Source organism: Anarhichas minor, unplaced genomic scaffold (assembly GCF_050575085.1).
Source record: "Anarhichas minor isolate MPS153535 unplaced genomic scaffold, ASM5057508v1 ptg000004l, whole genome shotgun sequence".
In the NCBI taxonomy this organism is placed as follows: Eukaryota; Metazoa; Chordata; class Actinopteri; order Perciformes; family Anarhichadidae; genus Anarhichas; species Anarhichas minor.
The window spans coordinates 14608966-14855165 of NW_027466450.1; the positions used below are offsets into that span (position 1 = coordinate 14608966).

General features: G+C 42.9%; 9 protein-coding genes across 15 annotated transcripts; 5 read left to right on the top strand and 4 right to left on the bottom strand.

Annotated features, from left to right (window-relative positions):
* The first annotated feature begins 449 nt into the window (after positions 1–449).
* Positions 450–97938, top strand: kcnh3 (potassium voltage-gated channel, subfamily H (eag-related), member 3). Its single transcript, XM_076110312.1, has 15 exons — positions 450–525; positions 62149–62382; positions 68128–68262; positions 72632–72771; positions 74315–74573; positions 75596–75753; positions 76401–76602; positions 80288–80662; positions 84830–85029; positions 85420–85669; positions 91150–91364; positions 95407–95663; positions 96052–96152; positions 96234–96286; positions 96964–97938. The coding sequence occupies exons 1-15, from the start codon at positions 450–452 to the stop codon at positions 97936–97938; spliced, it is 3630 nt and encodes a 1209-aa protein (XP_075966427.1).
* A 2397-nt stretch (positions 97939–100335) lies between these two features.
* Positions 100336–111348, bottom strand: armc8 (armadillo repeat containing 8). Of its 2 annotated transcripts, none has more exons than XR_012959273.1 (23): positions 111060–111348; positions 109176–109252; positions 108211–108282; positions 107864–108006; positions 107667–107764; positions 107485–107577; positions 107305–107385; positions 107107–107182; positions 106942–107032; positions 106791–106851; positions 106500–106700; positions 105845–105940; positions 105660–105742; positions 105327–105408; positions 105147–105233; positions 104973–105065; positions 104348–104497; positions 103469–103564; positions 103127–103222; positions 102504–102637; positions 102125–102160; positions 101824–101917; positions 100336–101737 (listed from the first exon to the last, which is right to left on the bottom strand). XR_012959273.1 is itself a non-coding variant. In XM_076110634.1 (23 exons), exons 1-23 carry the CDS (start codon positions 111102–111104, stop codon positions 101704–101706), a joined length of 2058 nt encoding a protein of 685 aa, XP_075966749.1. In that variant the 5' UTR covers positions 111105–111346; the 3' UTR covers positions 100336–101703. The 2 variants fall into 2 exon arrangements, 1 of the variants encoding a protein (XP_075966749.1); XM_076110634.1 differs by having other exon boundaries at positions 102565–102637; positions 111060–111346.
* A 452-nt stretch (positions 111349–111800) lies between these two features.
* On the top strand, positions 111801–115554 carry dbr1 (debranching RNA lariats 1). Of its 3 annotated transcripts, none has more exons than XM_076110670.1 (9): positions 111801–111891; positions 112663–112996; positions 113090–113214; positions 113302–113382; positions 113454–113539; positions 113640–113864; positions 113987–114064; positions 114154–114299; positions 114527–115554. In XM_076110670.1, the coding sequence occupies exons 2-9, from the start codon at positions 112800–112802 to the stop codon at positions 115272–115274; spliced, it is 1686 nt and encodes a 561-aa protein (XP_075966785.1). In that variant the 5' UTR covers positions 111801–111891; positions 112663–112799; the 3' UTR covers positions 115275–115554. The 3 variants fall into 3 exon arrangements, with proteins under 3 accessions (XP_075966785.1, XP_075966778.1, XP_075966793.1); XM_076110663.1 differs by having other exon boundaries at positions 111849–112009; XM_076110678.1 differs by having other exon boundaries at positions 111853–111873.
* A 69-nt stretch (positions 115555–115623) lies between these two features.
* Positions 115624–120583, bottom strand: rab5b (RAB5B, member RAS oncogene family). Of its 2 annotated transcripts, none has more exons than XM_076110732.1 (6): positions 120426–120583; positions 119414–119708; positions 119153–119304; positions 118639–118761; positions 118053–118146; positions 115624–117628 (listed from the first exon to the last, which is right to left on the bottom strand). In XM_076110732.1, exons 2-6 carry the CDS (start codon positions 119577–119579, stop codon positions 117513–117515), a joined length of 651 nt encoding a protein of 216 aa, XP_075966847.1. In that variant the 5' UTR covers positions 119580–119708; positions 120426–120583; the 3' UTR covers positions 115624–117512. The 2 variants fall into 2 exon arrangements, with proteins under 2 accessions (XP_075966847.1, XP_075966837.1); XM_076110722.1 differs by lacking the exon at positions 120426–120583 and adding an exon at positions 120072–120373.
* lcmt2 (leucine carboxyl methyltransferase 2) lies at positions 120258–123396 on the top strand. The gene is made up of 9 exons (XM_076110710.1): positions 120258–121015; positions 121570–121694; positions 121862–121943; positions 122077–122257; positions 122344–122500; positions 122673–122866; positions 122973–123080; positions 123184–123271; positions 123345–123396. The coding sequence occupies exons 1-7, from the start codon at positions 120950–120952 to the stop codon at positions 123068–123070; spliced, it is 903 nt and encodes a 300-aa protein (XP_075966825.1). The 5' UTR covers positions 120258–120949; the 3' UTR covers positions 123071–123080; positions 123184–123271; positions 123345–123396.
* dnajb11 (DnaJ heat shock protein family (Hsp40) member B11) lies at positions 123279–139141 on the top strand. Of its 3 annotated transcripts, none has more exons than XM_076110689.1 (11): positions 125953–126575; positions 129811–134704; positions 135126–135282; positions 135880–135977; positions 136341–136473; positions 136632–136774; positions 137107–137189; positions 137269–137326; positions 137424–137535; positions 137678–137837; positions 138009–139141. In XM_076110689.1, the coding sequence occupies exons 2-11, from the start codon at positions 134631–134633 to the stop codon at positions 138071–138073; spliced, it is 1083 nt and encodes a 360-aa protein (XP_075966804.1). In that variant the 5' UTR covers positions 125953–126575; positions 129811–134630; the 3' UTR covers positions 138074–139141. The 3 variants fall into 3 exon arrangements, 2 of the variants coding, with proteins under 2 accessions (XP_075966804.1, XP_075966813.1); XM_076110698.1 differs by lacking the exon at positions 125953–126575 and adding an exon at positions 126789–127401; XR_012959277.1 differs by lacking the exons at positions 135126–135282; positions 135880–135977; positions 136341–136473; ... (4 more) ...; positions 137678–137837; positions 138009–139141 and adding exons at positions 123279–123572; positions 123731–123976; positions 124064–124161; positions 124337–124524; positions 124610–124745 and having other exon boundaries at positions 124982–126575; positions 129811–133198.
* Positions 125458–128174, bottom strand: crygs2 (crystallin, gamma S2). The gene is made up of 3 exons (XM_076110744.1): positions 127004–128174; positions 126411–126653; positions 125458–125848 (listed from the first exon to the last, which is right to left on the bottom strand). The coding sequence occupies exons 1-3, from the start codon at positions 127010–127012 to the stop codon at positions 125576–125578; spliced, it is 525 nt and encodes a 174-aa protein (XP_075966859.1). The 5' UTR covers positions 127013–128174; the 3' UTR covers positions 125458–125575.
* tbccd1 (TBCC domain containing 1) lies at positions 128287–134835 on the bottom strand. Its single transcript, XM_076110651.1, has 9 exons — positions 133366–134835; positions 132793–132857; positions 132434–132700; positions 132098–132256; positions 131792–131908; positions 131280–131529; positions 130952–131138; positions 130352–130870; positions 128287–129941 (listed from the first exon to the last, which is right to left on the bottom strand). Exons 2-9 carry the CDS (start codon positions 132853–132855, stop codon positions 129728–129730), a joined length of 1776 nt encoding a protein of 591 aa, XP_075966766.1. The 5' UTR covers positions 132856–132857; positions 133366–134835; the 3' UTR covers positions 128287–129727.
* A 29764-nt stretch (positions 139142–168905) lies between the features above and the next one.
* Positions 168906–202666, top strand: satb2 (SATB homeobox 2). The gene is made up of 13 exons (XM_076104416.1): positions 168906–169116; positions 172720–172905; positions 182707–182833; positions 183945–184068; positions 184613–184715; positions 186077–186127; positions 186209–186795; positions 187781–187993; positions 189097–189186; positions 189942–190094; positions 192511–192705; positions 201853–202068; positions 202172–202666. The coding sequence occupies exons 1-13, from the start codon at positions 168945–168947 to the stop codon at positions 202664–202666; spliced, it is 2712 nt and encodes a 903-aa protein (XP_075960531.1). The 5' UTR covers positions 168906–168944.
* The last annotated feature ends 43534 nt before the right edge of the window (positions 202667–246200 follow it).

Sequence of the window (246200 nt, forward strand, 5' to 3'; positions counted from 1 at the left end):
TAACCACGGAAGAGGGGCAGAGAGAGAGAGAGCGTGAGAGTGAGAGAGAGAGAGAGTCGAGGAGGAGCTTGCAGCGATAAGATTCACTCCACGCGCCATCAGCACCAAAAACTTACAGTCTACCCATCCATCCTCACAGCTCTCTCCAGCGCACTTGCTTTCTGCGAGCGCACACTGGCGTTTTAATTATTATAATTTTTTCTCCAACCGTCGGAAGGTGCACAGGGGCATCCCCACGGTTAATACTCGCTCTCCGCTTGGTTGATTATGGTCACAACCCCCGCGGTGCCAAGGTGGAGTCACCGCGCGTATCTCGGATCGGTGCGCTTCTCCAGGGGCTGGGATGCGCACCGGGCACCTCTCGCTTCCTGCCTAGTTTCGGGTCTGCGCAGGAGTCAAGCGCGGCCCCGGGGCGCCGAGGCAGGAGGACCCAGTCCACCCGGAGCAGGATGCCGGTGATGAGAGGGCTGCTGGCCCCGCAAAACACCTTCCTGGACACCATCGCCACCCGCTTCGATGGCACCCGTGAGTAACAAACGGGAGCCCTCCCGTGATCCTCACTACACACAGTTCAGATATCTACTTCATGTATATACATGAGAGAAGAATACAAACTGTATGGGAGCTGCATGCATACAGGAATATTCTGATGCAAGTTTAAAAGTTATACAGATTTTCACCCTGTAGTAAGGACACATTTACTGAGAAGATATAGTGTGCACCTGTCTGAGCTAGATGGGCTACATACAAAGAAGCACAAATAAACAGTGTTCAGTAAGTTCCACAAATGCATCATATTGGGCTTTCAACAAACAGTATTCTTGGTCTTCTGCTGGATCGCAGTGTGGTGATGACCAAATGTTTTCTAATAGAAGCATGCAATCAAAGGCGTTGAGAGACTTTGCCAGCTGTGATTTTTGCCTACTGTTGTAGTTTTTATGACCAGAGACTTCCTCCAGTTCCTTTGTGCACCACTGTGTCCATTTTGCACACATGTCCAGGCTTCACTCTGTATCGTCTCTTTTACTCCACCAGTCTCACCAGAAAGGTTGCAGATCAAACTCAAAGCTTTTGTGCCTCACTTCCCCTGAGATGAGTCTGTTGTATTCTGAGCTCCATCATAACACACTTTATAGCAGCTGAAATGATGCTGGAGAGAGAGAGAGAGATGATATATAGAGATTTCTTTCTTTTTCTTTGGCAAGGGTGTCTTGTGAACAGATGCGATGAGCAGCCCGTGTGTGTTTGGGCCCATGCTGGGTAGGTGGGCGGGTGAGAGATGCTTATCTCGCGCTTGGTATCGTCTGCACTGATTATTCAGGGCGATGGGAGTCTGTGAGTGGGGCGAGCCAGTGTCTCCCCAAAACCAGTTAAGCCTGGCAGCATGATGGAAAAGATTAGTCGACCGTGCATCATGCGTGTCTCCTTAAGGCAGATCCCGATCTCACTCAAGGTTTTTTTCCAAGTCCTCTCCTCTACTAACTACACTGACAAAACACAGAGGCAATGGTGCCTCTCCCTTTTGTCCACAGGACATCTAAATGCTCCGACTTTGATATGCAAAGTGAGTTGTTGCTGCTGGATCTGCTGTTAGGGTAAAAAGAAAGTAATAGCTTCTCTGTGCTGTATATCCTTAATCCTCACACTCATGTCTCCGCAGTTATTAAGTGCCATATGACAAAGAGGCTCCAAATAATTCAGGTCTACACTATAATCCTATAGTCTGCATTCATGCCCCCCCCCCTCACTATGCTCGCACACAAATACAGTAGGATGGAAATGATCATGTTTTGTAGATCCTCTTCATGTCTAGAAGTGGTCCGAGCCTAGCTATTTTTCTTTCACTGGCTAAAACAAAGGCCTTCCATTTGCCGAGGTGCTGATAATTACACTTCTCCAGCAGTACATGTGCAGTCATTGTAATTAACTCGCGTGTGTGTCAAGAATTCATCGTGGCCTTTCTGCTTGTCAGAGGAGGAGGAGGAGGAGGAGGAGGAGGAGGAGGAGGAGGAGGATGAAGAGGAGGGGGGGGGGGGGGGGGGGTGAAATGAGAGGTTGTGGGGGTGGGGAGGGCGGGAGTGTGTGTGCATGATGGGAGAATGTGGTGTAGCTGCTCTGGTGGGAGGAGGGGGGATATGAAGCCGCTACGGGTCTAGTTGTGATAAACATGCAGCTATGTGGGCTTTTTTTCATTGTTAAATGGTGAGATATTCGTATATCACATTAAATCAGACACTTGAGGGAGAATGGAGGCCAGGTGTGTGTGTGTGTGTGTGTGTGTGTGTGGGGAGGGGTCAAATGGCAGTCATGATTACTTTAAAAAGCCACTCATCTCTGCCAGATGCCGTACCTAGAAGCACTTCATCTTCTTTTAGTCGCTTTGGTACGGAGTCAGATCAGTCTCGATATCAATGAACGCACACAGGATTCACAAATGTGTTTTATATATAAATGCGGATAAAAATAATAAGAAAGCCAGATTCACAAACATATTTATTTTCATCTGATGCACACGAATACTTTTTGGTTTTGAATACGAGTAATAGAAATCCACAAATATATGCATTTAAAAGGATTTAAAATTTTCATCAAAAACATTGTTGAACCTGCATTTACAAACTACTTGCCATGTGTTTTGTTTTATTAGACTCCCCTGACGTCGTTCGATGCACAAATGCAGAATGATCTGTAGCCAATCGGATGTTTCCTTCATTTTCAAACAAGCACATGAGCACAAGCACATCTGCTTCCACGTGTCACTAATAACTTTTTACACTGTTTTCAAACACAACACCTAAGTAGCGAAGGCGGGAAGTGTGCACACCCAACCCTCGTTAGCTTCAGGTGCAAGGACAACATCAACGTCATACGGTGGAAAAAGAGACTGCGCAGTGAAGTCTTTCGGCTCCAACAAGGTCTTTGATCAGCTGATGGAGAACTTGCTGATATACTGAAGGACTGTTTGGATAAATGCTGAGGAACTTGTGCATTTCAATCAATTAGTCTATCAACAGCTGATAACGCTGTTTAGTTTCCCAGCGTTGTGGTGGAAGCGTAGCGCCCACCCTCCGTTTCCCTCCCAGGTTAACGCTGTTAGCTTCGTCAGCACTGTTTGCGCTGTTGGCTGCGAGCAGCCAGCTCAGCCGTCGCCATGTTGAGAGCCGCGTGGAGGCAACAGATGTGCTGCCAATCGAGCACCTTTTGAGTATTGACGTTAAGCGCTGCATCACGTTGCAGTTTTAAAGTCACAGCTTCTGAATCATACACTTGGAGAACGGTTATTATTTATAGACCGGTCTCATGACGAACGCTGTAGCCAACACCTCTTAGAACAGCAGGAGAAAAAGAACACACACACACACACACACACACACACACTTTGGAAATGGAACAGTTGTAAGTCGACCGAGCACCCTGCAAATTTCTTTTAATTTCTGTTCATTTTGCAATCAGTGAATTCATGCAGAGGTCTCATTAGAATCATTATTTTATACTTGCTAATATGTGAAAATTACAGTCTGGAGGAAACTGAGGAAACAATGAGTCATCTGAAGACTTCATGCACAGTTCAATCAATGCTCATTTGCCGCTGTGCTTCCTAAAAAAGGCAACAGCTGTGTGGGACTAAACGAGTCAATTGGACCTATTAATTGAGTGGGTCTTGGCTTGGTCCTAATCAGGTTAGGGCCTGAGCTCTGCACATCACGTGGACATGTCTGGACCAGCACTCTGCACAAGCTGCCACCAGCCTGCTAGCACCCACTCCTACTCTCAGCCTTCATTTTTAATCCAAAAGGAGATTTAGCTGTATGGCAAAAGGCCAACACAATGACAATAAACCTCCTAATTGTAGCGTCATCGTAGAAGGCGTAGCCCAACCTTTGCTGATCAAGAAAGAAAATGCTTTTACGGAGAGCGTGTACAATATCAAATTTTCCATGAGCCCCTTATTTATCTGACACAGCCTGGTGTCAGACTGTCTCTTCCCCGTTACTCTGTTACACCTACACTGTTTTAAGAATAGAATAGAATTAAATCTGCTGGGAAACTGATGTCTTTACGTCTCACGTTGCCAATTATGCACAAATGTCCGGGATTTATAGAGAGATCCTACAGTTGAACGTGTTACCTGGACTGATGGATGGATTATATGTTAAGAAAAGCAGATAAACCCATATCTTACAAGAATAGAGATTGCACTATTGCACCATTTTTACATTAAAGATCTTTCACTTGCATCTTCCCAGCCTTGTCACACATAATACTCACTTCGCCACAAAGCCCATTTGCTCCAGTCTCGGATAAGTTTATTCTGTCTCTCTGTAAGAGCTGAGAGAACTTAAACGATCTTACTTCCCTCATCCCTCACTGCTGCGTCCCTCCTTCAGTCTTCCATTAGTCTGTTCCCACCTCATGATATTCACCTGATTATGTGCGTGCGTGTGTGCAAGTGAGAAAACAAGTGTACACGGCTCTGGGCTGCAGGGAGACAGACTGTCACCACTGAGTGTGTGCATCTGTGTGCATCTGTGCCTGTGTGTGTTTGACAGCACAGATTAGCGTTGGAGCATTGTCGTGTCTCAGGTGTGTGTTTCCCCCGTGGTGCTTTGTGCATAAACCCCCCCCCCCCCCCCTCGGAACCGATATAATGATGGGCTTCATAATGGCTCGGCCCGGCTCTGTCACTTTAGGAGTTAACCATGCTACCGGCCCGCTGCGATGCTTTGAAGTAAACGGTTGTGTCAGCATGGCCACACGTTCACAGGGACGATGTTAATGTTTAGCAGGTCCGTCTTCACTTACTTTCAGCTTACTTTTGCGTGATGCTAATTAGCACTAAGCTAAAGCACAGCTTGGTATCCATGTTGATACTGACGTTTTATTTAGTTCAAAGCATCGCAGCGAGCCGCTAGCATGGTTGACTCTTAACCTTTTTAATCGGTGGCTTGGCATAAAGTGACAGAGCCGGGCCGAGCCATTATCAAGCCCATCATTATATCTGTTCCTGCCTGCAGAAGCCGGGGGGGGGGGGGGGGGGGGGGGGGGGGGGGGTTCTGTACAAAACTCCATCCAGTACAGTAGATGTGGAGATATTACAATCTAGAGACACATCACACAGATCAGAAAGTCTTAACTTAATGGTGGCACAAGAGGGAAAGTCAGAGAAGATTTCATGGCAATCTGTCAAAAATGTGTCTGTGTTTCAGCACAGACCAAAGTGGTGGACGGACCAACAGGCCGACACTTGATTTTGAAAAAGGAGAGCAACGATTTTGATCCCCAGCTACTTTTATTGACTATGAATCAGGGCTACAATTGCACAGATGAGAGGGAGAGAGAGAGGAGGTAGGTAGGAAGGTAGGTAGCAATAAGGGGTTGTAGGTAATGAGGGAAGTAATAAAAGCTGTGTGGTGCATTCAAGGCACGGGCAGATGTGATCAAAATGGGAATAAGACTGAAGGCAGAGAGACGGACAGATCAGGGTTTAAGTAGAAATGTATCTCGGTCGATAATGGTGGCAATAATTATAAGTAAGAGTGTTCATAATGGATCCAAAATATTATAATTACAACAGATTACAATTGGAGATAAATTGGAGGGATTTTAAAAGAGGACCATGACTTTACTTGAGATTCTCAGGCAGAGACTTCGGTCACTTTCAGCCATTCATGTGAACTGAACTTATGTTGTTTTTACTCCCTTCTGTGCACTCAGTGACCTGACATGGCTGCAGGTACTCACTCTCCACTCTTTCCTGCTGCTGGTCTCTACTACCTCTGCAATAAACTCTGTGACACACATCCTCACCTGCAGGAATCCACTGGAGACTCACATGTGCCACATTGCACTGCCTGCATAATATATCTCACCAAGTTACACGAGGCCCCGTCTATTAGTCATGAGCACTGTGATTGGGACGGCGAATTATTAAAACCATCAGTTAGACGGGCACGCTCTTCAGATCATTTATAATCAGGAGAGCTCTCAATTATATGAGCTCACTTCATTATATCTGAATTCAACAATCTCCTCTTTGCACTTATGCTGCACCCGCAGTCAGATAATAAACGATGAGAGAACTCTGCTCACTTACTGAATCAGGTCTTGGATCATTTCCATTCTCCAGACACAGAAAAGGCTCCCAGAGCTGAAGGCCTACAGGGTTGTTTTCTTCTTTCGTGCTTAGAAACACATGGCCACTTTTGGGGATATTACATACTTACATTAATATGGAGATTCACCCTAACCCTTAACCATTGACCCAAAAATCCTCTTGTCCCCAATTGGACAAGCCGTTCTCATTTAACTGGTCTTTAGTCTGAAATGTGTCCCTGAAGGTGACCTAAGTTAGGAACACACACGCATGCACATAAACATGCACACACGCGCACACACACACACACACACACACATGCACACACACTCTCTCTGGCTACAGCCTTTCTGAAGGCAGTGGGTTGGTTGAAATCAATAGCTACCAAAACAGTCATATATTATTTACAATGGCAGTCTGTTTAAAATAATCAATATGGATGCTTTCACCACCCACCTGTTAGTGACTCAATAAGGCTGACATGGTGATTTCTGAAAGAAACATGTGTAGTGGCTTAAAATGATTCCTAAATATAGATGATCAGGCCTGGAGGACTTGTCGCCTTTTTAAATATTTTTTTTTACTGGGCTGCTTTCTTTCTCTCCATCTTTATTTGTTTTGAAAAAGATATTCCTTAAATACCCATTTTCCTGATGAAAGTTTTAATTTCATATTTGAAACATTAAAATCACTTCTGCATACCTCAAAAGTGTTGAGAGCCACATAAGCAGACAGGGGTTTGAACAAAGAACGCAGCAGGAAAATGTTGGCTCCGGCCAGCGGTCGGTGCTTGATTTTGGCTTTTTCATTTCACAGCTAAATGATAACTAAAATATGTTTCTGAAAACCTTTTGAGGCGACAAATAGGCAGTGCAGGAACAAAATCTTGTTTCAAAGTTATTTTTTATAAAAGTTGCCAACTGCGGCTTTCATGTTCTTTTAATTGTACATTTTGTACTTGCGTTAATGAGGTCAACTTCATATCATACATTCCTCACTTTTATTGTTCTGTAAAAGGCATTTGTCTGCAGCTTCCCTGCTGTACTGATGGTACCTATCAAAGAACACAAAGGTTATGAAACTGAATAATAAGTCTGCCGCCAATTGAAAGACATTTTATAATAGGGCTGAGTATCCAGGCAGCGCTACAGGGCCTCTTGAAATGAGGAAAATGGATGTCAAAATGTCAAAATGTTTTTGTCAAGTGCAGTTGCTTATTTTAAACCAGCAGACCTGTGTTGGAGCCTCTGTTTTTTACTCCAGCATTGTCAAAAGCATAATTGGAGCAATTTTTCAGTTGTCGTGAGGTAGAGAATGCACCATGAGCTGACAGGTCCGCCGAGGGAAGCAGAAAGAGACGGGGGGGAGAGAGAGAGAGAGAGAGAGAGAGAGAGAGAGAGAGAGAGAGAGAGAGAGAGAGAGCGAGAGCGAGAGACAGGTAGAAGAAGCACACAAAGGCAGAGAAGAAGACAGAGCTAGAAATAGAAGCCACACCAGGCAAAAGTGCAGGATGAGCCGGATTGAGCCCGGGACTGTAATGGTAGTAAATGAAAGTGATGAAGCCTAAGCGACAGGGGGTACATTAAGGCTGCTCTGAGCTAATATGTTCCAATTGGAAGCAGATGAATCCGAGCTCCGGCTGTATTAGGCCCCGGGACTCACCAGTGTCATAGAAAGGGCAGAGGGAACAGCTATTAGATTGTCTTTCCTTGGCAAATTTCCTAAAACCTATTTTTCTATTTTGCCTTGTTTAGCCAGATTTGAGTGCCAGCTCAATTATGTGTACAAATTCTGAACTGCCTCTCCCTAAATCACAAGTAAATGCATCAAAAGACTTTACTATATTAGCTGTGGTCGCTATGGCTGTTATCTTGAGAGGCAGCTCAATATTCACAGTCCTGCAGTATTTCCACAAGCACACAATTATATTACTTTGTTGGATTTAGAGCAGGTTATTACAGCAAATTACTTATTATTATACGAACAAATATTTTTGAACACAATTTTATTGCACCACACACATGAATTTGTGATGTATGATACATTAAAACGTGTGACCTGTAAAGATACACGATATGGCCAAAACTATATCCACATACTTATCTTTATGGAATGAGATGCCTGCACATTTTTGGCCGTGTAGTGTAAATCTCACATCTACTTTATTTTCAGCTTTGTATACATTCTTATGTGACGAACCTCTAGAACGCACTAGAAACGAAGGAGCAGACACAGCCGGCTGCTTTGAACTAGACGCTGTATGATGTGTGAGTCAATGCGCCACCGACCTGCACAGATCAGAGGGCGTTTCCATATTCTCTCCTGCAGGATGCCAAAGTTCATGTCTGGCCGCAGCCATAAGAGCGACACGCTGTACAGAAATGAGATGCTGTGGGATGTACAGCCCTCTGAAGTCACCAGATGGAGCATGATGCTCCCAAGGGCATCCTCCTGTCTCTCGGGTAAAAATAAAAAACAGTAATGCAGCCAAACATACAGTACAGCACATATGGATACACAGCCCTCCTATAGCCATCGGATATCATTCTGTCAAAGACGCAAATATGTGCATAAACAAGGACGAGAAGAGGACACAAAGTCCCGACGAGCTCTGTACTTTGAGAAGGAGAAAGAAACGTCTGAGATGATCAGAGAGCTGGTCCGGTGACAACAACTACTGCTGTTCTCAGCCTCTGAATAATCGAACTCACCGGAGTTCCATGCTCAGTCATTTTCTGTCCGTGCACATAATTAAAGAGAGAAAACAGACGTTTCAATTAACGCTTGCATCATTAATAAAGTGTTTTGTAGCCAGCTCCATCCGTGGTTCAAGTGACTTCTACATCATAGTTATCTGAAATCTGCCAACGTGGATTTATGATTGCAGCCTGAATCAAACATGTCATTGCCAAGAAATGGTTTTATTTACTTCAGCTCTGTTTACTTGCTAGCAGTCGGCACAAGTTTGGGCACCCTTTCAAAGTTTTAGAAAAGAAAAGCCTGCATGAGTTAGGAGTAACGGATGACCTTATTGTATTCAAAATGTTTTCTTATCTTGAAGGAGCATTGTGTTGGAATTGGAAAAGAAGGATATCTCAAGCAGCCTGATTGAATGTAATGCACAAGGCAGTGTAATACATACAGACCCCCCCCCCCCCCCCCTTTTTTCCCATTTAAATTGGTAAAGCCTTGCTAAGGGGAAAAAATAGATAGTGGCATATGGGGGAGATGAGAGTTAAAGGTGGCGCAGGGCAGTTGGAGTCGCTTCAGTCAGTCAGCCAGACAGTCAGTCAAACAGACACTGTGTCAGAGCCAAGTGACCCAAACAGGACTTGGCAGCGAGTGCTCGGGGACTGTCGCTCTCTACCTCCAAACCTGCTCGCTGAAGACAGACGAGACACCGAACAGCCTTTTCAGAGATTACCGCTGTGGAAGTCTCAAAGCACCTTTTAATCCATGTTCTTGTGTGTAAATGGTCACGCTCATATTTATTAAACATGTGTGCATGTCCATTTGTTTGTTTTTGGATTGGTAGATGACCATCGTATTGCATCATTAGCCCGGGCCACGACTCCCCGGTTTGCCATCTCGTCCTGCTTTTGTGTAATTTTAGCAAATATTGACTTTGGAGAAGGCGACGGGTCTGTCTCTCTTGTCCAGCATCAAAAGGCCAGTGACAAAGCAATGTTCCAATAAAGAAAAACAATGCTGTTTTCCATGGCAGGGCACTGGGAGAGGCAGGTGGTCAGTGAGAGTGTGCCGTAAAAAAAGAAAAGCATCAGATGCACCTGTTACTGGACAAGACAGATTGGCTTGACTTGGCTTTACGAGGTCCCAAAGACATGACCCCGAACCAATGTTGTTCTTTTGTGTTTCTGAGCCTCTTGTATTGTCTTCATCTCTGACTGAGCGGTCTGTGCTTTAGTCGCTCACCCAGAATGTGTTCACATTATAAGGAAACACATGCTGAGGATGCAACGGAACGGTATCGTTGCGTGGATGTCCCTGGTTGTTTTGAAGGCAAAGGTGTTGAGAGCAGGTGGCAACCTCCGGTTCTGAAGAGTGAAGCCAATGCTGAAGTGCTTTAAACCTGCGTTATCTCTAATAACCAGCAGGGGGCGACTCCTCCGGTTGCAAAAAGAAGTCAATTGTATAGAAGTCTATGGGAAAATGACTACTTCTCACTTGATTTATGGGTTATACACTGTTAGTAATATCAGTTGCCTTTCATAAAAGGAAGACGGGGCTTCATTTAAGTGTATAAATATTTGCCTTTATCCTAACAGGATTATGTAAATGTAGGTAAATTAGCAGCCATGGTGCCGTATGAGTCTTATGCTACATCTTCCTCCTACTGGATAAAGAAAAATAGAACGCCAGTTAAAGTCAGAGTTGCTACTTGTGAACTCGGTGCAAATCCGTCTAACCGGACTTCACGAAGAAGCAGTTGTCTGAAGTCACACAACGATTAGCTATATATATTTTCCTTGATTTAATTAAAATAATACATACTATCATATAGTAAAACCCGTTCTGCATGTAAATTGAGGTCAAAATATGTCGCCATGTCGTCGGGTAGCTGGTTACGCTCAACAATCTCTGAAAGTTATCGTCTCTGCACAAAAGTTTTTTGGTAAAACATAAAAAATTGTGGAGGTTACACTGCTGAGAGTTAAATTGTGCCAAAGAAACGTTTGGCGTTGCACACCTGGAACGCTTGGAGGTCGGAAGTTGGAAATTTGAATTGATAGAATTGCGACCTCCGAGTTGTCTGGAGCGCAGCATTACTCTCAGGAATTTATATTATTCCTTCTCGTTCCCCTTTTATCCCGTTAGCTCCGGGGAGAAGCAACAGTGACTGACTGCTACTCTTAACGCCACAGCTCTACACTGCCAAACTAATTGGCTGTATGCACCCTTGTTTGGGTGCTGTGTGTGTGTGTGTGTGTGCGTGTGTGTGTGTGTGTGTGTGTGTGTGTATGGCTGGCAGCCGTTTGCATTATTGCCACCATTCTTAATATAGCCGGCAAGATTACACAATTATGGCACGGTGTCAAATTGATGAGGGAGACTTTTACGCATGATTCTCCCTCAACTGAATTGTTGGAGTGCCACAGGGCTTCGTGCAGTCAATTAGATTACAGCGTGATCATTATTAAAATGCCAAACACGATGGTGTGTTAAGAATGTTGCTTATTTGGAAACGAGGAGGGAAAAATTCACTTCATCTTCAGGTTTGGGGACTGACGGATTCGCCGCCGGTTTGACAATTGATCCCACAACAATCAATCCGGCTGACCTTTGACCCTGAAAAATGTCAAGGCTCGCTTGGCGTCCAATGACCAGCAAGTCCGAGAGAGAGAGAGAGAGAGAGAGAGAGGGTTGACATTTAATTCAAGTATTGATTGTTTATATACTTGTGTGTGTGTGTGTGTATAACCGCACAACAAAAGGATTCAGGCAGCTGCTGCATTGACTGTGAGGACAATGATGGAGGATAATGACCGTGTTTATTTAGAATCTGTACATTATAATTTTACAGCTTGTTAAAACTCTTGTTAGCTCGCCAGCCATTTTAGCTCCTGCAGCTCTGCCCACACTATTTCCTGTCCTGTCTGGTTTTTTGCCACATCGCACGTGTAGATTTTGCATGGCTGCTTCTGGTTCCACCGCACCATTAGTTTGAGAATCGCCTGATTTGACTGCTTTGGAGAGATGATACTGAATAACAGCTTCTCAACAGGAGGTCTTGTTGTGCTCCTCTCTTTCTGATAGAGCCGACAACTTTAGGGGCCGATTATGCAGCCGCTGCCATAAACACCTGTGGTTACAGTTTTTTGAATAAATTAAATTGACTTGACCACACAGTATGAAGCAGAGTTGTGTTTCCTCTGCTACGCCTTTTATTTCCTACATGAGGAACACCCAGAGAAAAAGAAGAAGTTTAAGTATGAATCCACTTTTAAAAGTGCTATTCAGTTTCATCCTCAGGTTAGTTTCAAGTGACTGAAGCACAAAGAGCTGTGGTTACCTACAGTTTAGGACAGCAAACAGCCAATCGTGCACCAAAAAAATAAACAACATATCTTTTTGTTGCATTAGTGATATTTAAATAGTGCTGGTACAGTCAGAACTGGAACCAGACAATGCTGCTGCTGGTGTGCGTTTACTGGCTTCTGCAGACCACGGTGAAGCAAATTAAGACGCTTGACTGTGTGGTGAAAAGTCCGACTAGCCCGTCAACATCACAAACAAATGTGCAAATTGATTCGGCCGACAAAGAATCAGATGAACCTGAATGTAAAGCTGGATGGAAAACTGTACTGTACACTGAACTGATGGTTAATACACTCTGTGATTTCTACTTTATAGTTTAAATAAACAAGTGACAACAAGACGGGGCTAAATTAATTTGTTAGATGCGTAAAATGCATCGTTCATGCTGCTAAGTGTCATATATATTTCGTATCAAGATGTGTTTCTCTCAATGCAATATGTCAGGAGGAGATGTTGGGTAAACATGTGAGGAGATGAAATGGGAAGCTGGTCCACCAAAGACGGTAAAAAAAAGAATCCGCTTCGGTTTCTTTAGTGTGAAATGAGATTTGGCGACTTCTTCAACCTCTTGTGGAGCAGGAACACGAGCCTCTGTGTTATTTTTACTTATTTATCGAGTGAAGTGGTTCGAGACAACGGCTGTAAACGTGCTCCTGCATGTTTTACATTTGACAGGCCGTGTTTTACTGCCGTGTTGGTGTGACGCCGACCTTTTAAATCTTCACCTGCTTCTTCCTCAACTCATCCACAATTCAGAACACGGACGCCAAATTGTAATCTTCAGCCAATTTTTCAATCTTCTCTCTTCCACAGAGTGCACCTCTTCTAGTTATCTCTCATCAGGCTGTAGACATTATACACAACACATCCAGAAATGACTTCTTATCGTGTGTGTGTGTTTGTTGACATTACTTATATTGAGATTAAATTGCGAAGGCTACACTTTAAACGCTCACTGAATAGGAAGTGTTTAAGGAGCACATTTTTTGTTTGTGTAATAGCGACACTGAATGAAGGAAACGCTGATGCTCACACCATGTTGTTTGCGGAGATGCTGCACGTTTTGCACACACACAAATTTGCATTATGCTTAAATGAATACATTCAGGCTACACAAGGTCACAGCAGCGTCTCCCTCTCTCCTCTACACCCATACCATGTTCAGTCTTCTTATATTGTGATGTATGATTCTTTTCATAATGTTTGCTGTTGTCTTTTGATTTTTGAGCCGTTTTAAACATGTGATTAACGTTGTAAATTGAGACAAAACAAAAACGCAACAAAACTACTTGGTGAGGTTAAGTAAAACGTCATGGTATGGCTTGAAGTAAGTACGTCTGTCAGTCATTTAAAGTGACTACAAGGAACTTTCATTTTGCAATGATTTTGGCGGTCCCTGTGGACGGAAGCGGTAGTGTTTCCGAGCACCAGAGTCCCTTTTAGAAAACATCTCATTTTACTGGACCAGGTTCCGACAGTTTGACCCGGTGGCATCGATGCCGAGTGTTAAAGTAACTACCTAGAAACAGCTTCTCGCTTACTTATGTAGGTCATATAGAAGCATCAGCATTAAATTGAGACTGTATTATATAACCAGCTAAAAGTTCCTCACAGTAACTTTAAGTTACACACGTAAATTGGGTCAAAGTCCTGCGTTTGTTTGACCCATACATCCATGCCGGCCTCTTCCCTACATGGACATTGCACTGTATGGTGTCTTGCACTGTCTAAAAAATAAAATGATATACCAATTAACATAATCTTGCGACTTCTGGAGACATTTCGTGCAGCCTTTAGCTACTTCCAATTGAAAAGAGGTAGAGACGGCGTCGTAACAAAGAGAAACCCGAGGAGAGAAAGTGAAAACAGGCACACAGGGTGAGATGGATGGAGCAGACGTCGCTCGTCTTTGCAGAGCAGACGGATGGCCCAGACAAAACAAGTGTATGCACAGTTGACGGATCGGTCTGGATGGGAACATGAAATATTTAGCCGCAGTAAATGGAAGAGGATGCAGTAGGTTGTGTTCTCTGTCAAGCCATGACGGTCTTGACTGTTTTCATTTGCATCTATTATACTTAATGTTAACAGTGGCACCGGTCTATCCCGTCACTGGAACATTAGTCTCCTTGGTCCTCTTGTGTGTCGCTTCCAGGTCACCTGTCAGAGCATTGGCCCATTAGGTTTTGATGAATGAAGAATGGTCTCAGAAACGCAGTTCAGTTATGAGCCATGATAGGTTTCTTCTCCCCCTTTGGGTGCTAGCAGGCGCCCATTGTGTGAGGCAGAAGGGTAACGCCAGTGCCCGTGTCATGCACCGTGTGACCTAACCAATGCCTGGGTGATCAGCCATGATATGTGCGGACAGATGGGGAATACTGGCTGATATGGAAGGAGTTTTGTGTCACCACGTTTGATGAACTGTGAGCGATTCCCGTCCCGGTCTCACCACATGGCTTATGAATGACACGAGAATTTGTATGTCATTTAGCGTACAATAACACCGGCATTCTAGCTTTTTGTTTGTCATTTCACACCATGTAGTCTGTACTGACTGCTAATGTAAACGCACACTTTCCTTTCCACCAGGAGACGGATGTTCGAGAACGTTGTTTGCTCTTCAAAGTGTTTTTTACATAAAGAATAGGCCTAATGTATACTCCAGCAAAAGCATTTTCATGTGACGCCGGTTACAAGCAGTGCAACTTGACAAGTCGGTGACGCATTTTGAGTGAGAATGCGTCACAGACCAGCCTATCAAAATGATTGCAGACATCTTGAGGGTCAATTATTTGCTGTGCTGTACTCGAGTATTCCTCGTTGTGTGTTTCTTGAAGGTTGAGAGGATGTGCCGGAAAAACTTTCTTTCTCAAAGTTGAACATGAAATCTCACCCTGGTCAGCAGGTATGTGCACGGTGTCGCCCGTGTGCTGCGTCTCCTTGTGAATGTCACCGGATACAAACAGAGCAGGCATCTGCTCATGAATATCACACGGCTCGATGCTGTACCAGTTTACTTATCTGACACAGCATATACTATTCAATTCAATTACCATTTTTGGCTGCCAAAGATTATGAAAGCAAGATAATTGAGAGAAAATGATTATTCTGCCACATTTCGTTTCTCATTGACGCTCTTGTTTTGTCTTGTGTTATGAATCCAGTTATGAATTACTTGATGAGTTTATGATTGGCGGTTGTTTACAAGAGCACAAAGTTCTTCATTTAGCCTTTTTCATTTTGCTCTCAAAGTGCACCAGATGGATGCATTTAACTTTAAAATGTACAAAATGTTCTCCTTTTAATGTACAATGTCTTCAAAGTCATTAAGAAATTGTGGTAAAATATCGTGATCTCAACATTCACCAAAATAATGAATCAAAAACAATGATTTTTTGCCTACCTGAACCACCTTGAGCTGTCTCCTGCATTGACTGCTGTGGTGGTGGGATCCGGTTTCAGTTAATTTAGGTCATTATATTGTATATATGCAGATATTAGTTCAGGAATGAGGGTCATAATACATTCATTCATTGTCCTTCATGATCCCAACTGTCGCTGCTTCTCTGCAGAACACCAGCTTTCTTGCGTTGGCGTTTCCTTTCTCCTCCCTTGACGTCTCTGAGTGACTCATGCCAGATATGACCCGCCACGCATACACCGACATGGACTGGAGGAGCCGGGTGATCAAACCGCCAATCTTTGGTTGGAAGGCGACACATGCCACACATGCATGCACTGCTTCCGTCACTGACTTCGCTGATCTGCACACTCTATTGTTTGTGTTAACCTCCGTTTAATAAATTGTTTGGTTTTTACGTAGAACCTTGCGTGGACTCCCTCCTCGTCACATTCCCTGAGCCAGTTTGTGACATCTCTGATTTCCTGCTGTAATGGTTTCTCCCAGTAACCCGGTTCCTTGCATGTAAATATGGTCGATGTGTGACTCTGAAGCCAAATTCAAGCACAACTTCCCGCATCTCAGCAGCTCTGTGTGTGATTGTGATAGTGTGTGTGTGTAAGTGCTGCAGCTGTGGGCTGTTGAGACTCCGTCAAACGATTTATCAGGTCTGAAATGAGCGTCAAATAGCAAGCTGTCCAGTTCTGAGTGGTGCGCTGTCCACCGGCCTATTTATAAGTCTGTCTGTCCACTTCTCTCTCTGCCTTTATGAGCATTGCCAAAGTCCCGTCTGCCTTTCTGTCTGCCCATCTGTTTATCTTTTCATCTGGCAGTCCGTCCGTCCAAACCGTCGCTCTGTTTATCCCCCCGTCTATCCATCTGTCTGTCTCTGTCCAATTATCATATCTGGCTGTCAGTCGTACAGTCGTCTTGCTTTGTTCGTGCAGCGGTAATCACTGTGGCTGCATTGTGTGAATCAGTATTTCCAAGCACTTCTTTTATCCGTACAGCTTAATAATATCTTTGTTATCATGCACTTGATTTCTGTGTGGTATACATTTGTCTTTTCTCCACTGTAGTATTTATTTGGTGGATTTTATAAGGTCTGTGCGTATGAAAAAATCGTACAAAAACTAGGTTTAAAGGAGGCATGAATCTAAAAACATCTGTAAGAATCTTAAGAGAAAGATGTGCAGTATTTTCCTTCAATTTACTTAAAAGATGACATACATTTCAACAATAATCCAATATTATTTTATCAGTTGCACCCCAAGCAGCTTATTTAAAGGGAAATGTCACGTAAGGGTCAATATTAGTATCTTTTAATTCATTTCCTCAACCTTTTCTGCCGCACTGCTCAACTCCTGACGTGTTAATTAAGTGTTTTTCCTACAAACTAGCAGAACAAACTCCAGATCAGTTGCAACACTTCCAGCTCCTCTTGAAGGTGCTCGAGTCGTTCCTGGTCAAATCACACTTCAGCAACTGCAGGTTCATTAAAAAGAGTCGAAGGCTCATGCTGTGTTCATACAAATTTCAGGAGAAGTCAGCTATGAGATGAAAAAATAGTGTGAAATTATTTCCCCTAATGATGGCAAGAAGTTCAAGGCGGAGCTATGTAGAAGAAGCAATTCAATGTTTTCTTATCAACTTGACCTAAATTAGTATTCTTAAATTATCCAGACGACTCCCTGTAAACACAATTGTTTTTTTTAAACTTTAGGTAACACTTTTTGACTGTTGCTTTCCAGCTGAAATTATTTGTTCTTGTTTTGTTTTTTTTCGAAATAGTGGTGTCTTGTTATTCCATGTAGGATTGGCCAACATGTTTGGCATGACACAGAAATAAAATAAATGAATGAATGAATGTTCTTTTTGCTAAACACCTCTCTACTATATGAAGCTCCGCTATTTATTTATTTATTTAAGTACTTACTTAATAAGTAGAAGCCTCTCCTCGTTTTACAGGACATTAACGCACAAAACTGACTTCATTTTACTGCATCTAAAAAAATTGTTCTCCAAACCATGTTGTATAGTTTAGAAATAAATGCACTAAATTTGAGGATCTCATATGTTTTGGAGTTGTATAGACGGCAACATTTTTTGAAAGATGATTGTAAATTGTATTGTACAGTATGTATATGTATGTATGTATATATATATATATATATATATATATATATATATATATTATTATTATTATTATTTTAAACAGCTGAAATTGTCCCAATCGTGAGTTCTGAGTAAGATTTCTGAGAAACCAGAACAAAAAGTGAAAAAAATAAATAGACAAACTGGACTTTGGCCATATGAGTTGTTTTGAAATGATGGTTTGCTCCTCAGTCTTGATTCAGAACAACACAACAGCTTGCTCCATCACAGTGTTAACAGTTATTTTTTTTTATCTTCCGTTTTGTTCATGTTTCCCAACCTGTTATCTCCAAAATGTCCTCCGTATAGCCTCAGCGCTACCCCTTTAACTCTCAGTGATAACTTCTCCTCTGCATGTCCTCTGTCTGGCCCCCAGCTCGCCTGCATCGATTTGTCACCATATGTGTGCCTCCACCTCACCCCCTCCGCCTCTTATGCTCCAAGTCTGTTTTTGCCTTTTGCCAGCAAAGCTTCAAATTCTAAATACTCGAATCTCTGTCGTCCTATATGTTATGAATCTGTGAACTACGTGAACATCAATAAGGGACGTCTCACTGCAGTTTGACTGTGAGCTTTCTGTTCCACCATCGGCTTTGGTGTGAGTTCTTCTGGGTTTGTGTGAAGCGCCACATCTTTATTTAACACTTAGTCATTTCAGATGCAAAGACGGCCCATCTGCAGTACAGTTCAAGTGTTTATTTTTCTATTTCATTTATTTGTTGGCCCATGAAAACATAATGTTGTTAAGTACTGTATATGATGTGTACAGATATATATATATATATATATATATATATATATACTCTTTTACATACACTTTTACAGATGTTGGTTGTGCAGGAGAAGTAAGAAGCTAGAGCTGTCCTCGACCAAAGAAATTCTTAGTCGACTAACACACATACAATATCGTTGTCTAATTGATTAAATCAACAAATCTGTAAAACCATGGTTCCCCACAAAGAATCCCATAAAAGCACCACTTTAGATATTGTGTTGACAAGAGATGAGCTCACAAGTGTCTGGAAATAAATCATCCCCCGGTTAGCCCTCAGGGAAGCACTGTTAGCTCTGTCAGCACTGCTGCCGTTGTTCACACAGCCATCGTCATATTGAGAGCCATGTGGAGGCAATCCCTCCGTATTCCGAGTTGAGTTGAGTTCTACTGAAAATAATTGAGGTTTGAGACTCCGCTCTTGTGCAGCCTGTGTTTGTGTGTTTGTGTGTGTGCGTGTGTAACAGTATATGCGTGTTTTCTGTGCATACACCTGACTCAAATAACAGGACAACCAGTAAATGTGTTGTTGCCTCCAGAGTCTGTTAAAGAATGTTTCCTACACAAAATAGGAGCCGGGGAACAGCAACACAATGTAATGCATGTCTAAACAGCCGATAATGTGTTGGCCATGAGGCACATGCACTGTTGACCTTACAATTACATGTTGCCCTTTTCAGTAAGCAAGCAATTCAACCATAACCCAACAGCCTTACAACACACACACACACACACACACACACACACACACACACACACACACACACACACACACACACAGAGACAGCTTGACAATATGAATTACTTGAGCCAGAAAAGGAGAGCTATTCAAGCTGATGCCTGCCTACCTTCTCCCTCTCATTATTGGAAACAGCAGTTGCATATAGGAATTTTCTAGATCAATGACCAAAGTAATGAAATAGCCTTACAGACATCTACAGGGTCAATACAGCAATACATCAAGGGTCGATGTGGCAATGTTACAAAAGCATGAACGCACAAAGAGAGAAAGGGAGACAAATTGTTTTGGCTCCTAGAGAGTGTACTACCCCTCCTAAAGTATAAACGGTCCTCCCAACCTATAAAGCAAACGCCGGTCTTCCTCAATGATCAAAAAGGACAAGCCTACGTAGCAGTAAGATCTAGTTGTGCCCATTAGAAGCTAAAAACCTCACACCACCTCGATGCTTTCAAAGATGGCATAAAACACACTGGTGGAGCATCACCAGTCGAGTCTGAAAAGTGAAGCCAATGCACAAGTGTCGTAAACCTGCATTCCCTCTAGTGTCCAGCAGGGGGCGACTCCTCTGGTTGTATAGAAGTCTATGAGAAAATGACTCTACTTCTCTCTTGATTTATTACCTCAGTAAACATTGTAAACATGAGTTTATGGTCTCAATCTTTAGTTTTAAGTCTTCTTCAATACAGCATGATGTTCATTCAGTAAATGATGGTCCATTTAGTTGTCAAATAGACCATAAAGCGGGTACGCTTTAGGGCGGGCTTACTGTGATTGACAGGTCGCTACCATGCAGTTGTCTGGTCTAAGAGTTGTCCGTGTCATCATCTTAGAACTTTAACCCTTTCACAATATGTTTTCAGTTCATGAAAGTTAATTTTGGTTGCCTAAAAATGTCATTCAGTGTACTTAGCACCACCCTCTTGTGTCACTCCTGGTTTCAAATAGCCAATATGGCGACGGACAAAAACCAAGATGGGAAGCCCAAAATTAGAACTTGAGGCTTCAAAACCGTAGTTCACAAACTAATGGGTGACGTCACGGGGACTACATCCATCCACTTCTTATTTACTGTCTGAGGATGACACATGTCAAAACACCAGCATCCAATTGTTTCCTATAAGCCTGCTGACAAATAACGTGTCAACTCTCAAGAAAAAGCATAAAGATTCTCACATTTCCCCCCCAGAGACGGACGCTGTGTTGCCGTTATGAGTTTGATACTTTGACACAGAGTTAATACAGAGACTATCTCACCAGTGGTGTCAAACTCACCCAGATCAGTGACACGTGATGGACATAAAGCCCTCTGTTCCTTCTGCCAGTCCCCTACGGCGCGAAAGGCAATATATAGTTAAATCAGGAGGGACGAGTCACATGAAGAAAAGATGATTGTGTATTATTAACGGATGATATGTGATGATAAAGTCTTGACAGAGCTTGGCGCTTGGACTCTACAGGGAGATTTGTAATTGAGGGGCGTCTGCCCTGAGCAGCAGCAAGATAAAATCCCGGTGGAGTCCGGTGGTGGTGGTGGTGGCTGAAGAGGCTGATGGAATGATGAGTTGATGAAGCTGTGAAGGCTGGGCGGTGATGGGGAGGTGGAGGGGCGCGTAAGATAGATAGATAGGTACATTATTAATCCTGCATTTTTTTTTTTGCTACAGTTATGTTGAGGGGGTTGTCCATCAAAGCTGATCAAAGGATTTATATTTAGTAGCACAGGTACTCCTCACTGTAAGAAACTATTATTTCCTGTTTGTGGCAGAGTGTGTTTTTGACTTTTTGGAAAATGGCTAAAATGAGGGCCTCATATCCTTTATGAGAACCAATAGGTGCAAAGTGCCACCTCGGGCCCAGCAAATGAGAAGGAAGGAAAAGGCTCAGGACATTGTAAGGTCAAGAATGGAGGATAATAGCCGGAGAAAATTAAATGACGTCTCAGGCTGCAGAGGAGAAATGCGTGTTCTGTTGCACACAGGCTCTGTAATTGCCTGTGTGCAACATTTTCACCTTCTAGCCTATACTGGAGAAGGACTGTGGACCGCTGAGGGCAGGGAGATTAATTTCGACGAGACACAGCGATGTGGGGTTTTGATCGACTTCATTGACTTCACCAGAGCGGCTGTATCGTGTACAACGACAACGCCGGGCCAGAGAAGGTTATTGAAAGGTTTCAGACAGCTGCCAGAATCCTCTGCTAATGACTGCAGATGTTCCACGTCATCTACACGTCAAGAAACACGTCCCTGCTCCCAACTGTGTGATCATGTGGCGAAAAGAAGATAATTGTGACACTTTCTGGAGGAGACATGGACACCTTTGAGATGTTGAAGAGCTTAATAAGTATTTTAACCAAGCTTTTATGTTTAAGTTTTATTATGTAAGAAATGGACTCAACAAGCCATCTACGTATATAGCTTGAAAGATTATTGATTATAGAGCCCTGCAGGGATGAAGTATTTTTGTAGACCAACCCGGGTGTTCAGCAAGATAATCCTCACAAATGAACACCACTTTTATGATTAGCAAAGCATAAATTCAATATCCAGAAGTAGAGATGTCATGATACCAGATATTTATATATATATATATATATTAAGCAAACTTCACCACGGTAGCATGAGCCTGAGTATAAACACAACAAGGCTGTAAAGGCAAAGTACAAATACAACATCTATACTGTAGTGTCATTAAGCCACTTCTTTAAGACGTGAAAGCTTTAAAATTCATGGGAGGCGTCGTTACCGATGTATTTTACATCGTAGAACAAAACGTGAAAAAAATCTGTGTTAACCACCGACCCTATTTTAGTCCATTTTCATCTAATCACTCCGGGGTTGTCAGTTGGAGGGCGAAATCTCTCCAGCTATGGCTAGCCAGAAAATGTCTGGGTTAATATGAATTATAAAAGTGAGTGTGTGGCACGTAGATGGTTAGATATTGTATGTAGATATTGAATATATCTCACTAATCATCTGCCATGATAGCCTCATCTGAAATACCTCCACTGTGGTGGTGCTACACAGCAAAGACTGTGCTCTTAATGAGTGAGGTTTATTTAGTAACTGCATTAATAATGAGATGCGATGCATCAGGTTAACCACCTGTTGTTGCAACACTGGCTGAAGTAGCTGTTGTGGGATGATTTGTTTATCCAGCCATTAAACCTGGTGTTCTCTGTAGCCCGAAGAACAAATGGGAATTTAATTTCTTCAGCAGAGGCCAAGACCCAGTGTATATAGTCACTGTGATATTAACGAGACTGGAAGCTTCCTGGCTACTAGTGCCAAGAGAGATGGAGGAAGAGGAAGAGGGAGCAAAGGTCAGAAGAGGAGAAACCTGGGAGGGACCGGAAGGAGAGAGGAGAAGCAAGAAAAGGTCTCTAGATGTTGAGCTGTAAAGATGCAACAGGCTTTTAAAGGCAGCCTCTATTATATTCTCTTTATCTCTCACACACACACACACACACACACACACACACACACACACACACACACACACACACACACACACACACACCTGCCCTTTTATTTTTACAACACACATCATTTCTCACCACTGATACTGGGTCTAAACTTATCAAGACGGCACACATGCAGGTGGTGGAACAATGGGTTTGATATGAAAATCAGGATAAAAAAGCCGCCGGCGTCTTTGTTATTCAGTCCCATTAGCATCTGACTTTTGTTTGCAGCCAAATATTTGCTGTGAAAAATAATCTGATCTATTTATCCAGTCAGATGATGCTTACTTCATGTACAGCACTCCTACCAACCTCCATGAAACAGGATCACTTTTAGATATTGGGTTAGACACGGTATCAGTTTGAGTATTCGTGTGGAGTTTGTGGACTGTGTGAGAGCTGACGTTAAGGGAGGGAAAGCCCCGTAAGTGTTATGTGCATATGTGCAAAAATAAAGTGTCTCAGGTTTTGTAACTTTGACATCGGCTCAGCAGGGGTTTATTTAATTTGCATAAATTCTTGCATGGGCAAACCAAAACTTATTTCATGCACAAAGAACAAAATCCTATATCTATCATTACATTATTAAAATCTTCTTATGTAGGATGTCTCAGGCTTTTGACTGGATGAAGATCACGTCTGTGAGATGGAGGCTCACGATGCAACATCACGTCATGTAGGCTACAAGACAAAAGCAGCTAATCAGAGCATTTTGTTCTGATTAGCTCCTTCAGAAATTAAAGCACTCTCAGAACTAATCAGGAAAATCCCCAGTGCAATAGGGTGATGGATGTTTGTTTGTATTTGTTAGTCATTAAAACGTTTTTGTTGAAGAAATTGTGTGGAAAAGCCGTGGAGAGATATTTGTTTTGCTGTAGATATGCATTCTGGTGTGGCTCCAGGAATGTTTTAAACTATTTTTTCTCAACTCCTTTACGTGTGTGTGTGTGTGTGTGTGTGTGTGTGTGTGTGTGTGTGTGTGTGTGTCGTGAGGTGTATCGAGGTCCAGTTTCTGTGAATGTAGAGAATTGTGCAGCCTTGGCTCTTCAATTGTGTTTAAAAAAAAAAAGTGACAAAGCGTATAAGTGGAATGCATTATTCCTCCAAATTTTGCAGACATCCAATCAGCAGTGTTGCAGATAATTGTGTGTGTTTGCTGTCGCATCACTGCTCCGAGTGCCTGGAGTGTTGGAACAGCAGGTACGGCTTTGATTTAAATCCCAGTCGGCGAAGGGAGGCGTGCAGGGATAAATGCACGTCACTGTAAATTGGATGATACTCCAAGAGAACAGGGCATGATGTAAAGACATAAATGTTAAACATGATGCATACACCTCGGAGCAACAGGAGGAGTGTGTGTGCACATGTGTGTGTGTGTGTGTGTGTGTGTGTGTGTGTGTGCGTGTGTGCCGAGATAGTTGTGGGTGGAGGAGCTTTGAAGCTGATCCAAAGTGAAGAGGGGAAGAAGATTGTGTGTTGTAGAACAGAGGTGACGTCCAAGAGGCTCGCACTGCCGTGGTGCGTCGCCCACACATGATGAGAATGGAATAGTTGGGGCTCTCCGTTCCCCTCTTTCCCTTCATCCCGCTATTTCCACTGCAATCTCCTCTTCCTCTTCCTCCAATTATAAGCAGTCCTTCTGCTCCTTTTGTGTGGAGGTCGTGATGTAACGGCAGTGGTGTTTCTCTGAGCTCTCCAGGGAGAAACGCAGCAGGACCACCAATGAATCGTGCTCTGTGTGTGTGTGTGTGTGTGTGTGTGTGTGTGTGTGTGTGTGTGTGTGTGTGTGTATGTGTGTGTGTGGTTGTTTGCATCTTTCCAACGATTACTTATTCTAGGGCTGTCCTCGACCAAAGAAATTCTTAGTCGACTAACACTCATACGATTTTGTCACCTAATTGATTCGTTGATTTATTCTTAATCTGTAAAACTGAGTTCCTCCACAAAGAATCCCACAAAAGCACCACTTTGAATATCGTGTTTGCCAGAGGTGTGCTCGTAGGTTTCTTGGAAATAAGTCATTCAAAATGAAAAGAAATGACTCTAATCAACTAAAGAAATCGTAGTCAATTTAAAACCAAAATGACAGATAAAGGTTAATCTCCAATAATATTATGGCCGTGCTTCTGCTTCTTTGTGTTTACTTGCAGCAGCGGACGCAGCATTACGTGCCTCTGCTCTGCATTAAAACCAATAACTAAATGACAGCTGACAAAAGCTTTTGTGGACAGAGGAGACGCATCATGTCACTCACTGCAAGTGTCCAGTATTGACTTTCCATCTTACAGAATAGAGGAGCGGACAACGTCGATATGCTGGATTGATATCGACCTCTGACCTTATCAAGCGGATTGCGTATCGGCTATAATGTGACCGACCCGTATAAAAAACAGTTTCTTTCATTACAATATATCTTATTTCATTCAGTCAGGGTGGGCAGCAGACATCTTTTAGTACCACAGCTGACAGGTTTAAAATGCTGGAGAAAGAAAAGAGAGCACAGGTATCGGATCGGTACTCTGCATCAGCAGATAACCTGAGTTGAGCTACTGGACAGAAGTAGTCTTGGTGCTACTTGTGTATTTGGCATTTAGATGGGATGCACAAGAAATTCTAATTGGTTTAATAAAAAATAAATTACTTAATTTGGCAATTTAGGAGATGATGGTGACAGACGATTGTTTGGACGTGAATGTTTCCCGTCGTATTTGTGTCCATGGTGCTCTGGGTTTATAGATTACTGATCGACCGTGATTGGGTTCTTGATTCCCACATAAATCTAAATGTTTAATCTGCTACACCTCTCCAGTTATTTTTATTTTTACACCTGGCTCTGCCCTCACTGGTGCTGCTCTCTCCACCAGCACACGCCACCGTACCGGAGACCAGTGTGTGACAGTCAGCACTGCAGGAGGGGCAGAGCAACACGTGTCTCCATGGGAACACGCCACCAAAGGTGTGTGTGTGTGTGTGTGTGTGTGTGTGTGTGTGTGTGTGTGTGTGAGAGAGAGATCACACACAGATCAACAGGTAGTAATGTGGTGCAGCAAGGAAATGGGGAGTCCTAGAATAGTCCCAGCTCCTGTGTGACACCGAGGGACTAAAATGGGGGAGACAGAAAGTGTTTGAGAGGGGGGGGGGGTTGTACATGAGGAAAACTGAGACTACTCACGACTCGAGGCCTGAAATGGAACAGAGATTCTGGAGGTTATCGCCTACAGTACTGTACATATGTGAGGTAACATACATACATGTATATATGCCCTTACATTACATAGGTTCATTCTAATTGAAGTGGAAGGAAATGGGGAAAAGAAGTTCTGCCTTTCAACCAGTTATTGACTCTGAATATTCTAACAGGCTTCCACACTGACAGTCTAATTATATAAATCTCTGAAACGAGAAACAAACAAATTTTGCCGCAGACACGATGGAAATAAATATTTATCGTGGTGATGCAATCTGGAATCTGGATGTAATAAAACACTTGTTGGCTTCCAGCCGACTCTGTTTGTATTTATTACATTTGTGCCAGTGTTTTGGAGCACGTTTGCAGTATCATTTGTAAAATCACAAAAACCTCAGTGAATGCCATTACCTCTGATGGTCTGTCTCATATGAATATCAATCCTGTGACTGGAGGTCCCTGACTTTAACAGGCACATCATTCAAACCATTTAATGCTCTATGAATGCTAAAATTGTAAAAAAAAAAAAAATCGAATTTAATTCTCACAGTCCGAGTAAATATGCCAATTAATTACATTCAGTTTGGATTTGAATTTACAAGACATCACAATGGCATAATGAACCGGAGCTTGTGCTTCAGTTAGTGTTTAATTAGGGTCTGCATGGGGTCGAGACAACAGCAGATGTTTGGAGTCTGTGCAGCATGTTGAGCTGATAGGGTTGTGTGTGTTTGTAATGAGACGTATGGAGCTCGGCGGCCTGACTCGACCTGATCCTCTCTGCTTCCCCGCTCCCTCTCTCTCTCTGTTCTGTTATGGTGCGTTACAGATTGCTGTGGGTGGATGGTGTTGCATGGTGTGAGAGCAAAGCATGATCAAACAGGCATACATTTGTCTGTGTGTGTGTGTGTGTGTGTGTGTGTGTGTGTGTGTGTGTGTGTGTGTGTGTGTGTGTGTGTGTGTGTCTTATGTATTTTCCAAGGCTTCTGAAAGGTTTATATGGCTCAGTATGAAGCGGGATTATGACGATAACTGTTCAATAACACACACAACCCACTGGTGGGAGCTTTGCATTGGTTAAGAACTTTTGGTCAGAACCTGTTGAATATTTTTTACAATACAAATAATAACGCTAGTCTGCGTTTTAGTGTTTAAAAAAACCTGAAATAATTAGTTTAATATATATAAATGTATATTATTAGGTTGAAAATATGTATATTTTTTTATTCAGAAGTATGTTTATTGGCTATGGAGTGTTTCACTGTTATACATTTAGATTGTTTCAATTTTAAATCATAACAAAATTGAGAAAATGTTCAATTTTAAAAGCTATTCCTAATTTAATCATAATACTATTAACTAATGTATCTGCCTTTTCATATTTCATCTCACTACTTCTCATATTCTTCTTTACTACTAACTTCTTATCTTGATTAAAGAGGACCTGCTTTAATGAAGTCCAACCCACAGAGCAGAAGGAGCTTTAAATGGCCATTGATTATGAAGTGCAACTTTAAAGCCTCTCAAGATTGACTCGAGATAAGAATAAGGAGATAGAATCATTCATATTTTCAAATTGAATGATTTGACTTTGAAAATAACTTGTGTGCATAATTTATATGAATCCATAAATGTATTAACTGATTGTATATGGAAAAGTCCAAAGTGGATTCTTCCAAATTCAAAATAACTACTGTCATCTGAATATTGCCAAAGCCCTTTCATTTGCTTCACTTCTTTAGGGATTGAGATTTAACAGAGGAGGAAGGGGAAGAGTAGAACTTGCTTTGAAGCACTTTGACTGATGTCTTGGCTGAAATAGAGCCTGTTTCACAGCTGGACCTTTGAGACACTTGTGACAGACGGGAGCGTAGACTGTATATAAAGATGGACAACTTGACAGCTCCCCAAAAGTGAAGCCAAAACATCTTGGTTGTTAATGCTAATGAGCTGTGGCTCTAATGCTAATGAGCTGTGGCCGCTGTGCACACGGTTGAGTCGGGCGGGTGTAAAGGCGGGACCACGATCACTACTGCGCAGAGTTTTGTAGTCACCACTCTGTGGTCTCACTCAATGTCCCTCCCACAGCAGCACTATCTGATGTGTTACAGCCCATCAGTAACCGCTGAAGGAGGCTGTGCTACAGACAGACAAACATCACAATCCTCTGCGCTGAAGTTGCAAAAATATCCTGTATTTCCGCTGGTCACGTTTTACAAAAAATGCAGCTCAGCAAGGATTCAGACATATTTGGTACACCAGACGTAGCGTGTCTGCAGTGGTTCATACACTTCATTGATAAACCAGAGAGGTATACAGTAGCAATTGGCTTCATGATCAAAGAAAGTTTTTGTATCACGTCTACACACTAATTTAATTTAATTTCTTACAAAAAACCTATCTGGGGATCCCTAGTGTGTGTGTGTGTGTGTGTGTGTGTGTGTGTGTGTGTGTGTGTGTGGGTGTGTAGCTTGGATGATTTTTTCTGTTCCACAGGTTGTACCTGTGGCTGCAGGCATTGCTTAGAAGTCAGGAACAGTGAATCACTGTCGTTGTTTTGGATCGTTCCTCTTTTATTCTCATCGCTGCCTTGTTCCACCTTTTCCTCCCCAGAATTATTTTGTTTTCCCTTAGGTGTGTGTGCGTGTGTGTGTGTGCGTGTGTGTGTGTGTGTGTGAGAGAGAGAGATTGAGAGGGCACATATCCCTGCCTGTGGCTTTTTCATGGGGTCCGCCGGTTTGAGCAAACAGCGGGGCTTCCTATGTTGCTGCCCCAGCATGCCACTAGAAACTAAGAGCACTGACGCCCATTTGCTTACTTCCCAGTGTGGTCCACCAGCTCGCTCAATAGTCCACCGGACGACCCTCCACTTTACCCTCTGGATTTATAGTCTTAAGTATTGACCATTAGTTTCCAGGCACATCCGAGGCATTTTAAAGATCTTTAAAGTGGACAAATGTGACCCTGCCTGCAGCTTATTAAGCCCCAGGGCAGTTACTAGAATTCAATGTTTTAACAGAGATTATCTTCTGTTCTATTGCCAAAAAACAGACCCATTTAAAATGACTCTAACTGCAAAAACAATCAGAAAAGGTAACTCATAGTAGTAAAATAAATAAGTGATACCTAAATACAAATAAAAACGGGTAAAAGAAAAACTTAGAGACCATCACAAGGCTAAATAGGGTTATTTCTCTTACTGGATACCATGCTATAACCATCCTGCCTAGAGGAATAGTTTTACATTTTTAGATTGCTTTCTGTTGCAGAGCTCAATGAGGAGATTGATACCACACTCAAATCAGTCTGTTAGATATAAGGATAAAGCCAGCAAACGGTGGACGCGGGCGGCTCGCTGACGTTGTCGGAAGGTCACAAATCTGCTTTCCAGCACCTCTAAAGTTTACTATTTGATAACATTTTATATCTATTTTTGTTTCAACCATATAAAAACCAAAGTGCACGGATTAAACAACGTTTTCCCTTCGCGCAGAGCCAAGCTAGCCGTTTCCAGTCGGTATGCTAAGCTAAGCTAACTGACTGTAGCCTCGCAGTATATTAAACAAACCGTGGTTTCGATCTTCTCATCCATGAAAGTTAATGAGCATGCCAAAAATGTCCAACTTTTCCCTCAACCAGTTAATTGGGTTCAGGTGTTTGTGATAGTATAAAATTGTTTCCGCCTTATTTAATCCACATTATCGTACAACACTGTTTCATACTTCTGCTACATTTACCCACCATGAAGCAGCTGAAACCAAGAGCCGACCTGAAAGCTGTGCATTAACACAGTCTTTTCCCCTGCAGTTCTCCCTGTGAAAGAGCTAGTACTCATTATTCGGTGTGTGACTCGCTGTGGTTGATGGTGCTTTGGTGCATCATGGCGAGTGTGTGTGCTCCTCTCTGAACTCCTGTCACGAGTAGAAAAAGGGTGTCTGTCCACGCAACAATGCGCTTCATTTTCTCAAGGGCATTGTGGGAGCTGTGGGTCATACGAGCAAAAGCTTGGAGGTAAAATACATTACTATTGATCTACTACTGCTTTCTAGAGGTGTGAGAGCAAGTCCGCACAAAAAGGCACGCACACTCTTTGTCGCAAATACATAACTGCACACGCACGCACCTGCAGCTTTTGCATTTATGTTTTCTGTGTGCGTGAAGCCAGCAGGGTTTCTCATTGATTTGTAGGCCTCTGTGGTTGCAGTCATAACCGGGAGGGGATAAAAGGGCAAGAAAAATGTGCAGTTGCACTTCTGAAACACCCGCGTGCTCTTTCATCCTCAGTTTCACCTGCACGGCCACAATCTCCCCGTCCATCCACCACAACTAACGCTTGATTTCAAACTCTGATGCACCGCTATAACCACGCAGATGACGTCATAGAAAAGAATACATTAATGAAATTCATTCTGCTGTGTTAATCAAACTGCATCATGGGGTTTCATCTTTAAGGATTGAAGTTGTTTCTGCTGTTCTTCGTGCTTCATAAGGCTCTTGGGCTCTTGGGTTTGTAAAGATCATTTTACAGACGTTTGTGGTCTTTGTTCTGTTCAGTAAAAATGAATATTGGGCAAATGTTATAATATGTTCAAATTTAATCATGTAGATGTAGTTTTTATGTCATTTTTTGGTAATAAACGTGAATAAATACAGGTGTTTGATGGAGATGTTGTCACATCAATGTAAAAAAAAAAAAAGATTAGAGAGTGATTATGACCCATTTAACTACCTAACACCAGCTCTCAGCAGCTTATAATACTACTGATTAAAACTAATCCCAAGATTTTTTTAACAATAAAAGTAAAAAATGTTGTTTCCTAATCATTTGAATCATGTTTTTTTTTTTTATGCAAATAATCACTAAGATGACTGACAAAATTAAAGCATAATATTTCGATTTTTTTTTTGACTGTCAACACTGATTTCAGAGGTGGCGGTGACAAAAAAGATAGTCTGGAGCCTTGTAAACCAGCTGCTATAATAAAACAAAACAACAAAAAACGATCTAACGTCGGATATGGCTCATCGACAATCGTTTTGGGCGGCAAAAATGTCGGATCAGGTCATCTCTTAAAGTTATATTCGCTCCCCCTCTTTTTTTTTTTTTTTTCAACGATCCGATCTGTGAATCAAAACTGTGATATGATTCGAACCGTGAGTTTTTTATTAAGGCTTATATTAAATTCAGGCATCCTCACAATATTTTGACACTGTCCGTGCTGCCTTCATTCCTTATGGATTTCAACTCTACCTGAAGTAATCAAGTGGAGTAAATGATCTGTGGCAGCGTTCAGAAGGTTCAGTCAACAGTATCTGACACAGAAATCGACCGTGAGTGTAAGAGATTAACCTGCTTCTCAGCAGACACCAAATGCATGCACATGTCCCCTACACGACGCCAACACTTTAATAAGGGTAGAGCCACATAAAGAAGCGGGTTCTTTTATTCAGCTTGATGAAGCAATTAAGGCTTGCACTTATCTCTGGTGTTTAATTTAGCTAAATTAGGAAGACACAGTCTCATGTTTGATGCTGAGAAGTCCAACGCAGCCGGCTCCGTGTGCAAAGCGGAGGGTTGGTGTGCTGTGCTGTGGGAACGTCTTACTTCCAAGATTGGATATACTTCTGCTTGTTATTTAATGGATTTTAGAGGAGCTTTTGTTGTGGCTCTCCAGCTCATTTTACAGCCAGGTTTACTGCTAGTGTTCGTGAAACATGGCTGAGCTGCTCTTTAACCACTTTCCCCAATAAGCGATCACTTTACCGCCATGGGCTACGTAAATGATCTGCTACTTACTTTTGTTAGTATTACACACAGAAGCGTGGTACCCAAACAAAGACTTTGTCCTCTCCGTCCACTACAGCTTCTCTCGCTGCAAAACAACTTCCATCCTCCCGTCGAGCCAACATCCACAGTGCAACGAGGAACTCTCTCAAGGCCTCTCTCTGGAGAAATAATGCTGAGCCTCGCCACAGAATAAACTGGCTGACTCTGGTGCAGACTAACAGAGAATTATTTATAAGGCAACAACTCCAGCTACACAGAGACTAGAGCAGAAATCTACCAATGGGAATAACTTGATTTTTAAGGACTTGAGGAGTAAGATGGTAAAAATGCTCCATTTCCCAGGCACCACAGTTGGTGACATAGCCACAAAAATTCTGTAATTCACGATAGGGGTGTCTGTAGTCAAGACCAATACCAGACTGTATGAAGACTGAGACGAGACCAAGACTTTGAGGGGTTTTGACTGAGTCCCACACTGTATGACACACTTGAGATAAAATGTGGAACAAGTAAACCAGAGGCCCTCCTCAAACTGATCTGAAAGATCCACATTCCCATAAAAAAAGAAAACAAATGAAGATTCCTCTTCATTCAAGTCCTCTTTTGTCAGAGACCGAGACCTTTTAAAAAGTGGTCTTGAGACCGAGGCTGATCTCGAGTGCTACAGTACTACCAAAGGGCAAAGCCACTCAACCCAATCCTCTCATCAGGCTTCATATTTGAGATTTTCTCTATATTGTTGAGTTTGCAACTCGAACTGCACTTCCCTATGGTTTGGAGAAACAGGCAATGACAACATTTTCTTTTCTGGCAACTGGGTTGCAGGTTGTTGTTTTGTTTGCTATAATGTATTTGCAATACAGCACAACACATTCATTTATACTAAAGACTCAAAAATGAACGCAGAGTTCAGTTCAGCACGCATCTCATGCAATCGCAGCAAAACAGAAAATTACCAGTTTCAGAGAACGCAGGATTTGTTCGAGGCCAATTTGATTGTGATTGCAAGACACTGTATGTAAATTGCTTTCAGCAATCATCCACGAATCAGCTTAAATGGTGGTGTGGTGTGTTTTCAGCTTTCAGAGCAGCAGTGAGTGGTGCCGGTTGATATAACGATCAGTAACAAAAGCAGCTGAATTGTCAGATTATGGGGTTCAAATAGATTTATCTGTAAACGTGCATTTGATGCTCGAGGCATAAACCAGAGGTTTTCTACTGTGGCCCGCCCGAGCTTCCACTTGTGCTTACGTCAGGGCTTTGATGAGCCACAACTGCTCGGACACACTTCATTGTCTCGAGTGGGATGTACTTCTGCCCTCTCAGCAGAATTGAATGTGTCCCCAAAATGCCTTAATATGTATCATTTAGTGGAGCAAAACACTGCTCACTCTTTTTTTTTAATCCTCCTTCCATTTGGCTTACAGACTGATCTACCCTTCTTTCTCTCTCCACCTCCACTTCTCTCTTTCCCGTCCATTTGCCCCATCCTCACTTTGATTTAATTGTTCTCCTCCATCTGTGATTGCTTTCATTCACCTCAACCCCGTCTTTTCCTCTTTCATCTTGATTTCCTCTCCTACCCCACCCCCTTTCTGCCAGCACAGCTGCACTGCACAGCGTCTATCCTCATGGAGACACAGGGGCTAGAAAACCCAGTCTAGATGCTATAGCTCCATCCAGTGTCTGTGTGTTGGCTCTTTAAATACATACACACATAAATATATATATATATATATATTTATGTGTTTGTGTCTTTATTTGTCCAAGAATTCTGTCCATCTTTTCCATCATACAGATTTCCCTCTGCTCTCCGTCGATCCCGCTTACAGAGATCTTATGTTGTTCTTTGTAAATGTGGGCACATAGTAACATATTAATGGTTCGGGGGAGCAGAGATGTTGTGCACGGTTTTGGGTTTGCCTCGTCTGCTTCATAGCTCCACGAGTGAGCCTGAACTAGTTGTTTATGAAACAGGTAGGAAAGAAGATACAGATGTGTGAGCAGACTGTGGGAACATGCAGCAGCTGCATTTACCTGGTGGTCAAACGTTGTTTTTAAAGATCTTTTTTTACTGGACTGTATGACATCTTGCACCTCACATGCACTCTGATTATATTTGTGTCAACCAGGAACCAGCTACGCTCCTTGCTGCTAACTACTGGGGCTCCATAGATCTCTTAGTTGCATTTCAAGGACAACAAAAACGATGCGCGCTGCAGACCTAAGAAGCGGTTTGTAGTAAAACTGATTGAGCCTTCAGACGTTCGTTTTCCTTTAAGGAACAGCTGGTCTCTAGACTCCTGGACATTCTACTCAACCCTACAACCTCAGTGGTCTCATCCTCATCTTTCCCTGTCCCCTGTGAGAAGAACACACGTCACATTTGTCCAATTATTTAGCCGTTAGCTCAGCTGGAGGTCTTCCAGAATCAGACGAACCAGTGCCTGATAATCCGACGCCTTCCACTGCAGTGGAGTCTATTAGGCAGCTCATCAAAATCCTGCTGTGAATAGCAAATGCCTTCCTCCTGAACATCTACACATTGTGGTAACGCTCCATTGTCAGCGGTGGGGTTACATTCTGTTTCCTGGTTCAAAAGTTGCTGCTTTTATTGAGCAGTTTTCTGCCTGAGTTGAATTCTACGTTGTTGTTTTTTAATGTTTGGACAAATTGCATTAATAATTATAGTTATTAGCCACAAGCTTTTAGCATTCTGTGTGCTTTTCTGGGCTTTTACTCCGTGTGGAGGGACAATCGTTTCAGTTCTCAGCCTCCTGATTATTGAACCTCTGCAGTGCCACTGGATATGGATGTATCATACCTTTGGGAGAGGGTGGACCGGGGGCGCTTTTTATCAGCTGACTGTGACCACAGGACGGATCTATTTAAGTGTAAGCTTGGCCTAGTATCATCCTTACTTTCACTATATCCAGTAAACATGATCTCAGATCTAATCTTAATGTCATCAAATTATTTTCAAATTGTCTATTTTAAAATATTTTATGAGTGACAAGAGGAGGTCCTGGAAAACGACTCTCATATGCAACGTGTTGTCTCATTTATGTTGACGTTTCTGAGGATGTTAAAAGTGAGCTCGAGGAAGCTTTTGGAATGAAAAAATATTTATAGCAGTCAATCTCGCTGACATGAACTGCTATGATTTCCATTATTCGTCTCCAGGCTTGAGGTCTCCGTTAGCTTGAGAGCTACACATACAGTGATAATATTCGATCAATTAAGTAGACAGATGGGCTGAGTTAAGTGTGATCGTTACAAGTCAGCGTTGCCAAGTCCCTGTTGTTTTGTGTTTGGTGTCTGAGTACAGCTGCTCAAAGGGACTACCAAACATGAACTAACAAGACAACAACAATTTACAACCTCAGCTGTACTTTGGAGCTGTCTGTTACAATGACATCAACCGTGGGAAGAATCCAATTAACGAGAATCACAAGTAATGTTTTGTGTGGGGTGGCAGAGAATGCAGTTCAACCAAAAAACCCTCCAAATACGGGGTTTGGTTAAACACACTGACTGATGTCTTTATATACACAGTGAAATAAAACATATTTTTATCCAATCCTGTTTCCCTGTATAACGTGAGTAGTAAGAAGTGTATATTAATCCAGTCGCTAGGTAGAATGTTGGTGCAAACCACAGGATGTTAAATGTCAGCATTTCTGAACCAAAAGTACGTTTTATAAATATGCTTCATATCAGCAAGGGGTAAACAATGTGAAACGATTAGTTAGAAAAAAGATCATGATTTGGAACAACGGAACACAACACCACCCTTAGCCAGCAGACTTTCTTACTTAACGTTACATAACAAGTAGAACAACGTCCCGAACAACGTCCCGAACAACGTCCCGAACAACGTCCGGAACAACGTCCCGAACAACGTCCCGAACAACGTCAGCTTTAACTTTTGGTTTCACACGGGACACGGAACAGCAGTCTTCTCTGTAAAAGTCCTGTATTTGGTTGATCATCTACCACCCCTCCTAACAAGCTGTAGTGGACGTCTCTTGCTTGTTATACTCGTAACCTTCATACCACGTTACTTTCATACCACGTTACTTTTAATAACACTCAGTGCTCTGACCAAATGCTAAAACAGCCACGTACAACTTATCCGGGGTTTGCAGAAATATACTTTCTTTTCCTTGCGACTGGTCTGTGTTTGTGGGATCTGTGAATACAAACAGTCCTCTGCAGCTCTCGCTCTGTATTCTCAGAGCTACACAAACTTTTAAGTGATTTAATCAAATCTGAAGAATTGGATCAAATCGCTGTACTCTGCTCACATATTCAGTTTCACATCACGTTACTGAAGATGAAAGCGTTCTGCTTTTCCGCCTGATTTCAATGCTATGTTGTCTCGGAGAGACTTGCCATTCAAAAGTGTTGCCAATATTTTAACATTTTTACCTTTAAAGTTTCTGCTCTATTTCCTTTGAAAGACATTTTGAGCATCACTACTTCCATGTGTTTTAAGAAAAATGAACTGAACTTGAGCCTGAACTGGACACGGGGTACATTAGTGTCCTGTTACACTTCTCAGACAATCATGTCTCAGATTATCACTTCAAGTCACTTCAAGAGTTCTTCAACATCTGCCGAATCGGCTGCAGGATTTGAGCAGTTGCTGTGATGATGTCGACGCGTAACGTAACGGTGTTGATTTCTTCTCCAACTTTAACCCGTACACTATAGTGCCACTTCATTCTTACAGTTACACCCATTTCCACAGGCATTAACAGCTTTGCAGTAAAATATCTTCCACAATTCACCGCCAGTCAAACAGAAATATGGACCTTTTTAGTCTTACTGTTTCATGCGAAACTTTACCTCTTGAATGGTCCCAACTTCAATCAAATCTTGTCGTGGGAGTTAAGAAAATAAAAAATGAACGAGGATTAGAGATGAAGACAAAGTGTGTGGTTATTGAGAGCGCTTTGTTGAGGGCACAGCAGGCCGTTGAGCCATTTCATCGCCGGTATATCAGCCAGGCCTGGCCTCCAACAGACAACACCATGATGAATCCTCTATGAGTGATGAGTAGGGCGATTTCCACAATGTCCTTCAGGGTGCTTTGTCACATGGATATACATATAGGTTGACTGGCTGGAATGGTAGGCGTTCCATTACCAGATGATGCTTCATGGCTCATTGGTTCCTATTTGCTTGTGTATTTAAAAGCTACTTGTTACAGAGAGTCCAAATGCAGATTACATTGTTTAGGATTGTTCTCCTCCCCTCTTTCTCTCCATGCACAATCCTATAAATACCTTATTAAGGCTCTGACTGTCTGTCCAGATCCAATTACCATAAACACACACAGCTTGTCCCTCTGTGCGCCAAATGTCCCCCGTGTTTGTGTGTTTATGAACTGGTGAGATGTGCTGTGCATGCATGTATCTGTGTGTGATACTAGAAATCCATACCACCTGTTCAGAGCAAGCTTCTCCCCAGAGGTAGACGCTGAGCCACACAATGCCAGGACAGATTAACGCTGGCACCGGCAGAGATTGAGCGGTTGAGGGTGAGGGACGGACAGGAAGAGAGTGGAAATAGGAGCGAAAGAGACGAGAGAATAACTGTAGAAGAAAAGGCCAGTTTTCTAGTATGACCTTATTTTCAAGAGATTGCCTGTTGGTTCAGACTTTCAGTTTCCTTTATTTCAAACCTAATTCTGTCTCTTTCGTTCTCTTCTTCTACGTTTTCAAAGTGATTCTTCCACGTTTCATCATCTTCCTTCTCCCCATAATCTCCTGATACTCCCTTTGCTTCTCCATCTTTCATCTTGTCCTTTCGTACCATGTCTTTCTTCTCTGAATTCTCTCTGTCTCCAAACTCTCCCTCCCTATAATTGAATTACCCATCATGCTGATCCGTGCACAGTAGCATGAAACCCTAAACCCTTCACTTTCCTTATCCCTCGCTCCCCATCTGCCTTTTGGAGCTCAGTTACCCCAGCGTAGTCTTCTTAGTTTCTCACTCGCATGTCATTCCTGTCCTTTCTCTTTTTGCTATATTTCCATTTATTTTCCTTCCTTTTGTGTATGTGAGTGAGAGTGTGTCCACACTTACCCAGCAAACGTTTTTCTTGTTCTCTGTTTTTTCCCTTTCATCCACATGATGCTGGCATTATATTCACACCAGATACCTTCAACTGTTCGTATGATATCTTACGAAAGGTTATTTTTGGTGCGTTTTCCGACAAATGTCCAGCAACACGCCTGCCTTGTTAAGTCGACCAAACTACTTGATAAGGTTTAGGAAATGATTGTGGTTTGGGTTAAAATAACTGCAGAAGTAGTCTTACAAGTGCAGAACATTATGTGACAAAGAAGTCAATGTTTTGGTTAAGATAACTTCGGAAGTGTCTTTACTTATACGTTGGATATAGGTTCCAAAATAAACTTTCCTTTTGTGTCGAATTTGGCGGTCCCAGCAGACAAAACTGGTGTAGTGTTTCAAGCACCAGAGTCCCTTTAGAAAACCTTATTTTACTGCAGCAGGGTCTGACAGTCTGCCCCGCTTAAAATTAGACTTTTTCATAACCAGTTAAGTAACTTTGGATACGCAAGTAACGTGACAAATTAGTCGACGTTTGGGCTACAGAAGTGGTGTTACTTAAATATGGAAGTTACGTTTTTCTTACTTGGTTCTACAAAAAATGAAAAACATGAAAATGAAAACAACTGAATTGTGATTTATTAAAAGCAGACTCTCTGGCCCACTTCTGATCAGATGTTGGCTGTGATGGTGTTTTTGTTTGCCAACCAAAAGAGGATGAATAATGACCGATTCAGCCGTTTTTGCTGCATTTTTGTGTGGATAAAGATCTTCGGGCAAACAAGCTGTTTAACTGTGGACGTGGTCTGAGCGAGGGACGGAGACAAAGGGCGCTCTTACTCACATAAATGCCCTCATGGCCACGATGCTTTTAGTACATTTCAGTGGCATGTACTCATTCTATCTCACTGTACACATCAGCAGGGCAATCCAACAACCCACAAACCAATTAGCAGAGGAAAAGTAAAGCATTTTGAATGCAGTGCATGTGGCATGCTGTTTCACAAAATCATGCCTCCTTCCCATGTTCCATACTGAATATTTGAATCCTCTGTGTTTGTGTTGTTATATTCTCTACATACTACATCTTTACTAAACTCAAGTGACTTCCGCCTCTCCTCTTTCTTCCAGTGTCTACATTATGTTGAAACGCAGTTAATGGAGCATTAGTTCAATTATTCCACTGGAGATGTGCTTGCATCAGCTGATTTAGCTATTAGTGTTGCATTCGTGCCTCCACTTCGCTGTCTCATTGATTCATTAGCCCATTAGCAGCTGAATGTCATCGTCGTATTCTTACAGGTTTGTGGAGCCTTTATAACCTGTAATAGTTCTCACATGCATAAGTTTTAAACCTTTTTCATGTGCAGTAATATGTTTTTTTTTTAAGTTAGTGCTACATTTTCAGAATACAAACCCAAGGCCAGGTTTATCAGTGTCGAGTATAATTGTGCTTAAGAGGCTGCACACTCCATCACAATGGAAGAGTTGTACATCAGATAAATGTTAAGCATAAAAAACAAGAAAATTCATCATTTCAGTTGTGTACTCTTAGCAATAGAATTCCCTGATGATAACATTTTTCACAATACATGATGAAGATGCACGGTCTGAGATAACATGGCCGAGCAGTGGATTAAATGAACCATAGCAGCCCTCCTGACAGAAGCACCTGGCTGCAGAAAGGCAGTTCTTGGAAAAGGAAAGAAGTCAAGTTCATTGTTCCGCTCACACAACAAGCTCCTCTGTTAGGCTTATATTTAGCCGATTAGCTGGTTATATTTAATTAATTTGTTTATTTCTAATGGACAAGTACAGATAAACTTTGACAGTTGCAGAAGCAGCGTCTATGTGCTCAACCTGTTGGTCGGCAGCAGCAGCCGTTTGTTGTACATTCAAGCTGGACTTTTTATTTTTTTTATTGCACCACAGAGTTGCTGTTCTCGACCTCATAACTGTGCATTCTCGTGGCTGTGACTGAACGGCCAAATTGTTCCTAATGATCAGGCCGATACTTTGCATTGCCGCTCTGTTAGAGTGTGCGTGGGCGAGTGAGAGGCTTTGTCGAGTCCATTTTTCTACCCGAGTGTTATATGTGGTCCATTTACCATCTAGTGTTGGGAGGCCTTTAGACTTTATTTCTTTTTTACATTGGTACAATGTCCAGTTGTATTGATAGATATTTGTTCTGTTCATGTTCAACCCTGAATCTGAGGGACAGGCTCAGTCAGCCTGCAGGGGGAACGGGAAGGGCAGTTTTTCTCTCCATTTGTAAAGATCAGTCCATCGGTGAAGAATGTCAGCTTCAGGTAACAAAAGGTGCCACTTTCAATAGGACGGGAGAGGAGAATGGGACTAATAGAGCAGCACTGTACTTTGTTCAACTTTTATCTAATGTGTAGAAAGGCAGTCACTCTCTGATAGAAACCTGAAAAAATCACCTGAAACCACAACACACACAAAGTGGTTCTTACCTGTTGCGTCTTTTTATTTTTGTTGTAAGTGTGTTACCTTATTGAGAGATTATAAACCGTCAGATAATCCTTCTTTTGGACCTTTTTATTTACAGTTTTACACTAAATGGAGACCTGCATAATCTAAAGCCCCATTCAGATTGGATTTATGTCTCTCAAGGGGGCATTTTAACAATACCTGCACGGGTCATTGGTTTTAAGTGTTATCTTTCCCATCAATAATGATTACAGCTGCAATTACCCCGTTTTTCTGCTCCTCCTGTAATAAAAATCCAGGCCAGTGCAGTCTTTTTTTTTTTTTTATGTGAAATTTCACTTTTGCGAAAAATGGAGAAAGTCCAAAAATGTTTCTGCTAATCTAGAAACATGCTAACGCCGTCACGCAGGCCTATGTGAGGCTTCCAGCATCGACTTCCACGTCCTCTTATCCATTTGGCCGGAAGAGGTGAGCAGGAGGTATTCTGTGAGGTCAGTGAAGGTGGTTTAGAGTCACAGGGGAGCACGGTGACACAGGAAAACATTATGAAGACAGCAGAGAAGAAAGTAAACTAATAGAGGACACTGGAGGAGGTTGAAGAGACCGTAGGGAAGGCGGTGAACTCCACCGCCACCTGCAGAAGTTCCTGGAAGACTTGTCGGGTGAATCAGTTGCCAATTGTAGATGTACCAGATGTACTTCCTGAGCGTACCCTAGTCGTTCTGTGTCTACAGCATCGTGCTGTGGATGTTCTAACATTTGGTTTTGTCCAGTGTTTCGCACCGTGGTGTTCAGGGGCAACGAGCTGCACCAGCAGCATCAATTAACTCCGCTGGAGGAGGACAGAAGGACATTTACCTCGAACCTCTTTCATGCTGTTGTGGATGAAAGCGATACTGATGAAAGTTTGTTTACGGGTCTTGGGGACTGCTAAGTGAAAAAAAGTAGCTTGAAGAGTTTTATGTCTCCAGAGGAAGCTGCGGAAAATCAGATCAATTGCCTCAAGCGGTGTCACTTGAGTCAGCGTTGTGACTACAAATTTGAAACTGAAACCAATCTGGAGGTTTCCAGACCTCAGTAGCTCGTCTCTGCTCCAGGCGAGAGGCTCCAGGCTACATCAGGCACCACTGGCGTAAAACACCACAATCTCGGAACAAACTGTCAGCAGTCAAGTGGCATTGTGGGTAATGTACGCGCCACCGCCCCATTGTGAGTCTGACAATGTCCTACTAAGAGTTCTTTTTGTACCCCAGAGCCACTTCAGCATTAATGAGACCACCAAAGGGCCACAGGAGACCCTTCCTCCCAACAGCTACCATTCTCTAAAACTCCGCTCCCACTGACGCCGACAAGATTATCGCCATGCCTTTTTATTATAGATCTCAAAGTCCATCCACAGGCTGCGCTCTATGACAGTGTATCTGCAGGACCGGGCTGCTATTTTCATCTATCTCTCCCTCAGCGGACCACAATCATCCACAGACATTGATGCAAAGGTCAGAGGAGTGTTTTTTTCCTCCCCTCTGTCATAGTGTGACCTTCCTTTGAACATCCACCGACACAGCAAAAGGCTTTAAGGTTCTCAATCTTAACGCGCCTCGCTTCAGTCCAGTGTACCACAAAAAAGCGCACGAGGTCGGTCCAAACTATTGAATTGAGAATTGTATGTCTGCACAGATCAGGAGTTCAGAAAAACAAAACGGTCAAAGAGGGAGTAATTGATCTGTGTTTCATTGATACATTAACTAAGAGACCTGAATGATGTTGTGGGCTGCTTTCATTGATCTAGTGCAACCACAGAGTTTCCTTTAAAGCATCGCGGGATGAGGGACTGATTCCACATCCACTGTTCTGCAAAGAGCCGTCCTAACTCTACCAAACAGGTGTTTTGACCACTGAAAAAGGAGCTTTGGGAAGACACTGTCTTAATGTGGGTACATTATATAGCGCTGGTCTCATGCTGCAGTGTAGCAAGGGAGAAAAGGAAAAGAAGAAAAGCTTAATTCAGGTTCCAGAGGTTAAAATTTGTCAATGCAACTTAATCCTTTTTCTGTTTCATTCTTGTCATGCAGTAATATGATGAGAACCAAACCCTGTCTGCACCCAATAAATGACACAGAAGAGCAGAGAGCACACGTCCTCTTAACGGTCAAACAGGGATCTTGATGATCTATAAAAAAGCCCCGTCTCTGCTGCCTGAACAAGGCTAGACACTCTCAATGCAGGCAGTGTGATTGCTTAGCTTAGCCCCAGAAAAAAAATGTATCAGTGGGTGATATTAACACATTCCTCACATCTCCATTCCCAGAGAGATCCTTGGACAGCTGCCAATGAGAAATTCACTTGCTTCTCTCTGTTCCTATAAGATAGATAGATGGATAGACAGATACAATCTCCGGATGACTCGATACACGTACGCACACGTAGTTGCTTCAAAAACAGGAAACAAAATTATGAATCTGCTGGTAATTTCTCTCAATTAATCGATTACTTGTTTTGTCCTTAAAATCTTTGAAAAATGTTTCCAAATCTCAATTTCCCAGAGCTCCAGTTTATGTCCTAAAATGTCTCGTATCGGTTGAGTGGTACTCCAAAACCCATTATATATATCCATTTTACAGTGATATGAAACAGAGAAGCAGCAAATCCAGTGTCACTACAGGTACGGCTCGCTGCTGTGGAAACAGGACTGCGTGTGCACCACATCCACCGTTATCGAAACAAGAAGGAAGTAATAAAGTAGTAAAGCCAATCCTCTTGCTTGATCCGATTGGCTGCCTGGTCCAAGTGTGACATTGTCGACCGCGCTCGGCGCTAAAAAGGTTAAGAATACTTGAACTTTTATGCGCTAGAAAAAACCGCGATGCAGGGCACAAAAGAGGAGCGCATGGCGCGTCTCGTGTGATCAGCCCCTTCTGTTCCCCAGAGCATTTCAGCCTGTCCATTATTTTAGTGCCTGCATGATGTGAACATAACTACAACATAGTCACACAACGAGAGGGAAGGCAACATTGTTAGTGGATGCCCACACGTAGGGAAAAAGTTACTTTAATGTTACACGATGACCGACTTTAAAATACCAACGGCAGCACGGTTCTATCCGATCATCGGCACCATCCCTCATGTTTGCTGTTTTTAGTCATAGTAAGTGGTTATTGTTCTGTATTCTGATCATGGAGCATGACGTCAAAACATTTGACAGCCAGTGTGTGACGTACAGGTGACGTGAAACCACGTGTTCGTGATCTGATGGGAGTTTTGTTACTTGTTAGGCTTGACGAGCTCCGGCCCGGCTGGGGACCTGATCGCTGAGAGACGGACGCCATACTGAAATTGGGCATCGCCTCCATGAACACACACACAAACACATGTAGACACACACACACACACACACATGCACTCAACCCCATCGGGTCCAGAGTGACCCTCATGCTTTCCAGATGCTCTTTGAGTGCCACCATGCTGATCCTGTTTAGTTTCAATTCGCTTACAAACACACACAGAAACTCTCTCTCCTTCTTCTTTTTATTCCATTTTCTCTGTTTTATTGCCTCATCTAAGTTCCGCTCTGCGGTGCCCCGCAAGCAATTTCCTTAATTGTGTTTTTCATCAGAGAATTACAGCAGGAAAACACCAAGCGGGTCTCGATGAGTCTGTCACAGCTGGTTGTCCCCACGCCGGCTTCAGCATACTGTATCCTGCTCGAGGGAGCTGGCTGATAAAGTTGAGGCGTGCTGTATCATAAGATGCCTGATAATCGGTGAGCGCTGCTCGATGCAGAAGCACCGAGCACCATCAATATTTTAGTAGAGAGAATCTGCACAATAGCTTGCTGTTAGTTTTATTGTGACCTGTTTCTCCTGCTTTTTAAGGTAGATACAAAAGATTATTATTATCCAGGACTTGTGGTGTGTGTAAAAAAAATAAAGCTTGTTGATTTAATCCTACTTGTTCTTTCATGTACATCACTATACTCTCTAATATGCACAATCATACTTTCTCATACATACAGTATTATCCTCCAAAACTACTCTTCTATGTCACTGGAGGACTATATTCTCTTACGTGGTTTCTTTATTCTGAAAGGATCATAGTGTATGTGAGGCAATGATGCTTAACAGGGACAGGTCTATTCTTACCTCAGATTGCATTTCGTTACTCTCCTCCAACCTAAAGGAATCTCTGCTGTCTCCTCTCTTTGAGCCGAATCCGTTTCCTCAGTCTTTCTTTTGATTGCTCCCTTTTCTCTCGTTTTCATGCTCTATTCTTCTTTCGCTGCCCTCTGTCTCCTCCGCTTCATCTCTTTCCACTTGATAACAGCTCTGTTTAAAAAAAAAAAGCGAACCGCACTTTGGGGAGGGCCAAGCTCTGGAATGACCATCAGGTTGGTGAGGTTTATATCGGTGCATTTATGAGTTTAGGTTTGAATCCCGTTTTGTGTGCTGATTCCACGTTCCCATGACATCACGGTCTTTAGGAAAGCTTCCTTTTCATTGCAGCTGTATGAGAAGCGCCATCTGAGACTTAAAGTTGACGTTTTGTGACATTTAAAAAGCACAGCAATGTATTTTTTTGCCGTTGTCGACAGAAAGGTTCGAGCCACGGATATATTCCGAGCCAGTGGGCCTGAAACTTGTCTTTTGACAGCTGCTTCCGTAACGTTTCCGTCTACCTGTCTGAGCAATAATGTTAACGTTGGCATCACTGGCTCTCCTGTTTGCCCTAACGTTAGTCCTTTTGGATTCCAGGTGTTTTTTCCACTTCGGATGATGTAGACTTGGACAGCGGTCCATGTTTGCATGCCTCCATGATCGTTTCATTGAAACCCTGTCTGTGTATTCTATATGAAATACTGCAACAGCAGAAAGGGCTTGTAGGCTTATAGAGAGAGGGAGACAGAGCCATGGATGTATGAAGGGAGCTGGATACAGCGTCAGAGGCAGCACCCCATTCATTCTTATGGCAGTTGCTCAGCGGTGCGTGAAGCAAAAATAGGTTTAGGACCTAATAATATAAACAAGGGTTATTCATGTGTTCATACTGGGAAGTTGATTTATGCAAGTCTATGGACCAAGCATTTCTGGGCCCCATGGCATCGGGTGACGGAGCCGGAAATTGTAATTCCACCGTTTGGCCACTATGTGAAATTCCAGATGACGGAGCGCACTGAGTGTGTTGTCCTGGGCGTAAGTCGGTCCGTCAATGCAGCGCTTCCAGGCGGTCGCCCTGCAGTCCGCACAGGACTCGGTGCAAACGTCAGCTGAACATTCTTATGAGACATTGCTGTAAATTTGGGCGGGGATTCTCGTGCTAGATTTGCGGGAATCCGTAAAATGAATGCCCAATACCCGCAATCCTGCACTACAACTGAGGACCCCGGTTTATGGCCCGGGTGATAATGTGTGTGTGTGTGTGTGTGTGTGTGTGTGTGTGTGTGTGTGTGTGTGTGTGTGCATTGTGCAAGAGAGAGTGTGATTTATGGTGTAAACAGCCTCTCACAGCAAATTGAACACATCTAATTTAATATAGTTATCCACACTGGAACAATATTGGTCCCTTTTCCTATGCTTTGGCAAGACGGGAGCTTGACCTTTACCACCACTCAGCCTCTGTAGGCAGGTTACTATGGCGACAGGTAGCAGAACACAGCACTGGGGGGGGGGGGGGTTAATGATCAACTTCCTTTTACAGCTCGACTACTTCCTAATGAGCCATTAACACTGCAATTGGGTCACGGCCAAGGGATGCAAAAAGGATGTGGAAAGTGTTTGCTGTGCCTCTCTCGTGGTCCTATTATTCTCATACTCCTATTGCCATGTATTTGAGCTAGCATGTGGCTCACACACACACACACACTCGCTGACCCGTGTACTCACAGATACACATGCACACACATAAACACACCGGCAGTAATGGCCAGTGTCTCAGACTTCAGAGAAAAGAGAGCTTGATTCTTAGTTCTATTCCAATATTCATGATTAAAGAAGTTTGGTAAGACATGTTGATTAGTGAGTGTGTGTGTGTGTGCGTGTGTCTGTACGTGTGTGTGTGTGTGTGTGTGTGTGTGTACTTGTGTGTGTGTTCTCTCCCCTCTTACAGTTTCTCTGTAATCAGATTTGGTGCATTTCTCGATGCTGCCGGGGGTCTTTTAAAGTGAACCACAGTATCTATTTGCTGCTAGATTTTAGTACCAGACTGAACTCATTCAGTGTTTGGTAATATATTCACTGACAAAAAATATTATTCCCTCTTCACCGCCGGTGTGTTTCTACTAATTGTTGCTCTCCCCTATTTCCTCACCATAGAGAGCAAGGGAGTCGTATGGATACTGCAGTAAAGCTAATATCACTACCAACGGTCGCTGTTTAATCGCCACTCAAACAAAAAGGGAAATATTCGATCGGTTTTCTAAAGGGACTCTGGTGCTTGGGAACACTACCCGTTTTGTCCACAGGGACCGCCAAACTCAACACTACACAACTCGTAGTAACTTAAAGTATGAAAGTTATGTGACATACACAAGCAGTGGTTAAAGGTGCTAGAAATGACAGACCAGTAATTAGCTGGTTAACACATGCATCAAGCAAGATATAAAGTCAACGTTGAAAATGCATTGCTCATTTGGTCCTGATCCTCGACTATCAGACATTTCAATGAATGAACGGAGACCTCGGCGCACCTGTGTTAGTCCACTCATAGATGTACACATGAAGCCAGTCTACCTTGTAAGCCTCAGCTAAACAACATAGTGAAGGTAAGATCTGTATCAGGAGCCCAGCTTCATTGTATGTGGTTGAATAGGAGAAATCTATTTTTAAAGCCTTAAAGAAGGATGAACACAGGCAGCTTTGTGAGGTTGTGCTCTAAGTGCTCGTCGGCTCTGGCAAGGATGGAAGTAGTAAAACACAAAAGCAGATATATGTTGTGAATATGTAATATCCAATGTGCTCCTTCAGCCTTAGCTATTTGTAGGCCACAGACATTACTGTAAAAAACTACAAGACCTGTGACAAATCCCCCCTAATCCCTGCACTGTTCTCTCTTTGCGTGACTAGCTTTGTACAACCTTGTGTGCTCTATGATTAAAGAGAACACGTCACAGTTAATATCATTATGATTACTTCCTCTTCATTTAAATAGCCAAAACAATTTGCTCGCTGCAATGAGTAAAAAAAAAGACAATTTGACAGTCACAGTGCAATTAAGTCTTCCACATTAGACTCCTCCTCTGCTGCTGATGAGTGTGAGTCCTCACAATAAACACAGCTTCAAATTAAAGCTGATCATCATGAGCATGGTCTTTTGTCTGTTTATTACCGTTTAGTCCTATGATTAGATCAAAGTAATGAATGAATAAAAAAAGTCATATTCATCTCCTCGGCGGATGGGGTTAAATGCTACAAAAAAAACTGAGACTGAGCAGCTACTTTGTCAAAGATAAAATCTATCGGTAACCATTTTGATGATCAATCAATGGTTTAAATGGCCAGTGTGTAGCGTTTCGGGGCATCTACCAGTAGAAATGGAATATAATATCCATAACTATGTTGTGGATATTATAACATATCGGAGTCCACCATGTTGCAGCGCCATGTTTCTACGGTAGCCCAGAATGGCCAAATCAAACACTGGCTTAGAGAGAACCTTTCACGTTTTACCCGAAGGCCACCGTAGTTCTCCTGTGGTCCCGTCAGCTTCCGTTTCACTTCCTTTGCTCCTAAAGTAGTGATATTATGGTAAAGATGGCCCTTTGGTTTTGCGCTCAGCGGCTCTCGTTACCGTAGTCTTGTAAAGGGAGGAGGGAGCGGACGGGCTTTCAGTTGGTTGCAATGGTGCGTGTGATATCTTACGAAGAGCTACTCCTCATTTTTAATAGGTTTTTACAGGATGCAACATTTTGGAAAAGATCATTGTTGTGCCTTTACTGAAATACGCAATTTACAGGAGAAATAAATCAATATTGACCTCTAGTTTCTCATTGGGAACGAACAGCCTTCTTCTGGTAAAAGATCGGTTTTGTTTGACCCCCCCCCCCCACCACCACCCCTCCTTCCTGCCATGTGTGGGCTTTTGTGGTCTGTTTGATTACGTGAATTACATATGAATTTGATTTCGTAGTATATCTACGAATCGTAGGGATGGATGAACACAGCCTGAACAATGAGACAAAACTACGAACATTAACACTAGATTACATGCTGCATAGTTCCCTGTGAATCCTCCACTGTCACTGTAAGTGGAGAACTACATTCAATGGCTGTTGCTGACTGTAAATAGTATCAGAAATAGGGTTTCATTTCATAAGGAAAATTATATTAAAGTACTATTTTATAGTAGCAAAGTTGAAGAACCCTTGCATCTTTACAGGGAAATAAATGTGAGGCAGTCAGAAGATGACCATTTTATATTTATATTTCCACCTCCGAAGAGACTGTGACAATGAATAAACTACCCACTGAAAGGCTAGAATTCAAGAGCAGAGTTGAATGCAGAAGTAGTCTGGTTATCTAAAGAGGACCATCTCTATTTTTTCCAGCCTGTTATTGACTCATATTGGCTCTTGAAAGGAGAAGCGCTCCTTCACAGGTCACTGCCACGCTGTACTTTGAGCTCTCTAAGGAGTTTTCTAGAGGATCGATGATTTAAGAGATTCCTTTTGGTTTGAGTTCTTTCTGTTTCAAAAGAGCCTGAACCCACAGAATAGATTTTGTCAGTGGGGCCATTCAGATCTGTGTGTGTGTGTGTGTGTGTGTGTGTGTACGTGTGTACGTGTGTGTGTGTACGTGTGTACGTGTGTGTGTGTGTACGTGTGTGTGTGAGTACGTGTGTGTGTGAGTGTGTACGTGTGTGTGTGTGTGTGTGTGTGTGTGTGTGTGTGTGTGTGTGTGTGTGTGTGTCCCTATCTTCCATGACAGCTGTTATCAGTTATGTGAGCAGGCGTTACAATGTTAGTGGGAATATTGGGCTCCATTCAGGTCTATTGCCGCAAACCATCTAATGTAGTTCATTATTGTTTAACACGCTGTGTGTGTGTGTGTGTGTGTGTGTGTGTGTGTGTGTGTGTGTGTGTGTGTGTGTGTGTGTGTGCATGAGAGAACATGTGAGGGAGTTAGAAACACTGTGTTCTTCTCATCAAAGCCCCACCCTCTCCTCTGTCTCCACGGAAACGCAACACAATTGGTACCTGTCGCCTGGCAACATTGGCCGGTATCTTTGGGACACAGAGCTGCTGGTAGAGAATAGATACACACACACACACACACACACACACACACACACACACACACACACACACACAGTTGTCAACTGTCACCGACATGGTTCATTTCACATTTCTTTGCGCAGCCTTTCCAGATGAAGCCCTTCATTGCTCAGTACCTTTGGAGAACAAGCACACGCATCAAGTTTGATTGTGTGTTGAGGCTGATGCATTTCTTATCGGCGGTATCGAGCACGTATTGTACATCAGTGTTTACATACTGTGTAGTGAGATAACGGCTTCTCTCACTCTTCGTTCGTAACATATCCGTTTTGTGTGGCTTGAAAATGACTTGAAATAAAACTAAATGTGATCGCGTACGACTCCCAAAAGGTACGAATGTTTGCCCGCAAAGGTGCAAATAATTGTCGTCATTATGGATATTGGCTGATAATATTGCCAAGCTTGTTTCAACTGTCTGTGTGATGCTTCGAAAACCTTTGTGCAACTGCTGAGGTGTTTGGAAGATGTTACTCCAACCAAGATCAGTTCACTTTTTTTCTTGTAGAATTTAGTTTTATTTATTACATTTAAGAGCTTTAATATTTTGCATTCTGTAATAACTTATAGAGATTCTTTTTTTTTTGCATAAACACATGATGAACAAAGCAAATTACAAGTAAGTACAAAAACCAAGAACCAAAAAGAAGAAAATTACAAAAAAAATATGAAACAAAATACTGACAGAATGCATCTGGACGACGATTTTCAAATAGCAGCACTTTTACCTCCCTTTGACCGCTTTCACATTTTACATTCAAACCCATTTTGAGTTATGTGCTGCACGAATGTCCACACATTGTATTTGGATCAAATTCAATTTTTCTAGTTCAAGAGAAAGTTAAATGAGACAAATAAATGAAAACGTGTAAACCATAATAGGGACTTCATTCCCCCTCCAAGGCACATCACCCGGAGATAACGTTTTAATGTTATCATTTAGCCGAGTGGCTGCTAACGCTGCAGCAATTAGGCCCTAAAGGTTAGGCTGCTCGGGGGATGGACAATTATTCTCGAAAGTCTTGTTACTGAAATGTCACAAAGGAACTCTGAACTCTGAACTTGGGTTTATGTCATATTCAGTTACATTAGCTCAGTATATTTCACATCCATGAACCAACCAACACTGGTTTAGGTAACTGGTTTTTAAGCAGCCTGATTAGATACACACACACACACACACACACACACATCCACATTCTCACACATTCTGCTCGAGGGAGACGGCTGTGACAGCGACATATTTAGTTTTCTATATTTGCCCCATCACACACTCCCACTGGAGGAGGAGGATGACGCGACGGAGGCTGATTGGACAATGTGTTGTCCTCGTGTAGGCGCATGTGTATCCGTGTAGACAATATGTACAATATATGTATAAAAGAAGCAGGGCCCTGTCATCCAAAATAATTTTAGAGCAAATATGAATTAAAAACAATCATCTTGTGAACCGTCTCGAGCTCAAGAGGGTTTACAGAAGCAACGTAACCTGAGATGCTCTTAGAAATGAGTTGTAGGAGGCCAAGAGCATCTTAATAAGAAGCTCCTGTAGAGGAACTGCAATATGCACTTTCACTGTAATCACTGATGCTCCCTGTGAAGTGGTCTTTGAAGTTAAATGACCAATGTTTAAAGGTGCAACATACGAAATTCAGAGCATTGATATAGCAGCTAATTACCTATTCGTAATTTGCAGATGTAGTGGAGTAACGTTTGCCTGAGCAGAGGATGAAGTCGCTCTCCCGCTGTGTGTTTGGTTATCAGAGTTTGTCCTTGCTTTGTTTACACAGCTGGGCCGGCCGTGCATGTTTTTAGTGCACGTGTGCGTGCCCCACTTGCTTAGCTAACGGCCGCCGTTCTGCACTGCGTTCACACGGCAGTTACAGCTGATAACGATGTCCCTATCGAGGTTATGGAAGCGTAGCACCCGCCCTCCAGTTCCCCCTCATGTAAACTCTGTCGGCTCTGTTTGCCGTAGTTTGCACTGTTAGCACAGTTAGCTGCTAGCCGCCAGCTCAACCGTCCCCATTTTGAGAGCCGTTGAGAGGCAATAGAAATGCTACCAATCTTGCATTTAGCACCTTTAAAGTAGAAACTTGGTCTCAGCTAAGCAAGACAAAAAGCTTTTTTTTCCTTCCTATTAGCATATACCATGGGCACACGTGATTTATTCACACACACAATCACACTGACAGCCAGTGTTAACGAGAGTACTGGACGATGACCTTTAGGATTCAGCTTCAGGTCAAAGAGTTCAGCTGGGTGTCAGCCACTGCATCTGGAGACACAACCCCATCACCCTCACATCCTCCCATAGACACTCTCACACACCAACAGATGCAAAGGGTTGATATGGAGACCCCCATCACATGGCTGGGTAAACCTGCAGTAGAGCAGATGATGGCTTGATTTACAGTAACTATTATCGTTCACACCCGATCATTTTATACCCTTTTCATCCAACAAAATCTCTCTTTTTTTTAAGATTTTAAAATACCTTAAATTCTCGAATAAAACCATAATAGACATTGAGAAGTGTTAGATTCAGATCTTTCACACTAAAAGTCTGCCAGGAATAAAGTGAGGAGCATGTTTCTGAGCTGCTGAAATGCTTTTATTGTGAAGCATCTGTGCACAACTGCATATATGCTTAGATACTCATTGTTCAAAGGCAAAAAGAGGGTCTTGATAGCAGAATTTCAGTGATTAGTTTGGAGAAACGATAGAAGTTTAAAGCTGCGAGTGAACAGTGTGTGTACATTTTAATGATTGTGGATAGCGCACGTGTTAAGAGTACGTTGTGTGTGTAAAAACAGATTATTTCTCCCAATTAGATCATCTATCAGACAGATGAAAGGATACCAGTGGAACACTACTAGCTAGAAGCCTGTTAACAGCTCCACCATTCACTCTGTCTGATGATGCTGAAATAATATTCTTGTGCATGAACATTTACTCCACTCTTCAAAAGGATTTTCTGTTTGGTAGATTTTCTAATTTAAAGGGTTAAAAATTGTTGGTTTTATTGGTTTAGTTTGCAAAGTTCACTGTGGCATCCGCATACGTATCCAACACTTCATGTTCATCAGCTCTGGCAGCAGAAGAGAATTGATTGGAGGTGGAAGCACTGATCCTCTCACATAGAGCACCATAAATGACTGGTGCATGGAGGGTTGAAATGAATGTAATCAGTATTCTAAAGTCTGCAAAGGCCCCCTGGCAGGTCGGAAAAAGATTTTATGTCAGGCCAAAATGAAATGGAGTTATATAACATGCTGCATGTAATAGACTGACAATCAGTTATTCTTAGCAGTGTATACATTAGACAGTGTGTCCTATTTGATTGTTCATGCATAAATTATATGCGAGTGTAAAGTACAGGCAGCAGGAGATATGTCATATATTATATATATACACACACTTTACTTTTACTTTCTGATACTGGAGGTAAATGATTCTGTAAATGGTAAACGGACTTGCATTTAGGTTACATCCACACTACTACACTTTCGTTTTAAAACGCATATCTTTAGCTACATTTATGCCTAGCGTCCACACGACTCCGGAATAAAAAATAGAAATAAAACGGAGGCGTTTTAAAATGCTACCGACGACGTGTTAGATTGAAAACTCCGTCGTTGTGTTGTCGTGTGGACGGGCAGAACCGGGGACCTTCGTAAAGGAGTGCCTGTGTCTGACACCGTGGTAGTTGTACAAGACAGACGACGGCAACAACACAAAAAAAAGTGTCTCCCTCAGAAACCTCAAGTACCCTCAACGCCACAGCCAGCTTGTTGTTTCCTAAACTTCTGTTTCCTTTTATCTGAAAACATGATAGAGTGGAGGAAGATGAAGAAGAGGAGAGTTTCACTAGAAGGAAATCATGGAGCAAGGACAGAAGTGAATTGTGTCTCTCTGGACGAGAGCAGCCCCACTTTGTTTTTCAATAATTTTTCCACACTGCATCTCTCTCCCTCGACTCTTATATTTTCCTGCTCTACCTTATATTTTCCTCCTCTACCATCATCTATACTTTTGTTTGTTTCCTTCCTCTTTTTACACAGTCTCTGTATACACTGCCCCCTGTCTCATCTTTTTCCCAGCATGCTCTCTCTTACACAATATCAGGAGTCCCATGTGTTTTTAATCCTGCATTGATCCCACACGGGGGCTGATATTCTCTCCGCTGAGTCTGTTGATTCAGGTGCCATCGAGACGCAGCTGCATGTTTGCTAATCTGTGAATACTACCGACTATTTACAGACACGACGCTCATCATTATGTCTTCTTAATCTGCTACAGTAGTAAACAAAGGTGGAGTTATACAGTAATCCAACCCCTAAAGGGCATCACACACACACACACAAGCAACTGCCACCATTTCCACCTTTCAAAGCAGCTGCCCAGGGTCAAAGTGCCTTTGAAGGCACCCTGATTACCAGACAGTCTATAACTACCATCCAGCTACAATCCTCCAAACACACAGGCCTAAGACAACTCGCCACAGACTCGTATGTGTTTCCTTGTGTCTCACTGTCTGTATGAGGGAGCGTTATAATGCTCAAGTTTAGCACATGAGCACTTGTTGAACCGTACAGTAACACAAGCCTAATCTGCTCCGGGATGATTTCGGGGGCAGAGCCCTTCACACCTCCACATCGTGTTCCAGTCAGTCCTAATGAGTGTTACGAATGAGCCGGCTCCACTGTAGCTCGCTGCAGATTATCAAAAAATTTACATATCGGAGCTGTGCAGCCATTGTGTTGATGTACAGGGACTGAAGAGAGATGTACGAGTGTCTTAAGCAGTCGCAGAAGCAATCTTAATGAGTTCCAGGTGCACAGTCGCAGCTGTTGGTAGGAGTTCAATCTTATGCTTGCACTTTGTTCAGGGCTTTGATTTGGTTTGCAAATCTCTAATTTGTCAGAGAGGTCAAGGGAGAGGTTCGGTTTCAATTGACCGTTCAGGGCATTAGAGTTCAGGCTAATGTTGGTGGCTCTGCCCTGCTCTTCTTTTGGATTTGGAGAATCCAACCAGCCTACGTTATCCAAGAAAGAATTCACCAAACCCCTGAGTTAGTCCTCATCCTCATAGTGTTTGAAAACAACTAAGCAAAAATCTAACCTCTGTCTTGCTTCTCCAACTAGCCTTTGTAAGCGACAGTCATATATACAGCAACTTACATTGCTCCGCTCTCTGTCTCATGTGGTGTCATTTATTGTTCACCAGTTTTCTTTGCTCTTATCTATGTGTCGTCTCTGCCTCTTTCTCTTGCTGTCAATCCATCTTTGTCTGTCTTGACAGGATGTCTATCTCGAGTCTTGTTGCCTGCACACATCAAAAAAACACTCAGAGAGCAGAGTGTGATTGTGCTGCTCCACACACACGCACGCACACGCACACACACACACACACACGCACAATGTTTGATAGGTAGGAATTTATATTTCTGAGAGAATACGAAGGGCGTTTTTTATCTCGGATATAGACACGAATAACCAAAGAGAAGAATTTATAGATAGAGATTCGGAGGGTTTCTCCATTAAGATGTCGGTATTTTCACATAAACACTCGCTGCAAAGTGAAAGGTTTGCCAGTACAGCTAATCCCACTGAGATTATTATACCAACTGTGCATCTAGTGCACTTCCAGCTCATTGTTTTGTCTGCTGGTCCATAGCGTTCACACCGAGGGTGCTCAGAAAGGTCGGGGACCTGTGCTGCTCCTTGACACATGCTGTCGCATCATTAGCTGAAGCTGCCGACTGATATTCAATTGTGTGGGCCACTCACTTCACTGTCTCACAACACACTAGGAGATGAATGTGGTGTTTCAGTAGAGTAAAATGTGGTATTTTTGACAGCTGGTATACCGTGAAGCGAGTTGAAAGGCAAAAGGAAATGTATCTGCCGTTATCAAGGCTGACTGGGTCGACCTTGATATTGATTGGCTTGAAACGTATACTGACAACACCACACGTGCACGTCCGAGTCTGTAAGCTTGTTAAATGTGTCTGTTTGTTCACATATCCACTTTCTGTCTTATCTCAAGCCTTCCAGATGCTGTGTAATCCAATCACAAATTGGGGGGCGTGGAATAATTTATGAATCACACAATCCCCGGTAATCCAATAGCGGAGTAGCTCAAACGATCAATCCAAGCAGCATTAGCGAACTCGCATATCTCTCCATCATACACACATTCAGTCGCATACTGTCCAAGACCGCAATCACCTCAAGTTGCCAGGCAAGTGTGTTCGATTATTCATCAAGGCCGGACGGCTGCTGTCCCTTCAGGCATGTTTGCCGGGCAGATCCCTCAGCCTGTCCATCTCTCCCTCTGTTTCATCACAAACACACACCATTCATCACGGAGCAAATGACCCCGGGACCCCGGGAATAACTAGATGATTAACGATTAACTGTTGATAACATACACAACTCTGTGCTAAAAGCCCTGCACTTTGTCCCACTTCTGTACTTAACTTAGATACATTTTTTAAAAGGCATCTTTTTCTCCCGATTTTGACTTTCCATCCATTTCACAGCCAGAGAAACTGTGTCTTTACAACACTCTCTAAAATGGACCCAGAGCTCTGGCCATTTAGGAGGTTGACAATCTGTCAATCGCATTTTCAAAGTGCTTCCTCTTATGAAAAGTTACAGGAAGTTTTACTTTATTACAGCGTTGCTGTGATCTCAAGTCAAGCCAAGTTAATTTATTCACACAGCCTGAAATCACTAATTAGTCTCGAGGGACTTTACAATCGGTACAATTCTGTTATTTCGTTTCCCTCTGCAGGGACCTGTAGCTTTTCAGATAACATATTTCCTTGATTTGGTCATTTGTGCCTTGCATATTAATTAATTTAGTATTATTTATTTTTGCGCACACATGAATTATTTGTTCCCTCAAATGATTTGCCCTTAAGGAGACATATAATGCTCAATAATAATTTCAGGTATTTTGGGTTTCTGCAAGAACTTACATGCTTTGATGTTTGATATTGTTCTCATACTGTCGAGTCCACATTTTAAAGTTTGAAAGAAGTGCTTTGTTTAGAGAAAAGTCTCCAAACATGCAGCTCATCAGTCCTGCCTCTGAGGCATCATTGTGACGCTGGGAATCTGAAGGCCAGATTTTCAAGCAAAGATAATCTTCACCAACAAGACGGTAAAACAGCAGATTGTGTGGTATTGTGATGAAGAAGTTTTGCTGCTTGAGGGTTTCTTTTATTTTCTCTCTCTCTGCTGCACCACAGTGAGAAAGCTCTAGATGGCAAAATAAAAAAAGACAAAGAAACAGTTTTCCCAATTATTTACTCGACAGTTCATAAAGTCTGGGAACTATCTGAGATGCCAGCAGAGACACTTTTATGCGATGGTATCTCAGAAAAAGATTTATCCATCGTATCCTGAGACACCCTGCTTTACTTTAGGGACACCGATTACAATGGCCGTTGATTTGTCAATAATTGTAATTGTGCAGCAAGATTGCCAAATACAGAAATTAAAACTTTTATGTTGGCTCTTTGTAATTTTTTTTGTCACAGCACCTTTGTGGAAAAAGGTCTAGAGTGCAGCATGAACGCTTGTTCATGTGTGATGTGGGAGAAACAAAGAGAGAGACAGAGAAGTAAAGAGCCGATGTACAGTGTATAACTTATGTAACATTTAGAGTAGAGGTAGGTGAGATGAGCGTATTTTATTCATGGTGGTGTGAGGAAGAAAAGGTTCAAAGCTGTTCTGCAGTCTGCTGGTACTGGAGCACATTTGGCCTCAGGGTTAACAGGTTGTGGCTGAGGTTTCATTATTATGTGGGCTCTGCAGCAACTACATCTCACCAATACTATACTGCCATGTAGAAAAGTATCAATGATGGTCAGATTTTGCTTCTGATCAGGCCCATTTGTCTACCTTGCGCATGCCAACCCAGCTTGTGAGGTTGACCTGTCCATATTGCTTTATAATATATATTGTAGGAAAGTAAGGGTGTGGAGGGTTACCATCCTGTCACCAACCTGCAGTTAATGGTCATGTTTTTGGAGGACATCAGAATTGCATCTCTGCTCTTTGCAGATGATGTGGTTTTGTTGGCTCCTTCAGACCAGGACCTTCTCAAGCCCAAACTGCTTGCGAGAGAGAGCGTGCCAACCTAGTTTCAGCGGTGTAATTGTTGTTTCCAAGGTGTGTGGGTGCTGAGTGGAGGGCAGTAGAGATGCTTAACTCTGCTGTTGATCTGTTGGCAGAGAATGCAAACTGATGGGGGTCCAGACTGGCTGGCACGTGGTCTTTGATGTGCAGGAGAACCAGTTTCTCAAAGCACTTCATAGCAAATGTGTGTGTGAGTGCCAGAGGGCAGTTTATTATGTGGTAGTGAGTGAGTACACATCCGAGAAGAGCTGCATGGTTAAACTCTTGCTTAAGGGTGGACTTTTAATCCCATCACACACACACACACTAAAATGTATAAATAATATTCAATATTCTACCAAGGTGGACATTTAGGATTGCCACCGAGATCCTTGATTCCATTGTGGCAAGAACTCACACAATCAAATCAATTGGTCCCACTTGAGTTTTAAGTGTATTATTGTAATACTTGTGACATAATTTCAACAACATTAATTTCTGAGCTCATTAAAGTGTGTTTCCTGCCCCCAGTGATTAACACACATTTTTGAACTGAACTCTGGGACTTTTATTATTAATATCATCATCGCCAGTAACTACAAAATACAAAAACAGAAGTCCAGGGGCTTTCTTTTTTTTTTGGTTGACCAGTTTGACGTTCAGACCACCTTGCATTCACCTGGAGTTCACTGCTTTACACTCAGTATTCTTTATTTTTGTTTCTGTAAGACAGATTCCTCTTCTCCTATTCAAAACAAGTAAATAGAAAGAACTTCAAAATATATCAGCATCTCAGCTGAAGAATATGTGGCATGCAAGAACTTCAGAGGGACATCATGGTAGTTTGCGTTGCTGGGGAATTCATTGATTTTTCGTGCATTTATTGACAAAGACATATTGTACAAAGGACAAACAGCACAAAACACTTGTTGTGAACATGGCCATGGTACATGGAGCCATACAGCAGGCATTTCCACAAGTGGCTGTCACTCTGTGCTGGACAATAGGCCTCACCGGGGACATGCTCCAACATGATTATGATTCTGTTCAGACTGTGCCTGTCAGACGTTGCCCAAAGAAAGACGTGGATCACTCTGGTGACAAAGTGATGAGATTGGAGACTTAGAAGCACACATTAATGTCCAGTCATGGCTGTAGCTTTGTCATTTGTCTGGGTTAGGTGGTGCTTCAGGCGGCATTTTAAAGGTACATGTAACTATTATGTTATAGTGCACAATATATTGTGAAATTGCACGAGCACAGATAGGCCTACAAACATTTATTTTATTATACTACAAATTTGAAAAAACTGTTTTATAAGTTGTCAAATGTGTGATTTATCCTACGGCATATCCTTTGTATGTGAATATGCATTTATATTTTATGATTATTACCACATTCATACATTGTTTAATGCATTACTCTTTGTTTATAATACTTCAGTACCTCATACATGCTTTCTTTATAAAAAACATATAAACATACAAAATACATAAAGATACACAACATAGTAAACTACTCGGTAACCTTTGATATTTTTGCTTATTGACGACATTCAGTGATTTTTAGCTCCATGCGCCTTAAGCCAAATCAGATTTAGTTCCGATATGTATGACGTGCCCAGTATGGTGGTACGAGTGAGTCACCAGTGATCTCGATGCACTGACATTGGCTCAGGCTCCTGTAGTTGCTAAGGAGACAAAAATCAATGGCAGCAAACGTACTTACCTTTTTGTGTATTTCCGGTGCTTGACTGTCCTCTCTGACCTCCCTTTAATCCTCCTTACAAGCCACTCCAGTTCTGACTCATTGAACCCAAATCAATCGGAGTCAATAACCAACAGAAGAAAGGAATGAAAATCTCACAAACCAACAGTGAGAAAGCTGGTGGCCGATTAAAAAATCAGCCTTTGGCTTCAACTAATGGATCAGGTGTTTGTTGCTTTGGCAGCATATTTTGCATTGAGTTTGTCCAGGTGCTATGCAGACAGCACTCTGGGTGCAGGGATGTCTTTGCCACATGAATAATTGCCACACTTCCTAAATGTCTAGAGACGCATCAAGCACAGAATTTTTGAATTCAGTTGCAGAAGTGAAACATTTGAGCTAAAATGAAACAAAGGCGCAATTAGTCGGTGGTTACTTAAGTGTTTATCAGGTAGTTAATCAATCTGTCATCTATACAGAAGTACAATGAGTATAATACACACATACAGTAGGGCTGCACAATTAATATTATTCGTGATCACAATTTTGGCTTCCCGCAATTGTATGAACACGATTGACTGCAATGTAAATGTTTAATAATGCGCGCTTCACTCGTAGAAAAGTCTGCTGCATATCAAATCAAGCGCTTCCAGAAATACCAGCCGGCCAGTATTGGCTGATCGGGATGTTTTGGCTTCACTTTTGGGGAGCTGTCATGCCGATGCATACTCACCTGCAGCGGCAGCCTGTGAAAACACTTTCCTGAATGTTGCGGCTGAAGTCCAGAGTAGTAGAGTGATGCGCTGTATATTAAATGCACTGTGTTCAGGTGAATCAGAACCTTATTTTAAGTCTTATTTTTGATGCAAAAACAAGTATATTAACAGGAATGTAGCACAAAGTGAAAGCAGTGTTCTGTTCATTTAAATGTGAAAGTACAATCAAATTATTTTGTCCTTCACATCAATGAATAATCATGACAAATAATTGTGATCTAAGTACTGAAAAGAAGCTATCGTGCTATCATTGTGACCCTAATCCTGCAGCGCTAACTCACAGTAGCTATTCTTGCAGAGAAGGTCAGATCCAGCCCCTCTCATTTGTAATTTGAGTCGCAGACGGCCCCATTTCACCTCACAGAAAAGCGACGTAACTGCAGAAGACGGACAGCGAGACATTCATTAAAACCAACTCTGAATTTAGAATTGAGGCAGGAAGGAGATGGGAAGAAGGCAGCCGAGCAAGACTGAGCAGGAACCAACAACAACTATCAAAGACGATGGAGCTGAACTTCTATTTAACAAATGAGAGAGGGAGAAAGAGAGATGTGCAGTGACAGTGACAGTAAGGTAGAGAAAGAGACATGGATCAGGGCAGTCATTAGGGGAAGATGTACATGAGAACTGTATCCTGGCAACAGAAACTGGGAGGACTAAACAGAACTGATAATGACTGTTTGATCATTTTAGAAGCCTGAGTTAGACTGCGTTCATAGTTTAAAATCCATGCGCTATTTACATACATTGTTTTCATATTGTCAACAATACCCGTGTAGCCAAAGCCTGATGCATCTTATTCCTCTGTCCCAAAAAGGTAATTGTTGTCCAAAAATAAAAACATATAGTCACTGTTGCCCTGGGTGACATGAACCCCAAATACACCGTCTCGCTGGTATAAATATGCGCATTAATCTGCAGCTGACTTCCAGAGGCGAAGTTGCTGGAGACATAATATGTAGTACTCGAATTATCTTGGGTGAACAGCGCATCACCTCTGTCACTAATTACTGCTAGTCAAGCTTTGGCCTCTGTGCCTCATGTCTCATGCCTGGATGCATATCCAAATACAGTGCACCAGATGACATCAGGGTCGATTCCCACGGGAGGGATAGAGACAGGAAGTGTGACGGCCTGTAGGGATTCTAATGGAAGGTGGTCTTCACTTCTGTTATTTGGTGTTTAGGCACACACACACACACAAACACACACACACACCTCACACACCAGCGTTAGGCCATAAAATATTCAATACGGGGGTCTCGAAGGCCTTCAGAATTGATGGATCAACGAGAACGCCTGAGCACAAAGTAATAAATAGTCCATTTTAGAGAGTTCGCCCATCTACATGCCCGGGGCCATTAATTGAATATGCACACACACACACACACACACACACACACACACACACACACAGAGGGAAGTAAACACGCCGGGTTCCTGCTTGTACACAAGATTGTTACTTGAAGGAGGGCAGATGTGCTATTGGCTGCATCAAATAATGAACCCTCATAAGGTCTTTGTGACTCTTGACGGTGTTTACCTCACCCGATCAATTCTTGTTACTGATCCGCCGGGCTTCCTCGCTCTGGAGACCTGTGCTTCCAGCAGTCCGTCTCCTCTCTCGCACCGAGGCTGCTTTCACGTTTGAGCATTTTTGATAGAAATACACGCTGTGGAATGCAGAATACAAATATGGTGTGCGAGTCTTACTTTGAGTGTTTAAAGATTAAGATTGGATAGTTTTTGGGATTCAATTCTCACCTAACTAAAACGTCTGCTGTTTTCCCGCCAGACGTTTACACCTGACAGGACTATACAAGTCTTGGTAAAAAAGAATTCCCAATGAAAATCCAAGAAACTTTGACTAGAAATAGAAATAACAGATTAAAAACAGTATTTACACATGCATGTGTGATCTGAAACATATCGGATGTCGTGCTGAATGTCCGCTCTTAGAGGTCCGGCACAAGTCACAAATCAGATGTTAGGTAGCAGAAGCCTCAAGTGAATTCAACTATTTCAGTGGTTCGCCTTTCACAACCGTGTTGATCACGTCCTCCTTCCTCTCTTCTCTCTTTGCAGACAGCAACTTTGTCCTGGGAAACGCCCAGGTGCAGTCGCTCTACCCCATCGTCTACTGCTCCGACGGCTTCTGCGAGCTCACCGGTTACGCCCGCGCCGAGCTCATGCAGAAGAGCTGCGCTTGCCACTTCCTGTACGGCACGGAAACGAGCGACCAGCTGACGGCGCAGATCCAAGGAGCCCTGGATGAGAGGAAGGAGTTCAAGACCGAGTTGGTGTTCTACAAGAAGGAAGGTGAGACGGCGGGAACTGTGTCTGTGTTCCATGTGATTTTCAACTCTGTCCATTAGTGCTCTATATCACGTCAGCTGAAAGCATATATAGTTATATATAACTATAGTTATACAGTGCTATGAGCAGATAATAAGGCATCATGAGTATGTCTTTAATGCATTGTTAACAAAGGCATCATAGAAAGTCCAAATCCCAAATGTCTCTGATAAATAAAGGGGGAAAAAGTAACACCGTTCCATAAAATCATGTATGACTTTAAGTAATCCTGCTGAGGAACATAGTTATGCGGTAGATGGAATGCTATGCCAGACTCCATATGTGTAAGTGGAGTGAGGGAATGAATGTGTGAATCACCGAGTCATGCATATATTATATGTCAAAAGAGCTTTTGAAATGGTTGCTGCGCGTATTTCACCACCAAATAATCCACTCCAATGCTCCAGCAGTCAGCCGGGGAGGGATTTTAAAAAGGAGAAAGACAGAAAAATGAAAAGTCTTGAGAGAGAAGATGTTTGTGAAAGAAGAGCATCAACAGAGTGTTCATTTATCCCCTCTTTATTAATCAATAATAAAAAGGGAGGGAGACGTGGACACATCTGCTCCTCTGAGATACAAGCCTCTAACAAAGAACAACACAGGGTTATAAAGCACACACACAAACATACAAAAGACCAATTAGAAGTGTTTCATGCTCTTCATCATCTCTCTATGAGCTCACATTAGCATTTAAGCGGTTCCCCAGGGGAGCAAGGGAGAGAAAAAGCACATACATATCCAGTTCCCTCTCTCAGATCAAAGCCTGCGGCACAATTTCAAAATTGCATTTTATCCACGGAGCTCATTCTCATAATCTATTCATATCAACACGATTTACAGGCCGATAAATGAATGAAGGAAAGAGTGACGATAAACATTTAAAAAATTACAAAATATAAAGAAGACCCAATGATGGTGCTGCTTATCATTGTAAGTGTGGAGCATTGAAGATACAAATCTAACTAACTAGCTAATGAATGACAAGCGTATCACAAATTAGCTTCACTAAATCCCTGTTCTAACCTTTTCACAGTAATACTGCTGTGCTCTAATAATAACATGATAAATGAATCAATATGCATTAAAGACATTCTGTATCTTTGTATCCTGCAGAGGCAGAACAGAGGACAGCACATGCTGTTTCAGTACCGCTATTGTTTACTGTCTTGTTAAAGTCAAACGGGGACAAACCCCGCCTCAATGTGGCTGATGTTTTTATTGAGGCGGTCGTCTCGCTCGTTTTGATGCATTATTTACTTGCATGATCCCCTGGAGGGAAACACTATGCAGTGTGCCACATGAAGCCCACAAGGACACGAGTCAGAGACTAGAGGTGCGTAATGGAAAACCTGCGCAGCTCGTTTTAGCCTGATTTCATGCATTCATGTACCAGCCAGCAGGGGGGCTACTTATCTCGTTTGATGACCTTATTCAAAGGACAAGGCTGGCGATTTTCTGCGTCTTTATTTCTAATGTCAACAAATCCCATGAAAAGGCTCAAACCAGCAATGAATTGATAAAGACAACAAGGATTGTGTGCGTGTATCAAAGTCAGAAATATCTTGTTCCTCTGTGCCATAGAGCCCTCTGTTGTCCAAAAACGATTTAATAACAATAACTGTTTGATACCATCAGCTGTCAACCTCAGGGTCTGAAAAGTAAAGTCGATGCAGAAGTGTCTTAAAGGGGAATTCTCTCTACTGACCAGCAGCAGGCGACTCCTCCGATTTCAAACAGAAGTCTGGTTGTATAGAAGTCTATGAGAAAAGGACTCTACTACTAACTTGATTTATTACCTCAGTAAACATTGTAAACATGAGTTTATGGTCTCAATTACTAGCTTCAAGTCTTCTTCAATACAACATGATGTTTGTTTAGTAAATGATGGTCCATTTAGAGTCAGACAGACCATAAAGCAGGGGATAGCCATATGCGTCACTTCTTATATACAGCAGTCTATGATTACCATGAACACACACTAGACGTAATCCCACATACTTTGTGCTCACTTGTTTATCAAATGTGTACTAATCCGTGGCTGAAAAAAATGCAATATGTAACGTTTTCTAAAATCTGTAATGAAATATTGAATTAATCAGCCAATGCAGTTCAAATACAGTGTACCAATCCCTAATTAAAAGTATACTCACTTTAAACCTTGCAAAGTGTCAAAAGTAAGACAAAGCTTTCCAAAGTAGTTAAACTGGGCAGTCCAAGTACAGGCTGCAGACAGACCCCACTGTCCTGTCACCATGGCAAAGCAGTCTGATGCTTCGGTGGCAAAATCCATCGCCGTCTATTAAATCACCACTATCAGCTGCTGCCCTCGGGGCAAAGGCACAGAGGCCCCTGTGCAGCTTGCTACCTCAGCACACAGCATTTTATAACTATTTATTTAACCCGGATTCTGTCCTCACCATCGAGCACCTCGTGTGCTTTAATGTGTCCTATCTGGATGTGTTGTGTTTTAATGTGTCCAATCTGGATGTGATGTGTTGTGTTTTAATGTGTCCTATCTGGATGTGATATGTTTTAATGTGTCCTATCTGGATGTGATATGTTTTAATGTGTCCTATCTGGATGTGATATGTTTTAATGTGTCCTATCTGGATGTGATATGTTTTAATGTGTCCTATCTGGATGTGATGTGTTTTAATGTGTCCTATCTGGATGTGATGTGTTTTAATGTGTCCTATCTGGATGTGATATGTTTTAATGTGTCCTATCTGGATGTGATATGTTTTAATGTGTCCTATCTGGATGTGATATGTTTTAATGTGTCCTATCTGGATGTGATGTGTTTTAATGTGTCCTATCTGGATGTGATGTGTTTTAATGTGTCCTATCTGGATGTGATATGTTTTAATGTGTCCTATCTGGATGTGATATGTTTTAATGTGTCCTAGCTGGATGTGATATGTTTTAATGTGTCCTAGCTGGATGTGATGTGTTTTAATGTGTCCTAGCTGGATGTGATATGTTTTAATGTGTCCTATCTGGATGTGATATGTTTTAATGTGTCCTATCTGGATGTGATGTGTTTTAATGTGTCCTATCTGGATGTGATGTGTTTTAATGTGTCCTATCTGGATGTGATATGTTTTAATGTGTCCTATCTGGATGTGATATGTTTTAATGTGTCCTATCTGGATGTGATGTGTTTTAATGTGTCCTATCTGGATGTGATGTGTTTTAATGTGTCCTATCTGGATGTGATGTGTTTTAATGTGTCCTATCTGGATGTGATATGTTTTAATGTGTCCTATCTGGATGTGATATGTTTTAATGTGTCCTAGCTGGATGTGATATGTTTTAATGTGTCCTAGCTGGATGTGATGTGTTTTAATGTGTCCTAGCTGGATGTGATGTGTTTTAATGTGTCCTATCTGGATGTGATGTGTTTTAATGTGTCCTATCTGGATGTGATGTGTTTTAATGTGTCCTATCTGGATGTGATGTGTTTTAATGTGTCCTATCTGGATGTGATATGTTTTAATGTGTCCTATCTGGATGTGATATGTTTTAATGTGTCCTATCTGGATGTGATGTGTTTTAATGTGTCCTATCTGGATGTGATATGTTTTAATGTGTCCTATCTGGATGTGATGTGTTTTAATGTGTCCTATCTGGATGTGATATGTTTTAATGTGTCCTATCTGGATGTGATGTGTTTTAATGTGTCCTATCTGGATGTGATATGTTTTAATGTGTCCTATCTGGATGTGATGTGTTTTAATGTGTCCTAGCTGGATGTGATGTGTTTTAATGTGTCCTATCTGGATGTGATGTGTTTTAATGTGTCCTATCTGGATGTGATGTGTTTTAATGTGTCCTATCTGGATGTGATGTGTTTTAATGTGTCCTATCTGGATGTGATATGTTTTAATGTGTCCTATCTGGATGTGATGTGTTTTAATGTGTCCTATCTGGATGTGATGTGTTTTAATGTGTCCTATCTGGATGTGATATGTTTTAATGTGTCCTATCTGGATGTGACAAGTACCTCAAAATTGTACTTAAGAACCTGAGTGAATGTACTTCCCTCCACTGCTTTCAGCCAGAGAGGGCAGTAAGACGCTGCTTTGAGCCTGCTGTTAAATTACTCTTTAAAGTCCAATAACTAAACAAACCTTTGACGAACACAATCATTTTGTATCATATCTTTTTACCAACTAATGGGACACAACTGCCTTTAAAACACTAACACTGATTCCATTCCGATTCTAAATATCTGCTGGACAAAGACAGATGGCTTAAATGATAACGATGTTCTGCGCTGGTAGCAAATGTAATCAGAGTCCAAAAGCTCCCTTTGCAAGGCAGAAGACCCAAGGTGTACGTGTTGTCTGAGGTATTCTAATTTACAGTTGAGGCACGGACTTAAAGTGAATCTATACTTCCTGTAATCTCCCTCTCCACACGTGGGTGCTCCAGTGAATTCTGAGGGTATAGATGGAACAGGAGAAAAAGCATTTCATCCAGGCCTCTGTGGACTCGTGTCTGATTATAGCTGCAGGCGCATGGTACCCCTGAATGTAATGAACGTATGGTCACACGTGGAGTCTGAACTGGCCAAGTCCAATCATTTGTACAATCATTTCTCCTCATGACGGATGTCCAAACCATGGGATGTTGAGAGGGATGCTGAGTGACACGTCCTTACGTTTCTTTCAGAGTTCCAACATGCAGCGAATTCAAGGTTAATAACTGTCATTATGCAATAAGTGGTTGCACGATTTATTTGATAACTTCAGTCCCCTGTTACTTTACAGATTCTGATTAATCACACAAAATAATAATCAGCTAATAAATCGTGCTGTATTATTTAAGATTATACTTTATTAATCCCAGGGGGAATTGAAAGGCTACCCAGCAGTATATAAAGTAGTTCTAATGATCTCCACCCTCAGCAGCTGCAATATTAAAGTAATGAACACATGAATGCATCAATTATTAGAATCCGGAAATACATTACGTAATATTCTTGAAATGAGCTATTCTGCACAATAATTGCTTTTACTTTTGGTGTACTTCTTTTTAAAATGCAGGATTTGTAGCAGAGGTTTTGCTACTTTTTACCACATCTGAGTTCTTCTTCCATCTCGTCTCACAATGACATCAGACATTTTACGTGAAGGACTCAGAAAACATGTGCTGATGGATTTCATTTATATGGTTTTTTTTTATGTTTAAATTCTCTTTACATACAGACAGCAATCAATAAACACAACGCCCTGACAAAAAAAAAGTGAAACATTTGGTACCTCGGGCCGTCGCAGGACTGTAACAAGCAAATCATTTAAGATTTTGTCGATACTGAGCTGGGTTTCTCAGTTAAATCTAAATGACTTTTGCTAGTTTTCAACATTGTCAGCCCCTAGCTTTAAAATGAACAGTACAAAAACAACTGATCTTCCAGGTGGGTGTTTTAATGTGTTGACTGCTGATACACATCTTTACATTATCTTGACTAGAGGAACATTAAGTGAGCTTCCAGTACAGAAGGTGACATTACAGACATAAACACACACTGCCAGTTGGTCGAGCTTCCTCCCACACACTTTATTCACACGGTATAAATGTATGCTCACTGCTGCAACAAGTTGACTACTTAACTTCACAGACCTGCCATGCCTAACATAAATAATTGTTATTATACCAGGTAGTCCATCATAATTGAATGTACATTTGTGTTCTCTCTCTCTCCAGGAGCACAGTTCTGGTGTCTTCTGGACATTGTGCCCATTAAGAATGAAAAGGGTGAGGTGGTTCTGTACCTGGTGTCCCACAAAGACATCACTGACAAGAAGAAGGACCAGGATCCTGAGCACGGACCCGACACAGGTGAGTTTACATGAATAACACCTGCCTTCAGTTCTGGTAGTGAGCTTTCGACTGCATCTCAGAGTCTTGTCTCCTGTGACCACCGTCTTTCTCATCACATGGTTTCCCTTTTGATGACGACTGAGCCAACTCTCTTTGTGCAGAAGACCATGCGATGCAGTTGAATGCTAGTGCAGTGAATAGACCTTGAGTAAAGAATATGTTGTCGAAGTTCCCAAAGTCAAGAAAGAGCCGTCACGCTCTAGAGTTCAGAATGTTTTTGAAGCAACAAATTCAAATAATCTTCACACTGAATGTGGTTGGAGATGCACTCTATGTTCTCTATATTTTCAATATGTCAGCAGTGTTACATTTTGGTAGCTGGTGTGGTTTCCATGTCTCACAATAGCTGATAGCAGGTTTCCTCACAATCTTCAGTGTTAAGTCATTGCGTATAGTTTCAAGATCATTTTAATTACCCCTCCCCCCTGCAGAAGGCGACGTCATGCTGAACGTTTTGCCTTGCAGCTATTAAGTGCCACCGCAGTTATTGTAATTTCAAGCAGACAACAATCAAGCATCAATTAACAATTTTCATCAGTGTAAATCTCACCCTGATTAGATAAGTGTGTCTGTCAATTTGAATAATCCACTAATATTAATGACTGCCTCGAATAAAATGCACACGGTGAACCACAAACATCCTATTAGCGACGGCACACAACTTGTGATAATGCAGATACTTGATCACAAATGAAATTACCAGGCGGTCTTTGTGAGGTAATTAGAGGAACATGCAAACTCTACTGACATCTTTTGTGAAGACAAGACGACATGTTTACACTCGAGTAAAGAGCCGCCGTAGTTAACTATGACGGGTCCGAAAGAGGAAATCAGCTGATGTTATCACAGATCAACACAGTCTGTGTAGATAGGGGTTGGGGAATAAGTGTCCAACTGCAAATCCCACGTCTGGGATTGGATGGATGAATGGATCAACAAAACGTTGGACTTAACACGGGGGACAGCTGTTCACTTCCTGTTTCCAAAGATCCGTCAACAATGTTTGTGTTTTTAAGAAAGACCAGATTTAGTTTGACCCGTCCACCTCCACTCCCATCCGCCGTGTGTGATTTTTCATAGGTAACACTACGAACGCTGTAAGAGAACAACCCTAAACATGACAACCAAGGTCCCATAACCTTAATTAATAACGTGTTTTAACCCAAACCATGATCCCTCCTTTGGAGGACTTGATCCCGGTCTATTTCATTATTTGATTTAAATCATTTTTTTGAACACTTTGAAAGCTTAGCTTTTAACCTGCAGGCCTTGAGTGTGAAATATAACACATGAGGATACTGCACCTGTGTGATTTATGAAGGTAGCCTCATCCAGGTCAGGTTCTCTCCACTATTAGTTTTTTGTTTTTTTTCGATGACCTGAAAGTCAGCTCACCTTCCTGACATAACATCTTACAAATAAAGTACAGTTACAAATGTGTTGGTTGTATTTTTCTTGGAGCGCACATTATTGATTGACCCTCCATCGGTTCTTGCCCGGAGATGCTCGGGCTGTTTCAAGCTGTTTGTTTCTTTGTACTCCTGTGAAAACACAGTGAAAACTCCCAGCATGCAAAGCTGAAAGAGCAGATTTTAGAAGTCTTGAATTGCTATGTTGCAAAACTCTGCATTCAGTATTGTGTAAGCCTGCAGACGTTTTACTGCAAACATTGAATGCACAGCTATTACAGGAATTTTAAACTTCCAAATCCTGTTTCCAGCTGAATTCACTGCACGGAGTTTGGGAGTTGAATGTAGAGAGACAGTGAGAGAAGCAGAGTAATCAAAACTCTTAAGATGAAGTGGAGTGTTTAAAGTTTTAGTGTTTTTGATTGGCTTTTAGTGCGGCTGGCTGTAGTGCTTCCTGGTGGGAAAGAGCACCTGCTTGAAATCACTTAAGCAATTTTCCCCCACTTGCACAGGCTCGCTCATTTGGCTGAATATCTCATTGCCTTACAGCCGAAATGATTGAAGGCTGCTTTCATATACTCTGGCTGTGTTTTACAGACCGCATGAGTTATTACATTTTAAATTGAAGCTACCAGATTTGGAGTGCTGTACACACCACACGGGACAGAGGACAAACAGCAAAACAGACGGAAAGGAAAGCAGAGAGAGAGACAGACAGACAGAGAGAGACACAAAGGAGGATTTAAATGGCTTTTATTTCTGATTCATCACTGAGACACCACTATAACCATTCTCATAACTTTAGGGTTTCTGCTAAATCTGTCACCTCTTGACGTGGGAAATGAAAGAGGGGAAAAAGGTGACAAACAACTAGGAAATGGGGGGGAAGTAAAGGCTTTGACATTTACGAAGTGACACAAACAATCCCACTTACCTGCTTCTCTGCTTCTTAGTGGGAAATTGCTGGCTGGATGAACGGCTCACTTTTGGCACTTAGTGCAGCATGATGTGTATTTTCTAAGGCGCAAAATCAGTTGGTGAGATGGAAACGTGAATGAGAGGGACGGAAAACGACGCCGGGTGCATTTACGATGGAAGAAAACGAGGAAAGAGAGACTTAATTGAGCCCATAAACACTCACAAATACTACCTATACAAACAGACACACACTGGTATGTGCAAAAACTTGCTCACACACGCATGTACACTGTGTTAATTGACTGTGTTAATAATTTAGAATCTATAGCCAGCCCATTTCCCCCCTCTAGCAAAAACATTCTCCCCCAGAGAACATACTGTATATTCTGGAAACCAGCACTATCAGTAATCACAGCATAAAAATAAGAAATGTGCCCTAAGGCGTGTAAGTGCAGTCTCCTCCTCTATATTGCATTCCCTTATCTGCCAACAGCAAATGCATGTGGAGCAGTTAGTGCAGCGCCATGTGTATTTTCTAAAGCATAGAATATTCAACTAAGAATTGTTGTGTTTTTGATAGCTACGGTAAGGAGCTCCTCTTCATGGAGTCCGCCGTGTTTCTACATTTGCCCAAACAGCCAACCAAACACTGTCTGGGAGCGCCTTTTTACGTTTTTAAATTACCTGAATGCCACCGCAGAGGCCAAAACCACGGCACCCACAGCCACCATCTGACTTCTAACGTTTTGGTTCAGAAACAATGACATTCAACGGATCCCGTGGTTTGCAGAAATGTACAATTTCAACATCTTCTGTAGCGACTGGGTTGTTGATTTGATAATACAGGCAGAAAAGCTGGATTTTGGGGACTTTTCTTCTGACTTTATTGTATTTTGTCATCACTGAAGGTGTGTACAGTTTCCCTGGAAATACACCTGCTAGCAAATTCAACCTGGAATCTCTACCAATTTTTGAAGTTATCCAATCAGCCTCCACTGGCCTTGAATCTAGCCACATTGAAAAGTAGTAAGAACATTCTGCTTTAATGTAGTTCAGCAGACAAGCTGTTATCTTTGCCACCATGTTGTACATAGTTTTCTCGCAAAAGACAATACACACCATGTTCATCCCACATGTCTCTTCATAGTAATGGTCTTGTGAATAACCGACAACTTTTACAGTCCATACAAAGAGACAGAAAGAGTCCCAGCAACAGTGCTTAGTTTCTCTGTGCTGCACCATCTGAGCTGCTTAAAAGCCACTCTAGACACGATGAACAAATCAAATTTACTGGCTGAATATGAAAATGATTTGGTTACAGGGGTTGCCAAGCATGGCATCATATTGTAGACAGACAGAGAGACGATCATAAGAGGAAATGTAAAGAGGAAATGGAGAGCGCATGAGAAGATTTACCGCCTTGACGATAGCTTAACAGAAAACAACTCCCTTAATCTACCTGCTGTACTTCTTTGTGTCCCTTTCCTTCTTTACCTTAGCTGATCTTATCTTCCGTTATTCAATAAGTGACCAAAAAGGATGACATGAAGGAGATGACATGAAGGAGATCAGTATTGATTCTGATCTGTAAACACAGATCTGGATCTCAGCCCAGCATTGAATTTTACCTAAAGAACACCGTGTTTAGTTGATAAAGAGCTGCAAAGGCAGACAGCAGGTCGATATCGCATCAAATATTGACACAAACAGCAGCATGTGTACATCAGAGTATAGAGCCGGCACAGAGGACTTAAGATCTATCGTCTACCCATGTGAGACTGTAGACTGCTTCACTTCATGGTATAAGCTGACTTTCACGAGGTCAGAAGGTGCAGGTGATGTTTTCTCTGACTATCTGAAAGATAGCTGTTAAAGCGCCATCTCTGGTGCTTCAACAGCTATCTGAAGAGTGTTTCAATCGACACAGAGCTCGAGCCAAATTCTCACCTGGTGGTTGTGAATTGGATTGTGGCTCAACATGTTCCCATCTCCTTTTACAGATGAGGAGACGGGTCTGAAGGTGCATCAGGTAACCCGCCCTCCGGGCTTCAGCACCAACCGGCGGCGCAGCAGAGCCGTTCTCTATCACCTGTCGGGACACCTGCAGAAACAAGACAAGAGCAAACTGAAGCTCAACAATGTAAGTGTCTCCGCATTTGTCTCCTGCATAGACTGGATGTAAAGATGGACGACATGACCGCTCCTCTGTTGTGAGAACGAGGCTGCACCGAGGGCTAGGAGGCAGGCTTCAAGGAAACGCTAGTGCGCTTGATCAATGGGCCCCATAATGAGGAAGATTGTTGGAAGATCCGGATCATTTTATCTAAATTCTTTCCTCTGAAGTCAAACTTTTTTTCTTTGCTTAAAGCACCACTGGGCAACTTTCATAGGAATGAATGTGGCACCGTCTCCGGCGCTGTGTCCAGCTCTCTCTTTGGAGGTCTCTTTGGGAGTAGGCGGAGACACGTCGTCCATCTGTAAACACAGTCTGTGGTCTACACTGATCGATGAAAAAGGTTTTAATCTATTCCCCGACTGACTTTGTGCTCAGCAACTACACAGTTTCATTATAGTCAAGATGTTTGATTGCCGTGAGATGTATCGCATGCCAAACTAGCCCCGGCCTGCCTCTCATGTAATCATTATTTCTTACTTTTGAGACTTTTGCACTAATGATTACATTCAAGTCGCAGAGGTAAGGATAAATATAGTACAAGACAACTTTTAAAAACCCCTACAGGTTGTTCAACAACAAAGAATCCAGATTTTTCAAAGCCTCTTTTATCCAGATGGAATACAAAGTTATTTACTTCTGTGCAATACAAAGGAGTTTGTTTAATTGTTTCCCAAGATGCGACAGGGTTTTCTTAAACCAAACAACAAGACGCAGCGGTGTCTGTCGATCTGCTGCAGTACACACACCCAGACAGATGGTACGAAGGGCATCTGGAGCGAGCTCACTTCTGTTTGACTTTGGGGTAAAAGAGCTGCATTTCGCTGATGTCAGTGATAAAAAAACAAACATGCAGACCGTTGCAGTTTCCATGCTGCAAGTTTGACTTCCACTTATTGAGGGATTATGTATTTTTAGGTATCGTTATTTTTGGTTTTTATTTGCTTATACATGGAATTTAGCTGTTTTTTATATTGTATATTGATTATTAATAATGCATGTATCCAGTTTAACCTTTCAAACTTTCTTTAATGAGCATCTCAGTTGCGTTTCCTCCGTATGTTTTTCTTCACTGTATTAATGTAAGCTTTGTTTACAGTAAGCAGGGTCCTCATGCAGGAAACGCAACAACATGATTAATCAGGACACGAAATCTATCAGAAAATGAGATTAAAACAATAAAGTCCTTTTATAACATACAGATTTACTGTATAATATACCAGTGAAAATACTGCAAGCGTAAAACTATGTTCCCAGTTTTCTTCTTAATGTCTCATTAAGAAAACACAATATCTAACATCATTTTCCAAGATTGAATATATCACACTTAAAGGTGCTCGGTACGGAATTCAGAGCATATCCATGGCTTTCACACAGTTAGCAGCTAACGGTGCTACCAGCTAAAGGTGCTAACAGCGCTAACAGTGCAAACAATAATGCTGAGAGAGCTAATGGTGTAAACATAATGTGGTGTTAACATCTCTCTCTCTCTCCCTGTCGTCCGATCCAGAACATGTTCGGGGAGAAGCCTCCCATCCCGGAGTACAAGGTAGCAGCCATCCAGAAGTCTCGCTTCATCCTGCTCCACTACGGAACCTTCAAGGCCGGCTGGGATTGGCTGATTCTGCTGGCGACCTTCTACGTGGCCGTCACCGTGCCCTACAACGTGTGCTTCGCGGTGGTGGGAGGGCGGGACGAAGGGAGCAGCACTGCCCCGCGAAGCCCGCCCAGCGTCAGCGACATCCTCGTAGAGATCCTGTTTATTTTAGGTGAGAGAACGTCGTGCGTCTGTGAAACGTCTGCCACGATGTGGAGAGACGAATTAAGTCATTTCACGGCAAATGAGACACACACCTGAGCACTGATGTTAACACTTGTTCAATAAGCGCTTTCTTTAATCAAGCGCCAGTGTTCGCTTCGGTAATAAACAAGACTTAATAATTGAAAAAAATCGGCTATTTGTTCATCGATTTATCAATCGCCCCAGAGGAGAAGCCGAGGAAACAGCCTGTCTCTAAGAGGCTCATCAATCATGATGAAAGTTTAGTTGGGAGTTTTTAATGATGCATTCACAGCAGTGAAAGGATGTGAGCCATTCACAACAGATCATTAAGTCTCATTGCCAACCCATTTCCTAGAAAACTTCAGGCCTCGTTGTTCCCACCGCTGTCCATCTGACCGTGGGAGAGTTGTACGAGGGCTCTTCAATGGACCATTTGCCTTAATGGAGAAGAGTGAACACAAGCCCTGCATCAACCAACTTCTGCGATGAAATTATACGAGCCACCCGCAGTTAAAGGATATCCTGTTTGTTAGAACTAACAGGCCAGCCTGTTTGTCACTCATTCGCTCAGACGACTGTAGCGGATTGAAATGTAACATCGGGCTTCTGATTATTTCTGTTCATAAGATGCTTTTTATGAATTAACTACACCCTAAAAGGTCTTAATAGGAGTCATAAAAGGGCTAAAACATAAAGCGTTTAGTATGACTTTTGTTTTTGTCTTTGTTTATGTCTTTTGTTTTTGTAGCTGTTTTTGGCCTCTTTATTCTCTTTGAGCTTTTGTTTCTAGTCGGTCTGCTAAAACATGCTGATCCTCCAGTGTCGTTCTTTAAGTACGTAAGCATTGCTGATATCTCTTTTTCTCTGTTATCATCAAACTTCCGTGTGATTCACTGAGTAACCGTCGCTCTGTACTGTACGTCATTCATCCTCATGTGTCAGTGATTTGTCACTGTCCCGGTGGTACTTCCTGCTGTCATCTTCTGCTGTGCTTGTCGTCCTCTGCAGACATACTGCTCAACTTTCGAACTACTTTTGTGAGCACGTCGGGTCAGGTCGTGTACGACGCCCGCTCCATCTGCGTTCACTACGTCACCACCTGGCTCTTTGTCGATCTCATTGCCGCCCTGCCCTTTGACCTGCTGTATGCTTTCAACATCAGCGTGGTGAGTCTCCTCTGTGTGTGTGTGTGTGTGTGTGTGTGTGTGTGTGTGTGTGTGCGTGTGTGTGTGTTTACATCAGCAAGGTGTGTGACAAATCAAGCCTCTTAATTAATTCACCTTTTGTTTTTTGTAGGAAAGAAAAGCACTTGAATGTGGACACACACTCTGTCTGCTGCATTCATTATCCACGCTAACACCCCCATGGCAACATGTCAAATTAGGAGGAAAAAAAGGGAAATTAATGCATAATGCCGTTGGCTTCCTGGTGAATTTATTAGATCAACATTTCATCCAAACTGATGCTGAGCAGACAAACAAATGGCACCGAGCCAATCTGGTGTCAGTGCACACACTGCAGGTCTCATTAATCTCTGTTTCCATGCTCAGAATCCGAAAAAATTGTTCAAACTGTGGGCTGAATTACTTCACACGCATGCAAAATTAGTTTTACAATTATAATTTGGAGGGGAAAAATGTTTAATAGCATATGACGAATAAGATCTATCTTTTGAATAAAACCGCACCTCCACTCACAAAGTGTTAATAGCACATGATGAAAGGAATGAAATAAAGAATGGTGCCTTTTATATGTAAGAAACACTGGAGGCTGAGTGTGTGTGAACCGATGTGGTCTGTGTCTGTCTGTGCAGTACTTTGGGGTCCACTTGTTGAAGACCGTTCGGCTGCTGCGGCTGCTGCGGCTGCTGCAGAAGCTGGAGCGATACTCCCAGTACAGCGCCGTGGTTCTCACTCTGCTGATGTCCATGTTCGCCCTGCTGGCCCACTGGATGGCCTGCGTCTGGTACTTCATAGGTCGCAAGGAGATCGAAAGTCCTGGCTCCTGGGATATTGGTCAGTACCCACTATTTTCACCCACACACAGGGAAGTACATTCACTCAAGAGCTGCACTTAAGTATGGCTGTGAGGTACATTTACTCTACTGCTGGTTTCATAGTAAATATGATGCATGCATGAAGAAAATCGGCAGCATTATAAAGAGTAGTTAAAAATATTTGAGTGAAGCTACTTTAATATTGTCCACTTGTTGCCATGTTGTCAAGGACAAATGAAATGTTCCTATTTGGTATTTACAGTAAACTGTGCACTCCTCAGCGTTATATTTAGTGTCTGTTGGGTGGGAGTGGAAAAATCCATTTTCTCTGAGTCGAGAGCTTTTAGTGTTCAAGTTTTGAATTGTCACTGTGCCTGTACTGTAAATATCCTGCCAGAGCCAGAAACCAGAATTTCATTTGGGCAAATTGAGCAAATCTAAGATTGGATACGTATCACTCTTCTGAATTATTGTAAACTCTGTCCCCAGGAAAACAGTTTTAGTGTTGCCGAATGCAGATTAAATGAGATCTTATCTTATTGCAGCCCGTCTCTCTGTGGTTTTAGTGTGATGATAAGTGTAGATTCTTACATAAAAAGCCTTGTCTAGTTCAGCTTAAAGCATTTGCACATTCACTGCCTCGTCCTGCTTGACAGACAGATCTAAGATGAAACTTAAACTCCTCAGCAGAGTGATGTCAGTAATTTTGCATCAGCAACAAAGGTGCAGCAGCAGCACTTATGCAAAAGCACGACCCCCAAGAGTCTGGATTTTCAACACAGCCGATGCTTTTGATAAGACGCAGCTTTGTTGATATTCCCCAATCATCTCTCGGTGGATAATCTCAAATCCTGCAGGTGACATGAAACTCGTGGCATACAATCTGATAAACCTGTAGAAACAGATGGGCAGTTTCCAAGGGAGCTAAGGGGGCGAAGATCAACAAGAGGCTTTTATTTTATTCTACGAAGCATCAACACGATGTTGAATCAAATAGTGAACCACAATGAGCGTGTTTTCTAAGCTATGGACTCGACTCAGGGACACATAACGAGATGTTTACTTCCCCTCGCTGTCCCGCTCTCCCTCCCTCCATCTCTCTCTCTCTCTCTCTCTCACATTGATTTGTCCCAAACCACCTATCATTATCCTTTCAGCGAACCACATAATGACAGAAACACAGCAGTCTATGCATGTCAGCGTTCCCTCGATTTACTATTCAGACAGACGGGGAATCCAGGGGACAGCAAAGACCAGTGTGACCTTTCTGTGACACTAACTGAGATTCACAATAAAGGTCTGATATCGGCATGGACATCGGTTTAACTGCTCAATTGGCTAGCACTTGGGAGAGAGGTACAGTTTTGTCTGCAGGGCTATCGATAATTGAGGGGCAGTGGGGCCATGGCCGCCGTCACAGTCCCTCATGGAGCTGAAGACATCACACAAGTCGCAGTCTACTGAGCTGGACAGGAAAAAAAGGATGAAGCTTGGTGATGTAGTGACTATTTGCAGGTATAACTGTGAGCCATTGTGACCGGCGAGTTTGTCGATAATACTAGCTAACTACGAATTTGCAAGATGGGTCGATAACCGGACAGTAAGCAAAGTTTAGTTGAGAGACACATTTGTCCCATTGACTTCAGTCTCACTGCAAACCATGCCTCTTATGTATAAAACTGGAAGGTACATCATAGCTAATATGATATAACATTAGCTTCCTCCATGCTGGAAAATATTGGTGTGACAGCCGCCTTAGACAGAGTGGGAGGCAGGAGTTCAGAACCGCAGACGGCTCTCATGTGAGTCCAGTCAGCTCTAGACGAGAAGTCAGCACCTCGGGCAGAGGCAGAGAAACACTGTCAACAGTTTCCACCAAAAAGAAATAAATAGAAAGTTCCCGGTTGCACTTTGCCATTTTATTAGTTAGTTTATTTAAATATTCACAATGGCCCTGTTATAAACTGCCACTAAAGGGAGCAGATGAAGGCTGAGCATGATGAGTTTACTCGTTCACATCAAGTCAAATCAGAGAAAACCTTTCCTTCAATTCAACGTCTGTCTCCAGACCGGCACACTCTGTTATCGCTTGGCCCTTTCTATAACGTCAGTAATGCCCTTCACGTTCCCTTATGTACAAGATTAAATAAATTCTTTGTAGTTTTATTTTTTTAATATATTCTGATCTCCAGGCACGGACATGCCTGATTGCAAAATAACGGCTTAGCAGGTCCACATTTCCTCAGGAAGGTGGAGGTTAAGTTGTGTGCTAATGACATAGTAATTAGGAAACTACTCAGGTGTTAAATCCTCTAATGTTGTTGGTTTAGGTGCTTCACTGGGACTCTGCTCACTGCTCGATTGTCACTTCTGCTTATTTATGCTGGCAGGCTGGTCTCACTATCTGAGAACACACACACACACACACACACACACACACACACACACAAGGTCAAAGCTGCCGGTCTGTAGAAGTGTGTGATGCCGGAGATCAACGAATGGGTGCATCCATATTGTTTTATTCATATTCCCTCCCTTGCTGTCTTTCTGTTTTGATTCTGCTGTCTCGGCTGAGATGGGTTTCACCACTCCTCCACTCACAAACACTGTTCTTCAATAATTCATCCTTCCTCTGTTCTTACTTTCTGCCTTTGTTATTCCTTCCTTGGCCATCTTTTTTTTTACTTTATTTCCTCTGCAGCTGAATTGTTATGTTGATATTTTTTTTTTTTAAAGTTAACTTGAATCCCTTTTGTTCACAATATGAAACAAAAAACATGTATTATTTGTGCCAGATACACTTTAGACAGACCTTTGGATGGACGTGTTCCAGGGAACTTAATGTCTGGCTTCTCTAAATTGGCAATACAGACGGGCAGAACCAGACCCTCACCACAGAGCTGTAGATGCCTACAAGGCTGGAATAACCACTCAGATCATGTTATTAAGTAAACACAGCAATACAACAAGATTAAAATACTGTTACAAATAAAAAGTCAGCCAGTCAATATTCTACTTGAGTAAAAGTACATACGTAGTACCTGCAAAATGCATCTAAACTATCAAAGGTAAAAGTATTAATTATGCAGAATGGCCCCAAAGGTCCTAAAAGATTCTGAGAAATCTAGTGCGCACAAGATGATATAATGGGCACGCAAGTTATTCTCTCGTGTGACACATTACAGCATTATTATTCTTGTTAAATCTTTATCTACCTCCAACATGAGCAGCTCTGATCAGCCACAAAACGCCTTTGTGGTTATACAGCACCTTTAATATATAATTATGCATCATATCTTATAGGTTTATCGTACGTTTTAAATGTCAAATCAAAAGTAGCTGTTAAATGTTTTAGGTGAAGTAAAATGTACAATATTTCTCCCCTGAGATGTCGTAGAGTAGCAGAATAAATTCCCATAAAAAAGTGCTTCTAAATGGTCCTTAAGAACCGTACTTGAGTTAATGTACTCCGTTGCTCTTCACCAATGGATGCCTATCACTGAGAGGTGGATAGTTCAGGAAATATCCAGCTCTAATGGAGCTTTAGCAGGAATTTTGTGTACAGTTGAAGATGAAGAAGGTCTAGTCTTGTGTTTGTTATAGTATAAAACGATTTCATTTATCTCAGGTAACTGTCAGTGCTGAATTCTTGGACCTATTTGTAGTAAAATAAAGTTTTTTTTCATTTCATTTCTCTCTCATAGGTTGGCTCCATGAGCTGGCCAAGCGTCTGGGGACCCCCTACTTCCTGCCCGCCCTGACAACGTCTGTCCCCGTCACAGTCAGCAGCTTCCCGGCCAACAGCAGCCAGTGGAACGTGTCGGGGTCAGAGGTCGGAGGGCAGGGCTCCTGGAACTCCAGCCAACATTATGGAAACGTGTCCGGAGGCGAGGCCGTGGCGGGGACGGGCGCCGGTGGCGGGAGTTTTGGGGTGCTGGGCGGCGGCCCCTCGATGCGTAGCAGCTATGTGACATCACTCTACTTTGCTCTGAGCAGTCTCACCAGTGTGGGATTTGGAAATGTGTCAGCCAACACGGACTCAGAGAAGATCTTCTCCATCTGCACCATGCTCATAGGAGGTGAGAAACCTGTGTTTTAGTTCCACTTTTTAGGGATGCACACATCCGACTTTTTCAGTCCCAATACCGATACCAGGGCTTTGGGTATGAGCAGGGTGAACAGGCGGTCTCTGGGTGGGTTTTGTCTTCTAATATCCTTTGGGCTCTTCGCAGGCACCTCTCGTCACCAATATCTGATGCTCGGTAGATGGGTACTAATCATGTCTGGGTGGTTTTAACTATCCGCTGCAGAGCACTGCTGTCCTGAGCCGTGCACATCCCATGCCAGTTTGTCGTGCTTTCAGTCAGGATGCTCCTCTGTAAAGTCAACAAGAACATTGAATTGAATCGATCGGCCCCATTGTCAACGATAGTCAGTACCGGCCCGATATCGGTGCGTCCCTACTTTGTGTTCATGTCAGTGTTTCCTCTCGTGAAGCGCTTCTTCTTCTCCTCCTCTTAAGTACTCACTCAGCTCATTGTCTGGAACCAGTGAGACATCGACACGCAGCCGAGCACAATTTGGACAATAGATGTACCGACACACACTCTTGTATGCAAAACCATCCATTCAGTGTCTCATTAGTCCCTCGTTTCTTGATTGAGGGGTTTCATTACATGTTCGGCTGTGTGCTTGTTTATTTGTGACCAGGATGTATCAAAATCAATTTGCTACAGATTGATTGTCCGTCACTATTAGTTAATAGTAAATAGCTAACGCTGTTTGCCATTAACAAAACGGACCTAGAGCATTATGCAGCTTTGAAAATCAGCTAATACAGTTTTGTCTTGATAACATCCAGAAGGGACAGAACCAATAAATATGAACATCAACACCTTCAGACGCACAGACTCTAAATCTTGAAAAGGAATCAAATACTTGAATTTTGTCACAGAACTGTTCGTCCAGTGAAGATCACAAGATTCATTGGAAAAAGGCATTTAACTACATACTTACTACATTTAAAGCTGCAGACCTGACAGACTATTCATTATAAAAACACTCAAATATCACCAACAGTAACATGACAAACAAATGTTCCAAACTTTTATGACTCGTACACCATCTCTCCTTTGAGTTTGCTCTCCCATTTGATTAACGAGACTACACTGAACTTTTCCACAGTGCTGCTGCTAAAGTACAAACTAAATAACGTGTTATTTTTCAGCTGAGCCATTTGAGCGACGCCTTGTGAAATGTCAACAAGTGTCTCTAATCACCGAAAAGTAGTTCCTTAAATACTTCAGCACAGTGTATTTACCGATCCTCTTAACTGTCCTGAAAATGCTCCGGTTCAACATGTTTGTGGACGGAGTTTTAAAACTTGTGCCTTATTTTTAATGAGCCGATCCATAATGACGAGAGCTGAATGTTCTGGAACAAAGCAATAAAAGAAGAATTGAGGTTGCTTGGTGAGAGAAATGCCAAGATTTATAGTCAGAGGACACACTGATGCGTGAGGATGTCTCAGGCCCCGGTGCACTTTGGGTGCGCTGTAAATGTCCAGGTTTGGGTAACAAATCACAATGACTTCTGTCCGTGCTCGGCATTTCCTGGTTGATAGAATAATAAAATCTGCTATTTTCCCTTTGAAAGGTGCTAATTAAAACCCTATTAAATGTTAGTGTTACAAGGCTAATACTGTGCTGGAATTTATAATATTCTTTTTTTAATCCCAGCTGATTTGATTCAGCTTCGCGTACGCTGTCTTGGTAGAGCATCAGATATGTATTGTGGAGGGTTGAATCTCCCCCACCGAGAGAAGGCCGGAGAGCACGCTCCACTATTGTTTTACAGTAGAGTTGCTTCTTAATAAATCTACCATAAACTGGTTTACAATTAAAAATAATTTAATCCTACTGAAGCTAATACAATTACAGAATGAAGTACACTACTAACAGAATATATAATAATATGATCCGCGCGGAAAAGCTATTCACTCGCGACTCAGCCTGAAAACACAGATGCTTCCACGCTGAGAGCCGAGTAAGAAGAGAGTGAATTCCTTTCCAGCACTTCCTCTTACAGTTTGAAATCCCCTCCCTTTTGTCCATCTTAATTCCTATTGGCTAATTTCGGTTGCCTCCTCCTGGCGTCAGGCTTCCGAAAACCCTCGCGCGGGCACAACCTGCAAATGTCTGTCTAGAAGTCTGACTTTCCCTTGGCTATTCTTCACAGTTTAATACATTCAATGACTGTCTTTTATGGCTTAACACTTCTATGGTAAACATTCTATGTAAAGATTAGGATTTACAAATTTGGCAAAAACCTTCACAAGTTTCACAAGCAAATATAAAGGTGCTACAAATTCTACTAAGATACACTTTTAACTACAAAACACTTCTAACTACAAATTCTAAAACACTTACAATTATGAATCTTCTAATTATGTATTCCAAAACACTTCTAATTATGATTTCTTAATTATGAATCATTAAACACTTCTATTATAATTTCTTAAAACACACTTCCAAACCCCAAATTTCCTACAGTATTCATCCATGGTTTCCAACAAATGTGCTATTTCCTGCTTGTTACAGTTGCTAAAAGCTGCAGTACTTGGCTGTGTTTGGAAATTAGTTTTTTTTTAATTAAACTGTATGTTTTAAACCATTTTTCTTTCATGAAGAGGATAGCAGGTGGACCCAAATGCAGGAGACTGCAGGCCACAGGAACTTGAATTAATCTTTATTCATAGTTCGTGCAGACAAAGCAAAACTGAACATTACAGAACAAAACCAAGGCTGTGGTGGAATAGTCAAAAACATGACGTCTTAATGTCTTTTCTTAACTACTTTTCCTCCACCTCGATGGAAAACGCCATGAGGCAGGGGAGAGATGTGAAGGAGAATTCACAAGGACTTAGGAAAAGACAACAGCTGTGCTAAAATCCAACTGCACTTGTTGTTGTTATTGTTGTTTTTTAGCAACTTCATTTATAACACGTGAATTGCGTACAGTTACAAACTCAGTGCTGTACAATTCAAGTAAATATTCCTGTCCAAAACACAATCTCACCTCCTAAGAAAGATGTTTTCAATTAATCCAGAGTGACCAATTAAACAGTTCTGTTATTGACGGATGAAAGGTGCATCGCTTTAAATGTTGCTGCCGCAAGGGATTGTGGGGCAGCATTGCCTCCTTTCTCCTTTTGTAAAGGATGGTCCAAACATCAAAGCACCTTTTCTTAGCATTTTTTTTTTTTTACAAAACCCTAAAACCCCAAAAAATAACAAGTGCAGTCAACAAAAAGTGAAGACGCATCTTCAGAGAGAAAAGATAAGCTTGGTTGTTGGTTTGGTCGTTTTATGGGATCCGTAGACGGTAAGAAAAGCTATCCTCATCCTTTAATTCAATTTGGGTTTTTTGGAGTGGGTGTTTTTTGTGTTGCATTGATTTTTAATAACCTTGCATCCACAGAGATGCGAGTAAAACACACAGAGAGAGTAAAGAGTAAAGATAGGAGACTCTGGCTTCATTAACCTCGCTCAATTGTTCTGTTCTGTGTGCCTCTCAGCTCTAACTGAAAGACATTTATACGTCCTAACTCCAGAGTTTTGCTAGATGTGAGGTGGGTCACTCTGCCTGCGGGAGCAGCCATCCCAAAATGATGTCATTAGTCAGGGTGTCGGTGGACTGTGTAAGTGTCCTGTGGTCCGTTTCAGCAGCTTTTCTACCTGGACAAGAATTCAATTTAGGGAGAGAAACTGCTCTGCGGTTCAGTTCGAAAGGTACGTTATAAGATAACTGCTGGTTAGTTGTGTTTACATTCAAAGTCGACCTGTTTATTAATTATTAATACAACAACCAAGAGTCATTTCACATACTGGGATTAGAGCTGTTTTTTTAAAAATGATAATTTAGTTGTTTTTATGGTGTTTTTCTCACTAGCAATAAAAGATTTATTTAACATGGGGATTCTTTTAATTTCAGTAGTGTGTCACTTCCTTTTCATAAAAGCCGTAATCCACTTGTGGCATTGCTCTACAGTGGTGTTAGAGCAGCTAAGTCCTTTAAAGCCCCGTGCTCTTTAACATCTTGGGGCTTATAAAGACGTCCTATGAAGCTCCCTGCTGTGCAGAAGCATTATGGGATTTTCCAGAGCAATCCAGATAAAAGCCAATCAGACAAGTCTGTAATTAAATCTTGATCATACTGAAAACACGCAACCTTTTTCTCTTCTCCAGCGCTGATGCATGCAGTGGTGTTTGGTAACGTGACGGCCATCATCCAGAGGATGTACTCGCGCCGCTCGCTCTACCACACCCGCACCAAGGACCTGAAGGACTTCATCCGGGTCCATCGGCTGCCCAAGGCCTTGGAGCAGCGCATGCTGGAGTGTTTCCAGACCACCTGGTCGGTCAACAACGGCATAGACGTCAGTGAGGTGAGGAGAGAGCAGACGTACATTCTCCTCATGTAACGCAGAGCTACAGGAGTCTGTGAATGTTGCAGATCTTACCGTATTCAGTTTTCAGGTCTTGCTCTATCGCTCTCTCGCTCTGTACTCTAAAATGAACACTTACAAATCAAAGTTTACTAGATTATGGATCAATAATTTAATCAATACACGTCTCTCACTCTTTTTCTCGGTTTCGTTGTCTATTCTCGCACTCGTAGCTCTGCTGGTGGCTGAAGTCTATCGTACTGGAGAGCATTTGTGTTTTTGTTTATTTACAGTTTCTGTGTGGACAAAATAAGCACTAATAATTTATAATAATTAATTAATTAGAGTCTCAGAGCGTCTGTTAAGTGTGAACCGCCTCTTGCTTGACAGCTACTGAAGGACTTCCCAGACGAGCTGAGGGCCGACATCGCCATGCACCTGAACAAGGAGCTGCTCCAGCTGCCCCTGTTCGAGTCGGCCAGCCGGGGCTGCCTGCGCTCCCTCTCCCTCATCATCAAGACCTCCTTCTGCGCTCCGGGCGAGTTCCTCATCCGGCAGGGAGACGCCCTGCAGGCCATCTACTTCGTCTGCTCGGGGTCCATGGAGGTCCTGAAAGACGACACCGTGCTGGCCATACTGGGTAAGTCACAGGAAGATGAGAAACGTTCACGGTCATGTGGAACCACAAAAGGGCAAATTTTCCCCTTGGCATGTTTACAGTGTTCAATGCACCCATAAAAATAAAAGATAAAAGAGGGACACAAGCAGCTGTTTGGTAAGATTGTATTTAATTAAAATACTTGAAAGATCTGAAATAACTTCAACAACATACTTGCTTCTGTCTTGCTTTTAATATTTGATCTATTTCCCTGTATCTTTCCTCAAATTACCACAAGAATTTTCTAATTAATGAAGAGACCGGAGCAAAAAAGCTGGTAATGACATGGCTTTAGCTGATTGTTGGATTGTAAAATGACTGAATGAATGAATTTGAGCTACAAAATTGGATGAAATCTACACAGCACCCCCGTAGCTTTGGTAGACAATTACCTGTCAAAATGAGACTTAATGAGAGGATGTGAGATGGCAAATATACGTCTTTGATATCAAATACTAATGAAGTACGGGCTGAGAGATCACCTCTCAGTTCAGTGATTTCATTATTATGATCATTCCACAGGGATGAGTTTGATTTCATCTAATCAGACCCGAAGAGCAACTTGATCCGGATTTTAGTGGAAGTTAGGTTGATGAAGGAGACAAAGGAAAGAAGGAGGAAGGACAGATGAAGGCTTATGGGTGTAAATCACTCAAACGACAGGGGAGGCATGGCTGAGGGAGGGCTGATAAAGAGCTGTTGTTTGTGCTCCGCTGCTTTAAAGAGTTATCACCAGACTTGACACACACACACACACACACACACACACACAAAGTCGAGGCTTCCCCGCAGTGTTGGGCCTGTGAGCGATACACAATAATCCTCCAATCCAGCGTGAATAGAGATGTAGGATGTAGGAGGCTATCAGACCTCACATATGGCAGAGTATAGATGTTTGGAAGGAGATGAATGAATGAATGGAAGGAATGAATGAATGAGGCTGTCTTGCGTTTATGCAGATAGTATGAATACATGAGAACCAGATGAGGCTGAAGCACATTGGCTCCTCAGGCATCATTTACATTCTGCACAATGCCAACACTGCTATAGTTTCCACAGTGATATATGTGGCACATATACATATATAAAGCTGAGAATCACATTTTTATATCGATAAAGGTTAGTTTTGCTCCACAAATGCACTACTCAACAGAAGGGGTTTTGGAGAAAAAAATCATTAAAAAGTCTTATAGATCCTAGCAGAAGGACCACTTCACACCTCAGTCAACTGAGGGTATTTCAAAATGTTCCAGTAAACCTTGTGCTACTTACTGTTTAAGTCATAACAATGTGTTTAAATGCTTTTGTCTTTCTACGTGTGCCTCTGTGAGCAGAATACAATATCTCATCCAAACACAAATAATGCGTGCGGTATTTATGTTCAACATTAAATTCAGCATTCACACACGTCCAATTAACCCTTGAAAGTCATAGAAACCTCCTTACCATATCCCCAAACTATCGTATCATGCAAAGCAATGTCTTGGAGAGTATATGAAGGTGCGACAAAACAAATCAGTGTTGTTGCACAGAATGAGCTGAACTCTCTGAAGCTGGAAGCTTTCAACAATATTTCTTGTCAGATGGTTTCAGTTGCACAGCAGGCAGCTGTAACTAGTACTCTGTTCAGGGTGAAGTAGATGTTTTGTGAGAGGCTTGCAGTTGTGTTTTTTTTGTAACTAGACACATGCCACTACCAGAGTCGTATACAGCGTCTCTACATCACTCCTCCACATTCCAAATATGGTAACTTCCGTTTACCGGTTGCAAAAAAAAAAACATGGCGACGGCAGTAATCCAAGATGACGACGGTGAACTCAAGGCTTTAAAACGGCAGTCCACAAACCAATGGGTGACGTCACGATGACCACGTTTACTTCTTGTATACAGTCTATGATTGTTAGTGTGTCATTGGTTCAGCTACCGTGCACCAATGGTTGCATGCAGTTGGAAGGATCCCCACAGTTATTACAATTCATCTTAAGGTGAACATGAATGTATATAATGTGATTTAAAAAAATATCTAAACCTGTTTGCAGCCTTTCTACTGCAAAATCCCAAAATGCTGCAAATCTGCCATAGGAATCTGGCTAAAGAGTGCTACCTAACACTCCTCTCTTAATGGCTCCGGTAACACCAGAAGCCAATCCCTGTGTCGCTTCGGATGTTTTTTGTGAGTTAATTCTGTTTGCAGACACGGAACAAAAAAAAAATCTGAATCAACCAGCATTCAGCAGTAAAGGTTAGAGACAACTGGTAGGCTACTGAAAGGAATCTTGCAAATTGGAATTTGATTGGTCAGACACAATGTCGCACCTGTGTCAACAGCTTAGAGTAATTTCTTTCGTTGGCTGGCTGTCTCGCAGGCTGAAATCTAATTTCCCCTGGATGTGCTTCAAAGCCTTTGCAACACTAATCCAGCAAACGGGGCGAGCTTTCCTGAGGTGTGTTTGTGTGAATGTGTAATGAACAAAGTGATAGACGGAGAGATGAGGGAGAAAGGGGGAGGATTTATATGTGCGTTTGTCTGTGTGGCGACGACGGATGTATATGTCTTAAAAGTCAGTTTCTCAAAAGGTCAGGATGTATTAAACTAATGGGCTGTACCTGTGCGCCTGTGTGTCGACCTGTGTGTGTGTGTCTGTGAGATGAAGTGGATTTATCTTCAAATGCCAAGCCCCCGGCCGATATTTGATCTTGATCATGACACACATACACGCACATCTATAGACGGAATGCGGGGCTGTGCTGGTATTAATAATGAATAGATTTTGCATTATTAAAGCACCTTGATTATTAATGATTGAAGTGTGGATCGAGCAAAGCCCTGCAGAGCCCAGGAAGCTGTTGGTACAGCCCATCATGACCTTTACCAAGAACCTGCATCTACAGCGTTCTTCCAGGAATTATACTGTACTCATGTTCATTTGCACGGTTCATTTCCAACTATTGGCCAGTCTGACCAAAACAGATCCCTGAGTGTTAAAGTGCAACCACGCGTTCAGTCAATTAGGGTCACGGACGAAGACATTTTGCGCATCATGCAATGGTAACAAATTCTGAAACATGAACACACACTCAATCAGCCATGCACACACACACACACACACACACACACACACACACACACACACACCAGCCACCAGCAATATCCTTTGGAGCTGTACATTGAAGACTAGAGCTGGTTATCGCTGTTCTTTCTCTTCTACATGAGAAAATTTAAATGACTGCGCACCGCACAAAATGTAATTTGTAATGGCTATATGAAACATTTGGTTCCATGCATGACGCATGAAACAAGTTGTGATGCAGGCACCTGTTGGGTCTAATTTTCAGCCTGTAAATTTGGCCATAAATTGACCTTCACGCCAAATCAGTGTAACGTATGATGGGATGTTTTACGTAGAATTAAATTAATGGTGTGTGACAGTGGCTTAAGATAGTTACGACAGGCCGCAGTGCACTCTATCATGATGGGCTCCTAGTGCACGCTAGTTATTAATTATGAAGCACACGTACACATATTTTTCTTCCTGTTGCTTTTAGCTTTAAAAGGCATGACTGCTCGTTTTGGTTGTGCTCAGCTTGTCAGTCTTGATTATTAATTTATTTGAATGGTTTAATATTTAGTGTACGATGATTGGTCATACACATCAGCCAATGCAGCACTAGCAAACGGCATTTAAAAAATAGCTTGTGACAACAAAAAACAGTGGAAAACACCGACAAATGGACCAACAGTGAGTCCAGAAGTTAAGTCATTGATGATCACATACCCACTGAGCTAAAGAACAAGTGAGAGCCACTCTACAGCAAGCTAAACCATTAGCACAAAGGCTAACCCAGTAGCAAAAAAGCTAACCAAGTAATGTTCGCACAGAGGCTAACACAGTAGCGTTAGCACAAAGGCTAACACAATAGCACAAAGACTACTGAGCCAAAGAATCTGTTTCAAACTGGCAACAGGTACTTTTATGGTGGCTAATTGGCTTGTGTTCCTGTTTGTGGCGCGTATCACAGTTGGTTATATATTCTTATAGCACTAAAAAAAAAACAAGAGCTTGTAGCAAACTTTGCAGTTCCTCTCAGGGACTCCCCAGAACTGTTCGGTCCCAAAACTTCTATGGTTGGAGGGCCCTGCTCTATCTACAAGAGCTTCCTTTCACAAGCTTTCACGTATACTCAGACACGTTGAAGAAGACCAGACAATGATGCACTCTTAAATGCCACTTTCAAGCATTCACCTCCTGCTCAGTTTCACATTCTGCTGTGATTATCTCGCTGACGCTTGCTGTCGCCCGGGGCTCCATCGCCACCCATCATCTTGTGCAAAAACAAAAGACAATTGGAGCCAAGCTGTGGTGTGGGAAGGAAAAATAAGTGGGGGGGGGGGGGGAAGCAGATGTGTGAGTGATGTGAAAAAGATAGAGAGACAAGCGGAGCATGTAAAGAGCCCATTGTGCCATATTATGTAGAAGCACAGACGGGGGAGGGCAGGGATCCAGAAACGAGGTTGCAGACGACTGTTGGACCACGACAGCAGGATGTGGAGGTGGTTGGAGGTTCGTGGGAGAGCTGGAAGGCCACGTCCAATTGCGACTGTTGCTCACATGGCATGCTCCAAGCTCCTGCCTCTCATCCCTTCCACCGCCCATCCATTTCTTCTCAATCAACTTATGCCAGTCTGCGCCCCAATACGACACCGTGTTGCTCTTCAGTCTCACCTGTCTCTCCCTTGTTTTATTCATCTCCTCCTCCTCCCTCTTTGCCGACCTCCCTCCACCATCTTGCCTGTGTTCCACGTTCCTGCTTGGTTTTTTTCTGCAGCCCCCTCGCTCAGCTGTCTCGCTGTGCAGCCACCGACAGTTTGACTTTTTCCCTTTTTTTTTTTCTTCTCCCTCCTAATACTGCAGTGGGCTTTGTCTGTCAAAAGCCTCACAAAAGAAAGTCGGCCTACATCTTTGTTGTATTTTAATTATTCTCGACATGCTGTGGGCTCAGTTAATAGTCTCAATGAAAATAACAGGAGACATACATTGGTTTTCACAAGAGTAGTGATTTTGATTTGCAAAATCAGTGGAATACTTCTTTTCAGTACTTTTTTTTTTCTTCAGAAAACTACCCTTTTTACTTCAAGTAATACAGATATTTTACCATTTTTGACGTTCGGGAATACTAACTGCTAAATGCTATTTTGTGCAGTTGGTATATCGTTGTAAAAAAAGTAATGTTAAGTACGATTACCGTTCAATGCAACACCTTCTCCCTCCCATCTTTGTTGAAATTACTTTCCCGGTCCATCCCTTTGATCTTCGGTCTTTGATGATCTACAGCTCAGAGAGTCCGTGTGTTTAATTTACTTCTCTGATTCCCTCAGGCGGAGCCAGCTACTGAAATGACTCTCTCTCTGATTCACTGCTTCAAAGACTCAAACGTGTCCGTGTGTCCTTCTGCATGCGCAGGTAAAGGGGATCTGATTGGCTCGGACTCCCTGACGAAAGAGCAGGTGATCAAGACCAACGCCAACGTCAAGGCCCTGACCTACTGCGACCTGCAGTACATCAGCCTCAAGGGCCTCCGCGAGGTCCTCCGGCTCTACCCCGAGTACGCCCAGAAGTTCATCAGCGAGATTCAGCACGACCTCACGTACAATCTGCGAGAGGGCAACGGGGCTGATGTGAGTACACACAGAGAGTAATATCACAGATTTAAGACTTGTGTTTTTATGTTTGCAATCGTTGTCTCAAATTGCTCCTTAAAGACAAATAAAGTAGTTTTTATTAATTTGAACTGATCAGACTGCCTCCTTGTGGCCATGGGATTGCCAGTGAATAATAGTATTGTTGGATTTGCTCAAACTTTGTGTCAGAAAGTGGGAATAAGAATGCATTCTACAAATTATATACATGTAGGGTCATGTACATATCAACCCAACGTCATCTAATATTGAGTACTGGGGAAGGAAAGTGAGTAGTCTGTCACTTTATCAGAACCTGCTGCAGTTTGGGGAGGTATTTAGAGGCTAATGTGGCTAAAGGTGGGGACCGTGTCATCAAAAATGGTGCAGTAAAGGGTCGAAGAAAGGTCTGCAGGTGTGTATATATAAATGCAATGTATACAGTTACAGCTGAGTAAAACTGACATACGTTGGTTTTGTGATATAAGATGATAAAGTTTCTTGTAAGAGGAGAATAATTTGGTACCTAGTAAGAAGAAATGACATGAAAAATATCTTGATATGAAGTGAAAAGAATTTTGTAAGAAAGTTTCTTGTTATCAGGAGAAACCTGAGTAAGTGTTCTTGAGTCATGGATGCAACCCACCAGATCAGTCACACCTCTCCATGTGCGGCCTCCAAAGTGCAAATCGAAAATGAAATTCTAACGGGCAGCCTGAGAGACGCCTTCAGAGGGGTCTCACGGGTAAAAGCTGCACATGACCTCGAAAACCACTACTGTAAAATACACTCACGGATCCCTGCACACATCACCATTTCACAAGCCAAGGCTCGAAGTGCTTTTTGCAAATCTACTGCTATTTTACAGACACACGCACACAGCCTGCGCCTCTGGCTGGTGCAGCAGCAGAGGGAGCAAAACACAGGGACAAGAATAGCTCAGTGCTGCTGTTTGAAGCTGTCCTGTTGCTAAAAATAGTGCAGGGAGGAAGCACGGGCTGTCCCTGAATAGCTGTGTCCCCCTGCAGCTGCTGCTAAGATTGGATCCCGCTCGATATAAATAGCGCAGCCAGCCGAGGAGAAGAGAAAGGTGGAGGAGGAGAGACGAAAGGGAGTGGAGGGGGGAAGACTTTCTGTTCTGCTCTTCCTAAGTTCCTCCTTTTCCACTGCAGACACGTGTGATTCTCCTGTGCTTACTGCAGAGTATTAGCGTGGTGCAAATGCGTGCACATATCAGCATGTGTCCGTAGCAGTATCAAGAGGATGCATGATTCCAGATGCCACAAGCTGCTGCCCATGTCTCTGATTTTGATGTCCATACTGGTTATGAATGCAGAACCTTTCTGGTACCAGCAGCAGCCCAGGAAAGCGTGTTTGCACATGTGTGTAAGAAAAGACTGCAGATGTACAGCACCTCCTTTCCAGGTAGACAGAGACTTGAGGAGGCAGTCCCAAAAGGATGAAATAGATTTGTCATAGCAACAAAGAAGAGACGTGTTGCCCGGCGTAGACTTGATCAAAAAGAATAAGATGATAAACAGGAAGGGGGAAAGTCGGAATTGAATTCGGGGTACCGGATTTGGAAAGGTTTTAATGAGCAAGAAAGAAGGCAGAAGTTTTTGGCAGAAGTGATAGTTGTATCTTCAGCCCCCCCGGATTCACAGGCTGCAGATTGACTGTCATGACCCTCGGACCCCCGGAGGAAAACAGTGCGATGAGGAAGAACAACCAGTCGACTGGTTGCACTGATCTGTGCTACAGGGAAATAAATAGGGGATATTACAGCACGGTTTTGGTTCCGTGTTCTTCTCCTGTTCAATCTCTGCACCAGAAACATGCTGGTGTGGAGAACGACATAGTGCCACATACTGTACTAACACACACACACACACACACACACGCTGCACCAAAAACAAGAAGAAAAAAAAAAAAAAGAGCACTTTGTTCGTTCGTGTCACACACAGTTTACATACATCCACTCTCACATGCAGGCCCTGCTCTCAGACTTCTGCATGACTCGATCACACATACATGATGCGAAATGCAAACTTCAGCACACCCACGCACACACACACACACACAGGCACACACTCGCCAACACGAGGCAAGTGCACACTTATCACGCCCCCGCCTCGCAGAGCGCTCCTTGGTTTTCCTCCAGAGCTGGGAGCTAAAATTAGAACAAGAGAGCTAAAAATACATTACGGTGGCACAGAGGGAGGGGGGGGGGCGCTGAGAGGAGGGCACTGGGGGAGGAGGAGGAAGAAGGAGAGAGTATGCTGAGCAGGCAGGGATGGAGGGAGAGGAGAGACTTAATTAAAGAGTGAGGCTCAGAGAGAACAGGGGAGGAAAGGGAAAGTGGAGGGGCGTTGGCTTGTCTGCATGATGAGATGTGAAATACATTTATTACTCACTGCACCAGTCATTCTAGGGCACAAGTTACGTTATTATTGTGAAGCCGCTGGAGGAGATCGGCAATTTATACTGTAATCCCTAAAGCTGCTGTTTGTTAAAGTGGATGCAGTGAAATTGTTTTCAGTGTGTTGGTAAGGTCGGACCTTATAGCACATGTTTTTACACACGATGTGCAGAAAGACTCGTCTTCACTCTTTTTTTGTTCTTTTATTGCATTTTATGAGCTACTATTGAGGATTTGGCAATGTGGGGGATTAAATGACTCCTACACACTTTATTCTATATTAAACATTGTGATCCTTGTAGGGTGAAAGAGCATTAAAGAGATTAAAAAAAAAAACTATTACAAAAGTATATAAAAACATACCTCAACACTTACATAAATATAATAAAATAAAAAAAAATAAAAAATCATGAGTTCAAATAATCAGAAAATAACTTATTGTTTTGGTGGCTTGTCAAAAAATATATTTGTGGGGGGATTTAAGACTTCTCACCTCAAGATATCTAAAATGTATAAAACTTTTAGGACATTTATTAATCTTAAGTCCCACCAACTCACTCATACATAAACATCCAGCCACAAAAACAGGTGTAAGTCTGCTCTTGTTGTCTCTGTATCTTGAGCTCTTGACTATTTAATGCTGAACTTTGACTTCTTCTCGTTCAATCACAGACAGAAAGTGCTGTTTTGTTTAGCTAGTCTTTTCTGGAAGTTTCAGCGACCCAGCATCAACACTGGAGACGGCCTAAATTATTCAATTCATAAGCAGGGACATCGCTGATGGGGAACAGGGACGGATTTAACTGCCGGGGGGGAGTGTGTGTGTGTGTGTGTGTGTGTGTGTGTGTGTGTGTGTGTGTGTGCGCATGCTCGGAGCAAAGTGATGAGGAAAAAGTCAGAAGCAGCAGTCTGTATTAAATGTAGCATGACAGGCTTCTTTTTGCAGTCTGGCAAAGACGGAGGCAAAACAATATTCGCTCAAAACAAAATGAGAAATAATTGGAATTGGACTCGTTACTATTCGCTCCTCCATCTCTCTCTCTCTGATTTCTCTCTGACATTTCCTCGTCTCACACAATCCCTCGAGGGAGACGGGAAAAGTTTTGAACGCGGGTCAAACTCCTGAATGAAAACCAGGCAAGTTTGAAAAGTGATTAAAGCTAATAAAGTGTACTAAACAGTACACCAGCACTTTGATCTTTCCTATTAATAAACTAGCAGCAAAAGGAAAAAGCCCCAATATTTTTGTTTAAGCCACCGAAACAAATATTCACTCATACACCCAGGAATAACATCTGTCTGATAGCACCTCTACACTAAAACTCCTCACACTAGGAAAATGGTGAAAGAAAAGGGGCTCAGAAATGTTCAAAAAGAAGAAATCAGATAGATGATCAAGAAATATCCTGTTGTTGTATTTGTGGTGGTCTTAGATATGCTCTCTGTTCTGTTGGAAGAGGGAGTATGTTGTGAGTACAGTACATCAAAACATTCAATGGTGGAAACTCTTGTGTTTGTCTGCCACCCGCTGGCACAACCACGTCACTGCGTCACCAACACTGTGACGCAACACGTGCTCAAAACAACAGCCGCCCGGTTGAACTCTTTTTGTTTGACTCGCAGGTGGACTGGGAGAGCAACGGCGGCCTGGTGAAGAAGCTGCCGTCGATCCGCGAGGACGAGGAGGTCGACGAGGAGCAGAACTCGGTGTCGCGCGCCCATCGCTCCCCACTGCGTCTCAGCAGGAGGCTCAACTCGCCGCTGCGCTCCCCGCTGCTGCCGCCGAGGCCGTTCCGCGCGCCCTCCGAGCACTGCCGCCCCGCCACCCTGCAGATACCGGTGGTCAGCTTCTGCAGTGCGCCGTCCGAGCTCAGCCCCAGGTAACACACGCACGCATGAAACAGAGGTAGCAGCAGCAGCTGATGATGCTGCAGCAGCATGTGTGTGGCTGCATGAAAACCAGTAGGTTACTGGTGGATCACGTGGCTGCAGGAGGGCGTGGAGGTTTGCATGTGAGCAAAATCTGCTGATAGAGGGGTTTATTGTTTTATGTGTGAATGAACACACACACACACACACACACACACACACACACACACACACACACACACACACACACACACACACACACACACACACACACACACACACACACACACACACACACACACACACACACACACACACACACACTAATTAGTGCTCTCTCTGATTTACATTCCTCTCCTGTGCGCCATCTCTTATTTTAATCCCTTTTCTTCTGCATAGATTCGTGGACGGCATTGAAACGGAGAGCAACTCCACCTCCTCACAGAAGTTTGAGTTCAGTCCCAGCATGTCACCTATAGCCCCGCCCTCTCCATACCCAGGTAACACGTTTACACACAGTAGCCTCGCTCTGAGGAGAATAGTTTTATTTCTGGAGGACTAATGTTCTCGTGTGTGTGTAGGGATCCGGGAGCACTCAGAGATCAAGCAGAGTGTGTCCAAACTGACAGAGGAGGTGAGTGCTACATGATGATGATGATGCTTGTTTACACATCTACCTGAAGAAGTTATGAACTCCTCAAAATGGCTTTGGTTGTTCGTATTACTCAGCAGACTATTTCATGAACGGATTTCATGGCAATTACTATTTTGGAGAAGTAGTAGCCGTCGCCATCTTGGTTTTTTGCAACCAGTGAACGAAAGTTACTATATTTTAACTGCAGTGACCTGTCAATCACAAGGTAGCCCCGCCTAAACTAGTCAAAATGTCTATTTGTTAGAATGTTAGACAATAAGCTGAGAAAGAATTTTGCATCCTTGTGCAAAGCTCCAATACTCCTCAGTAATCAGGTATTCAAAAACCATGGCAACCATCAGCCAATCAGCAGCACAGTCTATTATCACTTTGTGTGCTTTGTTGCAAATCCAGTTCCAAATTAAATAGTCACAGTACATGATGTGACTGGACATTACGTATGCGGAGTGTGTATCAGATTAGGTTTAACGCAAATAAGGATTAACTTTGTCAGACATTGTTGTAAGCACCCCTGCCTTCTATCCATTATCCACCTGAACAACAAGAAACTTTAAACAGCATTTGCATGGACTGACCTTGATTTGGTTTTGTTGTGTGTGTGTGTGTGTATGTGTGTGTTAACGGTGTGTGTGTGTCTGTCTCTCTCTCTCAAACAGATGAACAGTCTCTCTAAACAAGTCTCCACGCTCAGTCGGGAGCTGCAGGAAATGACGCGCCTGCTCAAGCCCCTCCTCCAAACCACACCGCAGCCAATCCTGATGACCATAATGCCAAATTTAACCCCGCCTCCCAGCAGCGCCGGCCAGCTGTCTACAAGCACCTGTCTGGTGCTGCCGCCCGCCGCCGCCACACCTTGTTCCCTCCAGAGACCCGACACCCATTCCCTGTTGGACAGCGGAGACACGGAGGGTGTAGATTTGCCAGGATGCCTTCTCCCGACTCATCATTCACCAAAAAGGTCTCATTCATCCCCTTCGGCGTCGCCACAGCTCCCATCCAAACCCCTGGGGGCCAAGGTCAGGGGCCTCACCCACTCTGATCTTCCCTCCCCTGAGGAAGATCTTCCTGAAGGAGTCCTCCGGAGCCTCCACGGCTCCTCCAGCAATGGGATATATTTGCCCTCGCTGCAGGACCAGCCTCCCCTGGCGTCTCACACCCCTTCACCCTCTCTCTCCTTCTCCATGTCCCTCTGTTCCTCGCCCTCCCTCTGCCAAGGCCCCCACCTGTCCCGACCTGGCAGCCGTGCCAGCAGAGGCCTGCTCCCTCCGCCTCCCTCCCAGGACACCCCTCCTCCCCCGTCCTCCCACTGCTCAGCTCCCCCGTCGCTCACGTCCTCCCCCGGAGACCGTCAGCTGAGACCTTCCCCTTCCGTCCCACTCACGTCCCCCGTCGTGTCCCTCCATCCCTCCACCGTCTCCCTGCCAATGTCTCTGGACTGTGTTTGTGCGAGGAGAAGGCAGAGAGATACCCATACTGCACCTTGGTGTAACTCGCAGCCGCGCCACGGGGAGGCCCAACCCACCACCCGTCCCCAGGAGCTGGAGATGCACGAGTGGGGGCGACAGGTGGAGGAGGGGAGGTCCTCCACGGAGCACATCAGCTTCATCGATGAAGAGGAGCCAGCGTTATGAACGGGTTAAAACTGTGAGACAAGAGTAGCAGAAAAACGGAGATCAGATCAGGGAAAGTGGACGGCTGGATGAAGACAGTCGGCTGGTCCATATCAACACAGGAAGTGATTCATCAGGCAGGAAATGGACAGACATGTTAACAGAAAGAGGCCGAGACACAATGCCAGCTGTCAGCAGATCAGTGTGAAGGAGTACTTCTCTACACCGATCATCCACAGAACTACAACAGCACAAATTGTCTTACAGTATCAACACTTCAGTAGCGTCAGTCGACCCCCGCAGCTACTGGGACTCACAGGACAACTTTTTAACCGGTTCCATTGATCTCTGGAGCCTGATTTAACCCTCATGTTGCTTTTTAAAAACCCCAAGTATGGATGTCTCCTCCTCTTCAAAAGGACAGGTACAAAAAAAACACATATCTCAGCGGGAAACATGTCTTCACCCAAGTCAGATAGTCCGAGCTCGCCTCACCGGGACTAGGAATGTACTCTTCATTCAGTCACCTCACATGGAGGACCAGTTTGCATCAACGGGATTATTTTTACATTTTAAAATCTTCCTCTGGCCTGGTAGAGGAAAACACTTCCTCAGAGTCATACACACGCCCTCCAGTTATGTCCCCCCCCCCCCCGAACAAAAAGCTAAAAAGATGTTTGAATTGGTTTTAACTTTCTTAATTTTCTTTCTCTGTAAAAGAAGTTTGGAGGACACCAGTACATGAGCATGTAGAGGAGCAGAAGTGCTTCTATTTGAGAGTGGACCTAAAATGTCTGAGCTAGCTGTTACGTTGTGTGCCAAAGACAAAAAAGTGTGTGTGTGGGGGGGGGACACAAATATCATAAACGTTACCCATATATAACTGTTTATCACCATTGTGACTGTTTACAACCAGATTGTTCAGCAAACTCCCGCATCACTCCTGAGCTTTAGCCATCCAGCCATCCGTGCCTTCTCCACACAAAGACAAGAGTTCCCTAAAGTCCTTCACCTGTTAATCACGGGCAGCATTTGGATCAGAATTTACATTGAAAGCCATCAGCGTCACGTACAGAGAACACTTGCACCTTTACCCTAAAATGTAATTTATTTTTTCAGGCTGTGAATTTATTTATTTGTATTTATTTTTTGACGAAAGCAATGAGGAACTCTATTGCATGTCTGCGAGTGTCACCTTCCCAATTGTTATGTAGCACACACACACACACACACACACGAAGCATATCTTGAACACGCACACATTTTGCATCATCTCCAACCCGTTTGCCAACAGCCAAACCCTAAAACTACACTACCCAGGCTGCATCCCTACAGAGGTCTCAGGACTTCTCTGCATTTACTTTTGTTTTGCGTTGGTGAGGTGCTTTGTGCACCACATGATACTTGTAACATAGACAGTCAGATTTCTGGTTTCTATTTTCTGTAACAGGGGCGGGGAGGGACACAAAGAACTCCCATTGATGTCTGGAGTTCTGATCCTGTGTGTTTTGGGGGGGGGGGGGGTCTTGACTACACAAAAGGGTTTTAAATGCATGTTGCAGCTTTTTTTGCATGAGGAATGTGCCTGCTTTTGAGCTGTGGAGGGCGGCGTCCTGATGGGAGTTGACAAACCGCCCGCCCTGTAGGAGGCTGTTGGGTTTCAGATGTTTTATTAAAGACTGCCGTTACATTAAAAAAAACTCTTAGCAGGATTACATACTGTACGACAATAAAGAAGTGTTGTTTTGTAAGACCCCAGAGTCCTGCGTTACTCTCTGGAACCACAAGCCAAACGGGTCAAAAATCTTTTTGTCCTTCAGCAAAATACAAATATTTGTATCCAGATTCTTTTAGAAGGAAAGTTGGAAATGTCTACAGCACAAAGGTTAGTTCAGTTAAAAGCCTCCGAGTTACCTCTGTGCCTAAAACTGGGGCTGAGTAACTATTCGCTGCAATACAAACTAAATAGGAGGTTCACTGTATTTGTGTGCTTTCTTAATACCAGGTTGTTTTTTTTGCTCAACTCCTGGATGTCTATAAGATCATAATTATGTTGTTTGATCTCATAGACACTCAGCAATTTAACCAAGATAGCTTAATATTGCTGTAACTTCACACACCAAATACATTGAAAAAGGTCTGTCCTGAGGCATCCATTAGTTTCTGAATCTGGGAAAGTGAAAAAAAAAAAAAACTGTAAAATTCCTCAACTACTGTATCTGATCTTTGTCAACAGTGTGGATGAGAGAGGAATAATCCTTGTTGCTGCTTTTGATCCGATTGCAGATGTTAAAGCTCAGAACTAAACCCATAAAGCAACCCCACAGTCCTCTGCTGTTTGTTTCTAAAGGTGAAACTCAAACACATGTCTAACTACGAGTGCCCTCTGAGGAGAAATAAGACGCAACACAGAAGAAATCCTTCTTCAGGTCTGCATATATTTTCAATGGAAACATTCATTCTATCAGTTTCAGTAGGGTTTGAAATGTCAGGGAACAACACTCTAGATAGATCCTGATGGGAGAGGAAATTATACGACGGAGGGAAGAAACGCAGCACTTGATTCTGCTGCTGTGGATGCACTTAGTGCCTCACCCTCCAGGGGCCAGTGTCAAGTAGTTCTTTCTTTACTCCTTACATCTACTCTGTCCTCGCTCGCCTCTCGAAACACATCGGAGGATAGAAACCCAGGAGCTCCTCCTTTATCCCTTTTGACAAACACACAGTGGGGGTGGGGGGGCTGCAGAAACGGGAACAGACATGTGAGGATACATGCATCCTCTTATCTCTGGTGTTGTGTGTACACTCATGCCTGTTAATTAGTAACTGGGCAGGTCAGAGTTAGCACTCTGGAACTACATTTCCCATTGGGATTATAAGGATGCTGGACAGAAGTGACAGGCGACGGTGCACGCAGAACCACGACAGAGAGGAGAGAGAAAATAAAATTCAGGGGGAATACATTTCTTTTCCTTATTCACCTCTAGAGACCATGTTACATACTCCAATCAGACTGCAGTGGACTCGCCCTACTGCGCCAACAATCCTGGTTCAGAGAGAATGAATGAAAACGAACAGAGGGTCGGGGGAAAATAAAAATCCAAAAATATATATTTGTTTATATTTATATATATTTATATATTTACGAGGTATGTATCCACAAAAAAAAGAGAAGAAAACAACCAAAATTTTAAAACAGGCAGTCTGCTTTTTCTCCAAATGTGTCCTTCTTTGAGACGCCTGAAGGAAACATTATTAGTAGTAATATTAATTAAAAATAAAATGAAACTGGGGAGCTTCGCTGTCCAACCGCCCAGCTCTTGTGTCAAACCTCGTAGTCCGCCTCTCTGAGACCAGAATCTCCACTATGGGGAGTCCAGACGCACCACGGTGGTGCTGGTTTCAGGCTGCCGCACTCCAACAAGGACCAAAAAAAAAAAAAAAAAAGGTCTCAAATCACAAAGTCCCAAAAGGAAAGGAAAAATCACTTCCTTGATGAAAAAAAAAATAAAAATAAAAATAAAAAAAAAAACACAAGAACCCCTCCTAACCATGGATTTCCCAACAACCACGGTCTCCATGATGAGGTTCGGAGTGAGCTGAACTGTTGTGGTGTTATTAGGTGGGTGGGGGGGGAGGTGAAGGGAGGCCAGCCACAGGTCCAAAAAGAGGTGTCTTTGTGCAACAAAACAAGCCTCGAGGTTAAACCAAACAAGAAACAAAAGAACCAATGGCAGGTGTCCTCCCGGCGACTGTTAGTTAGGCTGGAATCCCTCCCCTCTGTAGTCACGCTAGGTACTGCTGCATCGCCGTCTTTGCCCTGACGGAGAGAAACAGAATCAGTCCAACCTGCTGAGCTGGTGTCTGCTGAGAATGCGTGTTCTGTGATTTGTTATTGCGGCCCACCTGTCGCAGAGGTTGGGGTCAGAGGCCTGGGTGAGTTTGTGCAGGATATCCACGAAGCCCATCTCCCTCAGCTTATCCTGCCGCTCCTGAGAACCTGAGAGCACAGAGAGAAATTCATTCATATGAATTAATTAAGTGACAACATCTAAAATTCCTTTTCCAAAACGAAAGCCATAAATGGCTTTGTCATTTCTTTAAGCATTTTAGTGCACCATCATCCAAGTGTGTTGTAGACAACAGACTTCAGTGTGCATCTAAAAGAAGTTGAAATTTGTGTAACTTTGACCTGAGCTGTGCTGACCTTTGTGGGCACAATCGCTGTTGACCACTGCTTGAACTGAAAGATGGGACGAAAAACGAATTACTTGCGTTTCTGAATCTCCAGAACTGTACAATAACAAATCGGCCTCATGCCGAGACCAGACAGGACAGATATTGTTTGGTGAAGAATAAGCATGCAGCAAGCAGGTTAGTTAAACAGCGTTTGAATCTCTGAAACGTGGTGATATACTGGTAGCAACATTAGCATTGTAGCTAAGGTGGCTTCATTTAGTGCAGCGCCACTCGAGAGGCCTGGGGTGGTAAATACTGCACGAAGCAAAGCAGAACTTGCGACACAAAACTCTTGTTTTTCTGCTGTAATGTGAACAACATTCCACCAGAAAAGACGAAACACTTTCCTCACATCCCTCTGAACCCCTTTCTTTGTGGCTCCTTCCACTGGTGTGGTGCGTCTCTTACCGTCGTCCTCGTTCCAGATTAGATTTGAGATGCAGAAGGTGGCAGCGAGCTGCAGTTTCACATTCGAATGTCCCTGCAGGAACAGCAGAAGTCAGAAAAATGTGCAAGGGAGGGGAAAAACAAAAGCACAGGTCACAAGGCCTCAATAAGACATATATATATATTTATAATGGCGCTTGGCACCGTAGAACGAGCCTCAGTAGATGGCAAGCGAGTCTCCGAGCATGTACGGAGCCGTTTGTACTCTAAATGTTGCTTAACGCATTTCTGTCCGAAACGCCAGAGGGCGTAAAAACAAAATGAACCGTGAGGAATCAAAAGGACAGCGAGTGTAACCCACAGACTGTAGGCGTGAGTGTCACTAACGTAGTCTTCGGTTGGTACGACATACCCCTTCACTCTTGACATGTTGTGAGTGCTCATGGGAGGCATGATCCGCTTCCCATGAGCACTCACAACATGTCAAGAGTGAAGGGGAAGCGGTAGGAAACGCATGCTGCAACAACACCAAACCCTTCTGATCTGATCACAAGGGTGAGCCACAGTAGCGGGCTTGTAGTACCATGTAGTATTTGATTTTCTGGAGCATGTCATCATTGGTCATGATGAGTTCCTTGGCTGTGTTGCCGTCGGCGATGTTGGCTAGGATGCACAGCGTCTGACAGATAAATAAAATAAGAGTATTACACCAGTGCTGCTTTCTGAACATTTTGTTCTTTGTGATTCAGAAACAAACTCTAAATTGTGGACGGATTCTCTCCAAAGTGCTTCCAGCTCCACAAACACCACTTGACGTGCCTAACGGAGGAAAGACTCACACTTGCAGAATGTTCAATGCGGCTTTTTTTTTTTTTTTAAATGAATTCTGTTTGAAAACCATCTGTAAGCATGAAGCTAGGCTCACCTGCTCTTTCACCTCTATACTGTGCTCCGCCTCCAGGATGAGGGTCACCGCCTGCATGATCTGCTTCCCATGAGAGCTCATGATCTGGTCGATGTGCTGCCAGTCGAAGAGTGCAAGAGAGCAAGCAGGAAAAAAGAATCAGTATGCATGCTGTATTTAACATTTCTGAAGAGTCTGTGCAAATTCAGCACATTACATGCATGTGTATTAATATTTACAGAGTAAGTCAGAAAGTATGGAATATTCAGGGAAGTCTACTAAAAAGGTGCAACTTTGCTCCTGCAGCCGTTTCTCGTTTGCACACCAGAATGTTTTCCATGAGGTGGGTTTGGACTACTGGGCCCGTCACTGACTACGTCCTGTGGAGTAGATCACTGTAACTGATGATGTTAAAGACTGCGGCACCAGGGTGGAAAAATGCTTTTGAAATTAAGTTTAGCAAATCATAGAGAACTTTATCACAATCACTACTTTCTACTTTTAGTGCACACTACAGCTGCCCTCACAAAGCATGTACTGTTGCATGCAGTATGCATTCAATTGAGACAAACATTGACCCTTGAACTTCTCAACCATCTTGCTCTTATATCTGATGTGCAGAGGATTGTGGGTCAGAATTGCAAAGTAAGCATGCCGGCTTGTGTGCTGCTAAATGTGACAGGATGCAGTTTGACATCCTGGTATTTTTGGCACACTATGTATCGGGACATACTGAATCTGTTTCTGGCATAATAACCGATGTGGTAGTACAGGTACTGGAATAAACAATATGTTTGGAACACACCAACATTCCTGAAATTCAACTCTGCTCAATGTCCAAACAGTATTGACACAAGGAATTTAAGTTTCTTATCGTGTGTGTGTGTGTGTCTCTCTCACTGGGCGTGTTGACAGCAGATTGCGCAGCAAACCGAGGGTCTTCATCAGCACATTGGTGTCGGGGTCTGATAGCAGGCGGAACAACTGTTCTGTACCCAAACCCCGAACGATCTCCACCTTCACCTTCTGATCGGCCTGGAACGCCATGTTCTTAACACACAAACACAAAGAATGATCTGGCAGTATGCGGCACGGTGGGGAAATGTAAAATGAATCAAATGCATCTGCTTTATTACATTTTAACTCACTGCAACTATCTATATATATATATATATATATATATATATATATATATATATATATATATATATATATATATATATATATATATATATATATATATATATATATATATATATATATATATATATATATATATATATATATATATATATATATATATATATATATATATATATATATATATATATATATATATATATATATATATATAAAACACTTTAAACACAACTCAGATGTTTTGCAGCGCAGAGACAAAAATAGGAAAATAGATCTTTCTTTACATCCAGTCCTAAAAAGCACAGATTCAATAAACTTTTGAGGATTTTGATGGTTGTAAGAAGCCAACAAGTATAAAAAAAGAAAAGTAAAATCCTCTTCTTACCATCAGAGCCCAGATCCCATTGACCCTCAGTGCAGGACTGTCACTCTGGGTCAGACTGCATAGTAATTCAATCACGCCCGACTCCAGGATGGGCTGCAGATCAACAGAAACAATTGGTCTCAGTATTAAAGTAACACAATCTGTCCTCTTTACATGCGAGCGAGTGTGCGGAACCTCTTTGCTGGGTGAGAACTCCAGTAGTAGATTGCATAGTGTAGAGGAGGCCATGACCAGGACTTCATCCGGGGCGTTCTGCAACAGCTACACACAACACACGTCAGTCAGTGTGTGTGTTTATATAGCACACAAGTATAGTTCCCCTACAAAACGTGCACTCATCGCTACTCCACTGACCTTCATGAGGGGTTTCCACACTGCATGGTCGTGGAAGCTCGTCCTCAGCTGCTGCACCGACCGCGACAGACTGTGAAGACACCTGGTAGAACAAACATAGCGGAGAGGTTAGTCACAGGTAAATGGCATTTTGCACAAGTTTCACCTGTTTGGTTTTATACATCTTCCGCTATTGATGTCGTCGTAAACGTCTCATCAAAACCTGAATTATATTGACAGCATTTCAATATCCCTTTCATTAAAATGTTAAACACATTTTGTACCTAAATAAGCATAAAAAAAGAAAAAGACGCAGGGATAAGAGGGAGTTTAAGAGGCGAGGGCAGATCGTACCTGACGGCCGCCAAACGGACTTTAATGCTGGATTCTGATAGGCCACTGACTATCCGGTCCATCATGTTCTCCGTCTCTGTGATCTGAAGATGGGACAGAGGAGAGGATAGATTAGAATATAAATAAATAGAACCGTGCACATTTAGATATGCAAACAAATATATACACCCGAGGCAAAAGGTCACCTTTTTGCGGATGTCCTCGTCGTTGGAGCCGAGTGAGGCGTACAGTTTGAAAGCGGCTTGTCTCAGCTCGTGTGCGTGCTTCAGGTCATGATCCAGCTGCAGAAGAAGGAGCACAAAGTCAACAAAAGGCACATTTATAAAAAAACAAAAAAATAAAAAAAACGATATCTTTCCGGTTGATAAATGTCAAACAACTTTTAAGTCTCCGCATTCATAATTAGACTCACTGATTAGTTTCTGGGAAACAAAAACCACAAATGACTACGTTCAGACACACTGAGGTTTACTGGGGTCACAGCTGATTAGCATAACTACACTGGCCCAAGTCTGGACGTCAGAGCTAAATAATCTATTACCCTTTAATTGGCCTTATTAAGAAAAATAATTGCGATTATCATTTTTAGCTGGATGGCTCTGGGGATCTAAAGGTTGGTCGGTCCAACACTTTGGTCCAGACTGAAATACCTGCGACGCTAATGACACTCCCGTCAACCTAAGCTGAATACTTTGTGTTAAGTGCTAATCAGCCAATGTCAGCATGCTAACATGCTAAACTAATCTGGTAAACATTATACCTGCTGAACATCAGCAGTAATGTCATTGTGAGCATGTTAGCATGCTGACATTAGCACTTAGCTCAGGCCCACTGACCCACCCGCTTGATGTCCGTGATGGCAGACACAGAGCTGGGGTATTTGAAGTAGTCGGCCAGCATGGCCACCAGGTGGTCGGTGGTGCTTGCGATCCTCTGCAGCTCCACGTCGGGCTCCATCAGGTAGGCCAGCGTCTCCGCACCCTCCACCCTCTCCTCGAGCAAATGCTCTTTACTGCACATCCGCACGAGGCACGGCAGGGTCTGGGAGGGAAACAGGAAGTCACATTTAATAAAGAAGTGCTCCTGTTTATTATAATAAATAGAGGTGCAGTTGTAGAATAAAAGCCTGACCTTTAGGACTATGCAGCTGTCGTCTGTCCTGATGGCACCCGCCCGACACATGTACGTTAGACTGGGACAGAAGGAGAGGAGGTCACACTCAAAGTAGAGGGGGAATGTAGTCATATATTCATATCGATTGAAGCAGATTCACGTCACTCACCATTTGGCTGCCGTTAGCTGCATTTCAATGGGTTGATCCCTTTGCATCATTCTGACAAATACCTGAGAGAGCAGCTCACCATCCACCAGCACTGTGGCAACAAACAACGTAGATAAGCTGGGGTTGAAAAGTGAAGCTCATACGGGGAGAAGAGGAGAGACTCACCATTCACCAGTGTCATGGAGACCTGAGTGTTCTCATAGGCAAGGACTGAGAAACACTTTAACGCCTGCATCCGGACCTGGAGAGGCACGAGGTCGGAGGGAGACAATGATATACACCGTTAACTGTGTGTGAAAGGTTGTATCGTGCAGTTAGGTCTATACTATGTATATATACACTCGCAGAGAGACGGCCGTATACCTTATAAGAGGATGAGATAAGTAGAGGGGCAATGTTCTGGATGGCGCCGTGGTTGAAAAGAACCGTCTGGTGCTCTGGGGTCTGGAGACAACAAAGGTCCAGTCAGCAGTGAATCTTGGTCTGTCTACGAGCGTGACGGACTCCGCTGTGTTTTGTGTGTGAACGAATACCAACAAATACCTTACAACAGTGGGAGAAGATCTGTGTGATGTACTCCTGGGTCTTCTGTGAGCGGCTCAGTAGAGACATTAGATGGGGAATCACAGTGGGGTCCTAAAAACACACACATCACCAATTAAGATGGAAAAAGTTAGAACGAGCCTTACAATTAGAGGAACACTGAGCTGATCATATCAACCTACAGTATAGAGCAGCTGCACAGGAGTGACTGGACTGATGAAGACTGTTCTGAGACATCGAAGACAAGCTTCGATGAAGATCAGGTCCGGACACAGAAGACCTGTGAGCACAAAACACAGGAGTTGAATAGGTCCCCGTCTCACCAAAGATGTTGTCCTCTGCAGTCAGTATTTGCATGCATGAGTATGTGTGTCCAAACCTTGAAGAAGGGCAGGGATGATGTGACAGTCCACCAGGGACTTGATGTTGTTCTCGGTGCCCATGGCTAGGCTGCCCAGCACCACGGCACACTCGGTCCGTAGCTCCGGACTGGACGAGCTCTGCCCGAGCAGGTAAAGTAACCTGCAGCCAAATGGACAAACACACACCAATATGCAAATAGTTGAACTCTTACACTCTGCAGTGTTCGGTTCCGATGCATTTTGATGTACAAAAGCATGTACCACCAATGTAATCTCTATGTCTTGAGAGTACTTGAATGTGGTGCAAGTAGGAAGAAAGATACAGTAGGAAGGACAGGAAGTGGAAAGGTGTGCAGAGACGTACCTCGGCACAGCTCCCAGGACAATCAGATTGGCCTTCTGCTTGTTGTTTCCTATGACGGCGTTCTTCATGTCACTGTGAAGTCGGACATAAACACACAGATGAGGATCACTCTTGGCGATCTATTTGAGGCAACTGAGACAAATTTGCTCTCAACAACGAAAGTTTAAGAGTTGATAACGCTTTAGATTACGGCCCGCAACATGCAGCATATTTCTTCCCAATTTACAGAGTCATTTTGTTGTACATGTATTGTGTCCATGTGTACATTTAGCTACAAGGGAACAAGATGTGTAGTCAGGGAATAAGGTGAACCTAAAAATAATTCATACTGTAGTTTTGAGAGATTGTGAGGCAGTCTGCGGATGAGCAGAAGTCATGAAAGAAGTATAAAGACAGCAGGCAGATAGAGGTCAGCCAGGCAGACATTTCCAAATTGGAACAGTGAAGGTTTCCAGCAGATGTGCCACATATTGTTGCAGGACAAAGAATGAGCCGGGTCATTTGCATGCACTCTTTTTTTTGTTTTCCGTGCAGCAGTTTCCTCTGCTCTGCTGGTGCCACCAGATGATATCATATAGCAGGTGAGTGAGGCTAATGGAAAAGTACAGCTGCAGCAGGCAGTCAAGTCAGTCAGGTGCTCGGCTAGCGGAGCGCTACGAGCCGTAACCAGAGCTAGTCCCTTCAGAAGTTTAAAATAACAATCGAGAGAGAGTGAGAGAGAGATGTGAAGTCACACTGATGACTGAGATGCATTTTCAAATAGATTGTCAGAGGAAAGCCTGTGCATGTAAACATGGAGGTCATGCTCACTCAATCAATGCATTTCAGCACAGGAAAGAAATATCAGCTAAAGCCAAAGGCTGTGCTGAAATACACTGGCTTAATAATAACAGTAGAATAATATCAGTAGAACAACAACACACACACACACACACATATAAATTCATACATGCTGCTGGACTTACATGACTCCCTGCAGCACTTTCTGTGGGTCGGGGTCAAACAGTCGGTCAACATAATGGCGACTAGTGGCAGTGACTTCCTGCATGAGCACAAATATAACAGCAACATTAGTGACACAATTTACAAACACATTTTCAAGCTAGGGCTAACTTACTAGAAAGGTAATCCGATTGAATCTTGCTGTGTCTCTCTCACACACACACAAACAAACAACAGTACAGATTTTTAACATACTTAACAGCCTTTCATACATTTTAAGATCAATTTAACAACAAAGTTGAAAGGCTGAGAGAGAAAGCCTGTCGCACTATACGTCTGCGTAATCTTTTTTTTTATTTTTTTAAAAGCAACAATAATCAAACACAAGTTTAAGTCTTTGATTTTAAATAATTTAACTAAAATAAAAGCATTGATCGACCCACAGTCATACACACCGACACATACAGCAGCATGGCCCTTTAAAAGTTATTATATAGGGCAGCCAGTGGCTCCACGTGACACCAGTACAACTGTGTATATATCATTGACAGCTTTAACCAGAACGTTCCACATGAAACCAGGAGAGCAAACCTCACCCAGCCAGCAACACGCTGCTGCTGCTGACAAGGTGTTCAGCACAATATGTACCTCATAAAACTCACAATCATTGGCCCGCCGACTATTCTCTAATTCACTAAATATTTTGACTCTTTTACTTAGTAAAACAGGTGCCTTTCTGCATAAATGCACATCAAAATAGAGTAAAAGAGCTTGTTTATAAATAAAAAAAGCCAGGGGGATCCCCGAACCCAATATTTGAGTGACTGCATGATAGAAGAGGTTCCAGCTGTTTAATGTGGTATAAACTTTTTAAAATGTAACACCTAAAATGCAGTTGCAGCTATTGAATGCAGTAAAATATCAGATATATCTGTTACAGAGGCCTAATGTCAATCCAATAAGTTCATTCAATAAGTAAATTTGAAAATAAACACGTTCAAAGAGCTATGGGCATTCCGATGTTTATTCATTAGATATGTTAATATTATTAAACTACTGTTTGGATATTACCTGGCCCCTGACATTTTGCAAAAGTAACCCTGTAGAGTATCGTTGCTGCATGTAACGTTACCTTCCCTGGGGGCGTTTCACTATTATCAGTATGCTCGTTTAAGCTACTTATTTTATGTTAACTTCAGCTAAGTTACACCTGCAGGTCATTGTCACCTGCAAGTATAATTTATGATATAATAACATTAGTTAATTGCTAGACTTTCGGCTGCTGACAAAGCTTATTTTACCCAGTAGAAAACTCATTTAAGAAGTAGGCAATCAGTGAGTTTCGTTAGCTTAGCTAGCTTAACCGTATGCTAGTGATTAGCTTAACGTTAAGTTTGCCATTATAATTAGCAAGCTGCAGTGGGTACGGGCGAATAATATCGGACGGTTGGAATAAAGACAGTCTAAGTCCTGCAACGTATGCTCCAATGTGGATTTAGAATTATTTGAAATGTCTTTGGGACAGCGTTGACAGCACTCTCACTCTTAGCAGTTAGCTTAGCTGCTAACTCATTCCGAGCGACACTTGACAGGTATTACTGCGTTCGTTCGATTTGGTTTCCTTCACACACCGACGGGGCGGCCGGACACATTAGTCGCGTGCATCCCCATCCCGCGGTCAGACCGTCCCCGCCCGCGCGGGCGAGGTCAGGATCAGAAACTGTTACATCTACGTAGGCAGGACCGCTACAGTGCTACATGTTTGCAAAGCCCTGAACTTAGCTTTGCAGGCTAACAGAAGCCATAGACCCCTTCTAGTTTAGCTCTTAGCTTATTCACAAGGCTGATCAAATGATAAATTGTGAATTTAAAACAACGCTATTTTAAATGATGGGAGTGACACTCACAGACAGCACACTGATGCGGAGAGGGGCCTCCAACAAGCACGCCATCTCTCTTCCCCCGATCGAGCGCCCCAATCGGCGCAGCACTTTGCAGCCACTCCGCCCCCCCCCCCAGAGCAGCTGTGAGCGGCTTAAAAAAAAAAAAAGTAACTACAGACAAATTAAAAAACAGATAACTATATTTTCCTCTTGTGGGCTCCAGTTGCAAAACACTAAAGCAACCGATATGCAACAAAAAAAAAACACAACAACACCGCTAACTTGGCGAGCTATCTGTCAGACAGTGGATTTGTCAATGAAGTAAATTTTGTTTATGACTGTGACGTAGGTGATATCTCATTGAGTTAGATTCGTTAAAATAACTTCACCCATGCGAATTATGTAATGGATACAAAAAAATAAACAATAAATACAGACTGTATAATATATACAAATTTTAATTGTATGCATAATAAACATTAAGTGTCGAAAAGGTATTCCACTTTTTTGTGTCGAATCTGCTGCCAAATATCGAAAGTAGTTTTTCGCAAATTGGTGACGTATTGCGCTGGGATTAGACCGTAGGATTTAGGTTTTTTTATTTTCTTTATTATTATTATTATTAATATTAATATTATTATTATTTGTATCCTTTAGAACAGTGATGCAACTTTTAGTCTGAAACACTCCGGTACAGTAGGTGGCAGTATGCACCTATTCAAGTTGGTTGCGATCCGCCAATCAAATTATAGAAGAAGAAGAAGAAGAAGAAGAAGAAGAAGAAGAAGAAGAAGAAGAAGAAGAAGAAGAAGAAGAACAAGACGTATTGCGCATGCGCGTAAGTGGGAGCTGAAAGGTGGGAAAATTAATTTCTGTCGCGTTGCTGCATACCCGTAACATAAACATGATTTTCAGAAACAGTTTACAACTTAACGGAGTATAGAAATATACTCTTCAGTTATTCATTCATCGCCGTAAGTACTCCGTTTGTTTCTCAGTGTTTTGTTCTGTTTCTATGCTTGCAGAAGAAGTATGGTTCGTTTCAACACGATGTAACGTTGTGGTGCGTTAGATTAAGTGCGTAGCCTAGCTAGCATGTTATGAGGCTAACTAATAGTGTGTTACTGGACGTTATTACGCAATATGTGAAGGCACAGTAATGCAAAAGGCCTTGTGGACACGCATGTTAGGCTGAATGCCAAGTAGCTGCAGTCCCATTAGTCAGATAAAAAGATTAAAATGTGCAAGTTTGCAAAACAACTGTAAGTGCATATTTCACAGGCTGTTGTATCTATACTCTTATTTAAAGGAGTGTCTGTACAGGGCAGTCCACTTTTAACATCTGATCATTAGTATTCACAGCAATACAAACTTATGTAAACTCTCAGTACATTGACTGACAATACTGTCATTAAGCGTGAAACATAATAGGAGGCACCTTTCTAGCAGTCTTTCGAGTAATTAACGTTATTTTCCGATGTTTTCATGTGTATTTAACTTGTGCAAACTTCACATTTCATTGTCAAACCTGCTCACTTAAAATCATGACGATCGCTGTCCTATCATACTTTTCAATGAAAGAAATAGAATCAATGTTTTGAGCTTTGTTATGTTTCTGTTCCCACAGATCACCGAACGATTGTTTCGAGGGGCAGGGAAGGAGCAGGCCTCAACATCCCTGTGTGTGTGGAGGCTGACAGCCCCTCAGTGTGATTTTTTTATTATTTTTTCTCTGCGAATCAGCGGCTTACCTGTTTGTGCAGCATGAAGATTGCGGTAGAAGGCTGCTGCCACGGGGAGCTGGACAAGATCTACGAGACGATCGGCTACCTGGAGAAGAAGGAAGGGGTGAAAGTGGAGCTGCTGCTTTGCTGCGGAGACTTCCAAGCGGCGCGAAATGAAGGAGACATGATGTGTATGGCTATACCACCCAAGTACAGATCGATGCAGACCTTCTACAAGTCAGTTCTTTCTTGTTCTTTTTTTGTCTTTTTAAAAAAGAAGTGCAAGATATGAGCGAGAGTGTTTCATACTTCAATATTTCTTTGATGCAGATACTATTCTGGAGAGAAGAAGGCTCCCGTCCTGACCATCTTCATTGGAGGGAACCATGAGGCTTCCAACCACATGCAGGAGCTGCCTTATGGCGGCTGGGTGGCCCCCAACATCTATTATCTAGGTGGGGACCAGCAGACGGTGAATGTGATTATTCCGTCGACCTGTCTGTCTGTTAATTCTTAGGCATGACTTGAACTTGTTTTCTCAGGTTACGCTGGTGTTGTTCGCTTCAAAGGGATCAGAATTGGTGGCGCATCTGGAATCTTCAAATCACATGACTACAGAAGGGGTGAGGTTCTTTTTTGATTGTCTTAAGTTATACACACACTGCAGTATATTTATAAATGTGTGCTCTTTAAGGTCACCATGAATTCCCTCCATACAATCCCAACACACTCCGAAGTGTGTACCACATCCGAAATATTGAGGTATTCAAACTGAAACAGGTAAATAGAGATTCAACTTGTTCTCTTGCATGTATTTCAAAAGATTCTACATTTATTTATCTCAAACAAAGTATATTCACAAATGTTTATTCCCACTCAGATCCAGATGCCCGTAGACATTTTCATGAGCCACGACTGGCCCCGTGGAATCTACCACTATGGAAGTACGGCGGAATTGTTGAGGAAGAAGAAGTTCCTGCGTCAGGAGGTGGAGTCCAACTCTCTGGGAAGTCCTGCTGCAGAGGAGCTCCTAGCTCACCTCCAGCCCAGCTACTGGTTCTCTGCACATCTGCATGTGAAATTTGCTGCTCTTATGCAGCATCCGGTGAGTGTGACAGCCTTTTAGCAACTAGCTGTATTGCTGCTGTTGTCAGTATTAGCCGCTGATACATTCTACACAGTGAGTATAATAATTCTAGGTACCAATGTGTATACTCTTGTCTTTAGCCTAAAGCTAATGCTGCCCCACGGGTGACCAAGTTCCTGTCTCTGGATAAATGTCTGCCCTACAGGGAGTTCTTACAGGTGAGAGAAAGTTGTGTCGTTAAATACACAACGGTCACGTCTAGAGGCGATGGTTCTGAGAGATGATGTGCACGCTTGTGTTGTTGCAGATCGTGGATGTTGCAGAGAGACCGGGTTCATCCGAGGGTCTCGAGTATGATCCAGAGTGGCTTGCTATTCTGAAGTCTACAAACAGTCTACAAAACACCGCCCCTCACCCCTGGAACCCCCCAGAGAATAACGGCCTGCACGAACGGTACACGCATATTTAGACATAAGTGGTCAAGGAGGTGTTTGTGAGGTTGTGTGTGTGAATTCACGCTTGTCTCTTTTTCATATTCAGTTTAATATCTTATAAGCCAGGCTTGATACGGATAGTGTTGTGGATTGCCGCCCTAATGTAAAATATATTTTAGTCAATTCTCTCTAACGCTTACAGTTCACGTAAACACAATGACACATGCTGTCGTCTTTACCCATCAGGTGGGACTTCACACCTTCAGAGGCAGCCATGATGCAGGTGGTGAAGGATCTCGGCGGTGATCTCGCCGTTCCAGACAACTTCAGCCGGACCGTGCAACCCTACGATCCCAACAAGCCCCAGCCGCACGCCACCCCCAGCTGTAACACCAACCCTCAGACCACCGAGCTCTGTGCCACGCTGGGTCTCACCGACCTCTACGCTCACGTGGGGCAGGGAGGTGGCGACTTGAGCAGAATTCAGGGCAGCACAGGAGGGGGGGATGATGGTGGTGAAAGTGCGGACGAACCCAGCGCGTACCCGACCGACACCTCGGGATTGACGAGTTCGTACAATCCCGATGAGATCACCATAGAGGATGAGTGGGAGGAAGAGGAAGGAAAGGAGGAGGCTGAGGGCGGGTGTAACCCACCATCAGCATTAAAGGGAGCAAATCTCTCTGACGTACCTGTAGGTGAAGTCCACCCCCCCGGCCGAATGGTTCTGCCCGTGCCCAAATCTGATACCTCACCCACTGACCTGTCCCACCTGATGAACCTGCCGCCTCCCTCCCACTCTACCCCAGCAGTAGCTCCCGCTTCCTCTGGAGCAGAAACGGAAGAACACTGTGAGGAAGACGATGACGAGGCCTCTCGTACCTTAAAGCGTACGAGCGACGAAGCCGAGGCTCCCGGCAGTAAAGGCACAACTCCCAGAATCAAACGCAGGAACCAGGTGATCTATACAACAGTGGAGGACGACGACGAGTGAGGACTCATTTCATACCGAGAGTACAATTCTTGATTTTATTGATTTGTAAAACTTCGTATTAAGTTATGTATCTACTTTCTGCCTTTTTATACAGCTAACGTGACAAAGCAGAAGTTTGTCTTTATTAAAACGTCCGAGAAGCAGACGGACAGATTGTTATGTTGAAATGTTTTTGTACGGATAGTTTCAAGAGTAAAGAGGCCGAGAAATTAAAATATCCTTTGTTTTTATATGAACTAATGACATCATAAATCATTGTGCAGCCACTTCTCAAACTCTCTGAGGGAACCTTGTGTCAGTTGTGTCTGTTTAATGTCTTTTGTTTCAACCAGCATTCTGCACTCAGAGGTCCGTTCACAGCTTTATTGAACACTATACAAACTCACAGTGCTGATGGAGAAGTCTCGATCGCACAGGACACTCGCACAGGTCTGCTTGTGAATCTGAAAATAAAGCCGAACAAGAGATTTTCCTGGACACCAACATGAGTTTAAATCCAACAGATTTATAACATTAAGAGTCCTTTTTTTAAACGATCTATTCCAGTGTGCTCTGCTAAAATCAACACAGACACTTTTCATTAAAATGAAGACAATATTCAACATACAGTGTATTCAACAAGATGTCTTTACATCCACACAGAGAGCCGATACAGTATAGCCTAATGACACGGTATTGGTTTAGAGTGCAAGCCAATATCAGGGGAACAGTATTCCTGCACACCTACGAAGCACACAAACATGATTCACAGAAGAAGAAACCCGGGAATAGGCACTTTGTTTTTTTTCGTGTGCGTTTTCATCAATTCACTCCATTTTCTTCAGCCGAGCCTTGGACAGCAACCGAAGCACACCGCTCCGTTTGAAGAGCATCACAGTAAGTTAAATGAAGTAAAACCATCTCAGATCGCTAGGATTAGACGTTCACCAACAGCTTAGCGTGAGGACAGAAGAGACATGTTGAACACGAGACGGGCAGATGTTCTGCAGGGCGTCGTACAGGTTTATAGAAAAGATCTCATTTTCATTTCTTCACCAATATACAACTTAACTGAAGCCGATCGTTTCTCTAATCTGGCCAGAGCCGTAGATGGACGACCAAATTTCCTGCTCCGACAGTTAGCACCATCACTCACTGTAATAACCCAAAAGTGAGATGAAGCTTTTTATTGAATACAAGGATTTAGTAAGTCTTGTTTCCGATGCAGTAGTACTTTGTGTTTGAGGGATATGTCCTCTGCTACAGACATGGAATTAGTCAACAGTTTACTGCTCATACATAATATTAAAGTCATGTGACCACACACACTTCAGATCAAGTCCATATCGGTGCTTCACGTGAGCACTGAAGCGTTTAAAACCCCTAAATATTTTAGGAACACGGCACTTCAACAACAACCTTTTTAGTGAAACAAGCAAGTCTGTCTGTCCGACCGAACGGATCGATGAGAAACACAACGCAAAGTCAGCAATTTTGTAGAGTTTGGAGAAGTGTGAGTGGAAGGAGTGCCTCTGAGACACGAGCGGTCTAGAGAAGTCAAAACAACGGACAATAAATACGTACAAATGGATCTTATGCTCAGCAGACTGTGCCATGGATCGTATGGAAGGTATTACACACCATGGGATCATTCCAGGGGTACATCATGTGGCATTATTCACAGCGGGATGTGATTGATTCAGGTCTAAGGACGAGGCAAAGCAAGCGGGTGCAAGCTCCAACGAAAGTAGAAGAAGAAAACAGTCACAACCTCAAAATGTGGCTTTTTTGTTTTCCTCCTTTCGTTTCTTGAACGCTTTTTTTTTTTTTACGCAATCAGGACTGTGACTGAAGTCGGGATGAACACGAAAGAAACTTCACAAATTAGTGCTAAATACTACAACAGGCCACTGTCTTCTATATTTTCCTCCTCTCGACCTCCGTCTACCTCCCCTCGTTCTCTTCCCAACAGCAGCCGTCGGTCGAGGGACACAGATGTGGAACATTCTGCGTCTTGCTCCTCCCAACTCGGTCTGCTCTTCCTTTCCTCTTATTCTCTCCTTCGAATTTCTGTGTCTGAATTTCTGTCTGCTTTGACAGGAGGATGAATGGAGGGTAAGGGTTGTGAGTGGATACGGTGTTTCCCAGCATCAGGCCCCCCCCTGTAGGTTGGCTGAAGGAGGCGGGCTGGTTGAAGGGCCGTGGTGGAGGTGGAGGTGGAGGTGTGGATGGTGGAGTACTGGTGGGAGTCGTGGAGGTCTAGTTCCCACCGCAGCAGGCTCGAGTAGAGTGGGCGTCTGGGTCCTGGAGGTTGACCCCCCGGTGCCGCGCTGCATGTGTAGGGTTCTGGGTGTCTGTTTTTGGCATCTTTTTTGCTACAAAGAAATATATTTTTACATATTTAAAAAAAAAAACAGACTTTCTAACTAGAGAGAACTCAGAGAGCGAATATATCCACATAGAATATAAAAACAAAGGATTAATTATGGAAAAAAATACAAATATATTGTTGATATTTTCTTTTTTATTCCTGTAGTATTTTTTTTAAATGTGTATTCCTCATATCTCCTAATATTTGGTAAACCTTTCAAAGATTCTTGGATCCAGATCAGCATCAACATGTAATCTCTTGTTCATTGGCTCGTGGCTTAATTTCCCACCAAATTCAACTTTTTGACGTGCTGCCAACCAACAGACAAACAGCCTGATATATAACATATAATCTCTTAAGAGGGGGTGATGACTCCTACGACTTACGAAATAAAAGGTTTTTTTTGGTTTAAATGAAAGAAGACTCACCAATAGCCAGAAAGAGCTCATTGACGTTCATGGCTGTCTTAGCAGAGGTCTCCATGAAGAGCAAGCTGGTGTCTTCAGCATACGTCTGGGCTTCCTTTTCCATACAACACACAAAACAAACAAATAAAACATCAGCGGTAATTTCAAAAAATACAAAAACAGCCTAAAGCTGAAAAGAGCAAACGTGTTTTTATCTACAGGTAGCAGGAGCTCAGTAGAGCTCGACCTGTGACACATCTCTCACGTGCAGCTTCTGCAACAAATAAGGTTCATGTTCTGGTAGCTGCTGACTCATAACAGCTTCAGCAGCAGCATATGAATGCAGCCAAACAGGCATGATAACAGATCCTTGTGCCCGATTATCTAATCATTCTGTAATTGAGTACACAAGCGTGAGGAAGTGCACCTTTAAGAAAACGCTTTGGCGATGTCCTCCAACATCACAAACTATGCCAGCCTTACACATGACTATGACTACTTAAAGCACCCATCGTGCCAATAATATGAATTAATAACACACATCACCTGTCGTCAGCAGTTATTCGTTAGGTTACAGCCAATCAGGGGTTAGACAGGTGCGTCTTACCTCAAAATCCACAAGTCTCCTCTCTGCCAGGTCGGCCTTGTTCCCGGCCAGAGCAATAACAATGTTAGGACTGGCCTGCCTCTGCAGCTCCTTCACCCAGGCCTTGGCTCGCTCAAAAGTCTCCTGCACAAACACACACACAGCACCGAGGTCAGATCAACCAGTAACACGCATGTAAATACCAGACAGAGGGCATAGAGGCTGTGCATGGGTCACACATCAACAGAAGCATATTTGTCAGGTAGAGGACAGACTGCTCTCTTCCTAAAGTTCATGCATGCATAGAGCTGGGTAGTATGCTATCAGATTGTCTGTTTTGATCTAATATTGTGATGTAGGTTATTGCCGTAAAGGCTGCGTTACAGTTTAGTAAAATCATTTCTCTGTGTACTTGTTTTCCCTGCTTTAAATACACTATAAATTGTCTGACAAACACTTTTGCAGGCTACAACAGTTGTCAATACAGCCCAGATCTACACAAACAACCAATGGTTTGACTCTGTTCATACTGTACCGGCTTGGTGATGTCAAAGACAACGATGGCAGCCTGAGCTCCGCGGTAGTACATGGGAGCCAGGCTGTGGTATCGCTCTTGACCTGCGGTGTCCCAGATCTCAAACTTCACTGTGGTGTCGTCTAGACACACCGACTGAGCCAGGAACGCAGCTGGACGTGTAGGGGGGGGGGGGAAACAAATGACAGGTTACCATGTGTTCTTAAAATCACCTGATGAGCATTTAAACCAACACAACGTACAACCTTAGTCCACATTCACCTCCTATGGTCGTCTCCTGGAACTCATCGAACTGTCCCTTGACGAAGCGCAGCACCAGGCTGGACTTGCCCACGGCCATGTCGCCCAGCAGCACCAGCTTGAACTGGCAGATCTTGGTCTGCGGTAGTGAGCCGTTGGAGCGGCCTCCACTCCCTCTGGAGCTCATACTGGAGACGGCGGGGGGGCTGGGCCTCCTCCCTGGGGTGGAGATGGGTGCTTCTGGGGATGCTTCAGTCACTTGCACTGCCTTTCCTGAGTGTAAGTCAACTCTCGCTGATGATGTCTTTACCTCTGCCTGAATGAAGAAGTGAAATGTTTTGGTGCAAGATTACATCACGGATCACCTCATACACACTTTTATTTATTTCCAAGAAAGTCCAAAGATTGGAGTTTTAAGAGGAGGGCTGCAAGTTTGCAATCCAACTTCTTTACATGTACTAGCCCTGAATGTCTTCTATGTCCACATCTCACATTGCATTACAAACAATTGTCTTTCTTTCTCAACAACAGCCCCTTTTAGGAGAAGTATTTTTGAGGCATGCTTGCTCTGCAGCTGCATTGCTTGCCATTTCTCCAGCCCTGAATGTCTCCTCTGTGCTCACTGATTCAGAGTTATGTCTGAGAATAATATGTCCCGCTGCTAGCAGTGTCCCATTACCATGCAGAGAAACTTGGGAGGCTGCGTCTCAAATTGCTGTCTCCCACAGACACGGATGCTAAACGTCCATCACTGCAGCACATTAATCATTGGACACATCGGACCTCAACGTCTCGTTACATAGCGTCTGGCATTGCTGCAGTGTGTCCCCACGAGCGTTGAGGTTACTCCTTCTGTCAGCCTTATCACATCACCAGATCCTCCTTATCATCTTGCGTTATGTGCTAACGGGACACCGCACTGAGCGCACTCACAAAACTGCATTTATATTTCGACGCCGAATTAAACACACAAATACTAGCCGTTGGTCTAAATGACATAAAGCTACAGAGAGGGAAATGTAAGAATATTCACCGTATAAACTGTCGTTTCAGCGGCGCAGGTATCGCAAGCTTAACTGTTGACAATTTGGCTATCAGCTGGTAAACGAAAAAATGTTAACACTTCCTGTAAAATGGCGCATGCGCCCTGCGTGCCGCATTGTCAAACCTGACCGCATTCCCTAACGGTCCGTTCAGTGACTTCACATTTTTAGATTCTTCAGTTTCTACTAAATTTACTAATTTAGACTCACTTTTATCTTTTTTTTTATTAGCCGAAAACAAGATATGTTCAATTTACAACGCCAGGTTTAATCAAGGCCCAGCCGAGCGTATTACCACCGCAATCAAACATGTTAACCTTAATGTGTTGATAGTCTGAAGGGGCGTTTGAACGGGAGTCATACTCATGTGGCCTCCACGCCGCAGGGGGCGCTATAACGCAGATAGGCAGGCACTCGGAAGTCTTTACCACATGAAGGATGTTTGGATTGTTTAGATCTGTGGACTCCTCTCAGTACTTAAAAACACTTTGCTATTTATATAATACACTGTTGAATGTGTGTTGGACTTTTTGACATTATGCCAACGTCTAACAGAAAGAAGCAGGGAAAGGACACCGCGGTAAGTCTAATTCATTCATTCACTAACGTTATAGATAAACCTGATATAAGTATGAACAACTTGAGGTACTTGTACTTGCATGCAATTTCTATTACATGCCACTGTATACTTCTACTCTTCTGCAATTCAGAGGGGAATATACTTCTCACGCTACATTTAATTGACAGCTTGCAACAATGCTACTTGTGCTGTATATTAATACACTAGTAATCCAATAATGTGTAATAATCTAATAATCTTGTACATATATATATATATATATATATATATATATATATATATATATATATATATATATATATATATATATATATATATAAAGCTGATGCTGATGATAGTATAACATGCATTTTTCTGCTTCCACTGATACTTTGAGAAGTACATTTTGCCAAAAAATACCTACGTTATTTTAATAATTTCAATGGAGGACTTTTACTTTTACTCAAGCAAAGAATCTGAATATTTCCTCCATCACTGGCAAGGAGTAAATCAATGTGGTCACATGCTGAGGCATTTACAGTGATGACGGCTCCGTGTCGTTGTTGTTGATCCAGGTACAGGGCACCAACGACAGCAGTGTGGTGAGCAAGGTGTCCGCTGCAGCGCGGGGCTACTTCCAGGATGTCTTCCTCCAGCACTTTGTGTGCAAAGTGGCCAGGAGAGCCCCGCTCATCAACAGGTCAGCAGGGATTAAATCACTGTATTGAACTCACAAAAACACACTCACTGTAGTTGGTCTTGATCGACAGTGGTGGTGTAATAAATGGACATCATTTATGCACTGACAAAGAACCGCCACATACAGGAGTCATACTGTAATAACTTAAGTGTATTTGTATGTTTTAGGGGGTACTATGTGCGCTGGAGAGCTGTGGACCACTGTGTGAGAAGGTTCCTACACGTTACTAAAAACTGCCCCAGGAGACAGGTAAAAAAGCAGCATATTGTTCAACACTATATTTAATAAAAAGTACGAAAGGGTTGCGTGTTTGATATCATTCATGATACCATTTGTCTTATTTTCCTCACTCCCTCTTTCATTATCTTCCCCTTTTTGTTAGATTCTGTCTTTGGGCGCAGGGTTCGACTCTGCGTATTTTCGCCTGCACGCAGATGAAGCACTTGACGGGGCTGTTGTGTTTGAGGTAGATTTTCCCGATGTCACCCGACGCAAGGCTGCTCTGATTAATTCTAATATTACACTGAGGGGGATGTTAGAACCCCATTTACCTCCTGCTACAGGTTGGTCATTTCCCTCACGCATATCACTGAGATTCAAAGATATTTTCTTTGTCATATAAGTTGTGTTACATTTCATGTGTCTTCAGGACCCGTATACGTGTCCAGTGGTCAGTACCGTCTGCTAGGGGTGGATGTTAGAGAGGAGTCCCAGGTGGAGGGGGCTCTGGGTGCAGCTGGTCTGGACTGGGCTGCCCCGACTCTAATTCTCTCTGAAGTGGTGCTCACCTACATGGAAACACAACGGTAAGGACTGCAATTTGGTCTTTTTAGGGGACCACATCACCCCTTTGGTGTATGCATAATATAAAATCATGTACTTGAGTTGTATTATTACAATAACTAGCAAAATAAACATGTGTTAGCTGTAATTGTACAGCTCTAATGCGAATGTTTGTTTTACATTGTGTGTCTTCAGGTCAGATGCTGTCATCAGTTGGGTGGCAAAGCTCCTGCCTCAGTCGCTGTTCGTTATGTACGAGCAGATACATCCGCAGGATCCCTTTGGTCGCATCATGCAAGATCATTTCCTGAAACTAAATTCAACTCTTCACGCGCTTCGACAATACCCAGACACTGCGGCGCAGAGGCGTCGGTTCCTGGACAAGGCCAGTACGCAGACAGCATGTACACGTTTTGTCATATTTGCTGATTGCTTCTGTTTTTCTGTGTAGTACGAATGTTTAATCAGACAGCGTCGTGGTGTTTTTGTCTTCAGGGCTGGGAGCAGTGCGTGTGTCTGGATGTGAACGACTTCTACCTCGGGCTGGTCCCCGAGGAGGAGAGGTGCAGAGTGGAGAGCCTGGAGCCGTTTGACGAATATGAGGTTAGCCGTTGAAATTCATCTTCTTAATTTGTCTCCGTCGTATAAAATCATACTTCCTAGTCACGATATCTGACAGGATGACTGTATACCTGTCTGCCCTCAGGAGTGGCACCAGAAATGTTCACACTACTTCATCCTTACTGCGTCCCAGGGCTCTTTGCTGGCACAGGCTTTACTCACGCATGCTCCAGGTAGCTATCACTTAATTTCCCTCTGTTCCAAAACCACTGCCCCCACTTGCATCAAACATATCCTTTGCGTCAGTTCCTCCAGCGGCATCTATTTGCCCATCTTGGAGCCCCACAGCCCTCAGTGTGCAGACCATACCAGTTGCTATGGAGGGGCTGGGGATGGCTTCCACCTCGGTGCGCCCGGGGCAAGTCCTGCTAACGGGAGGCTCCAGCAGAGGAGGCAGGAGGCCAGTGACTAGGATCCTCCTCCGGGGCCAGGAAGGCTGGAGGTCTGTCAGCGTGGAACCACCAGTAGATTTGGGTGAGAGGACAATCAAAAAAAATGATGTTAGTTTTGGCTTAAACTTAAATATTCATGCATCTGTACAAAATCATTACCATTACTATTTTCTTTCTAGCTTTATTATCAAAATTGTGCAAGTAAAATGAGACTAATTTAGCTGTGTTGGCTTCTCCCAGGTGTTCGACTCTACCACACCGCTACCTCTCTTCCTGGAGGAGGACTCGCGGTATACGGTGGCCGCTCCTCCCCACTTAACCCAACCAGAGGCCTTCTAAGAGTAACCCTGGACACCCGTGGTCCACTCGGTCCTCTCGACTCAGAGGACGGAGACACGGGGACACTTTGTGTGGAGCAGATGGTCTGTACAGGTGATGCACCAGCGCCAAGATGGAGGCACACGGCTACTAGTGTCAGTCACAAAGGTGAGATGAAACAGGAAGTCTCTTTCATGTTCATATTTATTTCATATCTTATATATTATAACAAAGCTCTCATTTTTTTTTCTGCAGGCAAAAGCTTTCTGTTTGTGTTTGGTGGAAAGAATGAATCGGAGGCAGCTCTGGGTGACGGCTACTTCCTGTGTCTAGACCAGCAGCACTGGACTGAGGTTTGTGTTATCTTTTTAAATAGTTTTTTAATATCACACACAAATTATCTTGTCTCTCACCACTTTAAATTACATTAAAAAGGTTTATTTTTAAGTGGCACTTACGAGTGATTTAAGACAATTTGTGGCATTCACCACATATGTGTGTGTGTGTGTGTGTGTGTATTATTTACAGATCCCATTAGAGGGCGCAGCACCAGAGGCCCGTCATTCCCACTCAGCATGTTCGTATCAGGGAGGTGTGGTGGTGTTTGGAGGGTTAGACAGAAGGGGAGTTCCACTGGGGGACACAGCGGTGTTAAGGCCAACTGACGGAGGCTTCTCCTGGGAGAGAATAGAGCTGCAGCCCCCTCCTGTTCCCAGGTCTGTAGCTTTCAAAAAGCCAACGACTTTCACTTCATTCAGGTTGAAAAAAGACCATGGCCTGAAGTTTGTACTTTGTTTTTAGGTACTCTCACTCTGCCCATGTGATTGGTGAAAAGCTGGTTGTGGTTGGTGGAGTCTGGCTGCATTCAGACGGTGTACCAGGTGTCGTCATGATCCACCTCACCACGCGCAGCAGTGTGGAGTTCAGTCTGGACACGGTCAGTTAACATGCATTCGATCAGATTTCACAGCTATAGTTTTAAGCGAAAGTCAGTGTTTTTTACTGTATTGATACATCTACCTCTGGTTGTGAAGGCCTGAGTTTGTTGCCTGAAAAGTGGCATCAGTTGCTACATAGAAAGGTATATCTTAGCAATGCATTTTCATTGATCATATAGCCTCAGGATAGACCTAATGAACAAGATACTAACAGATAAATCTCTGCCATCTCTAGACCTCGGTGCCCTGGCCGCTGATGCTCCACTCGTTCTGCTCTGAGCTGACGGACTCGGAAGAACCAGAGCTGCTCCTGATGGGTGGGGGGGGAAACTGTTTCTCTTTTGGGACTCACTTCAACCTTCAGCCCGTCACTGTGGACCTCAGACCTGCACTGGGATGACGTACCTCAAAGTGTTTCTATGAAACTGTGAAAGCTGCTGGACCATGCTACTGGAGGGCCAGGCCGTATTGCTGGGCCCGCTGGAGGGAAGCGAGGCCCGGGAGAACCAGGACTGCAAAGGGCAGACTATTAAACTCAAAAATTAAAAATGTTTCTGAGCACACTCTGGTGCTCAGAAACATTACCACTTGTCAAAATCAACACAAAATGAAAGTTCCTGAAGGAAAGTAGCTCTAAACCGAGAAGGTTCAAAAGACATTAAACAACTCATGTATAGAAAAGCCAAAGAAATGTCTTCAGTCTGCTTACTGGACAGTTTTTTTTTATTTGTGAGACCTCAGTTTCAAATCACAAAATAGTCAATTAAAATTAAAGTAAAATATCAACTTTTTAGGTTATTTTCTTTCAACGTTTTGGATGGAGGTTAAATCATTCAGTGAAGCGCCTGAAGGACTGGACCGTAGGACTGACGGCACCCCAGTCGCCAGGCTTGCGGTACTCCCCCTTCTCCAGGAAGTACTGGCGTCCGCGGTAGTTGGGGTGCTCGTAGAAGACCCACCAGCCGTCGAAGATCTTACAGGAGTTGACCTCCCTCCAGCGGAACTTCTCCAGGAGAGAGGGGCAGTCCTCTATGGCCTCGAAGGCCTGGCCCCCGAAGTCTGCCTTCTCATACAGCTGCATTTTGTACAGGGTCCCGCTGGTCTGGAGGGTGACGGGAGGAAGCAGGGGGAGAGGATGGTAGGGGGTGTAAGTGGGAGATAGACGGAGAGTGGTCGTTAGTGCAGGGGGTTGGGACAGAAGAGGGGATGGGGATGTATAGAGAGATGGGATTTGCATCTGTAAATAGGCTCATCGTGGTTATAGTGTGGACCACGTCTATTAGATAACCGGCTTCCCATCACCACCTGTCATTGTTTTTGTTGTGCAAAACTGTACACATGCAGCCTGTACAAACTAGATTGATTTTTGTATGAACGTGGCATCCCTGGATCTGGCTGCAGGCTGTGGGTCAGTTGAACTAAGGCCCGATCACACTAATGGACTGACCCCCACGTATTGGTCTCCATCGACAAAGCCCTGCGGTCATCAACACCACAGCATGACCTCTGTGATCACTTTGTTTCTCTCCTGTGCCCACTGTGGCTTTCATCAGCTCACCAAACAACCTCAGGTTCATAAACCCACAAAGAAGAGGTTAGTGGTTCGTTCAACATTCAACAAAAAGTGTTCACACAGTTCAGATCACAGACGATGGCCGACTTACGAAGTGGACCATCTTGCAGGAGCTGAGGCGGTCGTTGAGGCCCATCCAGCGCTGGTAGTCTGGGTACTCCCCCCGGCTCAGGACATACTGGTAGCCCATGTAGTTGGGCCGTTCGTACACCACCCAGGCCCCACTCTCTACCCGGATGGAGTTGCAGCGGCTCAGGTAGGCGTGGAAGTCCGAGCAGTCGCTGTCGCACTCATAGCGACGTCCCTGGAAGTTCTTGTCCTCGTAGAAGACAATCTGAGAGGGGAAGGACAGCACATGGGAGTCTTATCTCTCGTCCACTTTTCACATTGTCTTTGTTCGGACTTAGAAAGGTCAGATTTGACTGTTTTATCACACAAACCTTACAAATAAGCCTTGAAAAGCATTCTTTTGGTCTCTCCAATGGAGAGTGCAGCTTTAACCTCCAGCTGAAAATCAATCAACACCTCGACTGCAAAAAAGGGTTCAAACCCCAATATTCCCACAGAGAGGGTCTCATTTACAGCTCTGTCCACTACTTTAAACCCACACATTCACTCTTAACCTCCATGCTGCAGTGTTACCGGACTCTTTGTCGATGCCAGTCCCACTTTGCCTTAACTCACCCTGCCCATCTTGGATCGAATGTGAGGGATGGCCCTGGTTATGTTAAGGTATGGTGGTGGTGGTGGTGGTTCCCCTGAGGTCTCGATTGTTGCACCGGCCCCTCACCGGTCCCTTTATATCCCCGTGTTCCCACGTTTATAAACTGCAACGGTGGAGGCAAAAGGGGAACAATCGCTTTGTCATGAAAATGAGATCCAAAAAATGAGTCAGTGATTCTAGTGCTATTCAGTTTTTCCAGAAAAGCGAGGAAGGATTACGGCATAATGGCCGGGCATGGTAAGCGTCCATTGACCCCACTTCTCTACTGGCTGGGTCCAGTGCCCACCCGCCGCCGCCCCCCCGCTCCGGCTCTTGCACCATGTCACATATGCCAGCTCCAGCAGCTTGCCCCCAACTGGTGAGGACCTGCCAACTCCTGACTTATTGCTGCCTTATGGAGGAATCCAGCAGTGTCAATATTGTATATTGAATTATTACTACAAATACATCCATTTTCATGCAGAATCTTGCTTTACTTAATTATTTATAACTATGCATCATAGTTTATAACCTTAATATGCATTTTGTATGTAAAGTTTTTAACAACAAAGGAAGTTTTAACAATGCTGGTTGAGTAACAAGTGGTGCAAAGCGGCAAAAAACAGGAATACTCAAGTAAAATACAAGTAACTAAGGTTTTAAGCAGTGATGGAAGTAGTACAAAGTTATTTTACTTAAAGTACTGGTGTATAAATACTCTACAAGTAAAAGTTCAAAAAATAATACACTTAAAAGTAAATGTGTTGATTATGCAGAATGTCCCATTTAATAATATATACTATATTAATGTACTGGATTATTATTATTCATGCATTAATGTTGCAGTTGGTAAAGGTGGAGCTCATATTATTTACTTTATAGACTGCCGAGTAGCTTGAATAATATAAGTGTATTTATTAATGTTGTGTTAATAATCTGAATCTGTAAAGTAACTAAAACTGTCAGATTAATGGAGTAAAAGTACAATATGTACCTCAGATGTATAAAGCATATAATCAAAATGCTCAACTAAAGTACAAGTACCTCAAAATTGTACTTAAATACAGTACTTGAGTAAATGTACTTAGTTACATTCCACCACTGGAAGTGTTGCATTAGCACAGATACAACAAATAGTACTTCTGTAAGATTGGAATTCATTTCAATGTATTTATTTATGAACAGAAGAATTCTCATACCAAATATTTTGAGCGTATTGCTTCGTCCAAATGTAACGACAGAATCAAAACAATAAGCCGCCTGGTTTTAGTCAAAACTTTAATTCATTTTTTAAACAATCACCACCTATATTGTGCTCTTCATATATTGTTCCAGCAGTAAGGCATTTTACAGTGTTATCGCGTCTTTAGAAGGAAGACACACATACCAGCATTTCTGAAAACTTACAGTAATATTCTGTTGTGTATTAGCATTTTAACAGTTAGTTTTCTTTAAGTCAATCTTCCCTTAAATAATTGAAATGCCCCGAATACACACGCAGCAGTTCTATGCAATGTGTCTCAGTGTGCAGAAGCTCAGCAGGCTGTAATGAGTGCAAACAGGAAGCTAATGCGCCTAAGTACACTTGGCGGTATTAAATCCTAAAAAAGGTTCTGGAGGCAAAGTAGATTTATGAAAAATATTCTTACTATAATGATAAAGTATACATACAGGGGAATGAATACAAAAATAAACATACGTTTAGACAGCAACAGTTCTGCAGACGGACCAAAGGTTTGTTCAATTTAGCCTCATTTGGCAAATCTGCATCTGACAAGTCCGCAATAAATGTCAAGTGTTGTTGACTTACGCTCTACCTTCATACAATATGACAGTTTGGACAGTGCAATCATGTACCTGTAATAAATTATGTTAATATTCCTTCCTTTTTTTCCCCCCATAATGGAAAACACTTGATTGCCATTTATTATATTCTCTCAACACACCAGAAACACTATGACCTGAGCTAGTAACTAGGAGCACCAATAAGTCCTTAATACCCAAAGAGCTGCATTCATTTAGCATCTATCTTCTCCATCTTTAAATGCACGTGCCAACCTTTTTTTTTTTTTAAACAGAAAATAGCGCATAGTTAATATATGTGCGCACAGTTTGGGAAGAAATGGTGAGAAACCCTCCGAAGAGTTCACAGCAGTCGTGGTTCTCCAGGAACGCGACCACAATGAGCCACAGCGTCGGACTAAAGATGGATATAGAATCATTACTACATTTAAGTGCTATTGATGCTTCAAGAGAACACATGCATGACTGACAGGTGTCTAGCCCGTCACAGCCAGTCAGTGCTTTGGTCCTCCTCAACTCAGATTTAGAATTTGTCTCCAAAAGATGACGTTCAGCTGTAAACCCTAATCTCCAACACTGTCCCTTCAAAGCCTGAGGTGACTTTGCAGATGCTACACCCTGTGTGTCTGTAGCGATGTTGTTTTACAACATGCCAATCCACTCCTTACTTGGCTTAGACATGTTTTTCTTTAGATGGACTTGTATAGAACAGCCCACACCAGCCTTCCACTCAACGAGTGGGCCGTAAGCTGCAATAAAAGCTGGATCAACAGCTCCAGACTTACCAGAGTAAGGTGTAACATACCGTACAGTAACACTCGCAGTAAACATACTCCTCTGCTTGTTAAGAACCACATGTAGCTCATGCTACCTTAAGACCCGGACGAGGCGAAACCAACAGTTCAACAGGCCATAGGCGACGGTCTCTCTGCCCGTCCATTCCTCATGTGTTTGGCATCGTTAACTCGGGGCGTCTCTGTTTCAGGCCCACTGGAGTCCTTCAAAGAGGCCATCGTGGGTGGGATGAGGCTGTCGAGTTCCTGCCTGTGCCCCGTCTCCAGAAGCCACTCGTGGAACTTGACCTCCACCAACTCCTGGAACTGCCGCTTCTGCTCCCTTGAGAACACAAACGAGGAATCGGTTACAACAGACGTGAACTACGGAGCAGGAGAGAGTTTAGGATGTGGGAGAGATTAGCGTTAAAATGCTGTGATGTAGAAACCAATCATTTCTTTCCCCTCATGGAATGGCATCCTGTGATGTTGTTCCCTGTTGTTCAGGGTCAGGTAGAGTGTAGAGCCCCTCGAGCAAGTTTTCTCACAACATGCCATCACTGAACTGAGTGGCTAACTCACAATCTTATTGATTTTTTAAAACGGCTGGCCTGTTGTAACTTTCCACTGATTCAAATAGTGCGCCGACTATTGAAGCATATTTCTTTTACACGTGCATGTTTATTAGAAAGTCTATCAAATGATTCCACTTCTTTTAATAATGATGTGAAGACGGTCCGATTTGCGACTCACTTGTTCAGCCGGGCCGCCATCACAGTCTTCTGCCAGTTCTGAATCCTCCTCTGCTTTTCATCGAGTGCTGCCTGATACGGAGGAGGCAGTCCCCCCGGCACCTCACACGTGTCGCCCTCCGTCTGGAAAGGCACAACCAGCGTGTGGAACTCAGCCGGGGGCAGCAGGCGGTAGCAGGCGGGGTCCGGGTTGGACGACGTGTTGACGAGGCCCTCGTTCCCCAGAAGCAAGGGCTGATCCCAGGCATTGGGGACTACAGCCAGCCCCACGCTGGCCATGTGATCCTCCAGGGAGGGGTAGAACGTGTGGAAAGGCCCCAGTGTAATGTCTGTGTTTCCCGGGAGGAGCAAGGGGCGGGTGGGCGTCAAGGCGAGGATGGTGCAACGCGACGAGACTCCGACGGCAATCCTGCCGGCCACACACACCACCCGCAGGTTCTGGCAGCTGTGGATGTGGACGCTGGTCTCAACAGGACCCAGGACCACCGTGCAGTCACGGCATTTGTCCATACTGACTGATCTGGAGATGCAACACAACCCATGACGGATGAGCCCATAAAAAGTCCACAACACAAGCTTTATCCATGGAAGCTAATCCTACCTGAGAGGTGAGAGAAGGTAAATGAAGGCCTCCGAGCATCGGTGGATTTTGATGTTGGCACCGGTCAGCTTGTCTGAGGTTTTCGCCAGCGTCTGTTTGAAGACTTGCGACATCAGCACCATCTTACTGCCAGGAGGAGCCGTGTGGGTGTTTCGGGCTATCTTGGCTCTCTTCATGGATCCCTCCACTGGAAGGCACAAACGGAGAACAAAGTCAAAGAAATGTAGACCGACAGGTAGAAAGAACACTTAACACACACCCTGACTTTTAACTCCTTCCCCTCAAAATGGCTGTACATAAAACTTCATTCCAGGAGATTTTAGGATACCTTGTTGAGCCCAGGCTAGTTTCTTGCCTGAGCACAGGCAGGCGGTCATCCCAAAGGGGTTGAGTGTGAGGCTCTGCTGGAGACACGAGAGGAGCTTGTGCAGGCCGAAGGAGTGGCTGATCGGGGAGTAGCCGGCTTGTGTCTGGAGCGGACCTTTGGTCAGCAGCCTGTGGACGGGCTGAACCGCTCTGCCGTGGCCGACCGAGCCCTCCAGGAGCAGACCCAGGCTCCGCACAGCCTCCAGGGATATCTGGCAGAACACAGACGTGAATAGTAATTTGTTTGAGAGTTTTATTTCAGTCAAAATGAAAACAAAGTACATATGATTATAGTGGCTATTCTGTAAGCAAAACAATGTAAGTAAAGCCAAGGGGACCTGCAGATTCGGGTGATAATTCTGTGTAGTTTCATTACTAGGCGAGACCTCTTTGTCATTTGAATCATCTTAACAAATTGCTTATAGCTGCTTTACGTTGGTTTGCTGTAAAGTAACACCGGATGTGTCCACAGACCTGGCAATCTCTGAGGGCCTGTCCAGACTGTGACAGCTGGCCAGGCTCCACCAGCAGCTCCAGAATCTCAGCTAGATGGCTTTTCACAAATGATAGGTGAGCCTGATCATCCCAGTTCTGCGGAACCAAACAGCAACAAAAGGACTATGAGTGGCACATCACGAAGAACCGAGAGAAGACTATAACATTCGCGCTTTAAACGGGATCGTGTAGATGCTTCCCACTGGGCAATAGGTAGTAATCTGAATAACAGGATAGTGCAAAGCATGGAATAATGTTTCTCTTGCCCTCGACAGTAACAAGGACCTTGTTCTGAGAGCTGGTCTTGGCCTCTCGGTCTGATGGAGAGGGGGAGCGGGTGCGATGACTGGGCCACTCTTCACCGATCAGAGAGGTGCGCAGAGACACGCGGTTCACCTGCTGGATGAAGAGGAAGAGGAGGAACTGCAGTGTGTCCACAGACAGCTGGAGTGGAAAGGAGAAAGATGGTGTGCATATCAATAGCTCAGACTAGAAATGTGAGAGCAGGGTACAACAACAATAACCTCTGCCTGGGGAAGAACACAATAATAAAGAGTCAAAAACAGGTCATGTGAAACAATGAGATAGCAGGTAGTAAATAGGTTGGTGTTTTTTTTTTACCTTGTTCCTTTGTTGATCCACCTCGCTTTTGGAAGAGCACTGGGAAAGACACTCTGCCCACTCCAGCCTCTCCTCTGGAGTGTGGCCTATAAGCAGGTCAAAGGTCTCAAAATAGAGCCACGCTAGGTCTTCTGGAAGCTGTAGTTTTCCACAGGCGATATGCCTCCACATGGGCCAGCCCAAAGCGGGGAAGCAGCCGTCCCGCGTTCGCACGTAGATCGCCATCTTGCGCAGATAGTGCAAGCTGAGCTTGGAGAAGGGAGCCACCTACAAAAAAAAACATTCATTCCAGTTATTTTACATTTGCATTCACTGGGTGACATCTTTACATTAAATAGAGATGGGAAGAGTATGCTCACCTGCAGGGCACCCACTAAGAAGGGCTCCATGCGTGGCCATATGCTCACACTGTCTGCCTCCATGTCTGAAAAGAAAGGACATAAAAAAAAGATGAGAAAGTCAGACACATGATAGACTGACATGCAAGAATATCACGCTGTCATTTTTTTGCATTACAGAAACATTAAATGTAGAGATTAACTGATGAGAGCTGAGGAGCAGCCTGTCTGTATGTTATAGAGATGACCATACAAGTGCACAACCATGAATATGAACCAGCTTTAATGGCAAATTATGGGTACAGATAAAAGAAACATACAGCTAAACACAATGACAACAAAGCTGGTATTCATGTAATAGTGGATGTAAGAGTTATAGATATTGCACGGTTAATAACACAATAAAATCCGTCTGTCGTTCATTTAACATGGTGGCAGATACCTCCTGTAATGCTCTCCTGGCAACTGACTGCTCATGTCATCAACACCTGACTTTAGCATCATAACATCAAGTTTGCTAACTTAGCTACCGTTAGCTAGCACGGCTAATAAGGCAAAAGGAGGACTAGGAGACGACCGTGTCTTTGCTCTTACTTTCAGCCTCTGTCTTCGTCCAGGCACCGCGAGGTTCCGTCTCGACGGGTCACTCATAAGTGAAAGTAAAGACGAGAAACGAGTCCTGTCGTTGACCCGGTTTGTTGTGATTAGAGGCAGACCTTTCTCACGTCTACCCGTTCTTCCTATTTGGCGCCCTCTCCTCTAAAGCTGACATCTGTTGCGCGCAGCTCGCGGGGGCGCGCGTTAGACTTTTTTTTCTCCTTCTTCTTCTTCTTTCTTCTGTTTTGAAGGTTTTGCGGTTGGCAAACAATTAATTGGTGCATTACCGCCACCAACTGGCATGGAGTGTGGATCAGGTTGTCTAGTTCAGTGATTCTCAACTGGTGGGTCGCGAACCAAAAGTGGGTCGCAGACCGTTTTCAGCCTGGCAAAAAAAAAAAAAAATCCTGTGCTTTTATTTTGAAGGTGATTTTTTATGCAGCGGAGTGCCATCTATTCGCACTCCTTAACAATATTTGGCATTAATGCCTTGTGATGCTAATATCAGCAGAGGATAAACTGAAAACTATATCTCTGTCAAATGACACTATAAGTAGACGAATTGAAGACATGCCGGATGACATCAAACAACAGACCACAGCTCGAATTAAGGCAAGTGGTCATTTTATATTACAAATGGACGAATCTATAGACATAACAAACAAAGCAGTTTTACTTGTTTATGTGAAACATGTGTGTATGGAAGCCCATTTCAGCCAGCAAAAAAAAAAAAAAGGTTGGGGACTGACAGGAACAATTTCTCTGCACAAGAGCGCTCCCCATATAGAAGCCCATTTCTGCAAGCCAAAAAAAAAAAAAGGTAACAAAAAAAAAAAAGATTCCTAAAAAAAAAAATTTTGCCGGCAGAAAAAAGGAGAAAAAAAATTATTCTTATGCCAGCAAAAAAAAAAAAGTTCCAGTTGCTGTTTATTAAAGGTTATTTTATTTTATTTCTGTATTATTTTCATTTATTTTTGTATTATTATTATTTGGTTTGTTTGTTTGGGGGTAAAGCTTGTCCACACTCCGGAGCAGAAGGTGGCGGTAATGTACCAATAAGATGGATGCCAACCGCCGTAAAACCAGAAGAAGAAGAAGTATGTTTCTTTAATGGAGGGCGGGTTTTTTTGTGTGACTGAGACATCCAGTGGGCGGGCTCTCTCCGACAGGAGGAAGAAGGCTTGTGACGGGCAGCCGGGATCCAGACCTTCAAAAGCCGGCTGTTCTTTTTGCTACTTCTGATTACAAAACACAAGGAATCCATGGCTACCAAAGGGATGAATCTCTGCAATGTCTGCTGTCTGCTTCTTTACGTTATCACGGCGGTGCTTGCTGGGTAAGTCTCGTGCTTGGACGTACAGTTTGAACAGCATCGCCAGGTGGTACACATGTTTCACTGTGATTGGTCCAGACCAGGTCTCACGTGTGTGGAGTGGACTAGAACAGGTTCACACACACAGAGCTAGCGTGCTAATAAGAGTTTTCTTTGTGTTTTGTTGTTTTCTAGCTTCGTGTTTATATACAGCACTTTAACGGCTGTTTTTTTTGAATGGCAAACTAGCTTAGTTAGCCAGGAGCTAGCCTTCATAGCAGCTAAGCTATACCCGGCTTCCTCCTAGCTAGCTAGTTTACTGTTTATCATCATAATTCAGCCTGTAAACAACAGTGCTATGTCATTACAGCCATGTCTTGTAACGTACATTTTGCTCTCTGTGTGTCGTCCCTTGTTACCCCCCCCCCCCCCCCCTCTCTCGTAGACGAGATTTCTACCAGATCTTGGGGGTGACTAAGAGTGCATCAATCAGGGACATCAAGAAGGCCTACAGAAAGCTGGCTCTCCAGTTACACCCCGACAGAAACCAAGACGACCCGAAAGCTCAAGACAAATTTGCAGACTTGGGAGCAGCTTATGAGGTGATACAAAAGTCTCTTTTGTACGCTAGCTATTTGGTTTGTTGTTGGAAAACAGCACGGCCACTGTGATTGGTCGACTAGACCGTGTGGCCGCATCTGATTGGCTGTGACGAAGCACAGCTGGCAGCCAGGAAAGCCAGACGTGGATAAATGGGAGGGGACTCGGATAAGATCTGCAGGTGTTTCTTCTAACAAATGTTCACATTGCTCTTGAAATAACTAACTGTGATTAGTCAGTATGAGCTGATATACAAGGAGTGGACACAATATTACAGAAACACATGTATAGTATGATACAATTAAGTATTTACAGCTATATGCCACTACTTATCCACATCTATATACCGTATCTGTATATTTTGTCTATTTATTGTATATTTTGTACTTTCACCTTTATTACTATTTTCACACTGGCACTCTTTCCTACTTTGTACTGCAACTGCTGTTCCCTTCAGGATAAATATAGTTTTATCTTATTTAATTAACCCTGTTATGCAAATAGTACTGCTTTTGTGAATATTCTTCTATGAAAATCATGTTAAGGTGTTTGAGGTCAAATTTGTTTGTTCTGTGACTGACGGGTTGTTTGTTTTTTAGGTGCTCTCAGATGAGGAGAAAAGGAAACAGTACGACGCGTACGGAGAAGATGGACTCAAAGAGGGTCACCACAGCTCACACAACGATATCTTCTCCAGGTTGGTTTCTTGAGCTCAGATTATTTTTTACAGTCACATTCACCATGTTTTAATAACAAAACTGTTAACATTGTGTGCCGTGGATTATCGAGAATACTGATTCTGTGTCAGTGTGACAATGTTGCTGCTGATTTATGTTACTTTTTATTGAATTTTTCAATCTTTAGACATAAATTCAACCAAAACTAGATGGAGATAAAGATACCACTTGTGATTAGGATGAATCAACCCTTTAGGGAAATGTGTTTCTGCGATATTTGCTACAAACATGCTCCAAATAAACAGTTTTTAATTTGGAATGATGCTAAATCAAATTAAATTGTGTTTTTGTGTATATGTCTATACTTTGTCCTCCTCCTGTAGCTTCTTTGGTGACTTTGGGTTCATGTTTGGAGGCAATCGACAGCAACAGGACAGGAATATCCCTAGAGGAAATGACATCATACTAGACCTGGAGGTCATGCTTGAAGAGGTGTACTCTGGGAACTTTGTCGAGGTGAGGGGGAAATCCTGCTCACTAAATAAACAACCTTATTAATCATATTAAGTGGAATGTGTCACGACTGCGTGTTTTTAATTTGACACACATTGACATCATTTAAGTTCCGTCACACTGCAAAAATGTGCTGATTCATCGTCTGCCTTGTCGCACAGGTTGTTCGTAACAAGCCTATAGCCAAAGAAGCCCCCGGCAAGAGGAAGTGTAACTGCAGACAGGAGATGAGGACGACGCAGCTCGGACCCGGCCGCTTCCAGATGACTCAGGAGATGGTGTGCGACGAGTGTCCCAATGTGAAGTAAGTCATTGCTGGTGGTCAAACTCCTGTTCATTACAACCCAGACTTGATCATGGCAACGGATGTATCTACGGTGCTTGATTATAAGGGTCCTTCTGGTTCCCAATAGCTGATGAAAACCTCAAATGTACCCCCAACTCTGAACAAAATGGTGCAGGACACAGAAGCACAAAGTCCCACTGTAGCTGGCATTGTATTATATTTGTATAGCTAGGTGTACTAAATAAATGGAAACTGAGTGTATATCAGAGGTGTGATAACATTTGGGAAAGACGTTGTACACGGCTATTATCGCAGCACTTGTTTTATTTATTATGTACTGTTCACTACAGGCTGGTAAATGAAGAGAGAACCTTGGAGGTAGAAATTGAACAAGGAGTCCGAGATGAAATGGAGTACCCTTTCATTGGAGAAGGTAAATCTACGCGAAGCTTATTATATATCCAGTGTTTTTAAATATGACCTGTTATTAACGTCTTTATTCGTGACCACAGGGGAACCTCACATCGACGGCGAACCAGGAGATCTACGCTTCCGCATCAAAGTGCTAAAGTATGAACAGGCTGTGTTTATTGAGTCTGTCATTTGCAACACAAATGCAGAATATTAGACCAGTGACAAACGGTAACGTGATGCTTTTTCTTTTTAGACATCCTGTGTTTGAGCGCAGAGGAGACGACCTGTACACAAACGTCACCATCTCCCTGGTGGAGGCACTGGTGGGCTTTGAGATGGACATCGAACATTTGGACGGACACAAGGTACTGTACATACCTGGTATCATTTTCTTATTCGCTGTCACTCTATTAGAGCCTGGCAATGTAAAGTTGGGGAACAACTAAAAAGAGGTGTATGTGAATTTGCCAGTTGACTTGAGTCGTTGCATCCGTCTTTGCCTCACAGGTCCATATAGTGAGGGACAAGATCACAAAGCCCGGTGCTCGAATGTGGAAGAAGGGAGAAGGCCTGCCAAACTTTGACAACATCAACATCCGAGGTTCCCTCATCATCTCCTTCGATGTGGAGTTTCCTCAGACGCAGCTCGACGACCAGCAGAAAGATGGTGAGGATGAAGGTTCAGGGACGTGTTGGGACATTTGTCCTGGAAGGATCAGTGTTGGGAGAAAAGTTACTTTATTTCACAGCACATTTTTGTAGCTTGTCTGATGTTTGAAAATGTGTATACATTATTTTCGATATGCTGCTGTTAACAGTGATCGTTCTGCTGTTGCAGGTATCCGGGGTCTTCTGAAGCAGGGCTCTGTGCAGAAGGTTTATAATGGACTCCAAGGATTCTAGCGCACCAACACACACAGCTTGGACTGAGTTATCTGTCTCTGACACACATACATACATACACACACACACACACACACACACACATCTTCAATCAACAAGACTGTGCTCCATGATTCTGGCCAGGGTGTATTTATTATTTTCAGATCGTTCTCAGGGTGGCTTGAACCCAATTTGTTTTTAATGCTCTACATTTTGACAGCAGTGGCACAATTGCAGGTGTTTTATTTGAAGTGTATAAATGTAAAGGATGCCGTATCTTTGTTTACCTTTTTTTTGTCCCCAAATTATATTGCAATAAGGCCTTTTCTTTTTGTTTATTTTAAAAAGCTAAATCCTTATTTCTCTCCGAGTGAACTTAATCTGCTAATGTGTCAGTCACTGTACCTTTCTGTGTACATCTGCTGAAGAAGAAAAGCCCTTAACAACGTTTGAACAACTTTCAACCTGTGCAAGACATTTTTTTTTTTTTTTTATTATTATTAGTTTTACGAGTGTAACAGCTTCACCTTTTTGACTGACGAAACATATTATTTTTGTTCTGGTCAGACTCTTGTTCAATAATACTTTGTAAATAGGGAAGTACAAAGCGCATCTGTTTGTTGTGTTTTAGTTTTTCAAATTTATGTTGGCTCTTACTTGTCTGTTTACACGTTGCAACGGGAGAACTGTCCGCAATGCACAACCCCCACGTTCACTGTGACCAGAGTTGACCTCTTAAATTAAACGGTGACTTTTTTTTTTTTTTCTTTTTTTTTTGGGAGGAATGAGGTGAACGTCCTCCAGCGCCACTAGGAACATTTAGTTTGACACTCCTTCGACACTCTCCCTGCCTGGGCTGAATACATTTAAATCAAAGGGACCTCACACCATAGAGAATCAGCATCACTGATGCTGTTTCTCCTGACTGGCAACCATTTGGTTTATAACGCGGTTTTAGGATTTTACTTCCCTCTGTTTTTACTACCGACTGCAACGCTGCCTCCCGATATTATGAGAGTGTCATGGCCTTAGGGGGGGATGATGTACTTTTGACTGACGATTATAAATAAAGATTTCTACAAATTCTGATGAGATGTCATACCCCGGATTCACCAGCAGATGGCATCAGTCTAGTCATTGGCCATTAGTGAGGAACCATGACCTCCAAGCTGCAGTGCTGGACTTTACTTTCCCTGAGCTGAGCCAGGAGTCAGGTAGCACATCCTGAAATGTCTAACTCTGACCAAAATAATAAAAAATCCCTCAATATGAGAGGGGTTTCATTGGTTTTGGGGAACAAATACATTTCTGATTTAAAGAACATTACTTGTATTAATATGCCAATCAACAGGCTACAGATTTGTCAAATTGTTTCCAATTTGTTAAATTATTATGGTTTAGATTTAAGGATTTGTAACAATCAGTAAATGTAAGGTTTCCTGAGACACAACATTCAAAGCACCATTTTTTTAAACTAGTGCCGGAGCAGATTTATGAGAGCAATTACTTACTTCAAGCTGAAAACCTGCATCAGTTTATGCTCATGTATATTGTGTTTGTGAGGAGTAATTTCATTGTTAGACCTTGAAAGTGAACAGTTTTGTGAGGGTGGATACATTTTGCCTGTTAAGGGTTTAGGCGGGAGATGATGTTTTAACCTGCATTAACAGATTTGTTTTTGTCTGCCTGGGGACACTATAAGCTGTAAACACACACTTGACACATTATCACCTTATAGAGCTTCAGCTAAATGCCTATTTACACATCCAGCAGAAGCAGAAAAAAAAGTTTCTGGCTACCTGACAAACATTTTAGTGCGTTTTACTAAAACGCACTAAAATGTTTGTCCGCACGCTCACATGCACTAAAACTGTTTTAGTGCATGTGAGCGTGCCCCACTAGCTAGCTAGCTCATGGCCGCCGCTCTACACTGCTCTCATATGGAGGTTACAGCTGATAACGCCATTTTTTGCACTGTTTGTGTTGTTAGCACCGTTAGCTGCTAGCCACTGGCTCAACTGTCGCCATGTTGAGAACCTTTTGGAGGCTGTACACTTCGAATTTAGAATCTAGCACCTTTATATATTCCACTATATTCACCCGATAGTTGATAACGTTGTCCGACGGTTATCAGCTTTTTTTGCTGCTGCCATTTGCAGAAAGCAGAGACAAAAATGTGGACCACAACTCTAAAATAATTTGCTGAAACACTCCATAGAGAGGAACCCCAAAGTAATAACTTTTTGTGGATTTGACATTTTTCCCAATTCTTCAACTCGTAGTCTTCTTCAGCCAAAAAGCTACCTATCCAGCACCAAACGGTTAGTTAGCAACTAGCTGGTGAACATGACAGAACGTTTAGCATTATAAAATATGAATTAATGCAGCTTTAAGGCTGGGAGCTAGATAGTGCATTATGTGTAGGTGTACTAACGTGTGTATGTGTGGTCCATGTGACAGGAGGACTACCCCCAACATGTCTTGACCCTGTGACCCCTCAGTGGTTTTACTTCTCCAACAGTTTTACAGTAACGGCTGCCATCAAAGACCCCCCCCCCCCCCCCACACACCTTGTGGGTGGAGGAGTCTGTCTGCATGGGTGGAGCAGGGGATGTCCACAGAAACATATTCATGATGGTAAGTTTATGGTGTGGTGAATGGTGTACACATCCCACCAGTGTTCATGTCACAGACTCTCTGTGTGTGTAACAATCTCCCACAATAGATCATGCATGTGTGCGTATCGTACATACAACATGTGCTTATGAATGTGTGTGTGTATTGCATGTGTGTTTCTGTGCGTGCATTCATGTGTGTGGCCGGTCTGTGTGTATAATGAACTCCCACAGAGATAGCAGGGCTGTGGTGAAGGGAGTTTCCTCCCCGGGCCCACCACAACATCCCGGAGTCATTTTCAAGACTGAAGAGGCTCCAGAGAGAGGAGACGCTTTGTGATCCAGCTCAGATAAAACATCTCACTGTTTCACCTCACAGTTGTTACGTCCTGATAGAACCGGGGACAGTCAGACCTTTTTAAAGGCCGCAGTAGCACACAAAGTTAAAGTCTGTGCAGGAGCCGGATCCGCCAGACTGCTGCAATTCCTATTTTACACAAAACAGCTCACATTTCCAATTTTAGGATCCAGCACCTGAACAAAATGTCCATGTTGTCTGTTCAGCCTGTGGATCGGTGAGAAACTCCATAAGAGGTGACTGTGTGTGACCCTCTCTGTGAGATGCGGGCTCTGAGGAGAGAGGCCAGGCTGAGTTATGTCGGGGATTCTACCAGTCGTCCACAAATAATATCTTTTAACCACTTGTAATTACAAATTTCGGAGCACATGAGGGCAGTATTGCCTCTTCAATCAAATCCCTCTCTAAATCACTTTTTATTACCCACAACACTCACCAGAGTAGTATGAGCGTGTAGTATGAGTGTGTTGTGTGTGTGTGTGTGCAAGAGTACGCCTGCACTTGCCAGTTGTTGATGCAGATAAGCACAGGGATCACACTTGACCCTGAGAGTAATGACTTATAAGCATAGCTGCAGGGTTAAGAGAGGCGCAGGCTAAAGGAGGGCTAATTGAGCAATCTGTGTGTGTGTGTGTGTGTGTGTTGGCGGCGCCAATGGGTGTTTTGACCTGCTCTGACTCGGCAGTGTGCTCGGTTAATGGTGCCTGACCTGTCAAATGCAGGGTTTGTAAAGAGTACAGCTCCCAAAACAACACCAGAGCGGAACATGGAAATGATACATTTGTTTTCCCCCAAAAATTGTCATATTCTGACAACAGTTTGTTATCTTATTATAACATATCACAACACAAAGTAAAATAGGTAGAAGTCTGCAGAATGAATGAGCTGACGTATTATTTGTAAGCATGTGCAGCAAAATAAATTAAATATTTCTCAGCCACATAGTGTGATGACTTTTTACCGTTTGGTTCTATTCCATTATTCCAAACTAAATTATCTTTCCATTTCTCCAAGAAAACAAATATCCAATCATTAGATGTTCCTTTCCACACTGAGGTGGTTGAGTAACAAAATAAGAACACTGAGAATAAACCTCTATAATGAAGTAGAGACCTTTATTAGGGAGATAGGATGTTGGAAATGTCGCCTTTCATCTCTGAGCCGAGCAGCACACAGAGTGACAAGTTGCCTCCTTCTCTTTCAGGCCACTGCAGAGCTGCAGCGAGGATGAACTCAAAACAGTCATCTCATGTGACATGTTTTCAATGTGTGTGTGTGTAGTTATCAATGCCGTGAAGCACATACACATACCAAGAAGTCTGTGGAGGACAGTGGGAGAGAGAGGGGGGGGGCTCTGCCCGAAATAAGAAATGTTGACGGACAAAGCCTGCAATTTGTGGGATCTGAGCATAAAGCAAACAAAGGGCAGCTTTTGTAAGGAATAATACATGTCAGCCGTATCCTTATCCCGCCACGGCTTTGAACACTGCTGGGGACGTCCATTGCTTCACTGTGTATGTCGTGTTGCTATATTAAAGCCAGTCATCTCAAAGGGAAAAGCCTCAACTATTCAACAATTGAATGGCGGGGCTCTCATTATGGCCAATGTGGGCAGGAAAAAGTGGCTTTGGGGGTTTTCAATTCAGCGACTTAAAGCCCTCCTGTTAGCTCGGGACGAGCTGCTGTTTATCCCAATGCCTTTCTGGAGGCTAAACATAGTCAACTGTCATTATCTCACTCTCCCTCCTTGTCTGTCTGTCTCTCTCTCTCTCTCTCTCTCTCTCTCTCTCTCTGTCCTCCCCCTCACTAACATTTATTTATTTCTCCCCCAATTTTGTCATCTAATGACCCGTGTTGTGTTGTTGTTTGAAGGGGGCTGATGTCTCTCCGGTCTCCCACATCCTGAGGAAGAGAAAAGGAGGGGTTTGGCTGGGATACTGGAGGGCGAGCGCAGGACAAACAGTGCTGCAGACCACCTATATGGATGAAAGCCACGAGTGTACGGACGGCATTCCCGCACGCAACATAAAGCCGGAGGGAGCAGCGCTTGTACATGCCTTAGGCTGTATGTTACTGTATCTTACTGTATGTGTGCCCTCCAGTAATCCCTCATCAACGAACCGCCTTCATAGATGTCCTAAAAGCCTTTTTTATTCAGCGCCCCTCTGTGTCAGGCGCCTGGACGGTTGGCAGAGCAGCTTCCCAGCAGCTCCACATGAATAGAGCCATATTAGAAAAAGAGGCACAGTATATGAAATGATGTGAATATGTATTAGCAGGGGGGGTACATGGTGGAGTGCAGAGGAGACAGCCAGAGAGGTGAAAGCGGTCTTTGTGTGAGCAGAGCCCTCTGGTGGACCCTCCCCTCAGAGCGGGGTTGCCCGGGCCCTGTGGTGGCAGATCACAGTTAATAACTGTGCGGTGGGCTGTCAGAGGCACTTAGCCTGACGCTGGGCAGGCCGGGGTCCAGGCCCGGGCCCGCATACACCGCCCGGACCAAAGCTCTCAGCCGTGAAGCAGAAGACACAGCGAAAGGAGATGGAGGACTCATACATTGGGAAAAAAGGTTGGAGAGGATGATCGCATGAATGAGACGACGAAACAAATACGACTATTATAGCGTGTGAAGCAAAGTCTAATAGGCATGAAGAGGGTAAATAACTGGGACAAGGCTGGGATTTACACACTGAGCTCAGGTGTCCTCCCTTAAGAATTCTGTGCCAACTTTAATGCAGATCGAGAGCTCAATCCAGCATCAAGCATTACGGATGGGGCTCTTTTTTAACGCATTACTCACATGCCAATAAGAACAGCTCGTCCTGAATGAGAATCACTCCAAATCAGTTTGGTGTTGTCCAAAGTTATCGTGTTTTTAGTGCAAACTTCCCTCTTTGTGCCACTATCTCTCCTCTGCAGCTCAGCAAGAAATCACTGTCTGTAAAACACAAATCATTATGAACTTTGAAATGCATTTTTACATTTTTGTCTCCTGTCTCTTACATTACATTACTTTACAATACAAATTGTGTTATGGGATGTTTTCAGGGCCCGTATGGACAGGAGGAACAACTGTAGCAAACAAAAACAAACAGCGAGTATTGTTTCAAAGATGTGACTCATATCATTTAATGAATTAGGAGGAAACACATAATCCTCCCTCGCTGCCTCCTAACGAAACAGCCGGTTTGGTTAATGCTACAAGAAAAAACCTTCCACTGAAGCACATCTAATGCAGTCGGGACCACGTCTCCAATCATCAGCACCAGACGTTATCTGACCCTCAACAAAGTACCTCCACAAACTCTTATCTGATGCCCACTCATAAAGCTCAAGGAGGGCCGTCTTGGGGGGTAGGGGGGGACCGACCAATGAAGACTCGTCTGATCTTTGAGTGGCGTTTTATTCCTCGTGCCAAACAGTCCTGTCTGTGAACTCCAAAGTCCAGCTCATCCCCTGTTGACTAGATTAGATAACCCAGTTCTAAAGGCAGGGATAGTGTTTGCTCAGTGACTCCTCTCTGCCCTAATAGCATCTGATCTAATGGGAGATTGTGGGCCGCTTGTTGAGCGTCATGGCAATGGCCAAACAACCCGGGGAAACAAAGCAGGGCTGAGCTTTAGTACCTGTAATTACCAGATAAATATCAGCTCCTTTGCTTAAAACAGACTGCAATAAATATCCTACGCTGCTTTAATTACAGCTATTATGTTGTCTGTATTGGTTAGAATGTGAAAGGTTCACGGCGACTGGACTAAAATGGGCTGCTGTGTTTATTTTTAATTTGTTTATTATGTACATAATGTAAGCTTTTGTTGAAACCGTTTTAGAGAGGTGTTAATTCAACTGAATGCTCATTTTAGAGGATGTAGTTTGGGGGGCTGGTGAGACAGAGAGGTGTTTCTGTTGTCTGTCCAACCCTCATTGATATACATAGGGTGGACAAAATAATAGAAATACCCGTCAGTAGGCTATAAATATGTCTGCTGGGCAGCTAGACATGGGCAGTAGGTTGTTGTTTTTTAGCAAGGGTGGAAGTTTACAATTGTTTAAAAAAAAAAATGTAATTCTACTTTTACTTTTTGAATCATAATTAGTGTACTTTGCTACATTTCAAGTTGCATCCATTACAAAATAAGAACAATAAGTCTTGTGTGAGAGTGGAAGCAAAGAAAGGAGCCAAATCTACAGCTGCAGATCTTGAAGAAGTACTCAGATACTTTACTGAAGGTAAATAATACCACACTGTGAAAATACTCCACTACGAGTAAAAGTCCTGCATTCAAAACCTTATAAAAGTATTATCAGCAATATATACTTAAAAATAAAAGTAGTCAGAGTGCAGTAAAATGTTCCGAAAGCCCTGTTTTCAGCTTTCAGTCAATTCATTTTCCAGCTGATCAAAGAGTGTTTTTTAGAGTAAGAAGAAGGAGAATTTTCTTTACGCACATTTCATCCTTCAGTTCATCACAAACATTCAACACATCTGGAGTTACGTGGTTATCACCGGACAGGAGGGGGATGAACAACTCTCATTTGTAAAGTAACTAAAGCTGTCAGATGAATGTAGTGGAGTAAAAAGTACTATATTTACCTCTGAGATGTGTTTTTTTAGAACTATGCATTATATTTTATAAACTGAATATGCATTTTGTATGTAAAGTTGTTAAAAACAGAGGAAGTTGTAACAGTGGTGATAGAGTAACAAGTGGTACAAAGCGGCAAAAAACGAGTAAAATACAAGTAACCAAGGTTTTAAGCAGTGGTGGAAGTAGTACACAGTTCTTTTACTTAAGTTAAAGTATTACAGTGTATAAATACTCTATTACAAGTAAAAGTTTGAGTAAAAGTAAAAAAACTCTTAAATACACTTAAAAGTATAAAAAGTAAATGTGTTCATTATGCAGAATGTCCCATTTAATAATATATACTATGTTAATGTTCTGGATTATTATTATTCATGCATTAATGTTGCAGTTGGTAAAGGTGGAGCTAGTATTATTTACTTTATAGACTGGTGAGTATCTTTAACCTTTAATCATATGTATTTATTGATGTATTAATAATTTGAATCTGTAAAGTAACTAAAGCTGTAAGATTAATGTAGTGGAGTAAAAAGTACTATATTTACCTCTGAGATGTGGTGGAGCAGAAGTACAAAGCAGCATAAAATGGAATACTCAAGTATAGTACAAGTACCTCTAATCTACCTGTTTATGTTCCACCAGAGAAGAAGCTGCTGGTGTGTGTGCGGCCGCAGGAGGTCAGAGATGAGCGCTCTGCACGCAGCTGACGCACCCGGAAATGACGCAACGATGTAACGTTTACCTATTTACGTTCAGTGACGGGAATGTGCGACCGATGCTAGCAGTTAGTAAACCGAATAAAACATACACAATAATGCAATAAATCAAAGAATCATGTCATTATGGGTGAATGTTAGCATTATTGTTAGCTAGATAGTTAAAAAAGGTGCATCTAACTTATTTAATCACCGGCCGGCGAGCTCGCTAACGCCAAATCAAACACACCCAGGGACAGGTGCATGCTGGGACATGCTAACAGGCTAATGTTGTAAAGTTTGAGGAGCTGCAGTGGGACAGAGAGGCTGAGTGGACTGGTTATACTGGGACTAGAGTGGACTGACTGGTGGAGCCTGGTAGTGCAGAGAAGCCGAACCTGGGTCGAGACCAGCAGAATGACGTCAAGACACGCGAGTACGACGATACGCTCACTAACTGTAACTGTAAAACCACGTGTGTACGTGCGCGAGCGCGTGTGTGCGTGCGCGCTCCCAGTTGTGTAAAAACTGCAGCTGTCTTAATATATGAGTTTACATTGTTTATATATACATAAATATATATATTTATGTATATATATAATATATGTTGCTTTTAATTCCACAATAAGTTTCCGGTTATTTAATGTATGTAGCTTAATATTGTTTATTCCACCCATCGAGGTGTCCATATGCTTTTTATTTACCTTTTTCTTTGTGTGCATTTGTCCGAGTTTTGTCTCTTTTTCTAGTAATTCTCGTGCGGCTGCACTGAGGAAGGTGGTTGTGTATTTGTAATTGATTGTGTGCACAGCTGGCTGCATCTGTAGAATGTATAGTTGGTTTGGCCTTTTGTGGCGTGATGTTCCACTGTTGTACACATTAATGCAATTTAATTTGTGGCCTAAAGATATATTTTTTTTATTCAACAGTAGTACCTTATATCATGATGTATCTTTTTTTGTCGTCCCCTCAGCTCTGAAGAGCTGAGGGGACGACTCTCTTTAGCCTCATCACGACTAGCAATACTTTTCACATACAAGCACTCATGTGATCCATCGTTGATCTAGTGAAATATTGATTACAGCCGCTTTAAATTAAATGCCTTTGCACTGGTGAGCGTGACATTTAATTCAAAGCTTACCTGCTCCCTCCAGTGTGCATATAGTTGGAGAGAGAGAGAGAGAGAGAGAGAGGGTAAGTAGCTCTGTTACTGGCGTCTCTGGTGCTCTGTTTAAATCATCACTTCCTGTTCTCAATCCCCACGTCTGCTTATCCATCATTTCATATGCATGTGTGTGTGTGTGTGTGTGTGTGTGTGTGTGTGTGTGTGTGTGTGTGTGTGTGTGTGTTGGTACGTCTCGGGGTCCTGTTGCACCTACCCCAGCCTCCCATGGGCGATGGTGGTGGTGGTGGTGGTGGTGGGCGAAAAAAAAAGGGGGCTGCTCCCCTCAAGACACCCCTCAAATTATCGCCTAATCAGTTAGCCCCAGGAGCAGGCCCTCCACAGCTCACAGACAAACAGACAGACCCCCCCCCCCCCAGCCACACAGCTCCGAGCCTGGCCTTGTCCCTGCAAAGACCTCGCTCCCTCTTTCTCTCCTCTCACTGAGATAAAACAGGTCCAGCTCCGGTTTGAGAAAAGTGTCGGCTGCTGCTGTCCCTCCCTCACTTATCCACTCCTCTTGTCTAGTCTACATGGCCCTTTCACCTCACACACACACACACACGCACGCACACACGCACGCACACACGTGCGCACAGCCATATTGTAAGTAGTACGGTCTTTTAGCTCAACACGCATTTTGGATCCAGACACATTGTGATCTCTGCTGCCAACTTAACTCATCATTGTTGGAGCTTTTCGCCTTATTTTTCACTTGATTTGAGTGGTTTTATGCTCATTTATGAGTTGAGTAATCTCCGAGAAATTCAGCTCCATGAAACCAGTTCCAACCCCACAGTACGAGTTCAAAAAGGCACGTCGATCTCTCGGAAAGTTTGTGTTTGTATTCCAGACACTAAAACGAAAAGCTTTGCATTTCATTTATAGCACATTATAATTGACTAATATTACAATTACCATACTTTATACAAAAATTCTTGCTTTTTTTCCCAGTTTTAATATTTACTGTTGCTGCAGGAATCCCTTTTGCGAGTACTTGTTCCGGGAAAGTGTTGCAGTCACTCTCAATAATCTCTTGGTAATAAAAGAAAAATAGCTCGGTGAGAAATAAAACAATGTCGTAATATCACTTTGGCACCTCAGTTCATGTCAAAAAGTATCTGGCTTTTCCCTGGATCATAAATACACACACACACACACACACACACACACACACACACACACACACACTTGGATCCGCTGCACTAATGTGATGCTTTGTCAACTAAATCATTGCAACTCTACCCGGTTAATCAATGACACATGGCAGGTTCTGGCAATGTCAGACCTTCACTGACTCCATTCCCCTCATCTGCGTTGTCATTCCTGTTCCTCTTTTACCACCCACACACACACACACACACACACACACACACACCCCATGTGCCAAACCAGACCACTCTCCATACACACTAATGCTTCTGTTCCCTTCCGAGCAGCTCCATCCGTCACGTTCACCCCGCTTAGGATTCCCATTTGTTTTCATTTCACAGCTTTCGCAAAACACCACACACACACACACACACACACACACACACACACACACACACACACAAGTATCTGCATATGCATGAGAGAGCATGCAGACAGTTACGCACATAAACTCACACATGCACACACCTACTATCACCTTGAGTAGAAAACTCTGTCAAATGCAAAAGCAGCAAAGAAAAGCGCAACGTCCGCCGCGTCACTTCAGAAAAGAGACTAAATGCTGGGATTTATTAGTAAAATCATAAATGGACTTCATTTATTCATTCACCGTCTTTCTACCTCACCGGACAAAGCGCCTTACAATGCGCAAGGACACTACGAAATGCGGACAGGGGCAAGCGGGGATCGAACCGCCAATGTGATTGAAAGAGGACCCGCTTTGGTCTTCGTGAGCTGCTTTTGCCCCAATCGGACATAAAGCTTTGAGCTTTTAGAAAAGAACCGAGGACGTGCAGGAGAGGGAGGCAGCAGCTGAGCAGGAGTGATCCATGTCTTAGTATCTGTGTGGTGATTATTTGAATAGCAGCCATGAGGCCTGGCTCTGGTCCCTGAACAATCCTCACTGGCCTATAAATAACGGTGTGGATACTCTCTTCTTCTTCTTCTTCATCCTCTCCCTCACTCTTACACTTCCAGCGCTCCGGCCCGCCGTCCCTCAACATGTTCTGTATTAGTGGGTCTTTGTTGGGTGTTTTGAAGTATGAAAATGAAGGAGGTGGGTGGGCGTCCGACCACCACACTCGGAGGAGACCCGTGACGCACACAGAACTATCCTCTGACTCCATTAGCATACCTCTGCTGGCTCAGCTACAGACGGCTGGAGCTGCCTCTGCGGCTCTCTTATGTGGCTGCTATTACATTTGTATGGAGGCTACGAGGCCTCTGGATTAAATACATCAACTCCTCTGAGATCTGTGACTGTGTGTTTAAGGACGTCAACATAGAAGACTTTCTCATCGCCAACAGAATCTAATTCTACTCAATGTGTTGACCGTTAATGAGCCGTTATCAAAGTCTGGCTTAAATACTGTTAAGAAGATTTAAAACATATGCTTGGTCATGCTTCGGTGTTGTACTGTTTAAAGTTTATTGACTTAGTTCATTTCATTTTGTCACATTTTCCAAAAAGAGGTTCATTCATTCATCTTTCCACGTGCAAAGTGTCTGAAAACCACACGAGCTGTGAAAAGCTCCTTCTAATGTGAAATTGCCGTTTCCGCGTGTGACGAGTCATTTCCCGTGTGAAACATTTGAAAAAGTGAATTATAAAACATGTAAGACGTGTTTCTTGTGTGATAAATCCTCACACGCGTTCTTGTAAGAGTTGATTTATTAAATGTTTTGGTCTTTGTATTTTCCAAACCACAGCGGTCGACTTAAGTAAAAGTACTAATACCACACTGTGAAAATACTCCACTACAGGTAAAAGTACTGCATTCAAAACCTTTCTTACATAAAAGCAAAATATACTTCAAGTAAAAGTATTTATAGATGCATTTTCCAGCTGATCCAAGAGACTTTTTAAAGAGTTTATTAACATTAAGAATTTTCTCAACACATGAAGGTAACGCGTCATCCTTCAGTTTATCACAAACATTCAGCATCACGTAGAGATACGAGGTTTACACTGGACAGGAAGGAGATGGAAAAAGTACAATATTTACATGTGAGAAGCACTGGAGTAGAAGTATAAAGGTACATGAAATACAGGAACTCATGTAAAGCACAAGTAGCCCATATTTGTAGTTTATAGTAGGTAAAGGACATGAGTAAATATGCTTTGTCAAGTTCCACCACTGCACCGGCACTCCACTGAATATCTTTATTGTGAACATTTGTGATTTTTGTATCGTGCATGTTTCTGCAAGGACAGAATGAAACCAGTTCCACAAACACAACGTAAAGTAGATCCAACACTGATGTAACAAAGGTTTGTAACACATGTACCATAACGTCACTCCACAGGTAGAGAGCCACAGCATCAGTGGTACCCGGAAACAAAATCTACTTTATTGATGAGTTTGCAGGAAAGACACGTTGAAACGACCAGCAGTTTACTATTAGTGAAGATCCCAACATTTAGATAAGATAAAAATAAAATAAAATATATTGGAATTTCATGGAAATGTGTATAAAATAATGCAGAACACCTCGTTATTTCTAGTTGGTATGATGGTTAATCCATAAAAGCAGGGCATCTTAGACATATTTATCTACATTTAAAGGGAATAATGTGAAAGGTAAACAACACAATTAAAGAAAGTTTTTGTTATTATAGAATTTTCTATATATATATATTTTTATATTTTACCTTTAAAGCCTTGAGCAGTCAGCGACATGCACACTCAGGTTGTTCATCTGAACATTAGGGATAAAGAGAGCCGTTTTGGGGCCATTTGGCTCCTGCCTTCCCTGCAGTGGGATAACATTTCACCAGTTTAGATTAGTTCACTCAGGGCCCATCAACACATGTGGAAGTGACCCTCAGACGCCTTTCACTGGCCCGCTGACCGAGCTGTCTGTGTGTGTGTGTGTGTGTGTCAGAGGAAGTGCACGGACCAGCTGATGCAGTGTGTGCTATGTTAACCCGTCCAAGGGCAGCATAGCAATAACAAACACACGATCACAGCAGCGCGCTCACCTCTGACCCCTGCACCCTCCGCACAGCCGGCCTGATCGGTATCGCTCTGACAGCCACTCGGGAACCAGCCAACACACACACACACACACACACACACACACACACACACACATTCAGACGCACTAAATACTCCGCAGGGTCCCCCCTCAATGCAAGATTTCAATCATTGACTCCCTTTAGAGAAATCACAGAGATTTACTTTGGGAGACAAAAGCTTCCTCATTGGTGTCTGACAGTAAATGATTGACATTTACTTTGAATGCATTGGGCCCCGCCCACCTGGGGGGGGGGCTGCAAAGTGAAACCATCCACCCTCGTGCACCCTAGTTTACCCACAAGGCCATTTGCTCGTCTGTGTCCAAGCGGTGACGGGTCGTAGACGGGGTTGTTTTGGGGGAAAATCTGTGACGCCGACGACACGTCTCCAGAAAGCCTTGGGGACCAGCATGCTTCATGGTAGGATCCGCGTGTGTGTGCATGTGTGTGTACATGTTTGGAGGCATGCGTCCTTCTTGTCCTGTTCCTCAATCATGGGGAGTATGAGCTGTTGTTATTTGCTTCGGCGTCTGCAGCTCTGCGGCCTCCACAAACCCTCCCCCCCCCCCCCACCCCCTGTGTCTTTGTCCTTTTTTAAATGGTTCCTCCCCTCCCCTCCCCTCTCCTCCCGCCTCAACTCAGACCCGACACTTTTAAACCGTATCACTTTCCGTTTCCTCCAAACATCGGCCTGCTCCTGACGTGGGGGCTCTCAGGTGCAGGAGGCCGGCTGCCTGGTTATTAGGACAGACAGCTTGACATGAGTGCATGTGTTGGCCAGGAGTGACTGTGTGACCACTACAAGGGGAACGGAGTGGAATTCAGAGTGACTTCCTGCTGCTGCTGCTGCTGGTGTGTGTGTGTGTGTGTGTGTGTGTGTGTGTGTGTGTGTGTGTGTGTGTGTGTGTGTGTGTGTGTGTGTGTGTGTGTGTGTGTGTGTGTGTGTGTGTGTGTGTGTGTGTGTGTGTGTAGCCTTAAATGATGTTAGAGCCAGAGAGCATTTTATTTTACTGGCACCGGTCTGAAGACTGTCCTGTCTGTTCTGCGATTTAGGCGCTGTGTTGTTTTGTTTAAGGAGAGAAACGAGTATCCACCGAGGGGGAAAAAATATGTCACGGTACCAACAGTCAGAGTTTTAATTGACTTCATTGAGGCTGAATATTAAGGGCCGAGCCCCGAGATGAATTAGGCTCACCTCTGTCGTTTGCCTGAGGCCCTTTGAGGAGCTCGAGGTTTAACGCAACAGAGTTGGTCGTGAAGGTCTGGTGGCGGCGTCCATGTGGAAGACAATCCCTCTGGCAGGTCAAGTAAACCCAGAAACACTGAACACACTTTCCAAACCTCATTACAGAGACCTCCGCTGTTTTGTTGCTGGTGGGGCCCAATCAACCCCCCCCCCCCCCCCGACCCCACCCTCCCTTTTCTCCCCTCTGCAATTCTTTTCAAATGAGAATTGAATTTCTTTTTCAAAGTGTTTATGTTATCATTTGCAAATCTTACCAGAAGTGGACCATGAGGCACAAGAGGGGAACTCATACACATGTTTAATGAAGTATTTACAGATAATTCCAACTGTCAAATACTTGTGCCCGATGACATAGTGCAGAGTGCTGACGCTCACAACCGCCTTCCTCCCTCTCCCCCGAGCTCCCTCCTCGTTAAAGCAGGCGGATTTGATTTCAGGTAAGAACCTATTGGGAGGCTGTGTGGGGGGGCCAAAGCGAGGGCCACGGCTTTTTACCGAAAAAGGAAAACAATCCTCTGTGGTGTGTATCAGAGCTCAGAAGGGCCCAGACATTGGGGAGGCTGAGATATAAGGACATTAGAGCGTGCTGTCTCTGATGAAAGCACAGATTTAAACTTCTGCAGTTTGTTTTACACTTTTAAGGTCAGCTGCTGCTGCAGAGCTCTAAGTGTTTCTGGCTCGACATCTAAAAGGAAAATAAATGAATCTCAAATCAGCCTTTAAATTCACATGTTGTGTTGATCACCACTTTCTAATACGGCACTTTTTAATACAAATTTTGTGTGTAAACTTGGCTTCTTTAATGGTTAATAAATAATGTATAGATCAGTAATAAACCATCAATAAGAACAAATATAAAAAATGCAATTGTAAATGTTGATAACTATCAATAAACCCGTAATAAGTTGTTAATTAATAGATTTTGGTTGAGATTCTCAACCTTGTTCTTATTTATTAGAAAGGCAAGAAATAAGTAATTTAATATTTCAAAAAAACATTATCTAAATTTGGTAATAATTTGAACATTTCAGGTCAATATTTGCACGCACACACACGCGCACACACACACACAACTTTATAGAATATTTAGTCTCGAATATATAATAATTTCATATTTAAAACATATTTAAATTAGGAATAATATTGATTTATTTTTTTATCTAATTAAAAAAATCCTAACTAATACCTTTTCACTAAATAATTTACATAATAATTATTATGACTCTTATAATTATTTGACAGCTTATAGACGGTGGAACTTTAAATATAAGCTGGTATTAGTGAGTCTCTGGAGCTCTCGGGGCCTGCGGGGAGAAACATGGTGTGAAGGAGCATTAATGGACTCGTGAGTCGTGACCTCTGCATGGAAGCAATTTGGGGAAAGAGTTGAAAGTGTCGTAAAAGACAAATTAATCCTCGACGGAAACGAGATACATCCTTTAAAAACAACCATTTGCAGCGCTTTGGCCCATCGGTCACTCTTTAGTCCAACCAGAGGGACATTAGAGCTGCACACAGACGGACTAATACACCACAATCACACATTTACTGCTGAGAGAAACTCCCACAAGTCTGTGTGTTAACGACAGAAATAAGTGAGTCCATTGCGTCTACACTTTACATCTTCAACCTCTTTGATTCGCTCCAATCAGGCGAAACCAACAGAAATATGAAATGCGTGTTCTGCAGAAAATATGTATTTATTTTTGCTGTTTTTTGTTTAATAGTCTGTTTTGTGTCACGCGTCTGTTGTTCGTTATACGTTAGTTACTTTCGTTTTCAATTAGAGGTGATCGTAACCAACACGAGCGTTTAATTTAGCGTAACACTGGAAAACAAAGAAATAAAAGAAAGAGGAGGAAAATCAAAACAGGATGCTATAGGGTATTATTATTATCATAATACCATTATTATTATGATTGTTATGATTATTGTAAATATTATCTATTGTTGTTATTACTATTATTGGGTGGGTGAAATAAACTAATTTCCCTTGTTAATCTACTATTTCATGTATTATTCTCATCATTATTCTTATTAGTAGTAGTTTTATTGTGTGGGAAAAATAAGCAAATCTCTCTTGTTAATCTACTATTTTATTTCGTATTATTATTATTATTATTGGTAGTAGGAGGCCTAGTAGACATCTGGCTAATTTGGTCGGATTTTAATGACGCTTGATTCATCATTTGTTATTTAAATAATTTATTTACCTGAGTTTCCGTCCTCAGGTAGTTTCTGTGATTCTGTGAGTATTTTGTCCATGTCTGACTTTACTTCATATTTTTGGCCTTAAAGGCCTTTTTTTGTTTTTACTCGTTGTCTCACTCTTGATCATCCTCATCCTCTTCCTCATCATCCTCACTACCAGCAGAACAGCAGAGAGCTCGTACTCAACCATCACTGTCATGAATAAATGAAGCGGTGACATGAGAGGAAACCCCGAAGAGAACTCCATTAGGCGGATTGATATTACGTCGAAAGACAATAAATTGATCCGATTAATAAACGCTTGAACACGTGTGTAAATCGTCAATACTTTAAATAACAAAGTGATCAAAATACTTAGTTTGTTTGTTTCGATGTGTAATGAGACGCTTTCCACAACCTCCGACCTGTTACCTTAATTTGTCTGATGAACTTCTGTCCCACATAGAAAATTCTGATTAACACATTTTATGAAAGATAATTTGCATCCAGTCATTGTTCAGGAAAATATAACGACACCAGAGGAGCTTGAATTATCCCTCGCTTTGCCAAATTAAGGCAATCTAAGATGCAGAAGTCTAATTTAATGTGACACTTTTCTTTTATAATTAGTTTTTTTTTGGTTCCCTGGTCTTATTTATTTTGTCTCAGTGTTTTCTCTTGTTTCTGTCTTTTCCTCTTCACCACACAGCCGCGCTGTTTGCACAAACGACGCCTCTGCTTTTCTCAGTCAGACACACACACACACAAGGTGACAACAGACAGTCTCAACCAAATCATACAAATCATACAAATCATAGAAAAACCGCTTCCCCGCTGCAGGCACGTGACATTACCAAAGCTGAGTCAAAGATGTGCTCGTGACAGTGAATAGAAACAGTTCACAAAAGAACGTTTGTTTCTTTTATTTTTTATTTTTTTTACGTAAATGTATGTAAATGTTTAGCATCTCTCTCTTTATACTTCCTTGATGTAAATTCAGGCCTAAAATAACAAACTTTTGTCATTTATCAATGTTTCTTTTTTTTGTTGTTGCTTGATCCAAGCCAGATCTAAATTATTCTGCTGACTTGCTTTAATTTTTAAATGAGTTGTGTGTCAGAGTTCTGCTTCAAATCACTAAAGGGTCATTTTCTATAAATCGGTCTGCTCCCTGGATGTGAAATAAATAAAAGCGTGTTATTCTTTCCTTTCTTTGGGGGGGTAGTAAGGATCGGTCACAGCACACACACACACACACACACACACCCAGACACACACACACCACTTACCTGTGACACAATGTGTTCCCAATAACTGTAACTGCATTACTCTCCAATCACAATCACGTTTGACACAAAGCTTTGGGGCCAACAATAAATTAAAAAACCCACATCAACGATTCAGCCCTATGAATTGTTTCAAATTCAGGGATCAATATTTCATTCTTCTTCGCGGCATTGTGGAACGTTTTCACGCTTGTTCTGGCTCCTAGACTCCCACTTTCCACCCAAACAAATGCATGAAACAGATAAAGGGAAGCAGCCTGTGTGAGTCTGTGTGAGGGATGCAGCGGAGGAGCTCTGCAGGCTGCCGATTCCCTGCCGGGCTTCAATAATTCACAGCCTCCGCCGCAGCCCGGATGTGGTTGCATGACGAGATGAAGCAAAATGCACACGAAGAGACCATTTCTCTGAATAAATACAGTGCGATGATGTTCACAACACGCTCGTGGTCTGCTGTTCACTTCCTCTGCAGCATCAAGACAGCATTTAAGTTGTCAAACTTCTCATCCTGATCTCAGAGAAATAGTTTAAAATATTTAAACACCGAGGGGAAATGACGAGTCTCTCATTTACTTTGCGGTATTTTGCCTGTGAAATTTGTGCACGTAGAGTGATTAAATATTGACGCAAAAAATACTGGATTCACTGGATTTAGGCAGAAATGAATGAACTACAAGCATGATACTCCAGATTTAAAGGGAGCTTGTAGAGCAACAACAAAACGAAATGTTTACGTGAATCCACCTCAAGTTCCCAACAGTCCAATTGATTTAAAGACAATTGCTTAAATACAGATGCCGCAGGTCACATGACGGGTCCTTCCCAAAGCGGCAGCTTGGAGCTGAATATCCCCAAAACAACCCGCAGACACTTTGGGTTTAACAGCCTGCATGGTGAGAAATAAAGCTTTAAATTGGGCTGTAACGCTCTTTATGTCCAACCTAACGATGCAATCAAAATAACTGCAAGAGACTCGTGAATGCCACCGAGCAGTCTCGCGACAACCTGCTAAGATAAAACCACAAACTGTTCCTTTTTTATGATTTTAGAAATTGTTTAATACGCTCTTTCTCTTATATTCATCATCGCCGTTAGGCCTGCATTTATTCCGGTGTAAAGCAAAATACATGCCAACAGTCTCACCCCGCGCGCGCGCACAGTCGTCACCGTCATTATCATATTAAATAATATTGACGAATGAGCAGCGAGCAGCGGACTGGCTCTCCGCCACCGGCTGGTTCCACTTAATTCTCGCGTCGCATCTGCATCGGAGCTGCCAGGTGTCTGATACCCGGGCTGCGTTAAAGGAGGTGAGTTCACTGTGTTTCATAGTTTATTACTGATGTTTTACTGTAAATGAGAGGTGGTGAAGAGTGTTTCTCCCTAAGGCAGAGACTAAACTGTGAGTTCAGTCACTAAAGGTTTGGTTTATAGTGTTTTTTCAGTCATTTTGCTTTGATTTTAATAATATGTACAAAATTCTACCTGCTGTTTATCAACACTCCAAAAATCAGGCCTCTGAATCGCAGCTCGAGTCTATTTCCTGGAAAGCTGTATACGCGCACGACTGGCGACGCACGCACGCCAGATCCTCTAAACACCCAGAGGCCCCGGATCAGTAACCCCCCCTCTCCTCTATCTCACTGGTACCCCGTCGCGTGGGCTCCTCTCCTCTCACACCAACGCAACGCTCCGTGAAATGTGCAGCCAGCGGGGCTTTCACGCACAGCCACAGAGTTGCAGTTTTGTTCCTCAATTCGGTTGCGCATGCTCTCGTTTAAAGAAATTTGTGTATGTGTGTGCGCATGAAAGAACTCCCTTGTCGCAGTTTATATACCGTGAGGCCGCAGAGACAGTGGTGCATGCAAATCCGAGGAGCCTCGGTGACTCAGCTGAGTCGAACGGAAATCACAAACAGAGTTCGAGTTGCAGAGAATTAAAGTCAAAATATTTACTGCGTTAATACGCGCAATACAATATACTCACGTGCACGTATTTCTGTTAAAATAATACACATTTCTGACCACTCCATTTTTAAACAAATAATGATGCAGCAAATCACCACTTATTACAAAAACTACTTTTTTTTCCTCCACAAACATTTTTTTTCATTAATGAAATAATATTTATGGAACTGTCCATAAATATTATTTTGCATTTAGAAATCACTCCATATCATTTGACCTTCGCCGACTTCCTTATGTATGAGACACCACATGGACACCTGTCAATCACAGGTCAAGGCTACATCTTCAGTCAGTGTGTGTGTGTGTGTGTGTGTGTGTGTGTGTGTTTCATATAAGCAGTGGCTGATCGTTAGAAATGAGGCTGTTCATTTGTATCCAAATGTGCGCGCGCACACCTGACACACATTGTGTATGTGAAGTATTTCTCTGTATTTTCAGTAAAACACACACAAAACAGATATATACACACACACACACACATTGTGAATTATGCGCCACAGACAATGCGCGTGCGTTTTGCGCAACAACACGACGTTGACCCGGTCAGCTGTGCGCGCTCGTGTGAGTGCTGTTGCGTTCACTGCTGCTGAACGAGACGAAGCAGGAGGCGTTCACTGACCATCCAGTGTGTCTGCGAGTCGCTTTAACTTTTGTTGTCATAACTTTTTTTTGGGGGGGGGGGGGGGGGGGGGCGGCTTTTATACGCGCTTGCGCACGGTTTATCATTGACAGGAACCCTGAAAGGCATCTGTAATAACAGCAGAGAATGAGGGAACTTATTATTAGGCTACTTATTAACACGTATCAGCGCGTGGACTTCACCTCGGGCGGCATTATCTGCGGGATGATACATGTGTGAAAGTGTTAGAGGGGAGCCGATAAGTTCCTGCTGCGTGAAGCACAAATATTCTTTCTCCGCAGGAAAAAAGATAAGTAACAACATGAGCTCTATCTTTGTCAAGGTCTCTCTGATAGGCAGCTACACACTATGAGGAGATTTCAGAAAGGATTTAGAGAAGTATTGCGCAACTGTTTGTGTTGAATGGAGAGAACGTGGAGTCAAAAGAGACATTATTTAAGCGTCCAAAAAGAAGGATCCCCGCGCGGTTGCGTTTTGACGGGCACTTCTTTATCTGATTATGCGTCCTGTATGAGCGAGATCCGGCCCACAAAATGCTTTCATGGGTCACATTAGTTTTTTTGACGCCTCCTCTTATCCCTTCCCTCCCCTTCCCTCTCTCTCTCTTTGTCTCTCCTCCCTTCTCTCCTCCCTCTATCAGTCAGTGCGCCCGTTGGCACAGGAACGATTGAAAGTGACACGCTGATTAGAAACCCGCTCCGTTTGCGCCGATAAATCCCGCTACTGCTGTAAAAGTCTGACTCCGGTGTTTTGCTTTTTCGGTCAGGTCCGTGTTGTGCGTTTTGTCTCCCGGGTTGTCTTGTTTCTGTTTCACCGGCTGCGTTTTTTGTTGTTGTTGTTGCGCTGTTTGCTTTTCTTCCGAGGATGAAGCCATGAGTTCAGAGGAGGAACGACTTGTGCCACAGAGACGCGTTTTGACAAAAGCGTGAAACTAAAGGACGGGGAGCACGAAAAGTGCATCGAAAAGATCAAGTTTGTGCGCGCGCTCCAGACGACAAAGTCTCTCTTCTTCGCCTCTCCTTCCATCCTCCGTGCACCTCTCCACTCCGCTGCTTCGCGCGCTAGCTATCGCCCCCCACCTACCTACCTACCTTCCTTCCTTCCTTCCTTCCTTCCCTTCCACCCTCGTCCCCCACCACACTGTCACCAGTAAGTGACTTCTTGTGGATCTCCGGTCCGGTTCTCTCGTCCGAGTCCAGATTTCAGCAGCGTGATCCGCCGTGTGTAGGAGCCGAACCACAGCCCAGCCCTGGATTCAATACTCCTGCTCAATGGACAGAGCCTCCTCAGCGGCCAGCAGCGCTACAGACACGCCGTAAACAGTGAGTAGTTCTGCAGCTCCATCTGCTCACCGCCAACGATTTAAAACTGCCCGTGAATTACGATATGAATTATATAAAAACAACCAAATAGATTAAGCATTGATCAACTAATAGAGAACTGTCCCTTTAATTAATAACTATACCTGATTTATTAAAATAATAATAATAATTGAATAGTATTAAGTGCTTTTATTGGATATTATTAGTGTGATAATAACATAGCATCCACCCATCTATTTTAATATTACAATAATAGTTATTATTTTAAAAGGGAGTTAGTCATATTCTATAAGTTTTTACACATTGAGTCATGTTTACTTATTGCATTTGCATATGTATGATCAATTTCAGTTTCTTGGCAATGAAATAAAACGTATTTCCTTCACTATTAATATTATTTGTACAAAATATCAGTTGTGTTTAGTATTTTAAATATTCTAAATATGCACAAGTTGTAGATACCTCAATAAAATCCCATATAAGTTATTAAAGAACTCAACCGGTTTATGAATTTTGGGAGTTAAATATTTAAGGAGATGTTTTGCTCCTTTTTTTAAATAGCTATTTTGGAAGCTTGGCAGTGAATGTTTTGATTTAAAACTTTTATTTATATATATATATATATATATGTGTGTGTGTGTGTGTGTGTGTGTTTGTGTGTGTGTTTGATAAGGCGAAAATCAATCGTTCCAGAAAAAACAAGAAAATGTCCCAACATCACTTTGTGACTTTTTAACTTTTAAGTAAAATAATGAATTACTGTGAGAGGTGTTACTTGTGTTACTGGTTAACACGTGTGCACAGTTTAAATAACAGCATCAGTTTTTTATTATTATTTTAGTTTGTGTTCCACCGCTTCAAACTGCCGGTAAACGGGACAGGTGATGAATAAAACATACCGAGGGAGACCGAGACGTGTCGAACACGCTGCGGCTGTTTCTTCGGCAGCTACACGGGCCTTTTAACCTCTGCAACACATGGGACAGTAAACACTCCGCCACCTCGGAGCAAGCACACCTTCAGAGGGAGTGGAGGAAAGAAAGAAAAGGGGTCACCATGAAACACGAACATCACAAAGCTCATGGACTGAAGCGGAAGTTTGGGCCTCCGGTCTTCTCTGAAACTGAAGCCAAATGCGGTGAAATGAGAAACAGTCGTTCTGCAGAGCGTCACGTCAGGAGCAATACTTTGTCCCGCACTAAACGCGGAGGCATCGAACACGCGGCATCGTGCAGGCCTGCATTCAATGATTCATTGTGAATACGAGCAGGACAGACGAAGAAGTACATTTTCCTTCTAATTGTTTGAATCTCATTCCTGTATTTCCTCTTCACACTGACAGCAGCGGCTACTTGCAGACCCAAACTCTCCGACCTTTAAAAGAAAACAGCAGGCTGACTCTTCTTCTCCAAAAATAACACAAAATAGCACCAGGAAGACAAACAGCGCCAATGTTTTCTCATCAAATCCAATGCGTGAAAAGTCAACTTCTGTTCACACAAACGCATCTATTCACCTGAGCAGGTGAAGTGCGGACGGAGAATTTGTATAATCTGGATTATTACGCACGTCAGTCATTTGAAATATTCCCGATACACCACATGAAACCGTTTCTCGATAATCACATTAGACTAATAATAGAAAAAAATACGCGAGTTATTATTATTTTTGAGCCAACCGCGAGGAGAAACGGATTCGTTTCAGCTGCTCTGATGGGAGACTTTCTGGCCTGTCTGGTTAACGTTTGCTCACATGTTTGTGCAGACTCCGTCGTGAAGAGGAAGAGAGGGGGGGGGGGGGGGTTAAAGAGTTTGCGTATAAAAAAGAAATAGTGGGAAAGTCATATTTTCTTTGGCTCTCACTGAGCTGCAGAGGATTCATATTGTCCGAAGCTTTGAGCCTTTTTGTTTCTTTTCATTCTGCCGCAAAGATGCGCCAATTATTTATGGTCTGCAATTTCATGCGTATAAGGAAGACTTTTCTTTAGCTTCACTTTGCAGTTTTTTTTTTGAGTAGCTGAAATATTATTTTTTTAAATTATTTTTCTAAATTCTTAAAGCTAAATGCTACTTTATGGTCAGATAATCATACAAAAACAGAGATTAACAAGTCACAATTAAATTATCACCAATAAATAATGAATCTCAAATTTAAATCCACAGCTTTTGAGTATTTCAGTAACCCCCGCCCTCTCCCTTCTTCCTGTGTGAAACCGGCTATCTGTTCACACATAATATGGGTGTGTCCGCGCTATTAAACTGAGGAGATTAGATAGCGGAGGAGCTCAGTGGGAGCTAATGATGCTCCTCTGATGCTGTAGGCGTCACTCACTGATCTCTAATGTCCCCCATTCAGCCTGCTGCGTATCTCCTCTTCGTCATGATAAAATAAAGTCTTCTTCTTTTTTTATTCTTAGAGTGTGACTGTGAAACCTCTGAGACCTGGGCTCTCTGTTATTCCCACTCTGGTGAGGCTGTGGTGGATGGGTTTGGCAGTCGTGTGTGTGTGTGTGTGTGTGTGTGTGTGTGTGTGTGTGTAAAGTGAGCGTTTTCTTTGAGCAGCATCGTCGCTGTAAATGTCTGACGATATAACAGGAACACGTCATGATGCAATGCAACTTCAAAAGCGTCACAAAAGTTGCACTGGACTGCATCATGTTGTGACGCTATTATATTGTCCACACACACACACACACACACTCCTGTGCCGTATACATGCACATGTGTTTGCTCCGCACACTCTTATTGGTCCCTGCTGTGTGTCTGTATTCTGAGTCAGTGTGTGGTCCCTGGAAGTGTTAAAGCAGAGAGTCTGTGTAGCGTGCTGGCTGTGGTTTGTGTGGCTTAGTGTGTGTGTGTGTGTGTGTGTGTGTGTGTGTGTATGGATGAGTGTGTTTTAAGCATGCATCCTCTAGCTGGAAGGGCGAGGCTATAAATGCTCGCTGTTAACTCTTCATCCCGTATTATCAAATGAGATGTTTATGAGGGAGCCAAACATGTTCGCCAGAAGGCCTTCGTCTCGCCTCCTCACCCTGCTTATTTTCCTCTGTGTGTGTGTGTGTGTGTGTGTGTGTGTGTGTGTGTGTGCGTGTGTGTGTGTGTGTGTGTTTGAGCCTGAGGACCCTCTCCACAAGCTACAAAATAGTTTTGACTGACAGTGTGTGTGCCATCAAGGTCTGTCTTTCCCTCACACCAACTCTCCCCACATCACAGCAACACATCTGATGGCCATAAACGGCAAATTCCACAATAATGTAACCTTCCCAAACAGCAATCATTTCTCATAAACAGCCACATAAAAAACTCTTGTGTTGTTCCCCTTTTTCTTTTCAGACGTTTAAAAACAGATTCTTCTTTTTTTGTGCTTCCTGCAGCAGCTCTGTCTCCTAAAAATGAAGTTCCCATTCAACTTAACTGCGTTGTGAATCACGTTTCAAGGGAAACGTGATTTGTCGTGGATTACGTCGAGGTGGTGCTCGGGTCAAAAAACACGGGGCCGCTGTTCTTGTCCTGATGGAACCTTTCGTTGCCTTAACTAAGTACTTTTGTTGCATTTCTTGCTTTGTTGTAATTCATTTTAAGCCAAACCGTGAGTTTTTTTTTTACCAAACTTAAGTCGTTTTGTTGCGTAAACCTAACCAAGTAGTTTTGTAGCGTTTCTTTTTAGTTTGCTTTGTTACAATTTGAGAAAACACATTTCTCTCAAAACGTAATTGAGAGTTCAGTTTAATAGTTTGGGAACGTAATTGTGCAGGACACCAGGTTGCCTCCTGACTGGTCTTTCTGTCCCCTCCCTGTGCATACATGTATGCGTATTCAGTTTGACTGCAGGGCTTTTAATATCGCTCCCCCTCCCCCTCCCCCTCCCCCCCCCCCCCCCTCCTCCTCCTCCTCCTCTTTTATCTGCGCTGCAGAGCCAAGCATTAACCAATAGCTTGATAACCCTGCTATAAAAGTGCATCATTGTACGGGAAGAACGTCTGTGTGGATATTGTCCTACAGAGGTCATGCCTCTCCCCCGTTCTCTCTCTCCCCGGCTATCGGAGCTAATAATGCCCTCATAGGTCTCTCTCTCTCTCTTTCTCTCTTTCTCTCTTTCTCTCTCTCGCTCTGTCTGCTTTGCATGTCGGAGGCTCAACCCTTCATTAACGTAACAGTAAAAGAGATACCAGGCGATGCAGCTCTGCAGAGTGAGAGGTTAGTTGTATTTCTTTCTGACACTTTGAGAGACGTTACTTTCATACACGTACACGTTGAACATCTTATCCTGCTGTTTGGCTGATTGCCTTCACTCCTCACACACAATTATCCCTCCTGTACTCTCGTCTCAGAGCGTAAGTGTGTGAGTCGCTGCTCTCTGTTTCCTACACACTTATCACAATGTGGGATTACAGTGAAGTGTGTGTGTGTGTGTGTGTGTGTGTGTGTGTGTGTAAAAAAGGGAGCACTTTTCTTTGCTTTACCTGTTGTTCCCCCCGAATCTTTATTTTTCGTAAACGTCTTGCTTCATTGGAGGCCGAACATTAAACACAGCTGGACTTGTTTTTCCAAACTTAAATCTAGATGTTGCAAAAACAAAATAAGAGCGATGGAGATTAAAAAATGATCAATTTAGAGATTTTGCCGCTATTTTGCTCCCATAACATTTCAAATTTCACACTATAGTGGAAAGAAAACATCCAAAATACACATTCAGGTGTTTATTTAACTACTTTGTCTATTTGTGTCTGTAGATTTCTGCTAAATTCACCAAAAGTTACCATTAAATAACGCCTCATTTGCATATTCAAACATAACATTTCAGAAAACGTGTAATACAAAAAATAATTGTCTTAATGTCAGTGATCAACTGGGGAAGTTTCATGGTGATATCTGTCTGTCATCTTTTTTACCCTATTCACCTGTAGTCTTCAACATGAATGTAATTTAACTAAACATCTCTTCAAAGGACATTTGTCAGACTCTGATCCAGAAATCTCCACTTCAGTAGCTCTTACATACAGCGATACAAAGAGATATCCAAAATCCCCTCTGTAAAAACCTTTGACTCTAATACGTCAACAACATGAAACAAGAACTTTGAGGCTGGCTTTATCCAATGTTTAGATTTTTGTTTTGGAAATTTGAATAAGAAAATGCCTCATTTGCACATTTAAACATAACATTTCAGAAAACTTGTAACAAAACAATTGCCTTAATGTAATGAATCAATGGTAAAGTTTCATGGTGGTATCTATAAGTGAAACCTTTCCACCTGTAGTGTCTCCCTTTAAACGACTTTAATGAGCTTAAGAACAGCAGCTTTCATTACACCGCGCGTCTCTCACATGAATGGGACGACCAATCAGTGTCTGTCAGCCGTCTGATTTGTGGCGTTTAGACTGGCTTTGAATTACACGTTGGCCTCTGTTTGTGTGTGTTTACGTCTTTGAGCCGGACCAGTTGTTTAGAGGTGTGTTTGTTGTCGTGTCCCGCTCTTCCATTTCTTTGGGCGTGTCTGCATTTTCTTTTGCTCTGCAATCTTGTCTTTGGCCCTCTGGCTGTGTATTTGTTATGTCTACAGCGTGTAATAATGAGGAACTCGATAGTGGCTTATAATCAAAAAACACAGAGGCCGTCCCAGTATCGGGAGCAATGCGGGACAAACGGAGCAGAGTTTGGTTTTTTTATTTCTTCACGTCTGACCGTCTCAGAGCAGCAGATACAGCAGATTATTTTCTACTTCTTTTTTTTATTGATTAACAGGTTTTAAAAGAAAAGTGTGACAGTTTACCAGAGAAGCAATAAATTGGGAAACGTGTCATGAACCCTCTTCTTATCAAAATGACATTACATGTGTTACCTGTCTCCATAGCAGATATGCAACAGCAACTCTTATCGCATCTTTATTAACTGCTCCAACTATCGCAGGCCTTATCAAACAATGCACCTCAGATGGATTTAGGATGAACACGATAACCATCTCAGGCTTTTGAAGGCTGATAAGATTCAACAGAATGCCGACGCTATTGTGAGGTTACTGCTCAACACGCCGTAATAATTACATAAAATAGATTTGCATTTATCAGTCTGAGACTGTGGATGTGAAACGTTATCAGCTAAATGTACTTAAAGTATCAAAAGTAAAAGTACTCGTTCACCAGAAAGTTTGCCAGTGTCTGTTATCTCATAGAGCTGCAGTTAACAATTACTTTCATTCTCGATTAATCTGCCAAATATATTTTCTTCATGGATTGAGTGATCAATCGACAGATGTTCAGTTCACTTTCACAGAAGACGAGGAAAAGCGGAAGGTCTTCACGATGAAGAAGCTGGAACAAACAAACAAATATTTGATGTGTTTGCTTGAGAAATGACTTAAATGATGAATCGATTATCAAAACGTTTGCAGATGACTTTTAATTAACTGACTGTTTTCAGCTCTAATTATGAGCTATCGTTGCATTTCGTTGGCGGTTGAGCTAGTTTTACTGTGATACAACAATGTTTAATTACTACATTCTTTTAGGACATTCCACATGTCATGATAAGGCACTTTAGGCTTTTCGCCGTTTTAAGCCAGGTTGTTACCGTTGAATGTCCACAGTTAGGTTTTTTGAAAAACATCATGGTTAGTACATAAACTAAGTAAAACGTAAACAAAGTCACATAAGTAGAGGAAACACGTCACATACATCTGTAACGTAACTTCTAAATAACTCAACTACACTTTGAGTTCAAGTACACTTTGTCTCCTGGTTTAAAGTCCTGTGTTTGTTTGTCTCCCTCACTTCTTTACACGACATCACTATCTGTGAGCGAAGGATGGACTACGCGGAGTAAGACGACTCGCAAAAAGACAGAATGGGCTTCACACAACACCGCCAACGCACAAGCAGCACATCCATTAATAAATAACGTTATAATACCTGCTTGGGATGGCACCACGTGAGCGAGAGATTAGATGATGCTGGGAAACTGAGTTTCTGTTATAAAGTGTGTGTGTGTGTCCCAGGTCAGATGGTGAGATGTCGGTGATGTGTTGATAGGGATCGTCAGCAGCGGGTTAGGACCTGCCTCTGATAAAGGCAGATTCTCTGGAGCATTACTTTTAAATAAGAAATGAATTATCACTTCCTCTTGAAGTTTTACAAGGCAGATAAAGTTCCACTTCTCGTCCCGCTGAAGAGCAGCGCAGCCAGTGAATTCCCGTCAATGTTGTGTTTTATATCCAGTTGTTCTTTATTGTAGCTGCGACTTTGTCGGCGGTTGGATTTATTTGCAAAAGCCTCCCTTTGTGAATTATAGCTCCCACTGTACTCCATTGAAACCCATTGCTTTCCACTCAACGCTTTGAACTTGTTTTCTTCTCTTTTTATTATTATTAAACTCTGCCACTTACATTGTTTTGGCCTCTTTGCCTCCCGTACCTTTTAATCACGCCAAAGCTAATGTTTTTAATTATTATACATTTTGAAGTGTTCTTTCAGTCTGTGGTGGTGGTGGTGTTGTTGTGAAAGAGTCGGTACAGAAGGTAGAGACGGAGAGACCACACAAAACGTTGTCTTTTGTTCAGAGTTACGACAGCTGGAGCAGTAAAAGCTGCAGAAATATTAAAAAAGCGAGAGAGGGAGGGAGGGAGGGAGGGAGGGAGGGAGTTTCAGTTTCTAATCAAGCGCTGTGGAAAATGCCACACTCAAACAATAACCATGGATTCTCCCTCATTTGTTCTGCTGGATTGCTGGCCAATGTCACTCAGTACAGAGACCCTCTGTGTTTTTTCCACTCCCAAATCTGCTCACTAACTTGATTTCCATACTTTCTCTCTTCACCATTTTATTACATTTTTTTCCACGGACAGTTTTCTAATCTCTCTCTCTCTCTCTCTCTCTCTCTCTCTCTCCACTGAGGGTCACACATGCTGGCAGATATTGTCCAGGGGCTCGTATGTAAATAAAAGCCGGCTGCTCTTTCACACGCTGGCATGTGTCCCCCGTCTGGCCTGGCAGCGTTTCTAATGGCATTACCCCGTATCAGACGTTTGGCTGACGCTCCCTTATCAGGGGACACCGAAGTTCACGCGCCCACTGGATGTGTAGATGTTTATGTACTCGTAGATATTAAACACAAACACACACTGTCACTGTGTAGTTTACACTCCCAACAAACGCTGATAACCGACTCTCTCTCTCTCTCTCTCCATCGTCTTCCTCTGTCGCTATTTGTCTGTTTCAATTATTTAATTAAATCTTACACACCTGCCACTTAAAGGAAGTTATTCCTTTATTTTCTCACCTTCAACAAATTCCATGAAAAGACCAAAACATCAATGTCTTCGTCCAACTCTGAATATTTAACTTTCATGTTCGCTTCAAGCTCATATGTTACTGATGACATAAATGTTAAAAAAAATGTGTCGCTAAAAAAAGGGTAAGTTTTGTCCTAAAACATCATTATTTTTTAGCAAACATTACTCAAACAGGAGGAAATATTTAATTATTCATTGTTTTTGGTATTTTCATGGGATTTGTTGACAATAATAATAGTTTAAAAAAGAATATCACCAACTTTAATAGTTGAATTCTTTTCACTTTTAACAATTCCGACCCTAAATCAAGTTCCCTTAAATGTTTTCCAGACTCGTTCTCTCTGGCTGGAGCTCCTCTGGGGATCTGGAGGAGGATGGAGCGAGGAGGGGAGAGTCCCATCACCCAGGACAGTCCCGAGCGGAGGGGGGGCAGCCCGGACCTCAGCGGCCTCCCGCCTCCGGGGAAGAAAGGCCGGCTGGAGCTCAACGGGAGCCCCACTGGGCCACGCATACGCCACAACGGAGCCCCGCTGAGGCCCCTCGGAGGTAAGCAACATGTTTGTAAAGAGAGGCTTTGTTGGTGTTTATTCACTGTATGAAGAGATTAATTTCAAAGCCACTAACTCCATATTAGTGGGCTTCAATCCACCTGTAAAGAGACAGAAACGTCAGATCAGTGGAGCGATGAGGAGACCGTAACCTTCCTCACATTGAGCCGCGTCCTGTAGCCGAGAGTGGAGTTTGGCTCGGTGTTTCTGGACTGTTAATCTATAAGCCTGGGGGGAACTGTATAATACAGGCTCACCAAATAAAGCAGATTGCTCCATATAAACAAGATTTATTCAACTCACTCTGGTTTATCGATTCCTGCATTCACTGTGAAAGTTGTTTCTTGTTTGTGTGTGTGTGTGTGTGTGTGTGTGTGTGTGTGCACTTATCCCTCTATCTGGGTGTTTGTGTTGCTGTATGTTTGCAGAAATGTCTCTCGACATTTTCCTTAAATTTAGATAGAAATCATTTCTACACTGTTTGACAGAATCATAAATATATTCTGTTCTTGTTCCAACACGCTATTTACGTCAATTATTTTTATTTTACACTGACTGAAACATTCAATCAAAGATGCAATGATCTTAAGGCTGTACCATCCCATCAAACGGAAATATTCTAGAATATGAAAGAGACATTTCTGTGTGTTTGAACAGCGCTTGGCTGCACATTATGAGTTTGTAAAGACGGACCCGTCTGTAGTAAAAGAGGTTAACAAATCAGCGTGGAGCTCAGATTTGACCGCAGCAAGAGGAGAAGAAGAAGAAGAGGAAGAAGAAGCAATGTGTTGAAGTGAGAGAGTGAACGTTTAAACGTAAAGAAGAAAACATTTCTGTGTGAGAGAAGTCGAGGGAGGGACTGAGGGAGAGGAAGGAGGAAGGGGTTTCCTGCGCTGAGCGGATGGTTGGCCTGTAATAATGACGGGTTGTCTTTGAAGACAGGAAACTCGACGTGTCTCCTCCAAACCACACTGCTGCCATGAGGAGGGGGCCACACACACACACACACACACACACACACACACACCATATGTCCACACTTACAAACGTCTACGCTGGGACACTCACACCAACAAAAGCTGCCAAAACACACACTAACACTCCGCACACACACACACACACATCTTATTTTAATGTCCCAGTTCACTCATCCCCATACATATTAGAGGGATTAGAGGTTTTGAGGCAACATCGCATCATCCAAACCAGATCACACAGAGTCAGCGGGCAAATCACAGGACACTGGATATGAGAGAAGACAGACTGAGGTGGAGACGGAGGGTCGAGCAAGATAGGGCCAGAGAGGGGGAGAGAGAGGGGAGCGCTGGTCGGAGGGAGCTGCTCCGTGTTGACAGTTATATTTCCCTGTTGGGGGAAATTCACTTACTTGAATTGGCACAGTGCTCCAGTGTGTAATTCACTCCATGAGAGCCTGGAGGACTGGGAGCAGAGTGATTAATGAGGAGGAAATAGAAATATAGGAATTGACTGATTAAAACAACGGGATGGATCGGGGGTAAGAACGAGGGGAGAGGGGGGGGGGGGGGGGGCGATACAACATGCACCTCCATGAAGGAGCATGTGTGTGTGTGTGTGTGTGTGTGCGTGCTCGGTATTGTGTGGTATCCATGCGGTTAAACACATTGCCGTGCCCTGTATTATTAGTGCTGGGACGCTGCCTAATGCTCTCACTCCATCATTTCTTCAGAGAGCTTTTAATTAATTAGTTGACAGGTGGCCCGAAACCAAAAGCCTTTTAGGAAAAAGGGTTCATATTGAAGGGGAAGGATTGATAATAGTGCAGGGAGCCAAAAGGACACGGATGCTGGGAATCGGCTACTTAATGTACTTCAAATACTGACGAGAAGGAAGAGCGCGTGCTTGTCTCGATTTTAAATGTTCAGCGTCTCTATTTTTAGTGAAGTAGATGATAAAAAATAAATAGTCAATAATGCAAGTCAAGGTGTCTTGATATGACGTTTTACAAGCATTCATAACCGACTGTGAAGACGGAAGTTTATTTTGAAAAGACTGCATGTAACGAGAGGACATTGACACGTGTTGCGGTCTTTTGTAGGAAAACGCACGAAAAATGAGGAGTTACTAGAACACTGCCAGAAACAGATGGATGTGTGTGTTAGTTTGTGGTCAGTGGCCACCTGTTTCAAAGAGATAGGGGGCAGCATTTCACCTCCAGTACTGGCTCCATATAATCTAAAATTCAGTCATCAGTTATTGAAAAAATAAAGCCAACCAGCAGCTAACAGCAGGCCAAGAATACGCTAAATTCAACCAAACTGCTGAAACTCTGAGAGCCGGTCAAAATAACCCGATCTTAAAATCGTAATGTGTGGCGTCGGCCTGTAGTGTGTTTACTGTGACACTAACCAGAGGCTCTACGGTAACTTTACCTCCTGGAAGTTTATTTATTGACTTGGGTCCAAGCTGGCAGAGACGAGGGAATGACTCGTGGTTTTGTTGCGTCCTTGCTCAATAAAACTGAAGTTCCCTCCTCATGCGCTGGGACACATTTTAAAGTTTGCATATTTCCATAAGTTGTCACCTTCTCTGACAGAAAGACGTGGCTGAATAAATGTTTCAAATAAAAATCCGCCGTTGGTGTAGTTCTCCATACATTGATTCAAGATGAAGATTCGGCTTCACACATAGTGACTGTTGTCCGTTAGAAGAAGCGTCACGCCATCAACGTGTCCTAAAACCTGGTGGGCAGAGAAGGTTGTTGAGTCTGTCATTGGTTTATTTACATTAGTTTTGTTTGCCTAAACCACATCAAACTTTAACCGTAGTGGTGGCAGATCAGAACACGTGATTTTTTTTAAAAACGGTGCTGGAAAGAAATATCGTCTTGACGAGACGAGCTCTTCACTTATCTGAGTTGTTCTGAACGACAACGACCCGTTTTGTCGTTTTGGTCAGAGGACTGCATGCAGAGTCACATTTCTGCCGAATAATTAATATAAATATTCAAAAGTTTTCACCTGAACTTGTGTTTCTGCGGTTTTAAAGAATCATGCAAATACTGTGAAAATGTGTCAAGGCGTGTGCGTGCACGGTGGGAGAGCTTCATGCAAACTGTCTTCTGGAGAATCTGGTTTGGTTTTCACGGGACTCAATTTGCATCTTTGAGGAAGCCTCACGGTATCATGTCAATTCATATACCTCCGCACAAACATCTATAACTGCAATAACGTTCATATTTAGCACCGCTGTTGCTTTAAATTGTTGTTGAATCGTTATTTGAACCTGTTATTAATACTCTAATGAAAGTAGCAGTTGGTGTGAGTGCAGGTCTTTTGTATAATTTTGCATATCTGTTAGGGGAGCCATTATTATGACGGCCTATCTAAATGTCCTGCAGACAGTGAACAGCACTGTTCCAGTCGATTTAGCCCTGGTTGGTTGCAGCGTATTGAGAACTTCAGGTGTTGCATTATTCAACAGTGTAAAACCGAAAGGAGGAAGGGATTACAAGCTGGACCCGCGATAAATGCGATCCACATGTCTGCTGTCTAAGCAGGATGAACTGTGTTGTGATCCCGGACAAAGCCAGACATTATAAAGAATCTTCTTGTTTCTGCAGGTCTGATGATTCCGGTCTTCTGCGTGGTGGAGCAGTTGGATGGAGGGATTCAGACTGACGGATGTGAGGGAAGGGAGGAGCATGCGGAGTTTGTGCTGGTCAGGAAGGATATTCTCTTCTCTCAGCTGGTGGAGACGGCTCTGCTGGCCCTCGGCTACTCCCACAGCTCGGCGGCTCAAGCCCACGGTCAGTCACCACCACACCAGCGCTGTCATACCTGTGCGTTCTTTACATATTCTGAAAGAAACTTCAAATTCAAGTTTTCAAAATAAGGTTCGAGCCATTTTGTAAGCCAAAGCCTTCGGTGCCATAAATTATAATTAAGATTCAAACAATCTTTTAAAACAACACCATGCTAATGCTGCTACTACTACACTCTCACCACCAACTGATAAAAGACTGCAAAGAAAGCACAAACTGTATCTGTGAGTCAACATTGCACAGTGTCTGAAGGGGACAGAGATCATGGACTAAATTTGTGAGTATGATTTGAAGTTTTGAACTCAATAGGATTCGTATCCCTAAACTCTAGCGAGCTACAGGTCATGCTTGGCTCATAATCTGTAAAGGTGCATTGACCTCAGGATTGTGCGTCAGTTCTTTATGCATAAACATCTGTCCCTGCATCCTTAAAGGCACAGTTAAATAAATACATTTTGGGAAATCGTGCTGTGTGCTTGCTTGTTTAGAAGTTTGATGAGAAGATTTATACCACTCTCATGTTTGTACACTAAATACAAAGCTATAGCCAGCAGCCGGTTAGCTTAGCTTAGCATAAAGACTGGATACGGGAGGAAACGGCTAGCCTGACTCTGTCACAAAATCTGCTTAGCAGTTCATCTAACGCTCATTAATTAACGCGATATATATCTCCTTTGTTTCAGTTACTGCTCGTTATAAACAGAGATATAAGGTGATGATTTGTGAGCGTTTAGATGAGCTGGTAGGCAGATTTTGGTACCTTCGGAGAGAGCAAGGCTAGCTGTTTTCCCCCCTGCTTCCAGTCATGATGCTAAGCTAAGCTAGCCGGCTGCTGGCTCCAGCTTCACATTTACCTTACAGACATGAGAGTGGTGTTGATGTTCTCATTTAACTCTCAGTATTATATCAGACGTTGCCTCTAAATCTGTTCTTGCACTCTCTTAACTTGCAGGAACGACTACCTCTAGAATTAGTTTTTGTGTTTGATCGTTGGCTTTGTCATGCACAGTTAAAAAGAACATCAGGGAGTCACAGGATTTATATCCATTGTGGTCCTTGGAAAAAAACATAAATAGACAGAAAATATTCACATTGAGTATTAACAGGCATTATTCTGACAACAGGCTATGTTGTACTAAAACTGGTCCTTAACTGACCTGCATACAGCCCTGCCGTCTTCCTATACAACTTGTCTTTACAGGGACACGTTATCTAAAGCCAGTGTTTCACTTTTACCTTAAACGTGTTTGTAGTCTGTTCAATGCTATTAGGAAGCTAAATCCAAACACGAGTATCTGCGAGAACTTCTTACCAGCGTCAAGACTTGCTCCACTGGTGTTTTGCATGTGAGCCTCTCTGACCTGCAGAACAAGTTTAATTTAAGGGCCATGTGCTGAAATTAAAAAAGAAAGACAATAGGGGAAGAACCCGATAGCTAGGCTGGAGGAAAAAACATGGATGACTAACATAACAACTTTTTCAGCTTGGCAGAGAAATACAGAATAACTATACTATAATTGAAACAGCTAAATATCTGAGGTCAAGCTGCCTCTTTTTGTTAGTTTGAAGAGCATCAGGACCATTATTAATAGCCACGATTTTCCAACCTCCAAGTGTCTCTCCCTGTGTAAACCATGGTGCCACTGACTCAGAATTAAATACCGTGCAGCTTAGGGGTCAAGACGAGAACGGTCCTTGAGAGGAGACTCTGCCTCTAATCAGCGGCCTGAGAAGAAAACTGGATGTGAGGTCGTCTATTTAGAGCCGCCGCTGTAACGTTACGCTCGGCAATAAGCGCAAGAATGTTTCAAAAACACAACTAAGACACAGACAGCCTGTTAAAGTCATTAAAGACACAACAAAGAGCTGGACAGGAATGTCTCCGCAAGACAAAAATACATTTTGTGTGTGTGTGTGTGTGTGTGTGTGTGTGTGTGTGTGTGTGTGTGTGTACAGTATTTGAGCATGTTTATGAAGCGGAGTAAAAGAAAGACTCTGTAATTTATTGTTGCACACATGGTAGTCATCTGCAACAGGACAGTGACATTTACTGCTGTCTTTTCTCAAGTATGCAGAAAATGCCATCTGGGGAAGTTGCCTCACATCGATATATAAAAATGGTAACAACATAGTGACAGTGAGCAGCAAGCGCTATTGCAATAAGCTGCAAATGGTGGGAGATCCCCATCTGTTTGACATCTCGCTCCAGTGTTTGTGTGCGTGTGTGTGTGTGTGTGTGTCATCTTCACCAGAACTCGTTCAAATTAAGTCTGGAGACCCATGAGAGTGCAGACATGTTTCTAATGTGTAGGAGATTGTGTGTGTTTGTGTGTGTGTGTGTGTGTGTGTGTGTGTGTGTGTGTGTGTGTGTCAGTGTGTTCTCCCCCTTCTCATAACCGCACTGCTGCAGGTAATCCCTTTACTGCCTCAAAGCAAACAGCTCTTATCAGGCCTGCAGCCCACCTGAAACGGGCCGTGTACTCTCGACCTTAGTTAGAGACTGGAGGTCTGGCTCGAGATATGCTGAACTTAAACCTGAAGTCTGACACAGGTTACTCAGATTCATTAAATACACTTAACTCTCTGAACCCCAAGCGTTTTCAGGGAGTCTGTGTAACACAGTTACAATGCCATGAATCAAAAAAGAGAAGAAAACACAAGTTGAATTTCTTTGATCATTTCTTTTACAAAAATTGTCAAACAGTGTAATCTGTATATCCAACATTGTTCCAGGTGCCCTCAGTCGAAGTTTCACGTGGCTGTTTGTCTCATTCAAATCAATCATGGCTTCTTAGTTGCACTGAGAAACACAGAATTTAATGCTTTTTACAGTATCTGGTTACTTGGAACGGTTTATTCGGGGTGAGATTTTAAATATATAGAATACAATGTTTTTGATGAAATATCACAATTTTAAGCTTGATTTCGGTTTCTTTTTTGATGGAAGCATTTGTCACACATGATGTGTTCATTGACCGTCGGTAAGACGAACAATTTATGTTTATGACAGTTTTTACAGCTTCTGGCTATGATGAACCGTGTAGTTTTGGTGATTGTTTAAAGAAAACGTGCTTTTCCATTCCGCTAAACTATTACCATCATTTTCTCTCCTTCTCTCTGTAATAGTTTAGCTTGTTAGCGTCGTTTTCTTTTCATCGCTCCAGTAGTTTAGCCGATTAAAGAGTAACTGAAAACACGGCTGAAAAGCAGTGTTTACCTGTTGCACCTCTAACCACACCCAACTGTGATGTCACAGTGCACTGACACACCCTGGAGTACATATGCACATCACTGCAGCAAGATGAGACGTGAAACCACTGGATGCCAGCTGACACATTTAGGGGATGTTAAGTTACTCTTTAAAAAGTTCAGCTTTGCTTCGTCACTGAATGCAAATTATGCAAATGTGCTCACTATTACTGGTCCTTCCAGTGTAACCATAAACTATAATCTTGTCCGCTGGTCATGTTGCAGATTTATCAGAACTGCAGTTGACAGCCTGTTAAAGCGAGACAAATAAACAACACACAGATGCACATTATCCCGGAGTGATGGCCGCACATTACCCACTAAATTGTGCAGCGAGTATTTGTTACGGTTTGCAGATGAATGCCATTAGTAGCACGTTTAGCCTCAGTGTCTTTGCCAAGTATCAGGGGAGGTCTCTCCCTCTGTCTGTCTCATCAGGGTGTATGGAAAACAGAGAGCCACATTGGTCCCCTGTCCACATCAATGCACCACACCAGGGGCTTCAAAGGCGAGACCGAAAACGGGACATCACAGCTCGGCACAAACAAAACTCTGAGGATTGACTCGAGCATTGTTCACAGTGTGCACAAAACACACACACACACACCCACACAAACACACACACACACACCCACACACACACCCACACACACTTGTAAGCTGTATTCAACCAATGCAAGGATGCAAAAAAAAAGTTCACATACTGTGTGGATAACCGTGTATTCACGCAGTATCACAGACAAAACACACATGCACTTCCTCCCCCAACTTCTCTCAAATGAATACTTTTTGTTTTTTAAAACAAGCGTTTATGTTAAATGAATAATTTCTGGCCTAAATTATACATTTTTTCCCCTGCGGTCCACGACCAAAATTACACAGAGTTCCATCTATTTTCTCCCTGTTTGAATTGTGTCCTGCATTCTTGAGTCCCAGCGGTGTATTTAAAGTCCCCGCCGAGGACCACGGCCTTTCTTTAATTAGCTTAGCCCAGTAATTAACTGGGAGATATTGTTTATTTCAATTATAAGGGTCTGAAGGCTTTTATAGAACGGATGGGAGCAGACCTGTACTTTACGGCTTCAGCCAATGAACAGTTAACAGTGGTCAGTTAGAGAGACGGAGCATTGTTGCAGTGCCACGTCCAACAGGCCACAAAGGGTCACGGCTGCAGATCATGTCAGCAATTCACCGGACATTTGAGTTCAGACCTCTCTACGTTCCAGTTTGGATTCTAGCAGCGTGCTGTTACATTTGACTTAAACGGTAGTATCATTTAGACAAGGCATACTTTCCTTTTGTATTTATTAATATTTAATACATTTAGAAATCAGGAATTGCCTATTATTAAGAACATGTTTTGTGTTTCCAGGTTTGGCTGGTGCGTATCCTTTTCATGCATAAGCTGTTTTTGTTCACTTTAGGTCTGTTTTTAGTTCATCTTGATCATGATTATCAAAACATGGATGTTGTTTCACCAGGTTCATTTAGTTTGCTGAAGAAACGCGGGGCTAAAAACACAAGCTGTCCGATGACCATGAAGGCTTTTAAAGGGGTACTCCAGGAATGTAGTAATGGTGAAAATCAACGCTGCAGCGGTCGGGATATCCTGACTTTAATCCCGTAGTATAGGTTAAGTTCCCAACTCGGCCCCGGCATTTTTGGCACCACAATAAGTCAGACACCACCAACCAGTGCACCATCCTTGCGGTCCCGTTAAATGCGGCCAAACCTACTTCCCCCAAACCAAAGTTGAGCAGTACATGCCTGTAACTGAGTAGATGTAGATGTTGAATCTACTTGAGCCCCTGCAGCAAACATTTTGGCACATTTGGCGGCATCCACCTCTAGATTTTTTTCATTTTTTTTTTTTGGCCCACAACATCTCCGCAACCCCCTTTGCACTTCGGTTTATCCAATTTAAGGCCTTGATCCATCCACAGATTTTTGGCTCTGCCCCAGCATCTGACATGAGGAACGGAGGGGGAGGGGTGGTGCCCAGTATTATCCTTCTTTCCACCAATATTAGCGCGTATATGCAGGTTGTATAAAGACGAGAAATCCTGCTAAAAATAGGCGGAAGACCCCTTTCCCATTGCCAGTAGGCGAGTATGCTTTTTGTTTTGTTTACCTCTTCTTTTTTTTGTGTAACTTATTCAGTCTCTCTTTCAAACTCTCAAACCAGAGTTGGTGATTGATGGAACAGTGGAAATAACAACGACGGTTATGATTGGAGCTTAATTTTGTTCCTGTTGAAGTGTTTATTTACGACGATCAGTGAGGTAAAATAACTGGTCCGACTGGAGTCTCTTGGCTTTGATGAGGAGAGCAAATTAATTCTATGTTTTTTCACGTTGGAATAATTATTCAGATCTTAGTTTATTTTATTTCTTATATATTCACTTCAAGGCGTGTCGCATAGAATCAGGCCAGAAAAGGGATGAAAATTTGAGTTGTTTGTGTTTTTTATCACTGACGATTGTCGCTGTCGCTGGAGTCGACAAACACCAGTGACTACTGCGGAGTCATGTGTCCCGGTATTAAATGCAGATTGTAACCGTTCCCGTTGAAGACTAAATCCAGATGTTTGTGGGTGTTAGTCGGTATTTTTTGGCCAGTGAGAAAGAGGAATAAGAGGGGCGATTGGGCCAGCCCAGGATGAGCAAAGAAAACATACCAATGAGCTGCTTTCACCGAGTCTTTTCTTTTTAAATAAAAAATGATTAATTGAATTATATTGGCCCCATATTGTGTCCAAGGTGCGTTGGCAAATGGAGAGACGATATTCTCATATCACCCAAACGCTCCATTATCCTCATCCACCACAGATCACCCTCATGGATCGAGATCGATGCCGACTCGTAGTAGTCGTAGTGCAATGAAGGATTAATACCAGCAAAAGGGGTGTGTTCCCTTTCGTTAAGTGTTTTTAGATCGTCTGTTGGCTTTTTGTTTCATTTTTTTACAACCTGTTTGATAATCTGTTGTTTCCTTGCGTCAGACTTTGTTGTAGTGATGTCTCTGTGTTCCCAGATCTCAGCAACGGGACACAAGTTCCCTATTTTAAAACAAACACAGTAGCTACAGCTATAAACGGTACAAACAAAGTAATTTATCAAAAGTTATCCTACTAACATAATCCATCACGTCTGAACTTGTTCAGTTAATGAATGGATGCTCTGCGGCCTCTAAAAGAAAGAGTGAGCTAAAAAGCCAAATGTGAGGATAAAAACATGGCAACTCAGAATGTGTTCTTATTTATGGCTTATACTTACCTTCCTTAAAATGACTTATAAAACATTATTATAGACAACCCCTTCAGTATGCCTTATTAGAAAGTAGCAGACATGTTTTAAGTGTTTTGGATCAAGTTGCACCATAATGAGCCTAACACTTTCCACCTTGTGCACTTTATTTTACAGATGAGCATTTTTTAGAAGCGTTTTCAGCGGAGAGGAGCACGCCCCTAAAATATAAGCATGACAGATTTTTATAAGGAGTTGAGTCAGGTGTATAGGGTTTCCCTCGGCTTGTGTCAGGGGTGGAAGCTGGAACCAGTTTGGAATAAAGCCCTGCATGCATCTGCAGCGACCATTAAGACTTACTCCAGCATGGGACAATAGGATGTGTGTGTGGGCATGTGTGCGTGTGTGTGTGTTCACATGCAGGCATCCATGCGTGCAAGGCCTGCGCGAGTGTCGATGAGAGGAGTCGGGAGACATCAATGTGTGTTTGTGTACGGCTTTGCGTTTGTGCGGATGGGCTCACTCAGACATGAGCCAAGCCACCAGCCGGCCACATAAAAGCATGTCTCTGGGAGGTGGAATTTTAATGTGGAAATGGGAACAATGATTTCTACTTTTAAATGTGGACAACAAGCAGAGCCCATTGAACATCAGACAAAAAAAAAAAAAAAATGATGGATCAATTATTAATGCATTTACCATCACACTGGGAGCGTGTGTGTGTGTGTGTGTGTGTGTTGTGCGTGCTTGCATGCGAGCGGATACATGTACATGTCCACTTCTCTCTGTGCTGTCATGTGTCTTCTGTGAGTTTGTGTTTGCCTGCTTATTCACGCGTTTGCTTCCACCCAACTTGGCATTAGCGAAAATTGTTATGGCTTATTTTCAGATGCTGAAGATGAAGACGGTCTCTTTGTGTGCGTGTGTGTGTGTGTGTGTGTGTGTGTGTGTGTGTGTGTGTGTGTGTGTGTGTGTGTGTGTGTGTGTGTGTGTGTGAAAGAGACAGACACAGAAAAAAATAAGAAAAACAAAGAGGACGACGTGCTCAGTGTTTTCCTTTCCGTCATAAAAGAGTATTTTCTTCCATCTCTTCAAAATGCATTTCATTACGTCGTCCCTTAAACAAACCAAATTCTTTCACATGTGAAACACACACACATACATATATATATATACCTCATATGTGAAATATTGTTTTAAATGTAAAATATTTGGAAATCACATGTTCCTGTACCATGTTATGAAAACCACATGTGTATGTACGTTTTTCACATGTGAAATGATGCTCCATAATATGTACAAGATACTTTTATCACATAAATATGACGTTTGTGTGCTTAGAATTAGTTCTTCTTCACTGATGTTACAGTAAAGCGCTTTGTAAACAGCCTTAAAAAGGTGCTGTATAAATAAAGTTTTACTTCCCTACGTTGCGATATACAGAACACTAAGCTTTGTTAACTATAAAAGAAGATTTTCCTGCGGCCCACATGAACTAAAACTGTTCTTATAATATATATCTATCTGGTTCGGTTTGGGTTCCTCGTCATGGTGGTCTCAGGTTCCTATCCGCCCTGAAGGGTCCAAGTCCATTCAGCTCATGGAGGATTAAATGATGCTCCCTCTCGTACGTCCAGATAATTAAGAACACAGCTCGGCCTGACGGGAATCAAAGATACAACTGAGGTATAAACACAGTCGAAGAGAACAAAAAGAGAGCGAGAGAGATCAGAGGGGTCTGGGGAGAAGAGACGTCTGACGAGGGGAGGAAAAGGAGAGAGGAAGATATGAGGGGGGAGGAGGGGAGGAAGAGAAGGAGGAACAAGGGGACACGGAGAGAGAGAGAGAGAGAGAGAGAGAACCCGTCTGGATCTCATTTAGAGGATAGTAATGCGATTAGCTTTGTTTAGTTTTCACAGCTCCAGCCAGTCCACATGAAAAACCTCTGTGACTGTGTGTAGTGTGTCTTGTGTTTGCTGTGCTTTATATTTTATTCCTTATGTTCTTCTTAAAGAAACTCAACTAGAGACATTTACACGTGACGACGCTGCAGAACTCAAACACCTACTGATCCTTAAAAACACACGATTAGACGTGAAACGCTCTTCTTTCTGTCTGTGATTCTGGAGGGTTTCTTGGTGGCTGACGCAGAACCAGAAAAGTCAAATAAAATTCAATTAAATCTGATCCAAAGGGAGCATTCGGTCCAGGATATGTTCATGATATTGTGTCCAATATGAGTCTGAATGAATGTAAATATGGAAGGCAGTTATTCAGGACATTGTTTCAGTAAAACAAAAAAAGACAAAAGGAAAGATTTAAACATTTCTAAGCTTTTTGAAAGGAAATTGTGGTCGATTTTATTTGCGTTGGAGGATTATACGTATCTCACAACTACGTACGACAGTGTGCGTGGTGAGATGCAATGACATTCTTTTATTTTTGCAATTAAAAAATAAAAATTCATAATTCGATGCAGTGAAGTTGATAAAAACACCCCCAGGGTGGTTTATCAGAGATATTTCATGCTAAAGAGGGAAGAATTCTGATTCTCTTGGTATATTTAAGTCTGCATCACTATTTTCAAAAACAAAACTGAAACACCCGACTAGAATATGTGAAAACCAGAGATTATTAACGCAAAGGGATCATGAAAGTGAGATTGTGGAAGATTTATTTATGGCAGAACGTAATCTCAAATGTTGGCTTCACGGGATGCAAGAAGATCGATATTGTTTTACTCTCCTCAAACTGCTTACAATGAGCTTAACCCAACGATATAAATGTTTAAAATGTAATGAGGAAGTGGGCTCATTTCTACACGTTCTGTTTGATTGTACCCAAAAGAAAACATCTTAGAGAGGTTATGAGCTCCTCGTTAACAGGATATTATATGAGCTGTTTTTGACTGCCTGTTTTTGTTTCTGTAGCATTCTATTGTGTTTGTTCCCGTTTTTTTTGTAATCTTTTATTTTATTTTTACTATGTCACAATAGTGCTACTAGTACTGTCGGGCTGGGCGATGTGGCCCGAAAATCACATCCAATTTGAATGGATTTATTTTCTTAAAAACAAACTAGGCTTGCCAAACGACAAAGAAATGATTAACTTTCACCAAACTTCCCATATTAACAGATAAACTAAAGAAAAAGTGTTGTATCCATGGATAACATGACAGTGTTGCCATGTTGATAATTTACTTACTCGATTCATCGCCCATCTCTGCTGTGTTGCGTAATATCAAAATGTTAAAACGAATAAAGTCTTGATATCTCTCCCGTCTCTTGTCCAGGCATCATCAAGGTGGGGAGGTGGAACCCGCTGCCCGTCCACTTCCTGACGGACGCGCCAGAAGCCACCGTCGCCGACATGCTGATGGAGGTCTACCACATGGTCACGCTACGCATCCAGCTCCACAGGTCCGACTGAGCCTCGGTCACACTTCTCCAGACGTATTCACGACCTAGAATAATGATTCGGTAGATTTCACGAGGAATCGTGTGCGAGGGCAGAAATCTCTCTGTGGAAAAACAACAATAGGAAAGATTGCTCGTTGTTGTTTTATGCACACAGGAAGGATTTAAAAAGAGTGCGGTTCCACTTAATCAGACACTTGGTCCGCCGATGTCATAGCAGCTCATTGCAGTTCAATAATTTACCACATCTATCAAATGTAAAGGCAGCAACATTGAGACACTAAACAACGCAGTGGGGATTCATCTATTATCTGTCTCCGTCCGCGTGCCAGGAACTCCTAGTTCCCTCGAATAAGTGCAGCAGGATCTTGATGGACGGATAAAAAAATCAGATAAACTCCAGATGAGACGCTCGTTATTATTGTTGTTGTTGTCTTGGAACATACCAGCCAGGTTTGTTTATGTGTTTACGTGCGTATCCTTGGCGATGGCAGAGCTTTGGCACACTTTGTGTGTCGCACAGTCGGAATGATTAATTTGAGGTTGAAATAAAGAGATTGTTGGACCATACGGGAAGGAGTGGGTTAGGGGTTGAGGTTAATACAGGATGTTTGAGGGCTTCATCTAGAATTAAAGGAAACGTGAGATGAGAAGATTGATATCACTCTCGTGTCTGTGTGGTGAACGTCAACATGCAGCTGTTTAGCCTAGCTTAGCATAAAGACTGCAAACAGGGGGAAGCAGCTAGCATGGCTCTGGTTGAAGGCACCTCTGAAGCTCAATACATGCAGATATAGTTATTGTAAATTAGTTTGATTTCTTGGGATGCAACTTTTAGTTTTTACTCTTCTGGGGTGTTAGATGGTTTTTATTACCTTTGGACAAACTGAGAAGGCTAGCTGCTTCCCTCTGTTTCCAGTCTTTATGCTAAGCTAAGCTATCAGCTCGCTTACTTTTCATATTTATTGTAAAGACACGAGAGTGGTGTCAATCTTCTCATCTAACTCTCAAAATGTCAAAATCTTCCTTTGACTGTCTCTGCTTTGGTAATGTTTAGTCCTTTTCTTATTGCCTTATTGAAGGTGTAACTGTAGGTTGTTTTGTCTCGTCGTAGTTTTTCAAAGCTGGAGGATCTGCCCTGTGAACAGTGGAACCACGCGACCGTCAGGAACGCTCTCAAAGAGCTGCTGAAGGAAATGAACCAAAGCACTCTGGCCAAAGAGTGTCCTCTGTCACAGGTAACCGCTGGATTCTGCTACACAACAACAACAACAAGACATGGAACCGCTTGTTCCGCAACTGTTCATCAGTTTAATAATCCTCTATGTCAAGTGTCAGTGTGTCTCTTTCACTGATTAGAACATCACATCAGCCTATATTTTAGGGATTATTGCTACATTTTAATCAAACTCCACCCCACAAAATGATCTCCTCAATCATGTCAACCTCCCCAGCTGCATGATTAGCCCTCCATCCTGGTCTCATGATGTGTGTGTGTGTGTGTGTGTGTGCACATACTGCGTTTTAATCCAGCTCTGGTGGGGGTGTTGATCGCTGCATCAATTGCAAGCATATGTGTGTGTGGCTTGAGATTCCCTCTCTCTGCACTCTACTGGCTTTAGTTTCCATGGGTGGCTTCCAATCATGATTAATGTTCGTCTGTTTCTATTGTGTGTTTATGCGAGCATGCCACGAGGTTGTTGCGTGAGTGCAAGCATTTCATATCATGTTTGGTTATTAATTATCCTTCCCTCTCTCTCTCTCTCTCTCTCTCTCTCTCAGAGTATGATTTCCTCCATAGTGAACAGTTCCTACTATGCCAACGTCTCCACTGCTAAATGCCAGGAGTTTGGTCGTTGGTACAAGAAGTATAAGAAAATCAAAGGTGAGCTTTCTCTCGGTGCTCTTACAGTTGAGATAAGATATGATGGGAGTTCATTCACGTCAATGAGGGAAATTGTTGAGCAGCAGTTGCAGTATAAAGTTAGGAAAAAGTGCAAATATATAAGAAGGTGCGAATCCAAAATAAACACAATGCCAGGATTATTTTTTGGTTTGTTTTTATAAGAAATTAGTTTTTTACAATTTAAAGTTGTTACAGAAACAACGATCTGACACTGAGGTGTCACAGAGTTCACATTAAACTCACATTTGGAGCGATTTTTAGCCCCTTTCCCAGTAAACCAGCATGACATGTTTGGTATCAACGGATTCATTGCAATCTCAAGATTCAGACGATTCCACTTTAAAAGTGAAACCCGCATCGGCTTTGAAAATACGGTAATGCCAATCAGATAATCCACCATCACTTTCTAAGTAAACCAACAACCGAGGAGAAAAATAATTCCAAGTTTAAGATCACGGTGATCAACAAGGCACTCACAATCGAATTAAAATATAACCAATATATATATATATATATATATAAAAGGGGTCACAACATGATATTTCTCTAATATTTTGGAAATGTATAATTTTACGTAGTATAGTAGTTCAAATTAAAAAGTCTGAGAAGAGAAAAATCATCTTTCTGCAACTCGTAGCTCCGGTTAAGATGACGTGCAACTTCTCAAAAACGTATCTAAACTAAAACTAAACAGGATTATAGAGGCTGCCGAGATACCACAATCTGTGATTGGTCAACTTGAGTTGCCTGTGTTTTCTCCTACAAGCTTCTGATGCCGGTGGAGATTGTTGATACATTAAGAAGTTGAACATCTCTCTCTCTCTCTCTCTCTCTCTCTCTCTCTCTCTCAGCGGATGAATGAACATAAACACAGCGCATGGCAGCGGCCTCCTATTCAGTAAAATACGCTCTATATCATAACGTAAATAACAGAACGTAAACACATTAAGTTGTGGGTAATATAATTCATGTGCGGTGGCTTGATCACAGACGCTGCTGGGGTTCTTTTTAACGGGTGAAATCCAACACTGGATCATAAATCAAGACCAGTGCTGTAGGTTTCTATGACTCCTTGCATGAAGTATAAATCCTGCTTCAGACATGCAACCTGTGGTGAAGGGTAGAAGTAAATATGGCTTTGTATAGGAGGTTGAGAACCACGGATCGATGTCTATCTGCAGCTGAGATATTCAGTAGCATGCCGGTTAAAGGAAGAGGGAGAAACTCTTTACCTGATCATTTTATGGACCTTGAGGTGAGATTGTTGGTCGTGTATGTAGATCAGCAACATCAGGACCTTCCCTCTCTGACTGATTTCCTACGTGTGTTTCGTTGAGCAGTAGATTACCTGGAGAAGATGTGGTCCGGACGAGACGCTGCTGACATCAAAAGTAAGTTAACAAATCTTCCTGACGCCGTGCTCATGTAACCGTGTTTGTTTGACCGCGCTCACCGTCCTGTCTCCTCTCCAGTAGAGAGAGACAACATGGCGGACTTCTGCGTGCTGGGACAGAGACCTCCTCCTCACCTGGCCGGCCTGTCCCAGCTCAGTCACCTGGGAGCCGGCAGCCCCCTCCTCAAGGCGGGGTCCGGGGATCTGCATTCGCCCTCCCAGCCGCTTCAGCAGCAGCCTCCATCCCAGCAACAGCCCTCGCCCCACGGCCCCCACCACCACAGCCCTCCTCTCCGCACGGGCCAGGTGCCTCCTCCGCCGCCCCCGCCCGGCGCCCTGCAGCCCCTGCTGGGGCCAGGTGGGCTGCTCTCCCCTCAGCTCTCCCCGCAGCTGGTGCGCCAACAGCTCGCCATGGCCCACCTCATCAACCAGCAGCTAGCCGTTAGCCGCCTGCTGGCCCATCAGCACCCGCAGGCCATCAACCAGCAGTTCCTCAACCACCCGCCCATCCCTCGGTGTTCGTCCAAAGCCGGCGGCGACCATCCCGGGAGCAACCCGTCGGCCTCCGAGGTCTCCTGTGAAATCTACCAGCAGGTCAGAGACGAGCTGAAGAGAGCTAGTGTCTCCCAGGCCGTGTTCGCCCGTGTGGCTTTCAACCGCACACAGGTAGGAAAACAGGACAGACTGTGGTCAAGAAAGGTTAGGAGACAGTCTGCAAAGTGTAAATGATCAGAGAGAGAGGAGAGGCAAGGATGAGAGAGGGTAGCTTCAGGTGACATTAAAAAGGATTCAGATCATCTGAATATTAATATTTATCATCAGACTAAACGGATCACAGCTCTCGTTCCCCAAAACATCTCAGGTTGAGGAGAGATAGTTGCCGTATTTGATAGAAATAAATAGAAGCTGACGTCGCCGATAGACTATAATTTGTCACCCACCTCGCGGTATTTTCAGTGGGATTAAGCGGAAGCGAGGCAGGGTAGCTCGCCGGGTCATTGAGTCTCCCTCCCCCTCCCCCTCCCCCGCCCTCACAGCAGCACAAACACCTGATGCATTCAGGCTGTGCTAAACTGGTCACCACACGCCCCATTAGATCAATGTAATGGAGGCGGATCATAGACCTGTTGGTGTAGAGGCCAGGTGTGTTTTTGCATGTGTGTGTGTGTACGTGTATGTGTTTGTGTGAGCATCCAACCCATGTGCTAATACTGTTTATCGAAGGTTCATCATTTTCAGTGTTTACCAACTGCTAAAAAATGGACATTTACCTTTACTTACCTAACATATTTTATTTTGCTTTGTACTTTGTTCCACTACAATTCAGAGGGAAATAATGAACTTTTTATTGCTATTTGATAATCTTTGCTTACAAGACATATAAAGCTTATAAAATATGTTTTGTTATAAATTATAACGACCCAACAGTTTATACAAGAACAGCTGAAATGATGTGTTAATCGATAAGTCGTAGTAGTAATGAACTATTTTGATGATCGTTCATGCAGAAATGTCCTTGTTCCAGCTTCTGTGATGTCAGGATTTCCTGCTTTTCCTTTAAATCATTGTAATGTTTTGAATGTATTTTGTCATCATTTTTGTCGTCAGTTCAGAGTCTAAATGTGTCTCTGTGTGTGTCTTCACTGTGCAGGGCTTGCTGTCGGAGATCCTGCGGAAGGAGGAGGACCCTCGCACAGCCTCGCAGTCTCTGCTGGTGAATCTGAAAGCGATGCAGAACTTCCTCAACCTGGCTGAGAGCGAGAGAGACCGGATCTACCAGGAGGAGAGGGAGCGCACCATGAACCCTTCAGTCGGCCTTCCCGCCTCCAACTCCTCCAACCCCGGACCTCCACGCCTCCCACAGGTTGGTGTTCCATAAAAGTCTGGGGTTGGGTCAGGATACTTTGAAATGTAGTCAGCAGCTGAAAACAAACTCCGTGGCAATATTTTTAAACTAATAATTCACATTTTTGGGTTGTCTGTCGGTCCGGTCTATTCTCATGAACGTGATACCTCAAGAAGCGTCCACTTGCACTCGAGGTTGAACTGATGAGAATTTGGAGTTCAAAGGTTACTGTTACTGTGATCTTTGGTCATAACTCAAGGATTCATATGCTAATTAGGACAAAAGTGATGATATTTTGGACAGACATGGAGGTGAACTGCAACATGACGGATTGGCGGAAGCCTACACTGGCAAAGCAGTAATTCTAGTTGTAAATAGGAACATAATCCATTGGATTACAAAAAAAAGAACCAAATCTGAATACTTTTGGATTACTTCAAAATCAAACATTGAAAATATTGCGTTTTATACACAAAAAAAAAAAATGGCGGCAGCCGCAAAATTTCTAGACAAATATTGTCTCTTTAAACATCTCAAAACATTTTCAATGCAAATACAATGCATTTGTCATATTAAGCATTTACAGTTGGTCAAATCAACAAATTACAAAAAAAAACAGTTCTGGCACACGCTAGAAAATCTACAACATGATGTTTCTTTTCTCTTAAGTGTCTCTTGCTCCTGTTTTCTAATGAAATTGAGGACTTTTTGCTTTTGTCCCGCAAAAAAATGTTCATCTTCATCTTCATCTTCCATTTTCAATGTCAATAAAAAGGAATAAAAACTCCAAAACATAAATCATGATTAAAAAAACAAACCGAGAAGTCACCTTTAACAAAACTGACAACCTGAGAGGAGTAACTTTGATATACAGTAGAACATATTCGGCAGTAATCCTCGACAAAGTAACTGTAATTATATTTTATTCTAATGTCATCTGAGTTAATTATAGTTTCTTATTTTTTGTAATCTGATTAATCCTGATTACATGTTGTCCGTTATGACTGCATGTAGTCGGTGGTGCCGTCAGTGTGTTGTTGAGCTTTGAATGATGATGCATGTGTGTAATCATTGTAATCCGATTGTAACGCTTGTGTGTGTGTGTGTGTGCGTGTGCATAGAAAGTGTGGGAGTGTGGGAGAATGGATGACCAGATAACCCCCGATACCTGGGCCTCCATCTGGAAGAACAAGACTAAGATCTCCAACTCGGTGAGTAATCTACCATCTTCAACTTTCCCCTCACAAAGCAGACTGCAGCGCGTCATGCACTGCATCCTAAACCCTCGAACAGCTTCCATTTATAATGAAAAAGCAGCTTCAAAGCCATCGTAGGAGCATACTGTAAACATAAAGCACATTATGGCGTATTTGGACGTTTCTCTGCATGTGCACATAACAATTCAGTGATAAGACGTTCCCTCTGATGTCAGGGCAGATGGCCATTCATGGCTGTGGGTGAATTTTGTGCGCTATTCTTATTATGTCTATGTAAAATAATCTCAGCATCGTTTACACTGAGGGAATGTGAGCTGGCTGGTCTGTACATGTCCGGACTTCAAACGCTATGTATACAAGCTCTCCGAGACCCAATACATGTTCGCTCAAACAGAAACAACAAAGAAAGACAAAAGAGGAGGACTTAATGACTTTGATCTGTAAACACAATTCATGTGGAGACGTGCGCTGCAGATGTGCGGCCGATGCTCGCACAGGGAAACACGGCACGTCTGTTCTGGGAGCAGCTCGGCCCGATCGTCAGCTGATAACCTTTCCTCGTATGTTTACATCTGATTTGCTTTTGTGGGTAAACGCTTAGTAGTTTTGCAATATACACGAGTCTTTATGATATTTCCCGTCATCCGAACTTATCTGATCTCCTTGTTAACGTCAACCATTCAAAGTCCCTTTATTTTTTGATCCCATAATGTGTACCACATCATCACCGTGGGTCCTCTCTTTTCCAGCCAAAGCCACCAGGCCCGGCCCCCGACCTCTCACTGAAGCTGGAGTCGCTGCTCAACATTACGTCCGGCATCTACGACGAAATTCAGCAGGAGATGAAGAGAGCCAAAGTGTCTCAAGCGCTGTTCGCTAAGGTGGCCGCCAACAAGAGCCAGGTGAGGGGGGAAAGGAAGAAGCCACGAAAGTTTGCTCTTCGGAATGATGAAGTGAGGCAGTGAGATGTTCGCTGCTCGGTTAGATATCGATATCAAAACAGCTTTAAAAAGCTCATGAAAACCACAAAACGTTGTGCGTTCAGAGCCAAAACACACTTCTGCAGAGACCAAAGCTGGAGCGCTGCCACGTTGTACACAGTCAGTCATCGGCTGGTGATGAACAGCTCTGTTTGTTTTCTCAGAGCTCTGATAACATGATGTACTGCAGTGCTGCAGCTATTTTAATGAATACGTTTTTCTTAATTTTTTCTTAATTTCTCTAGAAACTGTACCTCATGTTCTTGTTGTTGATTTGTTTATGAGAGGTCTTTTTAAAATTTCTCATTTCCCCGCGAGCAAATCATTTAGTTTATTTTGTTAGCTCCATAACATCCATTTACAGATTTACAGTCCCCTCCGTACCCGAGAGGATTGTTAATTGATTGATTGGCTAATTTATGATTCTATTTTTATTTTTTATAAACTTGCCAGAAAAACTTGATTAATTAATTAGTAATTAAGATGCTTAACGGTACAAGTTAATAATATAATAAAACAACCTAAATTTATTTCATAAACACAATACAAATACAAGTAAAGAAACAAATAATCACAATAAAGAAGCAAATGCATGCTAACAATGCTAATTGTAAAGAATAAAAAAATGAAAAGATGTGCTGGGCTTATTAGGTCGTTGACTCCTTACAACATGTATTAATCTTATTGCAATATATGGCTATTTTATATCTAAATATCTGGAATTATAATGAAAATATCTTCATATTTGACGCTGTAGTTCTCTGGTTTTAAGTCTTAACTTCTCTATAACGTCTGCATTCAACAAATGTGGGCCCCTAGAAACTTTCAATATATTAGCAAAGGCGCCATGCAGCTTCTGTCCTCTGCTGCTTGCAGACATATAAACAAGGATTCAAACATTTAATATTTCCCGAAGCACATTTCAATCCCACACGCTCTCTAAACTTGCATGTTGTTTACTCTCTTCAGGCCAAAGGAGAGGTCGGATGTGACGGGAAACAAGGACTCAATTAGAGAAAAAATATGTGGAAATACAAAAAACGCTTCCATCTTAAATATATTTATCTATAAAGAGAGCTAAATACCTTCATTTATGGATAGGGTCCAGGTGTAAGCGTGAGAAAGGTAATGTGTAGAGACGTATGCATCATGTATACAGTACATGCATGCTGGTTTGTGTGCAGTCGGCGAGGTCCCCCAGGTTGGTGGGTCTGGGGGTGGCTGAGGGTCACGGCTCAGTGCACCCATCTGCTGCAGCTGGCCACAAGGACAGAGAGGGAGGAAGAGAGAGATGATCAGGCTATTAGCGGTGCATGCTGCCCGAGGTGGCTGGTTGAACACAACAGCTGGTGTCACAAACCGAACCAGTCTAGCAGATATAATTGAATCTTCTCCATCTCTCCCCCCCATCTTCCCCTCCTACACTTACCTCGCACACTATGCACATTTCTAACTTCTTCCAACTCTTTTGCTAAATTTTATCCCCCTACATGCTCACAATGTGTCTGTTCCTTCCTGTATATCTTTATATTTTAACTCCTGCTTTCTCTCATGGTCTTCATCCTCCTCCTTCTTCACCCGGTGTCAATGCGAGTAGGTGAGAGGTGTTGTTTCTTGGGCTTCACAGCTGGAGAACGCCAATAAAATGGTTCATAGAACAGGAAATACAAGGATGGTCCACTGTGATATTTTTTCAGGGGGAACAGAACCCCCTTCTGTTTCAAAATCGGACTAGTCTGACGAGTACACATAGAGTTAGACAAGAAGATTGATACTATTCTCATAACTTTATGGTAAAAAAATAAAGCTACAGCCAGCAGCATGTTAGCTTAGCATAAAGACTGGAAACGAGGAAACTCTCAGTGAATCACAGGCAGCAACCTCCGGTTCTGAAAAGAGAAGTGTGTCAAAACTTGAATTCTCTCTAATGGCCACTCTGGTTTTAAAAAGAAGTCTGGTTGTGTAGAAGTCTATGAGAAAGTGACTCTACTTCTCTCTTGATTTATTACCTCAGTAAACATTGTAAACATGAGTTTATGGTCTCAATCTCTAGTTTCAAGTCTTCTTCAATACAGCATGATGTTCATTTAGTAAATTATGGTCCATTTAGAGTCAAACAGACCATAAAGCAGGGGATGCTTTAGGGCGGGACTACCTTGTGATTGACAGGATGCTGCCAGAGCGGTGTACGTCGTCTATACCACAGCGTCACTCCTCCGCAGTCCAAATATGGTCACTTCTGTTCGCGGGTTGCAAAACAACAAACAAGATGTCGACGGTCAAAATGTCGAACTTGAGGCTTCAAAACCTCTGTTTAACCCCGACCTTCTGTCTCCAGGGCTGGCTGTGCGAGCTGCTCCGGTGGAAGGAGAACCCCAGCCCGGAGAACCGCACCCTGTGGGAGAACCTGTGCACCATCCGCAGGTTTCTGGCGCTGCCGCAGAACGACAGAGACCTGGCGTACGAGGAGGAGTCCAGACACCATCACTCAGAGAGGATGCACACCGTCCTCCACCTGCCCCAGGACGCACAGGTAAGAACCACGCATGTTTACAGCTGGTGTCCACGTGCACCTCATATCTCCGTGTCCAGATGTTTGTAACACCTGGCATCACAATGCACCTCCGGTTCACGCATTGAAAACAGATTTCCTGCACATATCACCTCATCTCACAATATTTACATCTGTTGAAATTGACTGTAAACACCGTTTCTTACTTCACCACCATGTACAAGTGCACTGAAAACTTATTTTTACCAGATCTCCTTGGACCTTGTTTTCATTTTGGGTCGGTGTGCAAAAGCGAATTCTCCATTCTGAAACAAAAAATCTGTACAAAACCCGAAGTTATTTTCTCGCATTACTCCCAGTGAGACCACAACTTGTGCTTTTTACACTTATTGTTTAGTGCCGATTAAAGACGAGATAAAATGTATTTATTAGTGCACACAGAGCTGTTTCCAGTCTTCGTGCTAAGCTAAGCTAACCATCTGTTGTTTGTAGCCTTTTATTGCCAAAAATACAGTATGTTCAACAAGTCCTTTATAGTAAGACCCTAACCCTAACCCTAACCCTAACCCTTCTCCACCACCTACAAACATAAGCATATACACTACATGTACAGACTAAAAACTAGTATTAGCATCCAAATATACTCAAATTACAAAAAGGAGATGTACTCATGATGCATTGATATTCATCACTTAATTGCTAGAGCAGTAAAAAGTACAATATTTCCCTCTGAACTGTAGTGGAGTAGAAGTATGAAGTAGCAGAACATAAAAAAACTCTAGTAAAGTACCTCAAAATTAGTACTAAAGTTCAGTACTTGATTAAATGTACATATTTACTTTCCACCACTGCCCATGATAGCAACGGATATTTTTGAACACACACTTTACAAGTCAGAAAAATCCAGTAACAAAAAGAATCCTCATTATATTCATTAGATGATGTACCGTTTGATGTCGTGTGTGTGTGTGTGTGTGTGTGTGTGTGTGTGTGTGTGTGTGTGTGTGTGTGTGTGTGTGTGTGTGTGTGTGTGTGTGTGCGTGCCCCAGTGGAACTAAGAGTAAACAGTGTTGCTGGGTGGTGTGGCACTGGAGGAAATGCCCCATTAGTTTGTGAGGAGGGAGGCAGAGATCGATGCAGGAAACACAGTGACGTGTTCTCTTCTGTCGTTACTGTGACCCTCCCACACACACGCACGCGCACACACACACACTGAACCCTGTCTATCTGTCTGGCTGTTTTTATTACTCTCAGGCTGTATAGATAATACCTTATCTGTTATTGATTTTAAGTGGCAGACGACACAGAAATATGACCGTAAGACGACACCAAAAAAACATCTTTTCTCACAATCTACATGTTTGGTTGGGTGGTTGGAGGTTTTATCCACAGTGCCCCAATTTGAGGGATCAAACTATGTTGGTCAAATTAAAATAAAAGCTGACTCAACAACTCTGACTTCAGCAGACACTGGTCCTTACTAACACTTATTTAGGCCTTGTACGACTGTTTATGGCGAACTATACCATGACTCTTTATGACATTTTTAATAAAAGTTTTATGACATACTGTACCATGACATTTTATTACATTTTTATGACATACTATACTATGACATTTCATAACAACTGGCAAACTCTATCTACTGATGAATGTGTATGATGATACACATTGACCTCGAGCAGAGATCGTTTTGTCAAACCTCTTATCTGCTGTGTCATTGTTGAGGCTCCCAGCACATACAGTACGATATACTATTTTTGTTAGGATGCATCATGTCATTTTGGATAAAACATGATCTTAAGCTCACTGCCTTCAGGCTCCAGCAGCAGATTTGAGAGTTGTATTAATCTTCTCTTTATTTGCAAGAAAGCAAAAAGGAATATTTCCCCCCAAAAATGTAAAACTATTTCTTTAAATCCAACGTGCTGGAGTCCAGAGCACCAACTACAGGTGGCTGCACTGTAAAGAAGTCGAAGGACAAACTGAATACACTGGTTGCTCAAACACACTTCAGTTTGAGCCCAGGTCCTCTGTTTGAGATACAGTCTGTCTAACCACCAGCCCGCCCCCCCACCTCCCCAATGCACGGCTATTATATAGCACATACCATATGCCATAAATCAGAAACAGGCGAATGCTTCCCATTTAGCATCGCAACACCAATGCTATGGTGCCGTTTCACGGGTCTCCGCCCACCTCCAACCCCACCACCAAGCAGATCCTTTTCTCTCTTTCCATTCAGAGCTCTGTATTAAAGGCTGATGGGAAGACTGGGAGGAAGCGGTGGTGGCACCGTTAACACATTCCTCTGCTCCTCTCACACTCTCAGCAACGACTAAAAATACAGTATACCCTCATATCGCCCATGCTGTAACCCCCAGCCCACCTCGAGAGACTCTGGGAGATGAACTGTGGTGAAACACTGGTGATTTATTAATGGGAAATGAGGTGTGTTGCTGTCTTCAGACCCCCCCCCCTCCACCTCCCCTCTGTCTCACCCCACCACCACCACCACCACCAAACCTCCGGCTCCAGCCAGCCTGCCACCACAGACCACACATGTGTCCCATCTGCCACACATTGCACATACACAGCATGTCACACTGATAGTTGGTAACGCGAGCCCCCCCCCCCCCCCCCCCCTTGTGTCGTGGACAATAAGAGGGTCTCCCAAAAAAAACTGAATCGACCAACCACAGACGATCACATGAAAGATGAATGCGGCGCTGAGACGTAACTGTGCGGTTATGTGTGTTTGGCCTGGACTGGATGTACAGTAGCGTGAGCCGTCTCTGCATCTTGGGAGATCTCTGACTGTGTGTCCATTAAGTCTGTAGGTGCTGCGTGTGTGTGTGTGTGTGTGTTTGCATGTCAGTAACCTCAGCAGCATCACATTTCTCCATGACTGACACGGTCCTGGTGCTCGCTCCACAGCTCTTTATTCATACGGCTTCAGCAGTTAAGTGCGTCCCACAGCTAATTTGGCAGAGTCTGCCCTTATAAATAATTTCTTTATTGTTTTTGCTAAATTGATTTCTGCTGCAAGTCAAGTGGTTGTTTATGTGTGTGTGTGTGTTTGTGTGTGTATATGACCGCTCACCGAGGCTGAGACCCCAGGAGTGGTGGACTAGAACAAGACGTAACAACCACTGCGCCCTCCCTCCTCCTCCTCCTCCTCCTCCTCCTCCTCCTCCTCTCTTTGTGTCTCACTTCAATCCAAAGGTGCTTTACTGACATCACAAAGAAAAGGTGCTTATTGCCAAAGCAGCAACAAATTGCTCCCGTCGACACCGAGTAAAATCTCTCCTCTGTTTTTAGGTGATCAGCACGTGTGAGTCATTTAGTGTTGCATTTTTATTGACTTCTTAGGAAAAACAAGTAAACTGTGATGAAGACCGCAAAATTATACCATAATAAAAAACTTCCCATTCGTGTCTTTTTTCATCAGACTCCACTCATAGACTTTCTGTTAAAAAGCCCAAGCCAAGAAAACCCTGATGACGTCATCAGGTATCACGTTCTCAGAGTTATTTTACGATATTATACAGCGGAGAAGTGTTTCCCATGAAGAGTGAACTCCTCTGGATGTGTAAAATCAGGAGAGTGCCCCTTTAAAAGGCCACTCATGAGTCATTGAGCCCTTTGGAAACAAATCTTTAAAAAAACAAAAACTGAAAGACATTTTGATATGTCACAGCAGGAAAAGCTCAGGTGTAAATGGAAAAATGAATGATGGCTGCGTTCCATTTAGCTGCTTCAGCTTAAACCTGTGTTTCTACTATGACGAGTCAGAATGTCTGCTGTTAGCTTTAACATGGGTTGAAAGCCGTTTGCTGTGCAGTTTGTCCATTTCTAATGATTTTGGCGGTACATTGTGGGCCAACGTACATATAATATGTGTACTGTATGGGGAAAACACATGTGTCGCTTTGGGCAATGATTCTTTTTTACGAAATTCGCGAACCTTGAAACTCTTGTGCCTTCAGGAACCAGAGCACGGAGTCAGAGCAGCACTCTGTTGGTTTTGCTCTTGTAGTTTGGATTTGTTAATAATCAGAAACATTTAGAATATTTCCAGACTTTGAATGTTTACGTCATTAACAATGTGATCCAAAACAGAGCAAAGCCCCGCTGTTTAACTAAAAGAGAGAACGAAAACACGACAGAACTTCATGTTCTTCTGTCATAAACAAACAGCAGGGCCGTAATAACATCATGAACTGGATCAGACAGGTTCTACACTGGAATCAAAGAGACAACGTGGATCAACCGTAATATCAAACGTTCAATAGAATAGAATAGAATGTTCAATAGAATCATTAATTATCAGTAGGAAAATGGATTGTAGGTCATAAAACATGGAGTTCATCCTCTCTGTCACTGTGACAATCAATCATTCGCTGCTATTTCCATAAAAATACATTCATTTTACATTTATAAAACAAATATTTGTTAGTATTCATTAATTCACTTCGAGAGGAAGTAGCCGCCTGTCTCTCTCTTTTCTGTCTCTCTCTCTCCCCTTCTCTCTCTCTCTCTCTCTCTCCCCCTTTCGCTCTCTCTCTCTCTCCCCCTCCTGTCTTCAGTTCCTCCCGGTGGCCTCTCATTCACTGTTGCAGGGTGGAGTTTGAGCGTTTTTGGCAAACCACAATTAAGTTAATTGTTTAATTGCAGATAAGTGGAATGAATACCACACACAGTTTGAATAAAAAAAAAATAGCATGCATATACACACAAATATATATGGCCACACACACACACACACACACACACACTTGCTTTGCTGCACTCCAGCTCACCTCAATAACATTTTGTGTATACAGTTTCTCATCGAAGAAACATTATTTTACAAAAACACTTATTCTAATATAAGAGTGAGAGAAAGAGACGCACTTGTTCTAATACAAGAGAAAGAGACAGACAGAGACAGACAGACAGACAGACAGAGACAGACAGACAGACAGACAGACAGACAGACAGACAGACAGACAGAGACAGACAGACAGACAGAGACAGACACACTTATTCAAACACAAGAATAAAAGAACGAGACCGAGGGAGAGAGAGAAAATAAGAGAAACAGATTAACAGGAAAGGTGAAGTCATGCACAAAACTAACAGAAAAGTGATTTTTTTCCTTCATTACATATTTATCTCTGTGTTAATGGTGCCTCTGGTGGTCATACACTGCCCCCCCCCCCCCCCCCCCCCCCCCACCACCACCACAACAGAGAGAGAGAGAGAGTTAGGGGCCCTGGAGAACCAGAGCTCATTAAGGAGAAGATGAATATTTCATGTTCTATAATTCTTTCATAGTTCTGAGCCGTAATTCGCCTTGATTTACGTTTAAAAAGAAAACTTTTTTCATTTTACTGCAGTGCACTCACAGCGCTGCCAGGAGAGAGAGAGAGCGAGAGAGAGAGAGGGAGGGAGAAAGAGTGAGACGGAGAGAAGGAAAATAAGTTTTTCAGGAATATTGAATCATGCCATGAGAGGAGCTGGTCTGGCCGTGGAGCTCCAGTGCTTGTGGTTTTGGGAGAGCGGGGCTGTATTGTGTTGCTCTGAAGTGACATGTCGTCTCTCCCAAAGTGTAACGGTCAGAGATGGGAGGAGTAAAGAGCCAGGGAGGGAGGGAGGGAGGGAGGTGAACAGGGACAAACATACTGCAAGCTTCTATTGACGTTCCTACTGGTTATTTCTGCAAAAAAAAGTAATTTTATGTGACTCGAATGAGCATAATTTCAATCTGAAGTGTGATTAGTCATTTTAAACACCACAGTGCGAGCAGTGGTCAAAAAAGTAATCAGTTACTTTACTTAAAAAGTACTACCACTACTAACGGTCCATAAAACCATAAACTTGCATAAAATGTATATTTTTATGTTTCTTGTGTTTTACTTAAGTACCATACTCTGACATTTGAAACGTAACATCAATGAAGTACTTTTAAAGATGGAGACTTCCTCATCGGGAAAATGACAGCATTGGTTTTCTGTCAGTTTGTTTACGTTGACTCGTGTGACCGTGTGACCATGTGACTTCTGAAATGTGTCAACGCAAAGGAGGAAGCTGCTCCACGTTATTTAAAAAAGGAGGAGCTCTGGGTTTGCTCTTGGGTTATGTAAGCGTGCGACTTCGGGAAACCTTTGTTCTTATGTTATGAGCAGTCAATGTTGTCCTTACACTACGACCGCAACCTTTCCCTGACCTCAACCGAGTGTTAAACCCAAACCAGCATCTTTCCTTACCTGCAACCAGGTCGCTTTTAATCCCCAAACCTGTGGGGTTGTGGTGCTGATGGGGGATCAGAAGATGGTCATATGGGTCATTTTGGATGGCAGTGACTAAGAACCTTTTTTCAGATGATTTAGTCTGGAGGAGGCGGTTGGGTTAGTTACATTTTCCAGTAATTGTCCCGGGGGGTGTAAGTCTACCCTCCATGACTTCTGACTAAGACTCACTGTTTTTCAGGTTTTTTTTAATCATATTTACAGAAAGGAGCAGATCAGTTTAATGACTTTCACCTGGATTCTGTGCTCCACAAAGTTACACAGTAAGGAGACACTGATTAGCCTCAAGTCGTCTTGCAACACTGAGAGCTCAAAAAGGGCTTCCAGTCAAATGATTAGCTATTTATGAACCAGGGTCCATTATATGTTGCACTAGTTTATTGCACATTAATGCGCCCAAATACACTGAACTATTGATTTTCTCCATTGTTTTTAATATGAATTGAAAATAATAAGTCTCACTTTAACTAATGGCTGTTTTGAAGTCTGTAAATCAGCACACAACAGATATTGTTTGTTACAGATGGTAGAGGTCGAAGAGCACGGGGCAAACAGACACAGGGGGTGGGACTGAAGGTGTAGAAAGTTGGGAGTTGCAATGGGAGGGACAGCAGTGAGAGGGAGTTGAGGGGAGGAGGAGGAGGAGGAGGGAGCTCCTGGCATCCACCAGTTCAGGGCTGATTTGGATGTGGAGTCATGTTGGCTTGGCAGAGGTCCACTTCATTAGTGTCCTGATGCATTAGACCTGAAGGGAGAGGGAGAGGGAGGCAGAGGGGGGAGAAAGCACAGAAGAAGAGACGGAAAAGACACTAAAGGGAGGTAGAAACTAAACAGGTATAAGAAGAGTGTGAGCACAGAAGACAGAGGATGACCATTTGTAGGAAGATGGAGACAAAAGAGATGAACCCTGAAGGAGCCGACCAGCCTGGTGTGTTTGGCTCTGCTCGCTAACATCATCATTAGTGCATGAGGGAGACCAGACTCCCCATTGTTGTATGCATGTGTGTGTGTGTGTGGCGATTGATCCAAGAGTCCCTGCTGTCGGCCCAAATAAGCATAGAAACGATGAAGGTCTGTGGGCGGAAGTGGGGAGACGGTAGGTTTTTTTCGCAATCCCCTCCATGATTTACCCTGAATTTAGTTATTAAGTGTCTCAGTGCGTTTGTGTGGGGGATGCTTGTGGCTGCGTGGTCCTCATTATAGGGCAAAGAGGACATATCTCGCTCTCTTTGTTGTTGCACTCTTACAGTCTTTTGTCAATATCTGAAAAAACGTCACTTTGTGTGAAAGAAACAGAAGTTTTTGGGGGGAGGGAGAGAGAAGAAATGACAAAAAAGGGAAAAACATACAGAATTCCTGTAAATTGGTCATCCCCCCCCTCCTGAATGAATGAAATCGCAGCAATTTCATGGTCTGGCCTGCCCTGCAGTATTATTATTGAAGTAATACCCTGTTATTATTGAAGAGGAGGGAGAGAAAAGCGAATGACTATTATCTTTATGTGGGTCCTTTAATTTTAATGCGCCACAGATTTATAGCTGGGCATTCCAGTGGGGAGGCCCCTCCCTGCTCTTAAAGCGAGTGGGCGGGACACGACCGCAACGCTCTCACAACAGCCTCTACCTCCTGACAAACAACCGAAGGTCCCAACTTTCCCTCCCAACACTTCATCCTGTTCAAAACAAAGCCTTCACACTGGTCGTAACAGCCGGAGGACCCCCCCGTCTGACAGCGAGAGCTCCACCCGTCAGAGTAACTAACACATTTCTACACCTACCCTCAATGTCTCCATTTAGAATCTCCCGTTGAGCCTTCGTAGCCCTTGTTGATGAAAACACAGATACACTCGTCTGAAGTTCATCCTTTTCCAGTGTAAACAACAAAATAAACCTTTTTTATCCCGTTAGGTTTAAAATATACACCTAAAGATAATATGAAAAATAGCTACTGTAAAGGACGACTATTTGAATGTTTTATGAACATTATTTCTCTAAGACTACATCTATAAATCTAAATTTAATGTATTCTATAATGTATTATTTGCCCATAGATGATTATAACATTATATGATTATTATCCAGTTTCTATCGTTAACACTACACGTCTAAACAAACACAAATGCTTAGTGGAGTTCCTCAAGGATCTATTCGGGAGCCTTTTCTGTTCAGCAGTTAAAAATAAAAGATGAACCTGCATTAGTTTCCAGAGTGTTGACATGTTTTACTTGTTGAGAAAGAACTGAAGGGTTCAGATCTACTTCAGTTATTATTTGTTCACTGTGTTGCAAAACTTAAAACGACGTTTTTGTATTTCTGCACTTAATATCTGGAACAATATATAACAATATATTAATATATTTTTTGTCTCTTGGGTCAGAACCACAGCAGATTTTACAGACAAAGTCTTAGCACTAATCAAAACGTCCCCTCTACTCTCTGTCCCTGTGAGGTGTCGAGTGGGCTGGTTAAATAGTGATGATTGGGTGTCACAAGTTTGTAAATGAGAGACTTTCTGGACAGGTGGTTGGCGTTGTACTGGCTCTACTCTTCCACACATTAGGTCAAAGGTATAACTGGACAGTTTGAATGCCAGCGGTGGAGCTGGTTAATAGACCGCGACGCTCTGTGAGCTGTGAAACACTTGTTCTCACCGTGTGCAGCCCTGGCTACTGTGTGCTGGAGGTAGGGGGGGGGGGGGGGGGGGGGGGCAAGTTACTGGTGGGATGTGTTGCATCATACAAGGTTACTGTCGGCTGAAGACACACAAATGCATTATACAGGATTTAGGTAAAATAAGTTGAATATCATGGTTTTCGTCGTGTTGAATTCCTGCTGAAGTCTTGATCAGGGGTCACTGTGCCCCGTTAATCAATCAGCTCTTTTGTCTTTCTCGTCAGGCACACCACAGGCCACCCCCGCCCCCGATGAAGGAGCACCGGCTGTCTCCAATGCGCGAGGAGCAGTCATCGTCCACCCCATTGAACGAGGAGGGGTCACAGAACATGGGAACGGGGGCCGGTGGCGGCGGCAGTCCTCCTGGCACCGGCAGCGGCGGCGCCGGGAGCAACAAGAAGCCACGATCACGCACTAAGGTACAATATGTGGTTCTACTCGCTCTCGTCATCAGGACCCATAAAAGGATTATTATGTCATTTCAACTGGTTTTAATTCACGTTCTCTTTCTGGGTATTCTAGATTTCCCTGGAGGCCTTGGGCATCCTGCAGAGCTTCATCCAGGATGTCGGCCTGTACCCAGACCAGGAGGCCATCCAAACCTTGTCGGCGCAGCTCGACCTGCCCAAGCACACGATCATCAAGTTCTTCCAGAACCAGCGCTACCACGTCAAGCACCACGGCCGCCTCAAGGAGCTGGGAGAGGGAGCCGCCGCCAGCGGAGGCGTGGACGTCAGCGAGTACAGAGAAGAGGAGCTGCTCTCGGGCTCGGAGGACCCGGAGTCCAGCGAGGACGGAGCCGAGGAGATCTACCAGTCCGCGGAGGGGAACGGCGTGAGCGCGGTGGGGGCGAACCAGCCTCCGGCCTCCTGCGGCTCCAACTCAAGCCACTCGTCCTCAGGGAGCAACATGGCTCAGGAGGAAGACAATGACAAGGGGCACGGCCGGCCCGGTGGCCCTCTGGGGCCCGGCAGCTCCTCATCCAGTCCCAGAGAGCAGGCCGACTACCAGAGGTAGAGACTGACACACCGGGAGGAGAGGAACGGGAGAAAGAGAGGGGGAGAGAAAACAACAAATGAACTGGTCGTGAATTGATGGGAGGTGAACACCTCATGTGTGGAGTGAAATTATCTCAGCGAAAAGGACGATTCCCCCAAAAAAACATTTCAATAATTCACTCGCAAAAACTCTCATTAACAGGAAATCTATTGCTGCTCATGCCTCCAATTTACAAACACAAGACCAAATCTCCACGTGTCGACAACCGGACTTTCTCCCGATCAGCCAATCGCCGGAAGAGACACTCCAAGGAGGCGGGATTTCACCGGTTTCGGGCCAGAAATGGTTCCTGCTCTTCCTCTCTTTAAGTCTGAGCACAGTCACGTTAGACGTACTCCCTTCATGCCGGGGTTGAATTTACCCCGCTGAGTGACATTTATAGACTGGATCCCGGGGGGGGGGGGGGGAGAGAGACTTCTACAATCCTATAAATCCTCAGGACGCACACTAATGTTGTTAATGCTGTTGCCTGCCTGAGAACGGGGACGGACAGCAGTCGCTGTTCGTCCACGAGCTTCGTTTCATCGCGCGAGAAAAAAGAAAGAATGACCACCACGACAAGCTGCCCTCGCCCCACCGTCACACTCCAGAATCACTACCAGCCCAATCTAGCACTTACTGTTCACAAAGACACTGATATTTTGTGGATGTGATGTTCTCTCGCCTCCCTCCGTCTCTCCTCTTGAGGCAAACTAAAACAGCGTGAGGTTTTTAAAATTGACAGTGGACAGTTTGGCCGGAGGACATCAAGAGGATGTGGCGTGGAGGGACACTCGAAGGGCCTGTGCGCCCGCGACGCCGAGCCCTTCCTGGCGTAGGTGTGTGGCGAGAAAAATATCAAAAAAGGAAGGACGGAACGGAGATTCAGCCACCAAACAATCAGTCACTTTATGTGCGGTAGTCCACCCCTCTTCCACTCTCCCTCTCCTCTCTCCATCTCACCCTCTCCCCCCTTTTCCTCTCTCTAATTGGTGCCCACAGTCTTGTGTTTCACCACACCTACCCGCACTTAAACTTCACCAACCCTATTTATTGCTATCTTTATCCATGATTATTATTATCATTATTGTTATTATTGTTGTTATTATGGTTAGAATTGCTGTCATCGCGTGCTAATTTTAGTTTTTATTTCCGTGGGGTTTAAATATCGGTTCTCAGAACTGGGCGGTGGTTTGGGAAACAAGAGACATTAAGAGCGCTCTGCCCAAAAAGAAGAGGAAGAAAAGGAGCGGAGAGTGAAAGAAAATATAAAAGAAGCAGTTACTGAGTGTTATTTGGTTAAAAAAAAAAAAAAAAAAAGTCCTGTCATGTTGTATTATGCCATTTTTATAGCTCTGTTTCCCAAAAATAGTAAATGAGCGAAATTAAGAAAGCAAAATTCTGCTATTTCGCCGCAGTTGATGACAATCTACTTTTTTTGAGCCATTAAAGAAATGTGGCAGGTTTGACTCTGTTCTTCACTTTTGATGTCTGTAAATACCCGACACGGGATGAATTGTTATTAACATACTTTTATTTTTGCGGAGTGACTTTTAAGTGTTTGAGCCAGTTTGGAGTATCAGAAAAAAGAAAAAAAAAATCTTTCCTTTGGACAACTCGGTGAGATCAGTTCATTTCATTGTGCCAGGCAAATTCAATCACAGGAGTATTTAAGAATTAAAACAGTTTTTTGTTTTTGTTTTGCTTGGTGTCAGTTGTGTACAAGTATACAGTATGTTGATAAAAAAAATAATATCGGAGAATGGATGGTGTCCACGTTGTTAGACTGTCCTGATCGGCTGCTACACTCTGCCTTTTGATGACGACGTCGACTCCAATCCCTCCGTACGATGATATTGTGACAGGAATCAGGGTCGGACACAAATGCAGTTCCAATGAAATATTAGTTCATCCAGCGTTGAAGTGAATTAAAATGTGTGAATTCAAAAAGTCGTCTTGTTTTTATTTCAATAATATTATTGCACTTTTTTCTTATGGATCCTCACACTCATGCACAAAGACACACACATTGTAACTGGGACAAGCCTATCGATTAAGAGTCGAAGTGACTAATTCAAACAGAAACAAACAACAATATATGAAAATGCAACATAAAGTGGTGCATTTATGTATGTATGTATAAAGGTTTCGGATAGATGTCGAAGTTCATTGCAAAAAGGGCTATTTCGTCTAGGGCTTTTATTGTGAAAGGTAAAAAAAGGAAGGAGTGGATCTGGTCTGAGCTGCCTTTGTCGAGGTTGAATGAAGTATCAAAGTTTGGGTCTTGGTTACTACAGAACCTCCGTGTTGATGTACTCTATAGTGTTAGTTTAGAATATGGCTGTTCCGCACAACGTGATTGGTTTCCGAACTTTCACGCTTTTATTTGCGGCGTCAGAAAAAAACGGTCGCGTTGCGGGAAACGGTTACGTAGCTTTTTTTGCCTCCGAATATTGACGTTCTGTGTGACGAAAAACAACGGTTCTGTAAAAATATATTAACATGCAAATGAATCGAAAACAAAAACGCCCCTGGTGCGTAAAGGCCTTAATTCTGGTGTAAAAAACTACGATTTATATCAATTTGGAGCGTCTCGCTAGCTGAAAGGTTTCAGCGCAGTAGTTGACCTCTGACATTGCATGTCATACCCTCTCTCTCTTCTGCATCTTCTATATCAACTATCCAATAGAAGGTTCCCAAAAACAATATGAACAAACAATATCAAGGCTGGTGATGTTCTATATTTTTATCAACAAATCCCGTGAAAAGGCCAAAACCAGCGATGCCTCAGTGCCTTAGTTTGTGTCCATCAATACTTTCCGACGTACATTTTTGAAAATGTGTCTCAAATATATATAACGGATGAGTTCTGTAGTATTTAGCAAAGGTTACTCAAACAGGAGGAAATCTGAATTTCGGTGGGGACTATTTTCAGCTGCAGATTTGATGTGTCATAGAGTATTTACATCATCAGGACCGTGTGAGATCCATTTTAAAATAAACTACAGTGTGTGTGTGTGTGTGTGTGTGTGTGTGTTCGTCGTTGTAATGAATGAACATGTCACGCAACATCGTGGCTCACTTATGTGATTTTTACCGTTTCTGGACTGCAATGGAGCTCTATAGCACAGACAACTAGTACTAGTTACTAGTTAGTGGAATCCGTTCCTTAGTTTTGGTCCTTTCAGTGGATTCACTGACGAGAAGAAAAAATATCACGGGACGTATTCTTTAAAGTAAAAAACAAGGCTACGGTTTCAAGCAGCAAACCTAAAAAAATAAACAAGGACTCTGTGATGAGTGGAGTTTAAAGTCCTGTCACAACTCTGTTTCTTAGTGTCTTTCGTTTCCTCCGTCTTTTAGTCATCGATTAATGCAGCACATTAGCTTAGAGATAGCCCCGGAGTATGAAGGCTAATTTAACTAAAAAGCATTAGACTAACAGAACTAAGAAGCGTCTAACTCCAGTTTAATATGTTGTATTTGCTCCACGGCGTGGTTCCCATTAAGATGGACTTTGACTGTTCCTCGCTGTGTATTCTGGGTAAATAATAACTTTTTAATTGTAAAAACATGACCATGACTAATATAGCGGATTATCCCTTCTTGTTGCTCACTCCACACCATTCAGCAAGTTTTATTCATTTCGCATGAACAGCTCAGAGACACGCTGGGATGACACAGATTTTTCAGTCAGTATATTGTTATGACCGTCTGTTACTCATGTTGAGAAAACCGGTTTGGTCCAACTTGAGCCCTGCATGAAAAAAACGTATTTCTGCTGTTTACCTCGTGAATGCAGTGACGACAGATTAGTTGCCGATGTAACATATTACAATCCTGTCTGAGTATTATAAATACCGGATAAACTTTTATCAGATTCAATGCATCATCTGTATCCAGGCGGTAACCTCCGATTGAAGTCGATGCGGAAGTGTCTTAAAACTTGCATTCTCTCTACTGACCATCAGGGGGCGACTCCTCTGGTTGTATAGAAGTCTATGAGAAAATGACTCTACTTCTCTCTTGATTTATTACCTCAGTAAACATTGTAAACATGAGTTTATGGTCTCAATCTCTAGTTTCAAGTCTTCTTCTTCAATGCAGCATGATGTTCATTCAGTAAATTATGGTCACTACCGTTCGTCGGTTGCAAAACAACAACACGGCGACGGCGAAATCACTGAACTCAAGGCTTCAAAGCGTCCACAAACCAATGGGTGACGTCACAACGACAACGTCCACTTCTTATATAAAGTCTATGTCCCCCCCCACCCCCCATTACCTCAGCCCTAAGACCACTCATGTTACGGTATCTTTGGCTGCAGACACAACGGAGTCAATCAGGAACCATGTGACATCCCTAAAATCAACTGGAGTAAACAAGTCAAATAAAGTAGCTCATCTGACAGGCAGGACAATCAGCTTCTAAAGGCAATTGTCTCTCTAAATAGTTTCAACTCTGATGAGGTGAGGCAGGGCAGAACAATCTAGGTGTTTAACCTGCCACTAGGGGTTGGGTCAAGCATTGTGTGTGTGTGTGTGTGTGTGTGTGTGTGTGTGTGTCGGGCTCCTTCAGTAAACAATAGAGCCTAAGTGTTGGTGATGAGCTGGAGGGTCTAGGTCTTTTCCTGAAGAGCCGTTTTCCACTTAGTTTGTCTCCTCTGACTGAAGACAATCAGCTCACGCTGTGACTCCACCACGGTGGGATAATTATACCTGCTGAGACACACTGATGTCTCTTCGTACTGCCCCCCCCCCCCCCACACACACACCAGAAATAGTCTGCCCGTCTCCCTGCTGCATGCTTCTGGAGGCTAACAAGGCCAGAAGCTGAGCTGAAGAAGCTACGATGAGAGTTAAAGAGACATGAAAAGAATTTCGCTGATGCTGCCTGAAATGGAGCAGCTGTTCATTTCATTGCTGCAGATGATATTTTCATTACCCAGCGAATAGAAACCTGTCGTCTATTTGGTCTCTTCAGCATGAGTCACTTCTCTCTGAGAGTTTATGTTTAGGCGTCCAACCTCGGAATGACTCCTTTCACGATGTTCAAAGGCTCCCAGACTATTTCAGAGCGCCTCGTCTTTTTGAACAATGTTGTGCATTGTGTATAAACTTCAATAGGGCTTGGCTTGAGGGAGGGAGGGGAGGAGGGGGAGGCAGGCTGGGGCCGAGTCAACTGCGTGGCCACAGGAACCAAATATTGCTCCATTTGTACATGTATGCAATCAAAGAAAAACAAACAGGGATGGAAAGAAAATACTGCCCGAGAGGCTGTCTTGGGTGGAATTTACTGGAAATTGTGGATGACAATGCAGCCTCCTGTGTTTACATAGTGCAATAATACATTTTAAAAGCACTATTATCAAAGACGGGTGCTATGTAACTGGAAATGAAATAGAGAACTGACAAGGCAATGCCTGAGCCAACTAGCAACTGTCTGAGCTCTCAAACCAATCATGCCTCAAACTGAGTAAAGGGGAATAGTATGCAAGATAAAGCTAATAAGTGGCCAACAACTCACTCTGAATGGAAATTCTATTCAAACCTGCCAATTCCTCTGCAAGCAAACCCGACTGAAAATTGTATTACTAAGGCGGCCTCCAGGATGCTCCAGGAAATACAAAATAGAACTGATAAACGCTGAGACGCACATTTTCCTTCTAATGGTCCAAACTCATCAGTTTAAAAACCCACCAACACATCTTATGCAAAAATAAGGCTTTTTAAACGGACAATAATTTCATCTGAATGGAAATGTTTCTCTCCCCCGCATACATCTTTTTGCAGCAAACAGAACTGATTGCTCTGATTAAGAAGTTATCTCCTCACGGTGATGACATTTGTTCCAGTGATAATAATATTTGTGGGTCCGTCGCTGCTTCGTCTTCTCTGGACTCCGTCTCATAGGGGGGGGGGGAGCTAAAATTAATATTACATCTATAAATGTGTTCGTGAGAGAGTAGAGGTGTTCAGTGCGGACACATCTTTATGTACGAGTTTCCAAAGGAACCGACTACACTGAAACTCCATCATCACTGAGCTCCTCACTGATCACAGCAGTGGTGGAAGAAGTACTCATGTCTTTAACTTAAGTAAAAGTAGCGTACCAAAGCGTAGAAATACTCTGTTACTGCATTACAATTTAACTAAAGGCTAAAAAAAAGTATGGGCATCAAACTATATGTTTTGTGCCTCTGACATGTATGTTTTTATTGTCTAACAACGCAACATAATCTTGTCTCTAGTCCATGTTTCTATTTAACATAATTATCCCTCATTGATTAGCTTTGTATGTGTTGTTCTAGGAGCCTCTGTGTCTTAATAACAGTACTTGACATTGCAGTATAAGAGTCTCCTGAATGATGTTTCTAAATATATTAATATTCTCTCTTCTTTTATTGTTTCTGCATGCTTTGTTTCTGTAAACTTTCTGTTAACTTATCCTATATTCTGTTTTTAGGGTGACTTTGTAACATCTGTCCAGGGACTACAGATGAAAAATAGCCTCTTGGCTGCATTTACAGGAATGTTTTATTAATGTGCACTGTCCCTAGCAAATAAACCAATAAAATAAAATAACAAATAAAACAAAAACATATACTAAAGTAAATGGAATGGTTCCATTCAGTATAAATTAATAATGCATGAGTTATCGTATACATATCGTGGAGTAAAATAATAATATAGTAATAATAAGCTCAAAATTGTACTTGTTTTGTATTGGAGTGAAGGTGACAGAACCAGCAACACACTGTCTGAGCTGAGGACAGTCAGTGATGCGTTCACTTACTGTTGTACGTACCGAAGTGCCTCTGAGCGGTGGTGCGTTCACTTGTCGTGTATGTGTTATTGCTGCCGCTCTGCTTAAGAAAAAAGTGAACAAAATATGCAATGACTAGGAAAAGTAATTTCTTTGATTTCTTTTGTGTTGTATATCTTTGTGCAAGGGAAAAATTGAACTGAAAAGTATATTTCAGCACAAAGTTCCAAAAGCACATAAATACTAAAATATGATTTTTTTGATAGTGACACAGATGTGGATAGAAACTGTTGTCTGATTCAAATCAGAAAAGTGATTTCTATCAGACTTCTTTCTGCCATGGCATTTCTTCTTTCTCACCACTGCCCAGCTGTACCCCTCCTCCTCCACCTCCTCCCCCTCCCCCATTACACCCGACGCACAGCCGCTCCGCAGCTTTTGTGGTAACCACCTCTGGTTTTCATTCAGCACCACCCGTCCCCTTCTCCTTCCACCTCATCCCTAAATCTCCTAATTCAACTCATTATTCGCTCAATTGCTGGGCTTTAACCCCTCCCGCCTCGGGTCCTATAGAGCTGGTAGTCATTAGCAGACAGGATTTGTGATGGAGTGGAGCGCGAGGGTAGCAGGCCCGAAACTCTCTCTCTCCCCCTCTCTCTCAAACACACACACACACACACACACACACACACACACACACACACACACACACACACACACACACACGTGGTGCCATGAAGCGCCTGAAGAGCCTGCGGGGTGTCGCTCCAGTTAAACACACATCAGCCTCCCAGTGTTAAACGGCGGGTCCGTCAGAAGTTGGATGGGAGTCAGGTCTGCTTGGTTAGACGCGGCAAGACCACCCAGAGGTCTGTGGTTGTCAGAGATGCTTGCAGCAGTCTGTGCGCGCTCGGCTGATGCGAGCTGAGCATCCATCTGGGTGATGATGGCTTCTGGGAAGACTCTGGGGACCGCTAATTTGACCGTCCTTTCAAATGATTTATTATTTTGTAAGGCAAATGAAGCTTTCATCTTCGCAGTCTGCCAATGTACAACAAACGCCTGTAAGCTCTACAATTTAATTTAGATCACAACGCAGCAGGACGCAGGACGTTGGAGCAGCGCGTTTCCTCTCTGAGAATGAAATCAAACTGTAATTTTTTGGTTGAGTTTTTTGGCCGGCGCCTCTGTTTGTGTGTGAGAGAGAAAGATTGACAGGTGTCTCGATACCCATGGCCCCTCAGACAGCTGTGAGGGCACCACTGCAGGGTATTAGGCCTGATAGATGGATGATTAGAGAACATTAGAGGTGAAGGGGGGAGAGGGGGCACAGCTGTTGCTGCTAACTATTATTACCCACAATGCAGCATCAGAGGGGAGGCTCTCTGAGGAGAGGGATCACACACCTGTGGCCTCCCGCTGTGTGAATACACTCTCAGAGAGTGTGTATGGGTCAAGAGCGTACAAATTACCGGATATTCAAGCATGAACAAGGCAAGTATTCACATTCTATGACCACAAACACACAGGGTTTTCTGGTGTTAATTCTCTGATTTCCGCGCATTTACCCCATGAAACATTTTGTCAGAGTTTGCCACACATGACCTCAATAATGACCTGTTAGCTGCAATAAGTGATGGCAGGAAAGAGGTGCAGATGTGGGTAGAATAAAGGGGAGAGCCGTGAGTTTTTAAGGAGCGATGTCCCATGTGAGTTTTGGAGCTGCGGAGTGGGGGGGGGGGCAGCTGTTTGGCTTGTGGCATGGCGGCGACGTACGTCAATGCTAATGCACCGAAGAAACAGAAGGCAGCGGAGGTAGTCACTCGAGGGGCAACATGGAGACAAACAGTAAACAACAGAAGACATTCAATTAGCCAAACGTTACGGCAAGATTAACAACTGCTTGTCAGGACAAAGCCTTTCATCGGCTCCACTGCCAACACGGTTTGTGACATTTCAAGTTGATCAGAATACTTTCAGATGTTGCTTTGCTTTGGGAGACGGAGCGACTGGAAAAACCGCAGTTGCCTTTGTTTGATTGGACATGTGTGTTTGAGAGAGTGAATTAATTCGGTATGAAGCACAGGCTGCAGGAAAACCGAAACATGGCCGTTTCATCTGCAAAGAAATGTTGCATACTGTGTTAATTAAAAATGGCATTGGGTTGCAGGGGGTCAGATTTGTCTCATCCAATCTGGGTCTTTGTCAGGCGAGATCTTCAATACGAGAAGGCAAACAGCTGCTGTGATTAAAAATAAATCGCACTCAGCATTTCTCTAAACCCTGGAATAACTAATCTGGACTGGGCCATGAAATATACATGAGGGCAAATGTAATGATTTCATCCATCAAAGGATTTACTCAAACACTTTAAAACCAGTGTTGGATACACACACACACACACACACACACACACACACACACACACACACACACACACACACACACACACACACACACACACACACAGAGAGGATTGTTCTAGCAGAGCAGCATCCAAGCAATGATGAAGATAATATTAGATTAAGGATTCACCTGGGGAAGAAGTCACTGAGTTTGTTTGTGGCTGTTGGTTCTTTACAGACGTAAATAAACCTAATCTAAGTAAATCATATCTCACATTTGGCTGTATAATGGAGGCAGCTGAACTACATGCATGCATTCATTAAATCAAAGTGGTTCATTGTGGTGACTAAACATTTTCATATGAAAGACCGTGAAAGAGACGCATCAGCTACCGATAAGGCTTCGACGAACGGATCTCTGAGCGACACGTTCCACCCTAATGAAGACGGTTCACTTCACGTAAAAGACAATGCACCATTAAAAGGTTGCACCACTGGTCCAATTTCGATGAAATAATGCATCTTGTTGCTGATTGGTCTTGGTGTGGCTGCGTCACTCGTGGGCGGTGTCACGCAGCAGTGAACACGTCTGATTGTTCGGTTCAGACAGAGGAACATCAGGGGCCATAAGATCAGCCTTCGGTTCCCCCGGGCACAGCTCGGCCCCCCTCAGGCTGTGATGGTGGGTGCGGCGGAGGTCCGACGCACCGGCTGAGCAGAGGCAGGTGTGTGTAGGACGGAGCAGCCCGAGGCCGTCCCTGGGTGTCAGCGTGCACCTTGCCCTGCACTGATGCTTCCTGACAGAGAAGCTGGAACAACTGCTGGAATGAGGCAGCGATGAGAATAGCAAAGCAGAGCTGGCGAGCAGAGGCTGTTGTAAATGAACAAACCTCAGTCCAAATCAGAAAGCTCTACTAAAGCCACTTTACACGACCCGCTCAGCACCAAACAGCAGACACACAGGTAGCACCTGGTGAACATAGTGGAGCATTTAGCAGATAAAGAGACAGATATTTCCCTCAGGGGAGGGAGCAAAAACTTGGACTTAGATTTGTCAAGTGGCCGGAAACACGACTACAAATTAATTCTAATGTCACTGTACTGTATTAGACTTCCTGTTGACTTTGTGTTATGTTTGTGTTTGTCAGCATGTGTCTCCAGCAGACGTGTTGGCTTGGAAAAGTGTAATAAACATTAACAGCGGCTCCGTTCTATTAAAGTGTCCCTGTGAGCCGTGTCAGTGTGACACTGAACCAGCACGGACAAAACCAGAACCCTGAAACTGAAGCAGCTAAATGGAATTCAGCCATCACTAACTTGATTATTCACAGCTTTTCTCACTGTGACACGTCAAAATGTCTTCAGATTTTAAGCACCCTCTCACATTCACACTCATCAGACTTTACTTTTAAGGGTCTTGATGTTCCAGATTGTTTAAACTCCATCTCATACCTGTCCTTATAATGTCATGTCTTTACATCGAGTGCCCGGAACTTGACGGGCAGCGATGCACAGTCAGTCAGTAACCACTCGTTTCATCATTTGCGACCGTTGGTGGTGAATTCTCAATTAGGCATTAACTGCATCAGTAGCCTATTGAGCAGCATGTCCTGGTTGAATGGACATCTGTCACTTATTCCCTCCGTCTGTTTATCTTAATACATCCAAACGATCATTCTGTAGATTGGCAGAACGTCAGTGACCCTCCACCTCTGGTTTACCCGCTGTTCATTCAGAACTAAGATAAACAAGAGTCATTCAAATATTTACTACTGTGAAAATAAGTAAGGAGTGCAGTGTGTGCGCTAATGTAGCTGTGTGTGTGTGAGTGTGTGTGTGTGTGTGTGTGTGTGTGAATGTGCGCGTGTTAAATATGTGTCTGCGTGTGTGTTATAAACTAAAATGAAGATGAGAATGCAGCTTCTGCAGTACATCGCATGCATTTTCCTCCTCAAGATATAATCATCAGATCTTATCACACACACACACACACACACACACGCACTCTCTCTCACACACACGCACACACACTTGCAGACATTAACATGGGCACACAGTGTATTCAATATTCATCACCACAAGCTGTCACATAATGGGCTCCTTCCGTTGAAATAGTTACACAGCTGACAGAGCAACACACACACACACAAACACAACACACTTCCTCTGATACATGCAAAGAGAAGTTAAAAATAAAACATTGGAGAGACCAAGCTTGTCCTGATTTAACAAGACTACGGGTGCGCTCTTATACTACCCTACTATTCGGTGTGCCAGACAAAAGATAAAGTAAACATGTTGCATGCAGTATGGCACAAATACCAGGATGTCCTGCTGCATCCAGTCGTATTCTGCAGCATACAAGTCAGCATACTTCTCTGACCCAAAACCCTCAGCACAGCGGATGATTCGTCACATCAACTGAGCCGTCGAGAGAGCACAGACAGATAACAGCTCATTGACAGATATCACGAATATCGGATATATCAGGAAGAGGGTCAAAGATCAAGCAGATCTATGACAAAGTACAGTGTGTCCCAGTTGTATGCAGACTGCATGCAACAGTACTTCCTTTATATATTAATAAGGGCAGTTGCAGTACGTACTAAAAGTCAAAAGAAAAAGTATGCGATTTGAAACACACTATAGGAGTCTGCTGTTAGCATGCTAGCATTTGCTAATCAGCACAAAACACAAAGTATAGCTGTGGCTGATGGGAAGGTTTTTAGTTTTGCATGTGTTTGGTCATGTGATTAGACTGATTTGATCTGATCATGGCACAAGATGAAAAGTTAGAGGATCAACAAAGTAATTAAAACAAATTTTGAGGGGAAACATGTACCAAAGACAAGGCAACCCATCTAATAGTTGTTGAGATATTTCAATAAATACCAAAAAAGAAAACTCAGGGGATCAACAAAGTCATTCGGATGAATCATGAGATATTTCACAAAGTAAGTGAAAACTTTGACCTGCCGGTGGCGCTAGAGGAAAAGTCAGAGAATCACCAATGTCCTTAGAATATATCCTCTTGGGAACATGAATGTCTGCACAAGATTTCATGGCAATCCATCCGACGGTTGTTAAGATATGTCAGTCTGGACAGAAGTGGGTGAACCAACCTACAGACAGGCCAACACTGGCATCCAAAATCCAATCAATAATTCAGTTTCTCTGTCTTTTTTCTGACTTCACTCACATTATAATACCAGAATGAAACTGTCTTTTTCCCTCTGTGTCATCAGTGGAAGCTGCAGAGGTTTGGTTTCGTGTACGTGTTCTCCCTCAGGTCTCACCTCTGTGTAAGAAAGGTGTATTAGCTCACCTGCTCAGCAACAATACCAGCCATCGCCACTGTCACGCTAAATCAGCCTTCATTGGGCGCGTACACTCATAAACAAGCACACGCACACACACACACACACACACACACACACACACACACACACACACACACACACACACACACAGACGATACCAGTGATTGGGTGATGACGGGCGGCGATATGACTGCACCCTCGTCTGCTAGGTAGCGATGCCTGTCTGTTGATGCCAGTGTGGATAACATTCACAATTCCACTCAGAAGTCTTTCATCCACTCTCATCTCGAGCAGGACACACACCCACACACACACATACAATAGACAGATGTTTGCATGTTTTACAATGTTAACCTTTATCTCATTTTACTGGGATCACTGGGATGATTACAAACCCAGAAATAAGACCAAAAAGGGCATGCCAGTGAGAACCGAGACGCTTCCAAACTGTATGTGAGTGAGTCATTGTGTCACAAAGCAGGCTTGTTTGAGTGGGCTGCCCCCGCAGGAGATCTGGAAGAGACTGTGGAAGGCCGGATGATATCATGGGCTGGAGTGACGTGTTGTGATCGGTGACTGCTGGAACTCGGCCACATGTGACACTGGATATGACCTGAAGGTGAAGGGGTGAAATAAACGAGGACTGACAAAGAGAAACAGAGGACTGATGTGTTTTTTATTATTCCCCAAATTTATCCTGGCCTCGCTTTATGCCAGCGTACAGTACTCCTGCCATCACCTCGTCAGCAGCGGTGTGAAGTTACCAAGTACATTAACTCAAAAGTTGAAGTTACCATTTTGTGGTATTTTACTCTTTTTTTACTACTTTATGCTTCTGCTTTATGACAGTTCTGAAACATTGCACTACTGCTGCTGGCAGTCTTTTCAGATTTTTTTGTTTTCACATAAAGACATTCAGAAAAATTTGACTATTTTATAAAATACAATGCTTTGTCATTTTTCAGATGTCTATAAGTTGTTTAACATGTTCCACTAAAGACTCCACAAATGGTTTAATTTATTGTTATTATGTTTAATTTAATATTATCAACACAAATAATAATAAGACAAATACTACTGTACTACCACTACTACTAATAATTTCAGGACTGGATTTAAATAACTGTCCCAAAGAGGAAAGAACAATTCATTTCCCAAAATAAGCAAATCTTTAAAAAAACGTCTATGAAATGATCATTAATATTTATCGCATTTTTTTGTTAATTTATCACCAGCTTTATCATGCAACTCTTAGTCTGGATATCACAACACTAAACTACCTTACTGAATAATATAAAGTAGTTAAAAGTTACACCTCAACTACAACAGTAAATCCTAATAATATAACATTTAATAATATAACACTCACAGGGTCACTCACAAAGTACTTTGAGTAACTTTTGCTGAAGTGTACTTTTAATGAAGTAAACTGCTCACCAGGTCACTGCAGGTCAGCCATTTTGGTCACTAATGGGTGAGTTTGAAGGCCGGTGAGTAAATCAACCGAGGAAGTCCTAATCACGCCTCCACTCTCATTTCTGACCTGTTTTTCTTTTACCTGCTCTGCTCACGCCTTCATTCTTTTCCTCTCCTTTCTCCAATCTTCTTGCCTTTCTACTTCCCTTACTCCTCCCTCCTTCCCTCCCTCCCTCTCTCCTTTAACTAGGCCGTGCCAGTCAGTGGGATCAGGCCCGGGCCTCCTAGCCTCGCCTCCCAGACAACTGCAAACAATTAGGGAAATTAGTGGCTCCAGCATCACCATCAGGAGGCCTGCTTGTTTATAATTTAATCGGGGCACATGTCAAAACAGTCAGGGCTTGAGAGAAACAAGATGCGTCGGCGAGATGAAATTCAAACTGCCAGCCAGCTCAAAATATTAGGACTGTTTGTTTAATAGCGTGCGACCAACTGGGTAAGAGCAAAATGTAGAGGGCAGCAGGGAGGAGGGAGGAGGGAGAGAGGCAAAGAAGGAATACACTAATGAAGAAATAAAACAGCATGGGAAAAAATGAAGATGCATTAATTAGTTTTTTAATCTATTCCACATTTTGTGAGTTAATGCATTTTGTTTTTTCGACTTCTCTTTCTCTCTCTCTCTGTCCCCCAGCTCCCCTCACCCCCCCCTCCACCCCCCCCTCTCAGTCTTTCACTTAGCAGTGCTCTGGGAATTTCAAACGCTTGGATCTGTGCCGCCTTTCAAATTCATTATAAAAGCTTTTTGCTAACTAAATAGAGAGAGAGAGGGAGAAAAAAAAAACTGCCACATTCATCTCTTAGCCCTCGTGCTCCCTCCCCACTGCCCCCCAGACAATATATAAATAAACTAGAGTGACCTGATTGAGATGTAAAAGGCAGGGAGTTAGCACTGGGACCCATACATTACTTCCCAACATTAACAGTAGTCTACTCAGCCGACACATGGTGGTGGGAGTATGGCCCCTGGGCAAACGGTGAGGTTAGAACTAATGCCCCCGCCCCCCCCCCCCCCCTCCTCCTTTAACCACTCGCCTGTGCCCACACCCTTGAAAAGTATGGGCCTACGGTTGGCAGCGCGATGATGCCGCCACAAAGCTGACATATTTCACATGGACATTCCCGGGATTGTGGTATCCGTTAATGTAAAGAGTTATCATATTCAGACCACCGCTCTCGCCTTGAACCCAAGAAATAAAAACATAGAAGCGATGATTTGCTCAACGGTCCAAAGTTAGAAATATAAAGGTCTGTCAAAGAAATCAGAGCATTTTTATCTTCTGTGCTCCACAGTGCGTTATGTGGAGTAACCCGTGCACCACAATGGAAACTTGAGGCTCCGTGTTTTTTTTTTGACAGGGATGTAAAAAAACACAGCCTCTAACGGCCCCAAAAGAACAGACAACTTAAGTGCATGATAAACAAAAGACGTCATCAACGGCACATCATTCACTCTCGAAGAAAATACTCGATAGTGAGTCGAGTAGGTGGAGGGTGAGGCTGACGATGGCGGTCTCAGCGGAGCATCATTAAGCTGATGAGAATCACAGCGAGGCAGTAATTGGTGATAAGCTGATGTATGGTGAAAGTGATCCAGAGCCAGGGATCATGATAGCACACACACAGACCAACACACACTGGGACAGAGGCTGGCAGACAATGCCCGGTCCTGGTCAAAGAGCATTATTTAGAGTACATGACTGCATGCAGTGCGGCTCCAAGCGGCTTTCATTACAGCCGGTCTGCTAGTTCGCTAATGCCTGCCTGCCTGCCCCCCCCCAGCTACCATGGCCGACCAGTCAGACAGACAGACAGACAGGCCCTGACCATCAGCCGCCAGTCCACGCAATCAGCCGCCTGCTATCAGCTCTCTAATTGGATCAGTGGCACGAATGTGATTACAGCAGGCGTATTTATTTACATAATAATTATTACCACCCTCCCCAGAGGAGCCAGGGGAGAACGGCAGGGTCTGGGGAGAGATGAAGGGTGGGATAAATAGGGGGGGGGGGGGGGGGGGGGGGGGGGGTTGGACAGTGAAAACAGCAGGAAGGATGAAGAATCTTACTGTTGAGAAAGACAGAGGAGCAGATTCACAGACACAGAAGTATCTACACACACCACTGAAGGACAGGGGATCCGTGTGCTTTTTTAAACAAACCCCTATTGAAAAGACATGAATCTGTATTTAAGTATAAAGAAAAAGACACTTCAAAAACCAAATGCATTATACCAGAGAACTTACACATTAGTTTGGACCATCCTGAAAACATTTTCTCTCAAAGCATGAACCCGAACATTCTGTTCTGTATTTTAATTGGACCTGTTTGGGGCATTTGATAGCAGCAAAAACACCCTAAATGTGATTCCTTTAGCCTGAAGCTGGATGACTTATTATTGTTGACTTAATAGTTTTAATTAGATTAGTTATGAGGCTTTTTGGTAATGATATAGCAGCGAGGACAGTGTTTGATGGTAGTCACCGTTATAAATGGTTGTATAATAAACCCCACAGTTCAAGAATGTTTTTCACCATTTTCAGTTTGGATTAAATATATAATATTACAAATATATAAACCATGATATTGTGTGATAATGGATGTTTTTCTTCTCCATAAACGAATGGTGTAAAATATAAAAATACACTCTCCTGCTCTCTGAAACATGAATTAAGGATTAATCACCGATTCATTATTATACATAACAATAATTTGAATAATGTACTTTTCACCTGACATACCATGAGCACAATATCTTTGCCAAAAAAATGCATATTTAAGACCCTTTCCAGGGTCTCGTGAGCCTTTAAAAAGTTCATGGCAGAGACGAAAGTTCAACCAACCTGTGAAGGTTAGCTTATTTAGCTACAGCTGGTAAAATCCGATGGCGACAGCAGTAATTTCAGCCGGTAAAATCTCTGGTCTTTGGCTAGAAATTATGTTTTATCTGAAATCACGTACCCATCGTTTAAAAAATATTCCGAAATTAGAGTGGTAAATGTGCCTACACTGCAATCGTAAACTATTTGCAACGCTAGAATGGAGTAGTGGTAACTAAGGGCTTAGCAAACATTTAATTGTTGTTTTATTAACAAAAAGCCTTTCTCTGTTGTATCTGTGGCTCTGAGGCTAACCCAGTTAGCATGTAGGAGAAAATGTAGCCAGGTTAGCCATTAGCATGCCGGTGGCAGGGACCTGAGTTACAGCCGTCTTTGTCTGGCGATGCAGTTTGGCGTAGCGCCTGAACTCCCTCTTCGTCATACTAAATTTGTGCTGCCCAAAATGACGTCCAGTGCACAAACTCACAGATTAGTTCGGTCGCGTAATTTCACAGAGTGGGAGCGGGGGTCTTCTGATACTCCCTCCTCAACATGGATTTCCCATTTTGCCGATGGCTAGTGACGTGATATGACTTTACCGTTTGCACAAAATGTAGATACATTTCGCCCCCCGACCCCCCTTGAGAATCCCTCTGCAAACTCAATATAAATACAGCTCTCTATTTCAATAACAGAGGCAAGCAGACAGACGGACGGAGAGGGATGGAGGGACTCAGGGGACACAGTTGCGTTTACGTTTGCTGCCATTGAAGTCGTCCAAAGCCTGGCTTTGCTTGCCGCTTAATGGTGCTTAATCACAGAGCTCCTAAAATAGGCCATTATATCAGCGCTGTGCTCTAGAATTACACAGAGCCCTCAGGGCCCGAACAACAGAGCTTTTGTTAATAAGCGGCCATTAATCAGATCCATTACGGAAGCCACTGGTCCAGCGGGCGACACCGCGGTTGATAAATACCTCACGAATAGAAAACAATTTACTCACCTAGTCTAAACCGCAGTGGATGTGTGTGTGTGTGTGTGTGTGTGTGTGTGTGTTAACACAGAGGCTGGGTGGGACAGGAACCACGCAGGCTGACTAAAGACACCCAGAGGACTGGTAGCAGAGCCGCTGTGGTGTAAATATTCCTCGGTGAGTTGAAGAGGGAGATTAATACTGCGTACTGATTATTACTGTGTGTGAGAGTTGAGACTGTCGTCATGACCGTGCACTCAGTGATGGACACACACATCAGTTAGGGCTGCACAATTATATTAAATCGGGAACACGATTTGAGCATCCCACAATTAAATGAACATGATCGGCTGCGATATTGACGTGTAAAATGCATATTCCGCTCATAAAAAACGCTGGATATCAAGTCAAGTGCTTCCTAAACTAACAGCCAGCCACCAGGGGGCGATCAAGATATTAGGATTAACTTTTTAGGAGGTGTCATGGACTGCAAGTTCGCCTCGGAGAGCGCCAGGCTTTGAAGCAAGTTTTACATAGTGGCCAAAGGGTGGAATTACACTTACCAGGTCCTCCACATGATGGGGCCCCAAAATACTTTTTTACAGTGGAAAAGAGACGTCTGTGATTAAGTGGATGATTTCTTTTGAGGTAAATCGACTTGCCAGTACCACTCATTTAAATGAATAGGTCATAAGAGTTGTAAAATGCACTAATAGCCAAATCCAGAGTTATTATCTTTGTGAATGAGAATGAGAATGAGGCTGGACCAGGCGGCAACCTCCGGTTCTGAAAAGTGAAGCCAATGCTGAAGTGCCTTAAACTTGCATTCTCTCTAATGGCCATCAGGGGGCGACTCTCCTGGTTGCGAAAAGAAGTCTAAATGTATAGAAGTCTATGAGAAAATGACCCTACATCTAACTTGTTCTTTTTACCTCAGTAAACATTGTAAACAGGAGTTTATGGTCTCAATTGTTAGTTTCAAGTCTCCCTCAATACAGCATGATGTTCATTTAGTAAATTATGGTTCACTTTGAGTAAAATAGACCTTAAAGCTGGATATGTTTTAGGGTGGGCTTACTGTGATTAACAGAGTCGTATACGACGTCTCTAAGTCACTCCTCCACACTCCAAATAAGGTCACTTCTGCTCACTGGTTGCAAATAGTAAACGGCAAACAGTCCCCAAACCAATAGGTCACGTCACGACAGCTACGTCCATCTCCTATGTGCTGTCTATGGGCTTGATCGAAGGCTGAGAGGCGGAGTTAAAGAAAACGTGCGAGCGCTGGCTGTGTGGGCCGATGCGAAAGATTTTTTGTCGGAAGTAAAAAAAAAATTGGTTTCATACGCAACTGAGTAACATTCATAGGAATGAATTGGGCGCCGCCTGCAACGCTGTATACTGTTGTCTATAATGAAAACACATCCTGCTGAGACAACCTGCGAAAAACTTTCAATTTATGTTGCGGAAGCAGTTTGTTTTAGATAAATGTGAAAGAGCAATAAAAACATATCATTTTGGCCGTAATATTGCAGCCCGACACTCGCTGTCACCACAAAGGCTCCTCTGTGGACAAACACTTGCTACACTGATGGGGGTTAATCGAATATCTGGCAACCCTTCTCACTAACACCCGCTGAGACCACAAGTTATTGATTTGCACTTTTCAACACTTGTAATTAACTTACCGCAAACACAACCGCAATATTGACAGACTATTAAAGCAGCTAATTGAAATGCATGTTGACTTCAGCAATAATATTGAAGGACACACAATTTCTCACGCCGTTACAGTTTTTATCGTCACAAACTTTTCACCCATCGTTTTCTTTGTGGCTCATTGGAAGCATCGTATGTATATGCACTTCCTCTCAAGTCTCTCTACTCATTACTGCCACTCTTGTTAATCAGTTGTGTCCTTCCCATCAATCTCACCCTCCTTGCGGCCCCCCCTTCCTCTTCGTCTCACCCCCTCATCCCCCTTCTCCCCACGTCGTCTCACCCCACCCTATCCGTCTCTCTCCAGTCAGCCAGAGACAGGCGCAGGGCTCTTCATAGCAGATAAAGCCGCTAATTTCATTAATTATGAACCAATATGTTACAGTGTATGTGTGCGTGTTTGCGTCTGGAGCAATGGGGGGGATTTGAGGGTCCCTTGAACTGGCATCTGGTCCACTCTGGCATCCAGGGAACAAGGGAATAGAAAGGAAGAAGGGAGAGATGGCAGTAGAAGGAGAGAAAATTAGAGAGAGATGAAGGACAAAAGTGAGAGGAAACTGCACTACAAGAGGAAAGGATTAGGATGATCTGAACAGGCCAATCCTGTAGAGAAAGTTACTGTAAAGACACTAATATGTGTTTCGATTAGCAGCAAGTTACTGATTACTGGACTCACATATACAGTGCTGCATGTTCGTCTAGTCTGGTTCTTCAGTTTTCATGATCTCTCGCTGCTGTACCTGTGCACCGGCTGCTGTGTGAAGGTCTGTGTAAATGTGCAAGAGGTGCTAGCAGCGACTTCCAGGTGAAACGTTTTGTAGCACACACAATAATACTGTGACACTGACATGAAAATATTAATAATATTGAACGTGAATTGAGGAGAAGTGACGGGCTCGCGATGTGGAGCACATGGCCGTCTTTTGTTGAATATAGAAAAATATATATTTGAAATAATGACTAATCCCATTATGATTTACAGTTTGGTTTTCTGTTTAAAACAAAGAAAATGAGCTTTGTAGTTTTATCAATGATTGCACACATTAGTCAAATATTTCCACACACGCATTTCACACAAATGTTGTTCTCTAACATCCGTTGTTGTAAACGGTGAACTAGATAATCAGATAAGATGCGGAACAAGCTGATAAAGAAAATATATTAAAATATCAGACAACTAGGAGTCTTGTTCCAACCTTAAAGCCACTTCACAGGATGTGAATGGGTTAGACGGGATGTTCCAAACACTAACACTCTTGTAAAATAAAAAGTATCAAAGCGATCACAAACAGATCAATAAATTCACCACATCCAAAAGAGAATTGATGACTCTGATGGCAGACTTGTTACACCGGTTTGTGAGACTAAACCAAAACAAGACTGACCCTTTAATCGTCCTTATGACTATACGGCCCACTCACACTCGGCTCGCAGGGTCACTAAATACTCACACTGTGTGATAACCTTGCCTGCGAGCCGCTCTGTTTGCGAACGTTCGAGTCTGTGCTTGTGTGTGTGTGTGTGTGTGTGTCCTTAACAGGTGTGTCCCTCACGCTAGACTGCCTCCTGCCTCTCAGCGCCGTCTTTCTGCCTCAAACACACATGTAAACACACACACCTACACACACCTACACACACCTACACACACACACACACACACACACACACAGAGACGCCTAATCAGTCGCGCTTCACGTCCAAAAGATGGCACCGTGTCAGCCAGATAAATAGCGGAGGCGCATGTGTCTTTGGTATTAATAGTAATTGTGTGTGTAAACTGTTTCACATCAACCCACTCTATTACAACAGCTGCCCTGCAAATCACCACAGGCTGTGGCAGCTGATGACTTCTGTGTGTGTGTGTGTGTGTGTGTGTGTGTCAGACAAAAACAGCATCCATAAACACATCCACATTGTTACAAAAGGTGTACGGATGCATGTGACACATGTGAGGTTTGGTTGACAAAAGGTGACCAAGTGCACTTCTATCGGAGGAATATTGCCACTTCATTGGCTGATAAACGTCGGTTTAACAGTCTGGATATTGGAACGGAAGCGACGTTATTGAATGGGTGTGTTGTGTGACTTATACACAAAGAGGACGGCCCCCGGGTTGTTAAATTGTACTCATAAGCCAGCAGTTAAATGTTGGTTAATGATGCGCCCAGAAACACGGAGAGACAGACAGCGGAGCAACCTTTGTACTCTGCAGAGTGTCCGCAGGATAATCCCTGGTCATAAATATCACCCTATTCACTCTGCACGTACACACATCCATGCACACTATAAAGTACTTACACACACACACACACACACGTTGGTTTTCGTCCCCTTGTGGAGAGGTCCTGTGGTCCATAAAGGTCAGTGGTGGTTGTTACAGTCGTCGCTGCACACAAACTCACACACGCGAACTCCAGCGCCCCCGGCCACAGACGCCTCGCCGTGCCTCGTGATTAGCATTGCCTGCTACGTGCTTTTGTTTTTCGGCTTTTGTTTGTTTGCCGCTGTGCGGAAAATATTTCTGTGGAATCTAGCGTGATTGCACCATAGGTCAGCAACACCCATCTATTACAGCAAAGAAGAGCCTTGTATTTAGACTGCTTCAGCGGCAGCTATATTTATCAGCGCTTGCCTACTCGGGCCCGGCCGCTCGACTTTTACTGCCGAGCTTTTTCCCCGCACATTCCTGCAGCCGTCACGATACGACGTCTAACACTGGCCTGAAGATGAACACCAATACCACAAATCACCCTGTGAGTCATTGCATTTGTGGAAAGTAACGTTGATTCAAGTGCAACTCGAGTATTTTACTTCTACTCTTCTATATTTTAAAGGGGGATTTTGTATTTTTTTTGTCCACTACATTTTTCAACAGCAGTTGTTTCTTTGAAGATAACACAAAGCTGATACTTCTGTGTTTTTAAGATTTCTTTACATACTCTTAAACTATTTACACATATTCTGAATCGTTATCTGAATACTTCTTCCAGCACGGATCGTCCTTGTGCATGTGTTCATTAACAGATGGGTAAACACAACAACAGTCTGCAGCAGCATGTACAGTCTACATGTGTGTGTAAAGCGGATGAGTTATCAAGTTTGATCTCAGTTCAGGGGACATAAAAAAAGACTTTGGGGCGGTTTTGGTTGCAAAAGAGCGGCCGTGTTACTGCGTGGCTTCAGTGCCCGGCCCATTTATCGCCTCACACAACCCAGCACACTCCTGTTTACCATGTTTGCAGGCGCTGATTCCCTAAATAATGCAGGATAAGAGGGAAGTGAGGGAACGCTGCGTACTTGTGTGTGTGTGTGTGTGTGTGTGTGTGTGTGTGTGTGAATGCATTTTTTCTGCATTTCTGTGAAGTTGTGTATGGTGCCGTCACACATACATGTGCATGGTGTCCACACGTATGTATGGCTGCATGTGTGTGGCAACGTGAAGCTAAAAGCTGGGCAAAGATTTAAAAATAAAAATAAAAAAGCGAGACGGTCAAAGAGGGAGGGGGGGGGAGAGAGCAGAGGTGAATCAAGCAAATCATCACGTTGACTTAAAAACGCACTCATTATGTGCAGTCATGAATAATTTTGTACCAAAACACTAATTTTGCATTAGACTTACAGTACGCTGATTCGGCAGCTCAGGAATATTCATACACTCGTGGGGATTTTTCTGTCCGCCACACTGGTTGTTTTTTTTGCCCATTTAGTGACACTTTCCTGGCACAGAGAGCGGCACGGTGAAAAAATAGGTCATATATACGCAGCGGGCTCACTGGTGGCACTAAGGATGGCGCTGCAGGTCTCCAGGCGACAGCACCAGTACCAAGGGAGTCCCCTCTGCAGCGGCTTTACTTGTGTACACACACACACACACACACACACACACACAGTGGCTAGCACACCACGGTGCTATTAATACAGCCACAGCCATTTTAATATTTAATTGCGTTGATGGACTGCATCTGTGCTGCTCTGTGATGCAAACATTATTATACATACTAAGTGGCTTAATTGTAATTAGAGCTGAAAATTTAATTAAACTCAACAATAAAAGGAGATCACAGCATTTTTTTTCTTCTTCCACTGAGCGGACCCTTTCTTCCCCCTCGCTGCATTTTAACTCCTTCCGTGCTGCAGAGCTGCTCTTTGTCCAGATGCCTCGGCTCGGTCGGTTGGTTTCATTACGGACCAGAGCGTAAAAAAGAAACGTTGTTTTTTTTATCTTTACATACTTAAGGTCAAATATTAAAGGTGAATATGTATTTAACTGTGGCTTAATACATTGTCCTTGAAAAGCATGACAAACACTGGTCTCGCTTCCATTCAGTTAGCAAGCTAATTTGAAGCAAACCTTTGACATGTTGCACAAAACAAATACCCAAAGTGTGATTTTGGATTCGCTTTCTTGCCACAAACAATTTGTGATCTTTTCTAAAACTTTTGGACAGGCTAGCTGTTTCCCCCCGTTTCCAGTCTTTAGGCTAAGCTAAGTCTGTCCTAGCTGTCGCTTCATGTGCGATGGACAGATGGAATGGAGGGGTATTTAATCTTCTCATCTAACTCTTGGCAAGAAAGCGAATAAGGTGAGTCACCTCAACTACTCCTGTAAAACAAAGCAACACAGCATTGCATCTCCTCAAGTGAGTTGTGAAGAGATTACCCAGAATCACTTTCACTTTTCAGATTGTTTCATTTCAAACATTTTTAGAGGCTTCAAATGTGAAAAATATCCAAAGTTCAACAAAAAAAGGGGTAAAAAAGTCAATTTTACTTTGTGTAGCAGAAATCTATATTAGAATATTTCCTATCCTGTTAAATCCTGTTTTAGATTTATTTTGGGAACCTTTTGGGGTCCTTACGCACCAGATTGGGACCCACTGATCTAGGGCAATGTTGAACATTTGACAGGCATTTTCCCTCTCAATACATAACAATAACTCAGATTTAAAGGAATATATCAAATTAAAACACATACACAGTACATAGATGCATGCAGCGGTGGCCGTCTGGCGGTGTGTGTATTATTCATCAGGAGCGAGGCGTGTCGGTGTGGAGTGTTTGCGGCCTGGTGTGTAAACAGCTGTGTGTTGCTTGACATGCTTTTGCACTCTCGGCTCAGCGTTATCCGGGTCTGTTGGTACTGATCAGGCCAGAGCTGAGACGACAGGACAGCCAGCCAAACAACAACAACAGCCACCACCACCACGGGCCTGGCCCTGCCCCAACCAAGTCCACTCACACACACACACACACACACACACACACACACACACTTATTCTGTCATATAAATGGACAGACCCTCACATATGGATACGTATGAACACACGGCTGAGGCCCGAGTAACAAATCAACAAGCTTTGCAGTAATACATGAATAAATGAACAGACCTCCCGTCTGTCTTGGTTTTTGTCTCAAGGTTTCGAGACTCTTCTCGAGCTGCCGGCTTCATGTCTGGAGATAATAGTCGGGTGGAGACCAGAGGAGACTTCTTCAATTCACTCAGAACAAAGACACACACAATGATTTCTTCCTCTTAGCCTTCTATTCCACCTTCCTCGCCTTAGTCTTCTTCACCTTCTTCTTCTTCCTCTTCAACTTGTTTGCCTTCTTCTTCTTCGCCACCATCCTCACCTTCTGCATTGCATTCCTCTTCTTCTTCTTCACCTTCATCTTTGCCTTCTTCATCTTCGCCTTCTTTTTCTCTCTTCTGTGTGCTCTTCTTCTTCATTGTCTTCCTCTTCTTCGCCTTCTTCTTCACCACCTTCCTCACCTTCTTCATTGCCTTCCTCTTCTTCTTCACCTTTATCTTCTTCTTCCTTCTTCAGTGCCTTCCTCTTTGTCTTCTTCTTCCTTATTTCTTCTTTTTCGCCACCTTCCTTGCCTTCTCTATTGCATTGCTCTTCATCTTTTCTCGCCTTCTTCCTCTTGTTCTTCTGCTTTGCCTTCTTCTTTATATTCTTCTTTGTCTTCTTTGTCTTCTTTGCAGAATAAAAGCGTGTGTGGCAAATATTCAGTCCATTTGCGCTACAGGTACAACGATTGCCACTAAACATCCAGGACCCCCAGGTGGGAGCGCCTCTTTACATGAAGGTCAGCTCATCATAAGTAACCTGACCTGCCAGATGATTCATTACAGAGAACCATCTGAGAAGCCGTCATTGGAAACAGGTGATTGGATGAACCATCTGTCAATCAAACTCCTACTGAAACGAGTCTGGAGACGAGCGAAAACGTCTTTTCCATCAAGAACAGCCTTCAGTGTTGTTCTTTGCTCTTCTTTCAATGAAGAAATACCCTCCAGAGCTGATATAACTGACGCTATCGCAGCATTCCCGCTAACTTCTTCTGGAAATTTGCAGGAATTTGCTCCCCATCAACTGCAGTTAAAGTCATGCAGAGAACACCGCTGCTTCTTAATCATCATATAAAGTATTTCAAATACATAAAGAGAAGAAGTGTAAAGGAGTGAGAATGACTGACAGTGGGAGAAAAAGGAAAGAAAAAGGGAAGTTAAATAGAGAAACAGAGTTAAGGAGGAAACAGAGTGGAGAGGCCGTGTTTGGAAGGAAAGGTTCAAATCGATGCAGGGACTAATGTATTCAATGCCCACTCTGTTTACAGAGCAGGCAGCAGGCCTGATGATATCCAGACTTTTGGCCACGATCGAATGAAACCCTTCCACCAACTGCTTCCAATGCTTGTGTCTGAGCGGTTTCGGTCAAAGGCTCGAGGTACAAGCAGTTTCAGGGCACAACACCGCGAGCTAGAGTGGGAAATACTCTGGTGTTTATTCCACTTTCTATGACCAGGTAGAAGTAAATTAATAGATTAAAAGGAGGATAATGCATGGTAGCCTTGACACCGTGGGTTAATTTACCCAGTGAGAATTCTTGATTCTGATTGGCTGGCTGTGGATTAAGTTTAAGTGACCGCACAGTAAAACCAGACGATGCAGGTATCTAAATAAATGCACTATTATCAATTTGCGTAACCAATAAAATGTGCGTGAATCTGGAGAATCAATGCATGGCCCAAGGAGGAAAAAGGAAAACAAGGACTTTTAAAATTAGCTACGTTTAGCTGACGGGTTGGTAGCAGCTACGGGGGAAAGAAGAGCGGAGAAGACACAGGTAAGAGAGGAAAAGACAAAAAGCAATAAAGTGCGTCATGAAACTGCTTCATAATCGTGTAGTGACAACGAGAGAATGAAGTTGAGTCTAAATAGGTGCCGGACAAGGATGGTTTACCTTTGTGAAATGTGTCAGGTTTTCATTTTGTGACATATCGTAACACCACAAAAATAAATACAAGCCTTGTTCACTGCTACCTGATACTCAATAGTTTAAGCTATCATTTCCTGTCATGTGACAGGTTTTGTGTCACCTGACCTAAAGAGGACATTGCATTTGGACACTCATCTAAAATAGTGCACTATTTAGTAAACAGGAAGTGATTTTTCGACACAGCCAGTTTAACCACTCTACATCTCCTCCATTGTTTTCTTCTATTGGGACTCTGCTGTGCATTATCGATTATAAACAGGTAGAAGAAGAACATATTATTGAAAAGGTGAAAACTGTTGAGCATAAAGTAAAGAAAAAGATATTAAATTAAAATAAACATTTAAAGCAACATCAGTCAAAGGTGTGTCCACCATCTAAAGCCCAGTAATCCGAATGGATCCAGGAAGTACCTTTCAGCATCGTTAGCTAATTGAATCCAGTATTGATTCCATATCAGTAATAAGTGATATATGGGGCTCGTATTAGTTATATTAGGTTAAATAGGCAGCCATAAGGTCATGTGCATGAGACATTTCGTATTCAGTCATAAATTGATCTGCCATGTTTTATTAGAGTGGTGCGTAGCAGTGGCTGTGGAAACTTATTAAAAGCTCAGTGTGGTTGATGCAGTGCAGCAGGTAGTCTTTTTTACAATAAATGGAGATATGTTTTCAGTTTGTCTTTTATATAATATATATTCTTGTTTCTAAAGACGGGAAACAAAAGGCTTTTTTTTGTCTCACTAAACAACTCAAACTGTGCTTAACAGGAAAAACTGATAAAAGAAAGACAAATTAAAAATCGTGCGATGAAAAGCGGAAGTAAAGTAGAAAGTTTTGGGAGCAATCTATTAGAGCTGCAACGATTCATTTATTTGTCAATCAACATAAAATTAGTCAGCAACTATCTTGATTATCAATTTATCGGGTTTTTCCCCCCAAGGCCAAACACTCTCTAGTTTCAGCTTCTTACATGTGTGGATTGGCAGATTTTCTTTGTCATATCAACAGTAAATTGAACATCTGTAAGGAATCTGCAGAGGATGCACTGTCAAAAAATCTCATAAAAAATTAACGAGCTGATACTCTTCTGGTAATTTCATCTTTTTTTATAGACGGCTCAAGGTTTAGAGTCCGTAATAAGCAGCACGGCGATGTGTTTTCCATGCGTTTATGACGGGCCAGTGTGATGTATTGGCAGACGACATCGTAGTTAATGACAACGCTGTTTTACGAGCGGTGTCACTTGTCAATGTGGTGTGTAACCAAACCCACACTTTGACCCCTGGTGGTGCGACTCAAACGCTGGTGACATTGTGTGTGTGTGTGTGTGTGTGTGTGTGTGTGTGTGTGTGTGTGTGTGTGTGTGTGTGTGTGTGTGTGTGTGTGTGTGAGAGCATGCATGACCAACCGGCCGCATGCATCGCTGTGCCCGTAATGTTTCGATGTACCTTAATCAACATTACTCAATGTAATTTGACCATTTGTAAGCATTACCGGATTAGCGTGCCCAATTATCTGCCATCCCCAACGCTGATATGAACGAATGCTGCATCCATAACCTGGACTTAATAGACGTATGTTGGGTTGATGCATCGCGCAGCTAATGTTCGTGATTACATTTTCAGTGACCAGACCTTTTCCTGTCCGCTAATTGCAGCAGGTTAAGCAGCAAGCAAGGCAATACGGATCTATTGGGTCATGTTCCGAACACGGAGGTCTGTTCTCTGTGCGTAGGCCTACTGGTTTCCCATCAATCAATCTTCAGTGATGTACGCGTGTGTGTGTGTGTGTGTGTGTGTGTGTGTGTGTGTGTGTGTGTGTGTGTGTGTGTGTGTGTGGCGGCTGGTGTGTGTTTGCACATCCATCCTCTGTGAACTCTTGCCTCGTCCTATTGACGGCTCTCACATGACGGTCTATAAAGCAGCATCTCCATTAAAATAAAATATTATGTTCAGCAGGTACTTTTTTTTTTTTTTTTACAACTCCAGTAAAATAAAAATGTTTTACAGCATTATTGTTTTCAGGCAGCGGGTAATGATAGAGATGAGGAGGTATTTTATGGGTATTTTATGGGGGGGTCGTCTTTATGGAGAATCTGCTGGTTAGAGATATAATAAAAAGGGACTGATTCTCACGCTATCGCCTGACCTGATGCGACCTGGGGTTTAACATGACTTTATTAGATGAACTTCATTGAATCTTGAGGACAAACTCTTCACTCAACCTCCTTGTGTCACTAAAATGTAGATGAATCACTCACTGATTCCGCTATTTGAGATTTGAACCTGTCCGCTTCTAAATTACCCTTATTCTTATTTTGTTACTAGTCATTTTCAGTAACAGGTAATAAGAGTCATCGAGATCTTTGCGCGCTAACTTTTTCATGCTGTACTTCCTATTTCACAGGTATCTATTACAGAGCTCCATCTTCTCAGTAATATGTCAATAACTCAAGTGGCTGAGCGAGCCGTTTCAAAAGGAATGAAGGAACCTCTAATGCCTCCATTAATGCCTGTATGTATATTTTACAAATAACATACAGTATTTAAATAACCGTGGTACATACGTGGCTCAGACTGCATGAATTAATGACAAGCATCAATGATCAAAAGTCAAATTCAAAGGGAATTGCATTAATCACTATTATTTAATTCATAGTCATTTAAAATGTAGAAAACCAATAGATGATTATGAGTGTCCATCATTAGCTGGGGTGTTTTTTCTGATGGAGATCTGGGCTTCAGACCAGACGGTGTGTCGAACTGCAAATAACATCTCCAAATGTAACTGACCCGGCTCAACTTCAAACTTTACAGATAATATGACTTCATAGATACATTCTGCAGCAGTTCATTCATTGATTCATACATCAGTCATTCAGACATCCAGCTGCTTCTCATTAGAGCGTCTGTTACCGTCAGGGCAGACAACTTCCCATCTTTGCTATCTTAACCGTCTTAATCCGCGCTTCCAACAATAACTTTCTGGCAATTTTGGTCCCGGGACTATTTTTCCAAGGAGCTAAAAGGTTCCTTCAGCCCACTGCTGTCTGCCCATCTTGTCCATAGAGATCAAAAGAGCTGGAGACGGAGGAGGCTGCAGCTCTGCAGCTCTGCTTCATCTAAAAAAACACGTTGAAAAAACAATTAACCTTTGTTTTGTCTAAATGCAACGACATTTACTGCTGCATATTGTTTACTAATGCTCGTTGGATGTATTGAATGGAAGGCAGAGGAGGAAACTGAAACTTTATTGGAGCTTCTGTATCCACATTAAATCATCTGTTGAGTGTTTGATGGGTATTTATTTGTGCATAAGAATGTAAATGCTGTGAAACGATCAATCTCTCTCTCTTTTCTCCTACAGTTCGCTCTCAGCATCTCTCGGTTTCTCTCAGTCAAAATGAGTCAGAAGGCCGAGAGCAAAGCCTAACTTCACTTTAAATGTAATCAAACAAAGAGTCTCTTGTCCTAAAGCGATACCACAGTACTTCTATGTTTTATGAATGAAGAGTTGAAGCAGCAGCACTGTCAGCGTTGACCAATCAGCGACGGTCATCCCTGCAAACCCCACCCTCCCAAAAGTTCCTGTTCTTTGAGAAAGCATGTGCCTTTTCAGGGGTAAAAAATGATCTTAATTTAGTTCCCGATCCCTCGTTCAAAAAATGCAACGAGTTCCTCAAAAGGTTCCTAGTCTCTGGGGAGACTTCCTGTCGTCAAAAAACGGGGCTTAAGCTTCCTTCTTTGGCCAAAATTAAAATAATTATTATTTAAAGAAACCAACAGAGGGTACGATTGTGTGCCTTATAGAGAAGAATGTCATTACACTGTGGAAAAGAGTTTGTTCCAGATTTTTGGCGAATTTAAATTATAAGCTGCATAACAATATTTTCTTTTAGCCCTTATAGAATAAACCATTAAACCCTTTTCATTCTCAGGTAATAATGCAGAAGCAGATCAGAGATGTGTTATAGTAATAGTATTAGTAAAGCAATAGTATTAGTAAAGTAATAGTATTAGTATTAGTAAAGTAATAGTATTAGTATTAGTAAAGCAATAGTATTAGTAAAGTAATATATGAGCACTGCTTTTAAATCCTTCGTCTTTTGTATTACGCTATGTACAAACTATGATCTTGTCTTTTTAAATGGAGGGAGTTTTGTCAGACAAAATCACTGAATGTTGTAAACTTTAAATTGTTTTGCATATTGAACACATCAGTGTGACACAATTACTGTCCGATCAGCTGTTTTCTCATTATGAGCACACGTTGCATCAGTTGGAGCCTCCTGACAAATTCACATGACCGGTGATTAAATGATAATCATATGAATGTGTGTCTGAGCATACGCATGTGTTCCACTGAAAATTGTAAGTATCCAAACTAAATATATAGCGGTTCTCAGCGTGACCACCTTATGTTTTTGAGTTTTTCCAAGCGGATCTGAAAGTGGTTGGGTATTTATTTTTCATCACGCTACAGCTGAGGTTAAAATATGAAAACGATCAAGGTTGAAGACATGAGGTTTTCACGGCACATTGGTGACCGTCGTGTTCTAGAGTAGCAGGGATGTCTCACAGCTCGTTTCTGTCTGGGTGTGAGCCGATGCCAAGCAGCCCTGTGGTTAGCCACCACTAAACACCCCCCACCCCCCTCTCGCTCTCTGTTGTTGTCCGGTGTGTTTACGGTCTGCGGGCTGCAGCCGGCCAGAAAAGGCCCTCGCCTGGCCCTGACCGAAGGCGCCTATGTGGGTCTGCTCTGGTTCCTGCCCCCCCCCCAGACTCCCCTTCATCATCTTGACCACAGCCTCAAGCCCTGCCCAGACACACACTGGCCTCGGGCTCAGGAGTGACCAGAGCCTGTTAAAGGCTAAAGCCTGGGAACGAGACTGTACGGACAGTGAAATGATGGGGCGGCGTGAGAGGTGACAGAGAAAGGGGAGGGCAGATAAGTGTGTGTTTTCAGTCAACGGTTTTTCTCTCCAGCATGAACTTCCTAACACCCCAACAGCACACACACACACACACACACACACACACACACACACACACACACACACACACACACACACACACAGAGTCTGAAGTGAAGTGTAATCATTCCTTCTGTTCATATTGGCCTTTGAAAGATCCGTTCCTCATGTACTTCCAGTGCAAGTGATGTGGGACAGTCCTAGAACTGTGTAAAAACATGTTCAAACATTAATCTGAAGTTGATCAGATTACATGTATGTTGATATGTACATACATGTAAGTTAGAAATATCAAAGTTATTGTCTCATACTCACTTTGGATAAACATTAGAATTCCATCGTGAAAAATGACTCAGAGGGATCTTTTACAGGCATGAGAGGAGGATTGATTACAGCGAGCAAAAACTGTTTCTACATACAAACAGGCAAGTTATTCATTATGGTTGGAGCGCCTTATTAGCCCGAATGCTTACAGTGCATGCCATGTAACCGTGGGACCTTTGTTATATGTTGTACCACTCTGTCTCCCCGACTTTCATTCTGCCAATACTCTTCTGCCCAAGTATGGCAACAAACAAAAAATTGTTTCGTTGATGATGATAGAAAACACAGAAAAGCAGCACATTTGAGATTCTGGTTCTGGAGAATATTTGGCATTTTTGGTTAAAAAAAAACCACTTAAAGCTCACCCGTTAAGAGTGTGCACCCCATTTCCTGTCATTCTCCAGCTGCTCGAATAAAGGCAATAAAAGCCCTATTAAAAAAAAAGAATCAATAGTTAAAGTCATCAATGTTCTGTTCTATTTTCAGAACTAATGATATTAACACTTCCACTGAAGGTCAACAAAGGGATGCGATTGATTTCCACCGTGCCCTAAACACAAAGAGGCCTCGCAGGTTCAGTCAAATGATCCTTTATACTGATATGCCACTACAATCGTGAATTTGAAAACTCTCACTAACTACAGCGATTACGACAAAAAACATCGAGTATGTGAAATCTTTCTGTCTCAAAACAACCACCTGGTCTGTCTCTTGCATGCTCAGCAGGCCACCGTGAACATCCACTCACGCTCGCTCCTCAGCAGATCAAATCCCACAGGACACACACACATACGCACACACACACACACACTGGTTATCATAAAACATTTGGCGGGGCAGAGCGGCGATCCTATACTTAACAGAGTAAATGACTGGTGCCGTTTTACATGGACATGTATTGTGATTAGACTGTCGTTTGGAGGGCTGTCTGCGGCCGCCTGAAGGCCTCCAGATACAGTTCTCATGGAAAACAACAGGAAAACAACATGCATGCACCCACTCAGACACGCTCACTGTCACTTTCTCATTCACGCAGATGTCCATCAGTCACATTAGTTTCATGCTGGAACCGCAGCGTTGTTGAGAGATATTTCACGGCACCCACCAGCACACCTCAACCTGATAGGAGGGGGCTGGGTAGGCAGGGTGAGAGCCTGGGCCAAAAGTAGAGACCAGTAGAGGTGAGGAGAGTTTTAAATTGGAATGCTGGGTCACTCATGCTGTTTACCAGGCCTCTACTGCTCCCTGTTGGCCACATGAGGAAACCTTCCACCTCTCAGCACCCCACTCATCCTCATGAGTGCACTCCCTCTGAGGTTTTCATGATCGGCATTCATCTTCATGCTCGCTCAAATGCCTTCTAACTCTAAAACCTGTGGCGCTTTCTCTTCAAAAGCCCTCCAGAACCCGAGACAGAGTTTATTTGATTGCTGGTCAAAATACGGTGGTGTCACTACGGGATGACAAAGCCTAAAAAAACCCTCCTGCATTACAGAGCACAGAGCACAACACTTGATGTGTATCCACACAAGCGGCTAGAGTTACAGCCACTGACCGCCGCAACCTGTTATTCAAGCTTCTCTCCTGTAAACACGCTCGCTTTCATCTCATCCTTCTGATTTTTGAGAGAGAGGTGTTCTTGAGACACACACACACACACACACACACACACACACACACACACACACACACACACACACACACACACACACACACACACACATGCAGTGAGAGTCAGACTCTTTGTAAGGAGCACACACACACCATATACACTAGCCAGCAAGCAAACGTGGTCCAGCACAAATATGAGGAGACACAAGAGCAAGAATATGCACTTGTGTAAAAGATGGAAAATATTTATAGAAATCAGTGGGAAAGGTGTGTTAAATTCTGTTGTTTCATTTTCCAGAACATTTGCTATCTTGATATTAATATTAGAAAATTTACACTTGATTCGAGAAGCATGTCAAATAAAATTTCTTTGGAGAATGTTTGAAGACAAATTTAAAGAAAATCAAATTTTTTTTCCTCTTTAATAAAGATATATTTTGCATTGCTTGTGTGAGTGAGACTACAAGAGTCAGCGGTGAGAAGTAAGAACATTCACTCAACTGCACCATATAATACACACTTTAAATGAATTGAAGTCTAATTGCTCCAACTTTGTAAGTTAAGATCTTAGATATAAAATAATCCTCTTATGATGGTATATGTACATCTATAATAATGATAAAGTTTTTACTTTTACTACACTTTGCTGATAATATTATTGTTTTGAATGCAGGAATTTTACTTGTAATGGAGTATTCTTTTACATTGTGGTATTGCTATATTTACTTAAAGTATTTGAATACTTCTTCCACTGTTAGATACAACCTTGAAGTTCTTACGTGAGCTTTTTTTTTTTTTACCCCACTCCTTTTATCTGGCATCTAAAGTTGCTTAAGATCTGTTATAAAATATAAAGCATGTTATTTCATGAACTACCTAACAGTATATATAAAGTTAAACCTCAATAACACTAATATATCCCAACTTAAAGTTAAAAGGGTGTTTGCAACTTGTCACTGCGTAAAAATTCTGCACTCAAAATTTGAATGAAGTAAAAGTACAGAAGTATAACGAGTAAAATATACATAAAGTACCAAAAACTAAAGTACTCACCACGCAGAATGGCCCGTTTTAGGATAATATGTATTAAAATATTGGATATAATTATTAATGCATTAATGTGTTTCATCATTTTAATGATGCAGCTGGTAAAGGTGAAGCTGATTTTAATTTGTTTATATATATTCCCCACTTCACCGATGATAATACATCATCATTTATCTATTGATTATACTTTCTTATAAAGTAACAAGTGATTTTAGTTTTTTTCAAAAGTAAATGTAGTAAAAAGTATTTACTTGTGAAATGAGATTAAGTATTAAGTAGCAAAAAAATTGAATAATTAAAATGAAGCACAAGTACCTGAAAGTTGTACTTAATTGCAGTACTTGAGTATATGTACTTAATCATTTTTCATTGCTGCTTTTGAAATTAACAATATTTGTATTAAAATAAGATTTGGGATTTGTCTTGATTGTGGATCTTTAAAATACTTTGGATTCACGAATATTTTGCTGTTAACTCTTGTACTGTAACTTGAATGAAGTATTTTAACTACATTTTGAATGCAGGACTCTAACTACTATTGTTTCTCGTAGTATTGCGTCCACCAATGGCGAGAGTCAACTCCAGAGTGTGAGTTCACTCCTGCCTGTTGTTCATATGGAGCTCCGGTCTTATCAGAGGGGCTATCTGAGCGCTGTGTGCCCAGCAGAAGAGGGGGGGTGGAAGGTATGACACACTGCCTGGTCTGAAGCCCAGACACCCAGCTCCTGTTACCAATGAGAGACGCATGAAGAAAAAACACAATGGTTGTGGCAAGAGTACAGGCTCTGTGTGTGTGTGTGTGTGTGTGTGTGTGTGTGTGTGTGCTGCAGGTTTGTGGACGCAACCATCACTGAGGACACAGTTAGCAGGCGTCTCTGCTACACTGTGCACACTGTGAGTGCCTGTGTGCATGCACCATATGCTGATTTATATATGTGCTTAATCTGATATATTGATTGGTATATATGTCGCTTGTTTGTGCGTCGCTTGCTTTGTGTCTCCGTTTACAGATTTCTCAGACAGTGGTCAAAATCTGCATTTGAACTCAAAGCCACATTAACAGCGGGACGTTCTCAGAAAACCGTCAAAGGGAAAGAAAGAAGCAGTTCAAAAGCATTGACAGTATGTTTTTTAAAGGAGCGGACGAGGGGGAACAAGAGAGCAAGAGGTGGAGAGAGAGAGAGAGAGAGAGATAGAGAGAGAGAGAGAGAGAAGATGCCGAGTCAGAGCGAGTCGGCGACATGTGTTATTTATTTCCCCCCATGTAAACACAGAGAGAAGGCAGACATAATCAATAGGAAACTCCAGATTGTAAATAGACGGCTCTAATAGCCTAAACACTGGCCGCTATATACACTCACACACACACATCAGCGGCACTTAGACTCCACACACAGAGACGAGGAGGGAGGCACTGCAGAGGAGGGGGGAGTCAGGACGGGTAGATGGAGTAAAAGAAAGATGTAAGAGGAGGAGTGAGAGAAAAAGGAAGAGAGAGAGAGAAGGGGCCAGGCCTGGGCGGGCCACCCTTATTTACCAATAAAGAGCTCTGATGAGAAGATAAACACACAGGAGACAGTCTGGCCAGGAGGAGGGAGGGAAGGGGAGAGGGAGGTGGGAGGGAGAGAGACAGAGAGAGAGAGAGAGACAGAGAGAGAGACAGAGAGAGAGAGAGAGAGAGGGAGAGGGGATTTGAGCTTTTATCCTCCACTTTGTTCCAGCAATAAATAAGCAGGAGTGAGAAGCTGAGAGTGAAGAGGTGTGAAGGTATAAGGTTAAAAAGGAAGAATGGATGTGAGACTTAATGCTGCCCAGTTGCCAGCAAACAATGTTGGAATTGTCTGTTTCTCCATGAATACTTTGAATGTCGATGTTTTTGCATTTGGTTTAGAGAGAAGTGACTTAACAATCACTTGTAGTAGCTTATACGGAGTGTTACTGAAAGTTATTTGGTAACTTTGCGCGTGAGAATGTCAAAAAACATATAGCCTTTAACACTATTTAGTTTCAGCAGTAAATCACAAGTTTCAACACAATGTGATATTATATTGACGGGCCTGCGATCGACATGAGACGGTATTATTTGCCCATGTAGCCCAATCGGTTTCATTTATATCAACTCACAAAAAGCATCTTAAATATGATTCCACAATGGGCTCTTCCAGACATTTAAATGAAAAGACTAAAAACAGTTGCTCACCGCAAAGCGTCACATTCCTCATCTCTACGTACCGTTTGATTGTTTAGGGCGGAGGTGTGCTTGGATGGAACGGACATCGACGGGCCATGGGAATGTAAAAGTAAAGGTGTATCCTAAATTTGTTTTGCATCGATGATTTTGGCTCGATTTAAATCGGTACATCGATCCATATTGTTACGCTCTTATAGGTGAATTGAGCAACTTTTCCCAAACCTTTTAATATAGTTGGAAAGCAACTGTAACTGCTTTATTTTGTCTGCCACTCTGCTTTGCCACCAAGTATCAGTCGTGCAGGAAAGTCTGGAGCACAGTTAAAAACATGCATTATACGTGATTACATTTCATTTTTAATTACAACTTGTCTGACACTGGTACCCTCAGACATAAACTAGTGAGTAAAATGAGACCCGTCTCATTCAGAACCCCAAATTACTGCTAATTTAGTGAAATGATTAGAGAGCAAACTTCCCGTAAACATTAACCATAAGCCTGAAGTTCACCCATTAATTGTTTGCCACTTAAATACAGCCTCTTATCACTTCATATTGTGTGGAGACTTTCACAGGGTTTTGTTCCTCATGTGGGAACAATGAAGCGAGAGCTGCGATTTTACTTTATTAAATTAATACTTCAGCGATACTTGTGCATTGTATCAGTTCCAAAAGTCACGAAGGACGTGGCTTTATGTGCTCTTGAATCAAAATCCTGTGTGTGTGTGTGTGTGTGTGTGTGTGTGTGTGTGTGTGTGTGTGTGCGCTCGCGTGTGGTTTGGGTTGCTCATGCGGTGTCAGAAGTCATCAGGGTGAGGCTGAGCGGCGACCCCATGACCCCCATCAGAGATCAGAAGTGAAGCACTTAGCGGTGCCCCCCCCCCCTCCTCCTCCTTCCTTCCTCCATGATCCACGCAGACAGCCTTCTCTGATTCCACCGCTGCTGCTAATAAAGGCAGCAGGAGACTAATTCAAGTCAACAGTTGAAGGGGAGTCCTTGAGAGGAGAAGAAAAGTTAAAGGCCGAGCTGTCACTCAGCTAGCAGCTCTGCCTTCTTTAAACAACTGATACTATACTGAAAGTGAAACAGGAAATCCATTCCAGCAGGACGAACGTGTAAAGAGCAGCCGTGGTATACTGAGGAGGGAGCAGGAGGGACTGCTGCAGTTATATCTCTGCCATTTTGATCATTTCTGAATTCTTCAAGAAATCACATGACATTTAAAGAGAGTGGGAGGTCAAGTGCTCCAGTCTAATCAATTACCAGTACACAATACATAACCTGACCCGCCAGATGGTTTGTTTCACACAACCATCTGAGAAGACGTCGTTTGGAAGGAGAGCAGGTACTTAAAACAAATAAAACGTGACGGGTGAGAAAAGCCGATTTTTGTTCTCCAAATCTGATTTAACTGATGTCATTGTAGCATCTACGCTAACCTCTTCAAGAGCGGCCATTGTTGTTTAGATCGAACCGTCGCCTCTCCGTGTCGTCACACACACCTAAGCCACGCTCGCAGCTGACAGAAGCTCCTCACAGCATTACGTGAAGCGTGATCAGATGGATTTATGTGTGATTTCGCGAGAATCCATCTGCTGTGCAAGGTGAACGTATACGGGTAACAGGTAACTAAAAATCTAGTGTTGTATTAATGTTGAACAATGTTATGGGCCGAAAGTGGCTTATCACAGATAAATACTGTATATGTGTGCAGATTTATACAAAATGCTGTACGTGAGTGTTTCATGGGCTGCTATTTAAAATATTTTAGACTTAATTTATTAATTCAACATATTTCAAGATAACAATTGTTTTTCTTTGTTTTCTTGTATGTTGGTTTTTATTTATAGCTATTATTTAGTATATTGTTCAAGATTCACTGTTTCTGTCTGTTTATTGTTAATCAGCCTTTTGTCACAACTATTCAATAACCAGATTTGAGGGTTTATAGACAGAATTTTTGTGTGTGCAAAAAAGGATATATTATATTATATTATATTATATATATATCCTCAAATAACAATATCTGTATCGCCCTCAAAAAATGTTTGGGCTCTATTGTTTGTTTGTTTTCTTTGCGAGACGTATTGCGTATCGAGTCAACAGCACAGATCACCCACCAGCATAATGTATATTATGACAAATTAAACCTTTCTGGTTGCACCTTTAACAGTGACGTTTTGGAGCTTCAACCTAACAGAATTTGCAAAAGGCCGACACAGGCTGAACAAAGACAAACGACAGAGAGAAAAGTGATAATAACATTGTTAGGATAAACCTGCTGTAAGTACCCCGTCTCCTTCCTGGAGGTTGTTGTCTAGAACCATTAATTGCTGGTGCTGCGTGGGAGCTGTTGCTCATTTCCCTCCGTTGGAACGCCTGCTTCATTAAAATCGACCGAGCAGGACGGTTTTTGAGGAGAAAAAGATGATAAGTTTCTCAGGGTAATAACAGGCCTCAGGATAAGCTATGTTTAAGATGGCTGCCGCAATGGCTACCCTGTCCTGCACCGCAGCACTCTCATGACCCTGGCTGCTGGGGACGGCACTGGCCAGACACAATTAGTGGTCACAGATACCTAGGTGGGTGTGTGTTTGTGTGTGTGTCTGCATGTGTGGGTGGGTGGATGCTTGCATGCTTGGACGGATGGGCGTGTGTCTGTCTGTGTGCACACACACACACACACACACACACGAGTGCATAATAGTGTGTGTGTGCATTTGTCAGCCCATAAAACTAACATTCCATCATCGGTGTTGGTGGGTGTGTGCTGTCTGTCTTCATGTCTGTTGTCTACTGTCAACGTGTCCCTAAATAACAGCAGGACGGACTGTTGGTCAGTGGAAATCCTTCCGCCGCCGATGTAAAGCTCAAACATAATGTGATCGATTATCGGGACACCTCAGATTTAATTTTAGTAGAGCTGTGATGATTTGGGTGATTTTAAACTGAGAAACATGAATATCAAAAACCCACCACTTATTTCCACTTTTCAAGGATTTCGAGGTCCAGAAGAAAAAGGAAAAAAACAAAACATTTCATGAATACTCATCATTGTACATCATTACCTGTAAATACATTCGCCCACGTCCAGCACGCTGGCTTCTTAGAGGCTTCTTCTGTCCTGAAAAACAAGAGGAGACACGGAGCCAAGTGGGTGCAACGGGGGTCTCATCTGGACAATTTGGCTCTGCAGGAGGCTGAACAGCAGCGCGTGTGTGTGTGTGTGAGTGTGTGTGTGTGTGTGTGTGTGCAAAAGATTTTTATCTGCAAGTTGACCAGAGATTAAGAATGGGAATGACAAAAGAAGCTTTCCGTCTGGTCTGTGTATAATGTTTGCAAAGGGAAATTTAAAAGTATGAATACAAACTATAGCAAATTGTATATACTGCTTTGATCTAAAACTTGTTTTTGCTTATACAATTTGATTATTGGGATTTCTTGACTTGTTCCCTTTGCCTCCCATATCTATGAAATCTGAACTCGCAGACGGCGTGCTGCATTTACTTGCATCAATCATTACTTTTCCTACAACAGTGAGATCTTTTAAAGCAATCATTCTCTACATTGTAATCTTGTTACTCCGTCTCAGTATCTCTGTTAAAACACACTGAGGTTAAGAAAAGGGATATAAAGAGCTCCTGTTTCTCAGAGGCAATTTAACAATGCTCAATGTCAATTTTAGCCTGTGTGAATAATTTATGCTCATGTAATTTATTTCCTTTCCTGTGTATCTACATTCTAGGTTGCAAAATTCAAGGAGTATTCAGAAAGTTTCTATGCGAATTTACTTGAATTTATGGGAATTAACCGAAAAAAAAGGGAATAAAATGGAAATACAGAGGTTATCTGCTCAGAAAATATTTACCATGCCATGTGCAGATATAAGCCAACCTTTTACCATAGCATTTGCAGACATAATCTATTAATTGTCAAATAAATGCATTCATTTGTCTCTAAGACACAGAGTGTGAAATGTGCCGTGTGTTGAGTTAGCTACCTAGCAAGTTAAAATAATGGGGAAAAGGTCACATTTAAGGCAGACATGTGTTAAGTTTGTCCAATTTAAAGTGGACAATTAATTTACTAACAATCAAGAATGAATGGAAATAGATTAATTAGCATGCGGTGCATACAATTCTATTAAATGGGCATGCCTTTAAACAAAACACACCCTGTATTGCATTTTTATGTATATTTCCCCCAAATAAGTTCACAATTTAAAAAGGTTAATTTAATTCTTAACTTCTCTTGGACATGTGTTGACATTTGCAACCCTAATTCTAACTATTTGTCAGGTCTGTGGCTCCGAGTTTTTGGACAGTTTTGGAGTGCGTTTATCCGTACATGTACTGGCTCTCACCAACTAAAGGCTTGCCGGATGCAAATCACCACAATAGCTCAACTGATCTAAGTCAGCAACATCTTAACGACCTCCGTGTACGGACCACGTTTAGTCGACTGGAGTTTACATTCGTGTGGAATTTCTAAAAAATAAGATTTTCGCATTTCAGTTGCTCTGTGAACCGCGTCGAGGCTCATGAGGGCCTCTGGTTAGCCTCGCTGTACCTGCTCAGGACCAACAGGCTCTCTGAGACTTCATACACACAAACAGCCAGACTCCACACACACACACACACACACACACATACACACACACACACACACACACACACACACACACACACACACACACACACACACACACACACACACACACACACACACACACACACACACACACACACACACACACACACACACACACAACAGCAGTGTATGGCAGTTCTATTGGGGCTCTTCACATTGTCCAGACGGCCCAGTGTCAGGCAGCAAAATGAATGGCTGTTTATATTAGAAGGCTGGTTTAATGAATTAGACCCACAGCTCCTCTGTGTCAGCACCAGGCACATACAGACCAGACCCTCTCCTCTCCTCTCCTCACCCCTCCTTACCCCTTACACAAGGTAGGGGGAGACACCTTGATTGCGTCCTTCGGGACGGGTGAGTCAGGACGCCCGATGGCGCCCCTCTAAGGACTCCCTGCTTATTTACAAAGGGCATCTGGACCTCACATCCCCCTTCTCACTAACCTCACCCATGGCATCTCCCCCATGGTAGCCGAGATGGGCAGAGGCCTGCCTGTTTATATACACGTGTGGGAGGGGAAACGGAGTGGGGAGGATTACTGAGCAACTTGCGCATGTTTGAACAAATATGTATACAACATGAGGTTTGCCACCCAGCCGTATATATATACAGGCCTCCAACGAGACCCACCTCTGGTTCTGCTCATTCTGTGTGAGGGGAAGGAGGGAGAAAAGATGGCTGTCATCTCGCATCTCCATCAGCAAGTTGAAGTGATGAGCTTCGGACTCTGTGCCTCAGGATAGACAAGGACTAACAGATGGAGAGGAGAGGAGAGGACAGGAGAAAACGAGAGGGGAGAGGCGGAAACAAGAGGGGAGAGGAGAGAACCAGTCGGGAGAGGAAAGGAGGGAACAAGTGGGGCGAGGAGAGGGAACAAGAGGGGAGAGGAAAGGACAGGAGGCAACAAGAGGGGAGAGGAGAGAACAAGTGGGGAGAGGAGAGGAAGGAACAAGTGGGGCGAGGAGAGAGGGAACAAGAGGGGAGAGGAAAGGACAGGAGGCAACAAGAGGGGAGAGGGGAGAGCAAGTGGGGAGAGGAGAGTAGGACACTATAGAGGTGGCAACAAAATTGAGGAGGAAACTAAAGGGGTGAGGAGAGGAAACAAGAGAGGAGGGGAGGAATCAGGAAGAGTTGAGGAGAGAGAACAAGATAGGGGAGAGGAGAGAAACAATGAAGTCAACAAAATGGGAGAGGAGGGGAGAAAGCAAGAGGGGAGAGGAGGCCTAACAGTTGGAGGAGAAAGGAGAGGACCATGGGAATGGAGGACGAGTCGAGTTTGTCTCCCAAGAACTGCTTCAATAATTTCATGAATCGGAGTAAAAATATATACTTAAAAAAAATAAGGACAAAAAAGTCACCAACGCTCTCTGGATGTCAAGACACACATTTTATAATCAACGAAGCTTTTTACACACACACACACACACACACACACACACATTCAAGCTTCAGGAGCAAATCACCCACTGTTCACAGACGGCCGTGTGAGATGAAATGATTCCTTGTTCCCTTCATAAGTTGGCAATCATTTTTTTGCACTCATCCTCCGTCATTTTCTTTTGTTGTCTCCTTCGCCTGGTCCCTTTCTCCCTCTCGTCCTTTTCTCTAATTTACCCAGCATCCCGCGGTGCAAAGGAGCCTCGCAAATTGCCTTTGTCCATTTGCGTGCAAGGCTGGGGACAGTGTGTGATGTCTGTTCGTGTGTGTGTGTGTGTGTCTGTTCATGTGTGTAGGTGTGTTTGTGTGTGTGTGTGTGTGTGTGTGTGTGTGTGAAGGGAGTCTTTAGCAGCGGGGTGGTGGGTTGAGATTGCTGTAATCACAGAGTGCTACCTGTTCATTAAACACACAGTGGGAACCCTGCTTACAGCGTTTAGGAACCAATTAAAGCAGCACAAGCTATTAACATTAGCAACATTAGCAACATTAGCGTGCGGAGTGTGTGTATGTGTGAGTGCCTGTTTGTGGAAAGGAGACAGTTCAATATACAAGTGTTTCAGTCATTTGAAAAGCACTCTTCT

What these genes read in the sequence shown, in the direction of transcription:
- kcnh3 (XM_076110312.1), top strand. Translation starts at nt 450, where the DNA reads ATGCCGGTGATGAGAGGGCTGCTGGCCCCGCAAAACACCTTCCTGGAC. An exon ending in CACCGTGCTGGCCATACTGG is followed by an intron (nt 85,670 to 91,149) that starts GTAAGTCACAGG and finishes CTGCATGCGCAG; the next exon opens with GTAAAGGGGATCTGATTGGC. An exon ending in CCGTCCGAGCTCAGCCCCAG is followed by an intron (nt 95,664 to 96,051) that starts GTAACACACGCA and finishes TCTTCTGCATAG; the next exon opens with ATTCGTGGACGGCATTGAAA.
- armc8 (XM_076110634.1), bottom strand. Translation starts at nt 111,104, where the DNA reads ATGGCGTGCTTGTTGGAGGCCCCTCTCCGCATCAGTGTGCTGTCT. An exon ending in ACAGCTGCATAGTCCTAAAG is followed by an intron (nt 106,701 to 106,790) that starts GTCAGGCTTTTA and finishes TTTCCCTCCCAG; the next exon opens with ACCCTGCCGTGCCTCGTGCG. An exon ending in GTATAGAGGTGAAAGAGCAG is followed by an intron (nt 103,223 to 103,468) that starts GTGAGCCTAGCT and finishes TTTATCTGTCAG; the next exon opens with ACGCTGTGCATCCTAGCCAA.
- dbr1 (XM_076110670.1), top strand. Translation starts at nt 112,800, where the DNA reads ATGAAGATTGCGGTAGAAGGCTGCTGCCACGGGGAGCTGGACAAGATC. An exon ending in ATCACATGACTACAGAAGGG is followed by an intron (nt 113,383 to 113,453) that starts GTGAGGTTCTTT and finishes GTGCTCTTTAAG; the next exon opens with GTCACCATGAATTCCCTCCA. An exon ending in AATAACGGCCTGCACGAACG is followed by an intron (nt 114,300 to 114,526) that starts GTACACGCATAT and finishes TTTACCCATCAG; the next exon opens with GTGGGACTTCACACCTTCAG.
- rab5b (XM_076110722.1), bottom strand. An exon ending in CCAGGAGACGACCATAGGAG is followed by an intron (nt 119,305 to 119,413) that starts GTGAATGTGGAC and finishes CTACACGTCCAG; the next exon opens with CTGCGTTCCTGGCTCAGTCG. An exon ending in TCTTTGACATCACCAAGCCG is followed by an intron (nt 118,762 to 119,152) that starts GTACAGTATGAA and finishes GTGTTTGTGCAG; the next exon opens with GAGACTTTTGAGCGAGCCAA.
- lcmt2 (XM_076110710.1), top strand. Translation starts at nt 120,950, where the DNA reads ATGTGTGTTGGACTTTTTGACATTATGCCAACGTCTAACAGAAAGAAG. An exon ending in AGAGCCCCGCTCATCAACAG is followed by an intron (nt 121,695 to 121,861) that starts GTCAGCAGGGAT and finishes TGTATGTTTTAG; the next exon opens with GGGGTACTATGTGCGCTGGA. An exon ending in AAAACTGCCCCAGGAGACAG is followed by an intron (nt 121,944 to 122,076) that starts GTAAAAAAGCAG and finishes CCTTTTTGTTAG; the next exon opens with ATTCTGTCTTTGGGCGCAGG.
- crygs2 (XM_076110744.1), bottom strand. An exon ending in CCTGCAAGATGGTCCACTTC is followed by an intron (nt 125,849 to 126,410) that starts GTAAGTCGGCCA and finishes GTCACCCTCCAG; the next exon opens with ACCAGCGGGACCCTGTACAA.
- tbccd1 (XM_076110651.1), bottom strand. Translation starts at nt 132,855, where the DNA reads ATGGAGGCAGACAGTGTGAGCATATGGCCACGCATGGAGCCCTTCTTA. An exon ending in AGGCCCTCAGAGATTGCCAG is followed by an intron (nt 131,530 to 131,791) that starts GTCTGTGGACAC and finishes GTGTTCTGCCAG; the next exon opens with ATATCCCTGGAGGCTGTGCG. An exon ending in ATGGCGGCCCGGCTGAACAA is followed by an intron (nt 129,942 to 130,351) that starts GTGAGTCGCAAA and finishes TGTGTTCTCAAG; the next exon opens with GGAGCAGAAGCGGCAGTTCC.
- dnajb11 (XM_076110689.1), top strand. Translation starts at nt 134,631, where the DNA reads ATGGCTACCAAAGGGATGAATCTCTGCAATGTCTGCTGTCTGCTTCTT. An exon ending in ACTCTGGGAACTTTGTCGAG is followed by an intron (nt 136,474 to 136,631) that starts GTGAGGGGGAAA and finishes CTTGTCGCACAG; the next exon opens with GTTGTTCGTAACAAGCCTAT. An exon ending in TTCCGCATCAAAGTGCTAAA is followed by an intron (nt 137,327 to 137,423) that starts GTATGAACAGGC and finishes TTTTCTTTTTAG; the next exon opens with ACATCCTGTGTTTGAGCGCA.
- satb2 (XM_076104416.1), top strand. Translation starts at nt 168,945, where the DNA reads ATGGAGCGAGGAGGGGAGAGTCCCATCACCCAGGACAGTCCCGAGCGG. An exon ending in AGACGCTGCTGACATCAAAA is followed by an intron (nt 186,128 to 186,208) that starts GTAAGTTAACAA and finishes TCTCCTCTCCAG; the next exon opens with TAGAGAGAGACAACATGGCG. An exon ending in ACCTGCCCCAGGACGCACAG is followed by an intron (nt 192,706 to 201,852) that starts GTAAGAACCACG and finishes TTAATCAATCAG; the next exon opens with CTCTTTTGTCTTTCTCGTCA.